Genomic DNA, 288,358 nt, shown 5'->3' with positions numbered 1-288,358 from the left:
AACATCAGAATGTCCTGAAACATTGTAGTTCACACTAGAGCCCGACCGATAAAGGATTTTGAAGGCCGATACCGATACAAATATTTGTTGGGTTTAAAATCCGATAAACCGATATATCGGCCGATATTTTTTTTTTTTTTTTTCAGAAACGCGCAACAAAACATTAACAGATTTCCCTAACATTAGTTATTTGTAGTTATTTATGAGTTTTAACTAAAATAATATGATAATGCATTTTAAAAAGAAACTTGTTTCTTTTATTGTCACAACAGAACAGAGGAACATCAAAATATATTAAAGTTCTGATAAATAAAATGTATAAAAATACAAACTTAAGATATGAAACGTAAAGTCCTTTGAACAAAAACACAAAAACAACAACAACCAAATCAAAGTTACCAGTATTAAAAGACTTGGTATAGCTTCATAAATATAACTTTAAACTATACTACTTATAAATTGCTAACAGTATATATGAGGTAGTGTACTGAATCAGTCAATCCTCAATAGCTCCAGTCCAGCAGAGGCAGGTTGTAGTACAAGAAGCAAAGTTTCTCTGCATTATCTCCTTTCAAAGAGCTTTGCCTATCCTCATAAATATTCTCTATGGTGCTGAACACTCTTTCGCTCGCCACAGAGGAGGGTGGACAGAAGAGGTACTGCCTTGCCAAAACTGACAGTCTGGTGAAACGGTTGGTGTTGTGTTTCCACCAATCGTATGGATTCCCACTCTTTCTGTCAATGACAGGCTCTCTGAAGTACCATTCTAGCTCTTCGATGATCCCCTCTGGTTCCACTGCCTCACTGGTGGATGGAAGGAGCACAGTGTCATACAGCGAGTCTAAGAGACTGGGTACTTGGTCCTCTGTTCTCGCCCTTTTGGGATCGGTCTCCTCAGATGGAGTTTGCGTGGCATAATCTGGTGGACTGGTCTCCATAGCCTCTTTTAGCCAGGTTTTCACTTTTACCAGAATTTCTGGTACCAAAGGCCGCTCTTTGTAGCGTGGGTCCAGGGCACAGGCAAGCACCACCTCTTTAGCGTCTTTAACTTTTGCAAATCTTTTTTGCAAACTGTCCAGCATGAATTTTCTTGTGGTTTGAATACCCCTGGTGGTTGGTCCCTCTGACTCCAGTAAACGTTGTAACACTGCTAAACATGGTATGATGCAGGATGTGGATGAGTCCTCTCTGCTGAATTCCAGTGTCACCTCCTCCAGTGGTCCAAGGGTCTCTGCCAGGTTTGACGCAATGGACCATTCCTCTGCTGACAGACATGAGAAATGTCCATGGTCGCTAGCATACGCAGTGATGGCTCTTTTCTGTTCAATCATCCTCACCAACATGTGCAGTGTCGAGTTCCACCTTGTCTGTACTGCCTGTATGATCGAATGCTGTGCGACACCTAGCTCCTCCTGAATTTTAGATAGGCGTTGCTGTGCCGTAACAGAGTGGTTGAAGTGAGTTGCAATTTTCTTCAGCTTTGCCAGAATGTCCACCACCACTCTCTGGGAACTGAGGCCATCATTGATAGCTAGGTGCAGTATGTGAGCACTGCAGCTCAGGTCTGGCATCTCAACAAGGCGCATGCCTTTCACCATATTTGCCCCACTGTCCCTGAGTACAAGCATGACCCGCTCCTCATCAATTTCCCATTCTTCAAGCATGGACAGAAATGTCTCTCCAATGTACTGTCCTGTGTGGGACTGTGACAAGGATTTCACGTTCAAGACAAGTTGGACCTTTTTCCAATTCTTGTCAATGAAATGAGCAGTCAGGCTCATGAGTGCCTCATTTGACCCTGACCAACAGTCGGTGGTAAAAGAAATGCTGTTTCCTGCATTTTCAACTGACAGCAATTTCTTTATTTTGTTTACAACTCCTGTGTAAATCTCATCCATCTTCTTTGTACGGAAAAATTTATCTGTCTTTAATGGGTATCTGGGCTCTGCTTTGGCCATAACCCTTTTAAACCCTGCACCCTCAACAACTGTAAAAGGCAGGATGTCAGTGGCTATCATCTCCATCAGGAGTTTGTCCATTTCTTGAGTTCTTGGATCATTTAGAGTCCATTTTGTGGTTTTCTCTAGCACTTGTTTTAGGTTTGGCTGTGTCATACTCATCAATGATGTGGTTGGCTGTGCATCTTTTTGCCTCTTCTCGTACATCTCTGTGTGTTTTGATTTAAGGTGTGCCCACAAGTTGGATGTATTTTTAAATTTGAGGCTGCCAGATCCCTGGCTCACAGAGGCTGTACAGATGTTGCATGTGACTGTACCTGATGGGCCTTTTGTGAAATGCTCCCATACTTGACTTCGTCCACCACTTGCCATCTGTCAAAATATAAAGTAAACAAGCCAGATGAGATATACAAAAAACAACATAACATAAAACGTAACATAAACATACAAATAAAATGATTGCTGCTACAGCCACAACTATTACTACCAGCGTTATTATTATTATTATTGACAGTAATAATTACAAAAAATAATGATGACATTATTACTAGATATATCATCATAATTTATATTATCATTAAACAAGATAAAGGTCATTCCTAAATGTTTGTGTGCGTGTGTATTGTAATAATTAGTCCCACTCCCTACATTGCCTTATAAGCTTACCTTATAATTACAATGTCAGCTTGCTTATCCCTTTACCTGCACTTTTTAAATTCTTTCCATCAAGCTACATCAAACCATTTTCAATCATCAGTTGCTGCCTGCCTTCTAAAACCTATTATTTAGCGATTCTAAATCCATTATGTGACTCGTTAATGCTGCGGCTGAACGACAGTCTGCAACGCACACTTGGCGTCGTTGGATTCACACACATCATGTAAAAGAAAAGCTAACTTTGTCTTTTATGCACAAGATACGTTTGATACTTTTTCCTCTGTCTAAATGTTCACTCCTCGCAAGTCTAGCTTACATTTTACAATGCAGGGACTGTAACTAGAGATATGCTAGTTATAAATACAGTAATAATCATTACTTTATTTAGGCAGAAAAAGTTCGTTGTGGTTTCCAAGCTCATTACTGTTAACGTTAGCGGTCTTCCACTGATGATAGTGGCATTAGCTAGCTTTGTGGTTAGCTAGTCTATGCTGAGCCATAATTTAGCAATGGATAACGTCATACTGCAAATTGTAAAACATACATTTTCAATATAACAGGCCAAGGAGAGATGATACGTCTCATTGCTATAACTGTCACGCGCAATTAAAGAAATACTTTAGTCACATCGTCAAAAGTTAAAAGGACAGTCAGTCAACTACACTGTAACAACGTAACGTAATTATTACTAGCTAATTCCGCTTCACTCTCGGCTTATTTAACAGCAGCAAAACTGGACATGATAGTCACAAATTTTGTCATGCTTATTTGAGTTAAGAGAACTGATGGGGATGTTCTTTTAATTGTTATTCAAGCAATGTATGTGACCAACTCACCATGGCATGAACACACTTCACCGATGATCTCACTCACGGATAACTGATTCTCTCTGCCCGACTCTGGCTGGATCAGCAGATTGCAGGATGTGTGGCGCGTTATACACGAGTGTTGCCAACAGGGACGGTGTAGAGTGCCCTCTGGTGGACAAACTATACAACTCCAACACTCATGACATGGTTGAAGGGTGTTTCGTCCGTTTTTTTTTTTTTTAAATATTCATTTATCGGCCATTATAAACGCCGATACCGATAGTTTGGAAAATGCCTAATATCGGCCGATAATATCGGCCTGCCGATAAATCGTTCGAGCTCTAGTTCACACCTTGAGAAGGTGTCCTCCCCATCTGAGGTGAAATTGGTCTGTGGAAGCTAGGACTTTTATTTTTATGATTTTCTGAATGTGTAAACAAAACATCTAATATTCGAGTTTGGGGGGCTCTTATTTTGGAATAAAACATCAGAATGTCCTGAAACATTGTAGTTCACACCTTGAGAAGGTGTCCTCCCCATCTGAGGTGAAATTGGTCTGTGGAAACTAGGACTTTTATTTTTATGATTTTCTGAATGTGTAAACAAAACATCTAATATGTAAGTTTTGGGGGGCTCTTATTTTGGAATTCAACATCAGAATGTCCTGAAACATTGTAGTTCACACCTTGAGAAGGTGTCCTCCCCATCTGAGGTGAAATTGGTCTGTGGAAGCTAGGACTTTTATTTTTATGATTTTCTGAATGTATGGACAAAAAAGGTAATATATGAGTTTTTGGGGGGGTTCTTATTTTGGACTTCAATATATCATGCAGTGACAGGTTGTGAGGTGTGCTGAAATCTTTCTTTCTTTCGTTCTGTCTTCCTTTCTTTCTGACAGACAGACAGACAGAATAAATGAATGCATGTGAAATTGCCTTAGCAGGAATTAACTTGTTTTAGTTCTGACAGTCATACCGCAATAACCAGTGTATACGCGCACCGCGAAATATAGGTGCGGCTAGTTTGACCGCTCATTTCGAAGTGGCGGCTGGCTTGACCGCAGTAAAAATAAAGAGCGTCTTGTGGAGCACTTGCTTCTGCTTCACACATGACAATAAAAAACTGAGCACAAGTTGGTCCTGAATAAATTATTTAATCAATTACAATAATATTTTTTTCACAATTATATTTTTTACTCTGTGCTTGTGCATTGTGTGATTTAAATGTATCCAAAAGGCTTGAGTGTTTTGACTACTTTCATCTAAATTTGTTCAGAGCCATTTAATGATTCGTTCAGTGACCATTTCTGGTGATGTCAGAAGGTGGTGATAAATGAGTGTGAAATGAGTTAGTCACTGAATCAACGATCATAATAAAATTGTAATCCTTTAAAATGTGTACGTCTACAGACCTACAAAGTAGGGATACTATAAAACATTTTCTCAAGTCCAATTCTGATACCTGAACGATCAATATACCAGTGTTGTTTTTTCACTAGTCTACATATTTTAACTTGTATCTGGACTTCTAAATGTTTTCTCTCTCTCTCTCATTTATTTAATTTCAGTTTTATTAGTATATCAATCCGCTTTTCAGTCGCACGGTAGTTTTTTGTTTTATTGTAATTTCTAATAATAATGATGATAATAATAATAATTTTACTATTCATTGGTGATAAATTTGAGTTGTCATTTCTTAAGGCTTTTATTTTGAAAGTCTGGCAGTGAGCGCTCCAGGAAGTCTGTGTTTGAATGTTTGTTTGTAGGCTAAATCACAGTAGTGTAATACGCTGCTCATTCAACATCTGGTAAATTGTCGAAATCCCGGATTTCGGCACCAGTGTAAAGGGATTAATGGAAAGGAGGCGGCGAGAACCGGCTTGATGATATAAATAATAGTTTAATGAAGAACCCAACCAAAAAGACAAACACACACACAGGTGTCGGACAGCTGTCCATAAATCTCTCTCTCTCTGTCGCACCGCAGCTTCCAGTCGGTCATGATCCCTCTCTGAGGCTTGATTAGCCTGATTAGGGGCCAGGTGTGTGGGAATCACGACCCGGCCCCGCCCTCCGCCCTGCCACAACAGCCTTTTGCAATTCACTAAGCTTTTGGATGACTGTAAGAGCCTGAATAAAATGCACTAGTTATATGGACTACTTTAATGGTGATTTGCAGGTTATTTACGTCATTATTTGAGCTTGACAGTAACGTCAATGACCAACATGCGGTATCAGATTTGGATCGGGCTCGTGGGACCGATAACCGATCCGGGTAAAAATGTCAATATCGTACACGATACCGATCCAGGTATTATATCGGTACCATCCCTACAGCAAAGAGAATTTAGTAGAGGTTTTCTGCATTATTAGAAAAAAGCTCAATTATAATTTCCCTACAGTTTGTGAGCTGCTGAGCATGACTTTATCAAAAGACAACAATAATAGTCTTATAAAAATCATAATGAGTTTCAATAACATCTGTATGTTTTTATATATCTATTCACTTCAGTAAAGTGTTCTAAGAACACAGTTCTTCACAGTTTGTCCACTGCACACCAATATAGTTGTTACAATGATGGAGGTAACAGGAGCAGGATCTAAACGCAGCTTAAAAGGTATTTAATAAAATAAACAAAGTACAGATTAACAGGGTAAACACAGGAACAAAGGAAACATCCACAATGGGAAAAACACAGGAACAGATAACAGAGGCAAAACACAGGGCAGACAACAGTGAATCCTAACAATATTGGTAAAAACAAGAGCTGATATAAAAAGTGCTTTACATATTTAACTCAGATCTAGTAATCTGCTTAAATTGGCAAAAACAACCGATCAAACTTTTACCTCACAAACATAATGTAAAAAGCAGTGCATTTCATGTAATGCTGCCAAGCAAGAACTATATGCAGATTAATAACACTTGTTTGAGTGTTCCTCATCTCTAGATTATTAATTTCGATCAACATCAATGCCGAAAAAATTGCTATATGAGCATTGTTGAAAGCAACTTTGTTGAAATGAATGTTCATTAGGCTGTCTGACTGACGTCCTATTACGTAAGGGTTGTTTCAGCTCACCTGTGATTGGCTGGATGGTCGCTCAATCTGCCCAAATAACAAATGCAAAGAAAACCATATACAAATCTACCATTTTGACTCGGTATGGGTTTAGTTTGAAAAAATGTGGGGACAAAAACTACTTTTTAAAGAGTGCGGGGGACATGTCCCCCATGTCCCCTGCGGCTGCTACGCCATTGCTTTGAGGTAATCAAAGAATGCCATGTTGAAGTGTAGGGGTTTTTCCTGTTTTCAATAACTAACATTAATTTGCTTTGTCTTGTAGGGTGGAATTCATCAACGAGAATACTTTCAAAGAACGCCTCCAGTGGCTCTTCTTCAAAAACAAAAAATCTAGTATGTCATTTTTGTTTTTACTTTTAAATTATTTTTGTTATGCCTCAGATTTAAATGTTTTTTTTCTTGTTTCAATAAAACAATGAATTAAACGCATTAAGAATTTATTAATTAATTTGATTTAAACATAAGGTTAAAGAATACACCTTTTGTGTATTTAAAAAAAAAAATTGTGTATTTGAACACCACTGATTTAAAAACACTGTTTCATTCTTCAGGTCTCAGGATGGGAGTGTTTTATTTTTCCCTCAAGGTGTTGAGCTGCATTTTGTACATATTTCGAGTGCTGTATGAGAAAGACCAAGAGCATCAAACATCGTAAATATTTTGCTTGATAGACATAAACCAATATTTCTTATTCTTAGTTGTACTGGTTCTTTTGCTGTGGTTCTGTAAAGATTTCATGGAAAGAGTCATGGCAGTATGTTTGGAAGGACAAAGGAAAATATTTCCTTTATGCATCTTATATATATATATATATATATATATATATATAATGCATTTGCTACAATTAATTAAGAAAAATAAAAGGGCCAAATAGAATGATTTTTCTTAATTAATTGTAGCAAATGCATTATTTCAGAAATTATAACATAAGTAAATTACTTTTTGATCCTTGTTTTCTTAATTTCTTAATAACATTTGTGTTTTATTGTGGCACTTTAAAACAATTGGGTAAATCCATGTCAAATGGCAACTCTCACCTTTGATTGTGGAAAATGTATTTTTACACAGATCGGTAGTTCTGTTACTAAAATCAGTTGACCTTGGCAATCCTTGTTGCAGTACAGTACGGTATATATATATATATATATGTGTGGTGACAGTTCAAAAATGGGAAAAAGTACTTTTAGTGTTCTTTTTCCAAAGTTGGCATTCCTGTAACTCAAGAAGTATTAAAGACGTCTTAATATCCTTTTATATTCTGGGTCAGAATAAACTTTTATTTTGGTATCTTAATTTATAAGGCCCTATATGATACAGTCCCAGAGATATAGGGATCTCAATGTGGCTCTATGTGCAAATTGTTGAATTTTACCCATTTTGACTGAAAACCAAATGTGTCACTTATATACTGCTGATACTTATTGTATTTAAAGAGGAATTTCTGAAGAACAAATAATGCTGAAACTAGAAATGTACCTTTAATTATTCAACTTGACCATTTCAATGTATATTTGGCACTTTGTGACACATGGTATGGTCTATGCAATTGTTTTGATTGAGAGAAACAAGATACAGTTCTAGTTTCAACATTATTTGTACTTCAGATATTCCTCTTTAAAAGACAAAAAGTATAATCTGTATTCAAAGTTGCTTACATATGGAAAATGTGAACAATTTATCAATTTGGCTGGGGACCTCTGGTTGAGTTGACATGGATTGACTGAACGTATGTGTTCTTTAATTGTAAATTTTAACACCCAATCTGACATATTGAGTGGGGCGATTGGATGCGTGTATATGTACCATACTGTATATGTTTATTAGTAAATACTAGATTTATTTTTTACTTTATTTATTCAGTTAATCAGCTGCTTAATGTTGTACCCATGACCATTGCATAAATATACTGTATTTCCTTAAATAATAATTCTTAATGGAATTAATCTCTTATCTTTGCCAAACATTGTATTTCTTCTACCTGCAGCTTAGAGTCCTCATACAGAAATCTTAGCATTTTTGGCATCAAATGGTACGTATTTGAGATTATCTAAAAACAGTACAGAAACCATTATAAAGTTGGTTTGTCTTACTCATCTGAACCATTTTAATAAACTTTTATTTCTGTTAGTTCCCCAATTATTTGTGTTGAACGAAATGACGTGCTTTGGGCTTTACAGGTAAACCTACAAAATCTAATGAATGGCTTGAATCATCATTGCTTGTATTTTTGGAGTATTTTGTGGATGGTTTTATGAAATGTGTACTCTTGTGCCATGCATGGAAATTATTAAGGTTATTAATCATTGGTTGAATGTCTACACCTAATTTAAACAAAGATCTGATTTCTTTAGGTGTCCATTGCAGCGATATGTCTGTCTGCTAAACTCCTGCTGACGTATTTAAGGTACAAGGTATTGACTTTTATTATTTTCCTGATGTTTTTTGTAAATTTTCAATTTATACATTTAATTCACAAATGACAGATGTGTACATTTAACCACTGCAAGGTGCCTCCTTTTCCATTCTGATTAACAGACAGATGCCTGTTTAGTTCACAGCCAAACTGCTATTCTTTCGCCTTTCGACTGGTGATATCCTTGCTATTACTGTTTGTTTGTGATCTTTCTACTGACCTAAGGGAAACATATGGCAGCAAGTAATTGGAATAACATTTATCTTGGAGATTATCAACACAGTGCCATTTCTGATTACAGTAAGTAAATATTCAAAGAAGCATGACCACAATATACAGTCCATAAATATAAAGTTCAAAATAGTTTTATACATTTAAGACTTTACTTTCTGATGTGTTCTGTTATTTGATCATGGACAATTGTGATACTAAGTTAGCAAAATATTCTCAAAAACCTGGGTCCCTGATAAATATTACATAAAGTTATCTTAAGCATAGGGAACTGGTTAACATGTCTCAAAATTTCAAGACATCTTACCTCTGCTGGAAAGCCATAATTTCAAGAAGTCACTGTTTTAAAACTGTCTTACACTGCCATTGAGTGTCTACGTAATGTAAATGTTCAAATTTCTAAATTACTTGACAAATTTCTGAAACCATAAGTTGTGACATGTCTCCTGTATGTGATATGACACCTTCAAGCTAAAATACAGTGTAGTTCCTCAGAGGTTCTTTTTTATATAGCATTCTTAAAGCATGTTTAGCTTTTTTCATGGTCAACAAGAAGACATTAAGAACTTTGACGCCATTCATGCACTTTTATGAATTGTATATTTGCGCAAAATTTCGGAATGTTCCAGCTTTCCCTGAAGGTTAATTGGCTTGTCTTGGTTGTAACAGATTTTCTATCCTCCTCTCCGGAACCTGTTCATCCCTGTGTTTCTGAACTGCTGGCTGGCAAAACATTCCCTGGAAAACCTGGTTGTGAGTATAATAAAAAAAAAGCATAAACATTCACACAGTATTAGATATTGCTTATTAGTGGTGCTATTTCTAAATCTCATATATCGGGTAAGGATTTGAACAAACTAGAATACCAGAATATTATAGACTTGATGGTGGGCTCTTTGCACCCACACAGAAAAACTTAGCAACCACCTAGCAATGCCCTTGCAACCACGAAAAAAACACCCTAGCAACTGCTAAGCAATGACCTGACAGCCTCCCTAAATATTGTAGCATAAAAATTGTTTAAAAAATAAATTTGTTGTATTTTTCCTGTTGTATGGAGAGCAGAATTAACACTATTTAAGTCAAGACATTTCTCGAAAAGATTTAGAATGTTAATTTGGGTATGACATTTTGATAGGCTATTGGTCTTGGCAAACTAGATCTGCTATGCTGTTGCAGCAGAACAAGTACAGAGACTTTTTTTTTCTAGAACATACAAATACATGTGGACATGCTGCTGCACAATTAGACAAACACAATACCTTAAAGCAGGGAAATTTGCCAAAGGCATAACACAAAACACAACCCCCCCAAACAAGCAGATCTACCGCCAAGACATGTGTACTGCTGCTGCTCCAAAGATCCATATGCACAGAGTAGATGCTAGATGGGTGTGCCTGTTTGGCCAAATGGCGTAACGCTAATGAACTAGATCTCTATGTGTGCTTGAGCCTGCTTAGCCAAAAGGCTTAAATGGCTGTTGACATGACTAATAATGTGTATCTGGAACAGGAAAGCCTAAAGCTGATTTAACTTGTGACTCAGCCTAACAATGTGTGGATTTATTTAAACTAATGACTTAAGATAGTCATGTGTGCCAGTGCCTGATTTGGCTAAGGCTTACCTTTTTAAAAGGCGCTTCTATGTGTCATGGCCAAACGCAGACTTTACCGTGCAAGCTAATAGAAGAAAAAGCCCCAGCAACCACCTGAGCAAGTAGCATTTTTAGAGGAAACTCTCACAGTGCGCTGTAGTGAACTGACTAACTTGCAAACTGGCCAAATATAAATGCTAGGCAAGAGACAGTATGCAATTTGATTGGCTACCCGATTTCACTTCAAAGGACCTATAATTTTAGACCATGTGAGCCAATTGCCACATGTGAGCGAGCTGATTGGCTAACAGATAACAAGTTCAAAGAACCTATCTGCTTGCACAATTCAGAGTTGCATGCCTGAACCTTAATTAATATTAGAGGACTTGAGAGCAAATTAAATTATGATATAGGGTGATGCAGGTTAAGTGGGACACTAATAATTTAATAATTTGTGTTATAAAATAATAAATATGACATACAAAAACGTAAACTATCCCACTTTTTCTGTATCCACCCTACTTTGTATTAAATCATCTTTCTTTTCTACGGTTATCTCCTCAGAATAACCTTCATCGTGCCATTCACCGGTCACTGTCAGCCATGTTCAATCAGATGCTCATCCTCATCTCGACCATTGTGTGCCTCATTTTCACTTTGTGAGTCCTGTAAAATTAGTTTTTGCTTTTTGTATGTCATATTTATTCTTTTATAACACAAATTATTATAAAGTGTCCCCCTATTTGTACAATATTTGTAAAAGAATCGGGTTCTTGGGGTAGGAAATGCGGAATCGGGAACAAGTTACCATAGTCTTTCTGTCAGCTCGAACCAGTCTGGCCATTCTCCGTTGACCTCTCTCATCAACGAGGCATTTCCATCTGCAGAACTGCCGCTCAATGGATGTTTGGTTGGCACCATTCTGAGTAAATTCTAGAGACTGTTGTGTGTGAAATCCCAGAAGATCAGCAGATACAGAAATACTCAAACCAGCCCATCTGGCATCAACAATAATGCCACAGTCCAAATCACTGAGATCACATTTTTCCCCCAATCTGATGGTTGATGTGAACATTAACTGAAGCTCCTGACCCGTATCTGGATGATTTTTTGCATTCCATTGCTTCAACATGCTTGGCTGATTAGATAATAGCACGAGTAAGCAGGTGTAAAGGGTTACTAATAAAGTGCTCAGTGAGCGTATGTGCCTGTTACGCCGTTGAATGAAAAGACCTAGACTCGCTTTCCTATGTAGCAAAACAATACAAATGGGGGAGAGAGGAATCATAGAGATGCTGATTAATGATAATTTCATACCTCTATGCATTTAACTCTTGTGCTGTGTCTATTTTGTGCTAACACATTTTGTGTTCCCGGTCAAAAATATGTAAGATTGTTTATACAGTAAATCTCTCATATTGCATTTATTATCCTAAGATATTAAATTAGATCTTTTCTTATTTTTGTACTTTTGTTTTTGTAATTTTAACACACCTAAAAAAAAAAAAAGAATTATTGATAGGATTAATTGAACTGAGCTCACCTGGCTACTGGGGGGCACTCCCAGAGGAAAACAAAACAAATATATATATATATATAAACAGTGTATATATATATAATAATTAGATAATAAATAACATGTCATGAAGAACGTTTTTCTTATTTCTTTTTTTTTCGAACATACTTAACCAACAAAATTTTAAGAAGTCATTATATTACAAAAAAAAAAAAAAAAAAAAGATTACACATATTATTTCTAGCATAAGAACAAGCTTTGAGTTCATTTTGTTTTATATATTTATTACTTGTTGGAAAACCACAAAAAAGCTGCAGGATGTCTGCTGTAGACCTCAATAACATTAACTTTCTCCATGAGTTCTTGTTGTGGTCGATATCTAGGAGGCTTTTCTTTGTCTCTCATGACTAAACCAACATTATAATTGCTTAGTGGTCTAGTGCTCATCATTAGAATACCCCATACAGCACTAAATGATCACCATTATGTTACCATTAAGTGCATCTCCACGCTATTAGAGCACATTTTCACAAGCTGTTTGCTCAGAAACGTGGTATCATTTTGAGGGCTAATGCAAACAAAGGGTCCGAGCAAAAGAGTCAATCTCTACCATTTCCTGAGTCCATTACCTAATGGCCATTTGCCACATCAGCCCATACGTGGTTTCCCCCCCAAAAAAGAAGCATCTTGCACATGTTTCTGCACTTGACAGTGAATTTTTTAATGGGGTGGTTAGAAGGGTATATATGTATATATACATGCTTGTCAATGAATCATGGAATCAATGTTCTTGTAAACATTACAAATAAAAGTTTAAATAGTACAGGGGTATTCAAATAACTTTGTAAGAGGTCCAAGGATATTTCTAAATGTCCTTCTTAGTAAAGTCAGAACAGTCATACTTACATTGTTTCATCAGTCAGTATGTTTATAATTTAATAATTATTTAATTCAACACTGAATTGACAATAAACTGAGTATAAAGCATCTCTACACCAGGGATGGACTGGCCATTGGGAGCACTGGGACTTTTCCTGGTGGGCTGGTCGAGTAGTGGGCCGATCGACGAAATGTTCAAGTGCTGCCATTTACTGCTGCGCATTGGAAATACCAAAAGCCAAATATTCCAAGAGTGTGATGAACCGCTGCTACCCGATTAAACTGGGGGTTGATGGGGATTATGATTTTGTGATTGGTAACATTCTAAATTAGGTATCATAAATTAACTTATAATTGTACTATTATTTATGGTTAATTCTGGTTGGTTCTAATGATGTTCATCAATTACATTTTATATAAAAAATGCATTAGTATATGTAGAAATTAACATAAGCCAAGATTTGAAAATGCTGTAATAGTATTGTTTATTCTTAATTCATGTTAACTGTTGTGTAATGTTAATTAATACACAACCTTATTGCAAAGTGTCACTGATACATCGAATAAACAGCAATCATACACTACTTCCATGGATATGCCACCTTTCTCTTTTACTCCTAAACTAATTTTCTTTACAGAATAGTAAAATCTGCACAATATTTTTTCATTCTCTGGCCCATGGAGTCTTCACTGGTGATTGAAATCTCAATGCAAAAGAAAGGCACTAGAATTTGGTGTAAATATCACTCCATGTTGCTATAATTCACTATCATTATCACAAGTCTGGCAATAGTAAGCGAAGTGGCTTGCATCACTTACAACACCGTTATTGTCGTTCCTGTGTAATAATAATACAAGAATGTCAATATGGATTTCCATAATGAATAAGATTCTCATGCATATTAATGTATGTACTACACAGTCTCCAGTGTTCTGGAAACTCGACCTTTTTTGTGGTTTACTTTTGTTGGATTTGTTTACTTCTCTCCAGCATTTGTGGAGTGGAGCACTTGCAGCGTGCTGGAAAAAGGCTCACACTTTTTGACGCTTTCTACTTCTGCATCGTGACCTTCTCTACAGTAGGGTTTGGAGATGTCGTCCCTGATATCTGGACCTCCAAGTTGCTGGTGGTTGTCATGATATTTGTCACTTTAATGGTCCTCCCTATCCAGGTAAACATGTCTTTGATACTACATAGACCACTCACAAGTAAATGGGAGTTATGCCTGGTGGTGTTGGAAAAATGAGCAGGTGCACAGTCTGTCCAACAAGTGGTGGTGGCCACCCCCTCAAAAGTCTCCACAGTGTCTAGGCTTAGCTCTTTCTAAGGACATCTTTGAAAACCTATAATGCAGTCAAAGCAATGTCATTAAGGGAAAATAGAGAAGATGCTGTGCATTATGACCTCTCTTTCTTGTGTGATGGGGTAGTTCGAGGAGCTGGTATACTTGTGGATGGAACGGCAGAAGTATGGAGGAGATTACAGCAGGCACAGGGCGGAAACCGAAAGACACGTGGTGCTGTGCGTTAGTTCACTCAAAAGCGACGTGCTGATGGATTTCCTAAATGAGTTCTATGCCCACACCAAGCTTCAGGTACATTCAGATACAGATGTTAAAGCTACATAATACATAGTACAGAACCAAGGTAAGCCCACAATTAATGGAGTCCTTGAGACCCTATTCCTTAAATTCAATATAATAATAAATGGCTTGAATATGAATTAAAGTGTATACTTTTATGGTCCACAAACAAGGAGACAACTCTGTTATGTAAGATACATAAGATACAGTCAGCCGTTTGTAATGGCAAAATAAACCCTGACAGGATGATCAGGACTTGTATCAGCCTGAAGGGGGTTTATTTTGCCATAACAACCAGCTGACTGTACATTATCCTGCTGATTACATGGCTACTAACCAAATAAATAAATGGACATAAAATATTGATTTGTGTTGATATTATGTAATTATGTGAGATTAAACAATCTCTCTCTCCCGCACCATCCTCCGCAGTCGGCCTTTATCCCTCTCGGAGGCTTGATTAGCCTGATAAGGGACCAGGTGTGTAGAATCACAACCCGGCCCCGCCCTCCGCCCTGCCACATTCCTCCCTCGTTCTCTCAGGCTGGGGAGCCCCCGGCATGACGCACACCCTCCCTCTTTCCCTGGGGAGGAGCGTGCCTTTCGAACCGTCTGCCGGCAGGTCATCCCCATCTACCTGGATGAGGGGGGGGGACAAGGGGAGGGAAACAGAAATAATAATGGGGGGGTACTTCCTCTAACAGTGTAGTATCCCCCCCCCAAAAAAAAACACTGTAAAATTTAAACGAGAGGGAAAAAGCCAACGCGGAGCGGCACTGAGAGAGAGAGAGACGTACTTGCCAGTTCTCAGATACGCCGTAGCTTGTTCCTCGGCCACTCCTCCACCCTCTAATGGACGACAACCGTGCCTCTCCGGGTGGATCGGAGGCAGTCCTCCAGCCCCTGGCTGACGGAATGCCCCGCCACGTTCTCGGGGAACAGAAGGGGTTTCCACCGCCCCTGGCAGCGGTTCTCCTGCTCAAGGCGGTCGGCGGCGAGCCCCTCCCCGCTCACAGTCAGCGGTCTCAGACCCCGCCGCGTTTCAGCGGCTGGTAGGGGACTCCTCCGCCGCTCCAGGCGGTCGGTTAGGAGCCCCTTCTCCCCTTGCGGTCGGCAGCCGTTCCTCCGCTTCGAGGCGGCCGGACTCCTCGTCCCGCGGCAGATGGCCACGGCTGCTCCGTTGGGGTGGACGGTAGTGGCGAGAACTCTACTACGGCGTATTCCTCTTCCTTTCCGGATTTCGGCACCAGTTTAACGCAGATTAAGGGAAAGGAGGAGGTGAAAACCGGCCTGGCGATATAAATAATATTTTAATGAACAACTTAAACAAAAGACAAACACACACACATGACGGACATGTCCGTCAACGACCTCTCTCTCCCTCACCATCCTCTGCAGTCGGCCTTTATCCCTCTCGGAGGCTTGATTAGCCTGAAAAAGGACTGGGCGTGTAGAATCACGACCCGCCCCGCCCTCCGCCCTGCCACAGTATTATTGCCTGGATGTGCGATTGTTACTCAGAAATATCAGACCACTAGATGGCACCATTGACCAATCAGAATTGAGTATTCCAGAGCACAGTGTAATTGTCACAGAATGCAGAGGCAGGACTCAAATGCAGAGTTGAAAAATAAAAGGTAATTATTTAATAACAACAAGGGCAAAAAGGCAATATATCAAGGTTTCTGCGGGTCTTAAAAAGGTCTTAAAAAGTCTTCATTCGCCCTTCTGAGCAACAAGTCTTTAATTCATAAGGTAACGGGATTAAATGTTGTATGAGGGATTGTTTTCTCGTTGCGGGATTGTTTTCTTGTTGCGTTTAAGTAGGGTGACCAGACATCCCGTTTTGAAGAGGCCTGCCCAGTGTCCCGACAATTCTCTAAACATTGTAATTATGTCCTGATTTTAGCTGGTAGCTCGCTGATTTTTTTTCTACTTACATTTAATGTACTCATTTTCCTTCTCGCTATTGTCTTTGGTATAGTTTGCCAAGAAGAGAAGTAATTTCGAAGCGTTGCACGTTGATTTGACGATATTTTCATTCTAGTCTTACTGCAAATCTGCTGAAATCTGTATCTGGATACCATGGCAATGACGTCATACCTTTGGCGGGCACTCTTTGTCATCCTCTCAGTGAGCACAAGTAGAAATGCACCAATAAAATATGTGTTTTCAACAACGAGCTGAAAGAAGCCGATCCATTTCTTTGTGCAGCACGTGACTATGTAAGCAAGTATTATTCTGTAATGTTCATTTCCCCACAAGCACGGAGGTAAATCAGACAATGTCACTTTTAGACAGCTACACTGCACTTTTTATGTAGTACAAGCACTTATATGTTCAGATGTGAGGGTTGTATTTAGAATTTTTGGTTACAGTGTTGTGAATTTTTGTAAAGTCATTCATAATTACACATGCAATATGACATCATATGGATAGGATAGGCTTCATGGAATTTGTACATAAAAAAAAAAGAATCTAAAGTGTGGTTAATTTGTGAAAAAAATCAATCTAAAATAAAATATCAATTTTCACAAACTATTTAGCCTATACAGTTAAGTGCAGAGGTTTGCATGACCCTTTTGTTTTCCATACGCCTTTCAGAATGTATACAAATAGCCTATAAGAGTTTATATTTTGTATGTGGTACTGCCCTTCAAAAGCTACATAACACACAATTTACTCTTATTAACACAAATCATCCTGTTCAAAAGTTTGCACCCCTTGGTGGTTCTTATGTTGCCTTCGTGAGCATCAATAATTGTTTGCATCTTTAGTTTTTTATAATTAACTATTTTTATTGATTCACATAATGATCCCTGAATGCACATCACACACCAGACTCTGCTCCTTTAACCAAAACTGTTGTATTTCAACACACACCCAAAAGATGTGGGCTAAATCTCTGTCCTCTGATTGGCATCACCAGCAGGTGGGTGTATCTTTAAGACCAAGCCTATACAATTATTGGTGGTCCAATTGAACCGATGTAAAATCTTGAATTTTATAATCTCTAGATGCAGTTTATATATTTTTTAAATCCTAGCCCATTCTCCCTCCTCCAATTCCAGGTTTACATTTTTCTCCCATAATCTCCTTAGAGTGCTCGAGACTCCATCCCCCAGATTCTTAATTAATAAGGAGTAATACACTTATGCCTCATGACCTTTTTCAAAAGCAGAAATCACCTCTCCTACACTATCTGCTGCTTTAGGGGGGGTGTATGCAATTCCCAAAAATAGTACAGAACAAGTGGCGTAGCTGAAGATAACTCAAAAATCTGAGATATGGGGATCCCAAAATATTGAACCAAATATTCAAAGGATCTCATCACACCACTCTCATAAACATCACTGAGTGTAAAAACCCCCATCACAATCCACTGACCAACAAAAAGGGTGTAGCCATAGGCTCGAGGCAACATTTACATAAATATCTGAATTAAATACTCTGGACGCTTTTGTCCATACCGAGTGCAAATGTTAAATAATGGGGTGTGATTTAACTTCTCTGGTTATATAAATGGAAAGGTTTGCAATGGCAAAAAACCGGCAAGAACATCGAGTTCAATGCAGAACCAGGGAGGGGCTCTCTGAGGTGGAAGCGACCAATGAGCCAAATGTCTGAGACTGAATGCATAATAATAAAACAAAATCTTGGGTAGGACTAGCCCACCTTTGTCAATCAGCCTATGCAGCTTATTAAAATTTAATCTGGGGCGCTTACCACTCCAAATAAAAGAGTTTGCTATGCTATCAAATTGCTTGAAATAATAGAGGGGGATATATAACTGTAGCAAGTAGTTGAATTTTGGAATACTAATTACATATTAATAACATTAACCTTCCTAATCATGGATAAATGTAATGAAGCCCACCTGCCCACATCGCTCAAAACCTTTTTTATTAAGGGGTCAGTATTCAAATATTAATTAACTCTTACTAAATTAGACAAATTTGTTGGGAATAAAATTGGAAGGTGCCCAGCTAGAAAGCCATTAATGGACAGTATGCTGTCAGAGTCAAAGCTTCGGATTTAGACCAATTGACTTTGTATCCTGAGAATTTGGAAAAGGAATTAATAATTCTGTGGAGGCATAGATCTAGTAGGGTCGGAGACAAATAATAAAATATCATCTGCTTAAAGCAGAAGCTTGTGCGCCACACCTCCCGCCATCACCCCTGGAAAATCATCCTCCTTTCTTATCGTGGCAGCTAAAGGTTCCAGGGCAAGACAGAACAATAATGGGGAAAGAGGGCGGGTGCCCCTATCCAGAGTAAAATAATCTTAAATTAATCACTTTGTTTGTACCACTGCTACAGGGTGTCTGTAAGGTTACTTGATCCAACCAATAAACGTACTCCCAAACCCATACATTTCCAGAATCTTAAAAAGATTCTATGTTTGCAATTGAGTCCCTCAATTGTCAAAATCTGGACCTCATATATAGCCACTGTTGGGAAGAACTCAAATGTGCAGAAGATGCAGAGAAACCAAATAATTTTACTGTAGTTGTGTTTTTTCTTAAGAAAAGTGGACATCTGCACTGCTCAGGACAAAGCAGAGATTCATGAACAATTATTACACAATCAGTCATTGATCATCAAGAACGCAACACACCATATTAGAAACCAACTTCTTAACAGGATCATGTGTGTAAATTCAGTAAATATTTTGTCCTGTGCAATATATGTGAGGATGTGTTATGTCAAAGAGCTTCTTTGAGGCAGTACTAAATAAAAACAAAATGCAATCTTTTGTTGGGAATTATCGGGACACTGGGACACAGTATATACAACATTTTTATACAATATGGCAACCTACATATTTGTTAAACCAAATTACTTTGATTTGGCATACAAAACCTTTTCAAAAATATATTTTTGAATAACAATAGATCTAGACAAAAAAGAAAAGATTATACAAGCACCACATCATTGACCCATAGTTCACCATCTTTGCATATTGCTCTTGGGTACAGTGTAGTTTGCATTGCCTCATCTTTTAATAACCTTCTTTAAAAAATAATCTTCAGCCATTCCTTCCTAACACTGGAAACTTTTGGAAGGATATGCATACAGGTGGGTGACCAGATGAGGGGGTCTTTGGCAGCCATTTATCATTTATTGTAAAGGAGATAATAGATGGCTATTGCTTGCTAATATTGTAGTTTGACACACTCCTGGTGTCTTCCAGGACCACTATGTCATCATCCTTTGCCCAACAGAGATCGATGTGCGAGTGAGACAGGTACTGCAGATTCCGATGTGGTCACATAGGGTCATATATCTACAGGGTTCTGCCCTCAATGACCAAGATTTGGTCAGAATCAAGTGAGTTCAAAGAGATTTGTATATCATTCAAATGTGTTCCGCATTTGGTTTAATGAATGTTCATGCTGGTCCAGGCTGGTTAGTTCTGTTTTGGTGCTGGTCGAGCTGGTGCACCAGCAAAGCCAAAAAATATTTGCTTTATTGACCACGCTGGTCAATCAGCATGGTCTGGCAATGCTGATTGACCAAGGAAGTTTTGCTTGTCAAGCTGGAGTCCAGCGTCCAAAACACAAAATATGCTGGCGACCTGCAATGCTGGGTTTTCCAACAGGGCAGTACTGGCTTTTCGTCATTCTGTTGCGTTTTGACATTCATATTGTGGATATATTATTGATCTTTTGGAGATTTCTACTACCGTTCATTGTAAGAAACAGAGTAAAAAATATCTTTACTTACAGAATGGATCATGCTGAAGCTTGTTTCATTCTGACCAGTCGCTGTGATGTTGACCGCAATGCAGCAGTACGTACTCTTGAGATTTAATCTTGATCATACAGGATTGGAACTATCCGTTTTATAAAATAACATAGAGCATTGTCTTTGTATCCTCTTCACATGCTCAAGTTATGTGAAGGATAGAATATGTGAGCTTTACTTTCTTTTGAATATCCCACCAATTGAATTATCTCTTGTTAGGATCACCAGACCATTCTACGGGCCTGGGCTGTGAAGCAGTTTGCTCCAGACTGTCCTCTTTTTGTTCAAATTCTCAAACCAGAAAACAAATTTCATGTGAAATTTGCAGGTATCATCAAATCTCTGCTGTCGATATTTTATTGTAAAAATGTAGATTTTGGCAGGACATTGTCATCACTGTTGTGTGGTGATTTCCCCCTTCAGATCATGTTGTTTGTGAGGAAGAGTATAGATATGCCATGCTGGCGCTGAACTGCATCTGTCCTGCTACATCCACCCTCATCACCTTGCTAGTGCACACCACTCAAGGCTTGTGAGTACACTAACCCTGTGACATCAATAACCCTTTAATGGGATAGTTCACCGAAAAAGAATAATTCAGTCTTTAATTGAAAATGTATTCACTATAAATCTTGACATCTTCCTGGTGCAATCTCAAGATAAGCTCGTTCACATGGTTTCTAATGCGTAGCACATGTGCAGAGGCCCGTATACAAATCAGACACAGTGATACCAGGTTCACGGTTAAAGTGTACTGCAGTAGCCAAAAGTTTGATGCTAAACAATAGAAAATGAAAATGCAACATCTTATTGATGTACAGTACGTTGGTAACTGGGATTGAGTTCAAGATTCTTCAGAAATCTCCTTTTATAATAACAGATAACAGAAATGTTATTTTAGTGTGAACTATTCTTTGAAAGACAAAATGCAATAATAAAACTCATCCGTTCAAGCTGTTTAAAGCTGTTATCTCTACAGTGAGGGTCAGCACTCTCCTGAGGATTGGCATAGAATTTATGGAAAGTGCTCATGCAATGAGGTGTACAACATTGTTTTGAAAGACAGCATCATCTTTTCCAAGTATGATGGAAAGAGCTTCCCTTATGCCTCTTTCAACGCATTTAAAAAGTGAGTACATGAAAAGATGCAATAAACATTTTTGAACAATGTGCCAAATGTCATAACGTAGAGGAAATGATGTGTGATTCTACAAAAACTAGCCATATTTCACATCTGAATGCTAATAGAATTGCATGTATTGATGAAGATTTAAGGGTAATCATTTTTCTGTGCTTTTTGATATCATTCAGTACTTCCAATTGTAGTACGTTGGTAAAACAGGAGCTTCTCGAGACTACTTCAATTTCTCTTTCATTCAAAGGTTTGGCATCTGTCTTATTGGAGTCCGTCCTGAGGACACTGAGAGTATTCTGCTGAACCCCGGTCCTCAGCACATCATGAAACCCTTAGACATGTGCTTCTACATCAGTGGCAAGGAGGAGAACTCAAGCTTCAAGACCCAGAGAGAGCCCAAAAAAAGTCAATTCCCTATGAGCAGTGTCATTACCGGTATGGGTGTTTTAAATGCAAGAATGCGTCCTTGGGTGTGTCTCAATCAGATCCCTTGCTATTTTGTGAATCAGTATAGTGTTTGAATATGAATTCAGGCACTGGTAAGGGAGTTCATCCACTGCACATTGGGACACTTATGACTCAATAACCTGCAACACGATAATGAGCTTGTGCATTAAAAAACACAGCTGGCAACATTGTGAACGACGATGCTTCCTGCTTTTTATAGTGCATTCTGAGTATTTTTAGGGAGCAAATGTTTTAATGCAGTGGACAATTTTGCTACTGAGACAGCCCTAGAAATGTCTCTCTGATCAGTGCCCTGACCACTGAACTAGGGAGCTGATTGAGATGCACCCTTTGTGTTGTGCTGTCTGCTGAAGGGTTGGTTTGTTCTCTGTATAAGCTGCACGTTGTCTATACAGCTGTTATTTTTTGTATGTTAAATCATCAGCCCTAATTTATATATATTGCATTTTCTTTAGTTAGGGGGTTTCTCAGCAAATTTTTAAATGTTATTAATTCGATTAATCGGAACATTGTGTAATAATTTGATGAAAAAAAAAATACCAATTGACAGACTTGGATTAAATCTAGAATGAAAACTAGGATTTAATTTTTATGTTTATTTAATGTTTATTATTAGAAAATAACAAAAGCACACAAATCAGTGTTTTAAGTTTTATTTAGACATTACTTTTAATACCAGTTATTGCAATTTCTGGTATTAGAGTTGAAAAAAAAAAAATCTGCAGGTTATATATCTCATTTACTGGGATATATACTGTATATTTAAGCAATATCACAGGAGCAAGAGTGCAATATGACCCTACATCAGCACTGCTGTGATTCGGCCACAGGCCTCGTGTCGTGGGTAATTAAAGCAGTGCTGATGTAGGGTCATATAGCACGATTGCGAGTGTGATATTCTTATATACAACAGTTCAATGAACAAGTACATTTTAAAAAATCTAGTAAAAACCGAGTACGGTCATAAAAATGCATTTGTGCATGGAACTACTTTCTTATGCGACGAATCAGAATCTGCCGTTGCTGGTTGCGTCCAAGCCTTCATTAGTAATTCAACAAGTTCACTTCAGAAATAGTATCACTGCTTGTGCTGTTTCTAACAAGTTATTGGATAAACAAGGATAAACGGCTGGATGTGTGTGTGTGTGTGTGTGTGTGTGTGTGTGTGAGAGAGAGAGAGAGAGAGAGAGAGAGATGGAGCTTGTGCGATCACCTGTTGCCACACCCAATCAGAGATGCTGTCAGCTTTCTCAGTGGAAAATAGACGTCCAAGCGGGGGTATTCCTCTCTATTCCGCGGTAACTGGTCCAAAGAGTCATTCACTATAGAAACAGCGATGTCCTCCGCCATTTTAAACAGTATGTATCCAATGTGGAAACTCAGATAAAAGGTAACCACTTGAGTTCTGTAATAAATCAGTCTGTTGTGTCTCTCAGCATGAGCCTTAAGTTGTCAGTGTAAAGCTATTTCCTAGTTTTGGGAATGTAGTAGTAATACGAGCGATCACGGAGCGCAGTTCTATGTAAACAATGACTAACGGATTCACTTTACATCACCAACTGGCTCATATTACACACAAAAATGATCTTTTGCCACCACCTGCTGGCTAATATATGTAATTTCAAAAATAAAGCCAGTAACTCCTAACAGATACACTTTAGTTTAGAACAGCATGAATGTGTATTGATACACACACAGTGAAGCGTCAGAGTGCTGATGGTGCTCATGGAATGTCTCTCGTCCAATCAGATTCGAGGACCGGAACTAACTGTGGTGTGTGTGTGTGTGTGTATGTATATATATATATATATATATATATATGACTAAAGATTTTATTTGTATTTCCCAAAGGTACTGTGGCCGTAGGAGTGCAGGATGTAAGTATTCCATCCAGTTTAGGTCCCTCTTCCTCAACAGATCCTTTAACAAAAACAACCACTGCTCCTGCTCTAGACATACCAAATTCATCTTCCTTTCACACTGTCAACCTGCCCAGCGAGAGGTCAAAAGATGAATGTAGTGATGGGTAATTATTTCTTTCCTTGAGAAATTAAAACACAGACTTATCTTGTCATGAAAGTTGAAACACTGAATAATGTAAAAATAGTGGCTATGGGGACATTTCATTAACTCTATACCGAATTCTTATTTTTATAGTTATATCAGGGATATCCTCCAAATTTACCCTACATTGGAAGCTCACAGACACTTTGCCATTTACGGAAAGAGAAAATTCCTATATGTTGTATGCAGCTGGTAAAGGTATTACATGTTTTGAATAGACTATATTTTTATTGTACTATATTAGGTTGACAGCTATCAATATATCACTATTAGAATATCACTATTAAAAGCGCACTCAGAAACTTTTTTGTTGGTGTCATCTTGGATTTACAGTGACACCTAGCGGCGTGGCTGCAGCATCATTCAAAATCAATTGTTTTTTGTTACAGTCAGCCAAGATTAATTTCAATCCAAGAGTAAAAGTGTCCAATAACAGGGCAGTTACTGAGATTAAGCGAGTAGTATTCGGCTGGTCATGTGATTAACATGGCAGCCCCCATGTGTGGACCCTCTCCATGTAGAATAAAACAGTTTTATAAGGATACTGATATGACTGGAGTCTTCATTTAAATGTGTGTGGTCATCATTTTTAAAATTACAATTCATGTCTTTAGGAGTTAAACTTTTCTAATGAGGAAAAAAATGACTGAGTGCACCTTTAATGTATGTACATGAGCAGTTGAATTGATATTAATTTGCAGTGTCCTCAAAGAAAAAAGTCATTAATTTTCTCTTTTAATTTTCATAATTTTGGCTGATCATATTGCCATTTTTACTGTGATAAATCTTAAAATTGTCTATTCAAATTGTTATATATTTTTTATTTCAAGTAAAATATGGAAATGTTCCTGAATATTTCCCTAAAAGTTACAACAACAATAATAATAATGTCTATTTTGTCACCAGTTATTTCATGGGAAATCGTTTAATGGTCCTTTATGAGTTTGCAAATCAGGACATGAACAGGAAGTAAATCAAAACATTTTCAGGCTTGTAGGTTAGGAAGAGGGAGAGTTTTACCTTCTAATATTAATTAACAGTGTAGTGTTTATATTGAACTATGTATTCATTTATTCAGTCCTGCGGTGTGACCCCCATTTTCAGCATTTATAACTAGAGCTGTTGGAAAACATCGTTTCAGCGATGCATCGCGATTCTTACTCAAACGATTCTGAATCATTTCTCAAAATAATCAGAATCGATTCTGAGTTCATTTTAAATCACGTCAGAGCAGTGATGCGCGCCAAAGACAGATGTAAATAAAGACGCGAGTTAACAAACACGACTGTTTGCAGACCAGCTGTATCAAACATTTGACCATTTGTGCCCCGAATGAAACTACGATACCGAGATTTTTTCACAAACCCACGCATATCAACGGGAGAGTTTATTCGTGATAAGAAGCCAACAAACAACACGAAAGACCAGCTCGCACCCATAATTGCACTGATTTGCACACAACGGGGGAAAACACAGAAGAAAATAATGACGAGACAACGGTTCGGGAGATGTTGGTGATGCTTTCATTCTAGATTCTCATTTATTTAATCTTGTGGCTGTTCCATGTTTTGTTCACAGCTCATACTGAATGTAAAATGTCAGTTTATGTAATGTGACTCGATCTGATTTTTAAATCGGCTGTTAAGTAAAAAGCTGAAAGGGAAAAAATAGAGAGTAAAAAAATATATTTTGAAGAAACTGATAAAAGAAAGATACTCATCAGGACAAGATGCATCGAGAATCGTTTTATAATCGAATCGAATCCTGAGGCCATTCACACCTCTATATATAACCATAACTTATAGCTTTACTTTTTTGTCTGGATCCTATCAGCATATGGGATACTAGTATAACTGGTTGAAGCTGTTGCGTTAAAATAGCTGAATGCCTTAAAATGTACTGCAGGCCTGCAGAGTGACATGCTTTGCTGCACTAAAATGGTTTTAAATACCATATTTCTAATTGTATTCTAATTTTTGTGCATGCTTCATGACCTCTTATTGATTGAGAGACTAAATTGAATATTTGTTCTTTTAAATGTCCATTTGTCACACCTCAGAACCAGAAAGGCACAAAAAATATTTCAAGTGGAGAAAAATGGTTAAAAATGGCAAAAGAAATTCTCAAAACACAATTACAAATACCCACATAGTACTGTATAGTTTTTCATTTAGTTGTAGAATTTGCTTAGCATGGGTTGATTTTGTGTTGAATTAGTAATGCATTGCATAATCCTCTTCATGTCATATCAGTTTTTGTCTAAGACTTGTGACCACAAAGATGATGAAGATGTGAAAGCGTATGGTTTGAAGAATAAGCTCATCATTGTGTCTGCTGAGACAGCAGGAAAAAGCTTGTCCAACTTCATCATCCCATTACGAGCCTCCTACAGACCAGAGAATGAGCTCTGCCCGATTGTGCTGCTCTTGGAACAAGAGTAAACATCAAACTTTTCCAGGACACTCACTCATCTTATTCATTTAACTTTATTCTCTCTTTTTAAACTTTTACTAGTGTTTTAAATGCATTTCTTATGTTATTATATCATATAGTTATAGGTCATTGCTGATATTAGGCTAATGTTGTGTTGCGGTTTGGATTTTTCTCTCTTTCAGGCCATGTCAAGAATTTCTTGAAACCATCTGTTGGTTCCCAATGATCTATTACATGGTTGGATCAATTGACAAGTATGAGACATCATCATGAATCCAAACAAAACATTTAAATCATGAATCAAAGACTTCTTACTAGTTAATGAATGGAGCAATCTTTTTTGTTGTTGTTGTTTTATGGATCTCCCTGACAGCCTGGACGACCTGTTGCGTTGTGGTGTCTCTTTTGCTGCTAATATGGTGGTGGTGGACAAGGAGAGCACCATGAGCGCTAAGGAAGACTATATGGCTGATGCCAAAACCATTGTTAATGTCCAGACCCTATTCAGGTTAGAGAGTGTTTCAAAATTGGACCATGTGCTCCGACTTGTTGCATGATGGTCTCTCAATTAATTTGTATAGGGTTTACTTCGAGGGGTTAGTGTACCAAAAGAGCAAATGGCTGGGGCACATTCGAACTAAGACATATAGAATATATGACTTTTACCAGAGCCCAGTTTTACCCGATAAATGAATAACATCTAGGAGTTGCTAAATGTGAACAGGAGATGGCAATGTTGACAGTGTCTTCCTCACCCATTCAGCTTCAGGTTAGCAATAAAGAGCACAGAATGTTTTATATTTTATATTGCAAAGTCGAGGAACTGAAGCACTGGGTTCGACAGGTACATATTCATCGTACATTGATTTAAGTAGGCTATATACTTCATGTGAATTTAAAGGGAATTTTTTGGAAGCCCTAAACTGGACTTTTTTTAGACAGACAAAATTCTAGGATATAGGCTCAGGAAGGCACTAAGACACCTAAAAAAAACTCTTTTTGAGAGCCACTGTGGTATGCTGTCAATTACCAAGGACAATCATTGCAATTTACCCCCAGTATTGGGTAAGTAACTCACAGAAAGTAATCCACTACTAAGTAATTACTAATTATGTCTCTAAAAAATGTAATCCGGTTACAATACTGATTATTTAATGGAAAAGTAATCACATTACTAATAACTTTAATTTTAAGTTACATTCTAACTTTTTACAGGAACAAAAATAGTTTTTCAACTCGATGAATTTAAAATAATATCTATAAGTCAGCTGTCACAGAAGTGCAATATTTAGAAATATGTTAATAAAAGTAATGTAGTCAAAAGTAATTAATTTACTTGAAATTCGGTAACTGTAATCTGATTACACTAATTTAAAATGTAACGTGTTACACTACTTTTTTACTTTAAACATAATTAGATTGCAGTAACTAATAACGTTGTAATCAGATTACACTGAAACTTGCTCGTTCCTTCTTAAAAACAAAAATAGTTTACAGTAATGCTCTTAATGCAATAATGCAGACATGTGAATGATTACAAACTGTTGCGCAAAGACTTTACAAATAGGAGTATAAATGTACAGTTAATTAATTGTGCAGCCATTCATAGATATTTTTTTGATTAATTAACAATGTTCAAAATACTGTATGGAAGATCTTGTGAAGTAATTGAAATAAACTTTCTCCCTATTCCTGTATAGGTTGTTCTCTGGCCTCAACATCATCACTGAGCTAACCCATTCTGCTAACATGAGATTTATGCAGTTCAGTGTAAAGGACTGTTACACACTGGCATTCTCCAAACTGGAAAATGTGTGCAGACATTTATATACTGCTTGTCTTACTCTATACTGTAAACTCTAAATATGTTTGTACGTAAACATTCTTTTCCATGTTTTTCTTTTTTTTTTATGGCTTCATGGTGCAGAAAGAGAGAGAGAAAGGCTCAAACTTATCCTTCATTTTTCGCCTGCCTTTTGCAGCTGGTAGGGTGTTCAGCGTTGGCATGCTGGATACACTCCTCTATCAGGTAATCCAGTTCTAGTTCACTACACAAATCATGCTGCCTGTTGACCTGAAACCATTTGTAAATATGTCTGCTAATGCCCACTAGATGGCAACCTGATTAATGATGAGGATACAAAATACTCTTATTATTTCATGGACCCACTTGACCGTTTGATGCACAGTGTAGGCTGAGATGGCAAGCATTGAGAAATTATTCAGGACCAGGGTGCACAGGGTATTATCAGTGCTAAAATGGACCAAAAAGTCTACATTCACACCAAAGCTGAATGTGGCCCAAATTTGATGCTTTTCAGCCAGATCTCATTAAAATTATATGAACGTGGCAACATTGTACTCATGATTTGTGTGAAAGTGAATAAAATGCACAATTGTTATAGCGCCTATAGTGTTCATTTCACCAGGAAACTGTGGCAAAACATAGAATGCGGCACGTGAAACTCTGCAAAAGTTTTGATATTGTTACGTTCATTCTATGAGACTTCGTTACAGCTTTTACCCTCACATGACACTATATATACCTGATTTTTACAATTTGACATCTAAACAGTCAGTTTGGAATTTTTTTTTTTTTTTTTTTTTACATCAGTCTAACTCAGCCTTTAAGAAAAACTCCACATTGGGCTTAATTTTACTTTATTTTACTTTGTATATTTGTGTTAAAAAAATATTTTTGGATTTACAATATGGCGTAGCATATCTTATTGCTTAAAGGAATGGTTCTCCCCAAAATGAAAATTCTCTCATCATTTACTCACCCTCATGCCATCCCAGATGTGTATGACTTTCTTTTTTCTGCAGAACACAAACAAAGATTTTTAGAATAATATTTCAGCTGTGTAGGTCCTTACAATGCAAGTGAATGGTGACCAAAACTTTGAAGGTCAAATAATCACATAAAAGTAATCCATATGACTCCAGTGGCACCACATGTGGCTTTCAGATGTTAATGAGAAAGTAGAGATTTAGAGTAAAAAGGTCTCACATTTTGACTGGATATGTGCTGCCTTAATGTGCTGTTGAAATTATCCTCCTTTCCACTTTTGAAGTGGCATTTGTACATTGTGTACAACAGGAAACGTGGATGACACCAGGATCATTCATGCATATTTCTCAAGGAACTTTAATTTTGACAGCATAATACATATAACTCAGTTAGCTTGCTGACGATAAAGGAATTTTGGTCAAATACAAGCTATTTTTACAGTGTGAAAATGTAGAAAATACATTAAATGGATTCTGACATACATAAATGAACATGGCTGAAACGGCAAGTGCTAACAATTAGCTGTATTAAGAAAACTGTCCTCCTCTGCCATGTTGGAAGTTTACGGCTCCTCCCAACTTTGGAATCAACATTTTCTTCCTTGTTTCCCAGTTGTAATTATGACTTGAGGGAGTTATTCATGTTCTGTTCCGAGTATGAAACTCGTATTTAAAATAATTCTGATAGCACATGAATGCAGCAATAGTCACACACTTAGATGGTCATTACAGTAGTTCAAGTGATTTAATTTTGGAAATATGATGCCCTACAAAGCCAAGAAGCAGTAGCTATGCCAACAATGAAAAAAAAATTGTCTTTAAAGGAATATTCCTTGTTCAATACAAGATAAGCTCAATCAACAGCATTTGTAGCATATTTTTGATTACCTTTGAGACTCGTTTCTCCTTTTTCTTTAAAAAAAATAAATAAAATCGAGGTTCCATTGAGGCACTTACAATGGAAATGAATGAGGCCACATACTCACATTTTCAAAACCACTAGGCATAAAGGATATGAGTGTAAACATGATTTTAGTGTGATGAAATCACTTACAGACCTTTTCTGTGTAAAGTTATAGCCAATTATACAACTACGTTACCAAGACACTTTAATGTCAACAAGCCCTAAAATTCTTAAACTACTGTAAAAATGTCAATTTAAACATCTTTACAGATTAAATAATACAGGAGTATTAACAGAATTACAAAAGCAGAAGTGCTTTTATAAAATAATAAGCGTCACATTTCTGTTTAAACCCTCCAGAAATTGATCACGTTTACTTGTGTTTACCCCAATCACTATTTATTGTAAGTGCCTCCCTTTAAAGTGTTAGTTCACTCAGAAATTAAAATTATACCATAATTTATTCACTCTCAAGCTGTAACAAATTGTAGCTGGCAAGGACGAAGACAAAGGAGTGAAGAAACCAAGTGCAGTTTATTTTAATAAACGTGAAACCAAAAACTCTAACTATAAACATGAATAAAACTTAACTTAAACATGAACTAGACTAGACATAAACTTGACATGAACTAGAAAAGTGCTACACAAACAAACATCAATACTAGACAAAGGACAAAGGTAAACATTAGGGCTTACTGTAAATACATGACATGGGGAAACATAAGCCAATGATCAAACAGAACACTAAACAAGATAACAAGACTAACAACCTTAAACCAATGACAGACTAGAATTGATAAGACAATAAACCAATGAAAACAAGACACATGAACATGGAGGGAAACATGAAATCACACGACAAGGGAAACAGGAACTAGAATTCCAAAATAAACGACATGAAATCAAAACATGAACAAAAACACATCTAAACATGGTACAAGCCATCCTAGGTGTATATGACTCCTCTTTCAGCCAAACACAATCAGAGTTATATAAAAAAAAAATCCTGACTCTTCCAAGCTTTATAATGTGAATGGTACCTTAGATTTTGAAGCCCCAGAAAAGCGCATCCATCCATCAAAAAAGTAATCCATACGGCTCTAGGGGGTTAATAAAGGCCTTCTGAAGCGAAGCAACGTCATGCAGTAAGAAATATTTGTAAAAAAACCAAAAAACTTTATAAGGCCTAAGTTCGTCACTTCTCACCGGAGTTTAGGCTATGCCTAGGTCAAACGCCGGAACTCAACTTTCTCGTGAACCCTCGGACGGCTATTACCGGGAGTCAGCGATTATAGTTAACTTATATTACAGTGATTTATTAACCCCCTGGAGCCGTATGGATTACTTTTTTGATGAGTGGATGTGCTTTTTTGGGCTTCAAAATCTAAGGTACCATTCACTCCCATTATAAAGCTTGGAAAAGCCAGGATAATTTTTATCTAACTCTGTGTTTGGCTGAAAAGTCATATACACCTAGGATGGCTTGAGGGTGAGTAAATTATTGGATTATTTTCATTTTTGGGTGAACTAACCCGTAGTCCTCTATTTTTGCTTTTTTAAAGAAAAGGAAGTACAAGATATTTTTCACATTTTTGCGGTAATCAACATTATGCCACAAATGCTGTTGATTTAGCTTAACTTGTATTGAACCCGGAATATTCAGTTAAAGGTTTTTTTTTTATTGTCCAGCCAAATGTGGATTATAAAATCTGTATTCTCTAAATCTAAGCATAGTTATGCCAAACCTGTTGGTTACAGGACAGATTGTAGTCTGTCACGAACACTGGTGAAGGCGCCTCCTCCTCGAACCTCCGGAGATCGCATTCACCCGAGTACTGATTACTCGCCCAGCTGTTACTTATTACCTCACTCTATTTAACCACGTCTGTTTGTTCCCTCCTTGCGAAGTCTTGCTTAGCCCCGGCGACATTTCCAAGCAACTTAGATACCTCTCTAGTTTATCTGTGTACCGACCTAGCTATTCCCCGTTCCAGTTAGTTAGCCCCCTGCCCAGTTACTCTAGCCTATTTACCTTCTACGACTGTTTGCTGCCTGCCCCGATCTCTAGCCCGTTCTTGTTTACGCCTCAGCCTCTCTGCCTCACACTGTTTGCCTGTCCAAGACCTTTGCTTGTACGACCTGAGTTTACTGCCTCAATAAAGCCGCATATGGATCCAAACCAACCTGAGTCCTCATTACAGAAGACTTCGCCGCCCATCGATCCAGCGGTGATCACCCGCCTGTCGGAGGAACTCTCGGCGCAGGCTAACCAGCTCTCCGCGCACCAGCTCGGGCGCCTCGCTTCAGCCGTCGAGGAGATAATGCGCACCGTCCAGGCAGCACTCCCACCAGCGCCCACCTCAGTTTTCCTTTGACTCTTTCATGCAGAGCCTGATCGACGTCTTCGATCACCCCGAATGCGGCAAGAGCGCTGGTGAGCAACTCCTGGCACTCCGCCAGGGAAATCGCACAGCAGCGGATTACGCTCTCACCTTCCGCACCCTTGCAACGCAAACCGGCTGGCTTGAATGCACCCTTAAACTCCTCTTCCGTCAGGGGCTGAGCGCGGATCTGCAGTCTGAGCTGGCGTGTCGTGATGAGGGGACCTCTTTGGAACAATTCATCTCGCTGGCTATCCGAGTCGACAACCTCATCCGTTCCCGACGACCAGCTAGGTGGCTCCCGCAGCCCGCTCCGGCACCCCAGCGCCAAGCGGCCCCGGAACCCATGCAGTTAGACCGTACCCACCTCACTCCGGAGGAGAGAGAACGCCGCCTCTCCAACCGCCTCTGCCTCTACTGTGGCCAGGCCGGGCACATCCGCTCCAACTGCCCGACGCGTCCGCCTGAGCGACAACAACCTGGGTTGAGTTTGCTCCTCTCTTCCACCCTAACCAGTTCTAGTCTGAAAGTGCCCATTTCACTCTGTTACCGATCATCTAGCCTGAAAGCCCACGCCATGATTGACTCAGGTGTGGCTGGTAACTTCATTGATGAGAACTTTTGTAAACAACATGGTATTCCCCTGACTGTATGTGAACCTCCCTTGGCAGTGGCGGCCCTAGACCTCCCAGCGCCAAGGTAACCCACCCAAGCTGTTTCCCTGTGCCTACTACTCCCGCAAACTCTCCCCCGCCGAGCGAAATTATGATGTCGGTAACCGGGAGCTCCTGGCCATGAAAGCAGCCCTGGAGGAATGGCGTCACTGGCTGGAGGGGGCCAGGCAACCATTCCAGGTCTTGACGGACCACCGCAATCTTGAGTACCTCCGCTCCGCCAAGAGGCTCAACCCCAGACAGGCCCGATGGGCCCTGTTCTTCACTCGCTTTGACTTCAACATCTCCTACCTGCCGGGCTCCAAGAACACCAAGGCCGACTCCCTCTCACGTCAACACGAGGCCACAGTCCAAAACCCCACTGCCGAACCCATTGTCTCGCCCGCGCTCTTCCTAGCCCCCGTCCAGTGGGACCTCATGTCAGACATCTCCCAGGCTCAAGTCACTGTCCCACCACCTCCAGAGTGCCCTACCGATCGGACCTTTGTACCCCCCAGCCCCCTCTCTTCCCTTGGTCCGGAGAACCCTCGGAAGTTCCCGCCGTTAACGACTGGCTGCAGCGCAGCGAGGCAGTATGGGACCAGGCCCACGTCCACTTACAGCGGGCCGTGGACCGAACTAAGTCGCAAGCAGACCGTCGCCGCCGTCCCGGACCCGACTACGCCCCAGGCCAGTGGGTTTGGCTCTCCACCCGAGACCTCCGGCTCCGCCAGCCTTGCCGAAAGCTTAGCCCTAGGTATGTGGGCCCCTTTAGAATCCTTAGAAAGATTAACCCTGTTACTTTCCGTCTTGAGCTCCCCACTAATTACCAAATCTCTCCCTCTTTCCATGTCTCCCTGCTGAAACCGGCCGATGACCCGGGGGTCGAAGAGGAGGCCACTCTCAGACCCCCTCCTCTGATCGTGGGCGGCGAGGAAGCCTTCCTGGTGCGAAGGCTGCTCGACTCCAGGCGCCACCGAGGTCAGTTGCAGTACCTGGTTGACTGGGAGGGGTACGGCCCGGAAGAAAGGTCCTGGGTCACCACCAACGATATCCTCGACCCAAATCTCATTACAGAGTTCCATCGGACCAACCCGGAGAGACCGGCCCCTCGACCTCGGGGAAGACCTCGGCGCGGGTCGCATCTTCGCGTCAGGAGCCGCTCACAGGGGGGCTCTGTCCGCGAACTACGGGTGAAGCGCCTCCTCCTCGAACCTCCGAGATCGCATTCACCCGAATACTGATTACTCGCCCAGCTGTTGCTTATTACCTCACTCTATTTAACCACGTCTGTTTGTTCCCTCCTTGCGAAGTCTTGTTTAGCCCCGGCGACATTTCCAAGCAACTTAGATACCTCTCTAGTTTATCTGTGTACCGACCTAGCTATTCCCCGTTCCAGTTAGTTAGCCCCCTGCCCAGTTACTCTAGCCTGTTTACCTTCTACGACTGTTTGCTGCCTGCCCCGATCTCTAGCCCGTTCTTGTTTACGCCTCAGCCTCTCTGCCTCACACTGTTTGCCTGTCCAAGACCTTTGCTTGTACGACCTGAGTTTACTGCCTCAATAAAGCCGCATATGGATCCAAACCAACCTGAGTCCTCATTACATAGTCTAAGAGTAAAATGTATTTACTCTACTGTAATGTGCTTTGCCTTTGCAGGGCAGTATGTATGCTCTTGCTGCTGATATTTGTACATACCCAGAATCATACCTAGATTTGTCCCTAATTTAGGCTAAAGCACTGGCATGCTTTAACATTCTGTTGCAGTCTTTCGTCAAGGATTACATGATTACCATCACCAGGTTACTACTTGGACTGGAAACTACACCGAGGTCTGGTTTCTTATGTGCTGTAAGCATCACTTGTACTACATTTCTTTATCCACATTAAGATGTCTTTTAAAAACTAAAATGTACATTTTCTTAAACTGTTGAATATTACATTTCAGATTAGTATCACAGAGGATGATCTGTGCATCGAGACATATGGCAGACTTTACCAAATGCTCTGTTCAACTGTAGGAGACATTCCCATCGGCATCTACAGGACAGAGTCTCAGGGAGCTGAACCTCCTGAGGTTTCATTACCTTCAACACATCCACAACATATATCTACTCACTTTTAGTTCTTAACAGAGCCATGTTAACTAATTTACTAATTATGTTTATGTGTGTGAAGTCCAAGTTTATAGTTATAAAACAATACAAAAATAAGATAGAATGGGTAACAGGGTTGCAGTTTACAGGGTCACTCAGTCTAGAGGCTAGTTTGTTTGAAGGCCACATGTTAGTTTGGAGTTGGGTAACACTTTACATTAATGTTCCTTTTGTTAAAGGTTTATGAAGGGGTTCAGTAATGACCAATAATTAATTTACAAATGCATAAAAGCATTTACACATTAACTGCCAAATAGCATACCTGTGATTCATGTTATAAATGCTTCATAACACGTATTCAACATTATTATCCAATGGAAATATATCTTAATGTAAAGTGGAAAAATATGAATTTATTAAGGAGTTGCCAACATTAGAAACATATGTTGATAAATTTAAATGTAGATAAAAGTTATGTATATAATGTATATAAATAAAGAAATAATGTTACATTTATATAGCCATTGTGTGCCAGTACACTCACCTCACACCATTTATTGGTGGAGAGGAGAGACTGGAGTGATAGCTAATTAATGGATGGGGATTATTAGAAAGTCATGATTGAGAAGGGCCAATGGGGGAATTTGGCCAGGACTTTTTAATGACCACCGAGTTAGGACCTTGGTTTAACATATCATCTGAAGGACAGTGCTTTTTTTACAATATAGTGTCCCCCATCACTATACTGAGGCATATGAACCCACACAGAGCAAAGTGTGAGCACCCCCTTCTGGCCTCCCTAATACCTCTTTCAGCAGCAACCTTAGTTACCCCCAGGAGGTCTCCTATCCAGGTACTGACCAGACTCAACCCTGCTTAGCTTCAATGAGCAACCGGTCTTGAGCTACAGGGTGATAAAGATAAAGTGTGATTTAATGGTAAACAGGCTTTATTATATGATAGATTTTGTGAATGAGCATGAACACCTTAAAAGTGTAACGAAGATTAAGTAGCACCATTCTTTTGACAAACGTAACAAGGAAAGGGACAACACAAGTGATTCAAGACTTTAGAGTGATTAATATAAACACAAAGCCGACTTGAGCAAAATGACACAATTCTCCTTTTAATCTCACTAAAAGTCTATTTTTGCAGCATTGTGACATAAATGATGAATTAGGGCATTTTATGTTTTTGATTCACATATATATATATACAGTGCATCTGGAAAGTATTCACAGCGCTTCACTTTTTCCACATTATGTTATGTTACAGCCTTATTCCAAAATTGATTAAATAAATGATTTTCCTCAAAATTCTACCAACAATACCCCATAACAACGTGAAAGAAGTTTGTTTGAAATCTTTGCAAATTTACTAAAAATAAAAAACGAAAAAAATCACATGTACATAAGTATTCACAGCCTTTGCCATGACACTCAAAATTGAGCTCAGGTGCATCCTGTTTCCACTGATCATCCTTGAGATGTTTCTACAACTTGATTGGAGTCCACCTGTGGTAAATTCAGTTGATTGGACATGATTTGGAAAGGCACACACCTGTCTATATAAGGTCCCACAGTTAACAGTGCATATCAGAGCACAAACCAAGCCACGAAGTCCAAGGAATTGTCTGTAGACCTCTGAGACAGGATTGTATTGAGGCACAGGTCTGGGGAAAGGTACAGAAACATTTCTGCAGCATTGAAGGTCCCAATGAGCACAGTGGCCTCCATCAGTGGCAGTTTGGAACCACCAGGACTCTTCCTAGAGCTGGCCGCCCGGCCAAACTGAGAGATCGGGGGAGAAGGGCCTTATTCAGGGAGGTGACCAAGAACCCGATGGTCACTCTGACAGAGCTCCAGAAGAACAACCATCTCTGCAGCACTCCACCAATCAGGCCTGTATGGTAGATTGGCCAGACGGAAGCCATTCCTCAATAAAAGGCACATGACAGCCCACCTGGAGTTTGCCAAAAGGCACCTGAAGGACTCCCAGACCATGAGAAACAAAGATTGAACTCTTTGGCCTGAATCACCTGGCCAATACATCCCTACAGTGAAGCATGGTGGTGGCAGCATCATGCTGTGTGGATGTTTTTCAGCGGCAGGAACTGAGAGACTTGTCCGGATTGAGGGAAAGATGAATCCCGCAATGTACAGAGACATCCTTGATGAAAAACCTGCTTCAGAGCACTCTGGACCTCAGACTGGGGCAAAGGTTTCTACAGGACAACGACCCCAAGTACACAGCCAAGATAACAAATGAGTGGCTACGGGACAACTCTGTGAATGTCCTTTGAGTGGCCCAGCCAGAGCCCAGACTTGAACCCGACTGAACATCTCTGGAGAGATCTGAAAATGGCTGTGCACCGACGCTCCCCATACAACCTGATGGAGCTTGAGAGGTCCTGCAAAGAAGAATATACTTGAGGCTGTAATTGGTGCCAAAGGTGCTTCAACAAAGTATTGAGCAAAGGCTGTGAATACTTTGTACATGTGATTTTTATTTTTATTTTTTTATTTGTAATAAATTTGCAAAGATTTCAAACAAACTTCTTTCACGTTGTCATTATGGGGTATTGTTTGTAGGATTTTTAGGAAAATTATTAATTTAATCCATGTTGGAATTAGGCTGTAAGCAAACAAAATGTGGAAAAAGTGAAGTGCTGTGAATACTTTCCAGATGCACTCTGTATATATGTATATATATATACTCACCTAAAGGATTATTAGGAACACCATACTAATACTGTGTTTGACCCCCTTTCGCCTTCAGAACTGCCTTAATTATACGTGGCATTGATTCAACAAGGTGCTGAAAGCATTCTTTAGAAATGTTGGCCCATATTGATAGGATAGCATCTTGCAGTTGATGGAGATTTGTGGGATGCACATCCAGGGCACTAAGCTCCGCTCCACCACATCCCAAAGATGCTCTATTGGTTTGAGATCTGGTGACTGTGGGGGCCATTTTAGTACAGTGAACTCATTGTCATGTTCAAGAAACCAATTTGAAATGATATTTTATACTTTGTGACATGGTGCATTATCCTGCTGGAAGTAGCCATCAGAGGATGGGTACATGGTGGCCATAAAGGGATGGACATGGTCAGAAACAATGCTCAGGTAGGCCGTGGCATTTAAACGATGCCCAATTGGCACTAAGGGGCCTAAAGTGTGCCAAGAAAACATCCCCCACACCATTACACCACCACCACCAGCCTGCACAGTGGTAACAAGGCATGCTGGATCCATGTTCTCATTCTGTTTACGCCAAATTCTGACTCTACCATCTGAATGTCTCAACAGAAATCGAGACTCATCAGACCAGGCAACATTTTTCCAGTCTTCAACTGTCCAATTTTGGTGAGCTCTTGCAAATTGTAGCCTCTTTTTCCTATTTGTAGTGGAGATGAGTGGTACCCGGTGGGGTCTCCTGCTGTTGTAGCCCATCCGCCTCAAGGTTGTGCATGTTGTGGCTTCACAAATGCTTTGCTGCATACCTCGGTTGTAACGAGTGGTTATTTCAGGCAAAGTTGCTCTTCTATCAGCTTGAATCAGTCGGCCCATTCTCCTCTGACCTCTAGCATCAACAAGGCATTTTCGCCCATAGGACTGCCGCATACTGGATGTTTTTCCCTTTTCACACCATTCTTTGTAAACCCTAGAAATGGTTGTGCGTGAAAATCCCAGTAACTGAGCAGATTGTGAAATACTCATACCGGCCCGTCTGGCACCAACAACCATGCCACGCTCAAAATTGCTTAAATCACCTTTCTTTCCCATTCTGACATTCAGTTTGGAGTTCAGGAGATTGTCTTGACCAGGACCACACCCCTAAATGCATTGAAGCATCTGCCATGTGATTGGTTGATTAGATAATTGCATTAATGAGAAATTGAACAGGTGTTCCTAATAATCCTTTAGGTGAGTGTGTGTGTGTGTGTGTGTGTGTGTGTATATATATATATATATATACACACACACACACACACACACACACACACACACACACACACACACACATTGACACAATCTTTTCTGTCTTCTAGACACCACACTCCCTTATGTCAGATAATTTGCCTGTCTTTGAGGAGGAGCAGCAGAATCTGCATGAGAAAGAGCATGAATTGGGCTTCGAATCTTCTGGGCCCATGGAATTCTGAGAGGGATTTGGAGAGATGCAGTCAGCGTAGTGTTCTGCCCTCATGCCCAGAGAGACAAGAGCTCACAGAGTTGGTGAAGAAGCGCATGTCAAACCTGGGCCTCTCCACTGATGGATTCGGTGAGAGGCAGATCCTTGAGCTGCCTTGTTGCAGCACTGTCCAGTCAGTCAGTGATTTAACCGGTCCATGACATTTTTCAGTATTGCACAAACAAATAGTTTTGTAATTTTGCAATGCATTTAAACAAAAACATTCTTAGTAACATTTATTAACATTTGTCTCTTAATTCAGATGTTCTGAATGATAACCAAACTAGTCACTCTTATGTCCTAATCAACCCATCATCTGAGACAAGACTGGAGCTAAATGACATTGTGTAAGTGAAGTTGACTCTATTGCACAAATTCACATTTCAAAAGCATTAATGATTGAATATAATTAAGAAAGGAGACTTTTCAAAATCAAAAGAAAAAAATAAGAAATTATATTTTGCCAAAAGAAAATGATGCCTGTTTGAAGACCATCAAGCTTTTTTGCATTGTGAAATAATTTTCATGACAATTTTATATATATATATATATATATATATAAAGTGTTGGGGAGTAATGGAATACATGTAATGGGATTACATATTTAAAGTACAAAATATAAGTAACTGTATTCCACTACAGGTACAATTTAAATAATTTGTAATTAGAATACAGTTACATTCAAAAAGTATTTTGATTACTGATGGGATTACTTTACATTTTATTGTCATTAGTTTCATTTAATATTTAGTAATTTCAGATGGAAAACATTAATATATATAAATGATGTGATCCAATGTGCATTTGAACAGCGGTGAAACACTTTCGTATGATTCATACGAGCAGACAGAGAAGTACGTTTGGAGCAGAAGAGATAGAAATAAACCTTGAGTAAATTGTTAGCTTTTTGCGAAGCTAAAATGCTATTTCTAGCCCTTTCACATGCACATGTTACCAGACATAATCATATTTTTTATCAAGAAAATTCATGTTGGATCATAATTAATTTTTTTTAGTAAGAACTTTGATATTAGGGCAAAAATCATATTCTTGATAATAATTTTTGTATTGTTTTCCTGTTAAAATATCTAAAAATCCTTAAAACAAGATCAATTTGATTAATCTGGTTTTAGAAACAACACTGAATAAGATATTTTGTTTTTTCAGAGAATGTGTTTTAACATGTGTATTTTGTCTTACTGTACTGGCAGTTTTTATAGTCAAAACAATTGAAAACATCTAGAAGTAATCCAAAGTATTTAGAATACGTTACTGACATTGAGTAATCTAACGGAATACATTACAAATGACATTTTACAGCATGTATTCTGTAATCTGTAGTGGAATACATTTAAAAAGTAACCCTCCCAATCCTGTCTCATATATATATATATATATATATATTAGTAACCCATTTGCACCTATCAGCCAATCATGTGGCAGCAGTGTAATGCATAAAATCATTCAGATGCCGGTCGAGAGCTTCAGATAATGTTCACATCAACCATCAGAATGGGGAAAAAATTTGATCTCAGTGATTTCGACCGTGGCATTATTGTTGGTGTCAGATGGGCTGGTTTGAGGATTTCTGCAACTGTTGATCTCCTGGGATTTTCACACACAACAGTCTCTAGAATTTACTTAAAATGGTACCAATAACAAAAAACAAACAGTGAGTGGCAGTTCAGTGGATGGAAACACCTTGTTGAAGAGAGAGCGGTCAACAGATAAACCTTGAAACGGATGGGCAACAACAGTAGAAAACCACGTCAGGCACATTATTAGGACAATAGTGTTTCTTTTTTTTCCTCCTTTTTCTTCCAATTTGGAATGCCCAATTCCCAATGTGCTTTTAAGCCAATTTGGTTGCTCAGGAGACCTGGCTGAAGTCACTAAGCATGCCCTGGATTCAAACTAGTGAACTCCAGGGGTGGTAACCAGCGTCTTTACACTGAGCTACTCAGGCCCTAGCACAAAATTGTTTCTTAATAAGGTGCTCATTACAATTCGTTTTTTGTCTAATTACAATTTTCACATCGCAGAAAATCGTCATGGTCACAAAATAGGTTTCATTTTCTTTATGAAAGCATAGTTTTGTTCAACTGCACATGTTCTGTGATAATTTACTGAGATACTAAATAGAAGTAATTGATTATGTGCTGACCTTGTGTTAAAAATGTTTAAACACTACTGCTTAACCCAGCAAAAACGGTGGCTCATTAATTTAACTACCTTTTTATATTCTTTTTTTTTTTTGTGTTTCAGGTACATAATCCGTAAAGATCCGCTCTCATCGATGCTGAAAGATAGTGACAGCATAAAGAGCATGAGGAGCTGCACACGCATTGGAGAGGAATGTAAAGCTGGAAGATCTGCTCTGAACGGAGATCAGACTCACACCAGTAATTTATCTTACTCCGTCATATGAGCAAGACCTGTTTAATAACATCAAGTAAACATAAATCTTAAAGAGGCCCTATTAGGCTTTTTGGGATTTTACCTTTCCTTTAGTGTGTAATATAGCGGTTTGTGCATTTAAAAGGTCTGCAAAGTTACAAAGCACAAAGGGAGTTACACTCTCCCGCAGAAAACACTGCTACTGAACTGCCTGAAATGCCTGGTTTGCAGTCCAGCCATTACGTCTGTGACTTAGCTATGTCACTTTGTAACACATTTGCATAATGCCTGCCTAAGGGCTACTTCGGTTACAGTAATGGGCATTACATTTCCGACACACGCTCTAAGCAGTTGACCAATCACAACAGACTGGTCCAGTTGACCAATAGAGCAGACTGGGCTTTTCAGAAAGGGGGGCTTTAAAGAGACATGAGCTACAACAGAGTGTTTCATACTGAGGGTGAAAAGTGCTGCAGCAATGTATAGGATGAGAAAAATAATGTGTTTTTTAAAACAATAAAGCATGTAAACCTATTCTATATGACCCCCAAAATAAAATGATGAAACCGTAAATGAGCATAATATGTGCTCTTTAACATAGCATAAACTACGATATCTGCAAACCTTTGATGTACTACTGTCCACTAAAGCATCTATATACAGCTCCGAGTAATGCACACCCCAGTCACGTACAGCTATTTCTCTATTATCATATTTATTCCTGCCAGCTGCTCTGGCTGGATGCTCAGATTGACATGCAAGGTCAAAGGTCACAAACATGATCCAATTAAAGTTCTTAGCACTTGGCTGTTTAATAAGTCCTGGAACTGACATTTGGCAGCCTGCTGGGTTCCTGCCAGGCTCGTGTTAACACCAGCCAGTGATCCTTACCTTAACTATTTCAGTAATGCATGAATTTGTATTCTCTTCTCAATACATGTTAAAACTCAATGATAATGCCAATATAGTAAATAACATATAACAATGTAATAACATTTGCCCACAAATTATCTTCCAATATTTTTATGGGAATGTTTAAATGTGAAGTGTGAAATTTGTTTGCGCTACAGAATTGAGCAAAATAAATACTATATTCAGAGCACGAGCACACTCCGATATTTCCAGTTGGCAAACAGGTGAGCATTCCATACGTCTCGCATATTCTTATTCTTTTCCTCAATCACATTAAAGATTACCTCAATTATAGATTCAAGTCAAGAATGAGAGGGTTATTCTGTAATGTACAGGCACTTTGCTGTCTCAATAGTGAAAAGATGAAAAATGAAAAATAATAATTATGTGCATGATATAAATAGATTTTTATTCCAAGATTAATTGGTTGTATTTTAACTGTTATAATATTTCCTGAACTGTCTAATCTGATAGAATATGAAATGAAATGTTAGAATATCTTTTGTAAGATATCTTAAAAGAAACTTGTGCCTTCAATTAATACAAAACTCACATAATTCTGTCAGCCATGTCAATAAAATGGAAATGTTTAATTATGTTTTAATGATGTGGTGCTAATGATGGATATTAAAGGTGCAGTAAGCAATTTTAGCCATTATAACTTCCATGAGAGGGAGCTGTTGATTTAGCTACTGGTCCTCTTTCCAAAACAGCGCACCGAAATTCCCCACAGTTGTCAAACACAACAGTAGCAAAATAGCATCCCCAGACAAATTATAAATCAGAATATGGCATTAAGCCTTAATAATTCGCTGCAACATCAAAAACGTGCAAAATGCTGAAATTGTCATAGACCACGGCCAACGGACACAATTTTGTTTGCTGTTTACGCAGTCAAAACCTGTCACAGAGACAGGTGAGATATCTTATGACAGTTATTTCAGTGATATCATAGTTCCCATGAAAGAATTGCTTACAGCACCTTTAAATTAGTAAATAGAATTGTCAGTTTTATATACGCAAAGAATAGAAGAGCACATACCGTGGATATCAATTTCCATTTTAAAAGATATTTTAATGAACAAATATTGTAGTTCAAAATCATATCAGTTCAGTGTAAATTGATGTCTGACCTGCCACATATAAATTACAGTGTGCCACAAGGCTAGGTGTTAGGCCCTTTGGCGTTCTCCTTTTATGTGTTCTCTTTAAGTGACAAAAGTGGTTTAGAATCACCCATGAGCCAGTCAGTTGCATTTGTTAAAAACAAGTATTGAAAATATGACTGAAGAACAAAAATAAAGGAACTTACAAATAACAATAGATGTCTGGGACTTATTATTGCTGCTAAAGTAAAAATGGTCACAAAAGATCACAATGGTCACAAAGATGAGCACACAATTCAAAAGAACAGGTGCAGGCTCAGGAACATCCGTAACAAAGAAGTTGTGATGAGATACAATGAGAACACAAATGTAGTCTTTATTAGATCTTTATTAACTGAAGTGAAATGTATATAAAATCCAAAACACTCACCCAGACTTTATACTAAATAAATAACTTTATTACTCCCAAAAGCATGATACATAAAACAGTTAAAAGCTCACTTTAACTGTAGCATGTGATTTTCTTTTTCAAGAGTAAACAGCATAATTTGCTCAACAGCAAAGTCAAGCATATCGTATACCATAATAGACATCTGATTCAAAAGGTCAAGGTTAGGGCATTGTGAAACTTCATCAAAATAGAACGAACATGTAGATGACTCAAGGATTTAGAGAGTCCGATGGGAGCTGGGTTTGAGCAAGAATGATATCAACATATTCGCCTCACTGCCAGTACGTCACAGCTGAGCCCATGGGCTTCCTCGCAGATATCTCCTGAGCCTTGCACACTGCTGACTCTCTTTGAAGCTACAAATACTGGTTAATGCTTTGAGGCACATACCAACATGAGGTTAACGCATGAATTTGAAAATGGTGCCACTAATTGTGTCCCGGGGAATCAGGTGCTCAGAACCTACAGTAGTCTAGCATACATGAGACAAGAATGTTAACGGCAGGGAAATTTGGGATTCCCCCATCGTTTTTAGCCCATGTAACTACTAGACCTATACTGTGGAGTAAGGTTATAGCCCAAAACTAGACCCACCAGACTGAGATAGAAAACGTTCTGGTTACTTCCGTAACCTCTGTTCACTGATGAGGGTATGCAACGTTGTGTTGATGAAGTGACACTAGGGGGTCACTCTTGGGAACCCAAGGGACCTCTGCCCAAGAAAGATGCAGTTTACCAACAGGGAAACGATTTAGCAGAAGATATACGTCCCATGAGGTTACCTACGGGGAACCGGCACATGCGGAGCACCTACCCCAGTACATGGCTTATTTAGCACGTGTACTGAGCCGGCAGCAAATTTCTCATCTGCCACAGGGCTTGGAGGAAGTCATCCAGGGAACACATTTTGTGAACACCGCACATCTTCAGCTCAGTGGAGGTGAAAGGTGCTATGCGCAAGCGATACACCCGGCCAACTGTCCCGGACTTACCTGTTCATTACTGCCAAGACACGGGACAAAATGACTCAACCCAGAAATTGTAGAACCTTGCAAATATATTGGGTGTTGCCAAGCCCGCTGCTTTGCAGATGTCTGTTAGAGAGGCGCCACTGGTAAGGGACCAGGAGGCCGCCACACTCCTGGTAGAATGGGCTTGTAGCCCTGCGGGAGGCGGTACGTGCTGGCCGTTGTTATGCCATAGCTATGGTGTCAATGATCCAGTGGGCGATCCTCTGCTTGGAGACAGTGCTTCCTTTCCGCTGTCCACCAAAGCAGACAAAGAGCTGCTCAGAGACTCTGAAGCTCTGCGTGCGATCCAAATATATGCGTAAACGCGCACCGGACACAGCAACGTCAAGGCTGGGTCTACCTCCTCCCGGGGCAGCGCTTGCAGGTTCATAACCTGATCCCTGAATGCGGTCGTGGGAACCTTTGGCACATAGCCTAGTCAGGGTCTCAAGATCACGTGAGAGTAGCCTCTTGATGGAAGTGAGCGTAGTCTGGAGGGCAGTCTTTAAAGAGAGTGCCTTAAGCTCAGCTGACTTCAAAGGCTCAAAGGGGGCTCCCCTTAGACCCTGAAGTAATACAGAGAGGTCCCATGAGGGAACGAGGTGTGGTCTGGAGGGATTCAACCTCCTGGCGCCTCAGGAATGATGATCAAGTTGTGCTTCCCTAAGGACTTACCGTCCACTCTGTCGTGGTGTGCTGCTATAACGGCTACATACACCTTCAAAATGGAGGGGGACAGTCATCCCTCCAACCTCTCCTGCAGGATGGAAAGTACCGATACGACTGTGCATCTCTGGGGATCTTCACGTGGGGATGAACACCACTTAGCGAACAGACGCCACTTCAAGGCATACATGTGCCTCGTAGAAGGAGCCCTAGACTGAGTGATTGTGTCTTACACGGCGGGTGGTTGGCCATTTTGGTTTTCCCCGTCCCATCCAGGGGCCAGACACGGAGATTCCAGAGGTCTGGTTGGGGGTGCCAGATGGTGCCCCGACCCTGAGAAAAAAGGTCCTTCCTCAGGGAAATTTGGGGGCTCATGCGAGGAGCGTGATGTTCAAAAACCAAGTCTGGGTGGGCCAGTAGGGTGCTACTAGGACGACCTGCTCCTCGTCCTCCTTGACCTTGCGCAAGGTCTGTGTAAGTAGGCTCACTGGGGGAAATGCATATTTGCATAGTCCAGGGGGCCAGCTGTGTGCCACCGCGTCAATACAGAGGGGTGCCTCGGTCAGGGCGTACCAAAACGGGCAGTGGGAGGATTGTGAACAATGGGAGGTCTACCTGTGCCTGCCCGAATCGACTCCAAATCAGCTGGACCATCTAAGGGTGGAGTCCCCACTCTCCCTCGCGGGTAACCTGTCGTGACAGCGCGTCCGCTGTAGTGTTGAGGTCGCCGGGGTGTGAGTGGCTCGCAGCGACTTGAAGTGCTGCTGACTCCAGAGGAGGAGATGGCGGGTTGTGATATACAATGAGAGTGTAAACCGCCTTGACAGTTGATGTATGCCACCATTGCCATGTTGTCTGTCCGAGCCAACACGTGCTTGCCGTGGATCAAGGGCCAAAACCAACAAATCCGAGGCACTCAAGTCTGGAGTCAGTGCTGAAGTGGTCTCATATGCATCAACCCGAGCGATGTGGCCACCGCTGAGGATGCCATATGCCCCAGGAGCTTCTGAAACAGTTTCAGGTGGACCCACTGTTTCCCGTCTGCTTCCTTCGGGGGGCTCTGCACCGGGGCGGGGCCACGGGTCCGGGTGCGGCAGAGCCGGTTCAGTCGCCGCAGGAGGAAGCCGTGGCAACGAGCAGACGGGGTGCGGGATCTTGGGCAGGATGTTTTGGATGGCCTCAATCTGCTGCTTCAGGGTCTAGCCCGGCATTCGCGGCTGCCCGGGAAAGCATGTCCATCATTTCGGCGTCAGCCTATGACTGGGCAACCATACCGAGGGGGGAATCCCAGCCGAGGCTTCCGCATCCGACTGGACGAGCCCGCTCTCCGATGCTGCTTTCGAGAGCTCATTACCTTTGCAGGCTCTCGATGCAGGCTCTGCATGTTCTCGAAATGAGGACATGACCCATCCATGAATGATGTCTCCGCGCGAGCAGCGCCCAGACACGAAAGACAGCGATCGTGGCTGTCGGAAGGCGAGAGATAACGACCGCAACCAGGAATACCACACGTCTTTAAAAAGATGTTTCCGTGTGTGCCTCTCTCTTAGAAAATACTCTTTCAGTTTGTTCTGCCGAATCGCTCAGGGGCACTCTGCAGTGCACCAGTGCAGATGGGGGAGAAAGCCGCTGTAATGCGCCATCAGGAATCCAGCGAATCCAGAGGTGAATGGGAAGCCATGGGAATTCAGCTCAAAAAGCCTTGTTGGAACACAAGAACAGCAGCATCTCATGTTGTTGACCAGCATTCAAAACACAATATATGCTGGCGTCTGGATTCAAACAATAAGAATCAAGAGACATACCTGACAAAACTACATGCAGTGGCATAGCATGAGAGATCTGGCTTATAGATTCCCTATATTAAAACTACACACATCAATGTGTGGGATTGTCTGACTACAGAGAACCCCGATTTATTTGTCATCTCTCCTTAAATACCAAGCAATTCTATTTTTTCAGATGTGTATGTTTGATGTTATACAGGTTTTGGTTCACAATTTAGGGGTTTGAAGGTGGACCTTAGAAACTTGTGATTGAGTAGGTCTTTTGATGTTTACAAAGAATGTATCTAATCTGCATACAGAGATGCACTCTCAGCGAGAGACCTGGGAGGGGTTATGCCTCTGATAGAATGCAATATTTTACTAAGTTCTTAAATCTTAATTGTGATTTGACTTTGCAGAAAGTGAATTAGATGGTGTTATCAGACCTCCTGAATGATGAATGTGGAATAGGTGCCGTGCTGTCTCAACATCCTTCCACCCACCTTTTTACTTGTTCCGGTGAGATGGGAGATACTTGACAAGATCCAATGAGCTCAAGTCACTGATCCGTCACCGATCTGGGATAATATGGTTTTCCTTGGAGGCCCTGTTTTGTCCTGTCTCCTGTTTTCTTCATCTTCCTCCTGCCCCCTCTCCAGCTCTTTCCTCATCTCTTTACTCCTGACATCTCCAGCTCTTTTCTCCTCATATCTTTCCACCTGTCCCCTGACATCTCCAGCTCTTTCCTTCTAATATCTTTCCTCCTGTCCCCTCTCCTCTCCAGCTCTTTTCTCCTAACTTTCTTCCTGTCCCCTCTCCTCTTCATCTCTTTCCTCATGTCTCCTCTCTAGCTCTTCCTCCGGTCTCCTCTCCTTCTTCCTCATCCCTTTCCTCCTGCCACCATCCTCTCTAGCTCTTTCCTCCTCATCTCTTTCCTCCTGCCCCTTCTCCAATTCTTTCATCCTCATCTCTTTCCTCCTGGCCCATTCTCTCCAGCTCTTTCCTCCTCCTCTCTTTCCTCCTGTCACCTCTCCTCTCAATCTCAGCTCTTTCCTCCTGTCCACTCTCCTCTCTAGATTTCTCTTGTCTCCTGTCCTTTCAAACATGTTCCTCCTGGCTCCCCTCTCCCCCTGCTCTACCCTGGCTGCCATTTTCTGCTGCTCTCTCCTCTTGCCCAAAGTTCTCCAGATCTTCTCCAAATCCCCTTACTCCCTCCAGTTTACATTTCTCTCCTTGTCTATTGACCAGATTCCTCTCTGTAGAATGAATCCGGGAGAGATTTATCATCCATTTATTGACCATTACGGCAATATTATAAATTCAGTAGGGGTACAAAAATCTTTTGAAAAAGACATACTTTTGTTTTTCTGTGCTCACCTTTTTCCAAGACATTTCTTCTGTAGGCAGATGTTCTGGGAAGAGTACCATCTGACTGAATAAATCCCTTGCAGCCTTTGCTTTTGCAATATTTGTTATGCTTTTGCAGTACACACACAAACATCCTGATTAGAAAAATAACCAAATTCAGAACAATATACTGAAATCAAAAGACAAACTAGTTGTTTGGACTTGCCAAGGCCTGATCCTGATCTATAAGTGTTGCCCATTATTGTCAGTTTATAATGGTTTGCCATTTATTCCATACAGGCCTTCTGTTTTCTCAGATAGTCTGTAAAGAAAACATGCAGTAAAGTCCTGCCTTAGCTCTTTTATAAATTAGGCAACTCTGTGAAACACTAAAAAAAATATTCTAATGTTATCTTTTCACCTGATGAATCAGTAGTCATCTGTAATTTGTTGTTTTGGGCACAGCCAAATATGTAATTCGAGATTAAAAAAATCTGGATGACATGAATCTGCCTGTCACAAGTAAGAAGGATTCCTCTTTCAGTTGAATTTGCCAGTTAAAATTGACAAAATCTTTTGCTGCTCTGCTAGTTTCCCCTAGCCAATAAGAACCTTTTATCACCAGCTGGTTAGCTCATCTCATAATTAACCTATTAAGGTTAAGTTACCAACTTAGTAATTTTTGTGGTTGTATTGTTTGTTCCTAGCTGCATGGCCTGACTTTTACTAGGCTGCTATCTACATACTTGTTCTTCCTAACTGCTATCTCTGATAGAGAAATTCTAATTTGCCCTATATGATAGACAAAATTGTGAAAGTGTTCAGTACTCCTGTTATTAAAGATTCAAGCTGAATACATTTGTGGTGGCTAAGAGAGGAACATCATCTGTGCCTTCCACACCTGGAACCTCATCGATGCCAGACAGTGAGATTGAAATGGGATGTCCCAACTTGTCAAAATCTGTTAATTGAAATATGAACTATATGAACAAGCATTTCTTTTCTGTTTAGTTCTTTAAAAAAAATCCTAGGCTACACTATACACAAAGGATTTTACTGTCTGACAGACTGGACTAAGGCTTTCACTGATTGTTGGTAATGTTACTAAATGTCTCGTGTTTCCCTCTTCCTAGAATGTTTGTTGCTTTTGTCTGAGCCACATAACTTGTTTGCCAATATAGTCTTTTGTTTGTTCCTTTATTTACTGTATTTATTGTCCCTTCATTTAGGCTCCCCTAGCTGACAGTAATATCTTGGTCCCGAAAATGGCCAGCAGAGGCAAAACTGCAAGAATGAGAAGAATAGAATCTTTGCTCACGAGCTTGCTGTTTTGGTGTTCTCAAAGGAAACTCTTAAAGAATACACTCTCACAGGAAAGTCTCGGCCAGGTGGCCCACTAAAAAAGCAACTGAATGAGAAGGTATATCTCTTAACAAGTAAAGAGTATGATCTTATTTTTCTTTGCTTTGTCTTGATTTCTGCAATAACAACATCGTTTTAAAGGTCATCTGCAAAGCGTGTAGCGAGACACATTCTGCTGACTTTCTTTGAAGCCCTTCCGGTAAACTGCTCTTCTGGTAAAGATTATTAGCAGGGTTCGTTGAAATCTTATTATAGTTGTAGTGAATGTCTTCTGGTTGTGTAAACAGAAGAACATTTTGTCAGTGTGGTATGAACTGAAACATCTCATTTGTTTTCTCGAACAAATGCTGTTATGGTAGAATTTCCAAACACAACTCCAGCTGATGCACTAAAAAGAAAAAAACATGTTTCACTCTAATAAGAATTAAGCTTTTCATATAAATAAAACTTTTTTGAAAATGTGAAAAACTTTATGTATCTAAATTACACCCACCCATGTTGCACTAAACTATAAAAGCATGCAGTGTGCATGTGTCATGGAGCCAGAGTGATGATTGATCATTAGTGAGAACACCTGCTGTTAACAAGCATAGTCTACAGAAGGAAAGTGGGAGGAACAACAAGAACAGGAAAATGACACAACAAACCAGCAGACACCACAACAAATGAATCTTTAAATGATGTGATCTTTATGTGTCGCAGCGGCTAAAGAGGGTGCCCTTTGTATGGAAGCGACCCAGGTTTGAATCCAGACGTCAACCATGTTTCCTAGATCCACAACAAATAATCTGTCTCGCAGTCACAATTAAATACAAGGGTGATGTTTATATTATACTGAAGTGCAACCCCAATTCTGAAAAAGTTGGGACAGTATGAAAAATGCTGATAAAAACAAAAAGGAGTGATTTGTAAATTATATTCACCCTTGGTTATATTGAGAGCACTACAACTAAACTTATATGATGTTTTACCTTGTGAATTTCATTGTTTGTTTTTTTTTTTTTCAAATCAAATGATTGCAACACACCCCCAAAAACAGTTGGGAGAGTCGAGAGTTTACCACTGTGAAACATCACCATTTCTTCTAATAACACTTATTAAGCATTTAGGCACTAATACACAAGTTTGTTAAGATTAGGAAGTGGAATTTTCCCCCAATCATCCATTATGCACAATTGTACAGGGACTGTTGCCGTATTGTGCGCTTCATAATGCACCACACATTCACAATTGGAGATGGTAAGGACTGCAGGCAGGACAATCTAGCACCCACACTCTCTGCTCACACCTCCGGGCAGTAAGTGGTTTGAAGTTGTCCTGCTGGAAATGCAGGGATATCCCTGGAAAAGACAGTGCTGGATGGCAGTATATGCTGCTCCAATATTTTTACATATCTGTCTGCATTCATGGTGTTCACACAGATGTGCGAGTTACCCATTCCATGGGCACTGACACACCTCTGACCCATACTGACACTGGCTTTTGGACCTGACGCCGATAACAGCTTGGATGTTCCTTTTCCTCTTTGGCCCAGAGAGCATGACGGCTGTGTTTTTCAAAAACTCTTTGAAAAGTGGACACATCGGACCAAAAAACTCAGTTCCATTGTTCTACTTTCCATCTAAGATGAGAACGAGTCCAGAGATGTCGGCAGTGCTTCTGGACAGTGTTGATGTAGGGCTTCTGCTTTACATAGTAAAGTCTTAACTTGCATCTGTGGATGCAGCAGTGAATGGTGTTGACTAACAAAGGTTTACTAAAGTAATCCCAAGGCCATGTTCATGATATCTATTACAGATGAATGATGTTTTTTAACACAGTGATGTCTGAGTGATCAGAGATCACACATTCAGATGTGGTTTTCATCTTGCCCTTTATACACCTAGATTTGACCAGATTCCTTTAATCTTTTAACTATATTGTGCACTGTAAAGGGTGAAATGCCCAAAATCTTTCCAATCTCAAAGTGCTGGATTATTTGCTGAAGCATCTGTTGGTAAATTGACAAGTCTCCTATGATCCTTGCTCTTGAAGGACTATGCTGTTTTTGGAGGCTAACTACATGTAGCGATGCTACGAACTTAACAAATATTTTCAGTATCTTGACAGTGGCTCAGCTGCTTTTAAAACAGTAGCTTTTCCAGTAGCGGACTACTTTTTCCAGCAAGTAGCGGTGTAGCGTGACCAAATGCTACATCATGTTGGTCAGATTATAACTAAAAGCCTTCCTTATTGCGTAGAAGCCAAACATTTACAGGCAAAACCTCAGACGATCTGGCAGCATATTTCTGTCTGCTTATCAGAATCAGGAAGCATCATCTTGTTTTGTAATGACAGATTACAAAAAACAATAGTGAATTACTGCCATCTACTGAGCGCTTATTACAGCTCATTTGGATAAGAAGAGATTGTCTGATGTTCTAAAGCGAGCAACCACAGTTTGTGTGTGGTTTTGACTTATGGGGCTTTTCCACTGCATTGTGACATCAAAATCCTGCAGATCACTGATTGGTCCGCTAGTTTTAAAGTTAGCAACAGCGATAGCAGTATAATTTGTTCACGCGGCTTTCAAATTGTAAAAAAAAAAAAATGGCTGTGAGCAAAACCATGCAGTGGTCAATAAACGAGGTGCAGACGTTCCTCTTGTTAGCGACGAACGAAACAAAAAAGTCTTTCAGGAAGGGTCTCAGCTGTTGGCCACACACGGCTACCACTTGAGCTACCAACAGTGTAGGGAAAAGTGAAAAAAATGTAAAAGTGGAAGTGGTTCGACCAAATGGATGCTATCTAGACCGGCGAGCAATGGGAGGGAGAGTGCCCTGGACTCAGCCACGGCATTGTTGGGAGTCCACGATGGAGGATGCTACGTTAACTCTATAATCTGCTTGAAAGCTTCACTTTACTTAATTGACCAGCTACTGGAAAGCTTGCTTCTAAAACAACCTGGCCAACTTAACTGTTACACTTGTGTAAAATCACCATGTAGCAACTGTTTCATGCAGTACAATGAGCTAGTAGCTAACAGCTAGCGGTCGTGTTATCGTTTTGTGTCGCATTTAAGATGATGTCACGGCAGTAGTGGCGGCGCAACTATGACGATCAGCCTATAATCCCACCTACGTTGAGGCGGCACTAAACATCAGTGGAAAAGAAAGCTCATAAAAGTAAAACGAGTCGAGTCGAACCGTAACGTGCAGTGGAAATGTGCCATTACAGGGGCAGGTAAATCTGAACATCATTTTATTCTTCTTTGTAACAAAAATGTTTCAGACATTTTGTTCTTAATAGATCACACAACAGCCAGATTTACATTTACTATTTAAATAAAATCATTCAAAAAGTTATTGCCTTTTGAGGGATTTTGTTTCTGGTCCAAATATGTTTATTTCGCTTCACATCATCTGTGCATCATCTATTTGGAGCAGCGTGTGAATTATTATTATAATATTTATAAATATACAGGATATATTATTATAATAATTGCTATTATGCAGAACTATTTGATTTCTCAATTTCTTAGCATTTAATTCACTTTTATTTTCGTGTAAAATAAATAAAATTATCAATAAAAGAAATCATTTATGACATATATTATTATACAGCAATCTAGGATGACCATCTGTACAGTTTTTTTGGACTTGAACAGAGCAAACAAATATTTGTAGAGCAACCTCTGTATGTGACCTGTAAAGCTGCACTTGCATGTCAATGTCAAAAAAGTCCAAAAATACAATGAGCATGAACCCAGGTGAGGGGAGAAACAAGCCCAGAGTCTTTATTCACATATTATCCACACTAAATATTATGTGACACAAACAAAAAATGCCAGCCCAAGGAGAGTGTGTCATAAAAATGGGATCTTTAGGGAAGTGGACACCTGGCCACAGGACTGAAAGTATAGTATAAAAATGATTTTTTTTAAATGTGGTCTGATCTTTTTGTTTTTATTTTTTGGGCATTATTAACAGTATTAATATTACTATTCATTAAATACATTTAATTAAACACATTAAATGTATTTAATTAATACATGAATTAATAAATGTCATTAGTGTAAATGTTTTTATTAATATTATTGGTTTGATAGTAACATTAAAAAAATTGCCTAATAAAGTAGCTTCAATATAGCTAGCTACTTTTTGATAGTAACTTGTAGTGTAGCTAACTACTTTTTCAAAAGAGTAGCTTGACTTTAGCTTAACTATTTAACATTATGAGTAGCTTGTGTCTTATCAAACTAGTTTCAAAGTAGCTTCCCCAATACTGACTACGACACGATTGCCTCACCTGTTTAACATCCGTTTCACATCGCCTTATTTCAACTCAGGAATTTGTTATTAGTCTTAAATTGCCCCCGTCTCAACTTTTTTGGAACCATCAGAATTTACAAATCATTGCTTTTTCCATACTATTCCAACTTTTTGGGAATTGGGGTTGTATACTTGGAATAGATTTTAGCACAAACAAGTATACTTCACAAATGTTTAGTTGGACCTCAGTGCTGCTTTCAGAATACTAAAGTGAATTAAGTACAAAAATTAGTTGTTCCAATTTAGCACACTTGTAGTATACCAATTTATAGTCCGCCAGCAATACACTTTAGTATACTGAAGCCCACAAGATTAAGGGGTGCTTAAGTATATTATTTTTTCACTTGGGTGATCTTGAACACTTGCCTTTCCCTAAGATCTCTTTCCAAGGAAACTTGAGTCAAATATTTGAGCTGCTATCCTTAATGATGTGACACTTGATAAAAGACCAAGCTTTGATAATATGTTCCCTCTTTTATAACAGTGCTGGGTAGAATTGGTTGCACCTGCATTAAAACATCTGTATTCATTTCTTCCCGATCAGTTTCAGAGAGAGCAATTTGTTGCCATTTTGGCTTGGCATTTTGATTGATTGCTTTGCCAATATCATCTGTGCTTTGTTCCAAATTCTCTCTCGTTTTCCTGTTTTCCTTTTTTTTTTCCTTCACATTTTTAATTTCCAATGATGGCATCTGCAATGGTACTAGATGTAAAAATAAACACCATTGTCTGTCCATCATAACTGCTCTGCGTTCTTGGTTCTCACAAAAACAGATATTTATCCACGTGGAAGTGTACAGAAAGTTTTTTCCATTCATCTTGTTTATTTTGTTATATACTTCCAAGTAAAACATTCTTCTATCTGGGAAGGACATTTCTCCACTTGAGATTATCCTGGTAACTGTTTGTGGGCCATGGAAAAGAATCCCAGTCGTTTTATTAGAGGCTCTAAAAATGTCTACAAAACTGTTTAATGTCTTGAATTCTTTGTGAGAAATAGTTAAAGCATTAAACTAGTACAAATTAAAAACAAGGTTAAGATGACAAACCATTTTTGTATAAACCCAAGAGAGAAATTATAGAGGTTTCAGACTAAATGAGTACTGGTAATTTTCTTTGGTTTTCTGATGTATTTGAGTGAGTGATTTCCTGTGTATTCAAATACATTCCAATAGCTGAGCTATTGAAATGTAGGAATTCATTCAAATAAAATCCATGACACTGAAGCAAGGCATCTTTCAATCACACATTTGACTTTTAAGTTACATGCAAACACTGTTTCTGAAAGATATCAAAGTGATCAAATAAAAGAATCACAAAGGCCCTAAGACTGAGCCTTGTTGCTCACCATAAATTATCTGTCAGGTCATACGTTCATTTATATTTGACTGGTATGTTCTTGCAACATTGGAAATATGTGTTTTTTCTAAATGTTTTTCATCAAAATTCAGACCCACTGTGCGGAAATACCAGACAAGCACCACCATGTGACAAATGTTTATGCCCTGATAGTTTTTGTAGGTTGGATTAGAGTTAGGACAATAGTAATGTAATAACACAAATGTTTCAGACACGCTGTGCCGTTCATATTACATTCATTCAAAAATATAAGTGACAACGCAGTTTTGATCTCAGTTCTAGTAACTATAGATTGATCTTTGGCCACTGGAGGTACTTCTGACTTTCAGAATATATAGAAACTTTTAAATTGGCATTCCCCTCCAAATAATAAACATCCTTTTGCGTACCCTTGCCCCTCCCTAACACCCTAGACTAAAAATATTAATATTTAACACAATTAACTTTGTAAACAACTCAATGTTATTTGCATTGGGCAGTATCAGCACAATTGTGTAGCCAGCAATAAATCAAGCTGTGATGGAAAATGGCTCTACAGTGCAAGCAAATGCAAGTGAAAATGATTGCATATAAATGGGAAGAATTATTTGTGCAGACCAGTGCAACATCTTACACCTGACATCAGAACTCATTAACTTAAATAATGCAATCAGAATAAAAACTCCCTAATGCATATCACCTCATATATGCCTTAAGTTTCTCTCTCTCACACACACACACCTAAAATCATGGACGACTGCCAAACCTAGTGAAACAGCGAAGTATCAATTTTACTAGCTATCACTAAGCTATTGTACATCAACTAGGATTGCGCTGGCAAAACTTGCATCACGTATGTTGTGCACTCACACACGACACATGAGTGGATGCATTTTTTGACTGGATGCCATTTATCTGACCTTCTTGACACCACCACACAATCATGTTTTGCCTTTGAAAAAATACAGGAATTCTGTTTGAATGTTCTTTATTACGGAGATTAAATGAAAATCTCATAATTTTGTTTGCGTACCCCCATCGTCAACTCAGTACCCCAGTTTGGGAAACACCAAGCCAAGACAAAAAACAAAACATCTCTGTGTCCCCAATGCAGCCCATGTGGCTTTAAGGCAGTGCTTTTTTCCAGCATCAAGAAGGCCCAGTTAACTCCTAAAACTGTGATTTCATAGTCGGTGACCTTGCTTCAGCAGTGTTTGGTACTCCTCCGTAAATTGCGGGACGCAGTGTTTTTTACAATCTGAGGTACGAAGTCTCCTCACCAAAGACGTGAAAAACAAAACCAGCATGCCATGCAGAGAGGTTTCTACAGCTGTTATTTTCTGCTCACCAAAAAGGACTGTGGGCTGCGACTGATTCTAGACTTGAGGCATTTGAACCAGACACTCGCAAAGTCTCAGTTCAAGACTGTTACTAAGAGACAGATTTCGTCTCATGTCTGTCCTCTGGACTTGTTTATGTCAATCGACCTGAGAGATGCATAATTTATTAGGAATGATACTCAGCTCGGTGACCATGTTGGGCAGAGGTGGACCTGTTTGCCCCCTCGTAGACCACGTACAGTCACTGCTGGTACTCCATGTATCTGGCTCTGCTGGGCTTGGATGCCCTAGCTCACAAATGGCCAACAGAACGCAGGTATACATTCCCTACTGCTCGTTTGCTAACCAAGTGTTGTGCAGAATTCAGGAAGACAGGCAAACCATGCTGTTGGTTGTGCTGGAGAGGCCAGACCACCATTGGTTCCCAGATCAAGAGCTGTGGAAACTTCATGTCTGGCCACTGAACAGGGCTTGTCTGACATAGATCGATTGTCACAGACAGTGTTGTTGACACCATATCAAAGGCCAGGGCCCCCTCAATGAGGCGGCTATATCACTGTTCCTCCCGGGGTGAGTGCTTCACTTCTTACAAAAGCATTGGATGCAGGAATTCTATCCACTCTCAAATTCTATGTCGCTGCTACAGAAGCAGGCCACACTCCTTGGGTAGCTCATCTGGGGTCTGTGATTTTTGCTTAGAATTGGGACCCAGCTTGTCAAAAGCCTTTCTCATTGCTAGGAGGGTAAAGTGCCCGAAGTTTTGGCCACTTCCTTTAGAGATCAGGTGGTAATCTTTCATCATTACTCCTTTGCAAAATCTTAACATTTGGATGTTTCATCTCTCTCTCTTCCAAGATCCTTGCTGCAAAGGATCCTTGCTTGCTGGTGCGGTTCTCGCTCCCTCCTCTTAGGGAACCAGGGTTACAGTCATAACCAGAACAATATCTCTCCTTAATTCTTTGTGAACAACGTAAATTGGACCTTTAATATAATCATTATTGTAGTGTGTTTGCACTACAGATGTCTTTGTTTGTACCAAAACTGTAGGCCTTGTAGGGGATTACAGCTTGGACTCGTAGACCAGTAGGCTTGGAATGAAGAACAGGAGTTGAGGTGTCAATCAAATTAGTTGAATTTTACTGAAGACAGTTGTTTGCCAAATCAAATGGCAGAAGCCAGCAGTACAAAAGCCTCTGAATTTGAAGACAGGAGAATCACGATCTCAACTCCGGTCCAAAAACATCAATACTTCATCAGATACAGCATCAAGTTGACGTTAATGCTATAGCTTCTAGAATTCTGATTGGTTACAAGCATAGATGACTATAGAACATTTCTGAACATGGTCATCTTGTACATCGTTTATCTCACTGATTGTTGGCACGACGCTTTAGTTCTGTAAATCGATCTAATGGTCCGATTCAGGTCATAGGCCACAGTCTTCCCTTTATAGACAATAGTAGGTCTCTGAGGTCCAGTTATCCACTTCTCGACTGCTATTCTCACTTTACTAAATTCCTGAAACAGAAATACTTATGGAGAAACACAGTTTCTCCTATTCAAGATCGTATACTACAAAGCTTCTGTTGGAGACTGGTCTTATTAGAACTTAAATCATGCTTTAGGAGACAGTGTGTCTTCTAGTTATCTCTATGAAGACATATATGGAATGGTCTCAAACCACTTGTACGAGCATGACACCATGAAGAACATATGTAAAAATACTGAAATAATTAACTTAAATCACATTAGGTTAAAAGCCGATCGGTTTAAAGTTAATTCACTCAAAGGATATATATGTATATAGTGTATATACCGAGGCATCCAATCCTTCAGCCTGAACGGACTTAAAAAATAATAATAAAAAAACATTAAGGGTCCTCACTGTGGCATAGAAGACTCCAAGGGCCTGAACAAGTGGCAAAACATCAAAGGAGTCTCTTCACAGGGTGGACAGCTAAGATGTGAGAACAGAATCAAACCACTAAACCCAGATTTAAAGCCTTGAGATCACATGACCAGCAGATTACTAGGGACATTATTACAGCAACTCCCTATTATTTTTACACTTTCTGCTAAGCACCTTTAAGAGGGTTAACCTATGTCTAAAATTATTTTTAGTACAGTAAAATCAGGTGCAAGCCTTGCAATTTACAAACTAATCTTAGGCTCTTCTGAAACAAAGAGTAAAGATATGCATATACAGTACATTTGTTTATTTTCTTTTTTAATAATAATCCACATTCAACATAAATGTTTATAAACAAACATTACTTCCAAACTGATTTATACAAAAAGAACAATCCAAAAAAAAATGTCCCCTTTCAGATCACTAACTCAGCCATATAGAAGCAGCTGCATTTTTGACCATTTCATGCAAGCAGTACTTCTTGGATGTTTGGTAAAACAAAACATACTTTTCAAATATATTTTAGAATAACAGGGCATTTTAACAATCAAAAATCTAACTTACAGATTTTTATAGAACTGTAGCCTTACACTTTGTGTATTGTTTTAGGTTATTACGATATGAAGGCATATCTCATCCTAACCCAAGAGGCCTTTATTTACATGTACCACTTTTACTAACTGCATTTGTGCAGTGAACCTCAACGCACTACTCTTCATAGAACAGAAGGCAGAAAAGCACATTTGCCAAAAATTAAAGGGGAAAAAGGGAATCTATTCCATGAGCTTTTTGACTTTGTAGTCATTATATTCATATCAGTAAGCCATCATATTTAATGGTTTTCTTTTATCCAAAAGCCCAAACGAGAAGGCATAGAAAACAGGATTCCAATGATTTCCTTTTGATTCTGCCTGCTTTCCAGCTGCTTTACATATGAAAAATGCATATCAACTTAGAAAACGTGAAAGGGCCAACCCAAACTTCATAATGTCCTCTCGCCCACCCTGACCTGTAGACACTTTAGTTTAATCTATGGGTGGAAGAGACTAGAAATCATATTGGTGTCAGCAGAGGGTGAAGCAGATTAATATGCAAAGTACTTTCAGGGGGCTGAGAGGAACAGGGGTGTAGTAGTCCATTCTTGGCAGGTTTTTAGAAGGATCTTGACAGTCTTGATAAGCTGACAGATGGACGGCCAGCGATCTCCTCAGAACCTCAGATATGACTTGTGTTTAACCATGTATCTGTAGGGGCGACAGGGCTAGTGAGCAAATTCCCTGCTTCTCAAATATATCTTTATGTAAAATAATTTCATCCTTAAAATCAACAGAAATATAGGTACACAGAGTGAGTCTACACTATGTTTTGGTGGCCACACAGTAGTGAGTCTGACCTGTCCAGTGTTTCCCAGAAGCGCAAGAAGACAGGCCGGTCCAGATGTCTCTTATGGTGGCTCAGCTCCAGCACGGTCACGTCCCATTTCTGTACGTTTGGGTCTGTCCGTGCCTCGTCGTACTTCAGGTGAAAGGCTCGGACTACACAAACATCAGCATTACATGAGACAAACTCTTTCCTGTACATATTGAATGAAGCTGGAATTCAACAGTTGGACAGGATATCATTAAAAAAAAAAAAAATGCTGCTTTTCCCCAGACCACACTCACTTTTGGCAAAAATATCAACGGGGGATCCATCAGGAAGAAGCCATGGCCAACCCTTGAACTGCCAGGCAGGACCCTGCACAAAGACTGCCACTACACGATCCCTGCGAACAATCAATGACTTCAGTTTTAAAAGGGACATAACCATACACACAATATTTCATTTACATTTATGCATTTGGCAGACACTTTTATCCAAAGCAACTTACAGAGCCCTTATTACAGGGACAATCCCCACCGGAGCAACCTGGAGTTAAGTGCCTTGCTCAAGGACACAATGGTGGTGGCTGTGGGGATCAAACCGAAAACCTTCTGCTTAACAGTTTAGTGCTTTAGCCCACTACACCACCACCACTTCTAATATTTCAAGAGCGAAAACCATGACATTCCGAAGATAAATGCAACATTCAAGGCAAAATGACACATCCAACCCTTTTATTTTGGCCAATTTTTACAAAGTATTATAACAAAATACTCAGCTAGTCAAAGAGCATTGATGATTGGTTAAAACTAACCGTGTGTGTGGTTTGGAAGCTCACCTGGCCCGAACAATACTGTCAGATTTTAAGCCCGAACCAAACCCCGAAATCGCTTACTATCTAATTTCTTCTCCTAGCAAGTACTGATGCAATAGGCTGTAATTTAAGTAAGCATATAGGCATCATTTGTAACAGTACTGAAACAGTAAACATACACAGTTTTAACAAGGCACGGCAGCCCCTTAGTACACTGGAGCAGAAGGGGAAAAAAGCATTGGCTTACTATTTATTTGCTGAAACTTCACTTGGTGCAGAACAATCGGAATAATATGAAACAATGCAACAGTCCCCACTATGTGGTCTGAATTTATTCAGATAGTTAATCTTTGTGTCAACTGTGCTAAAAACTATCTAGACATAGCCCAAAGAATGAAACAGGACGCAGATATCTCAATATGCATTTTTGACCATTTGAAGTTCTTTTTAACTTGACATGGTGTTTAAACAGTGCCAACCTGCGCGAGACGCTGAAGTAAAAACGAGACGTGGTGCAAATGTCAAAAAGACATTCGTCAACAGATGCGCGCAAAAACACATTCGGTGTAAACGGCCCCTAACTCGTCTGTTCACGTGTGTCTGAGTGAGCGTGCATGAGCGAAACAAGTTCTTTAAGCCCGTTTATATTTTCATTAATTTCTTAGCTGCCACTCTAGGGATGGCCACTTCTAGGTGAGCAGCCACAGTACTAAATAGTCTTAATTTATAGACAATTTGTCTAACTGTGGACAGATAACTTTGTACCCCTTTCCAGCTTTATGCAAAGCAACAATTCTTGATCATAGTTCTTCTGAGATCTCTTTTTTGCAAAACATGGTCTACATCAGTAGATGCTTCATGTGAATAGTAAACTCAAAACGTTTGAGTGCTTTTTATAAGTGAAAGTAGCTCTAACCCACACCTCCAATCTAGTTTCATTAATTGGATACCAAGTTGCCAACTCCTGACTCTAATTAGCATTTGTTGACATCATTAGACTAGGGGTTCACATCATTTCCAACCTACACTGTGAAGGTTTGAATGATGCATTCAATATGTAAAAGAACAATACAATAAACTGTTTGTTATTAGTTAAAACAGATTGTGTTTGTTCATTATTGTAACTTTGATGATTTTAAGGCAAATTTATACATAAATGCAATTAATTACATAGGGTCCACATACTTTTTCTTGCCACTGTATTAGTTAAACCACTAAGTTTATTTGACATAAAATGGCATTTAATAAGTTAACTGAAGTGTTAACAGAGGTGAAAACTACTCAAAGAATTAAAAGGTACGAGTGATGAGTTGGCAATACCAGTCCTGTGGGGCGAGTTTAAGTGGCTGGTCGATCACCCTGTAGGGCACTGTGACAGTGAGTGTGGCACCACCTGGCTGCACCTGATCTTTCCGTCTCTGTAGCAGAACCTCATTGTCTCTCTGAATGCCCTGCTTCTTCTTGCCCTCCGACGTGACAAACCTGTCAAGAGAAGCACTTACATCAGTTGTAAGAATAAAAAAAACAGCAACGGGTGTCAATGGGATTTTTAGTGGATGAATCTCATTACTATGGACATTCAATGTTTGACAAACACGCAAAAGGTGCCAAAATAAGCAATCCATTCAAGAGAATTACAGGCACTAAATGGCCAAATTATGAGCAGCTAATGCAAAATGAAACCAATCCAAATGAAACTTTCTTGGAGAGCATATTCTGAGAAATCAACCACAAATGTATCCCAAGGCATTTTTTCTTTCAATTACATTTCCTTATTAGCGCAACTCACATCAAGTCAGATGCATAAATAGCTTAATCTATTATCAAGGGAAATCAGGGCCCTCTCTAGATGGCTACATGACAAAGCTGCCGCACTGGAGAATCGACAGACCGTCATGATGATGGGAATGCTGTCAGGACATTGAGCACATCAAATACCGACAGATGAAGGTGAGCTGAGCAAAAGGCATCTATTATGTTTATGTCAAACATTCTGTCGAACAATGATGGCCTTTAGATTGCTTTTTTTGTTGTTGTTGTTGGAAGGAATTTAAAATATTAAATATAAATCAGACGTGAGTCAATGCCTCTTTAGTGTGACCTAATTAGGAATCACGTTTAACAATCTGCGACCCGCTGACCATATAACTTAACGTTACTTTGCTAAATTAAATGCCTGGTGAACAGGAGGAGGGGGAACGAGAAGGATAAAACCTATTTCGTGTTGCTGTCGATTTGCAGTCTCTTGAAATGTTTGACATAACGCATTTGTCAATCATCGCCGCTTCATATTTTGGGGAATGAACCCAGCGCTATGATTGGTCGAACTCTTCTTTTGCTTTTCGGCAGACTAGACGCAGCTGCCTCTGCTGTAAGACTTTAGTATTGCACGTACACAATTCAACACAAAGTCGTCACAAATCGTACCAGCGCAATTTGATGTCAAAATGCGTTAAGGTTGGCAAGTCTGCCTTGTGTATACAGTTTGATCATGTCTAGATTCAAAAGATAAAAACAAAGAAAGCATCTTTAAATTATAAAGGAGTTGACTTCTTGTAGCTTGTTATGAACACACTCATCCCCCATTCTACATTTTTGTTTTAGATATACAAGTTAATTATAGATTTGAGATCTGATGGTGGGATTTGACATTCTATAATTCTAATTACATTTGGAGCATCTTAAAACTAGTGAGATAAGAAATGCTACTAGTAACAATCGGAATAGACACTAGTGTCAAATAAATAAGAGCAAGTAAACTGGAATAGACACTAGTCGCTATTGGAATAAGTATCTAATGATAGGTAATAATAGTTACTAGTATTCTTTTAAAAAAAGTACACTGTTGGAATACATACTAGTCATAAATGAATAGTTGATATCAGCACCAGAGATCCCCATAGAATCCAATGGCAAAATTTTGCCATTTGTTACAGTAACAACGGAGCTTTTTCAAACTGCCACGTTCGTCAAGCAGAAGTCGTCATAGTTTGGTAAACTATGGCGGTGATTAGGAAGAACAGTAAAATAACCAGTGCCAGCAGGGGCGGAATGGGAAGAGAACTCTGCCTTGGATAGGAAATCGCTGTCCTTTTCTACAGCGCGCTTCAGCAAGTTGTGGCCCGTTCTGCATAACGCAGCGGCCTGTTTCAGCTCATCGCTGGCCTTTTGGCCTCGTATTATAGCCGGGCCAATGGGAAAAGTCCCGGTTCTTCCTATGGCCAGTCCGCTCTTGAGTGCCACTACAGTGTTCCAATTTGCGCAAAAAACAAATCTGGATCCACTGCAGTTTAAAATGGTAAAATGTTAGGGAACCACGTGTTAGGGAGTCTAATTGGAAAAATTCCTTATTGGAAAAATGACTTTTGCTACGGAGCACAAAGATTGGACTGTGGAGCAATGGAAAAGTAATGCGGTCTGATGAGTCCAAATTTACCCGATTCCCTGATGGCATGGGCATATTCCTGAATGACAATGCCAAGATTCATCAGGCTCAAATTGGGAAAGAGTGGTTCAGGGAGCATGAATTGGCCACCAGAGTCCTGACCTTAACCCCATTGAAAATCTTTGGGATGTGCTGGAGAAGACTTTACAGAGTGGTTCGACACTTCTGTCATCAATACAAGATCTCAGCCAAAAATGTATTGCAACTCTGGATGAAAATAAACATTGTGACGTTGCATAAGGTTGTCGAAACAATGCCTCGATGAAAGCGTACCATAATCAAAGCAAAAGGCGGCCCAACTAAATATTTGAGTATGTGTGAGAAATATGAAATCGTACGTTCTGCTCTGTGTGTGTGTGTGTGTGCTTCTGACCTTCCATGTGTGCTCAGTTGACACCAGATGCAGGCTGCAGTGCGCACAATAGTGAGTCAATATATTTAGCAACTGCGGACCGCGTTTCCGCTTTATCATGTTCCGCATACTTATTTCTGTGATCTGATTAAGGTCACACCCGTCCACAAGGTCAACCGTAAGGCATCACGGCTGGAACATCTGTATATGGCCTCTACACCCATTTTCTCCCCCTTGACCCTAGGCCTTGTTACCGCTTTCCCATTCAGCTTATTGTCTCATGAAAATATAAATGACATGCCTGCTCTAATAAACATTGAGTAGATTGAATACAGACCTACTGTGTGTTGTTCTTTCTACTTCCTTCGCGAAGTCTCCAGAGACTCAGACTCACGACTGCACCTCACTGGGCACGAATATAGAAAGACGGGACCGGGGAATTGGAGATTGCGACTAGATCCAAAATATTTCCTAACAGTATGTGACTCTTTTTTTTTGCCCAGGCAGTATAAAAACAAGATGCTAGTTTAAAAGGAATAAATGTGAAAAGCACTTGCCATTTCAGGGATGTGTAGTGTATGCAGTATTATGTTGCACTTTATGTATTTGGTTACTGTGACCAAGTAACCAAGGGCTGCAGTTCAATTATTGTCCAAGTTCACAATAATAACAGAATACATTAACATGTATTCTGTAACTAGTTTTTCTGCCCTCAAAGATTGGCATAATATCATAAAGTCCATCTTCAATATATGAGAAAGCAGAACCATGTTATGCAAATGTGGCTGCAAATAGAAAGCAGAACAGCTGCTGTGTCAGAATTTTCAGTTTTGGGTGAGCAAAACCTTTAAGGCATGGCAAACAATTTTTTGATGTCTTAAAGGCAGACATAAAAGATTTCTCAACTGTTATTTTACGAAGAGAATCTTTACCTTGGAATTCCCTTCCTGTTTGTCTATTGTTATTGTTCATGATTTCATATGTGTACTTGGTTGTTTTGTTTCCCTATTCTGAGCTCCGTTTTGATTATGTAAAAAAAAGAATACGTAAAATGAAATTCTCATGCCTCCCTATGGGCAGTTTAATTATGAATGACTTGTTGTTAATCCTCTACAAGCTGTCACCTACCTACCCAAACAGAACTTTAATGCATCATAGATGTTCTCCAAATATGTTCTCGGTTTTAAAAAAGTAGGCAGCAGCAATATGCTGAGATATCCTAAAATACACAATCCCAGAACACATTGAAATAAGCCTAGTGTAATGAAATCATCAAGATGGTGGACGAAGTAGACAAATGTTGACTATAAATATAGTAATTTCATACAATAGTGAAAATGGATTTTTACCCAATATTCAAATATTGCAGATTGATCAGCACACTTACTTCAAGTCCTGTAAGAGATCCTTAGCATTGAGCATTGTTATTAAAGACGTTGTGGCCGCAGGGATGATAATAATGGGAGTTCTTGAACCTGGTATAAAAACAAAATACCCATAAGTGAAAATGACAAGAACGAACCAGTTAAACACCAAAGCAAAATGTAGTCTGTCCAGCAAGGATTCATAACTTTTACACATTTTAGCCAATTAATTTAAATGACTAAAATCATGCATATTCATACTAATTTGCAGATGAATCATTCAGACCAATTTATGATCATTGAAGAGAACAGACTCAAAATAACAATTCACACAAAGTGTTATACTATACAAGAGCAATATCCAACCAAATACACACACTAATGGTGAACAGTTTTGAAACACTCATTCTTTATTATAATGTTTTTGTCCTCACATGTTAGAATAATAGTAAAGTCATCAAAAATATGGAATAATAGAAATGGAACTATGGGAATTATGTTGTGACTAAAACAATCCAAAATAAATCAAAACTGTTATATGTTGTCTGGAATTTGCAGACATGAACTCTTGACATTTTTTCAACCAACTTCTTGAGGTATCACCATGGGATGCTTTTAAACAGTATTGAAGGAGTTCCCATCTATGTTAGGCACTTATTGACTTCTTTTCTTTATTATTTGGTCCAAGTCATCCATTTCAAAAACTTTTATTTTATTACATTTTAGTTTTATAAAGAAATAAATGAATATGGTGGCACAATTATATGTTTGTCTACAAAACTAATTTCAAACACTTAATCATACGCGCCTTCAGATCAAAAGATTAAGATCATGAAAAACATTTCAGTCAAGTGTTTCAAAACTGTTGACCGGTAGAGTGTATTTGAGGAGAGCATAAAAAAAACATTCATTACAGAAATGTCTATGACTTTTTATTTTATTTCAGCCTTGTAAACAAAATAATAAAATTCCCTGAAACGTCCAGTGTTTCCATGATCACGGGAACCCCGTCGACATGTCCATAAGTTAAGTATTATTATATTTCTTTCACTATAGACTGGCATAAAAGTACATTTGATTAAAAAAAGAAAAAAGAAAAAGACACTAAAGCCAAATTAAATAAACAAGCTATGTTCAAATGACACAGAATTTTCAGTATATCACTTTAATTATACACAGTAAAAAGTTCATTCCCTCGATCAATGTTGTGCAAGACATACATACCTTTCTTCTGGTTGGGCGGAGGTCTTGCTTGTGAGACTAAAATAAAAAGACAAAGAAACAGAAACTTTTACAAGGGATGCACTGTTATTGATTGTGGTCAATATTTTATCAAATCAGCCAGAATTTATACATGTGGAAATACTTGTATTCAGTTCAAGTAAAAATGACTGATTTGGTGATTTCCATAGATGGATAAACAAACAAGCATAATTAGGAGCTGAAATAAGTTACTACACATTTCAAAGTAACATTAGTAAAAGCCTTTATGCACTCTAAAGTATATTTTGGTTTTCTATGTTTCTGGTATATCTAACTAATAACCTGTAACCTACTTGCTCTGCAAGAGTTTCTTTAAAGTGCTGATTCACCTCAAGTGAATGTCAAAATACCCAAGATGGGAGATAACTGATTATGTAACGTGTTGCATTAGTAATTGTGTCCGGATTCATTTTGAACCGCAATGACATAGGAAAGTGAGCTTGTGTAGCTAGAAGTGCTTGCTATCACATACTTGCATAAAGTATGCTTTCAGCCTTAAAGGGCAAGTGGTCTATTTCATGCCTGTACCGAAGAATCAATCCATCAGTTAATGATGTTAATCGGGATTAGAAGTAAAGAAATGGGAGAAGACTGGGAGAGAGATATACAATAAGGATTTGGGGAGACATTTTTATTTGTATAGCGCTTTCAAAACACACAGTTTCAAAACAGCTTTACAGGAAATATGATAGTAACCAGACAACAGCTTCCGTCGTCTTCTTCACACCATGAAAGAGCTTTTACCACAGAAGATCTTCAGAATCAGTTCTTTATAATGATTATAATTTGTTATGTAACACATTATATTGTGTCATTATGTGTACCAAAAGCTTCACAGTCAATGTAAAAACATCCTCAGAGCAGGCTAAACCTGCCTAGACTCATATTTTGAGCATTCAAACAAATTGAAGTGTGCGCAGGGCAAATAAAACAAATTCCTCATTCTAGAAGAGTTCATTAACAAGTGTATCTAATTCAGAGCAGTGGCGGAAGATGTCACAAGGCACTGTTAAGACCATACTTCAGTGTCACAATGGCCGACAGCCAAAGGGTGTGTAACACTCTGGTATCTGTCAGCAAAAAAAGAGCTGCTGTCTGGAGGAACATCTGAACTGCATTGCACCCGGTGATTAGGTGGATGTTGAGCCTTGGATTCCAGATTTTTTGTTGACCAATGTGGAATACAGTTGTGGCCAAAAATATTGGCACCCTTGGAAAATGGTGGCAAAGGTGGCTGTGAAAAATCTGTCTTTATTGTTTATCATTTTGATCTTTCAATCAAAATATTCAAAATATTTTACCATTTAATTAAAGCAAACTAACTGAAAGAGGGGGAAAATATTTTTACATATGAATCAAAAATATTTCCACAATTATTGGCACCCTTAGAAATTTGTGGAATTGAATTTAAAGGAACGTGAAATTGTTCAGCCATAACATTTTCACATGGGAATAAATATGAGGTAACAGACAAGCCAAATTTGCTTGGTCATCCATCACAATGGGTAAGACCAAATAATAAAGTTATGATGTGTGAAAGGATGTTAAGCTTCACAAAATGGGAAGTGACTATAAGAAAAAAGCTAAATACCCATTTCCACCATCTGGGCAATAATTAACAAGTTCCAATCAAATGGAGTTGTTATGAATCGACCAGGAAGAGGACTTGTGTCTATATCGTCTCCACGCACGGTGAGAAGGATGGTTCAAGTGGCCAAAAATTCTCCAAGTATCACAGCTGGAGAATTGCCAAAACCAGTATCACAGCTGGAGAATTGCCAAAATATGTAGTGCTCATGGGGTCAGAAAGTCTCAAACTACAATCAGAAGTCACCTACATCGTGGGCCTGGGTAGCTTAGAGAGTATTGAGACTGACCAGGGTCTGCTGAGTGACTCCAACCAGGTCTCCTAAGCAACCAAATTAATAGGGAGGGTAGAGTCACATGGGGTAACCTCCAAGTGGTCGTGATCAGTGGTTCTCGCTCTCAATGGAGCACATGGTAAGTTGTGCATAGATCACGGAGGGTAGCATGAGTCTCCACATGCTGCGAGTCTCTGCGGTGTCATGCACAGTGAGCCACGTACAGACTGCACGGCTGACTATCTCAGAAGCAGAGGCAACTGAGACTTGTCCTCCACCACCCAGACTGAGGTGTGTAACCTTGCCACCATGAGGACCGAGAAAGTAGTGGGAATTGGGCAAGCTGTAATTGGGGTGAAAAGGGGAGAAGAGAGAGAGAGAGAAAGAGAAAGTCACCTACATCACAACCAGTTATTTGGGTGAGTTTCAAGAAACAAACCTCTGCTCTCATCCAACAACAAACTCTTTCAGACACTACTGAAACGTCAAATGGGACCGGGTTCTATGGTCAGACAAAACAAAGAGCTTTTTGTCAGCAAACACACAGATAGGTTTGGTGCACACAGAGAGGTAGCCATATGGTAAAGTATCTCATGTCCACAGTTAAATATGGTGATGGATCTTTATCATTGTGGGGATGTTTTTATACCAGAGGTCCTGGACACCCTGTTCGGATATATCTATGCATATGTATATACACATGGCATCATGGACTAATCAAATACCAACAGATTAAAAAAACATCAAAACCCGACTGCCTCTGCCAAAAAGCTTAAAATGGTCCAAAAACACATCAAAGTAGAAAAATGACACAAAACACATCAAAATCAACACAAAAACAGTTCACTGACCACAAAAATCAAGGTTCTGCCATGGCCATCCCTGTCCTTTGACCTGAACCCCTTAGAAAACAGAATTTGAAGCATCTGGAGAGATTCTGTATGGAGCAATGGCCTCAGATCCCTTGCCATGTGTTCTCCAACCTCATTAGTCATTATAGAAGACTCTTTTAGAAGAAAAATGTTGCTACATATGACAAAAATATTTGTTTTTGATAAAACTTTTTGTTTTTGTGAATATTTTAAAATGAAAGATCAAAAGGACAAACAATGAAGACATGAATTCATAGCCTTTGCTCATATTTACCAAGGGTGCCAATATTTTTGGCCACAACTGTAGAAAAGATTAAGCTAGATAAGTGGCTTAAAATTATCGAATAAAGTTTACAAAGGTTAATAATTACAGTGAAAAGTGAGGCCTTATGTCATACATAAGGCATAAAGAGGAAAACGAGAATGCCACTGGATAGTTGGACAGGGGTCAGGGAAAGAAAATGTACAATGCCTTTTCATACGAAGCATGACTTTTCGCCAAAACAAAATGTTACAATGAAACAATGCAAAGACAAGCCTTTTTGATTATGTGTAGAGGCCATTTGATATTGGGTTTTTCAACAGCCGGTACAGATAACTAGAGAGCAGGCTGGCCGATTACAGATAAAATGGTTATCCAAGTCAATACAATTGAAATGTACCCAATGACATATTTTCATAATATTTGAAAATAAAAATTCAGCATTAGCCATTTACGAGGCCATAGGTCAATTTTGATAGATACTTCTGTTAATTGGTCAAGTGGAACAGTTATTGGCCAATGCCAATAATCTCAAAATTTCCCAGTATTGGGTGATTTATTGGCCTGTCCAATATAGATGTGTGAGGGACAGGCATTCCAGATAGAAAATAAGTAATTGATATTGTACGAGCACAAGCTTGGGAATAACGGGAGTACGTTTGGCTTTCATTCATCATGAATAGGCCTTAAAAAAATATTACAAAAGAACAATACAATGCAAGTGTAGTATTGCTAACATGTTTCTTGAGTTGAAATAATTGTATGTGGTAATCGACAGTATGTCTAACATGTGGAATATAGACATTAAATTGAGAATAACCTGGCATATTCCTGTAAGATTAGAGGAGCTCTCCCATACCTGGTCTGGGAACAGGCTGCAGAGCTGGTGTTTGGGCCTTTCTAGCAGATGCTCCTTCCTGAAGAGAGAGAGTAAAACATGAAAAGCTGAATGAAAGGAATTTTCATATTCAAGTTTATTATCCCTTTCTGAAAATTTGGTTTGCAGTAGCATGAGGAAAAAAACTTTAAATTAAAAATAACATAACATAAAAAAATCTGTTTTGTACCTGCTCAACCAGATTAGACTTGACATAAGGCCTTTCATACTCGTACTCTGAGTGGGCAAAACCCTGTAATTCAACTGGTACTATAAATGTTAAGACAGAAACTGAAAGCATCTGTGTACATCTCACCAAGCTCTGATGAGTTTGTGTGTGTACATGTAAGCAAAATCAGTTATGTTAGATTATATATATATATATATATATATATATATATATATATATATATATATATATATATATATATATATATATATATATATTTATTCTCTAGCAAATACATGATCATGCAAAACAGCCCCTCAAATTCTGACATATCTGAAACAAGAAAATGAATAAGCTTCACATTATAATTTATAAAACTACATACCAGGTTTCACACCGCACATCCAACACATTTCATCTGAATGTATCAAAATGTCCACTCAAGCACAGCAACTATCAAACAATCATGCCATTAGAAACATTCATGAATTAATCTGTTTACTCATGGGTCTGGTACTGTTTAACAGCCTCATCTTTCAATAACAGTTCCTTTGCAAAACTTGAATCATATTGTGACTGGTTCACAAGAAATCTGCTCTGATAAGAGCACAAAAACTCATACAATGAAATTTTCTGAATGCTCAAATGTAATACAATCCACGATGTTGTGTGCTTTAACAGGCTAAAGCAGAGACGCTGGTCTTCACATCTCACATCTTCCGTGTTGGTTTACAAACAGAACTGCATGTGATTCTCCCAGTCAGTGGCAGCAGTGGAATGAGATGCGCTTGTACCGCTCTTAAAACGTGGCTCACGTCGCCAGAAACGCATCAAAACGATCAAAGACGTCCATCGAGTGCAAGTTTACAAAATACCAGCAATGAAATATAGCACAGATGGGTGCAAAAATGGTCCAGGATGTTTTTAAAACAAGCTGAATGAAATAGAACGGAGGTTAACTTTTTAGTCATTACTTGAAATTGCATCTTTTAAAAGAGGCACAATGCATGATAACTGTCAAAGTAGTTCATCTAGTGCAGGTTCATGTAAAAAAAAATTATAATTTAAATCCAGTTGTCCTAAATAAGTCCCCTTAAAAGTGTAGATGAATCTCCCATGACAGGCCCACGTGTGACAGACTGAGCGCCAATGGGCGGAGCCAAGGGTGCAATGACGAAAAACAGCCATTGATGTCTTGCTGAAGAGCAGTCATATGCGGAGGTGTTTGGTCCTTGTTACAAGTTCAACAAATTCCAAACGGACCATTTCAGATCTTTTTTCAGATCTGAAACTTGCAGTGTGTTTTTATGGTACACTGACCTTTTATATGTCAAAAGATCAAGGAAAATTTGATTAATGTCATTAACTATTAGACTATTTGCATTCCTTTTCAGTCCGGACAGCTTATGCTGATCCTGCTATATTTACAAAGAACCAAAATGGACCCCTTACAACTTTCCTATTTGCGGTGCGAACACCATTTGGTGTTAGATAACTCGAAAATTTGCTTTCAAATTAACTGCATGCAAGAGACTAGGTGAAAATTCTTTAAAATGATAAAATGCCAAATAGCAGATAATTTCCTCAGGATGCTGACGCACCAATATTAGCAGCAATGGTGACAAAAACTAAATAATATCCAGCTGAAGTCTTTAGAATTTTAAACAAAAACACCCAAAAACTACATTTGTAGGAAAACATGTATGCATAATGTAACGTTAAGGCATCAACATGTTGTGCAATATTATTTGCATTATGGCTGAGCTAGTTGAAATTATGGATTATTTAGGCATTCAGCTTGGTTAAAAATGGGTGTATAACACTGAACATTTTTTAACTGTCAGAAGGGAGAGAGCTCAAACGGGTCACGTGGGGGAAAGGGTGTGCAGCTGAGGATGTCAGCAATGCTGTGCAATCACACATTTCCACCTCCCTTCCCCCAGCTGAAGAATAAAAAGCAGCGAGAGAGTAGCCGTATAAACAAAGGACAGGGAGAACGTTGTGAAGCAGCTTCATCCATTCTGCATCCCATAATCCGGTTCAGTCAACGTTTGTCAAGAGAGAGGCTGCACACAGCCTCAGGGATCGGGATTATGAATGGGGACACTATAAAAGCCAAAGCCATTCACAGACCTCCTATACTACAGGGGAAGAGAACATCACCTGTGAAATCTACAGGAAAACTGCCTGCAAATTAAAAACATGAGAAACAGAGGAGAGCTATAGGAGGAGGAGAGATCTGAGCTGCGGTAGCTGAAAAAGGTAAGCCGGCGAGGCAAATGACATCCATTTGCGACAGGACTATTTGGCTCTGATGATGCATAAGAACAGAAACGTGTTTAGGTGGACTACAGCATGTTAACAAACAACCTCATTCAGTCAAAGCGAAAGGTTATGTCAAACTACACATCTTAACGTTGGAAGATCAAAGCAGCATGCATGCATTCGTCAAACGAACTAAAAAATAAACGCAGTGCTGTGATTCATCCATCCCTGCAATTCTAGTTTAAGGGCTGTTAGCCAAGCTAACACCATGTTCACATACGTGTGGGCTTTTGTTAGCTGATCTGGAGCTATAAAGTATGTGAACGAAGAGAATTTACTCTGATTTCTGCCTAAACAGGGGAAGGCATTCAGCTTTTTCCTCTGCCTCTGTGAATGTGCTCACAATTAGCTCTTTGTCTAAGTGCCACTGCAGCGGAAACCACATACATCACCTGCAACGAATATGTGAAATAAAAACACGTATTTTGAGAACTTAAACTAGAACAAGGGGAAAAAGAAATGAAAAACAAATCGGGAATCTGTAATGCAAACAGCCAGCTGACGGCGCTACTTTTAGCACACTATTTATAAAACAGTAGCATGCCTGTATCTAGAGTGGCTATGCAGTTGAATCAAGAGCAGCTAGACTGCAAATTATAAATTCAACATGTTTAATGATGTTAGGGTGCATTAGCAACACAAGATTACTGGGAAAGCTGGGGAAAGGAAGGGAATATGGTCAGATGACCATTTGGAGAACTAACACGGATCATACTGGAAAGCACATGTTGCTTTTGTGGGCATCTTATGGGGCTTTTCCACTGCACGGTACAGTACATCTAGACTCTGCCCACTTTTTGGGGGTTTTCCACTGTGGATAGTACCTGATACTTTTTTTTAGTACCACCTCAGTCGATGTTCCAAGTGAGCCGAGCCAATACTAAATGTGACATCAAAACCCTGCAGATCACTGATTGGTCAAAGAGAATCGGCACTACCAGCGTCACTGGATTTTCGACTGGATAAGTGACATCAACCTGCTAGTTTTAAAGTTAGCTACAGCGATAGCAGTCTCATTTGTTCACTCGGCTTTCGAATTTTAAAAAGAAATGGCTGTGAGCAAAACCATGCAGTGGTCAATAAACGAGGTGCAGACGTTCTTCTTGTTAGCGACGAACGAAACAAAAAAAGTCTTTCAGGAAGGGTCTCAGCTGTTGGCCACACACGGCTACCACTTGAGCTACCAACAGTGTAGGGAAAAGTGAAAAAAATGTAAACCGTAAGAGACTACAGAACCATCAAGGAAAAGTGGAAGTGATTCGACCAAATGGATGCTATCTAGACTGGCGAGCAATGGGAGGGAGAGCGTCATGGACTCCGCCACGGCATTGTTGGGAGTCCACGATGGAGGATGGTACGTTAACTCTATAATCTGCTTGAAAGCTTCACTTTACTTAATTGACCAGCTACTGGAAAGCTTGCTTCTAAAACAACCTGGCCAACTTAACTGTTACACTTGTGTAAAATCACCATGTAGCAACTGCTTTATGCAGCACAATGAGCTAGTAGCTAACAGCTAGCGGCCGTGTTATATTTAAGATGATGTCACGGTAGTAGAGGCGCCGAAACTGACAATCAGCCTGTAATCCCACCCATGTTGAGGCGGCACTAAACATCAGTGGAAAGCAAAACGAGTAGAGTCGAGTCGAACCGTAACGTGCAGTGGAAATGTGCCATTAGCGAGACTGTGGCAGTAAGCCATCTGTCATCAATATCAACAATGTATTGCTTGACGTTACATATTGGCACTAGGGCTGGGCTTAAAAGATTTCTATAGGTAAACATGCACTAGAAAGACATTTTGACCATTGTGCTGCAACTCAGTTTTTTCAGCAACATGTGCAGGAGCCATGTCAAGTTAAAAGAACTCACCTGCATTACATTAGTCACACTGCATCTAGCATTACCACAAGTAAAAAATAGAGCATCAAAAACAGGAACAGGCGGTCTTGTAAACTGAAGGAAATGCTATGTGCTTTAAGTGTAGACAGCTGTCAATATATATATATATATATATATATATATATATATATATATATATATATATATATATATATATATATAGCACCGTGTAACAATTTTTTAATTTTGTTTCCTGGGTAGTAAGTGTTACTTCATAATTGCTTATTGCCTCAAAAGTATAGAAAATGGATATTATTCCCCATAAACTTTTTTGTGACCAGGACAGTGATATTTTAAAATTGACCTATTTTCCAGAACATATTATATTATATATATATATATATATATATATATATATATATATAATAATATTCAGATAATTAAAATGCATTCTTGTGGTAGAACAGTTAATCATTGATAAGACAATATAAAAAGTTGCTTTAGAATACAATGTATTGTTTACTACCATATTATTGATCATAAGTCAATCATTGTCACACAGTTCACAGCAATCCATTTCACAAAGTCAATTTGTCAATCAGTTGGAGATTTATTATGAGGGCTTGTTTAAGGGCCGTCAATTTACACCTACGTCTCGGGTGCGTTGTATCATAAACATAAAATGTTTAGGTCACTGTTTCAAGTTAAATATAGTTTAATACTCGATCTTTAAACACATCTTGAGATCCCTTAGATCGCATTTGCACTCCGAGTGTTTTGAATGCAAGAACGTAACGCATGTTTGTGTTGTTCTGCCTACTGAAGTGTTTTTTTCACTGTATAAACTGTGTGTTGCTCATACAGCTGAAGTTTCACTTACTGCCCTCTGGAGTAAACAGGTGGTACTACAAGCTTGCATTTCTCAGGAATCTTCCTTATTATGGTCCGGGGGCATGCGATTAATTGCGTATATTTTTTTAACGCGTTATTTTTTGAAAAATTAAAATCGCACTGAATTAACGTGTTAAATCAACAGCCCTAGTATAAATACAGGGGTTTAAGCTCACAAGTTCAATTTAGTTCCAGCTGCCTAAATGGATACATACATTGCATCCGGAAAATATTCACAGCGCTTCACTTTTTCCACATTGTGTTATGTTACAGCCTTATTCCAAAATGGATTAAATTAATTATTTTCCTCACAAACAATACCCCATAATGACAACGTGAAAGAAGTTTGTTTGAAATCTTTGCAAATTTATTAAAAATAAAAAACTGAAAAAAGTGAAGCGCTGTGAATACTTTCCGGATGCGCTGTATCTGCATTTTACTGAGATTGCATCAAAAGAAACCAAGCATCCGGCAGATGCATTTTGTTATGTCTGTGGCCAAATTATCAAGACAAGAGCAAAAAAGTACTCAATAGAAGCATCTGCTAAAATGTGTGAGGCCTATAAGGCATATTTCGGCATGCCTGTCCGGGATAAAGACAAACCCTGGGCACCTCATTTCATCTTCGGGCAGTGAAAAAAAACTAGGCAAGATGGACAATTGTTGCTCGGAATTTTGTTAAAAAATGTGTTTTCAAATTTTTTACAATTTTCTCTTACTAATGTAGTCAAGGGTGAAATGCTTTTTGTTGGATGGCACAGAGGGGAGAGCCATGAAGTTCACTATCCCAAGAATTTTGCAGGAACCCACTGACCACTCAAGCAACTGCTGCTTCTACATGGTGGACCCTTCCAAAAGTCGGACTGACAAGAATGCACCTGCTATCACATCTCTGGACCTTCCTTCATCCAATGCCCCAGTGCTACACTGCCATGAGCTCCCCGTACCCACTCCTCCGGAGAGAGAGCAGCCATCTTTAGAAGCGAGCAGCAAGTCAGAGTGTGAGGAAGACGTTGTAGATCCAGATGACTATTTCAGAGGTGGAGCTGAGGAGAGAAACCCATACTTTCCCAACCAAAAAGACCTCAACGACTTGATTAGAGATCTTGGTCTCACCAATGGTCTCAAGTCCAATGCTGAGCTTTTGATGTCTAGGCTCAAGCAGTGGAACTTGTTGGATGAAAGTATGCAAGTCGCAGATCAGAGGAAGCATCACCAAATTTTTTCCAGCTTCTTCACCAGTCAAGATGGGCTCTGCTACTGCCACAATGTGACGAGTCTTTGAGGCAATCGGAATCGCATGTAACCAGAATGAGTGGCACCTCTCCATTGACAGCTCATCCAAGCCGTGCTGCTCCACAATGGTAACAAGTTCCCGTCTCTTCCCCTGGCTCACACGTGCACCTCAAAGAGGATTACAACAGCATCAAGGCCTTGATGGATGCCTTGAAGTATGATGAATACCATTTGGGGGCTGATTTGTGAAAGTGATTTACAGTATAATCGTAAATCTCGAAAAACTACTCGCATCTAAATCTCTTATAGTAATTTTTGTATTACTTTAGTATATGTTAATTTGGAGTCATATGTTGTTTTTTCTGACTTTATGTGAAAGAAAAGACAAATTCACCTGTTTTCTCGTTGGAAATAAGTAAATTTCAAAACATCACTGCCCTGGTCACAAAAGCAAAGTTTGTGGGAAATAATAGCCATTTTCTATACTTTAGAGGCATAAGCAATTAGGAAATAATACTTACTACCTAGAAACAAAAATTGTGTTTCATGGTGTAATGGGAGTGATTGAATTTTGTGTTGCAACACGCTACTTGCTTTCTGTGCGGATATGTTGAACTGACTTTTTGTAGCAGAGCAGAGGTATCAAGAGATTCATTTTTGGTGCTTGCTAGGGCTCTTGATTACCCCTCTCTGCTACAAAAAGTCAGTTCTTTCCAATCCGAATCCTGTGAAAAGGCAATACTATAATTCCAGTCTCCTGGTTCTTGTTAACATTTCTTTTTGAGCCAGCTTTCCAGCAGGATTTAGAGAGTGTGGCATTCAGACCACAGTTTCCAAACAACACTGGATTTTTTTCAACACCGAGTTCACTTGTTGCTCTTTAACTATCACAGCAGGATACTTCAGAGTTATTGTTAGTCAGACTTGGATTTTACATATAACATTTCATGCATGTCAAGACAAGCACAGCCTTAAAAGAATCTGCAGAATTTCACAGAAAGATCCACGGATTTTCACAGAAATGAATTTGCCAAGTCTTGCGCATCAATCTCCCCTTGCATGTTTAAGCAGTGTAGCTTTCTGAGGTCCAATGAACATTTCACCATATTTAAATCCATTTCTCAAATTTCTCCCAGAATCGATTGAGATGACCAAATAAGGTAGCAAATTACATTTGTAAAAATCTCTTCCATTCTTTTCCTGCAGGTTTCTGTACATCTAAATTCATCGTACAAGCATGAAAGTCATCTGACAAATCCAAAGAATCCAGAAAGATACTTGAGGGGACTGTACACAAGTGGAAAAAAAATGAATTGTCTGCAATTCGATACTGACAAGATCACCCGAAGTCATCTCTTGGCTTTGGCTGGTCATGACACAGCTATATTTCCAAAGCTTAAAAATCAGTGTGTTTGCTAGCCAGCACTAAAAATCATGAGGTGGAAGCGCAGACGCTGCTGCACGCACATTGCCGTCCTCCTCATTCTGCTCATGTGTGTGGGAGGGCTTGTTGTTCGGTGTCAATGGAGGCACCCTAGGATTAACCCGGTGACACTGGCAGCTCGAGAGGTCCACATCATGAAAACGGACTCCAACTCTAGCACGATAACACAGAGTAAATTTAAAGACCATGGAGTGCCCCCTACACCACTAATGTTTGAGGTCAGCCTGAGCTCTTCTTTGGATGAAAGTTCACAGCATGAGTTGGAAACCTCCTTGGGCTCGAATGTCAGTTTAAGTGGCGAGATGAGAGCAAAAAGGACACTTTTGGTTGAGCCGTACAAGTACATCCTTAACGAGCCATATGCATGCATGCAGAGAGCTCCCTTCTTGGTGCTTCTCATTGCAGTTGAGCCCAAGCAAGTGGAGGCAAGGAATGCCATCAGGCAAACATGGGGCAACGAGAGCTTGGCCGGAGGCTTGAGATTTGTCCGCCTTTACCTAATGGGTGTTAAGGAAGACACCCAGGAAACAGACAGCAAACTCCAGCGCACAATAGAGGCTGAAAGTCATCAGCATCATGATATCATCCAGCAAGACTACCTGGATACTTACCAGAACCTCACCCTCAAGACTCTTATGGGGATGTACTGGGTCGCAACATACTGCCCCGGTGCCAGCTATGTCATGAAGACTGATAGTGACATGTTTGTCAATACTGAATACCTCATAAAAAAACTGCTGAAGCCCGAGGAGCCACCAAGAGAGAAATATTTCACAGGGTACCTCATGAGAGGATATGCGCCAAATCGAAATAAACACAGTAAATGGTACATGTCCCCAGAACTGTACCCCAGTGAGCGATACCCCATCTTCTGTTCTGGTACTGGGTATGTGTTTTCAGGTGACATGGCACACAGGATCTATGAAGTGTCTCTAAGCATTCGCAGGCTGCATTTAGAAGATGTTTACGTGGGCATCTGCCTTGCCAAACTGAGGATAGAACCAACGCCACCACCAAATGAATTCCTGTTCAATCACTGGCGAGTGTCCTATTCCAGCTGCAAGTACAGCCACCTGATAACCTCTCATCAGTTTCACCCCAATGAGTTGCTCAAGTACTGGCAGCATCTACAGAGCAACAAGCACAATGCCTGCAACAACATGCCATTGAAAATTTAGGACAAAATGAGCAGAAAACTGCTCTGGAAACCGAAGTTTGGATCAGCGTGGATGAAGAACATTTAGGTCTTTGAGGTTTTGCCAAGCACAACAGATAAAAGCACATGAGGGTTTTGCACAACCCTACCTGTGGTTTTTATTTTTTCATTGTTGTAACATTAAAGACATGTTATGAATATTTATCTGCCTTTATAAATCTATGACAGATTAAAATGCGTAAAAAATTATCTATTGTGTTTTGATAAATATTGTGAAGAAAGGTGGTTTTATTTCCTAATAAATTATTTCAGATTTGTAAAAAAAAGCGGCATTGTTGAAAATCACAAAATCTATAAAGTATGAAGCATGAACTTACCTACAATGCCAATTCACTGAAAAGCTTCAAGACAATTTTCAAAAACAAATGTTTTTTTTTCATTAAATTATCAATAAGAATCAATCATGAAACACGAGCAGAATACATTTTTGTAAATCGTTCGTGAAGTTGTTGTGCCGAAAATTTCTGGATTCATGAAATTTCTTATTTTCAAAATGTTAGTTGGTACGAACAAAATGTACACCTGCTTTCGACCACGTGTAAATTTCAAGACATCCAAAGGCTTTTTGTTTTTTCAGGCAAACTACAATGACTAAACTAAGAATTAAATTAGTATTTAAATTACTGGAGAGTAATTTAAATTATCGTAAAAAATGTTTTTAAAAGTTGTGTCGTTTTCTTTTTGAACCATATAATGAATAAACACGTTTCTTTGATACTTGCATTTGTTTCTTCACAGTTTATTCGCAACTCCGCTTCATAAATTGTATATCGTTTTTTTCAGTAGAATTGCCTGGCATGGGGCGGAAAGTTCGTGGAAAGCCGTAGTTTTTGTTTTATTTTCTCAAAAATAAATGCCCTTTAATGTGATTGGTTTGACAGTTTCTTCATTTGATATGAACTCTATAATTTAGTTTTCATTAAAGGCATTGATGAATTTCATTCAGTTTATAATGTATGGTCTAATGCAGTTAAGCTATAAATAAACATGACGTGGGCAGGCACACAATACAACGTAATAATAGAAACAAATCCTGCACGCTGTTGTAGCTTGCAAATCTTTATTAGCTTACAATATTTTGGTCCAAGATCATCTTCAGGCATCCTTTTAATTTCTCTGAAGATTGTTCCAGTTGCAAGTATAAAACTGTTACCATCATGATTTACCCAACAAGTTTAACCAACGATACTGGCGATGTGCTCGACTAAACTTGTGTTAATGGTGGTGGAAGTCCTCCTGCTGGCATGAACTGAAAGCTTCAAATCAAACCATTTTTATTAACCTCTTAGACGGTTTGATTTAAAAAAAATAATATAAAAATAAGAACCTCTGGCAGTCAGAACATACAGTGACATAAGTTTCTCACTTTCTTTGTGACAATACCAACATGCTTGCTAAAACAACATTTTGTGATTTGAACACACTTCATTTTAAAACCCCTTCATTTCTGTTCCACATGTCCCTATTCTAATTTACTAGCACATCTCATGACTTCCTTATATGCCATTTTCTTGGATGTGGGTTATGACAATTGTGAATGAACGTGCACACCCCCAATTTACAAACATTTGGAATTCACGAACATTCACTTTTTACTAACAAGTCTGTGTTGTATGTAGCCTTCATGAATCCAGAGGAAGGTTTTCAATAAGGCAAATTTTACACACAAATTACTACGAATTTGCTCATATTTATGAAAGTTTCATAAATAAGGCCTAAAGCCTCTATCATCAGAAAACAAGGTCACTTTTTGGTCCAATCAATCAACTTAAGCAACAACAGGCAATGCATTGCATCCCAAGCAGAGAGTACGGACATGAAATGTACAGATGAAGTCAGAAGTTTACATACACTTAGGTTGAAGTCATTAAAACTAATTTTTAACTCCACAGTACACAGATATCATATTAGCAAACAATAGTTTTGGCAAGTCGTTTCAGACATCTACTGCATGACATGAGTAATTTTTCCAACAATTGTTTACAGACAGATTGTTTCACTTTTAAATGACTATAAAAAAAAATTAAAAAAAAAATCACAATTCCAGTGCATCAGAAGTTTACATACACTTAACTGTGCCTTTAAGTAGTTTGGAAAAGGATGACAAGCAATTAGCTTCTGATGAATTAGCTCCGGCTAATTGGAATCACTTGGAGGTGTACCTTCAAACTCAGTGATTCTTTGCTTGACAAGTATCTATATCCACAGTAAACGAGTCCCATATCAATATAACCTGAAAGGCTGCTCAACAAGGAGGACGCCAATGCTCAAAAACACCATAAAAAGCCAGATTACAGTTTGCAAGTGCACACAGGGACAAAGATCTTACTTTTTAAGAGAAATGTCCTCTGGTCTGATGAAACAAAAATGTAACTGTGTGGCCATAATGACCATCATTATGTTTGGAGGAAAAAGGGTGAGGTTTGCAAGCTGAAGAACATAATCCCAACTACGAAGCATGGGGGTGGCAACATGCTTCGATGCAGGAGGGACTGGTGCACTTCACAAAATAGGTGTCATCACGAGGAAGGAAAATAATGTGGATATATATTGAAGCAACATCTCAAGACATCAGCCAGAAGTTAAAGCTCGGTCGCAAATGAATCTTCCAACTGTACAATGACCCCAAGTATACCTACAAATTTGTGGCAAAATGGCTTAAGGACAACAAAGTCAAGGTATTGGAGTGGACATCACAAAGCCCTGACCTCAATCCGATAGAAACTTTGTGGGCAGAACTGAAAAAGCGTGTGCGCGCAAGGAGGCCTACAAGCCTGACTCAGTTACACCAGTTCTGTCTGGAGGAATGGGCCAAAATTCCAGCAATCCATCCAAATCCATCTTGTGGAAGGCTATCCAAAAACATTTGACCCAAAGATTTGATGCTACCAAATACTAACAAAGTGTATGTAAACTTCTGACCCACTAGCAATATGTGATGAAAGAAATAAAAGCTGAAATAAATCACTATTATTATTCTGATATTTCACATAATTAAAATAAAGTAGTGATCCTAACTGATCTAAGACAGGGAATGTTTTCTACAATTAAATGTCAGGAATTGTGAAAAACTGAGTTTAAATGTATTTGGCTAAGGTGCATGTAAACTTCTGACTTCAACTGTATGTCATGGTCTGTATTCATCTAACTAGTAAAGAGAAAACTCTCAGTAGACAGACACCTCTATTGCACACACTGCTGCCTTATAAAAGTCCACTTGAGAAGTTTTTCAAAGAAGTTTCAATCCCACATTAACCTTATACCAAGAGCAACACTCAATCCAAAGAAAATCTAACTGGAAATCACAAAGTAGGCGACACAGGTTTATAAAGTGTTAATCGAGTTGATCTGTGAATCTAAAACATTTGTCTGCCATTGATTTTCTTTTCTTCCTTTTTTACATATCAGCAACAGCATAACAGGAAATCACTAAGTTTAGTCCATGTGACATCCAAAGTTTTCAGCTTATCTGGCTCTTGTTAAAACATGTTTACTATGTTATAATTTAGTAACACAGGAAGCTCAAGTCAAGTCCCCATCAAGTTAATGTTTAGCAAGAGTGGCAGTATGCTACGAATGTATTTTCATTTTTCTACAACAGTCTATATTAAAAACAGCATTAGTGTTATTTACACTAATAACCAACCTAGACCAAGTAACCTAGTAAAATATGACTAGGAAAAATCAACAGTAAAAGCTTGTATTCAAATTAGAGCATGATTAGGATAAATAAAAAACTATAATTATTTCCCCTTGATATTGTAATTGGGATTATTTTAATTTTTATATTTTTTTTAAGTATAAATGCCATATTTCCTCAAACCAAATAAACTTACCGTCACTGACTTCAAAGTCATGCCGTGATAAGTTCCCATTGTGTCGATTTTGAATCCCTCAGTTTCTGTTAAAATAAACAAACAGAACAGAAATGTACACTTGTTCATATATCTCACACAACTCTTCTACAAACCTCAATTTCATTACTTCCTTGGGAACATATTTTTTGAAGGAATTCATTCCATCTCTCATATCATCACAACATGATATCATTACAAACATACAGTAGATGCTGCTACAGTTATAGGGGGAGGTCACACCAGGCCTGGAGCATACAAATGTTTTTCATACAACGCAACGGACCACAATATAATGTAATGCGGGAGGACTTCTGTGCAAGTAAATAAAACATCACAAAAAAACAAGTTCAAAAATATCGTCTACTCACTTTCCTGCAACAACAAAACACTCTTTAAAATATATATTCATTGTATTGAGCCAAAAGGTCAGCGTGAGACGTTTCGATCTTCTATTGGTCCTCGTCTTGGTCGTACAAATTTAGGTTCAGAGTTCACCAAGCTTGAACTTTGGTCTCAACTTGTAACCGCCCCTTAAGGCTGGATTACACTACCCGACTTTTAAAATCTGAAACTTTTGTAATAAAAATACTATGTATCGCACACTCAGTGATTATGGAAACGGCTACAGAAAAAAAGTCAAGTTGATCTGATCCCAACAAACTTGGATGCATGACTGTTGTGAACATACAGTATGGATTCGAAAGCTGGCAGCAGCTGTGGTTGCTTCTGCTACTTCTTGTTCTGAGTCACGAAAGAAATGGGCATGGAATGGGATGGAGGATGTAACCAGTATGGCCAAGTTGAGGTGAGAACCAACTCACCCTCTTTCCCTTTGAATCGCTCCTGATCGTATCTGTTGTAGGCTGCCGGGACAGGCTGTTTATTTCGTATTGCTGGATCCTGTGGGGTTGTGAAAATAAATATTTCAATAAGAAAAAACATAGTTTCAACAAATAGTCTGATCAAAATGGCCTGATTTTACATATTCTGTTTTATGACCTGAAATTAACAGATTATTTTGAATATTTGTTTATTTAAAATTCATTTCTCACATCGCAGGACCATTTAAAATGAACTGAAAGCAAGATGTAAGTGAAGGCAAAAACTTAATGAAAAAAAAATGATAGAAATAAACAGAGAAATAAATATGATCTTGAACATTAATATACTGTCTGACTTAAACTTTTAACGTAGATTACAAAAGTACATTGTTATACGCCAACTAAAGCCGGGTCGACATTGTGTGACAAGAAGCACATGTTGACGTGTACCATGCCTCGCGCAAAAAAAAAAAAAAAAAAGAGATTTCTGAATACCTACGATCAAAAGTGTTCAGTAAAGACATGAAAGTTAATAATTGGTTGTGTGTTGTTAGCATAAGATCATTGTGTTTGTTTATACTTGGGACTTCGATGAAGACGAAATCACATTTTATGACCAATTCATGCAGAAAGCCAGCTAATTCCAAAGGGTTCACATACTTATCTTGTCACTGTATTACACCAGGTTTCCACCTCACACCATGTGAATCATAACATTTTATGCAGTCTTAAATTTTAATGTCCAATAATGTAGTTATTTATTTGTATACTTGTAAAATGGATGTAAAATTCTGCATCTCATGTTCTCCAATGGTAAAGGCTTCTAAACTTTGCCCTTTAAATGGTTCAAAACACAAAATTTCCATCTGAAACGCTTGAGTTCATTTCAAGATTCATTTACTTGCTAAATGGCATCATTATGTTGCATAACTGATGAAATCCCTTAAAATCCTTCACTCACTTTGATGAGTGAAATCATGTGTAGATTTTGTTTGTAAAATATACAAGATCATGATATGGTTAACGCAGAGGAAATAACCCTCTTTACATTTTTGGTAATTTATGACTTCCTTTTTTTTTTCTTGGAAAATGGGTGTAATATGGGCCCAATGGGCCCAAACCTCAAAGATCTTTTGGAGACACTCAATAATAGATGTTTAAGTCATTCATAAACTACACATTACACAACATCAGTAGTTCATGTGCATTTGTATATGAATAAGAAACACATTTTTAACTAACTGAATCAACATTAATGATCTGATAAGCATTATAATGATTATAAACTGATCTGTCAAAACACCAATTACATCAAATTCACTCCATTAGGTGCAGTCAGTGGACTTTGCCCGTTCACACACCTTTCATATCAAAACATCCATTTTTAAACATGGCCAAAAAGAAAATGTTTCAAAGAGTCAAGAGTTTCGAAGAGGAAATGGAAACCACACACTATGAAAACCGCCCTGTACGTTGTAGTGTACTTACCACCTGGTTTTGGTTCTGTGTCTGTCTCTGTTCAGGTGCTCGCCCTTCCTCCCGGGCCTTCACCGATTGCAGGATAGCAAATATATTTTTAGAAAAGTTCTGCAACATGAAAAGAACAAATGTTAACGAGCTGATGCACAACTCAAAATCTAATTAGGTCAATATTCCCAAACCTAACTCGTATCGTCTTCCTTTTTAGAGCACAATTACTTAAAAGGTGCTGTAGGCGATTTCAACCACAAAACGTAGCCGTTGGATTAGCCACGCCCCCTCTCTCCAAAACCCAGATCTCAAAATGATTTTTTTTTTTTAAAAACAACAGCTGCAAAATAGCACCATCAACGGTCAACTGTTATGAACAGCATGTCATAAAAATGCATTATACCTCAATTAACTGCAACTACAACACTATGAAAACACGCAAAATGATTGACAGGTGAAAAGCAACAGTGTCTGTGGTTTGCTGTTTACAGAGTCTAGAGCCATCACAAAGACCGGTGCGATTTCTCTGGACACTCATTTCATTAATATCTTTCAGGGAGTAGGACTTTTAAAGCTGTTTTTTTTTTCATAAAGACATAAAGGTGCAATATGAAACATTTTTGCCAATGTGTAAACGGCTTGTAATGCAACTTAAAAAATGAGCCCTTCCCGGACTTCCTCGGTTGCCTATTCAAGCTGGTCGCTTTCGCTGGGAAAATCCATAGGATGTGACGTTTATGTGCGCTCCTGAGAGCCTTGCCTCAGTGCTTCCGCTATCCAACAGCGTCAACAGACAGTCTGCAACACTAGGCAAAGTTATCTTACAGATAGAATCCAGCAAACGTCCGGATCCCTGCACAAAACCGACTCCTACACAAACTCTTAAGCCCCCCCAAATAACTAAAAAAACATTTATCTACTGAATCCCATTTGGCTAATCGGGAACGTGATCATGGTTGAGCAAAAACTAGAGTGAACATCGGCAGCGCATTCGTTTGGTTTTGGGGACCAAAACCAACCCTGAATTGGCTTTATTCTTATTGGACAGGTAATCTTACATAACTGCAAAGCATGTGAAATATAGTGCCATAACGATTGATCTGTGTAATTTTAGCTAACTAGATATTTCTTGCGAACACTGATGAATTACAAGCTACCTTGCTTCGTAATTTTCAAATAATTACAACGATCTTCTCTTTATACTAAAAGTCAGGTTAATGTCAATGATAATCTGTAATTATTCAGCAAGTTAAACTACAATAACACATGAAATGAATGCTAGACAATATTCAAGATAATGCAAAAAGCTCCATTCATTAGTGTAACATAACTTGGTTATACAGAAAATATAGACAATCTATTATTATAAAACAATAGCGCATTGATATATCAAAATGATAGTTGTGATGGAATCACATCAAAACTGAATTGTGTCAACATATGTATAAAGTACAGTCTACTTTATAAACAGCAACTGTCATCATCCAACAAATTTAGCTAACAGCTATTGATGAAGCTGGCTAGCTAGCTAATACCGGCATCGGCTATCATATAAATGCAGTCAATGTATCATGCAAAGAAAAGTGATTACTTTAAACTACAGTTTTGCATAATCAGACCTGGAGTGTCAAATATAATATACAGTCTCAAAGTTTGTAGTAAAACAATCATAACTGTGTAATTTTAATCATGCTGCCTCATCTGTCAGCATGATGTCGGTGAATCACGTTCAGTCTCTTTCTAAGTTATGTCATTGTTTTGGTCGATGCTGGCATCACTATGGAGTGTGTGCGCGATCACGAGCTACAGGTAGCCGTCTGCAGTTCACTTAACAGCCACAGGTGTATTAATAACAAGGGTTTCTAAATCTTACACACTGCTCCTTTAAATGAAGAAGAAATCACTTGGAAGACAAAATTGGCAAGCCATCAAATGATAAAGCAAAACTACTTGAAATACGATTCGTCCTTTCAGACAGACGGATCGTAACAAAACAAAAATCTGATTTCAAACCATCTGTGTATGTTGTTTCAATTGGGTTTGTCTTTAGCTCCACAGACTACAAAAAAACAAAATGTAAAAAAAGTTTAAAGTCAGATATGCAAAAAATGGGTTAAAATGGATATGCTTTGGCATCAACGCATTGAGAACAAATTTTCTCAACCCAGTGACTTCCATTGTGTCATACATTTTTCTTATTTTATTGAATGTACTGTATACAGTATTTTAAAATTAGCAATTACATTTTCCAATAAATACAAAAATCTTATTTTTAAAATGTGTATCAAAAAGACATTATATGGTACATCTAAGCCCCAATTATTGTAGTACTACATGGATTATACTTTTTTCATTGTCTGTCAGATGCTGGCAAAGTGCTTGAACAACAGACATGCATAGAATGCAACAGTATGAATAAACCTGGGTGACCAGCAGAGCATGAACTGAAATCAAAACCCAAGTTCTTAAAAATAACACAGCAGCAGTTTAAGCGTTTCAACACTGCCAACTGCAGGATAAAAGTGCAGCACAGATCTAGGATCCCACACTTTTTGAAAGATTAATTCTTAATTTTTTTTAACTACGACCTTTCCAGTTATTTAATAAAAAAAATTAAAATTTTTTATTTTATGTAATTAAGATTCAGAATCATTGCGGTGATTATTTATTCAGACAAATTTTTTCACCGGTTTAAACAATTTATTGAAAAGAATCAACATAAAAAAACAACAACTCACAAATCAGATATCACTCTAGCTTGCAAGCTAGTTTTAATCTACACAACAGCAATATCTAACCAATGATAGTAGCCTATAGTATATTCACTATAGAATTTCCATGACTTTTTCAGGCCTGGAAAATGCTAGATAAAGATTTTCCGATTCGATTACATTCTGATTCACAAGCTCATAATTCAATTTCGATTCTATAGCTAATGTATTAATTATACAGGACACCTTTTAACTAGTTACATTACGAAAATATTAATTTTACTAATTATATTTGATTAGTTTCTCATCATTTTGATCAAATATTTGCCTTTTAAAAATAAAAAAAACATGTTAACTTATTTTAATTAGCGAGCCTAAGAAACAGCATGTTTTTGCCTTCCTTTAAACTATTGTATTTACAATTCAGATTTCAAAGCAGAAAGCCTTGACTATACACTTTTATTGTTTCTTCTAACCTTGCCACTGCTCTGTAAAATTGTCGTCCTCGTCCGCCAGACTCTCTCTCGGCTCACAATGTCTCTGGTCACATCCATTTCTGCGTCCACAAAACTTCTCTGTTTCAGGGTGATGTCATCATCCAAGTCAGTCTTGATGGTAGAACGCTTCTTGGCCATGATCTTGGCTTTGATAGCAGCGATTTTCTCCACAGACATGGCCTCTGACAGCGATCTGACACCAGAAGAGGCATTAGTTACACTAGAGACCTACATGTGTCAAATTTCAAAGCATTTGATCAGTATTGGTCATAATGCCTGCATGCATTGGAAAGTAGAGCTTCTAAGCTTTCAAACGATACCTATTTTGTGTTGGTCAAAACGTTTTTTTCATCCAAGCTTAAAGGTTTAAAGTGCATTGTTGCGTTACCGTGGTGGGAACAAACCTCAGAACTCAAGGGGGGCGATAGGGTTACCTTGCAACCATTAAACTGGATGGGTTTTTATTCTGGCAAGTTGCATAAATACTGTAAATTGGCTTTAACTTTCTTTTAACTTTTAACTTTCTCAGCAATATTCTATTCAAACTGTTGCTCTGCCATGACAGCAGTCGAGTTAAGAGATAACTCACCATAGAAGCGAACGCTAATCTTGATGTAACGGCCCTAGCAAAAACTATGAGAATATGTAGTTCATATCCATCATATAAATAATAATAAAACATTTTTTTGCTATTTTTAAAATGTATTTGAAACCCAACCACCAACATGGGGGACAACAACATACTTTTGCAGACACTTGCAGTGTTAAAAAGGTTGATCAGTCAAGTCATACCTGATTTGATCTGTCTGCACAATGCTTTCCTTATGACCCTCCAGACGAGCGGCCAGACGCTCTTTATCCAGACGCACTCGCTCCTCATCCTGAATCACATACCATGAAAAATAAAATGTATTTAATAGCAGTGTGTACACCACTTCTAAGCAGTACAGAGTTGAGAGCAGATTATAGATACAAAGCAGAGTAACATTGTTGTGCTGATAAAGTTAAGTAATTTACCTCAACCCGTGGCTTTTTTGCCTCTGATGACACTTCATCTGCAGCTCTTTTAACTGTCAAAACAATTACACTGATATCAGCTTATTCAATTTCACATTTAACCCCAGTGCATACATCAAATTACAGAAAATACTGGACTTTGAAGAAAAACAACAATAAAAACTGTACCGCATACCTTGTGTTGGCCTTTGCAGACCAATCTCAATGGGTGCACTTCTGTCGATACTCGTTGATGATGCTGTAAAAAGTGACCTGCCATTAAAATCCACTTAAATGACAACCGGATAGATGAGAATGTTACTTTAGTAATCTGGGATTTGTCTTTACACTTACAGTTTTCTCCATTGAGATATGAAAGCAGGTCTTTCCTGTCTGGTCGTCTTACGACAGGGATGTTCTCTGTCTGCAATCACAAAAACAGACCCTTCCATTCACTTGTGCATAAACTACATTATCAAAACAAAATGTGATTGATGCTTGTGTGTGAAAATCCCAGAAGATTAGCAGTTACAGAAATACTCAAACCAGCTCATCTCCATAGCATTCCCCCCCCCCCCCCATTTGATTTTGTGGTGAAACGCGACTTTGACATTTCTTGTCAGTTTCTGTGAGACTATAAAACCATAGCTCTATAGAGATATTCAATAGCATGATCCATTTTACTTACCGCAGCTCTGCGCACATAGGACGGGTGAGGAAGATGTACATTGTTGAGCAAGAATAGAATAGAGTCAAGAGTGTAGTACTCTTTAGGTTGTCCCTCCTTTCCAGTTCTGCAATTAAATAAGAACATAAAACGATCTTAAATCCAAATTTGAACCAGGATTAACAATGAGTGAACTAGTTCTTGATCACTGTAAACTATGCTGAAATGGAAGGGTAACAAACAATTAAAGTTCTCTGCAAATAAATAAATCTTATTAGCCAGTGGCTAGAAAATGTTCAGATTTCACTCGCCTGTGATTGCATCTAATGAGCAAGCATTCCAAAGGAAATGTACCTAATTTGACTGCAGTGAGTTGTAGTTGAGCGGTGATATGCCATAGTTATAGTTACATTACATTATAATGTATAACTATGAAAAAACATTTACAATGCGTTCAATGACGTCAACTCAATGGGGTCATGACATGAAGAACCTAAATTTGCTTGTTCTTTTGACATATAAGAGGACATTGTACTATAAAAACATACTGTAAGTTTCAGAACTGAAAACGTACTCTAAATATAAATAGCGTTTATTTAAATCAAGCTGCAAAAATGGCTCAGCGTCACAAGGGACCAAATATATCTGCATATGACGGCCTCTTCAGCAAGACATCAATGCCTATTTTTCAGCATTGCACCCTTGGCCCCGCCCACTGATGCTCATTCAAACAGGTAAAGAGAGAGATGTGCCTGTAATGGGAGATTCATCCAAAGTGGACTTACACAGGACACCTTCATGTGCCTGTCCGGATTTAAATATTTTTTTTGTATATTTCATACATCGTTGCACTTTTAAAAGACGCAATGTCAAGTTATAACTTTAAAAAGGATCCCCCATTGTGCTTCATTTAGCTGCGCTGTTTTATTGTTGTGCTGTTTGGAAGACGTCCTGGACCATTTTTGCACCCATCTGAGTTATTTTTAATTGTAAACATCTTTTGATCATTTTAATGCATATCCAGTGATGTGTGCCACAATTTAAGAGATCCAAGTATGACTTTCAAAAACACATTCTGCTTCTGCCACTGACTGGGAGAAACACATGCAGACACAGTTCTGTGTGTGAACAAACTGAATACGTTTGTGTATTCAGAAGATTTCAGTGGACTTTTGGACAAAAAAAACTAAGTAAAAAATGTCATAGTTTATTCTGTGCTTGAGTGAACAGTTTGATACATTAAGATGAAATGTGTTGGGTGCGTTGTGTTAACCTAGGAATTTAGTTTTATTGTTTTGGTCCATTTCCTTCAGATCAAGTTTAAAATATCTCTGTATTGTATGATGTAGGGCTGCATGATGTTAGCCAATCACAAGAGTGGACGTTTACATTGACATCCTAAAGGGCCAGACAGCATAACATCGAGCATTTCAGACACAGATGGCCAGAGACAGGGTGGAAAAATATTAAATATAAATTGTGACTGTTTGGTGCAAAAACAACAACAACAAAATAAAAAGTATGTCATGACCCCTTTAAACTTTTCTGCTTAGACTTATTTTGCTTAGAATGTTTTGACATTTTACATCATCTACACGCCAGTGTAACGTACCTGTTGGAAGGTAAAGACATTTTGAAAACTGGAGAGCTTGTAGATTTCAATTTGAGAATTTGCACAATACAAATTTGTACATGTAAGTCAATACGCATAATGAGTAAAATTTGGTTTGACTCGTCTCATATGTGTCCAAAAGGGCTGAAACGATGTTATTGACAACGTCGACCACATAAAGTTGTCAAATAGTCGTTTGAGCTCATTTAATGTAACATGAGACCACATTAAACTCTGTTGACGCGTGAGAGCAGCACTGCAGCTCGCGTCTGACTGAGAATTACACAGCTCACAGTACAGATGCAATTTAAACTGTTTAAGGTGATGTAGATTGCAAAGTATTAAGGAATTCATACAAAAATACACAATAAGTCAAATACATATAAAAGCACTTTTATTGTGGAATACGTGGAACCGGAGCTCTTTAAAGGAAACACCGTGCCGTTACATCTAAAATGCAGTTACATTTAATGCGTTATAGCTTGAAGATCAAATAATATCAAAATCAAATTAAATTCCTTTACGGTCACTCAAACATATACACAAGTGCAACAGTGTGTGAAAGTCTTGGGTGCAGTTCCAAGAAACATAGCAGAATGACACATACAATAAACATCTGATTTACACATACCACAGTTTACACATCTTGTTACACAACACAATATACACCTAATAATATACGGTTTACAGACTGTATACAAAAAAAATAAACTGCACCCCCTCCCCACACCCCATGCAATCCAGTGGAAATAAATATGAAGTGTGTTGATGGTCAGTTGCCAGTGCGTTATTAAGAGAAGTATAAAATTCCAGTATGTGGCTAATAAAGTGCGGTGCTGATATATGCATCGTGAGCGATCAAGAGTTTTAAAGTCTGATTGCTTGAGGGAAGAAGCTGTCATGGAGTCAGCTTGTGCGGGTCCTGATGCTGTGATACCGCCTGCCTGATGACAGCAGTGACAGCATCCCATGACTTGGGTGGCTGGAGTCTCTGATGATTCTCAGAGCTTTTTTCACATACCGCCATGTGTCTGGCAGTTCGCATAACCCTTTGCAGGTCTTTGCGGTTGTGGGCGGTGCTATTGCCGTACCAGGCAGTGATGCAGCCAGTCAGGATGCTCTCTAAAGTGCTGTGTAGAACCGTGTGAGGATGTGGTGGTTCATTCTAAACTTCCTCAGCCGTCTCAGGAAGAAGAGGCGCTGGAGAGCCTTCTTCACAACGGCCTCAGTGTGGACGGACCATGTGTGTTCCTCAGTGATGTGGACACAGAGGAACTTGAAGCTGCTGACTCTCTCCACTGGTGCTCCATTAATGGTGATGGGGCTGTGTACTCCGTCTTTTCTCCTGAAGTCCACCACAAGCTACTTTGAGGGAGACGTTGAACTGACGTTGAGGGAGAGGTTGTGCTCCTGACACCAGCGTGTCAGAGTGTGCACCTCCTCTCTGTAGGCTCTTTCATCATTGTCAGTGATCAGACCTACAACCGTCGTATCGTCAGCAAACTTAATGATGGCATTGGAGCTATGTGTTTCCACACAGTCATGTGTGTACAGGGAATACAGGAGTGGGCTGAGAACACAGCCCTGTGGGGCTCCAGTGTTGAGGGTCAGTGATGAGGAGATGTTGCTGCCCATCTAACCACCTGGCGTCTGCTTGACAGGAAGTCCAGGATCCAGCTGCACAGTGATCTGTTTAAGCCTGGAGTTTCACATCAAGCTTGGAGGGCAATATGGAGCTGAATGCTGAGCTGTAGTCAATAAACAGCATTCTCACATATGTGTTTTTCCAGGTGGGAGAGAGCAGTGTGTAGTGTAGATGCAATGGCATCAACAGTGGAGCGGTTGTTGCAGTGAGTCCAGTGAGGCAGGCAGCACAGAGCAGATGTAATCTCTGATGTCTCTTAAAGCATTTGCTGATGATGGGGTCAGAGCAACAGGATGCCAGTCATTTAAGCAAGTGATTTTTGGATTGCTTTGGTACAGGCACAGTGGTGGACGTTTTAAAGCATGTGGGGACTTCAGACAAGGAGAGGGAAAGATTGTAAATATCTGTAAAAACACCAGCCAGTTGGTTCATGCACACTGATGACGCGGCCCGCAATTCCACCTGGACCCGATACATTTTCAGATATATTCCCATTGGAAGGATCGGGTTACGTCCGCTACAGAGACGGAGAATGAACTAACCTCTGTAGCTTCGGCCGTGGGAGCTCTCTCCACGAGGGCGGTGTGGTTTCATAAAAAGTCATCCGGGAGTGAGGCAGCAGTGTACAAGGTAGAGTTTTTATTCCCTTTGAAGTCTGTGATGATATTGTATGGAATTTTCTGTGATGATATTTTATGCATTGCATTTATGATATAATACGGAAGCAGATCATGTAAAGACCTACAAACACCGAAACTGGAATTTCTCAGTGCGGTCAGTGCCTCTTCTAGGAGTTGCATGAAGTGTAAAAATGGTTCAATGGTGATAGCATGACCAGCACATCTGGCACCAACAATCATTTATACGATTATCTAATCAGCCAATCTTTTGGCAGCAGGGCATAAAATCATGCAGATACAAGTCAGGAGCTTCAGTTAATGTTCACATCAACTATCAGAATGTGGAAAAAATGTGATCTAGTAATTTGGACCGTGGCATTATTGTTGGTGCCAGATGGGCTGATTTGAGTATTTCTGTAATTGCTGATCTCCTGGAATTTTCGCACACAATGTTCAGTCTCTTGAATTTACTCTGAATGGTGCCAAAAACAAAACATCCAGTGACCGGCAGTTCTGCGGACAGAAACGCATTGTTGATGAGTGAGGTCAACAGAGAATGGTCAGATTGGTTGGAACTGACAAAGTCTATGGTAACTCATATAACCGCTCTGCACAATTGTGGTGAGAAGAATATCATCTCAGAATAGAAGGTTGGTGCTGTTTTGGTGGTACAAGGGGGATATACACAATATTAGGCAGGTGGTTTTAATCTCCAGACAACCATGGTAAAAAAAAAAAAAAAATGTATTACCATTGTAACATTAAAAATGCATGGTATTAAGAGTACAGCGTCCAGACAACCATGGTATCACCATTGGACCATCTAAAAAATGCATGGGATAACAACATTACAACGTCCCGACAACCATGGTATTACCATTGTACCACATTTAAAATGCATGGATTACAACACAACATCCAGACAACCATGGTATTACCATTGTACCATATTAAAAAAGCATGGGATAACAACATGACAACATCAAGACAACCATATTAAAAATGCATGGATTCAACAGCACAACGTCCAGACAACCATGGTATCGCCATTGTCCCATATCCCAAAAAATTACGTTAAACTATGGTACTTAGAGGGACTACTTTGTGTTAATAGTGGGTGATTGCTTCATAACAACGCTTGCATTTTTTTTTTTATTTATGCATATGATTAAATGTCAACACTATAACAAATAAGAAGTTAGTGATGCGCCGCTCCTGTAGTGTCTAAAATGTTGTCCAACTAGGCAGCTCACTTCTGTTTTATGACATACAGCTGATATATTATAATCTCACTATTTCTATAGGGTATCTATCCAGTTTAAAGTCTCTTCATTTCAATAGTTTAAACACAACACGAATCTCTCTGCAGCACGAGCTCAACAGAAGCGCATTAGCAGCTAAACCAACTCACATCAAAACAACAAGATAAACAAGCAATATAGACCGCACACATACCCCCAAATGACATAGTTCGTCTTGACATTTTTTGGCCAGGAGAATTCTCCAAAGATAACTTCATCCCCTTTCGCGACGATCTCTTTTTTCTGGATGTTGTACAGGCGAAGAACACTCAACACATCCGCCATGATCACTCCTCCACAGGACGAGTGTTTTATTTAAGACCCGCAACTTCGGTACATGGCTGCTCCGGACATTGCCTGTCTAAAATTATTGACTGTAAATTACTTTGCTCCAAGTTGAACTTGAATCTTAACAGAGATAAGTAAATCGGTTATTCCTTTGTTCCTATTATTTATTTTAAAGTATTTGGAGCATATTTGGAGCGTCTAAATCTAAGAGCTACAGGTAGGCACCACTGTAGATATACATATGTATGTATATCTATGGGTACCACTGTCAAACTGGTGTGAACATATTTCAAAGCAAAAATGTTTCTTTTTTATTTAGCATTTATATAACGTATATTTGTTTTTAATGTGTTGTATTTTAACTATTAACATTATTTATGTTTCTTAATTATTGTATATTATTGTGTGATATGTTGTGAATTTTCATTATTATTTTTGTATTTTATTTTTTTGGAAACACTTCCCAGTATAACTTAGTAATAATAACCTGTGCAAAGATTTAAGATCTCACTATAGAGGACTTTTTAATTTGTATTTGTTACTTATAATATTATCATTGCATGCTTGGAATGTAATAGCAACATGAATCACTTCTCTTCCTTTTTATTAATGAGAAATTAACATTCAAGACTTGTAGTGTGTAAATTGTACATAGGCTGTTTGATAGTAATACTACTGTGATTATCTTGGTTAAGATTGTACAATAGAATAGGAGGGAGTGTCAAGACAAAATATTTCAAAATCACTTTTATTAATTTACAATTAATGGGTGATAATAGAGATAGGCAAATCATTGTCTTGAGACAGAACATAATTAGTATTATATCTTGTTTTAAAAACAGTATTTTTGGCTTTAAAAACTACAATTCTTGTATTAAGTCATTTATATAATCATATAATGCTGTGCTAAAAGACCTTATGAGGTCATAAACCTGTATTAAACGTATGTATTAAAAATGTATTAAACAATTAAACTTAAACAGACTTGAGAGTCAAGCCTCTCTTGAATCATAATAAAAGGTTATTTGATTTCATATATCAAGTTACTGGGCAACAAATCACTTTCAACATGAAAGCATTACTGACGAGTCTAGTCATTTAGGCTAGATGGGTTTTTTGAGAATATCAGATTTCTCTTGACTTTGCAAACTTATTTTGCTCCGTTTTATTTGTATTTAAGTTTTTGTAGAATAATGATGGTGCACTGTAAGGGACTGTTCACCCAAAAATGACAATTCTGTCATCACTTACACACACTACAATGAAAGTGAATGGTGACTGAGGCTAACATCCCTCCTGACATCTCTCTTTGTGTTCCACAGAAGAATAAATTCATGCCGGTTGGATATTTGTGTGAACTACTCCCCTAAGAACCTCACATTTATACACACTACAAAACAAGACACGAATAAAGAAAATAATCTTTACACATAAGCAAGGCCTCTAAAGATACAGCAGAACATTACATCCAATGAAGGTCTGTGACAAACATTTTTCAACTTAAAACTAAACAAGTACTTGTAAAATCCTATTTGACATGAACTATGCTATTGGGAAAAAGCAAAACATTTTCAACTTGCAACTGGACCAGGTAAATAAAAAATAAAAGAAATTATAAAATTATCTTTTCATTCATTTGCTCTCCATGATTTTCTTTGAATCTAGTCCAGCTTGCTGTATATTGGTTTATACCATGTTTCCAAAAGGCAAAAACATATGACATAATATGTCTTTTTGCATGTTCTACCAAGGAGCGGTGCAACGCTGCTTACTTCCTTTGAGAATGTACTTCATGCTACAAACTACGTTAAAATATCATTTTAAATGGCATCAAGTACAATGTTACGGATGACGTCGACAACTCGAGAGTCAAAGCCACATATGTCGAGCATGCCGCGGTCTTCAGGGTCAGCGATGGCTAGGGAACTAGCAATCATCCCGCACACAATCAGTTTGGAAAATATACCAGTTTTCTGAAAGGAGAAAACACAAAAGTATTCAACATTTGGAGATTTGGTCTTCAAAATGATGAAAGCTTTATCATATTTGACAACTAGATAGGTAAAATTTGACAAAGCCAGGCCGGAAAGTTTAAAAGAGCTAGGCCGGAAAGTTTAAAAGAGAAAGAAAGCGAGAGAGAGAAAGAGAGAGAGAGAGAGACTTAAAAGTAGAGACTATTTAACACAGATGGGTAACTTCTATTAAAATAAATGGAAGAAATTGGAAAGCCCAATGGCAGTCAACAGATGTAGAAAGGAAGTCCCGCCTTACAAGTAAAAGAGCCAGTCACCTTTTAGATATGGACATCTGTTAATCAACTCGAGAACGCGTATAAGCATTAACGATACAAACTGGGAAAATCTTTGGCATAAACTGAGGTAAAGAAGCACCATTTATGATACCTGTGTTGTTAGATTTTACAGCTGATTTCAAATATGTTCTTTGATCATAATCTTGACCAACCGTTTTGGAGATTTCAGTCTTTCCCAATTCAAGTAGATAGGAGCTGCACTGTCATGACTGGAAATAACTTTCCGGTCAGTTTTAAATCACTGTTCGATATTAGTGCACTGTTTGAAACCCCAGCAACATAACATTACAGAGCAAGCAGAGTGAACTATAGCAATTATAAACACTTCCTAACCACTTTCCATAGCTAATATAAAAGGAATTCAGCTTGTTTTGCACAAGGGGTGAGATAAGGAAATCAGGCAAGGTGGCAAGGCGATGCAAGATGCTTTAAACGTAATGTGTTGTGTATGGTATGTTGCTGTGCTTAAATGCTGCCTATATCCACTAGAGGCCCCCTCCAGTCAAAATGTGCACGGCAACTAATCAATTCTTTCAAGTGTCCATGGTATAGGTGGGATAATTCATGGCTAGGTGTGCATTAAACAATTTGAAAATGCACTTCACGTCGGGTGGTTCTTTGCCTCCACATTGTACATTTAAAATAGTTTAACAAACACATAGCCATGGATTATCCCTTACATAAAGGCATAGTTCACCTCTTTGTTGTTATAACTCCATATGACATTTTCTTAACAGAAAGGGAGAAATTGTACAAAATATTCTAATCCATTTCTAAAAAATATTGTTCTCAGTGATGTCATACAATTGCAGTTCATGGTGGCCACTTCTTCAAGCTTCAAAAGGACACAAAAGTATAATTCAAAAGTCTAATAAATGATTCCATGAGACTCATGATTGTTATGAAAGCATACGATTGGGGCTTGGGTAGCTCAGCGAGTAAAGACGCTGACTACCACCCCTGGAGTCAAGAGTTCGAATCCAGGGTGTGCTAAATGACTCCAGCCAGGTCTCCTAAGCAACCAAATGGGCCCGGTTGCTAGGGAGGGTCGAGTCACATGAGGTAATCTCCTCATGGTCGCTATAATGTGTGGTTCTTGCTCTCAGTGGGGCACGTGGGGAGTTGTGGGTGGATGCCGCGGAGGATAGCGTGGGCCTCCACAAGCGCTACGTCTCCAGCGATAATGCACTCAATATGCCATGTGTTAAGATCATATTGCTTTCCTAACAATCATGAGTCTTATGGAATCATTTATTAGACTTCTGAATTATACATTTTTGTTCTTTTGAAGCTTGAAAATGTGGTCACCATAAACTGCCACTGTATGACATTATTGAGAAAATTTTTCACAATTTCTTTGGTGTTAAAATAGAAAGAACGTCATATAGGTTTATAAACATGTAGGGTGAGTAAACAGTGACTGAATTTTCATTTTAGGGTGAACTAATCCTTTAAAGGCTTGTAGTTTTTGTTTACATTCAAATATTTGAATTGTTTGGCAGTTGGAGTTTGAATAGTCTTGGCCCATTTGAATCCATCAATGTAAATCTATGGGACTTTTCAGATTTTTAATCATCTGTTGTGCAAAAACTGTAATTCCAATCACTTAGAAAAGACAAAGTACACAACGAGAGAACAATCTGAAGGTCTGTACCAAGTTTGGTGGATGTAGCTTGAACTCTCCAGGAGGAATTGCAATTGATAGTATTGGTCTTGGTTAAGGGATTTTGGAAAAAACCCTTAACCATGTCTGCAGAATAACAGTATGTTGGCTTTATCAAGTCAATATTATGATATAAAAACATAAAATGTGAAACCATGCAATAAGATAAAAATACATCATTCTTGTAATCTCTTTCAAATTGCACCTACTTGTCTATATGTCTGAAGTGTCTCTGCTGGATTTGCCCTCTTAAAGGTTTGATTATTAGTGAAAATGATGAAGATATCCACAGTTTTATCATTCTCTGAGGCCCAGGTAATGAGCAAGGCACAGTCTGTACTAACACCAGGAGTCTAGAGTGAAGCAAAGTGTGGATTAGGATTACATCTGAAGTAGATTCAATAATTGGTCAGTCATGTAATCATTTCTGAAACATGGTCTGATTGAGTTGTGTTCACAAAGACAAGACAGAGGTATGCGAGTGCCATTTTTATAAGTTGAATATGTATATGAGCACACAGGAAGCAGCAAATATGGAGTGGTCTTTTATTAACATCATAAAATTAACACCAAATTATTGTGAATAATGAGAATATACATTAGTACCGAAGGAATACACCTCATCAAAATATTTTACCACAAGAATAAAAGAACACTTAAATGTAAATGTTAAAATGTAAAGCAATCATACTTGACACATTGAAATTGTAGGAACTGAGGGTTTTAAAGAAGCAATAATGTTGAATGGATAACAGCCGTTTGATAGCCTAACATTGACTGATATTTGTATGTTATTTTCAATTTGTTCTTTTAAATTAGTTAGATTTTGTTAGTTTTTACTCTATGATCATTTGTTTCAGTGTTGTTTAGTTTCAGTACATTTAATTTGTATTAGTTGTAGTCAGGGGTTAAATTGGGATTCTATTCCCTGCAGGAAATAATTATATCCTTTTCTATATTGAATATTCTGTGCAGCTGTGTACGAATCACTGCCAACACAGAGATCACTGTCATACCAAGCATGGTCAACGAGGCGAATCCACCTGCCAAAGTTCACCAAACGTGAACTTCATGCAAAATCTGCGAGGGGAAGTTCTTCGCCAATTATTTTCGGAGGTTATCAATATTATGCCTCAAACTCTGTCAATAGAGCTTAACTTGTATTAAACTAGAAACATTACTTTTAAGAAAAAACATCTATACATTTATATTAGTCTCTAAGCAGTCCTGGTATCGGTGGCAATGCCTTTCACTTCATTCAAAAGTTTGAACAAAATTATCAGAATCTTTGATTTGCCAACTGTTCTATCTTCACTCTTCTCACTTTCGTGCTTTTGTCCCATGATTGATATACAGCAAACAGCCCCAAAACTCTTTTGTTTCCTCTCACGTTCTGATGTTCAGCCATCACTATCGAGAATGAGAAAGACTTAATAGCTGCTTTTCCACCATCAGGCCAGTGCGAGCCAGGACTATCAAGTGGTCAGCCATGGCCAATAGCCTCTGACCACAAGTCTGCACGACCAGAATCAATCTGCATTCCCATCTTCGAGCCAATAGCCCCACAGCGTTGCTCTAAAACCTGCCCTTAATACACCTCCCTGGTGCCAACTTCACACAACTCGCCCATTTCAGAAGCAAGAGGGAAGCTCAAGCTGAGATATTAGACTCTGGACACTAGCTAGCCCTCAAAATGAATATGGATTTGTACTGTGTCTGCAATTTCTTTCATTTTTCCTGAACCTGTATCATTGGTGCTGGATAAACAACTTGGCAAGTTCGGCAACAATATGCTTAATCACGTCCTCATTTCAACATACTCAGAGCCCTGATTTCATCTACTGACCAGTACTGATGATTTTCCAATCTCTGTTGAAGTAAGCTGGTGGCTAAATATATCAAATTGGGGATAAGTATCTTGGTGCTAAAACCTCTGACCTGAATCAGTTAAACTCTGCCTTCGAAAGTGACCCTGCCTCAATCCCCAGTTAGCCTTCCTTGGCCCAAGCGGTTACTTGGCCGTTGGCCCCAAGGAGGCATGATGAAGCCCTAGAAGTGACATTGGGAATGCAAATGTCCCTGGTATGCTCTAGCACACCCTCATTTGGCCTGATAGTGGAAACGCGGCCAATGGATGTCCTTGACCCCATGCCGCTCACCCCTTCCCACCCGTTTTTCAAGTCATGAATCAAGTGTATTTTAGTCGAGTATCCTTTTTTTTCCAATTATGTTTTTAAATTAACAAAAATTATTTTGTGCAATACTTAAGTTTTCATTTACAATAATAGGACCAGTTAGTTTCATTTTCATTTTCCAGTTTTGTGCACAACATGCTTCAGTCTGCCAGTGAATGTACTGAGGGCAGTCTGGGCTGTCCTGTCTGAGGCAGAGATTAGCCATCAGATATCATGTAATGTTTTCTCAAGATCTTCTTACCTGGATGAGCTGTGCTGCTGCCTGCATTAGAGACATATCAGAAGATATGTCACAGGGAACCACAGCTCCATCAGAGAAGACCACAACCTTTGTGTTTGGCTCCGTTTGTGCAAATACCTGCCATTGAAATTAGTTGGTAGAGAAATGGAAGAGCGATGTGAATGTTTTTTTTATGTGTGAGCTATTCCTTTAGGAGAAATGTTCTGGATTGGTTAAAAACAACAGTTCACTCTTCAACAGTGTCTAAAGTGTCTTTACATGGCTTGCATACTAGAGGAACACATTGGAGAGGCAAATCATTGATGTTTACAATTCTGGAGTGTCCCGTCAGAAATGTAGTATGCAAGGAATGTGAAATATGTGTTGGGTGGACTCTGATAGCCACACATACTTCCTTCAAGGACAACAAGTCACTTTAATCTCTTAAGCAGAGCACTGACTACATGTTATAGAGCTGGGTTAGAGTTAAACGGTGGGTTAGTAGTGGTGTAGTTTTACCATACACATTGCTGCTGCTATTGCCACAGTGCCGATGGAGCTGCCGTCGGCCACACTGCTCTGTGAAGAACTTACATCAACTGCCACCAGAAATTGCTTGCCTGTGGACTCCACATTCTGGAGACACAAAGAGTCATATGTTAGCAGTTGAATCTGAAACCAATGAAAATGTGTCTATTGTGATGTACAAAGTAACTGCTGAAAATGTAGTATAGCTTCTTTTAGTTTACACCTCATTTAAAGGGATAGTTCACCCAAAAATTATCATTTCCCCACCCTCATTTAGTCTCAAACTCTTCTGTGGAACACAAATGTAGATATTTTCACAGATGTGTTTTTGTCTAAACAATGCACGTCAATGGGGTCCAAACCTATCAAGCTCCAGAATGGACATAAAGGCATCATAAAAAGGTAATCCATAAGACTCATGTGGCTTATTCCATGTCTTCAGAAGCAATACAACAGCTTTGGGCGAGAAAAAGACAAAAATAATAAGTCTTGGAATCTTGGACTTCTGCTGAACAAAGTCATACCAGTTTGAGACAGCATGAGGGCCAGTACATGAGAAAATGATCTTTTTTCAGTGAACTATTCCTTTACATTAAATTTAGTGGATGCTTTTATCCAAAGCAACTTACAAATGAGGAACATAACAAGCAATTTGTCATACATAAGTCAACAATATCTGTATTTTCACAATTCTTTAATGGTATAACTGTAATGATTGCCGGGAGTAATCACAAGAGGGATGGATACAAGTGCAAGCTGAAGTTTACCGAAGTGCAGACGTGGTCAACAAATGTAAACAGTGTAAAACTCAAACGTAATCCAGGTGCAAAAAACAAAACAACAAAAAGGTAAATCCAAACGAATTCAGAATACAGGCAAAATCAAAAACACAAGAGATAATCCAAATAAAGAATGGATAAATCCAAATCAGAGCCGTCCCAAATTGAAACAAACCATTACACTGAAAGATGCACACAAAACTATGTATACAGAACATTCATTTACAACTGACCAACAGAACTGACACCAGGTGTGTATTCCAGAAAGCAGGTTATGCGACATACCTGGGTAATTTTAGAGATAAATTAACGGATAACCTCAGCTTTCGGTTCCAAAAACGGTGGTAACTTTCAGGGTATGTTAGTAGCCATAGCAACTTACTCTCTGAACATAACCTGCTCCGGAGTAGGTTATGTTCCAGAGTAAGTTTATTTCAAGGAAGATGTCAGTAACTTTAAGAGGCTGTCAGCGCATGAGTGCCCTTTTAATAGTGGGCAAGAAAGTTCAGATTACGCAAAATATTTTTAAAGCAATATTACGGTAAACTGCAACCTTTACCTCACAAATCTTTTTTAAACCAGCATTTCCAGTTTCACACCACAGATTTGCATTCTAAATTGAACAAACTGTGTACATTGTACTTTAACTTTTAATGGGAAGGTTTTAATACTGTAATATTTTTTAACCCAAAACACATCAGAAGCTGTACCTGGTCTATCTCTAAAATTTTTGTTCTGCCTTTCAATAGGGACCTTTTACAACTTCCTATTAACAAGGAGGAAGAGATTAATGACTTTTCCCTAATGCTGATTTATCAATTCAAATTCATCTTGAAATAAAATATATAGTAAACCTAAAGCCTACAGCCTATTATCATAATATTAACAGAATATGAATGTTAATACTTATAATGAAGTTCATTGCAAACAAATAAAGTAACGGTCGACCTATTAAATATCAATATAGTTGAGAGAGGTCTAATATTAATGTTGAATTAAGCTTTTATATGTACGGTAGAACTTTATAGTTGTATTATTTAAAAAATGTACGCAATGATTGAGAATAATTCCTGTCAAGCAAACTCTCAGTCCTGAACCAATGTAATAATGCTCGTTTGCAGTCATTGAAACTTCATGTTCCGCTTCACTGAAATATGGCGCTCTTTTCTTAGCGTCTGTTTCCATGGTGACTCGTGGATACAGCGATCTGCTGAGAATGACGTGAACGCGCACAAACTCTGAGTTTCAAACTCTTGGTTGAGTGAACAAACCCCACGCAGGTGTTCTGGAACCAACATATCCAGAGTAAGCAAGGAATGGGTTAATCAACCGAGAGTTCAGGGTATATGTGACGGTAAGTTAACGCACTTAAATACAAAACAGAATAACGCAAACAAGAACCACCCGGAAGATATAATCACCAGGCCAATGACAAAAGAGAACTACAACAGACTACAAACCCCATAACAGAATCCAAACAGGAACAACAACAGAAAACAGGGATGACGTTTAGCGGTCGCCCAGAACATTACACAGAACAAATACAGAACAGAGTAACTAAATATAACTGACATAAAACGGAGTCCAAGCTTGACGACCTTCGTCCGGAATATTTGACAAAAACAGTGAATTTCAAAAAACCTGTCAAGAACATGCCCAGGTCAGTATTTCACCCACCAAAAAATATAAAAATAAAAATTATATACACACACACACACACATATATATATATATATATATATATATATATATATATATAGCTTTTTAAAAGAAACATTACAATTATTGTGATATTATTATCCTTACAAGCATTTCTCCCCAAAATGCTTAAAACCATAATGCAAAAATATATATATATATATAATTTAATGACTATAATGTCCAAAAAAAAAAAAAAAAAAAAAAGGCAATAAAATAACATAAAATAAAATAATATTAATTTAGATTTTGGGGTGAAATATATCATGAATTAATTTTTCTTGTGAGAGTATCTCATTTGCATTCATTTACTGTTTAACTAGTTACCTAAAACCCAATTTTCGGACATTAGTCGTACAGAGGGTAAACGGTTGGTGGTACTCACAGAAATACTTTTGCAGAAGGCACGGTCCAGGGCTTGAATGATGTCGCAGTCTGGCTCCCATTTCAATTTGCCACGCTTCCCGTGACCTCGCTTATAGTTTTCAGATACCGCGAGAACATTGAACGGGTGTGTTTTGGCCTGAAATAATTGACAGTCTCGAAGTGAGTCAGTGATCAGTGATCTTTCACACCTTCTTTTAGACTTTTATTAGGAGACCTTCATAGAACAACTGAACTATGGAGCACTGCTGGATAATTTTATAGTCTTTAAGCAATGTTGTTGTAACCTGACCTTCTTCAGAGCCGTCGCATCCTGAATCCTCTCACAAACAGCTGCAACATCTGAACTTCCTGGTGTCAGAACTTTGTCCGCTGTCAACTTCCCTAAATGCTTCATTAGAACAAGCAGGGGCATCTCTTTCAGCAAAGCTTTCAATACCTGAAATGCAGCAAGAAATGCTGAAAATGCAGTGCAACGTTCAAAGACATCCATGTTTAAATTAAAAAACAGTGCAAACATGTGTTTGGTGTCAACAAGAAGATGAGGCATTCCGTAAAATACTGCAAAGATGTGCTAACTGAAGTTGAACATCAGTAGTGATGCAGTACTGTTTATGGTTCAAACCTCTTTGGACTTCAGGTGGTTGGTTAGAATCTGCTCTTTCTCTAGCCGATGCTCCTCTATAAGATGAATGATCTCCAGCTCATCAGTAGAGTGCTTGGCTCTTTCCACAGCCTCCAGATATGCAAAAACCTTCTGCACATCCTCCGACTACTCTTTATCACCATACGCTTCCTGAACTCCTTTCCAACAGTCTGACTGGCAAATGTGATTTGATGAACCATGTTCACAGAATACATTTCTTTATTTCAGTGCTCATAGGTTGCTTAAAGGTGTTCCTACTCAACAGCTGTATGTAACTCATCACAGGAACTTCCATGAACGTCTAGTAAAATGCTAAAATATGCCAAACTATTATATATTGTAATACGAATATCTAGCAATTCTATGTCAATTGTAATATTAAATCAAAATGAGCTCTTAAAGGGAAAGGTCACCCAAAAATTAAATTTTACTCACTTTAATGCCATCCCAGATGTGTGACTTTTTTCTACAGCAGAAACCAAATTAAGATTTTTAGAAGAATATCTCAGCTCTGTAGGTCCATACAATGCAAGCGAATGGGTGGCAATATTTAGAATGTCCAAAAATCCCATAAAGGCAGCATAAAATTAATCCATAAAACCCCAGAGCTTTAATCCATGTCTTCTGAAGCGATCCGATCGCTTTGGGTGAGAAACAAATTCATATTTCAATAATTTGTTTTTTACTATAAATCTCCACATAACTTACATTTTCAGAATGTGAAATTGGATATTTATTGTAAAAATAAAATAAAAGAAGACTTAAATATTGATGTTTCTCACTCATAACTATCATATCGCTTCAGAAGACATGGATTAAACCACTGGAGTTTTATCCATTACTTTAATGCTGCCTTTATGGGATTTTTGGAGCTTGAAAGGTCTGGTGAAATATCTCTTTAATGATGTTCACAGACATTATATATATATATTATACATATTTATTACATTATAAATATATATATTTGTTTAAATAGACACAAAATGAAGAAAATGTGAAATTCAGTTACATTAAGGTTCAAGGTCTCAATTTGACTATAACTAATAAAATGTCATTACACCTTCCTACATACATACCATAATTGTGTATATGTGGTACAGGTGCATTATGGATAATGAACCATTTCTGTTTCCATGTTTTGTGAAGTTTAAGTAAATATTGTGTAAAGCAAATGTAAATTTAATTTCAGTAATTTTGTGTACTCATTTGCTTGAGTAAACTCAATTCATTCAATTGAATTATTTATGTATATTTGCATTATATTAGCCAGTGGACACCCTATAGAGCATAACAGTCTGGTTCCTGAAGAAAAATCCCATCAATTTTTCCTAAGGCGAATGTATTTTTAATGATAACTTAAAAACCTTTAAAGACCGACCTACTGTGAGCGCCATGGTTGTTATTCTATGGTATAGCCACTGTTGAAGCCATCATTTTGTGTAATTTAAACTTTTTTTGAAATCGTGAAGGTCTACACCACCAATGATCCTGAACAGATAAATCCACCAATAAGAGGATTGTGGCTAACAAAGCACACCAGACGAGTTCTCCCACTTCCATGTTGCACGGTGAATGATGCAATCGACAATCATAACCTACTTACAGTGATGTGAAAAAATATTTGCTCTACTTTTGTGTGTTTTTCATACTAAATTGTTTTAGATCTTCAAACAAGATATAACATTAAAACAAAGGCAACCTGCATAAACACAAAATACAGTTTTAAAATATATATATTATTGAAGCAAACAAATTATCCAACACCTACAGTATATCACCCATGTGAAAAACGAACTGCCCCCTTAAACTTAATAGCTGGTTGTGCCAACTTAAGCACCAACAACTGCAACCAAACGCTTCCGATAACTGGAGATCACTCTTTCACAATGCTGTGGTGGAATTTTTGCCCACTCTTCTTTGCAGAACTGCTTTAGTTTAGCCACATTGGAAGGTTTTCAAGCATGAACTGCCAACCACTCCAAAACTTTACTTTTGCTTCTTTTGAGCCATTCAGAGGTGGACTTGGATCCTATGCTTTGGATCATTGTCTTGCTGCATAATCCAGTTGCGTTTGAGCTTCAATTCATGGACTGATGACCGGAAGTTCTCCTTTAGGATTTTCTGGTAGAGAGCAGAAATCTTGTTTCCCTCAATTATTGCAAGTCGCCCTGGCCCTGAAGCAGCAAAGTATGCCCAAACCAACGCTATTACCACCATGCTTGACCGTAGGTATGATGTTCTTTTTGTGGAATTCGGTGTTTGATTTACGCCAGATGAAACGTGACCCTGTCTTCCAAACAGTTCCAATTTCGACTCATCATTCCATAAAACATTCTCCCAAAAGGATCATCATTTAAGGATCATCAAGGTGTGTTTTGGCAACATGTTCTTGAGGGTTAGCAGTGGTTTTCGCCTTGCCACTCTTCCATGGATGGCATTGTTGCCCAGTGTCTTTCTGATAGTGGAGTCATGAACAGGGACATTTATTGATATAAAAGAGGCCTGCAGTTCTTTGGATGTTGTCCGTGGCTTTTTTGTGACTTTCTGGATGAGTTGTCGCTGTGCCCTTGGAGGAAGGCACAGTCTTGAACCTCATTATGTATACAGTTTTATAGATTTGGGGATTTAGTTACTATGGGTGCAAATAGTTTTTCACACAGGGCCATTAGATAACTTTTTTGCTTCAATAAATAACATTACAATTTAAAAACTGTATTTTGGGGGTGGCCTGGGAAGCTCAGGGAGTATTGACGCTGACTACCACCCCTGGAGTCGCGAGTTCGAATCCAAGGTGTGCTGAGTGACTCAAGCCAGGTCTCCTAAGCAATCAAATTGGCCCCGTTGCTATGGAGGGTGGAGTCACATGGGGTAACCTCCTCGTGGTCGCAATAAGTGGTTCTCACTCTCAATAGGGGAAGTGGTAAATAGTGCATGGATCGCAGCATGAGCCTACACATGCTGGGAGTTTCCGCAGTGTCATTCACAACAAGCCACGTAATAAGATGCGCAGATTGACGGTCTCAGAAGTGGAGGCAACTGAGGTTTGTCCTTCGCCACCCGGATTGAGATGAGTAACTGCACCACCACAAGGACCTACTAAATAGTGGGAATTGGGCATTCCAAGTTGGGAGAAAAAGGGGTAAAAATTTATAAAAACAAAAAATATATTTTGTGGTTACTATGATTGCCTTTGTTTTATATTAGATGTTGTTTGAATTTTTGAAACAATTTAGTATGAGATATACACAAAATAGAAGAAATCAGGTTGGGGCAAATCATTTTTCACAACACTGTATATATTTGCAAATATCCAAATACAATACATATATCCATACAATAAAATGATTTCTATACTTATCATCAACAACTTTAAATTAGTAGTTCTATATTTTTCTGTAGTTTTAAATTTGATTACGTCATTCGCAGTGCTTCATGGGATTGTAAGTTCATTCCTTCATGAAAGACACAGCCTTGTATCCTTGCCTTTTTGTCAGATTTTCAAAAACGTTTTTGCTTGAAATCCAAATGTTGTGATTCACCTCCGAGCTGGTTGATTTGGTTCATGATGTAGAACTCTTTTATTAGGACTTTATGAAATCCCTATGGAAAACATGAATGGGAAAAATCTTCTAGAACCAACACGGCTGAAAAAGTGGGCGCGCTCTATTGCGCACTATTCACTAAATATCGTATCATCCATTTAAAATCCATCTCAGTTGACCACTAAAAGACACTCACTATCATTTTTTGGCCTCATGTGGCACAGTCTAAGAAGGTCCTTGTGAGACCAGCCTGCTCTGTACTTGCACTTGGTCATGGCCTGCGCCAGGATCAAGCCATCTTGGCTGTTGTACCAATCTGTCACGGCCCGCAGAGCTCGACCCCATATCCCAGATCCCTCTTTCAGCTCTTTTTTATACTGCACAAATGTGAAGAGCTGTGCGGGTGCTTGACAAAGATCCTTCAGCGCCCGTAAAGCACTCTCTCTGGTGTTGTGATCTGTGTGCTGCGAACAGACAGCCAGGGCAAACAGGCTGGGGTTGGGTCGGACGGTGTGGCCCTCTGAATTCAGGCGTCTGATCTCCTCCACCACCTCACCACCCTGTCCACCCTCAATGAACTGCATTAGGAACAGGGCATTTTCAATGCCCAGTGGACGCTCTTTAGTGTTGTATGTGGCGGTTTCAAAGCCATGACAAAGGAAGCGGCGCAGACAAACAGCTGCAGTCAAGGATCTGCCTGATGAGTTCAGCGCCTGTTCATTAACAACTGATGGCTGTTCTGGGTGAGATGCTGGATCCATAATTAACTCTCCTTCAGTCCTACAGACAGATCCCAGTGGAAAATATTAGACTATGAGCACAGAAACATCAACAAAAACACACAATACTGATCCACTGCACAAATGAAAATTTTAGGCAATATGTTAATATGTTATGGGGCTTTTCCACTGTACGGTACATCTCGACACCTCTCGACTCTGCTCGCTTTTTGGGGGTTTTCCACTGTGGATGGTACCTGGTACTTTTTTTAGTACCACCATGGTTGAGGTTCCAAGCGAGCCAAGCCGATACTAAATGTGACGTCAAAATCCTGCAGATCACGGAGAGAGAATTGTCACTACCAGCCTCACTGGATTTGCGACACGGGACATCAACCCGCTAGTTTTAAAGTTAGCCACAGCGATAGCAGTATCATTTGTTCACGCGACATTCAAATTGTAAAAAGAAATGGCTGTGCGCAAAACCACGCCGTGGTCAATAAACAGACGTTTCCTCTCGTTAGAGACTAACGAAAAGTCTTTCAGGAAGTGTCTCAGCTGTTGGCCGCACACGGCTACTACCTACCAACAATGCAGTGAAAAGTAAAAAAAAACGTAAAAGTGACTACAGGAAACGTGAAAGTGGTTCGACCAAATGGACGCTATCTAGACTGGCGAGCAATGAGAGGGAGAGCGCGTTGTTGGAGTCCACGATGGAGGATGGTACGTTAACTCTATAATCTGCTTGAAAGCTTCACTTTATTGACCAGCTACTGGAAAGCTTGCTTCTAAAACAACCTGGCCAATTTAACTATTACACTTATGTATAATCACCATGCAACAACTGCTTTATGCAGCACAATGAGCTAGTAGCTAACAGATAGCGGTCGTGTTATTGTTTATTGTTTTGTGTCATGTTTACATTTACATTTATGTAATTTGGCAGACACTTTTATCTAAAGTGACTTACAGTGCAATTATTACAGGGACAATCCCCCCGGAGCAACCTGGAGTTAAGTGCCTTGCTCAAGGACACAATGGTGGTGGCTAGAACCTGCGACCTTCTGATTAACAGCCTTGTGCTTTAGCCACTACGCCATCACCACTCCACCACTCGTTTAAGATGATGTCAAGGCAGTAGTGGTGGCGCAACTATGACGATCACCCTGTAATCCCACCCATGTTGAGGCAGCACTAAACAGCAGTGGAAAAGAAAGCTCATAAAAGTAAAACGAGTAGAGTCAAGTCGAAACGTAACGTGCAGTGAAAACGTGCCATTAGTGACCATTCAATTTTATTTCATCTTTTTTTTTCATACCATGAGAGTGAATTGTGACTAGCTGTGATTTTGCCTATATTTTTGACTGATACCTAATACCTATACCAACTTTAACCAAAAATTATATAAAACCAATACCAATAGTTTGGCATTTTACTCACCTTATTATTTTGTCATCAGATCACTGTTCTGCTTACTATGCTTTAAAATATTTAACAAGAGGTACAAAAGCTTTTATTGTTCTAAAAATGTATAATTTCCATACATTACATTAGATTCAATCTGTTGAACACATGACAGGGAGCCTCAAAAAAAATACATTCAATGAAAAGATAAATAAATATGATTACAGGAAAACTGATGTGGGGGCAAAAAAAAGTTTATTTTGCACCTCTTCAGCATTTTTGCACTTTTCTTTTTCCCAGTTCTAAACCACATAACTCAAAACAAAATTATACATATAATGACAAAACATTACTAAGTCATATTATGCATAACATTCGATATGCTACAAATATAAATTTTACTTTATTTTACTACAAGTTCCTATACAAATCTTAAACAACCCTATGACACCAGGTTTTTGCAGACAGAAGAGGAGATGAGATCATCTTAAGGGCTTAACCAAATCCCATAGCAATGCCACATTTATTAAATTATTAGAGAAATATTCAATGTGTATAATGACAATATTAATATAGTTATTATAATACAATTGTAGGCCAAATATTTGTCCGTAATTTCTTAATGTAGTTATAATAGCCATTATTATAATTATTAGCCTATTATTATCAGGGCCTGAAATTCAGTGTGGGATAGCGGGTATTGCGCACAAATGTAATCAATCTCGCATGTTCCACGTTCATAACTCAGGGAATTTCCAAATAATTGTATTCATTTTAACATGTAGCTGAGAATTGATAAACCAATCCATACAGATGTATAAATCAAATCAATAATCTTGGCTTTGCATCAAACTGTAATTCCACAATCTGGACGAATAATTCAGCTCTTCTGCATCTCTCTCTCCCTCTCTCTCATGTGCAGATTTCGGCAGCTCATTAAACGCATGTTGAATTTAGTGTGAGTGTGGGCAGTGATGAAGCGCATATTTACTTATGATGTTACAGATCTATAAACCTGTTCATACGACATGAGAATTGAGTTGTAACGACTCTCTCTGTAAGCGAGCGATGTGTTAAAACTATCACTCCTGTTTACAATCATCAAAGCAGTCAACACTGCAAGCGTGCGAAGTTGGGGCAATCTAGTATCTGTGAATTTTTAAGGAAAATAAGTTCAAAGAACATAGATATTGGAGATATGAGCCTAAAACTTGACATTATAAATAATATCCAATTAAGACAACTTTTTCCAGTAATAATAACTTTTACATCGCATGGTACATGAACGTGGTCGTCATTCAATGTCACAGTACAGGCCTATTCACCTGGTGGCCCACGGGCCAAATCCAGCCCATTTGAAATTTTCAGTGGCCCACGTGAGATTGTCAGATGTCTTGGGGGTTGTTTACACAGAACAGGGTTTGTGTCTGTTCACGTTGTTTTTCAATTGCTCTACTTTGTAAACTTGCGCTAGACGGACATCGTGTCACGTATTGATGTGTTTACGGTGTCTCGTGCAAGAGCGACACGTTTTTATTTGCTTTTAGAGGTTGTGCTACAAATAATCATTATCCGTCATTTTGATGGAAGGGGTTGATTGAAGAACTAAAATCATGGATTAGTTTAGAGTTTGGAGCAAAAGAAAAGTTATATTCATTAACTGGGTCAAGAAACTCAATTTGTTTAAATCATTGCATCTATAATAAACTTCACTTTTATTGTTATTGTTTTATTGTTAAATAAAAGCTTTATTTTCAGTCTGATTTACTCTCTTTTGGAAACACTTTTTAGATTATTATTTTTATTTTATTTTTTGTCTCGTTACCTGTATTTTTTTTTTTTTTTTCAGAATTTCCTGCTGACACATTTCCTGCTTATGATAAAAAAAGAAAGCTATAAACAAAATGTTTTATTAATGTAGTGAACTAATATCATAGGCCAACAATGACACAATATCTGTAAATAGAAGATTTTTTTATTAAAAAAAATCCTTGCTTAGCTTGCGTGCCCCGAAGATTTTTTCCATCTGGCCCACTTGTTGATAAAGTTGAATAGCTTGTCATAGTATATACACTGATGAGCCAAAGCATTATGATCACCTGCCTAATATGATGTTGGTCCTCCTCGTGCCACCAAAATAGTGCTGATTCGCAGAGGAATGGACTCTACAAGACCCCTGAAGGTGTCCTGTGGTATCGGCACCATGACAATGGTAGCAGATCCTTCGAGTCCTGTAGGTTACGAAGCAGAGCCGTCTTGGATCGGACTTGCTGGTCCAGCACATCCCACAGATGCTCAATCGGATTGAGATCTGGGGATTTGGAGGCCAGGGCAACACCTTCAACTCTTCATCATGTTCCTCAAACCATTCCTGAATGCAATGTGTGCAGTGAGTGTGGCAGGACGCATTATCCTGCTGAAAGAGGTCTCTGCAATCAGGGAATACCATTGTCATGAAGGGGTGTACCTGGTCTGCAACGATGTTTAGGTAGAGCAGGTTTCAAATTGACGTCCACATGAATGGCTGGACCTAGGGTTTCCCAGCAGAACACTGCACAAAGCATAACACTCCCTCCATCGCTTGTCGTCAGTGCATCCTGGTGCCATAACTTCCCAAGGTAAATGGTGCACACGTGCATGACCGTCAACGTGATGTAAAACGACGGTGGACAGGGGTCATCATGGGCACTCTGACCGGTCTGCGGATACGCGGCCCCTTAAGCAGCAGGGTGCGATGTACTGTGTGTTGTGACTCATTCCTCCCGAAACCATCATTAAAATTTTCTGTGACTTGTGCCACAGTAGACCTTCTGTTGGTTCGGACCAGACATGATAGCCTTCGTTGCCTTTGCGCATTGATGAGTCTTGAGCACCAAACTCCCTGTCGCCAGTTTGTGGTTTGTCCCTCCTCGGAACACTGTCGGTAGATACTCACCACTGCTGACTGAGAGCACCCCAAAAGCCTCATCATTTCAGATATGCTCTGACCCAGTCGTCTGGCCATAAAAATTTGGCCCATGTCAAAGTCGCTCAAGTCTTCACTCCAATCTACCCAGACCTTGACATGTGGCCTTGTTAGGAGATGATCAACTTTATTCACTTCACCTGTGAGTGGTCATAATGTTTTTGCTCACCTGTGTATATTATTACCATCTGACACCATCACTGCACTATGGTAGGACAGTACTTTTTGTTCGGCATATACAAAACAAAAAACACATTACTAATACACATAGTGCGCATTGTAATTAACAATAGTACCAATTGACAAAATTATAAATTACAGCTTGCTATAGCAACAACACTAATTATAGTAGTAACATTGCAGTAAAATAATAAGTAGATATGCTACTGTAGCGGTAAGGAGAAATAATAATTACACACGACTTTAGAAGACTAACTTGCAGTAACTATCCTCTAAGTGCACTTTACTTCAGTTTTAACCCTTTAATACGCCATTACACCTGTGTAAAGGTTCAATTCTGTTGGCACCGTGTTAGATAAAGCGCATCAATTTGTTTTGACAGCTTTATTAGAGCCGCTTTAATCCTGTTAGCAGCTAGCTAAGGCGAGCAAAGCCTCCTCAAAAGACAACATGAAGATCGGAGCTTTTAAATCCGACACGCACGATGATGAGATGATGGATGGAGATCGCATTAGCCAGATGCTAACCTACATTACTCTCTGATAGGAATGTAAACAAATCATAAATGCAGTTGAATTCACTTTAACACGTCTGAAATGTCTCTACCTGCTGTTGTCTTGCGCTGTTGTTGTCTTGGTCGTCTAAAGAGTTGCAGCTCCTCCCTGAAAATCAGACTCAAGCCAGAGAAGAGCGAGGATATTGACAGAGATAAACGAAACCTAGAGAGCAAGATAGACAACATTTGTGGGCAGCGTATGCGCGTTGAGTCAGAAGCTGTTTGTGGAGTATCGCAGGCGATATTTGATCTGGAATGCGCCTGGGATGGCCCAGGTAGACAGCTCACTAGGTTTAGACACACAGCCCCAGAGAACGTTTACACTGAATGAAAAGTAAACATCAGGGTTTTTCTGTTTCACTAAAAAGAAAACATATAATTTGTGATTTGTAAATGGTATCCAAAATATATATATATATATACCCTTTGAGTCGTGAGTTCGAATCTGGGGTGTGCTGAGTGACTTCAGCCAGGTCTCCTAAGCAACCAAATTGGCCCAGTTGCTGGGGAGGGTGGAGTCACATGGGGAAACTTCCTTGTGGTCACGATTAGTGGTTCTCGCTCTCAATGGGGCGCGTTTTAAATTGTGCGTAGATTGCAGAGAGTAGTATGAGCCTCCACATGCTGTGAGTCTCCGCAGTGTCATGCACAACTAGTCACGTGATAAGATGCGCAGATTGACAGTCTCAGACTGTCAGAGGCAACTGAGACTTGTCGTCCGCCACCCAGATTGAGGTGAGTAACCGCACCACCACGAGGACCTCCTAAGTAGTGGGAATTGGGCATTCCAAATTGGGAACAGTGGCGGATTTAGCAAATTGGGGGCCCAAGGCGAAGGTATGTAAAAATTTACAGACTGAATGGTGGGATAGGCAGGTAAAGCTAATCTACGGCCCGTAGCCTACAGTGCTTTGGTCGGTGGCAGCAGGATTAGCACAGCTAGGGCTTGGGCTATTACTACACTGTAAAACAAACAAAAAAAAAAGTAAAAAATAACAGTTAGATTTACAAAAAGATTTTCTCTGGCTGATTATAAAACACATTCGTTATGGCATGAAAATCCGAGAGAAAATGTGATCAGGTGTTGTTGGCTATTTATTGATGATGACATAATCATTATGTAGTGGCCTGATTCAATGATCTACAGAGAGGAATGCTTAATACGAATTAATATTTCACATTTTTGAGTATTAAAGCTCTGTGAACCTACCGCATGCGAGCTAGCAGTGACAAACAGGTAATCTGAAGAACTTTAAAAACACATGGTGTACAATAACGGTTTTGAACTACAGTATGATGTAGACCAACACAGACATCAAGGATCAGCATATGAATCTCAACAACGGTGACAATCAACAAAATAATCAGATAAAACTCTGAACATCACAAAACAAGCTACTAAAAAGTTGCAACAATAACAACAGCAAAAATAAAAGCAGATAATAATAATAAAAGAAAATACTAAAGGTGATGATACACAGGGCAACTTTTTGAGCAATGTTGCTGGGCAATGTTGCCGTCAACAGGCAACCAGATGAGACACAGGGCCTACAACCGATCTAAAATTTCCAGATAGAAATGTATTGCCCATTTTCAATGGGAAAGTGCCCAAGCAACATTGCTCAAAAAGTTGCCCTGTGTATCATCACCTTTAGGCAATTCAGCATAATTTATTCATGCTGCAATGTATGCTGGGAGATATTGATGAGTTTTGATTGATGGCTCCCATCATGCACTGCACTTATATCATCACAGTTGTTGATAATGATTCATTATGCTGAATCTTGATGTCTGTGTGTGTCTGAAATTTCAAACCTTCATTGTGCACAATGTTTTACAAATTCTTCAGGTTAACGTTATCACAACATATGATGGATCACATGCTGTAGAATCATAGGGCTACTACAATTACGTTAGTAAAAAAAAAAATGTTTTACCGTAAATTTCACAGGTCGACTCACCAAAGCCTCCTCATCGCTGTCAAAATGGCCATCACTGGACAACTCTTCCTCAGTGTCAGCCTCGATAACACTGTCGGTGACGGCGGGCGGCAACAACGCGATGTCCTCTTCAATTTCTTGGTTGACGTTATCCTCACCTAGCACCACTTCACAGCTATCTGCTGCTGTAGCGGCATGTTCAACTCGTTGGACGTTTTTATTCCTGTCTGTATCAGTAACGTTAGCCATAAAAGAAAAGTGTGTCATCTTTGGCAGCGTTGCCAAATACTTATCAGCGTCTTTTCGCTTTTTTCTTTTAATTGAGCCGCTTGGGTAACTTCTTTTCATTTTCGCGTTTAGACTCGTCTTGTTTCGTCTCTGTTTGTGTACATCCCTGTCCTCCTGTCACTGTGTGTTTATCTTTCGCGGCGAAAGATTTCATTGTGAAAATAGGGGGTGTATGTGTAGGGACAGATAACCATGAACTGGACATTTTAACCAGTACTTCAACGTTTCAACGTATTTCTTAAGAATGTTAATAAAATGTACTATGCTTTTGAAGCGTTCATGATGATAAGGGGTCTTTTATTTGATTATTTCTTATTATTTGTTTTAGGTTGGTTGGGGGCCCCCCTACTTCGACCGCTGGTAGGCGGCCCCAAGCAGCCGCCTACCTATGCCTCTATGTTAAGACCGCCACTGATTGGGAAGAAAAGAGGATAAAAAAGATGATAATGTGCAAATGAAAATATGAAATGCAGTTTAGTAATTCTGTTAAATATTAATTAGTTGCAATTATTTAACCAACCAACTTTGAGCTTGTGTGTGATCTTGGTATCTCAGCCACCACTGAAGACCATTTTTGGACCCAAGAAAAACCCTGGTTGTGCCATATTGTATGGGTGTTTTGAAATTGTGAATGGTAAGTAAATTGGCGTAAGTCAGCCAAAAAAATAAATACAAATAATAATATTTTTTTGTCTTGTATGGTTCGATGAGGTCTTGTTTTGTGTTAAAAATTAAAGGTAGAAGACCTACTAGTATCAAGTATGTGCACTATATGTCCGGGGACACATTAAGGTGCCACAGGCATGGAGCCCCTGGGCTTCCACAACGATTTGCATACTTAATCTGGTCATGGCATCACAGTCTCACTCCAGCATGGAATACAAAGTTGGCAACCCTTTCCTAAGAGTGGTCACTAGAGGGCACAGACGACATCTTCACAGCTAGAATTTCTCTTATCAAGATTTTCTGTTCTGACTAACTCACCGAGAAATACAAAAAAAAAAAAAAGGTTATTTTACCCCATTTGTCATTTAAGTCTATGATACTTAATTATATGACAAAAAATAGACATAGGAGAACATCTAATATGTGCAAGCACAGTGATTCTTGCTGAGTCATTTTAGTTAAACAGTAAAGTTCTGCCCTGTTTCTCTGCAAAAACAGTAATTTGGTCAGCCTGCCGTTGCGTGGTAACCGTCTCGGAGCGTCCAGTCACGAAACCGAATTAATATTCAATGAAGCCCGCGACATGGTAGCTCGCTCAAGTAGTTCAGAAAGCCGCATTCAAAACTCGATGGATTTATTTTCTTTTTTCAATTATCTCACTTGCGAAATGTATACATTACACAACTTCTCCGCCCAAATATTTTTAAAAAAATAATTGCTCCCTGATTTGCAAATGAAAAATGACCGGAAAATGCGCTCACTGTCTTGCAACCACAAACGATTTTGATTGGTTCGTTATCGTTTGCGTTGCGTTAAGTTATATATGTCACGTGACGGTAAAACATAAACGACACAAACCAAGATAAAACAACTAAACAAAGGATTAAATGAAACAAGTTAGTGTCGTTTACCCCCATAATATGATTTTAAACATAATTTATGCGATCCAATCATAATGAAATACCAAACCGCTATGTTCCGCCCACTTTCGCTTCCTTGTGATTGTCCTCATTAACGGGCGGGTTGCATTTCTATGAGCAGCATTGACTCCCTCCTCTCCATTTCGCCTGATCCACGCAGAGAGAGCGCCACCCATCTCCCCATATTGCAACTCCTGTCTCGGTTCACCTTTACATTTGGGCTCGCATCATCCATCCTGCGCCCGAGCGTCTCAGCAGCCGGAACCGAGGGGTTTACAGGGACTAGGAAATGATCTCGCCGGAGCTTAATTTGAATTTATTTACGAGTGAGCTTTCACTTTACCTTAAAAATCAAGTTAAAGTCGGGTTATTCGGCTCTGGAGTGGGACTCTCTGTAGTGCTTGGGTTCAGCGCCGCATATGCCTGCTACTACTTGATGTCCGTGGCGAAGGTAAGGTCATTTTAAAGAATGAATGGCTCGTGAATTCGGATGCTCGTGCACGTGATGTTTGCAGCGGTTGACAGGTCCGATCTGTGCGCGAGAACTACCGGCTAATGATGTCATGATGCAAGAGGCTATTATTCTGTCATTACCGTCCTGTCAATATTCTCTCCACTTAATCCACATGTGTTGTGTTTAGTAATGCATTACATTATTGTATTGAAGGCTTAATATGTTTAAAGAAGCATTTTGAAATAAAATCATTGGTGAACATTGCAGCATATCATCTTCGCCTATTTTATTTACCAAAGCAGCAAACTGTATTGGAAATTAAATAAGGTAGCTATCATTAAGCTATAGAAATGTGTTTTGGGGAAATGACTTTGAAAATGGCATTGATGTGCCCCGTAGACTGCGGGTTTTCCACAGCAAACCTTCCACAGTGATTTACAGTATTAGTAAGTGCTGCATTTCAACATCTAATCGTTTATTAATGGGACGATTGATACATTCATTTAATAGAGAGGAAGAAGTTTCGAGTATTGGGCGAGAAATTATAAGTGACCCTCAAAGACAAAAGACAGATTGTTCTATATTGACAGAATGTTCTACCCAAATGGTTCTGAATTGGACGTATGCAACTACAAAACTAAATTATTTTGAAATATATAAACACGAGTATTAAAATTATTAAGATCTATTCATGCAATGTTCACTTGGAGATTAAAGTGTTGTTTCTAAGGGTTTGGATCCTTTATTACTTCTATTAAATTTATAATTATAATTATTAAATGAATTGTTACAATTTTATATATATATATATATATATATATATATATATATATATATATATATATATATATATATATATATATATATATTGTATTATATCATATGAAAATTATTTAATATAATATTAAAGTTATATTTTAATTAAAAAGTATATTCATTATAATATTTTATTATTATTTACATATATAATAATTTTGTTGTATTTTTTTTCAAATAAAAAAGGTTATATTTACATAATACAGTTTAAGACTTTATTTTTACAATATTTATATAATACATTAAATATAATATATTAAAATAGATAATATATAATTTAATATAATGTTTTATATAATATTATATTACATTTATATTATAATTAAATAGTATATTTATTATATTTCATTATTATTAGTATATTTAAGTTTTTAATAATTGTGTATATTTCTGTTAAAATAAAAATATGATATATTTACATAATAAAGTTTAATATTTTATTATTACAATATGTATTTTAAAATATCAAATATATTAAATATAATATATAAAAATTATATTATAATTAAAAAGTATATTTCAGTATAATATTTCATTATTATTTTTACTATATTATATAACTTGTTTTGTTATATTTCTGTTCAATATAATACAATGCAATATATATATATTATTACAATATTTATTTTAAAATGTGAAATACACTTTAATATAAATGTATATAACAATTATAATTAAAAAATATATGTATTATTAGTAGTAGTAGTGTGTTTTTACAAAAAAGAAAAGAGTAACTTCTTTAAGTAAATTCAGTTTTCCAAGGACAATATGCAAGATTAAATTCAGATTATTCAAAATTCTAAAAAGTACATTTTTAATGGCTATTTTTTATTTTATGCAGTTTTAAATGTATTAGAGTTTTGTACTATAGTTTTACATTCCAAGATAAAAATCAATCCTTATGCTCATTGTTTTCTAGAAGCCACTACTCATTGCTGGAGGAAAAAGGTTTCATCAGTTCCTGAGGGACAAATGCCCCGTGGTCTCAGAGACATACTACCCCACGTTCTGGTGCTGGGAAAGTCGAGTCCAAACACTGCTCAGGCCCTTTGTGACTGCTAAACCCTGGGTTAACTACAGAAAGTAAGTACTTCTCATTTGATCATATGCTATGACTGTGAAAATTGTTTACCATCAGCACATCAATAAATGATAATTACATTCAAATCTGCCATGACTGTAGAGAACTTGATTTGATTTTATAATTAACAGCCAAATAAATACAATTATTCAAGGAAAGTATTTGACCTATTTTTGTATTGTTAGGGAAAAGATGCACATGAAAAATCAATTCCAGCGAGCAAATATTGCCCCTTACATAAAAAATAAATATATAATATAATATAAATCATAAATTTGCATACAAAAATGTACTTTAGGGTCCTTTAAAAGTCCTTTGGTACTAGAAAGATACAGTAAATCAAGAATAAAAGTCAGTATCTTTCTGGAGTTAATTTTGCTGAAAGCTAAGTGTCCTTATGCTGTAAAATAATAGCTCAATTTCTACTGGATTTGCCTTCAAAATCAACTCTGATTTTACATTTATGCTAAAGTTGCCACCTTCTCTCCACTTGAAGATCTACAAGTGCCCTAGGTAGATGATCTGAGAGCTTTCTTCCATATTCATTTAATTTATTGCCTGATGTACTGAGAGTGCACCTCTTACGTGGGTAGACAACTGTTCTTAGCATAATGGAAGCAGAGAGAGTGTAGCCTATATACTGTAATCTTTGCTGTCTGATGATTGCACATTATTGCAGTCAAAACACTGATGCAAAAATTAATGCCAAGGTTGCCATTTATTTACTTAAAATTACCTCTATTGGATGCTTTAGGGTGAAATACCATTCTCATTACTGTAATGAAAATAATTTTGTCCAGAGACGAACACAATGATTTTCTTTTTAAATTTAAGTATTCACAGTGCATATTATAAAATCAGAACATCAATATATATATACATGAATATATATATTAAGGCTGTCGATTGAATGAGTTACTTCAGTGCAATTAATTCTATAAAAAAATAACATGTTCAAACAATTTACAGAATTAACACAATTCAAGATTGAAGCCTCCATGTTTTTGCGAGTCCCAGTCAGCAAGGGGCAAACACACCTCCAGCTGTACAGGCTATGCACAGCTGTAAAGACAACAAACAACAGCTGTTCCAAGACAAAACAGAAATCATTTTTTAAGTTTCAAACAACATTTAACTTGACACAGCATCGTCAAAACACTGTTTTTTTTACTAGAGATGCTAAAAACCTGAAAAGGTGTCTGTCTGAAGCATGTGTACAGACTGAAGTAAATCTCTTTAAGTCTACCTCGGAGAGAGTGATGAACGCAGGGGCGTTTCTAGAGACTCTGGGGGCCCCAGGCAGAAAGAGCCTTTTCCTTTTCCTCTTCCTCTTGCTTTCGTTTTGTTTTAATATGCCCAGACGGGTAAATCCGCTTCATGGTCCGTCATTTAATTGCCGCTCTGAAACTATGAAACTTTTGACAGCAAGCTCGTAGCATGGAGGCCCTTTTAGGGGGGTTCTGGACTTGTCAATGCAGAGTCTTGTACCATCAAATAATTTAAGGGGGTTCCAAGTTGTCATTGCTGTGGTCCAATGTAATCAGCCATCCTTGAGGGGGCCCCCTTCCAGCTTGGGGCCCCAGGCATTTGCCTGGTTTGCCTACCCTGTTGCAACATCTCTGGATGAACGCAATTGTAAAATGGATGGCTGTAGACTGCAAGCCAATGATAGGCTTATGTTCAATGGTGTGGATATAAACCAAACGATATATTGACTTCTAAAGCCACTTTTTGTTTTGCTAATCAATGCTTTTCTCGTCTAGTAACCATCAGTTATTAATTAGGTTTAAATTGCTTTAATGTTGCAGTGTATCCCTTATTGGACCAATTTAGAGAAATCACTCACTTTGCATTTCTACTAAATGTTCAGGAACAATATCATCCTCCATTCTTTCATCTAGTCACCTGAATTGCTTTTAACGAGATTGGAATCAATAGCTAATCTGTTGCGCCATCTCAATATGCAGGCGGCACGAGAGACGCACATGTGTTAGAGCAGCTAAATCTGTTTACGGATCATGCGCATTTGCTAGGGTATGATTGAGGACGGTGTGTTTTAAGTCAAGGGCGTCTGAGTTTGACCGTCCCAGCAGCTGCGCATTCCCATTAGGAAGGAAGGGTGTGATGCATATTGGGACACACTGAATGCTCTTGTGTATGATGTTATCAACTGAAGCCCATTGCTGTCTCTGTCACAGCCAGCAAGCTTAAATTCCATGTAGTCAGGTGTGAAATTGGGGCATTTGTTTTGAAAACAGCACCTTCTTGGAATACAGATCCAAATGGAACATCCATCCTTCAAATGCCAACAGTATTTGAGCACTATATTCAGATTGATAGCGTAATATCATGATACTAAAGGAATGTTCTGGGTTCAATACAAGTTGAATACAAGGAACAAGTTATTGACAACAACAGAAAATAACGTTGGCCCTAGATTTCAGAAACAAGCAAAAACCTGTTTACAGTAATATTATATATATTATATATAGCAATGTTTCCCTCATGTAGACTTGACCTCATGACGGTTTAGTGTACAGTAGAGTTCAATTACCCAGTCTAGGTAAACATATGATTATTTATATCTGTCATCCCAAGAAAAATGTGATGTAGTAATCCATAAATCACTTTATTTTCTGTATAGTCACACAGTACAAACATTACAGATGCAATGAAAACTCAAAGCATGTCTCCCAATGAAGTTATACACACACATACAGACATGTGAAACAGGTGATCCTCTTTGGATACTTTGTTGGTTTTTATTTTATTTCTGTTACCTACTCCAGAGAAGGAGCTTAAAATCACACAAAAACGGCTCTGAGGAACTATAGTTCTTTAGGTGCGAAAGCGACAAAAAGTACTAGTCCTGGGGGAAAGTACCCAATACGAACTTAAGTACTGCCAGTGGAAAAGGGCCTATTGGCTCCTAAACTAAACATTTAGGAGCTTTTAGTTGCCAAATCACAGAATTGCTTGATTTACATTGTTGTTCAGAAAAGAGATACCAAGCCAAAGAAAAGGAAGACTGCTGATAACCCATTAATCAGGTTTTCAATATTTATATAGTTGAGTGCATAAGTTTGCATTCCCTTTTGTACTGTCTTTCTGTACTATTGCCCAGACACAGAGACTCTAAGAGTTCTAATTGAATGAAATCCCAGAGGAAGTTTATTGTGCTACTCAAATCTCAATCAATAAAAAAATAAGATTTGGTGCATAACGTGGGACTTTTGTTTTTAAAGAAGCCTGAAATACGTATGGGACTCTTATTTTGAAATATCTGTGCTCACAGTTGTGATCTCACTGACAGCTGATTCGCTGAGACCCTGCTAACCCGAGCTCCTGAGTTCAAAAGACCTAGTTTAAAAGAGTAATTTGTTCTTGAATGGGACATCAAGGCTCGATCTGTGTTTGCTGTTGCATGCAGCGAGTTCAGCACATCAGAACGGGTGGAAAGTGGCTTGAGACACATTGGTGTGCTCTCGAAATTGTATAAATAACTTGACAAAACCTGACTGTTGCCAATTGTGACTTAGATTTAAAATTATTGTCGCAATAATTTTAGTTTGAGCATCCCGACCAGCCCGACATAGAAACATTAACTCACTTGTACATTTGGGCCGGGATTATCTCTTTGTCTGGCAAATTGAGGACAGGAGGACTGTTCCGGAAACATATTTTTTACTGCAGTTCAGTTTGGTAATGATAGTTGTGCAGAATTGACACTTATTACCTTGAAAGATTATGCATGCTAACATGAGGCTAACACATAGTGTACTTGAATCACTTAGTAAACTACGCTATTATTATATATACCAGAGTATACCAGAAAGGGACTGTTTAGATGAAGCAAATAGGAATCACGTTGCTAACGCATAATGCATAGCCAGAAGTTCATCCACCAACAGTAGTCCCATCTCAAAAGGACAATTTAGACAACTTGCAAGCTGAGTGACTCCAGCCAGGTCTCCTAAGCAAACAAACTGGCCCGGTTGTTTGGGAAGGTAGAGTTATGTTGGGTTAAACTCCTCGTGGTCGCTATAATGTGATTCGGTCTTGGTGGGGCGCGTGGCGAGTTGTGCTTGGATGCCGCGGAGAATAGCGCGAGGCCTCCACGCTCCATGGAAATGCGCTCAACAATCCACGTGATTAGATGCACGAATTGACGGTCTCAGAGGCGGAGGCAACTGAGATTCATCCTCTGCCACCTGGAATGAGGCGAGTCACTACACCACCACGAGGACCTAGAGTGTATTGGGAATTGGGCATTCCAAATTGGGGAGAAAAAATTCTGCTTTTATACCCTCCAGAATGCCTTCTTAAAGTGACTTCCCTTGGAAGAACATAAGTGTAAACACAATTTTTGTGAGTCAAGTCTAGGTTATAGTCACAGATGCTCTCCAAAGAGCTTAACTTGTTTTGAACCCGGAACATTCCTCTTAGGCAGCGGATCCCAACCCTGTTCCTGGAGCAGCCCCCAGGGAGATATCCAAAATGTGTTGTGCTGGGGTCCTCCAGGAACAGGGTTTGGAACCACTGCTCTAAGGTACTGTATTTGATGCAGGCTATAAATGTGATATGTTTACTTCTCTAGACACATTTGTGAAAGTAGATTGTTTTTGGCAAGTGCTATGCCAGATTGGTCTCTCTCTGGCTGGTATTTTGCAATGTGGGATTTACATGTCTATAAAAAACATTCCCACATTCAGAGAGTGGGCCGTTCCTGATGGCATAGGCTAGATTTCCTAAAGCACTAAGAAAACACTAGTAGCATTAAGTAGTACTTATTCTCTATGGCGCAATTTCCAAAAGCTTCTTTATTTAAGTCGAATGTAAAAATGCTCGTAAAGTTAAGAAATTAAGTCCATTAAGTGCAACTTAAACTTATCATTCTCGCATATTTTACAGTTTATCAGAGACAAAGGGACATTTAATAAATTATATTAATATATTGTGATCATTGAAATATCTCACTGATATCAATAGGCAGTTTCCACAGTCTGCGCATGCAGCGTAATAGTTAATGTATTTTCGATGCTTCGAAAAGGCTACAAACATCTTTCAGGTTTGATAGTATTTCCACAAACTTCTCGACATATTGGCTAAAATTTCAGCACCTTTGGAGCGGACAGCTTCTGTAATGAAGCACTTAAGTTCTATTTTATTATGAGCAGGCTATGTCATGGTTTGGAAAACAGGTGTTATTATATCGTTAAATAATGAGCATCGTTAAATAAGATGATTGTAAAAGCTTAAGCTGCACCTTTATCGGGAAATCCAGCCATAGCCTGTGAACAGACATGGACTAGAGTGCAAATTTTATGAGCGGTCTGAAATTTCATACCCCACATTTATCTTTACAGGGTCATCTAGTCTCTGAGAAAGCTGGTTTGGTGTAAAGATGGCTAGGCTCAGCTGTAAGAAAACACGAGTGCCCTTTGACACAGATTGAGTCTCTCTGGAGGGATCAAACACTGTCATGATGAGGCAACAAAACAACAGATGAGTGTGTGTCTAACAATGAGTTCACATGCCTAGGAACATGTGCTACCAGTCAATCCATTGTAAATCCATTATTAATTAGCAATATCTCAGTTGAATGTGGGCAAAATAGTGATATGGTGGCTTAATAAAATGCAGCAAATATGTCAAATTAACATGATACATTCAGAGTCTGAGGTGTTTTAGTATAATGTTGAATGTCGGGATGTAGAGTTGTGGTAAACTGATATACAGCTGCCCCCAAAAGTATTTGGACACTAAAGCCACACTTAAAAATGAATGGATGACAAAATACCAAACCAATGACAAAACCAATGACTTTTATACAAGTATATCACAAGCAAACTTTTCAAGCAAAATATTTCACAAAATGAAGTTTGTTAGCATTAAACATATAAAACAATAGAAATTTTGTTCAAAATAAAGACATATTTGGACATATTTTGTCAAACATTCGTGGGACATCGAATTAAAGCATGCATACTTACTTTGAAACTTCTTCAAATAAGCTTGCGTTTGCACTCTCCCACATTTGCATACCTATTATTTAAGTAAATGGAGTGCAAAGTCTATTGTGTTGACACCCTTAACTTGCTGAACTATACCCATGGTGGTTTCTGGGGTTTGCACGATACTGATTTGTAATGGTCAACTAGTTGAGCCGAACCCCCCCAACGGTTACTGTAGCATCTGTGTGTTCTTTATCAAAGTGAAATTGAGCCACTTTGCTCATTCATATTCATTTCTATTCATGAGTAAAGTGATAACTGATTAGACAATTCAGTAATATTCATCAGGAAAGCGCTAGCTGATTGTTTAGAGAAACTAGTCGACTAGTCGACTTCTAGTTGACAATCTCGACTACCTTATCCATCCATCCATCTTCTGCTGCCTATCTGGGACCAGGTTGTGGTAGCAGCAGATTAAGCAAAGTTCCTTTGTCACATCCTCCGGTTCATTCTGGGGGATCCTAAGGCATTCCCAGCCGAGAGATATAATCCCTCCATCATGTTCTGGGACTTCCCCAGAGGCTCCTTCCAGTTGGACAAGCCCGGAACAACTCCGCAGGAAGGCACCCATGAGGCATCCTAATCAGATGCTTGAACTACCTCAACTGGCTCCTTTCAACATGGAGGAGCAGCAGCTCTACTCTGAGCCCCTCTCGGATGTCAGAGCTTCGCATCCCTTAGGGTATGCCCTGTCTTCCTGTGAAGAAAGGCCACTTGTATCCGCTATCTTATTCTTTCGGTCACTACCCCAAAGCTCATGACGATAGATGAGGGTTGGAGCGTAGACTGACTTGTAAATTGAGAGCTTTGCCTTTAGGCTCAACTCCCTCTTCATCACCACAGTCCGATTCAGCGATCACATTAATGCAACCGCTACACCAGTCGCGTGTAGCTCACTCGTGAACAAGACCCCAGATACTTGAACACCTCCACTTGGGGCAGCTGCTCGCTCTCTACCTGAAGAGGAAAATCCACCCTTCGTATGTGTAAGAGAACCATGGCCTCAGACTTGGAGGTCCTGATCCTCATCCCAAATGCTTCATACTCGGCCCCATTGTGTGCTGGAGGTCACAGCCTGATGATGCAAAAAGGACTACGTCATCTGCAAATTGCAGAGGTGCAATGAGGCCCCCAAACTGAACACATTCCCCACTTTGGCTGCTCCTTGAAATCCTGGCTATGAATATCACTAACTGGATTGATGACAAGGGACAGCGCTGTCGGAGTCCAGATCCCAATTGGGAACCTTGTTGTCGAATAGCCGTTTGATCTCATTTAATATAACATGAGATCATATGAAACTCTAATGATGACACTTGGGGGGAGCACTTCAGCTCGAGTGCCTAATAGAGAAGAAGAAGAAGACACAGCTCAAAGCCCAGACTCACTCCAAACCTTCCAAGATTGCAAAGTATGAGGGAATTATATAAAACTGGTAATACAGAAGCAGTGTCGTCATGAAATAAAGTGGAGCTGGCAAGCAAACTTGCATGTCAGAATATCTAAAAAGAAAACACCCATTATATCATTAATGCATCCTTTGTTAAATTTCAATTAATAAGGAAGCGGGTCATGCATTAAGCACAAACTCCGAAACTGCCATTTCTCTGTGTGGTCAAAGCCGCTTCTATGAGTTGCATGAAGTGACCCAGTCTAAGAGGGAGAGAATGAAACTGCACCCGGCTGGCTGATGCTCTAGTCTCCTACACACGCTGGCTCGCAACATATTGAATCATAATATATGTGTCACGGTGTGTATCTTATCATAAGGCAATCGGCGATACGCAACTGTATTGAAAAGATACATATATAAGGAGTGGTGGTGGCGTAGTGGCTAAAGCACAGGGCTGTTAATCAGAAGGTCACAGGTTCTAACCCCACAGCCACCACCATTGTGTCCTTGAGCAAGGCACTTAACTCCAGGTTGCTCCGGGGGGATTGTCCCTGTAATAAGTGCACTGTAAGTCGCTTTGGATAAAAGCGTCTGCCAAATGCATAAATGTAAATGTAAATGGATTGATATCAAGTGAACAAAACTGTGAGACAGGGTATGAGTTAGGGTTAGGCAAAATAATAAAACAAAATAATTATTTTGGGCTGGTTTTCCTGTATAAATATCTAAAACTCCTTTAAAACAGTATACATTTAAAACAAGACAAAAATACTTGTCTTGAAAATCTATTTTTGCAGTGTTTTTACTGGATTCAATTTGTATTAAATCTTTAAATATTTTTTTCCTGACATTTTGTGAAGATCATTTTGAGGTCTTTTTTATTTTTAGTTTAGCACATCTATAATACAACCACTTAACCTGAGACACAAGCTGAATTGTCGATTTAGAGCTAATTAATTAATTGTTGCAGTAATCGGCCGAATTGTCAAATAGTTTAGTCCAGATTATCAAAATAATCCTTAGTTGCAGCCCTAGACTAGTCTCTGCAACCCCTAGTGGTTACTCTACTACCTGTGTGAACTTGAAGGGAACTGACTTCATACATCCATGAAGAATCACCTTTAGATTAGTTGTTTAACAGTAACTGCAAACATGGCTAAGAAAGTAAAGAAAAGATCAATTTGTTTGCAGATGTCACTTTGTTTGATGATTTGTATCTAATGCAATGACATTTAGACATTTGAATGTGTGACATAAGTGTTCAAAAGTGACCAAATATGGGTCACTGCATATACACCAATTAGTCAGCCAATATTTGGCCATTCGATGTTATCTGCATCAGCTGATAACTGTACGTGCTTATACAACGGCAATTCCGAAAAAGTTGGGACAGTATGCAATACAAGCAAATTGCATATTTACCCTTTGCTATATTGAAAGCGCTACAACTAAACATTATATGATGTCTTTCCTTGTGAATTTAATTGTTTTTTGAAAATGTACATTCATTTCAAATCATGTGATTACAACACGCTCAAAAATGTTGGGACATTCAAGTGTTTACCACTGTGAAACATCATAATATGTTCTAATAACACTTATTAAGCATTTAGACACTAAGACACAAGTTTGTTAAGTTTAGAAAGTGGAATTTTCCCCCAATCATCCATTATGCACAATTGTACAGGGTCTTTGCTGTGCTTCATAATGCATCACACATTCACAATTGGAGATGGTCTGGACTGCTGGCAGGCCAATCTAGCACCCACACTCTCTGTTTATTCGACCAGTATGTGGATTGAAGTTGTCCTGCTGAAAATTCCAGGACATCCCTGGAAAAGACAGTGCTGGATGGCAGTATATGCTGCTCCAATATTTTTACATATCTGTCTGCATTCATGATGTTCACACAGATGTGCGAGTTACCCATGCCATCTCTGGCCCATACAGACACATCTCTGGCCCATACAGACACTGGCTTTTGGACCTGACGCTGATAACAGCTTGGATGTTCCTTTTCCTCTTTGGCTCAGAGAGCATGACGGCTGTGTTTTTCAAAAACTCTTTGAAAAGTGGACACATCGGACCAAAAAACTCAGTTCCATTGTTTTACTTTCCATCTAAGATGAGAACGAGTCCAGAGATGTCGGCAGCACTTCTGGACAGTGTTGATGTATGGCTTCTGCTTTACATAGTAAAGTCTTAACTTGCATCTGTGGATGCAGCGGTGAATGGTGTTGACTAACAAAGGTTTACTAAAGTAATCCCAAGCCCATGTTCATGATATCTATTACAGATGAATGATGTTTTTTTAACACAGTGACATCTGAGTGATTAGAGGTCACACACATTCAGAAGTGATTTTTGTCTTGCCCTTTACGCACCGAGATTTGATCATATTCCTTGAATCTATTAAATATATTGTGCACTGAACATGCATCATAAACCAGATAGGCCTGTAATATATAGAATATATAATATATTGCCATTATATTGGTCATCGGCTACTCTCTGTGTTTCCCCTAGGATTTATTTCAGCAGCGGTGGTGTTGTGCGCATATCCACAAACCATGCCGGACCTGTATTAATGCATGTTGATGGGAGAATAGCTTAAAACACTGGTGTCAAACTCAATTTCAGCCTGGGCCACATCAGCGTTTTGTGTACCCTCAAATAACCTGTTGACAATGTGGCGCCAGCACATGCTTTGGTAGCATCCATGCAATTACCAATAATATTACATGTTATGTTAGTAACTATGGTTTCTACAGTATATAAAGAACATTGGCATTTTAATATAAAGATTTTTATAAAGGCATTTTGTAATTATAAACAGCTTTCTAAATACATTTAAAAACTTTTTCTGACACAAATACCATAGTTAATACAGTTTGTTTTATTACAGTAAATCCATGGTAAATGTTTATAAGCATTGTGATGAGAGGATTGAAAAGCCTTCTAATTTTTGTTTTCTCCATTTTGTTTTGTCATTTCTTTGTTTCATCACGAGACAAGAAAAAGAGTTTTGCAACAGACAATTCAAACGGATTTCACAATCCCAGCCGCGCATCTCAAAATAGTCTCTGTGGTTGAGGCCAGTCCGCAAATTATCGCACCTGCTCTGCGCTCGTGCTGCTCTATCTATTGAGTCATGTTGATAATTGACCCGTGTAGCACAGTTTCATTCTGCTTTTGAAATGAGAAAAATGCATTCCAAATCATTATGTTAAGATGACAGGAGAAGGCTCATTAATATTCATGAGGATAGCGCTTACTGAACTGAAACACTGAGATCCCCTGCCATCCTATGTTTCAGAAATGAGCTTGTGGGTCACATGTAGTGAAATGAGTTTGACAAATGTGTGTTATCAGGTGACATCATCGTGAGTGTGTGCTTGAATTTGTGTTTGTATGTAGTAAGTCTCTTTCTCAGTGTACAAAGCGCATAGCTGACTGTGGCTGACAAGCGTTATGTTGCATTAAGAATATTAAATGAACCATGTGAAATCGTAACAGTGGCGCTCAAAATACAGTGGCGGCTATGTGCCACTGCAAAATGCATATAGGCGAAACACTGACTCTGCTTTCAAGATAGTGGTATCTCCATCAGCCACTGAAACAACTAATATAGAGCCTGGATGCAAACTGACGTCCAGCAGGGGAAGAGATGTCAGCTCAGAGCACAGTTGGGGTTTTGCTAGTGCCAGACTGCAGACTAGCTTTGGCTTTAGATCAGATAGAATCTAGATAGGGTGGCTGTGGCTCAGGTGGTAGAGCAGGTTGACCACTAATCGCAGGGTTGGTGGTTCGATTCCTGGCCCACATGACTCCAAATGCCGAAGTGTCCTTGGGCAAGACACTGAACCCCAAGTTGCACCTAATGGCAGGCTAGCACCTTACATAGCAGCTCTGCCATCATTAGTGTATGAATGTGTGTGTGAATGGGGGAATGAGTCACAGTGTAAAGCACTTTGAATACCGTTAAGGTTAAAAAAGAGCTATATAAGTGCAGACCATTTACCATAGTGTCCATATCCAACGATGTTGCTTAATGAAGAGTGCGTTTAATATTTTATGTGGTTGAAATGTGCAATAAATGTCAAAACCAATAAACCCTTACTACTGTAGTAAATGTTCAACCATTTAAAGAATTAAGTGGAATGTACAGCATTTGATGTAAGTAATCCGGTGTTAGATTGCCCAATATATCAGAGAGGAATGATTTGCACTAATGATTGAATTTAAGAGCATTTTGGAATCGTAACTATTCTATTTAGTCTTTTAATTTTACATCATTTTAATTGATATGTTGTTTACATTTAAAGAAACATTACAGGATTTCCATATCCCTAAAAATAAATCAAATCCAATCACAGGTTCAGTTGCAGGGTCGAGGTGTAACATAAATAACGATTACTGAACGCCAGTTTCTCGGTTTCCTTCTTTCTCTTTCTCTTTTTTTTTGAAAACACCATAACACACAAAAGCAAAATGACTTCATTACACAAAATTTTGGTCGCAATGTGTATGTAGTAGCACATAAATGAAAAAAATTATTTAATGCAAACTGACCCTTACCGAAACTGACTCTTACATGGTATAGTGATGTTATCAGAAGGTAATACCATTCTACTGAATGATTACCATATTCATATACCAATGTATTTAAATGGTATTCCAAGGTACTTTAAAGAATAGCATGGTAAAAAAAATTGTACCATCACAGTACCATGGCCAAAGAAATGATGGTAAACAATGGTACTTTGTGTTTGTGGGAACAATTTCTCCTGTAACAATTTCTCCATTTGCTCTACTTATGAGGACGTACGCTTGTATGAACACTCAGTGAATGTTTCTCTGGCTAAATCAAGTTGTTTTTCTCTATTCTGTGTTGGGTGTGTGTGTGTGTGTGTGTCCGGCAGTGAGCTCATTAGAGCATCAGATGGAGGCCAGATCTCTCTGGATTGGTTTGACAATGATGACAGCACGTCCCACCCGGATCCATCTACGCGACCCACAGTGCTGCTGCTCCCGGGACTGACGGGCACGAGCCGTGAATCCTACATTCTGCATATGGTACAGCATAGCCGTGATCTGGGCTATAGGTGAGTGCTGAATCAGTGTTTAGACTCTCCAATTGAAAATAGTTTACCAAAAATGAAAATTCTTTCATGATTTACTCAGCCTCATGTTGAACCATACCTGTATATCTTTCTTTTGTGGATCATATAAGGAGACATTTTGAAGAATGTATTGGCAAGTGAATGTGGATTCAGGCTGTCAAGCTCCGAAAATGACAAAAAAGCTTGACAAAATAGTCTTCATGATTGGTCCTTTAAAGCCATATGATTGCTTTGTGTGAATATAAGTCATCCTCTGTTTTTGAATTGAACCCTAACACAAAGTATGAGCAATTGTAAAAGTGAAGCTTGCCTTTAGGGCTGGCCATTTTATAATTGCATATTTGTATAGAGTGACCAGCTTGTGGAAAACAGGACAGCCCCCTCCCAGCAAAAATTAAATTTACGTATCCTTACCTATGCGCAGATCAATGCAAAGTAGAGGGAGCATCCACATCTGTAACTGTTGTCACCTTGCACTTTTGTTGGCACAAATTGGTGGCACCAATTTTTCTCAGTGTGCGCTTTATCGTAAAATGCAGTCCAGTCCAAAATTAAGATTTAGGCAAGGCAAGGCAAGGCAAGTTTATTTATATTGCAGATTTCATACACAATGGTAATTCAAAGTGCTTTACATAGAAGAGATTAAAATAAGAATAAAAAATAAGAATAATTGAAACAGTTGGAAACAATAAAATAAAATACAGTACAACCAGTCGGACACACAGTGGCACAGTGCTCATTCAGTAAATGCACAGCTAAACAGATGTGTTTTGAGTCTGGATTTGAATGTGACTACTGTAGGAGCACATCTGATCTCTTCTGGAAGCTGGTTCCAGCTGCGGCTGGCATAATAGCTAAAAGCAGACTCTCCTTGCTTAGAGTGAACCCTTGGTATTTCTAGCTGATGTGATCCTAATGATCTGAGTGATCTGTTGGGTTTATATTCAGTGAGCATATCTGCAATATATTGAGGTCCTAGCCCATTGAGTGATTTATATACCAGTAATAATACTTCAAAATCAATCCTAAATGTAACTGGGAGCCAGTGTAAAGACCTGAGGACTGGTGTGATATGTTCATATTTTCTGGTTCTGCTCAGAATCCTGGCAGCAGTGTTCTGTATGAGCTGCAACTGTCTTATGGTCTTTTTGGGAAGGCCAGTGAGGAGTCCATTACAATAATCCACCCTGCTGGTGATGAAAGGATGCACAAGTTTCTCTAGGTCTTGACTGGAAACAAAGCATCTAATTCTTGCAATATTTTTCAGATGATAGTATGCTGATTTAGTTATTGCTTTGACATGACTACTGAAACTAAGGTCTGACTGTAGAGACACACCAAGATTCCTGACTTGATTTTTAGTTGATTGACCCCTAGTGTCAAGGTATGCATTCACCTTGAGAACGTCATCTTTGTTTCCAAACACAATGACTTCAGTTTTGTGTTTGTTTAACTGAAGAAAGTTTTGGCACATCCAACTGTTTAATTCATCAATGCATTGGCACAGGGAGTCAATGGGGCTGTAATCGTTAGGTGATAGGGCTAAGTAGATCTGTGTGTCATCTGCATAGCTGTGGTAAGCAATTTGGTTCTCTCTCATTATTTGGCTCATTGGGAGCATATACAGGTTGAACAGGAGTGGCGCAAGAATTGAGCCTTGAGGGACTCCGCATGTCATGGACGTCCACTCAGACTTATGGTCTCCTATACTCACATAATAACCTCTCCCTTCTAAGTATGACCTGAACCATTTTAGGACCATCCCAGAAAGCCCCACCCAGTTTTCCAGCCTGTCAAGAAGTATGTTGTGATCAACAGTGTCAAATGCAGCACTGAGGTCGAGTAGTACCAGTACTGATAATTTGCCTGTGTCAGTATTTAAGCGAATATCGTTTATTATCTTTATGAGCGTTGTCTCTGTGCTGTGATGAGATCGGAAACCAGATTGAAAATTGTCAAAGTATCCATTTGAGTTCAAGAATTTGTTCAGCTGATTGAAGACAACTTTTTCAATGACCTTGCCTATGAAAGGAAGATTTGAGATCGGTCTATAGGTCTTATCCAGATTGCTCTTTTTCAAGAGGGGCTTGACAACTGCAGTTTTCAGGGAGTTTGGAAAACTCCCAGAGAGAAGTGAAGAGTTTATCACTTCTAGGAGATCTGCTTCTAAACAGTTGAACACACTTTTGAAAAAAGATGTGGGAAGTGCATCAAGGGCGCAGGTTGATGTTTTTAGGTGCTGTACGGTTTCTTCCAAAATTTTGCCATCAATTTCTTTGAAATCAGACATAGTAACTACTTTCTCGGGTTGTGGTTTGATTTGTCTGACCCCAGCACAACTCAAGGATGTGCTGATCACCTTTCTGATATTATTGATTTTTTCAGAGAAGAAAGAAGCAAACTCACTGCACTTGCTGTCTGAGAGCATTTCACTGGGAATCTGGCTTGGGGGTTTGTCAGTCTCTCTACAGTCGCAAAAAGAGTGCGTGTGTTGTTTAAGTTGCTGTTTATAATATTCAAGAAGAAAGTCTGTCTAGCTTTGCCTATTTCCATATTAAAAGCATGGATGCTGTCTTTGTAGATGTTATAATGGACTACAAGTTTTGTCTTCCGCCACATGCTTCTGCTTTTCTGCATTGTCTTTTCATATTTTGCACTGCTGTTGAGTTTCTCCAAGGTGCTTTTTGTCTGCCACTCTTCTTCCTGATTTTCACAGGAGCAATATCATCAATTACACTTTTAACTTTTGAGTTAAAAGAATCAAGGAGAAAATCAACTGAGTCAGCAGATATACTTGGTGTTAAAGATATAGCCTTCATAAATAGTACACTAGTGTTCTCATTTAAGCATCTCTTCTTGACAGACACAGATCTAGCTTCAATGGCAGGAGAGATCAATATATCAAAGAAAATACAGAAATGATCAGACAGCGCTACATCCTTAATAACATTTTTTTACATTTTTTTTTTTTTTTTATGCATTTGGCAGATGCTTTTATCCAAAGCGACTTACAGTGCAATTATTACAGGGACAATCCCCCCGGAGCAACCTGGAGTTAAGAGCCTTGCTCAAGGACACAATGGTGGTGGCTGTGGGGATCGAACCAACGACCTTCTGATTAACAGCCCTGTGCTTTAGCCACTACGCCACCACCATCCCCCATGCCACCATAATAACAATCGATGAAATGTTTAGACCCTTACTGATAAGTAAATCTAGAGTGTGTCCATGATTGTGTGTGGGTCCATGTACATGCTGAGTCAGATCAAAAGTTTTTAAAACAGTTATGATTTATTTTGTCATATTGTTTTCTGCATTATCTATGTGAATGTTAAAGTCTCCAGCAATGGCAAAACAGTCAAACTCTGAGGTAATTGTTGATAACAGTTCTGTAAAGCCCTCAGCGAAGGCTGGAGAGTATTTTGGAGGCCTGTAAATAATGATAAGTAAAATGCGTGGAGCACCTTTTAACACACTTCCCAGATATTCGAAAGACGGGTAATTCCCAAATGATATTTGCTTACATTGATAGACAATTTTAAAGAGAGCAGCTAAACCCCCACCTCTCCTACCTTCTCTGCAGACACTCAAATAAGTAAAGTTAGGAGGGGATGTTTCATTAAGGACTGTTGCACTACAGCTGTCTTCTAGCCAAGTTTCATTTAGAAACATAAAATCCAGGTTGTATGTGCTTATTAAGTCATTGACTAGAAGTGATTTATTTTTAAGTGAGCGGATGTTTAAAACTTAACAGTTTTTGTCCCCACAGCAATCTTAGTTTGGCGTGTAATAGGCACCAGATTAGATGGGTTTGCTGTACAGCTTTTGAAGGCCTTAGACTTTCTATGATGTAATCGAACAACAATAATGTTTTGTAAACATTTGAGAAAGTTACTGTTATCATAGCAGGGACCCAACACATATCACTGAGAGCTGGTATCAGTTGTTTTTGGTTCACCTCGAGCAGATGGAGGAGGGTATGAGCCCTGGCGTTGTGGCAGAGGTCGAAGAGCTCTCACAGGAGAAGGGGGAGGGCGAGCTGGGCCCGCAGGTGCTTGAGGGGCCTGACGTTTTTGGCTTGATATCTGGGGGCTTGCAGCAAAAGAGTGGGATAGTTTGGTTCCAGCATACACCAGTTCTTCCATTTTCTCTGAGAAACACAGATGTGGAGATGTTGGAGAGAGGGATAACTTGTCTGGTGAGAGGGGCTGTAATATGCTGTCCTGGTTTCCCTGGATGTTTTCCAGAAAGTCGTCCTTGGGTGCTGAATCTTGGAGCAGTTCTAATATGTCACAGTCTGTCTGTGGTGAACTTTGTGGGCAGGGCTCAGATGAGATTGTGTCCATGAGCAGAAATTGTTGTGGCTGAGTGGTGTTATCATTGTCCTTGTGTGATTTGTCAACTGCATGTCCATTCAGGTGCTGAAGTGAAGTCCTGTGGTCATTCATACTGTGTCCAGGTGTGTGTGTGCCATTCAGATTGAGTGGATTGGCACACACTGCAGAAGGATGATTGAGGGAGAAGTAGATATTGTCCTTTAGCACTCTTGAACCAAGTTTGTTTGGGTGGTGGCCATTCTGTCGAAACAGTTGCCTCTGACTCCAGAAAAGATTGAAGTTGTCAATGAAGTTAACTCCTTTTATATTGCAGGTTTTTGCAGCCATGTATTAAGCCCAAGCAACCGTGAAAACCTGTTTGTTCCTCTTGCTGGAAGTGGTCCACTGATGAATGTTTGAACTTTCAGTCTTTTAAGTGTTTCAGAAAGTTCATTGAAATCCTTCTTAAGGAGTTCTGACTGCTCTTTATGAATATCATTCTTCCCCACATGAATGATGAGTCGATTTGCAGTCTTATGTTTCATCAGAATGTTCTGAAGTTCCCTGTTTACATCCGAGGTTGTTGCTTGTGGAAGGCAGCATGTAGTTGTATCCCTGCTGCTAATGTTTCTGATTATGGAGTCACCCACTATCAGAGTCCTGGGCCCGGCTGCACTCTGAGCTGAATGCCGCTGTCTGCTCGACCTTGAGCGCCAGTTCACATCAGTGTTAGCTACTGACTGATTCAGTCTGTGTTCGATCACATTCATCACGTTTGGGGATTCCTCATTCATTAATACTTCAAATCTGTTCTCAAGATGTATAGGCGGTGGTAGGAAACCAGTGTTTGCAATCCTTGTCAGAGCCGTATCTGGGGTAGAGGATGCTACTGCGGCAATATGAGATGCTCGTGACAATCTGATGTCTCGAGTGCATTTTGGTCTCGCTCCCTGTTTTTGCCATCGATTTGTAAGTCGATCGGCTTGTTTCTCTACACTCAGTATGGCCTGTCGAGGAGCTCTAGATTCATGGGACTCACCGGCTGTATGCTGAGGGCGTCCATGACGAAGCTCTGTTGTGTGTTCCGTCTGGTTTGGTGGTCCTGTAAATAACTTTGTTTCAAGTTTGTTTGCAATCCTTTGCAAAAGTCTGTGGCAGTTAGTGCAGCAAGTAGATTCCAGAAGAGGCATTTTCTCTTATCCTTTTGAATGTAGGCAGTTGTGTGTTCCCTTCCCTGGAATGAAAACTTTCAGTGGGAGGCTGGTCGGATAAAAGAATTCTGCTTTTTTTTTTTTGTAGTAGTAGTCCAAGCTTTTGAGCACTGTGCTGATTTGTTTAAGTTAAAAGTTAAAATTAGTTGATAAAAGGAGATAAAATATGAAAATATAAAAGCGATAGAGCAAAGCGCGGAGCAGTAAGCAAAAGCGTCCGAACAGAAGCTGAGCAGGAAGTAACACAGTAAATTTATGAAATTTAGCTGGTGTCCATGCTGTATTTATTAATGAGAACACACGCAGATGTCCCAGGCAAACATAAAACAAACTCCACGACTTTGGCTAAGACTCAGAAGTTGATGATCTTGCTCTCCAGCTCACGAAAAATGTCTGTCCGTCTCTCAGACATGGCCGTCTTGTTCATGTTCCACTCAGTGATATGTCAAATGACAATGTTTTTCATGCAAGCCCGCTCATCAAAAAGTGTTGTTTTGTCAATCGAACTGAGAGCGGGGATTGTGGAGTAGAAGTGTTCGAGGTTGCTTTGAATGTCTTTCCACTCTGGGATGTCTCTCAGTAGGGCCCACTTAAGTTTTTCTGTGTTCTTCAATGAGCAGCTCCAATTTTGGAGGTAATCCACCGACGCTGAATAAAAGTTTCTGACTGCACACAAGAAATCATCTGCTTGCATGTCACCAGCTTCAACCAGGGCATCCAACTGCTTTTTAATGCCAGAGGGTATGAATGATTCCTCCAGCCTGGCCTGCAAGACTTTTCTCAGGTCATGAATATGCAAAGCTATGGCCGTTCACAACAGAATGATAAGCAAAAGGTCCTTCACTTGTGTGCAATTTGTCAGATCAGCCACCATGGGTGATGGAAAAGCAAGCTCCACAAGTCTTACACCTCACTTTACCAGGCTTTGTCTGTGACTCCTATTTTAGATATTGAAAAACTTTTTGAAGATCCTCTTTAAATGTTCATGAATGCTTCCTTGACATTTTACCAGCTGCAATTTCATCTGTGTGCTCTTTCAAACTGACTCTTCAATAAGTTCACTAACTGGATAGGGGGATTTTAATTTGATCGTTTAATCCAATCATGTACTTCAAATAACATGGTGTGATTTTATTGGTTTTGCAAGCTGTATCCTTGGCTATCTTAGATTAGAATACTTTTGGAGAGGGGAAATACGTGACAAACCAAGATTTTGGGACACTAGATAAAATATGCTTGAATACGGGACTCTATGGGACCACCTTACATTTGCGGGCTCCTTGACCTTCAACTTGAATTCAAAAACTGCACCAATAGTGCACTTTAAAAGCAACACATTTACATTGACATTGCACATGTTGGTGTAAGGCACTGTAAGATTCTAAAAGGCTTGAATCGATGCTTTTGTAAGCATTATGGCACACCTGCACCAGAAAAACAAGTGTAGCATCCTTAATAATTTAATCTCAGCACAAAACACCACTAAGACATGCACATCCATGTCAAAAAGCTCAAGTGACCATGAAAATAAACCACGAACAGGTAAATCATCAAAGGTTGTGCATATTATCTCACTAACTTGAATGAACAGCATAAAAAAACTAATCAAAACGACAGACTCACAATATTTAGCAGTCATTGCATTCTAATACAAACCAATGCACTGACAATGCAATGGCATACAATAAATTGAAATGATGATTGGTGCTTAACTAATCCAACGTGCAGCACATTAGGAAAAACTTTAGATTTTAAAACTTACCAATTAAGTTCACTAAGCAGGTCTGCAGTTAAGAGCAGTAACGTCCGATGCTCATGTCAACACCTGACATAAATATGATCAAAGCTTTTGGGTGACTCAGAAGCAAAGGCAAACTAGCCCCTCAAGCCAACGTTGAATGCTCATTGCACATGCGCGTGACATTCTCCAGATTTCTGTTGATTAACGTTGAGGATGAAGGGCTAGCCCCACACATAGCAAATGAGAACGATTAAATGACTTTTACACAACATACCTTAATAATAATAGAATTTCTTAAAAGAATACTGTATTATAATTTTTTCTTGTATATTGGACATAAAACACGTTTAAGTTGCGGAAAATATATTATTTCCTAAAATAAATTTATGATGATGCAAAGAATTTGCACAACAGCGCCACCTCTGGTGGGGTTTAGCCCCACTTGCCCTTAATGTAGAGATGCGGCTGTAGCTATGACATCTAACTATACCCTCCGTAATGTCATAGTCTGGCAGGTGTGAAGTCGGACTCTGCTTCAGAAGCTGTCACTCTATATAGACTGAGAAAGGGAGCTTGAACAAAGAGCTGAGCTCTGTATTAAACCCTTCAGGGATGCAGAGTCAGGCATTTTCTCTCCTTTTGGGCATCTGTCAGGAGCTCATTCTTCTAAAACTCAAGAGGCGTGAGGCAGTGGGGGTTTAGCAGCTCACTCAGCATCTTTTTTCTCTGGCCTGTTTCCTCTGCTTAATGAATTGCAGCTTTGACCAGCTTTGCAGCTTAGCAAAGACCGACTTTCCATGCTGCAGCAAAAAAGGCCCACAAGCCGCTGAAGTTACACTAACGTTAGCAGTGACGTACAGTAGAAGATGTAAACTATTTTATTTTTTTGCAACTGAAAATCTACAGTAAGCTTTGTATTTTAACCTTGAGTTAACAAGTTATTTGCAGGGCTCCAGACTAAAATAATGACTTAAGGAGCCAAACTGCTGTTTTTAGTCGGCAAATCACAGAATTGCTCAATTTAGATCGCTGTTTAGAAACAAGATAGAAAGCCGAAGAAAAGGAAGACAGCTGATAATCCCTAAATCTGAGGTTCAATAAACAGAATATATTGTTGAGAAGATTCCCTTTAGTCTCAAATGTTCTCACCCCTTTCATAATTTATACAAATATAAGAGATAATAGATTTTTTTATTTAGTACTGCCAGAATCACAGACTCTACATTACAGATAGTTACATAAAGTATAGGTTGCATATAGTAGTTTGTTGCCTTCTTGAGCATCAATAAATGTTTGCACCTTGTGTAATATATATACAGTATCTCACAAAAGTGAGTACACCCCTCACATTTTTGTTAATATTTGATTATATCTTTTCATGTGACAATACTGAAGAAATGACACTTTGCTACAATGTAAAGTAGTGAGTGTACAGCTTGTATAACAGTGTAAATTTGCTGTCCCCTCAAAATAACTCAATGCACAGCCATTAATGTCTAAACTGCTGGCAACATAAGTGAGTACACCCCTAAGTGAAAATGTCCAAATTGGGCCCAAAGTCTCAATATTATGTGTGGCCAACATTATTTTCCAGCACTGCTTTAACCCTCTTGGGCATGGAGTTCACCAGAGCTTCACAGGTTGCCACTGGAGTCCTCTTCCACTCCTCCATGATGACATCACGGAGCTGGTGGATGTTAGAGACATTGTGCTCCTCCACCTTCCCTTTGAGGATGCCCCACAGATGCTCAATAGGGTTTAGGCCTGTTCTGAGTGGAACCTGTCCTGTTAAACCGCTGAATGGTCTTGGCCACCGTGCTGCAGCTCAGTGTCAGGGTCTTGACAATCAGACACTGCAAGAGTGATGCAGATGCAGTTTAAATTATTACCAGAAGAAAAAAGTGGTACACAATACAGGACTTTTAATTATAAAGAAGCCCGAAATACACTTGGGACTCTTATTTTGAAATGTCTGTGCTGCCAGTTGTGAGCTCACTGAAAGGTGATTCACTGAGAAAGTGAATCTGATTCAAACTGCTAACCTGAGCTCCTGAGTTTAAACCCTCAGTTCTTTTCAGGCGATTCATGAAAAAGATCCAGTTCAAAAGAGTTATTTGTTCACGACTATCGTGCTGGGTTTGTTGTTTCGTGCAGTGCTGCGAGCTCATCACAACAGAATTAATGAAAAGCGCCGTGAGACTATAGATGTAGTCAATAACTCACAAGATGATATCTGACGAAACCGCTTATGAACACACACAACCCGACTGTTGCCAATGGCAACTAGATTTTAAATTATTGTCGCAATCAATTGTTTTTGTTTGCATTTGCGACCATTTTATGTCGCAGTCTTGAGCCCTGATTTGTGCACTGACTGATGGGTGATGGGTCTCCTCTTATTTAGAGAGGGTTTTTAGGTTTCTGTGAAATGGCTGCCTTATCCATCCATTCTGCTACACTTAACGACTGTTAGAAACGTCTTATCCAACTTTTGTGAGAGCACTAATTCTAAGTGCACTTTTCGTGCCAGCACAAAGCGAAATTTGGCATGGGATGGAGTGCTTACACAATCTGTGGGTGTTGCAAAATTATAGAGAAATATTTCAGGGCTGATTGCGCCTGCTTAAACTAGTTTGCAGGTTGTTAATGAATAAGACACAGGATTTTGTGCTGAAATACCACACGCAAATGTGGCTCAACTATTTAGTGAAACTAAACTGTTTTTTAAAGTAAAGATTCAATTAGATTAATTGTAGGCTTATATAAACCTACCTCTCCCCAGAGATCTTCTATACTGAGATAACAACCTCCACACTTTTACCATAGGAGAGAGTGTAATGGTCAACTAGCCTGTTGCGACAGTAAGTTGTTAGGTTAGGGGTATGAAGAGGTGAGGACTCAAATGTAGAGTGCAGTAAATGGGCTTTATTAATACAAAAAAAAAATTATTATAATCCAAAGGGGAAAACACAGTCCCAGGGCCGGGAGTCAAATCAACTGGCTGGGCTGGAGAGTAGAAGCTCCACAAGCCGTGTGGTCTAGAGCCAAATGGGCTAGGACCAGCATGGGAACAGGAATGAGGCTTCGACAGCAGGAGCAAACAAACAAGCAAGACACCTGAACAGGGAAAAATCCACAACATACTGGCACAGGACAAAGAACACCGGGAGAGTAATAGGGAAGTAAATGAGGAGGGTAAAAAGGCAGGTGAAACTAATTATAAGGCAAACTGGGGGGCAGGTTTTCACTTACAGAGCATCTATTATGGTATTTCAAATATTACCTTTCATGTAGCGTTATAGCTGTTCGTGAAATGTAAAAAAGTCTGCAAAGTTTCAAAAATCTAAGTCCACGATTAATGGAGTTATTGACTCCCAAAAGAAAGAACCGATTCTGAACACCTGAAACGAGTTGTTAGTAATTCCAGACTTACTTCCTGTTCTAATCTACTTAATTTGGTAACAAAAAACCCACCTCTGGTCTTCATTGGCTGCTCACGAACAGCTTTGACCCACCCTCAAACACTACACTAAGCGGTAGACCAATCACAACAGACTGGAACATCTGACCAATCAGAGCAGAGTAAGCTCTCTTAAAGGAGGAGTTTAGAATGAACGCTTTAGAACGGATCATTGAACGAGTTGTTTTTGACACTGGGAAAAAAATGAATGCCCTCTAATATGACTGGTTAGACAGTTGTTTTTTAAATAAGCCCTATAATTTACATGTCATTATTTAGTATTGGCATCTGTAAATCACATTCAGTTGATAACGTATGATCAATGCTAATGCTGTTAAACCCAAATAAACACATTGTGAGCAGAATTATCATTACGGCAATGAGAATATCATAATTAAATGGCAGAAAAGCTTGTAAGTTATGTTGCGTCAATAGGGTTACATGTTTTGTGAGATAACTCTGACTTTGCTCTTATCTACATGAAAAGACAGCAGAATGGGGGTTTGTATTGCCCTGCGTTCAAAGTTTTGCACTACAGACATAAATGATACCTCAATTTGTGCATTTTGTTGCAGCATGATCACACTGGAAGTCAGCATGTTTTTTCCAAGAGTTCCAGTACTCTAGGTACAGCCACTTTATGCCATCTCCAATCAAATATTTTTGCATTGGCTCAAACATGTTTACCTTCCCTTGGGGTGCCAACGGAAACGTGTTGTGTCAGCAGTGTGTGAGACATGAGTTTGCGTCCGCATTGAAACTAGGAAGATATCGCGTTCACATAATCAGTGATGATTGCGATTAGGAGGTTGTATTTTTTACTCTAACAATACATTTTTACTCCACTGATGGTTAGGTTTAGGTTTGGGTTCGGGGTACCATTTGTAAAATATGCATTCATCTTCACTGTATTTAATCCTGTACAGCTAGAAAATAACACACTTTGTTTACAATTAGTTTTTTGCACCCCTCTGTGGACATTTCACCTGGAAAATGGAGAAGGGTCTACAAGACACGTCCACTACAATTTATGCTGAAATGCTGAAGTCTCGCAATAGTGTTTTGCATTGTTTGTTGTGTTTATTAGGAGTGCTACAGCAACCCAACAACTACACCTTTCCTTACACCTAAACCTCAACTCTAACCACAAAAATTATAAATTGAAGTTTGTAAATTATTAAATATATTGCAACTTAAAAGTTCTATTTAATACAATCATACCGCCTTATCACTAAGTGGTGACAGTGAGGAGAAATGGATAAAAATGAAGAGGAGTAGAAGCTAGAGGAGTGCTAAGCTAATAGGCTAACAGGATATCTTGTAAGCTAACTGGAGAAAACAAAACAGAGAAATGTTTCATTTCACCGTTTATTAAGTGCTGTCAATTGATTAAAATTGTATGTAGTTAATCACGATTAATCGCATATTTAAAAAGTGCAATATGTGCATCTTTTATTGTCAGAATTCATCTATTTCCATCTTAGGAAAGAAAACTAAACATTATTTAGAAATATAATGCATTATTGACATTTTACAAACTAAGCCTTCCACAATATAAAGAAAATGCACTAAAATATCATAGGGATGTCCCGATACCACTTTTTCCACTTCCGATCCCATTCCGATATCGGAAATCTCAGTATTGGCCGATACCGATCCCGATCCGATACAGTGTTTTTTTTTTTTACATAATCGGTTTATAATATCTTTACAGTATTGTGTGGAAATAATTGGGTGTACTCTTTAATAGGCTATGTAAAGAGTTAATGTGTTAACTACACATTATTTCAATATAAATGTATAGCTTAAGAAACACTTTATTATTAACTAGCATACTGGCACTCCCGGAGTTCTGATTACACGCACCTGCATATCATTAGTGGCTAATCAGTGACTGCATAAATAAATACCCCGCTTTCGCACGCGCTCACACACACACACACACACACACACACACACACACACACACACACACACACACACACACACACACTCTCTCTCTCTCTCTCTCTCTCTCTCTCTCTCTCTCTCTCTCTCTCTCTCTCTCTCTCTCTCTCACACACACACACACACACACACACACTCACTTTCTCACTCTGTGCCTTTTCTCATCGATAGTATTTCTGAGACTCCAGAACTTTCTACTATGTCAATCATGTGTCTTCATTATTGCCTGCATGTATCATAAATTTGTTTTGAGTTATCTCTTTCATCATATCTATACACTGTCTGGATATTACTTACCTGCTGTTTGCCACTCTGCTTAACTGAATTTACTCACAATATTTACATCACTGTTTCAATCCTCTGCTCAATAAACCCTGCTACTGAGTTCATATCTCTGCCTCTCCGTGAGTCTCCCGTGACAGCTTTAACTTTTAAACCCTCACCCTTTTTATTCACAGTTTAATTCGCTTCTTAATTAAATTCTGGTTAAATGCACCTCCAGTGCTTAAGTCCATATTATAAGTGAACCGAACTGCTGAGCATCTACATCTGAGATGTTCGTTTGTAGCGCACAAATATTGTGCATGGGCGAAGGCTATAAATAGCCGTGCGTGTGTGTGTAAAAGCACCATTCACTACCGCGCTGAAGCAGCGCGTGCAAGAACATATATGTTTACTTATTAAACACAGCCTATTGCAATTCACAGAGCTATCACGTGGCTTCAAGTGGCTTTGAATAAAATGCACTAGTCATATGAACCGCTTTAGTGGTGTTTTAACAGTTCTTTTATGTCATTTTTTAAGCTTGACAGTAACGAACATGACTAACACAGAGTATCGGATTTGGGTCGGGCTCGTCGGACCGATACCCGATCCGTCTAAAAACGTCAGTATCGATGCGATACCGATCTAGGTATCGGATCGGGACATCCCTAAAATATCACCAATTCAAGTAACATTAAATATTTCCCAAAGTCTAAGTTGGAGTTAAACTAGTCCCTACATAGGTTGCATATTCATTCTAATGGACATTAAATCCCTTATACTTTCATACTCCACAATTTTAATTTGCTGGTAGACTGTGACTCTCCACTTTGTTACAGCAATCGTGAAGCTGCGTTCATGATCGCATCAGGGCGGCAACACCAGCGTCGGGTGCCACTTTGAACTCACCATGAAAGCGCTAGCAGACAAAAATATCCCATGGTTACGACATTACTGCCCATATAATGTCTATGGCACCGCTTCGTTATGCTATTTTATGCTGAGCTTGAATGCTCGCTTGGTAGAAAGGCTCTGGCGCTGTGGCTTGTGCGTCAGTGTAATGACTCCGGGCAGATACTTTACAAAGGTTCCGCCCTTCACACCAGTGTTAATGCTCTATTAACGGTAAACGCGTTTATCACAATTAAGAAAAAAATCACGCATTACATTTTTTAATTCGTTGCATGCGTTAACAAGTTAATTTTGACAGCTCTACCATTTATATCCATATTTTATCTTCTTTGTTATATTTACACAGTTAAGACAATGTTAATCATAAATCAATTGCATAGTTATTTTAGCCAAAATAATTGCTTTATGATCCAAGGGTGGCACTAGTTGGAGTGGGCGTGTCATGTAGTGGGTGTTCCTTTTGTCTTGCGGGAGGCAGAGAGATACACTTGGGGAAATGAAGCTCACACATCCCGCTTTGGCCACTGGGGGCAGTGTTATCAATTTGGGTAAGCGTAGGCCAATTTTAGCTTAAAAAAAACTCAACGTACTATTTCTGATTTCACTGTGAGATCAGTCTGTTTGCTGAAGTGAGGTGTGCTGCTAAGTGATCAGACCTACTATTTTCATCTTTGGACTACAAAATGGATGGGAAAATCCTATAAGGAGGACCTTTAGCCATGCCAAGGGACTTTGGGGTGTCTCCTTTCCTGACTTGGGACAGTAAGCAACCACCCAGTAAACAACCCAGAACACCTTAGCGATGCCATCAATGCTAAAACCACTCAGAATACCTTAGCAACTGCATAGCAGCACACGGTGTCCAAAAGTTGACTGATAGATGCCACATGGAGTATCCAAGCATTTACTCTACAATGACTTTGAATTTGCTAATCCAATCCGATCTGAGCACCCCCACTGTAACTGCATGACCTTGCTTCTGTCAGTATGACAGCACATGTGTCAACAGCTAAACAACCACCAGGTGCAGATCAGAAACAATGTGCTCTTGATGGATAAGACAATGCTACAGCTGTCTAACCACAGTATGGTGAAGTATTGTGACCAGCTTGTCATAATAGTCAACTAGGGCTCCACGATTATGAAAAAAAAAAATTAATCACTGTGAATTCTTTGCTCCATATTTCAGATGCGTAGTTTTCAACAACAGAGGCGTATCTGGTGAAAAGCTATTGGTAAGGATAGCCTTTTTATGTATTTTTGTTTTAATCTGTATTTGATATTATATATACTGTATACTGTTATATATGGGTTCAAACAAAGAATCAATAAATACAAATAGAGATACAGACACTTTGGAACAGGTGACACTCACGAATATTACAAATATGTGAAGCTTGAGTCATTGTATTGGACATTCATGAACTTCAGATGATAGCATGGCTTATTATAATTTTTTTTTACACCATATCTGGGAGAATTGATAAAGATTGTAATGAAGGCTTAGACACATGTGTGGTGAATTTGATCATAAAAACCTTTGCAGATGGACAGTGTTGATAGTTTAATGGGATTAAATGACATTCGCTCTCTTGTGGAAATTACCTTGTAATTCAAGGACAAACACTTAGGCTTATGGGAGTGTATTATTGTATTTACAGTACATACTTCAATATATCCACAAATGCTGTCCTCACTACAGTGACTACAGTGCATGTACAGACAAGTTAACTTAACATGTGTGTGTGTGTGTGTGTGTGTGTGTGTGTGTGTGTGTGTGTGTGTATTTGTGTATGAATATAAACGAGTATGGATAAATATATCCTTTTTTAATTGTACCATAGACGCCCAGGACGTATTGTGCAGCCAACACAGAGGATCTGGAGATAGTAGTCGATCATGTCCACAAGACCATTGAAAGAGCTCCACTCATGGCAGCTGGGGTTTCTATGGGCGGGTGAGTTTAACACACGCACGCACACACTCACGCACGTACACTCTGTTGTTTAACCTTAAATGGGAATAGCTGCTATAATCACATGTACCAAGACTTCCTGTCTCCGTTCTTTCCCTTGATACAAATCAGTAAAGTAATTTTAAATAAACAGAGGGATGCAGTTACCCTGCAGTGGCCTGTGTGAAATAAAGGTAGGCTGATATATCGATTTTACTGATTGATTAGTGCCGATAGTTAGTTTTTTACCTCATTTTTTATTCCTCAACAATAAACCTCATCTGGTGAAACATATACATAGTGTGGTGAACAATCGGACCAGATGACATTCCAGGAGACTCTCAAGGCAAACTGTCCCTAACTGTTAAGGTAAAGAAGAGTGGCTCCATTTTGATTGGATCGTTGCAGGACCAACACAAACAAATGCCAAGCACATCCATCGGAGAAGCTGCTCAGACAACTACCAGATACTTCACAAAGAAGACCCTCGACCTTACAACACATTGAAAGGACTTCTCATTGGTCCATGAGTGGTTTCTTAGCAACCTTTCAAACCCCCCCCATCCTAAGGTTTGCCCTAAGATGATAGTGAGAAGGACCATAACAATTCTTCAAGACCTCTCAAAGCAGCATTAACTTACCATGTGGCAAAAGCTGAAACAAAGAAGCCACAAAGACAAATCTTTGATACAAACTTTTACTCCTAACATGGACATCAACTGCATACATTCACTACATGTTTGTTCACAGAGCCGTTTACGTAAATTGCAGTTGTTCAATTAGCACAATAGTTCACACAAATTGAACTATGGTGGTATAGTTTTCTAGTTATTATCAAGAATTTTAACTTTTTGGATTTTATTCATTTTGGACTCAATGTACGTGCCCTTCATAGTAAGGAAAGACTACGAATTTCATTTTTATCATTCTATAAATTGATGATTAATTGGTTATCTGCCTTTTCCACCACCTTATTTATTGTATCGGCAAAATCCACTATTTGTCGACCTCTAGTGTGAAATATATTACACTATAAATATTATAATTTATATATTACACTTTAAATGACATGCAATATTTTCAACTAAAAAACATATTTGGAGTGGAGAGGGGCGGGGCGGGGCCAGGTCGGAATATCACGCGCCCGGTCCCCAATTGGCCTGATGAGGCGCGCGAGGGATAAAGGCGGCCGGTGACAATGGTTCGAGAGAGAGAGGAGAGAGAGAAAAAGCTCACTCACCGGTTCTCTGATGTACCATCACGTGGTCCTCGAACACTCCTCCACACTCAGGCGGACGATAGCCGCTCCAACCCCGGGCGAACCGGAGTCAAACCTTTGACCCCCAGTGGGCAGAACGTCCCTCCGCTATTCTGGCAGCAAATGGGGACACTCCTCCGCCCCTGGCAGCGGCCCTACTGCTCCGGGTGGTCGGGTAGTTTCTTCCCTCCTCTCCTCACGGACAGCGGTCTCCCTCGACCCCTCCGCGTCTCTGGGGACGGTAGGGCACTCCTCCGCCCCCGGCAGCGGCTCCCTCGCTCCAGGCAGTCGGGGTATCCAGTCCTCACTTGCCCCGCGTACGGCGGCCGTTCCCCGCATCCGGGCGGTCGGGCTACTCAGTCATCCGGCAGATGGCAGCGGCGCTCCCCTGGGTGGACGGCAGTGTCGAGGACATCCCTCCTCCTTCCTGGGTTTCGGCACCAATGTAGCACAGTTAAGGATGGGCAAGTAGAAGGCGAGAACCGGCTTGTCAATATAAATGATAATTTAATTAAACTCAATCCAAAAGCACAAGCAGAAACACACACACGACGGACATGCCCGTAATTCTCTCTCTCTCGAACCATCGTCACCGGCTGCCTTTATCCCTCGCGCGCCTCATCAGGCCGATTGGGGACCGGGCGCGCGATATATCCGACCCGGCCCCGCCCTTCTCTGCTCCACAACATATTAAAAACATTATAGTGACTTTCTTTAAAATCCATTCTATGTACATTAAAAACATATAACTTATATGTATTTGACAAAATCTAAAGTTTTAATGAATTAAAAATGAATTGTAAATCAGAATAGCATTTAATTATGTATGTACTTTTTTAAATGACTTTATTGCATATTTTAAGCATTTTATCCCCTATTTGTCCTTTGTAATGTTTTCTCTCTTTTTCCTCTTTCTTCTTTTATTTATTATCAGCATTATTATTTTTATGGCTGAATTATTCATTTATTTATTTGTTTGTTTTTTGAGATGGCAAAGAATGAATATGTTAGGGAAAGGTTGCAGTTGCAAAAGTAAAAAATAGTAAAAAGTGTTTATTTATGTTTATTATGAAGCATATGTAGACTTATGCTTATATGTAGTGCATTTATATAGAACTAATAGCTGTCATTAGGGGTGGGTAAAATGTTTTCCCGAGCATTGCGATTTTTCAGTGCATCGCAATCTTCATTTTAACAATCTTGATATTGATTCTTGAATCCCAAGATCGATTTTTTTACGCTATTCACAACCCTTTACTACAATGAGAGGAAATCACTCGCATTTGCAACTAAATTGACCATATAACTGGTTAATTCTTACATTTCACTCACCAGTGATTAGTAAAGTGTAGTGTAGTGGTGGAGTATTCAGCGAGATCCTTCCACTGCCTGTTGAGAGTAAAGGTTGCTCCGTTTATAGTGTGTGTGTCCAAAGACGAGATCCACGTGACCCATTTGTCATTGAATAATGTCTCTTACAATACCCGTTCTGTTCTATACAGTAAGTTGTTGATAAAAAATAAATAAATAAGCATTTAATGCTAATGAAACATAGCATGGATGAGTTCATCTGTGATAATTGTTTAGCACATGTTCAACAAATCAATATAAATACTTGTAGATAGTACATTTATGCAGTTAAACAATAAACATGTTACATAAAAATAATACATCCAATAAAATATCATATTTCTGGATTGAATACGTGGTTTTGTTCATTTTTAAAAAGCTCAAATGTGACCAAAACGATTGAAAAGTAATACAAATCTTACTAGAAAATGTATATTTTAATATACCTTGTTAGAATGTCCCTTGTATAATTAAGAGCATTAGCTGGGAGATAACTGATTTCATATGTAAGCAAAAGGGAAACTGTAACTGAAATATACCCTTATGAATTAAATGGAGATTGGAATTGAACTGAATCAAGAGCTTTTGTATCTGAATCGAATCGGGAAATATGTATCAATACCCAGCCCTGGCTGTCACATATATAGGCTATTATACAGTGGCTTTGAACATGCCATTGCAAAAGTTATTTTAAAGTGTTACCTATGGCCTTTCTTCAGCTATCATGCTCCACCACAAATGTCATTTCTAAATAAAACGAGTCAGCATTGTACTGCTCTAATCCTCTTAGTCTTACAGAATGAAAAGGGTCAGCTTTAAATGGCTTATGCCCAAAAATGTCGCAACCATTTACAGTGAGATCCAAAGTCCGAGACCACTAGTGAAAATTCTTTTATTTGGCATTTTATTTGATTTGAATACAGTTATACCACTACAAATGGTATTATCAACACAACGATTTGATGTTGATGTTGAACAAAGTTCACTTGAGTTAAAAATGGTTATACATTTGAGAATTTCTAAGTATTTCGATATGCCAGTCTTGTGCTTTTAATAGCAGCATGTATTAGAGCTGGAAATAGACTCATAAAGTTTGTGCAAAACCTGATGGTTCATGTTATCCAATATGATTTAAGAATGTTCCAAACGGCGTCTTTTGTACTTCAATGGAGGCAAGGAAAACTGATCTTCAAAGGTCAATGTCAACATCACAAATTGGCTTATTTGATTTATGACTTATCTTAAATAATTCTTATTCATTTGATTTGATAACATTTCTTTGTTTAACATTTTTTCACATTCTTAAAACTGTATTTTTATTTCCAGGTTTAAATTATATTTTGAATCTGAGACTTTGAACCCCACTGAATGTGCCAGCCCAGGATCTGTTATAACATCTATATAAACAGATGTATCATGAATAAGCGCTCTCTGTTTTGGCTTCTTTGCTGATATCACCTCATTGTGTGAGTCAACATTTGACACTTCAATCACCCCACAGGATGATGTTGACGAACTATCTGGGTCGTAAAGGACGTGAGACGTGTCTGAAGGGTGTGGTGGTTTTCTCGGCAGGCTGGGATGTGTTTGAGTGCACGGCGTCCCTGGAGAAACCCCTAGACCGTTTTCTCTTCAATTCCTACCTCACCAGCTGCCTGCAGGCATCCGTGGACCGGTCAGTGGAGGTCATGGGGGATAAACCCAGCTTAGCTCTTTGTAGTGTAATGTGTATAGCAGTGTGATGGAAGGAATTAGAACTGTAAAGAACACTTCACATTTTTGAGGCTTTTGATTCCATTAAGACTGAGGCATACAGTAACACCATTGTGATATTTTCCTCTCCTTTATTTTTGCAGTCACAGAACTGTTCTTGAACAGAAATACAACATAGACCATGTGATGAAGGTTTGTCTCTCATTCTCAGTTAAACAATACAGAACTGTGGCACATTTTTTGGTGTCAATAGAAGTGTTTCTTGTATTGTTATTGTAATAGTATCGTTCTTTCCTAGACCTGAAGTTCATGCTACTCATTAACTCCACAGGCTAAAACAATCCGAGAGTTTGATGAACGTTTTACTTCCGTCATGTTTGGTTATCCAACCAATGAGGACTACTATCGAGACGCTAGTCCCATTCACAAGATCAAGTCTGTGCAAGTGCCAATGCTTTGCCTCAATGCAGCTGATGATGTCTTCTCTCCTAATCATGGTGAGTCTATTCAGACCATATTTATTAGGGTTACATGAGAGTTTATAGCCCATTTATAAAGTGTAGCCTACACTGAAAAAAGTGGTAACCCCAAAAAGTTTGCGGTCCCACTTTATATTCATTGTCTTTAACTACTTTGTACTAACATAAATACATACAAAACAATGTATTTATTGTATAACTACATGTTTTTCTGCAAAGTTCTCACAATATTCACATTTGTGCTACTGAGGTTGAGGTACAGGTAGGTTTAGGAGTAGGAATGTGGTTTAGGGTAAAGAATAGGTGTAGGATTAGGTTTAGAAGTAGGGATGAGAATAAGGGATAGGTTTAGGGTAAATAATTGGTTAGGGTTAGGATGAGGTTAAGGGTTAGGTTTAGGGTAAAGAATAGGTGTAGGGTCAGGTTTACGAGTAGGGATGAGGTTAGGGATTAGGTTTAGGGCAAAGAATAGGTGTAGTGCTAGGTTTAGAAGTAGGGATGAGGTTAAGGGTAAAGAATAGGTGTAGGGTTAGGTTTAGGATTAGGATTAGGGATGAGGTTAGGGGTTAGGTTTGGGGTAAAGAATAGGTGTAGGGTTAGGTTTATGAGTAGGGATGAGGTTAAGGGTTGGGTTTAGGGTAAATAATAGGTGTAGGGTTTGGTTTAGGAGTAGGGATGAGGTTAAAGGTAAAGAATAGGTGTAGGGTTAGGATTAGGGATGAGGTTAGAGGTTAGGTTTAGGGTAAAGAATAGGTGTAAGGTCAGGTTTAGGAGTAGGAATGAGGTTAAGGGTTAGGTTTAGGGTAAAGACTTGGTTAAGGTTAGGTTTAGGAGTTGGGATGAGGTTAAGGGTAAAGAATAGGTGTAGGGTTAGGAGTAGGGATGAGGTTAAGGGTTAGGTTTAGGGTAAAGAATAGGTGTAGGGCTGGGTTTAGTAGTAGGGATGAGGTTAAGGTTTAGGGTAAAGAATAGGTGTAGGGTTAGGTTTAGGAGTAGGGATGAGGTTAAGGGTTAGGTTTAGGGTAAAGAATTGGTTAAGGTTAGGTTTAGGAGTTGGGATGAGGTTAAGGGTAAAGAATAGGTGTAGGGTTAGGAGTAGGGATGAGGTTAAGGGTAAAGAATAGGTGTAGGGTTAGGAGTAGGGATGAGGTTAAGGGTTAGGTTTAGGGTAAAGAATAGGTGTAGGGCTAGGTTTAGTAGTAGGGATGAGGTTAAGGTTTAGGGTAAAGAATAGGTGTAGGGTTAGGTTTACGAGTAGGGATGAGGTTAGGGGTTAGGTTTAGGGTAAAGAATAGGTGTAGGGTCAGGTTTAGGAGTAGGGATGAGGTTAAAGTTTAGGATAAAGATTTGAGGTAGTGTTAGGGTTCGGTGTAGGGGTAGCGTTGGGGGTTACATTTTGGGTAAATAATAGGTGTAGGGATGAGGTTAGGGGGTTAGGTTTAGGGTAAAGAATTGAGTTAGGGTTAGGTTTCGGTGTAGGAGTAGGGCTGGGGGTTACGTTTAGGGTAAAGAATTGGGTAGGGTCAGGTTTCAGTGTAGGGTTAGATTTAGGGTAAATAATTGGGTAGTGGTAGGGTTCGGGGTTAGTTTTAGGATATGGATTTGTTGAGTGTAAGGTTTAGGGTTAGAGGTATGATTAACAATGTAAATGCAGAGGTAGGGTTTAAATGCAGGTACTTTAAATGGAAGCGCAATGTAACACCACATATGTTTATAATAAGTACATTGATACATACTTTTAAAATAAAGTGGGTCCAAATGTGCTTCATGTGGTAACATCTAAAAAAATCCAAGTCAAAAATAATGTTTAACATCACTGAATCAACTTGAATACATTAGGTTACACAAACAAAACATATTTTAAGTGTTAGTAGAAATCACTTTAGAAGCAGTTGCAGGTTACCACTTTTTACATTGTATAATTAAAACGTTTAATCCAGGGGTCCCCAAACTTTTTTCTATGAGGGCCACATCATTTTTCCTTTCTATAATGGAGGGCCGTAGTCTAACAGAAAATGGCATGGGCCGGAGTGATTTATTGTGGAGATTTTATTATGAATTTAAATGGATTTACAGTATTATGCCTCCTAATGCTAGATTAATTTATTATTTATGCACTATACATATCAAGTGATATATAGCCTATTAAAAGAGCATTATTACTATCGTAATGACATTTTTTCATATTCATTGCTATTGAAATCAAATTATTTACTTACTCATGCGTATTAGGCTAATCAGTGTGAACTATGGGCTTGTTTCTGGCTGGTGAGAAGTCCAATGTCAGATTCCTGTCACAGCCAGTCTCAAAGACTGATGCAAATGTTCATCAGTGAGTCTTGATCTCATCGGATTTTTCATCAGTTTCATGCGTGAAAAGGTTTGCTCACAGATATATGTGCCAAAAAGTGTGGACATCTTCATTGCATTCCTTCTGATGTTTGGGTAGGTCTCGTTAGGGAGGGCAGTATAGAATTCAATGAGACTGTTGGGCTTAAACGCGTCTTTCAGAACATCACAGTTCTGTAACTCAGCCAACTCAAACTGATAAGAAGGCAGGGCTTCGTCAATGTCAGCAGCAAAAGGGTTCTGAAAAAGGCGGATTTCTTTAGCATGAACATGTAGCTCACGGAATCGCACATCAAACTCCGCCTTCAGCATTTCCAGCGCTTCCACTGACTTTTCAGCCGGGAATGGGACCACTGGTTTCTCAGCTGAGAGGCTTTGGGTAACAGGGAGATGGGTGAAGTCTTGCTTTTGCACTTGTCCCACAAGCAGTGCTAGTTTCACCTCAAATGCTTTTATGTGGGAATACATGTCACATATTAGTTTCCCCTTGCCTTGGAGCTGCACGTTGAGGCCATTCAACATTTCTGTCACATCTGTTAAAAAGGCGAGGTCCCATTTCCATTTTGTGTCGATCAGTTCTGGGACAGTTTTGCCCTTTGTCAGAAGAAAAACATTGATTTCGGGTAGCAGCTCGTAAAAACGCCTCAAAACTCTGCCCCGGCTTAACCATCGGACATCTCCGTGAGAAGACTCTAGCTCGGACAGAAAGACTTGGAACTGCCTGTGTTTAAGTCCGTTTGCTCTGATGAAGTTTATACATGACACCACCACTTTCATAATCGATTCCCACTTCAGAACTTTGCAGCACAGTGCTTGCTGGTGAATTAGGCAGTGTACTTGTAAAGGGGGCATGAGACCTCTTTCCTCCATTTCTCTATTCATGCGTCCTATCAGTCCCCTTGACGCGCCAACCATACTAGGAGCTCCGTCAGTCGTGACGCTGGCCAGCTTAGACCAGTCTAGATCCAACTCTTCTATCGTTTGGCACACTTTACCAAAAATATCCTCCCCTGTCGTAGTACCTTTGAGACTTTTTAGGGCTGCCAGCTCCTCGGACACTTCAAAGTTTGAGCTAACTCCGTGAAGAAAAATGAGCAGCTGTGCCGTGTCCTGCACGTCATTACTTTCATCCAGCGCTAATGCAAAAAAAATTCTTTCACTTTTTCCTTCAGCTGGGCATATTCTGCACGTCATTATACCCCATTATACCCCATTTCTTCAATTCGTCTGGTGATTGTACTTGCGGACAGACTCACCGCATTTAAGACGTCTTTCTTATCGAGGCACACCTCCTCCGCAACAGCATTCATACATTTCTTTATGAACTCACCATCACTGAATGGCCTACCGCAGGTTGCAATCAGTTTAGCTACCTGAAAGCTAGCTCGAATGGATGACTGGTTCAACTGGGTTTGCCGTACAAACGTATTTTGCTGAGCAGATAGTCCACTTTTTGCTCTCATTTGGCCTTGTAAACTCGCATAGCCTACTTGTCTCTGTGGCGGGTTTCATAGTGTCGGCGCAGATTGTATTCTTTGAACACGGAGACTGTTTCTTGACAGATGAGGGAAACAGCCATTTCTTTGCATTGAACAAAAAAATAATCACTTGTCCACTTTTGGTTAAATACCCTGCATTCTGAATCAACTTTTCTCTTTCCCAACCGTTTGGCCATTTTGTTGTCACTTTAAATTTTCTTGCTGGATCGCGTGCACACGCTAGATCACAATGGAACGTTAATCCGGGTGAATCTAACAAATAATTTGGCTACTTTAATAATTATAACTAAGGGAAATTTTATTTTGAAAGCCAATATGTATTATCAAATACAAATATGATATGATTAAAACATATTTAAAATTAAATTGTAAAAATATTTCTCTGCATGGCATTGTTCAGAGGGCCGGTCCAAATGTGGGGGCGGGCCGTATTCGGCCCGCGGGCCGTAGTTTGGGGACCCCTGGTTTAATCTATTATAATTAACAATATTTTAGATATATATCTCAATATTAATGTATTTTCTCTTAAGGTTTTTTTTTTTTGGTAGAGGACTTAAATTTAAAATAAGTTAATAATCCAAATTGCTATAATAAATCTAATCCTAAAAAATAATAAAAATGAAGATGTATATTATGTAAACTGACACAATATGTTTTATTTTATTTTAATCCAGCAACTCCCTTCAACAACTGTTTTTATTGAAGAACATACAGTTCTTGAAACTTCTGGAATCAGAAAAATTAATTTATTTGAATTTGACAATTTCAATATTGTCTTGGACAACGAGGGGCTTCGGAGTCAAAAAGGCTGTGAACCACTAATATAGACCATTTTATTATGTTTTATGTTACTTTTATCATTAGAATCCAGTGTTTTGCCATAAATTTGCTTATTCAACTCTTAGCCAATTAAAAATCCCATCATAAATTTACTCCATCCATGTAATTTAAGGGACTCGATCTTCAACCAATAATCTTCCTTCTTCAGCATTTCCAGTAGAGGCAGTGAAGCAAAACCCCAACGTGGCTCTCCTCATTACTTGCCATGGCGGCCACATCGGCTTCCTGGAGGGGCTGTGGCCACGGCAGAACACCTACATGGACCGAGTTTTCCGCCAGTTTACCAAGGCCATCTTTGAAAACGGCAGCAGTCTAACTGACCTCCACTGACCCCCTCCTTCCATTCCCTCAATAGCCATGTGCAAAAAATCCTGATACATTTCCAAAATTAGACATTCTTGAAGGGCACAGGTTCACTTAAAGAGCCATTGTTTTGTTTATTCAATTATGTCTTTATTTATTTTTATGGTCCTAAGTAAATCTCTTTGTCTTACATTCATGGAACAGAAATGATTATTTTCAGTTCATACATCCATTCACTAGTGCACTTATTTGTTTCTTAATTTACATATGGAGCTTTTTTGTGTATGACTCTCTTGATAATGTTTGAATAGTTCCATATAGGGAACACTGAATCAATCCATTGTTATTGCATGACATCGCTTTACATTCATCAATGCCTTCAATTATTAGTGCAAAGTCCAAAAAAGACTTAAAACTATAGATTAGGAAAAATTCTCAGATGAATCTCATGATAAAACCTATGCATCATATTTCACCCCAATATCAAAAGAAAAATATAAGACTTTAGATATTGCATAAAGAAAATGAAGCCCATTTTAGGACCATTAACATTTTTGCAGAGTTACAGTATTTACATTCTTTACTGTGATACAGGATAGAAAGTCATCATTGTCCAGACACTTTAATTCAAGTTAGGTCATGCTGTTGTATAAAGTACATAATCGTCATACTCACATGTAAAAGTGTTAGTAGCTCATGAGATACTTAAGTAAAAGTATTAAAGTAACTGATATTAAATGTACTTAAATATCAAGTACAATTAGATGGCTTTAAGTTAAGTTAATTGTTAAGTTAATTCTTTCAGGTTAATTGGGTTTTGCAAACATTTTTACGAGTGCATTGGGTCATTATTGTTTCATGCACAAGGTACTTTGATTAAATGTAAGTGGCACCGACATGACTTACATATAGCTAAATATTACACTTATGAACAGTTCTCGAGGAAAGGCGAGAGACTTGAACAAATCATATAACACATAACATTAGCAGTATTTGACAGCTTTTTCATAATGTACAAGACAAAACTGATTAAAACACACATGGACATTGTGACACAACAAACATTGACTGGGGTTCCCCTCAAGATTTTGATTCAGATTCGGGAATCAATTTGCTATATGAATCGTTCAGTCCACTTTTTGAATCGATTTGACCAGTTCAAAAGAATCAATACAATTTAGATTCTTTTAAATAAGGACATACCAATCTTTGCGTCTCCACCATAAGAGAGAGCATAACGGTCAACTTGGATCACGTGAGTCTTCTAAGCCAATCATATAATGGCCCTGACGTCAATGAAATGCCTTCAGAATGTTACGGTAGTAAATCACATTTTGCGGGTACCATACAAATGTACGGGGAGAGCTGTAAACTGACACATATCTGTTACAAAACTGTCCATGACTTATTTTAGAAATCGACAATTTTATCGTACTGTAGTAAACTCCACACTCCAAAAGGATTGTTTAGTGTAAAACATGTTGAAGATTAGTGGACTTGAGACGAGCTGTTCTCGAGCTTGTCCTCAAAAAAGCTATTTATTCAGCATACTGAAGCATCTCCTCCAAAGACATCCATAAACAAAATGTCCTCTGGTCTCCTTGCCAGTGTAGGGCTGACACGACTCTACACGACTTGCAGTCAGCTCCCTGCGACTGTGTTCAAGTGCGCTAGTGTGCACACTACAAGACTGATAGAAGACTGGGTGTATTGACTACACGACCGTTAGGCTCTGACTGAGGCCATGTGTACACCATAGAACCTGATATGATATCGCCAAACAATGGCACACTCTTAATTATACTTGCATTTAAATTAGCGCAAACATATGCTTAGAACAGAATTCTCCATTATTTTATTGGAATACATATATTATCTGAACTTCTACTGTGTGGTTGTTCTCATATGTGTGTTTCTGCATGTTGATATCAGACACACTGAAGAATTTCGTGAAGTTCTTGTGTATGTACATGTATTCGCTTTTTTCAAAATGTCCTAATCAAGCCAGTTATTTCCTTTTAACTCCTATTTTATTAGGCTGTGCTCCCCTGCTGTGGCACTATGAGCTCAATGTGGTCGCAAGCGTTTTTGACCACCTCTCAATGTGTGAAGACAAATCTCAAAACGGTTCGAATCCTGTTACAATCCTGTTTAGCTTCGTCCCGTTTCAAACGGATCGTCCAAAATGCATCTTAAAATTACGATAACAGAATTCATTCATAAACTTGCACAGTTTATTCACGATAGCATGTCAGCAAACATGAACGAGTGGCTCATGACGTTTATTTGTGCTGATTCACACAGAAACGTAATATTATTATTTTTTTAAACTTTTGAAAATAATGATGTGACAGCAAGTAGTGAGATGTGCGTGAAGTATTATTTTATTTTTAAATAATCTTTTGTCTGCTGCTTCTCAATACCTTGCTCTCTTCTTGCACTCTCACTATATATAATTGACTGTTGTTCAATGTCGGTCTCTTGCTCGTCGGGACAGTGCGCACATTGACGACAAGATATCTAGATATCAAGCTGGCTTGAAATTTGTCATAGAGTCTGAGACTAGTCTCGGAGACTTCTTGCCGCAGACCACTCGCCTACTCAAAACATCAAAGGAGACGAGCTTGAGTCGTGTAATGTTTTGCTAACTTTGAAGGCTTCCCCTAGTGGTGGGGCTCTAATATTACATCACTATTACAGATCCGAATGCAGTTTCCATTTGCGGTGTTCAGTCGCAAAAGTAACTAAATGGTCTGGAGAAACGTAACATATTCTATAATAGAGTAGATATATTCGAAATATGTACTCAAGTATAGTAGCAAAGCATTTGGGCTTAATGCAAATCAAATCTTAATGGTCCTTAAAGTAGACGTAATTTTCTTTACTTTTATTAACCTATTCCTATCATCTTGTCAAATTTCACTAGTGTATAATTTAAATGATCAGGGTTAGGTTAGGCAGTATGGTGGCTCAGTGGTGTGCCCCACAGCAAGAAGGTCGAGTCCCAGCTCAACTGGGCTTTCTGTGTGGAGTTTGCATGTTCCCCCTGTGTTTGTGTGGGTTTTCTCTGGTTTCCAGACACCAGTCGACAAATAAAGTTATTCTGAGCCCAAACGATTGATTATTTTTAGAAACAAAACAATACTTATATACTTTTTAACTACAAATGTTCGCCTCCGTACAAGCTCGTTGGTATGGTCGCGCGTGGAGGCAGGAAACACGTAATGGTTTACAAGAGGAGCGCTGTACAAAAGTTGAATTGTCTTTGCTGTAGATTTGTATTTGTATAAGTGTATTGTTCAAAATGGTTGTTTGGCATGTGTATCCTGGATGCTTCAACCTTCAGAAACCCCAAAGAAAATGCACGCTGGGAAAAATATAAACTTTTAGCGATTGCATATACATGATCATGAGCGAATGAAGCTCTGGCTTATTGCGCTGAACCTGGATATCAGTACACCCCTACATTCTCTCAAATATTGGAGGGTGTGCAGTGAACATTTTACCCCTGATGATTTCAGACCATTGAAAGAAACAAAGGGTCGATATCTGAATTAATCTGCTGTGCCTGTGCTGTTTTCCAGCGAACTCCAGTATGTGTGAAAACTTTGTCATATAGCCTATATATTTCTATATAGTAACAAAGAAAACTTGATACTTACTCTACTGATAGGGTGCCATTCTGGCCTCGGACGGTGCTTCCAGTTTATTCGTGGCAAACTGAAAAACACCTCCAAAATGCAAGGGCGCAGTAATGGTGGAAAACCATTATGTTCGGTTATGCAGCTAGGGGTAGGAGTGTTCTCAACGGCTGCCTCGCTAATTGTTTCCAATGGTGGGATTGCTATGGTCCAATCGTGGCAGCACAGGCTATCTGCCTCTGTTGGCATTGGTTGGCATTTACTACATGTGCACTACCATGTCTCCATAGATATCCGCCTCCCCGAGACTTGCGATTGCGCAGCTGCTGCAGCCTCCTCCATCTCCCTCGGTTCCTCATCGTGTATTCAGGCTCAAATAGGTAGGGTTGGGCGCAAATCTCCATCTCCTCTTCTCTTGTAAAATCAAAAACCTCCGACATTGTGTTAATTAATACATTATTTTGGACTGTTAAGGTTTGTAATGCAAGTTTCTCTTGTAATCATTGACACGCTTCCTGCCTCATCCTCCACGTGATGCGTGACCTTACCAACAAGCTTACATCATCCCTCTCATTAGCGCGCATCACATAAAATTAAAAAAATTATATAATGGTAAATGGTCTGCACTTATATAGCTATTTTTTAACCTTAGTGGTTTAAAGCACTTTACACTGGGACTCATTCACCCATTCACACACACACACACACACACACTCACACACCAATGATGGCAGAGCTGCCATGTAAGGCGCTAGCCTGCCATTGGGTGCAACTTGGGGTTCAGTGTCTTGCCCAAGGACACTTCGGCATGTGGAGTCATGTGGGCCAGGAATCGAACCGCCAACCCTGCGATTAGTGGCCAACCTGCTCTACCACCTGAGCTCAGAAGAACTTTATTTGTCGACTGGAGTCGTGTGGATTATTTTGATGTACCCTATATATGCATTTTGGACAGTCAAAATACATTCACTTGCATTGTTTAAAGGAGGAGGCCTCCTAAAAATCTTAAATTCTGTTTTGATGAAGAAAGAAACCTGAGGTTAAGTAAATTATCAGCAAATGTTCATTTTTGGGTGAACTATTACTTTAAGTGAATTGGAGACTCTAAATTGCCCTGTAGGTTTGAGTTGGGGGTTGCATCAGGAGGGGCATCTGGCATAAAACCTGTGGGGATCACGGATGGTCTGCTGTGGTGACTCCTAATGGGAGCAGCTGAAGGAAACTGATTGCAGGCAAAAGTACAGAAGGGCATTTGTGCATTTGGATTCTAATTACATTTTTCAAAATCAAAGACTAATAACAATCTACATAATGACACCATGTGCAAGCTGAGAGGTCATTGTTCGGCTGCACTTTTACATACTTACAGTGTGTAAACATGAACGTTTAATCATGGTTCATCCTGTCAACCAATGGCAACAGCCAGTGAACTTCAGCGATTGACATGTGTTGCTCCAAGACCTTATATGTTTAGTCCCTTATACAATAGCTATTACTGTCTTTTTTAACAATACACTGAAATATATAAGGCCAGTTTAAGTAGATAGTCATCCCCATGTCTAATTCTAACCCTTCAATAACTTGGTGTTTCTTTCATGTCTCCTAAATGTCAGTCTGTAGATTTATAGCCCTCAGGAACTAACCAGCCCACCTCACTTCTTTTTTTATTGGTGTTTTCTTGTAGTACATGTTTTAAGGCAAAAAAAAAAAAAAAATGAAGAAAAAATACATTGTATCTACTCTATCACAGTGCTTTTATTTTCTCAAGAATGTACGCATGCACTTTTTGCCATTCATAACTGCTATATTGACACTGACTAGTTCAACATTGCAATTTAATCACAGTCTATGACTAGGAATGTAAAAATTGAGCTATTTTTAGTTAAACGCACCAAACCTGTGCAGTCCCAAAAGTGAAGTGTGCTTTTTTGAACTGGATGGACGTGGCTTCAAGGATTCTGTGAATTAATATGTGAAAATGACTTGAGCTAGTGCTGTCCAGTACATTGACTGCTAAACATTGAAAATATTTCTGAAGTTTAAGTCTGGGTTATTTGGTGCTTTATGTAAAGTTGCCATGAAATACTACCAACTGCTCCTTAATTATTAGTTACATGAGAGAGAGAGAGAGAGAGAGAGAGAGAGAGAGAGAATAGGAGCAGTAATTGTGTGAGAACGCTTTATGAAGGATGTAGTATGTCTGCTGTTGCAATCTGTACAATGTAAACACTTTTATGAGGAAGCTCTTTGTCAACCAACTGTGGGCAGGTTCCTGGGTTCAGTTAGAAGAATGATATGATGGCACTAGACTAAACCTATGAAACTGCCCAGCCATGTGTTGTATCGACCTGTCTGTTTAAATAAGCTTATTGCTGCTTCATATTACGCTCTAACTTTCAGCGCTTTGGATAAAAGAGGCTTTCTTCTTTGCTTTCGATCCATCCCCTTTCTGAGTAGCATGTGTCACTGTTTTAAGTGTCTTGACTAACCGTACGAACAACATGCATCGCATAACCTGTAGCACAACAGATATATTTTTCCATGATGTCTTTCCTTTTATAGATTTATAAAAGGATTGTGTATTATTTAACATGTGCAGCAATAAGAATTTAATACAAGATAGTCTATGTAGGAAAAATGTATGCACATGTAAATGTTTGGATTATAAGTGCATTTGTGGTCTTAAATAAATTATGGAATTTAACCGTACAGTTTTGCCTTTTTTATATGTTTGTTAAATGGCAATAATTTCATAATATGTGATGTTCTTCCCTAAACCTTTAAAGGCCGACAGTCTAACATCAGATGATGCATGGCGCTTTTTGTTATTAAAAAACCTTCATAAAATGTTGTTTGTCCACATCGGGAAGTCAAATCAAATAAATACGCGCTGTTTTTTTCCCAGCCTGATCTCATGAAAATTACAGGACTGTGGCAAAATTTTTGGAAATTATATATATTGTTCCTTACACGTATCGTGACAGTTCCGAGGTTAAGTGTCCACTGTGTGGCGCTAAAAGCGAGTTACATTTTACCCTAAACAGATTTTTTAAAGTTTAATGCTTTATTGAGTTTTAAATCAATAAAACCTTCCTCCCTATACCCTAAACCTATATGAGGGTTATCAATCTATTCAAATGTATTAATCAAATTAATTACATGATATGCCGATTAATCGAATATGTCAATATTTGCTTAGAAAGACCCACAATCAAAAATAATTCATACTAATTCAAAGAACTTTAAATACTGTATAATATATATATATATATATATATATATATATATATATATATATATATATATATATATATATATATATATATATTAGTATTATAATTCATATTAAAAGGTACTGTATTTTTGTGGCAGATGAGTAAAGCATTGATTAGGCAATACAAATTCATTAATAAATTAGGTCACACTGTTAAAGTACATAAAGTACATAATTGTCATGCTTGAGAAAAGTAAAATCCCTTTATGGAAATTTAGTCAAGTAAAAGTTAAAGTAGCTCATGAGAAAACTACTGAAGTAAAAGGCAATATATTGTTTGTAACATGATATTCTGCTGTTTTTATTCATAATAAAGTGTGTGAAAGGGAATAAAAGTTGTTGTTGTTGTGCCTCTAGTGGGTCACGTCATGTACAAATTATTTAGCATCTTTGACAGAACTTGATTCAGTCATGGACAGTGGTTCCTTGTGTTTGAAATGAGTTTTTATTTAACATTTTAAGATGTAATCTCTTCACAAACACTTTGGGCCCTATTTTAAGAGCATTAGCGCTAAGCGCAGTGCTATGCCTTAAGTCACACATGCAAACTCAATGAGCATGGCCCCGATCAATTCTAGGCTTAAGTGGCTTTGGTGAAATTGCGTTCGCAAATCGCTAATGGGCTGGGTCAAGTTCAATTTGAAGGATATTCTCCAGACTGACTGCATCCTATTATATAGTCCATTTGCTCAAGCACCAGCAATATAAACAAAGACATCACATTCATATGAAGTTGGCAGTGTAAATAGACTCTATGCAATGAAATAGAAGAATAGAAATATGGATTTACATTCAGGCATATTTCTATGAAAGTGACACGCTCCATTTATACGCATGGAAAAAAACTTTTTGTCAGGATTTGGATTTGTGCTCCCTTAAATTATAGAGAAATTACTATTAAGAAGTCTTATTATTTATTATTTGGCCCCTTTTGTATTGACTTGTATATCAACAACAGGTGGAAAAGTTTGGCCATAAACTTTATTACCACCTGCTGGTGGAATCTCCAAACTGCAAATGCATGAACAGAGTTTGGACTTTGCTCTGAGATAAGACGTGCTTTTGAAACATCTTAGCGCAATTTCCTATCTCTCAGGAAAATATCAAATTGCACCTGGTGCCACTATATTACAATACAACACACCCACAGTTTGCGCACATACACCCACAGACAGTACAAAAACTCACCCACGCCCACTTGCGCTTTACACTGGCAAAAAATTGCACTTAGAATTAGCGCTCTCATGAAAATTGGATAAGACTTTGCACACGTCGTAGCACAAAGTGCACTCATGAAAATAAAGCACTTTGTGTTGAAAGAACTTTCAAGTACTTCAGTGTAACACAAATAAAGGTATTTTATTTCTAAATGAACGATTTAGTCAGAGTGAATATTAGCATGCTAAACATGTGCTAGTTAGAAGCTCTACAGAGTGTAGTTTTAGAGCCTATGCTTTGGTTAGCATAGCATTTGCTCAATCAAGTGAGAAATCATGTGCAACATTTACCTGTCCTCATCATTAGCTCAAGCTCCACTCTTCACCATAATGGTAACCCCAAAAACTACAACATCACAGAAACTGGGAGGACACTTTAACTTTCGACATGGCAGAGGAGAGTACGGTTTCTCTAGAGAATGACAGCTAATTTTTAGCGCTTGCCATTTCGGTCATATTCATTTATGTATATCAGCAACCATTTGGTGCATGTTGTACATTTTAACACTGTGAAAATAGCTTGTATTTGACCAAAATTCCATTATCATCAGCAAGCGGAGTTATATGTATTGTGCTGTGAAAATAAAAGTTCCTCAAGAAATATGTATGAATGAACATGGTGTCGTCCATTTTTCCTATTCTTTCCGACAACAAAGCACTTGAACGTGCTGCACTCTCAATATCCACTTCAAAAGTGTGAAGTAGGATAATTCTGAAAGCACATGAAGCAGTATAACAACACAAAAACTATTCATGTATTCCCAACTCAAATGGTTTAAGTAAACTTCCATTTTACTAGTTTAAATGGATAGAACACAAGTTGTGATTTTAATCATTTTAATGAAGTGGCAGAAATCATTGTTTTGAATGTATAAGACCAGAGCTGTATTTCTCAGAAGCATTGCAAGCTTAAGTTGACTGTAGAGACCATTGGCTTTTGGGGAACGCTACCCAGGTTGGTTTTATTTTATGTTTACTTTATATGAAAATTGCCATTTTATCAAAATGTTTCACGTCAAAATATAGTTCAAAACCTTTATTTGTGTGATTTGTTATTTTATTACAATGGACATTAAGTGAATATAATAAAATAAACATGAATCAAATTCTAGGTAATGCTCCTAATAAAATGAAAATAAATTTTTTTATTAACAGGGTTACAGATTTAGTCTTTATATTACGCATGTAACTGCCAATGCTTTGGGAACCACAGTTTCTATGATCACACAGTAGGGGCTAGGTTATCTACTTTGAGACCAAATGTTGGTTTACAGTAATTGATAAGCTATTTGCAAAAAATGTACGAACAATATTCTCACAAATCATATATAAATAATGAAACGCTCACAGGGACATGACCTTGGAAAAGGACTGCATTGTGATGTACACTCACCTAAAGGATTATTAGGAACACCATACTAATACTGTGTTTGACCCCCTTTCGCCTTCAGAACTGCCTTAATTCTACGTGGCATTGATTCAACAAGGTGCTGAAAGTATTCTTTAGAAATGTTGACCCATATTGATAGGATAGCATCTTGCAGTTGATGGAGATTTGTGGGATGCACATCCAGGGCACGAAGCTCCCGTTCCATCACATCCCAAAGATGCTCTATTGGGTTGAGATCTGGTGACTGTGGCCATTTTAGTACAGTGAACTCATTGTCATGTTCAAGAAACCAATTTGAAATGATTCGAGCTTTGTGACATGGTGCATTATCCTGCTGGAAGTAGCCATCAGAGGATGGGTACATGGTGGCCATAAAGGGATGGACATGGTCAGAAACAATGCTCAGGTAGGCCGTGGCATTTAAACGATGCCCAGTTGGCACTAAGGGGCCTAAAGTGTGCCAAGAAAACATCCCCCACACTATTACACCACCACCACCAGCCTGCACAGTGGTAACAAGGCACAATGGATCCATGTTCTCATTCTGTTTACGCCAAATTCTGACTCTACCATCTGAATGTCTCAACAGAAATCAAGACTCATCAGACCAGGCAACATTTTTCCAGTCTTCAACTGTCCAATTTTGGTGACCTCTTGCAAATTGTAGCATCTTTTTCCTATTTGTAGTGGAGATGAGCGGTACCCGGTGGGGTCTTCTGCTGTTGTAGCCCATTCGCCTCAAGGTTGTGCGTATTGTGGCTTCACAAATGCTTTGCTGCATACCTCGGTTGTAACGAGTGGTTATTTCAGGCAAAGTTGCTCTTCTATCAGCTTGAATCAGTCAGCCCATTCTCCTCTGACCTCTAGCATCAACAAGGCATTTTCGGCCCACAGGACTGCCGCATACTGGATGTTTTTCCTTTTCACACCATTCTTTGTAAACCCTAGAAATGGCTGTGCGTGAAAATCCCAGTAACTGAGCAGATTGTGAAATACTCAGACCGGCCCGTCTGGCACCAACAACCATGCCACGCTCAAAATTGCTTAAATGACCTTTCTTTCCCATTCTGACATTCAGTTTGGAGTTCAGGAGATTGTCTTGACCAGGACCACACCCCTAAATGCATTGAAGCAACTGCCATGTGATTGGTTGATTAGATAATTGCATTAATGAGAAATTGAACAGGTGTTCCTAATAATCCTTTAGGTGAGTGTATATGTACTGTATAATCTGTTAAGACTTTGAAAACTGTTTTATTATAAGTATTTATGGCATTCAAATGATATGCACGGTCACTTGGTTCTTGGCGTGAAATCATTAAAGCAACTCTTACGGTTTAAATGTGTACACAAATATACTGTGTGAACGATGTGAGAATAATTCACTTACATGAATGCAGTGATGAAACAGACTTCAACTGACACAGTTCTTAGTTTACCAGTTCAGTTCCAAGAGCTTCTCTTTTTCAGAAGAGCTTCATACTGACATTTTGTGGATTTATTTGGCTGAAGTTTGCCAAAATGTCCTTACTTTTTTCATCTCATCTCATCCAGACTAGTCCAGACTAGTAAACTTTTAAATATTACTTTATATATGTAGTATCTTTTAAAGATTATGCCTTGGCAAGCACCAACAACACCCTAGCATAGTGACATGGGCCATTTCCTCGCTTTTATGTTGAAATTCTTGTTTAGTTCCCACATTCCTGTTTCCTGTTTGTTTTGTAGTCCTTTTGTAGTTTTATTTCATGATTAGTTCTCCCTGATTGTTTCCCCAGGTGTTCCTTGTTTTCCCTTGTGAATTTAAGCCCTTGTTTCAACTGGTTATTTTGTCAGTTGATACATTTATCTTCATATTCTGTACCCATTTCCCAGTGGTTTGTTTCCATTTTATTCTGAGTTACCTTGTTCATCATTTGCTTCCATTAAAAAGCTGCATTTAGATCCTCCATCCTCACCTGCCTCGTTACAGAAAGGCTGACCTAAAATGGATCTAGTGGCTGTCAGAATTCTGCTCCTTCAACAAGGGGACCATCAACCAACTGGCCCCCATCTTCACTCAGATCTTCAATAGATCACTGGAGTAGTGTGAAGTCCCATGCTGCTTCAAACGCTCCGTTATTATCCCCGTCCCTAAGAAACCTAAAATCACAGGACTTAATGACTATAGACCTGTCGCCCTGACATCTGTGGTCATGAAGTCATTTGAGAGACTGGTGTTGGCCCACCTGAAGGACATCACTGGACCCTTTCTGGACCCCCCTCAATTTGCTTATCGAGCAAACAGGTCTGTGGATGATGCAGTCAACATGGGTTTGCATCATATCCTGCAACATCTGGACAGACCAGGGACATATGTAATGATCCTTTTTGTGGACTTCAGCTCGGCTTTCAACACAATCATACCAGATATACTCCGGACTAAGTTAAACCAACTCCCTGTTCCCACCTCTACCTGTCAGTGGATTACCAGCTTTCTGACGGACAGGCAGCAGCTTGTGAGGCAGGGAAAATTCACTTCCACCACCTGTACCATCAGCACTGTTGCCCCCCAGGGATGTGTGCTCTCCCCACTACTCTTCTCCCTGTACACCAATGACTGCACCACCAAGGACCCCTCTGTCAGGCTCCTGAAGTTCGCAGATGACACCACTGTCATCAGCCTCATCCGAGACGATGATGAGTCTGAATATAGAAAGGAGGTTGAACAGCTGGCTTTTTGGTGCAGTCAAAACAACCTGGAGCTGAACACGCTCAAAACAGTGGAGATGATTGTGGACTTTAGGAGGAACACCCCAACATTGTCCCCCCTCACCATTCTAAACAGCACTGTGGCAGCAGTGGAGTCATTCAGGTTCCTGGGCACTACCATCTCACAGGACCTGAAGTGGGAGATACACATCGACTCCATTGTGAAAAAGGCCCAGCAGAGGTTGTACTTCCTTCGCCAGCTGAGGAAGTTCAACCTGCCACCAGTGCTGCTGAAACAGTTCTACTCAGCAGTCATTGAGTCTGTCCTCTGCACTTCAATAACTGTCTGGTTTGGTGCAGCTACGAAATCAGACATCAGAAGACTACAAAGGACAGTTCGGTCTGCTGAGAGGATTATTGGTTGCCCCCTGCCCCCCCTTCAAGAACTATACACTTCCAGAGTGAGGAAAAAGGCTGGTAAAATCACTCTGGACACCACTCACCCTGCCCACTACCTTTTTGAACTGTTGCCTTCTGGCCGGCGCTTCAGAGCTCTGAACACCAGAACCGTCAGACACAGGAACAGTTTTTTCCCTCAGGCCATCCATCTAATGAACAATTAAATTGCCCCATTGAGCAATAATTATGTGCAATACACAGTTTAATTTTAATTTATATTATCCAACATATCCACTTCTGCCATTACTTACATTGCTCTGTACATAATATACTGTTTTTGTTCTTTATATAACAGATTGTATTAGATTTGCACTACGTGTATGTATGAAGGTGAGTGTATGTACGTATATGTATACTTATTTATTTTGTGTTCTTTTTTGTGTTAATTACCTATGACTTGCTGCTGTTTTTGGTATTGTTTGTATTGTTGTAGACTGGAAGCTCCTGTCACCAAGACAAATTCCTTGTATGTGTAAGCATACTTGGCAATAAAGCTGATTCTGATTCTGATTCTGATCAAGTTGAGGATCATGTCCATGAGATTTTAGAGCTGGCAAATGTAGTGCACTATCCAGGCCGCTCTCTGGTGGTTTTCTTCCGGGCCGGTCTGAATACTGCACTGAGGGAACTGATGCCTCCGGCTGATCCTCACTGGACGCTCGGCGAATATGTGGAGAAGGCTCTGGAACTTAGCGGTTCCCTATATACAGTGGATTATGGCGGGAACCCTGGACCAAAACCTGCATCTTCGGCTCCACCTTCCACAGAAACGCCTCCGCCTGCTCCACGCAATGTCACAGCCACATCTGAATGCGCTCCACGCCATGTCACAGTCCAGCCTTCTGCGATTCATTGCTTCCAAGCATTCCACGGCCCCGGTCTTGAGGTCCTTCACGGCCCTGGTCTCCAAGTTGAATTATCTGCCACTGATAACTGATGAAGAACTTTTTTTACCCAAATCACCAGTGACCACGGCCATTGAGCAGGAAGCCTCGTCTGTCCCAGAGCCTGCGTTGCCAGCCTCGTCCATCCGGAGGAGAAGAAAGGCTTCTGTCCCAAGTCTCTGCCTATGCCCATGGAGGTCGTTCCCGAGTCTCCGCCCACGGAGGTCGTTCCCGAGTCGTCTCCTGTATTCTCTTGCATGGCTCTCAGCCCTGAGCCTGCCTCGGACTCTTCCCTCCCAGAGACAATTCCTCCTGTGGCTTCACCCACTACCCCAGAGACTATTCCTCCCACAGCGGCTCCACCGCCTGACCCAATCCCTGTCCTGCGGCCGCTCCCAGGCCTCCTGAACCAGTCCCCACCTTGAGGTTGTGTCCTAGCTGCCCGCCTAATCTGCTCTGGTTTCCTCGGTCTTCCGAGCCCCCAGCTCCACCTCAGCCCTCTGAATCTCAGGTTCCAGCTTGGTCCTCTAAGCCTGCAGCGTCGCCCTGGCTCTCCATCCATCCAGATCCGCTTTGGTCTCAAGCTTCCCTGACCTTGCCTTGTTACTCTGCTCCCTTTGTGCCACCCACCCACCTTGTTACAGGTTTCTTCTGTGATACTGTATATTAACATTTGTATTTGCCTGTACATCTTTCTCTAACAAAGCACATCCTCTACTGCAGATCTCAGATCAAAGTGAGTAAATGGTATGAGTTTGTGTGTGTTTGGGTATCTAAGTAGGGCATCAGGGCTATTCTGGCTATAAAAGGATGTACCAAAGCATCACAACACTGACTGCCAGTTTTATTTTGGACTCTAATTTTACACTTCAAAGGAGGGCCTAACTTCACAAACACCAAATAGTAATCTTAAGGATATCGTGACAACCTCAATGACATGAAAATGTGCCACACCACCTTATTAGCATTAAACAGTGTTGTCATTTTATAGAGTCCCGCAACATTAAGACAGAGTTTACTGCATACAAGGTTAATTTTTATATAACAAATATATAACTAACACTAAGCACACCAAACATAACATACTGTGATCCTGAAGTTTAGGCGAAATCAGCTTTCTAGTGTCTTTTCTAGGTTAATTACTTTGACCTGTCACAATTTTTAAATAATATTCCACATTCAATACAAGTTATATAATTCAAGCTCAATCGACATTTGTGGCATAATGTTGATTACCATAAATAATAGTTGACATATTCCATCTTTTCTTAAAAAAAAAAGCAATAATCAGGATTACAGTGAGTCACTTACAATGAAAAGTTTACACTTAAAAACGTTAAAGTCTCTGTATACACAAGTCAGGCATATGAGGTATCATTTGAAAGCATAGAATTGGAATTCAGAGATAACAATCATTTCACGTAAAATAAAATAAGTCAAAAACATTCAAAACATTTGCGTTGAAAATTAGCACCCCCTAGAGGTAATGGGATAGAAATATTTATATTAAATTAAAAGTCCTTCACTTAGCACATAAATGGACAGGTCATGAAGTATTAGCCATTTTTTACTTGTCTGTGAGCTTGCTTGGCTGAATATTCCAATGTTATATCTTAGATGTCAAGAACAAGATATGCCATCCAGAAGGAAAAGCATACAAAACAAATCATCAGGAAAAATGATATAAATCATCACAAAAGAGAGGATCTCAGCTTTCTAATGGCACTTAGATTGAGCTTCTAGTCCACTCAGAGGCCGATATGAGAACGGAGCTGAATGAAACAATGAGGTTGGAGCTTGAACTGAAAATTTGATGAGCACGTCAACGAAGGATGAGCACGTTTGTGTGGGCTAAAATGCATTAGAGAGCCACCTACATTTCAGATCTTTATATTGTGATGAATGTGATAGGGAAAAAAACTTTTTCTAGTGCTTGCTGCCATCTAGTGGAATAAAATGAGACTTTAAAGTGAAACAAGTGAGTGACAAAACCAGAATTACATGTTTACAAAGTTAGCAAAAAAATAAAAAGGATTAATAAAACATGCAATATTATTTATGAATAATTGGATCTTTCATTATTATTGTGGGGGGGTTCTCAGGAAAATTGTCCCCATTCACTATTTGTTGTATAGGCAATTTGTATTGAACCCAGAATATTCCTTAAATATTGATTATTTTACAAAAGCTATTCCAAGAAAAAATATCTATAATATATGGAGCTAAACTTGCATTAGAAAACATGTGACATTCCTTTAAAATTATGAACATTCCTAGAAGTTATGAGCTTGAGAAAATGTTTCTGATGTTTTTAACAATCACATATTCAGTAGTTTGTTGATGACACTTTATTACATTCCTTATCTCAATAACAATAAGAACATGTTTCTGAAATCACATGTTTACAAAACCAAAGTCGCCAAGTAGATCATGAGGTAGAACATTTCAAATGGGTTGGTGCTACACAAACTTCAAATATTCACAGCTGACAGAAAAGATGAAACGATTGTGAGAAGCAAATTGCATAATTTATGTGCACATCAAATTATCTACAAATGAGACATTCTTAAGGTTGTCAAGTGGGCATTTGGCTTACAATGATTACAATCAGTATCACTAATGGACCTGATGTTTTTTATTACAAACAATCCAGTCAGTTGATACTGGCAATGCATGTAAACCATATATTTGTTATGCTATCTTTTGTTTACATTAGTTCATTTCTAATACAGCATCTATACATAGTATCAATGGAAGTGTGCAAAGGTGACTAATTCAAGGACTTGACCAATAGCTAAGCTTTCCAGATATTTAAATGATTAACACTCCAAGAAGCTTCTTCAATAAATACAAAAAACAAAAAAAAACAATCCCTCAAGAAAAAACATCATTTTTTTTCATGTTAAATAAATCACCCAAAACAGAAACTACAGGATCCTACACATTGGAAATCCTAGGTAGACTCTTTGTGCCATGGACATAAGAAAAATAAAATTGCAGGTTATCCGTGATTCATATGGCTCAAAGTGACCTTTCTGTAAAACTAGCCAAATCCAAAGTGACAAAAAGTTTGTCAAATATATTAATATCGGCATTTCTTAAAATGTAAACAAAGCTTTTTCTTTAAACATCCAACAAGTCCTAAACGCCACAAGATATCCCTGTTGAGATAATTAATCTTCTCAAACATGCTATAAAAGCTAACTAGCTAGCAAGCTAGCTGCTGTTTTGATGATTTGATTTCACATTTCCATTAAAATCGCCGTTCACTGCCTCTTTTGGCGTGGCGTTTTGGATTGTGAGTTCTTCAGGATTATTTCACTTGCGGCATTCACAGTGTGCAACTCCAAACATTCCCAGCTACTTCAAAATAAGGAATGTTTTGGCAAAATATGATGATTACACGAGGCTAACTGTAGAGACAATAACCTATCTTGAATGCTGAAAGCAGATCCAAAACAAACATCTCACCTGTTGCTGTTAGGAATGTGACGTTATATGCATAAGATCATCAGGCATGTCCCTCTTTAATAAAAATGTTTAAAAGTTTCAATAGCTTAGCCTACAGTGGCTTGCTAGTCTTAGCTAACCACCACGCTGGTCTGGTTTGAAGGTTTTAGAAGGGTTTTGGGCACTGGTATTCCAGTGATGTACATGTGCTATCAGGGAAACCACCTTGAGCAGTTTTAATATATTTTTTGACCAGCTAGCATTACAAAGAATAAAGAACATAGGCACACATTGGCTGTTATAGGTCAAAAATGAAAACAACCAGTAATTAAACTTTGTTGACCCAATGAAAATACTTGGATAACAGATTACTCACAGGAGCATGGATTCAGTGTTTTTGATTATATTTGGCAATATTTTTGGCAAGATAAAAGATTCTAGAGGATTTTAAGTCATTTCACCTTGACAATGCTAGATGGATTTAGTTCTAGTCGACCATGACCAGTGTATGCAAGAATGCACACCTAAGCAACACGTGCTGCTGTGCAACTGCACCTGTGCAAACTTATGTAGGTGAGATTCCGGCTTAAGGAGTTTAGAAGTTTTTGGTGTATGGCATCAGGAAATATATGAAATAGGCAATAGACATGAAATGAATAGCAGTAGTAAGTCTTGTCTTGAGAGAAAAAAACCCTGAGATTATACATGTGTCCAAAGAGGACATATAAGAACATTTACAATCAGTCAGACATCTCAAAATGTCCTTGAGTGTTAGGACATGCAAACATCATCAACAAAGTTCTCAAAGCTCTTCCAAAATGAGTCTTTGTCCTCAAAACATTATCAGAGGTAATGCTGAGTGGCGAGCCCATGGGAATGAACCTTTAGGAGGAATTCTCCTTATAGAAAAGCTATGTTCCAGTACAGTCTCAAGTCTTATTCTCCCTTGATGCTGGATAGCATTTTCTCCATGTTGTGGCCAAAAAGCTGAAATGGAGGTGTTATAGTTGTCAGTGTTCAGATATGGCGGCCGGTGAGGAAGTATAGGGGCCTGTCCTCACTGCAGTTGGCCGTCTGAAACTCGTCTCGCAGACGAAACTGCCACTCATCCTCCAGTTCCAAACGCACAATAGTTTGACGAAGAGAGCTGCGGTCTTGACAGATCACGCACAATGTGGCGCCTGCAAGATTGAGAGAAAGAAATGGTGAGTATACATCCTTGAATAAAACATGCTTACAATGTATTCTAACAGTGCCGGATCTAGGGGGGTTCTGGGGTGGACTTTCCCCTCGGAAATGATCCCTATATCCCCCAAGTGTAAGTGACTGAAAAGGTTGAATTGTATCACCATGGCGCCAAGCCTAACCCTAAAGCCCAAAGTATCCTTCATCTGTATACTTCTGTTTTATATCCAAGGAATTAAAACAGCCCACTATCCATGACAACAGAGGAAATTTGGTAGTGCATGATGCTCCAAAGGTCTCACCTTTCAGAAAGTTGAACTCCTTCAGGAGACTCGAAACTACAAATGAATCACACAGATAGAGCACCAGCCCACTGAAGACCACTTCCTGATGATCCACATTCACTGAGTGAGGCCGAGAGCTCACGTAACAAACCTCAATCTGTCATAACACAGAAAACACAATACATGAACACAACTTTTTGACAATTACACTAAGAAAGAGAATATGAAACTGCATCTTCAGTCACTAAATTCGTCTAAATTATTTTAAATTACCTATTTGAAAAGATTTTATCTATCTCAATGGTAAATATCTATGACCAATTACTGTGCCCAAAAATATTTAGTTTAATAAAGTAAAATAATGTAAGACTACTGTATGATGTTGAAAGCCTGAATTTTCTGTTACCTCTGGGCCAAGGTTGAGGTAGCTGTCAATGGACAGCACTGGATTGGCACTGTTACAGAGGGCCAGAGGAAAGAGTCGATGACTGCAGCTCTGCAGAAACTTCTCCAGCAAGAACTGAGCCGGTGCGGACAGAAGAGTTTGTTCACTGTCTGGAGCACAGACATACTGAGACGCACTGACATGCACTGGGGTCTCCATCCTCTGCAGAAAAAATAGGGAAAAAGAAAGGTTTTTAAACTCTGCTGAGTTGTGTGCTTCTAAAAATGGCAGCTTTTTTGGTTTATTAGGTGTATACATACAAGCACTCCCAGGAATGTGAAAAAAGCCCCACTGTATCCAATTTAGCCTATTGTAATTGCACATTACAAATTACAATTGTAATTAAAGTTGATGTATGTATGCACCACTTGTGACCTGAACGGAATTACAAAAATAAACATTGTTATCACGCCCCTTTGTCTGCCGTAGGTTGAACAAAGAGATGGTCCAACCCCCAACTCACGCCATTGGTTGAGTAAACATTCTTGTCTCTCTTGAGACTGGTCGCTCAAAACAAACTATGAATTAACCTATGGATGGCTTAGCTATAGTTGTCTCTGCACATTTAAGCTGAAGTATGTGATTTCAGCCCTATTGCCGCCAATGTAAGCGGATTTTTCAATTCTAGCGGGAAGACTAGCAGCTGTACATCATTGCACCATTAGCTGGGTAATTCCCAGCCAATCACATGTAAGCTGTTGCTTTATAAGTCTGCACACAATCTATCATATTGCGGTTTCAGTGTGCTAACACGCAACCTCCACCACCCCACCACCACCAGTTGAGTCTCGTCCTGCATGGGGGTAGGCTCCTCGCCCCTGCCTCCCTATATCCGGCAGAGGATATTATGGTTCCGAGTACAACTTCTTCGGACCGCCAGACGGGGCCTACCCCAAAGAGAGACATTACTTTTCTGTTTTATATTCATCAAATAAAAGTCATCTTAAATCTCACTCAAGTCTGCAAGTCTTCCTGATAGAACTGAACAGAATTGCAAAAATAAACTTTGTTTTCAGAACAGGTTTCTGAGTCAACCCTTGTCTGCCATTGGTCAAACAAAGAAATAGTCCTGCCCCCAACCCATGCCATTAGTTGAGTCTCTTGACACGGGTCGCTCAAAACCAACTTAATTTACTTATAAATTGCTTACTTATAGTTAGTTGTGTATGCATTTTAATGTGAGATAGGAGAAAGTAATTTAACAGAAAAAGGCAAATATTATGAATGTAAATGTTTTTTCTTATTTTTCTTTTTTTTTTACAAAATAAAAATATATTTCTTTAAAAGTACATACTTTTTTTTAAAGAGTGTAAACATCATCTTAAAATTTGCTGATCCAAATGACTAGTTCAGTAGCGCCTACTGGTGGATATATAATGCAATTACAGTCAGCATTAACTCAATGCTAATAAGCTAATGTTAGAGTTTTGATGGTCATTTGGAGGTAATATAAACAGGTTTAAAGTGTATGAAGTAACTGCATTCTGAATGGACATTATGGAGCTCACCATGAGTTTGGGTGTAATGAGGAAGTCTTTGTGTCCTCCAATGGGAATGTGTTTCTTCATGACGCTAAAGTGATTGAAACGACACAGCAGAAGACCACTGCTGTTTGCCCTCAGGTTAAAGTCCACTTCCTCACACGTGAACCTTCAAAAATACACAAAGAAGTACATTCAGACAGATAGATTTGGCTTGTTGCTATCATTGAAAACACACACACTGAATTGGCTGCAAAAGCCGAATACATTTTTGCCTGCATATGAATTTCTTTATAAAACTTCAAACTATATAAATTGTATTTGTTGGACTGGAGAGTGAAGGAAAAGTAGCCTACATAGGTCCAGAATACATGGGAACTCTTACAATACTGTTTAAAAAGCATCTTGTGTGGAACTTCATGAAGTTTAAAAAATAACCAGCATTGATCCTCACCGGTTGAGGTCATACTGGACGTTCTGGGTGAGGTCAACATTCAGCATGATGAGGTCATGGAGGTGACAGCGAGAGAAAGGAACTGAAGAAGCTTGAGAAGACAAACTACTGCTCCATTTCCGCAGGCCACACATGGCATACAGAGAGACCTTTGGAGTGGCCTCCATGTTCTGTAAGACGCTCTTCAGTGACACATTCATCTCCTCACTGAGACGGAAACAGAACGACATGGACATTAGACAACGACAACATTCCCATTAAACAATCCCTTGCCAAAAATCCAAGAGGAATGCTAATGGATTTTCACTTCTGAAAAGACCAGCCTTTTGGGGGAATTCTGCATCATAATTTGGAACCAATCATAAGTTTATTGGCCACGTCCAAACTAATATGTTTTCGTTTGAAATACCAGTATAGATTTAGCTACGTTTTAAGACTTTTAGAACGGATACAGTCTCTAGTCCTGCATACTTTGGAAAACTGTTTAGAATTCTTGTTTGATCCAATTAGGATACACAATTCCATTAGCATTCCTTTAGTATTTTCTTTGGCTTAACAAATCTGAGTATGTAGATCCATCCATCATTTCTTCTCTACCTGTTGCCCTCGGGTCCAGGCTGATGGGCATTCCACAGGACACATGAGTCATCCATCATGACGATGAAAGGCCAGATGTCCTGTCGTCTAATGCCCTGCTCCTCCTGTCTATTCCTCTCCAGCTCCAGGTTGTGGTAAGACAACTCTTTGATCATGAACCGAGCTGCTCCTGAAACACCATGAACACAACCAATCAAAAAAAGAATAAACTATTGGGATTTTTAAAGTCTGATAGAATAAGGCAAGATTATATTTGATCAATATGTGGTTATATTTTTAAGAAGCAACATTGATTATGAGCTGTTCTGTGCTTTTTGGGTAAGTTACTCAAAAAAGTAATCCACTACAAATGAAAATTATTCTCTAGAATTGTAATAAGATTACTTTACAGATTAATTCATTGAAAAAGTAACCACATTACCAAGTTATTTTTTAGAACAATTTTACGCTCAACAAATATATATATTTTTTTTAATATTTCCTCATTGTTCATTGTTATAAATGGTTCATTTAATAAGCAATAACAAACCCTTTATAACTCTGGTCAATACTCACCCACTCCTGAATTGTTGAACATAGCAGGCAGCACCAGCAGGATGTGGTTGGGCCAGTACTTCCTGTAAAGGGGCATTTCATACTGCTTGACCACCAATATGTGCAGGTGTTCGGCTCCTTCCATGGCATGGAAGATGTTGAGAAGGCCGTGCTCCTGTCGACCCGTGGTGGGGGTGAAGATGGGACTTTTCTGCATGCCAGTGTCCTGAGCAAAGCAAAAGAGATACAAAAATGAAGTCAATTATTGAATACTATAATGCAGTCCTTTTATAAGATAAAATCAATGGCACAGAAAACAGGTTGACTCAGCAACCACAAACCGTTTTCCATTGTTTTGAGGTCCAGATGCACCATATAATTAAAATTGATCCTGACTATGCATGCCTTTGAGTCTCACTGTGCGTACATCGTTCCACTTTGCTGATGCAATATGTTCAAGGCATAAGCTGCTTTTTAGTCAATTAAGCTAATTATAGATGTATTTAACCCTTGTGCGACCTTCTGGACATTTTTGTCTTTTTCATTTTTGCTTTTTCGATCATTTTGGCTGTGTTAATGCCTCAACATAAATTTTGCACCTAAAGGTGTGTGTTTTTGGGGGAATTTTGATATTTCAACCTCAGTTCTTATAAATCGTCTATAATACACAGTGTACACAACATAGTTACACTCAGAACCTTCAGCACAAAAATGTCTCCATTGAAACCCATTAAAACAGCAATATTTGATCCCAGTGCCATTAAAGCATAACCTTATGAATTTTATGATATTATACTTTCATTCCGGAGCCCTGGCTTCAAAATGTGAATTTTTTATATTTTCCACCAGATACTGGCATTTTTCTCATGTTTAGCCTATGGAGCAAATACATGCTTTTTTCCTATTTTCTGTTTTCTGTATTATAGAGCACTGCAGGCCATTTGAATAAATGATGCCACTACAATTGTGGGGGTGTGTTGGTATGGATGTCAGAGTGTGTTGTGTATGTGTGTATTGAGAAATGTGTGTGTGTGTATGTTAGTGAAAAACAACAGTGGCATTACATAAACAAATTGGCATTTAAAGGGTTAAAATCCTGAAAATGAATATTTGGTAATTATGATCAGGACTGATGTTGGTTAAAAAAAACAAAAACGAATTGAAAGTGGAAAATAATATTAATATATAATATTATTATGGCAGTTTTTTGACATGGACATTTTGGTCCTCTAAGGACCAGAGTAACTTTATTTTATTGACACTCAAGGAAATCTTTTGGAAATCTTTCATTGGTGGCTTTTACTGTTAAAGGGATAGTTCACCAAAAAAAGAAAATTCTTTCATTATTTTATTCACTGTCATGCCATCCCAGATGTGTGACTTTCTTTCTTCAGCTGAACACAAACGATGATTTTTTAGAAGAATATTTCAGCTCTGTAGTTCCATACAATGCAAGTGAATGGTGACCAAATATCTGAAGCTCCAAAAAGCACATTAAGGCAGCATAAAAGTAATCCATAAGACTCTAGTGGTTAAATCTATATATTCAGAAGTGATATGACAGGTGTAGGTGAGAAACAGCTCAATATTTAAGTACTTTTTTACTCTAAATATCCACTTCTTCTTTTGCTTTTGACGGGTTTTTTTTCTTAATATAGCCAACTACTGGGCACGGAGGATAGTTTATAGTAAAAAGGACTTGTATATTGATCTGTTTCTCACCCGCTCCTATCATATCACTTCTGAAGATTTGGATTTAACCCCTGGAGTCACATGTATTACTTTTATTCTGCCTTTATGTCCTTTTTGAAGCTTCAAAGTTCTGGCCACCATTCACTTGCATTTGGACCTCAGAGCTGAAATATTCTTCTAAAAAACTTTTTGCTCAGCAGAAGAAAGAAAGTCATACACATCTGGGATGGCATGAGGGTGAGTAAACGATGAGAGAATTAAAATGTTTGGGTGAACTATCCCTTTAACTGGCAATCAACTACAGTATATCTGTTTCAAGTTTGCAGCTTCTTTTCTAATTGTGATTTAGTTCTTAACAGACTCTTTTAGACTCTTGTTATTTTGTTCTGCCCCTCTATAATAAGTTCAGTACACGGATGGACTGCTCACCTTGTCAGAGAGCAGAGGGAGACACATGCTCTTCAGGTGACTGCCCTGCTGACTGAAAATAAAGTGATGCTCTTTGGCTTTAGGAATGATAAAGTGCAGCTGGACTTCTTCTCCCAGCATGGATGAGCAGAACGTGAAGGCATGGAAGGTGCAATCGGACAGCTACACACAGAAACACAAAAACATAAACAATAAAAAACAATATAACTTTCCATCCTCCATACATACCTTTTGATTGCATTATTTGCATTACAATACTATGCACATATTGAAATATAAACATTTATAAAGTCATGGAAGGATGTTCCATATTTAAGTACATTGCCAGGAATAACATACTATACTAAACTATAATATATCATATATAAGTGATATATATTCGCAAATGTGCTCACCTGTGTGGCAGGAGTTGGCTCGATGTAGTGGTGACACTGCTCACAGTGGTGAAACGCATTGTGCGCCGCAAACATGCTAAGTCTGACTGACACAGTGTTTCTCTTCGGTTGTTCTCCATCTGCCTCCAGTCTCTCTATTTTCACTCCTGTGTTTAAGGTATAGATATATTTTTTTCAACAGTGATATTCATTTACAAATAGGACTTTGCTCAAATATTCAGGTTTTGATACAAGAGGAGCAGACTGATACCGTTAAGTGTCTTTGGAATCCGGTCTGTATGCACTGGACTTGCATGTCTGAACTTTTGGTCATGGGGGTAAAGGTCAAATCGCAGTTTACGGATGTCCTCCACGTCAGGCCACTGTAGTAAACTGGCAGGTTGAACCTTTGATTTGTCTGGCACATCTAAAGGAGAAAATTGAAGATCATTAATCAAATTTCACGGTAGAAAGACAGTAACAGTGGCAAGAAAAAGTATGTGAACCCTGGTTTTCTGCATTAATTGGTCATTGGTCACATCTTCATCAAAGTCACAAGTATGAACAAACACAATGTGATTAAAGTAACAACACACAAACAATTATAATCTCTCATGTACTTATTGAACACATCCCATTAAACATTCACAGTGATCTGGAAAAAGTATGTGAACCCTTGGATTTAATAACTGGTCAAAGGTCAATTTCTGGTAGCTGAGGATTCGACCTGCACAACGTTCAGAAGGAATTTTGGACTATCCTTCCGTACAGAACTGTTTCAGCTCAGCCATATTCTTAGGATCTCTGGTGTGAACGGCTCTCTTAAGGTCATCCCACAGCATCTCTATTAGGTTAAGGTCTGGGCTCTGACTGGGCAACTCCAAAAGGTGGATTTTCTTTTTTGAAGCTTCTGTAGTGGATTTACTTCGATGCTTAGGGTCATTGTCCTGCTGCATCACCCAACTTCTACTGAGCTTCAGCTGGTGCACAACCACCCTGACTTTATCCTGTAGGACATCTTGATAAACTTGGGAATTAATTTGTCCCTCAATGATGGCAAGCGGTACAGACTCTGAAGCAGCACAAGAGCCCCAATTCATGATGCTCCTTCCCCCATACTTCACCATTGGGACGATGTATTCGTGTTGGTCTGTGGTGCCCTTTTTACACCATTCGTAGTGCTGCTTGTTCTTCCCAAACAACTCAACCTTAGTTTCATAAGTCCACAAAACATTTTCCCAGTAGTGTTGTGGAGTGATTACGTGGTCTTTGGCCAATTTCAGGAGCGCAGCAATGTTTTAATTGGAAAGCAGTGGCTTCCTTCGTGGTGTCCTGCCATGAACACCACACCTGTTTAATGTTTTCCATATAGCAGGCTCATGAATAGAGATGTCAACCAGTCCCAATGATTCCTTCAAGTCTTTAGCTGTCACTCTAGGGTTCTTTTTACCTCATTGAGCATTCTGCAATGTGCCCTTTGAGTCCCCTTGGCTGGACGGCCACTTCTAGGGCGAGTAGCCACAGTACTAAATCATCTCCATTTTTAGACAGTTTGTCTAACTGTGGACAGATAACTTTGTAACCCTTTCCAGCTTTATGCAAAGCAACAATTCTTGATCATAGTTCTTCTGAGATCTCTTTTTTGCAAGGCATGGTCCACATCAGCAGATGCTTCATGTGAATAGTAAACTCAAAACGTTTGAGTGCTTTTTATAAGTGAAAGTAGCTCTAACCCACACCTCCAATCTAGTTTCATTAATTGGATGCCAGGTTTTTCAAACCATGACTCTAATATGCTTTTGTTGATGTCATGAGCCTAGGGGTTCACATATATTTTTCAACCAACACAGTGAATGTGTGAATGATGCATCCGATATTTACAAGAAGGATACAATCATTTGTGAGTTATTAGATAAAACTGATTGTGTTTGATCAGTATTATAACTTAGATGAAGATCAAACCACATTTTAAGACATAAATCTAGATAATTCAAAAGGGTGCACATACAATTTCAATAAGTTGCCTTTTCAAATAAAGAAAGCAATGAAATCATGTAAACGGTTTTATAAACAAAACAGAGTTGTAATTGGTACAATAGTGTGGCTAATGAGAAGAAATAGAAAGCAGCTTCCTCACCCTCCTCCAGCTCTTCTTCATCATACACATCCACCTCCAGAAGGCGAATCAGCATACGGAACAGAATCCGCAGAAACTGCAAGTACGCGCCTGTTTTTCCCACCTATAACAGAGCAAAGATGGAGGATGACACTCTGAATGATTAACAAAGAACAAGCATGGGTAGAATTAACAGAACACAGCAGATTTGAGAAGCGAAGAGAAGATTTCCCCCTTACACAAAGCTATTGACTTTATGACTTCAGAAGACTTGGAATAAAAAAAAAACCGCCCTGGTCACTATATGTGTTCGTTGTATTGAAAAGAACAGCACAGGCAACCTTTTAAACTTTTGTGTTTGTAACTATTACTCACCTGCGGTGGTCCACTCAACAGCAGTCTTCTGGGATGTGGCACGGGTGGCCCTTCGTAATCGGCGTGGTGGTGCCTGGCTGTGGTCCACTGCCGATAGTACATAGACTGCTCTGCTCCTCCTAGGCTATGGGGAACAGGCGATCTGAGAGGACTGCTCCAGGCCACATCAGCATGGGGCAGCAGGGATGCCGAGTTGGGCTGACCCAGCGTCTCAGGGGCAAGCAGGGTGTACGCCGCCCGGGACAGCACCGCTGTCCTGGGGAAGACTTGAGTCCTGCTCCCTTCTCGTGGAGCCTGCGTGGACTGACTCGGTCTCTGAGCTGCCGGAGACGATGAGGAGGAAGAGGCCGAGGAGGCAGAGGAGAAAGAGGCCGTGGCGGATGAGGAGGGTGCCTGGGAGTCGCACTCTTGTTTGACGCGATAAGGAGAGTCTATTAAAGCTCTATTGCTACTGGCAGGGTCACCATGGGAGGAGGGTTTGTCAAGTATGCTTGAAGAACTGACACCGTTTTCAGTGGTAGAACCTGAAAGAGAAAGACAAACAGAATAGACTAAAGTCAAAGAATAAAATATCCTGCTAATGTCAATGACCATACTAAATTGTACTATGAGTCACAAATCTGGTATTTTCATTGTCACTCACCACCAGAGGTTCTGGTAGCAGCACTGGCATTGCTGGGTGGTCTCTCCAGCTCCATCTGGAGTTCATCATGTTCTGTTGCTTCTCCTGAGCTTCTCTCATCCTCTCTATGTCTCTCCTCTCTGCCTGCTGCAGTTTTCATCTCAGGTATAACACTGCGTGTGACGTACGAGCAAGCCAGACCCAGCTCCTGCTCCAGGGCTGTTCGTGTCAGATAGCTGGAGTCTATCAGCCGCAGGTCACAGTACTTCAGAGACCTGAACAAATGATGAACAAACACCACTGATTCAGTGATCATCATGTAGTGTTATAAAGCACAATATAACGGACGCTATAAGTTAGAAAAAGTTATTCTGTCATTCTCCTTTATATTACATATTAAACTGTCAAAAACTGTTGTTGTTGTTGTATCTTGCATTGTAAGACAATATTAGCAACCACAAGGTGGCGCCCTTTTCTTTCAGAATAAAGCTGACACACTGCTAACCTTCAAAGTATTATGTTCAATATACATTTTATACTACTTAACTAATAATTGAATGATTGATTTGCACCTGGACCTAAAGGCTAAGTTTATCAAAACAACATATAACCATCATGCATTACCTTGGGAAAGTCTCTCCTAGAGGGTCTTTTCCAGTGAGGATGACAATGCATGGAAGTCCTTCCAGATCTTCATATGTGTGAGGGACCCATTCTTCATTTTTACAGCCCCGCCAAGCCTAAAATATGCACAGATAGTGGTGTTCAATATTTGCTAAATGTAAAAAAAATGCTTGTTCATTCCTATAAAGATGGTATGTTATATCAATGTTAATATTCAAAGTTTAGGAACATTATTTAAAGAATTAGGGACGAGAGAGAATAGGTTTAAAAGGTGTTAATAATCAGCATTTCTGCCTTCATTTCTAGCAAAATATCGGAATATCCTCAAAACAAGATTTACTTGAAATGCAAATTTGTAAATACGATTTTTATAGACTTGTTTTCATAGATATCTTGAATTAAATTAATTTTCTTTTAGCATACTGAAATATAACTTTTTCTTGTTTTATACAAAAATCAAACAAAATACGTAAAGAGGTTTATGCTTAAAAAAAATTGCCAATGGGGAAAGAAAAATACATTTGATTCAAGATGCTGGAAAACAAGACACTAATACTGATTAAGAAAATTATTATCATTTATGCAGCGAGTTGTTCTTACTCGCAGACGGGCACAGAAGTGCACAGGCAGGTTGATCTCCGCAACAGGGCTGCCTAGCAGCACAGCGAAGCGATACTGCAAACCCAATTTGTCCCGGGCCTCTTCCAACCGTTCCTGTGCCAGACGTGCAAGCTGCAGTGAGGGCACACGCACCAGCAGCATGTGCCCGCACCCATGTCTGCTGCGACCAGGCACACTCAGCAGATCCTCCACCATGGCGAGGGTCTGAGGCGTCACGTGGTCCCTCAGTGAGGGAGCGGCGGTGAGGGCCATTAGTGCCTCTGTGTACTGCTGGATGAGCAGATAGCTGCGGATCACCATACTGTGCAAGTGTGGGTGCCTGGAATTAAGGAAGAGTCATTTACTTAATGATGAAGTGTGCAATTTCTGCAGCACTTTGAAAGTTCTGGAGAAAATCAACCTACAAATGGTTTACTTATAGCATCATTAAGTCCAGTTCAGTTTACAGCTTATTCAGATCTCAAGTTTTTAATTATAAGAGTATTTTCAGCATGCAGAGCATTTTTGGACTGACCTCTCTAGAAGCGTTTTGACCATCCGCTCAAAGGCATCATCACATCGAAGGATTGGACTCGCCACCCCCCATTGAAGTGACCTGCTGTAGTCTTTCAGCCCAAAGTAGACCAGATCCTTAGGTAATGCTTCACCCTGCTAAGTTACATGCATTAAACACAATTTAAAAAATTTTAATAGTGGAACAATCACAATGCTGCACTTTGTTTTGTTTTACATAGTTATTTATCTTGTATGATGTGTCTATAACAACATGATCACTCTTGAAATCGACATGTTGCTTTTTGAATGTTCCCGTACCTTGAAATCGACCCCATTCTGCCGAATTACTGATTTTTGCATCAGTTCAAACATTGTTCAACTTTCCCTCTGGACCTATAGTGTTGTCTGAGCCACCTCAGAGACACAGGCTCTGGTCCCAGGGAAACCAGGAAGTATTGTGAGCGCAATACGGAGGTTGAATTTTTGTTCAAAAATGATAGTTTTACTTCACTAATGGTTAGGTTTATGTATGGGTTTGGGTTTGTGTGTAGAGTTAATAAATATGAATTCTGGTTGACTGTGTTAGATAATTTACACACAAAAAAACCTCACTTTTGGCGGACACTTCACCCGGAAACTAGAGCTCACACGTGCACATATGTTAAACAACACTTCCAGCTTCAACCACTGGGAGGCAGTGGTTGAAATTTTGGTAAGCATAGACCGATTTCAGCAGAAATTGTTGCCAAATTCACAGTGTGATCTTGTTATAAAGACATCTAGGTCATTGCAGAATATATCTTACACACAACATTATTCATGGTCATTTAAACCAACCAGCAAAGTCATAAGAATTGTGATTGCACTGTGAGTTGCCTCACTGATGGATGAATGTGGTTGCTGGGGAAAGGATTTTATAGCAGCATTGTAATTAGCTGACAAACATCCTGGAACACAATCTGCACCACAAAGCACAGAATGTGCTGGAAAGCTCAGCATCCAGACTGAAAAAAGGCAAACTTATTAGGCTGTGCAGTCCTAAAAGTACCCAGACACTTACTCGAAACACAATGCAAAACAAATATCAAGCGAATACGTTTATTTCTGCCCGTGTATGACTATGTTTCAATATACATACAATATAATATTTTATATACACTTTCTGCTTACAATGCTTGTCACCTCATCTAGCTTATTAAGTCTGATTTCTCCTCCATAAATTCCATCAAAGATCTTGTTGTGGGTGAGTGACACTCACCAGGATCTCAGTGTTGGGCCAGTGTACTTCATTCTGGGAGCTGATGCGTGACTGATGGCTCTGTAGTGTGAAGGGAAAGCAGCTGACCTGCAGTACCAGCAGGTTTATGGCTTCCAGAACCTCTGGACAGTTCACCACCCGGTCGGCCAATCCCTGCAGCTCCCCGTGACAAACTGAACCTGACAGAGCACTGACGGAGAGAGAGTGAGTGAGTGAGACAAAAAAAAGAAATTGAGAAGACTGATGTTTCTGACAGATCCTATTGCAAAAACCCTACAAGAATTACAAATTAAATGAGCTTCATAGATGTTTACCCTTCAGTAAGCAAAGGTAATAAGGGTAAGGTAGTGCAGATGTTGTTGTTAGCTTGTTAACTATTTATGAATGCCTTGGATGAATGCCTTTTAAGTATTTAAATATGAAGTGTGTAGTTTACACATTAAATAATGATTGAACTCCCTGAATTATTTTTGGTCTTGGCAGACTAGATCTGCACAATTAGACACATAAAATCACCATACAGCAGATCTAGACAGGTGTTACTGGGGAGGAGGAGGGTTTCGACTTATCTTTTCAGCTAACATCACAGAGCCCTCTTATTTTTTAACTCCTACCCTCTCACCACCTACTATAAAAAACACTTTTTCACAATCCAATCAAAAACAATAAAAGTCCCATCCTTTATTTTTAATTTTTTTACAAAAATATCCAGTTTTACTTGGAAATCAATAACACAATAGAAGTAAAGTGAGTGGTGAACAACGGTTTCGTGTTGACATTTGTCAAAGTGTGTATTTCTCAAGCAAATGACTCACTCCACCTTAAAGTAAATGTAACAAATGTTGTGTAAAGCACAGACACGTACATTTAATCTATATTAACCACGTCATTGTGTGTCTTACCTGGTCAGGTCGACATGAGAGTTGTCGTGAATGAGGACAAAGAGTGTATAAGGGTTCTGCTTGACCTTCCTCATGAAAGCCTCCATTTTTGTGTGGACCTCCGCATCCAGACGCACTACATACTTGTCGGATTTCTGTAGGGCAAATGATGCATCCTCTATCCCTAGATCTAGCAGGACACCTATCAAATACATGAAGACAAAGGACAAGCTCTTATCTACAAGCTATGAGTTTTAGAAAACGGCATTCTCAACTGATTTGATCCACCGGTTAAATCAACGGGCTTGCGGTCTATACCACTGTGGCATACCTGATTGTCGTATCCGCTGCATCGTTTGGTGAGCCAGTACATGAGATGGCGGTACCAAAATCAGGAAGTCTACCTTGCAAAAGCGGCCCAGATCCAAACTCTGGCTGCCTGAGTCGGCAATAGCACACACCTGTGACAGGAGACTGCGTGCCACACTTAGTTGTGGAGGGTGTATTTGAAAACTGTCACTCAACAGCTCTGCAACACACATATATACACAGATTGGAATTATTTGAGTCAATCCAGTGGAAAGATTTGAGTGTTGAGTTTGAGTCCAGATGGAAACTCATGAGTTGTATCATGCCAATAAAGACCTTTACATTTACATTTACATTTATGCATTTGGCAGACGCTTTTATCCAAAGCGACATACAGTGCACTTATTACAGGGACAATCCCCCCGGAGCAACCTGGAGTTAAGTGCCTTGCTCAAGGGCCCAACAGTGGCATCTTGGTGGTTACTGGTCAGTAACCCTGAGCCTCAACCACTGAGCCACCACTGCTCCTACCTTTGAATCAGGGAAACAAAATGAACGATTTAGGAGACAAAGGAAGCTTACCTGGCCCTGATTCTGGAATCATGGCTGCTGCCTCTTGGGAGTGGATGTATTCAGTGAGATGTCCCTGGAAAGGCTGAACCACGCGGTCTTTGCGTTTACGTTGATACCGAACCAGCTGTTTGTTCAAGTTGTCCCCTATAGCATCATAATCAATTACAAATTTAATGCAGAGGACAATTGATTCGATCAATTTCAACATTTTCTGCAAAACTGTGCACTTATTCTACATGAATGAACAGGAAATACAGTTTACAACAGTATTTTGTCTGGATCAATTTGTACCTAAACTGAGCCCAACAATACATTCCCAATAAAAAGTGGGGACTCACCTAATGAGGTGCTTTGGAAGTGTGAAGCAAGCACGCTAACTTTCCCTGTGATGAGCTCGTAGCTGATCTCCTTCAGAAACTCGTTCGTTGTGAGCATGCTTTCCGCAAGAGCTCGAGACTGATATTTACCTGAGAAAAACAACAACACAGGTTTATATATCGGAGAATGGCATTATTGAGAGAATGCTATTCAAGTTTATTAGAGCTGTCAGAATTAACGTATGTGATTTATTTGAAAAGTTTAACACGTAAAATTTTCAGAGGGTAGCAGTCCTTACCCAGCACCAGCACACAGAACTCATTAGCCCCACTTTTCGAGGTGCAGATAATGAGCACATAGTTTGGCAAACACTGCTGCTGCTGCAGAGGTGTTTCACTCAGTGAGTGCAGTGACTCTGAGATGCCCTCTCCTAGAGAGCCGTGTATGACCACCACCTGAACACTGCCCCCCGACACACTGGCCTCCATACGAGCTAACCACGGCAACTGGGCTGGGGACACAGAAGGTCCGGTCGGCCCACACAGCATTGCCTTCAGAACGATCTGCTCAAACTCTTCGCGCAATGGGATCTGCTCCGTGCCTGCATTAAACCCAGACAAAAGAGCAAAGAAAAAAATCAGAAGCGCTTTATACCGTAGACTGGTAACTATAGAAAATTATGAACTAACATTGAGGACTCTTTATTCTAAGTGATTTTACATCGCATAATACTTCTATTCTGAAATAATAACATTACAATCGTTATACGACTAGACTAGTACGCATCTAGAGTACGCAATACTTTACTAGTTTGCAAAGTATGTTAGTGGTGGTGGATTGAAACCTGTCTAAATTTGTGTTCTTTACCAAGTCGTGCGAGGTATTGCAGTGTGAGCAGTATCATGGTCTCTGTAGTGAGTAACTGGCTGGCTGACATGCCCAGACTGGTGAGGGTCTTTTCATTCAGCTCTCTGCCATTATAGCAGCTGACCAGCAAGGGGCTCACCACCAGATCACCCACATTGCCAAAGAAGTACGGTAAAGTGCCTTGACCTGAAGAGGAAATTCAAACAACATGGCTCTGTTGAGTTCACACACATGCAAACCCTTATTAGGGTAAAAGATGGATGCCTCAAGTGCTTTGTTTATATCTTGTGATGTAGTGAGCTCATTTTTGTAAGCTAACAATAATGTATAAAAATGATTTTTACCCTTTCAGCAACATTTCTATTATGTATGTAGCACTAAAGTTATAATGCATGTATTATAACTACTTGCTTCCTAGGCTACAAGCTACTCATAATTTAAAGTAGTTTAACTACGGTCAAGCTACTCTTTTCAAAAAGTAGTTTGCTACACTACCAAAAAGTTAGTTAAGGTGGCATTAAACGGTTAGGGTGACAACATTAAAGGTGCCCAAAGTAAATATTTTAAGTATGTTGATGTGGCTTAAATTGGCATACATTGACACCTAGTGGCTTGGATGCTGCATCATTCATACACAGTCGTTTTAAAGGGGTCATATAATGCCATTTTTGTACAAGTTAATATGAATCTTTAGGGTCTAAATGAAAACTTTGTAATATACTTTTATAAAAAATTCTCATTAGTATTTTAAGAAAACACTCAATTTACCTGCTCAAAATCAGCTCTGTTTTCAGCATGCCGTTTCAGTGCATATGACTTTAAATGATAATGAGCTTTGGTCACCCCGCTCCTCCGTACACAGTTTTTAATAACACAATAACCATAACGCGTTGTTCATTATAAACGTGGGATTATGAATTATATTGAGAACGTCGTAACGTTATGGAAAGCATGCTGTAATGTACCCTGAGTGTAAACATTAACCACATTCATTGTGAAGCGTGCAAGCGATTTGCAAAGATTAATATAAAGGTTAATAAAACGTTACACTTACTTCTTCTGGAGGTGCAGAGGGAATATAAATAGTTGGTACCGAATCTTTTTTCAGCAGCAGATTCTTAGCAAAACCAGCTTTATACTGACCCTCGTTTATAAAGCAGTCTGGTGAAAAATGATTCGCGCAAACATGAACGCATTGACGTTGCTCGTGGGGAATATTCCCATCGTAAACAAAACTCAGCCACTGCGTCTTCAGCGGTTCAGATTTAGGAACATCAAAATGACTGCTGTGTTCTTTATTACACCGAAGAACAGAACACCACAAATCGCTTAGGCGCCATTCTGCTCCAGTGTATCAACAATGATGACGGACTATGATTGACAGCTCACTCACGAGCGAGGGCGGGTCTGTGTTGAAACACTGCTGTCAATCAACAATCCTGGGAGGGGCGTCCGACCGTGTGACGTCACACGGTCGAACGGCTCGATTTGAGGCAGGGGAAAATATATAAGGAGATTAAAACAAAAACACTGGATGGATTTTTATCATAATAGGATGGTTGTGTACAGGCACAGCCAACACACATTTCAGTACAATCAACTTGAAAAAGTGCATGTACCAATATATGACCCCTTTAAGTTAACACTGCCATTGTAGAAATTCACTATGCACATTTCAAAAATAATAATTTTAATCTATAAATGAATGTGTCCAATAACAGTGCCATTACTGAGAGTGAGTAGTATTCAGCTGGTCATGTGATCCAAACATGGCTGCCCCCATAAGGCGCTACATGTAGAATAAAAGAGCTTTTATAAGGTTACTGATATGATTGAACTCTTCATCTGACATGAGTGGCTATATTTTACCCAAATGCTTTACAATATATATATATATATATTTTTTATAAGTAAAACTTTTTAAATGAAGAAAATATTTGAAAAAAATGACTTTAGTTAGTTACACCCCAAAACTGGTGGGTCCACATTGAAAATTCGGGATTTAAAATCTAATTTAAACCTGGAAAAAACTATGTTTTAGAATTTTGAAAAATGTAAAACAAAGCAACATTCATACATAGTGAATGAAAACAAATGTAAGATTCTGTACTATTTCTAGGTCACTACTCAAATATAAATGTGTAACAGTGTCTATGTTCACTTTGTACAACTCTGTACACTCTGTTTTTTATTGCTTCCACTAAAACACACAAGATGCTCTTTGGAACATTTTCTAATCATGCTGGGGTGCGGTTACCGAACAACTATGGGTGGTTTCACATATAGTCCCTTTTAAATGAACTAAACACAGATCAGTTAAAGTGGGTGCTTTTGGTGTTCACGATATAAGTGGACTTAAAAGAGGGCCGAGATTCTATATCAGGGGTCCCCAAACTACGGCCTGCGGGCCGAATACGGCCCGCCCCCACATTTGGACCGGCCCTCTGAACAATGCCATGCAGAGAAATATTTTTACAATTTAATTTTAAATATGTTTTAATCATATCATATTTGTATTTGATAATACATATTGGCTTTCAAAATAAAATTTCCCATAGTTATAATTATTAAATTCGCCCGGATTAACGTTCCATCGTGATCGAGCGGGTACACGCGATCCAGCAAGAAAATTTTAAGTGACAACAAAATGGCCAAATGGTTGGGAAAGAGAAAAGTTGATTCAGAATGCAGGGTATTTAACCAAAAGTGGACAAGTGATTATTTTTTTGTTCAATGCAAAGAAATGGCTGTTTCCCTCATCTATCAAGAAACAGTGTCCGTGTTCAAAGAATACAATCTGTGCCGACACTATGAAACCCGCCACAGAGACAAGTAGGCTATGCGAGTTTACAAGGCCAAATGAGAGCAGACAAAGTGTCGAAGCTAAAAAGTGGACTATCTGCTCAGCAAAATACGTTTGTACGGCAAACCCAGTTGAACCAGTCATCCATTCGAGCTAGCTTTCAGGTAGCTAAACTGATTGCAACCTGCGGTAGGCCATTCAGTGATGGTGAGTTCGTAAAGAAATGTATGAATGCTGTTGCGGAGGAGGTGTGCCTCGATAAGAAAGACGTCTTAAATGCGGTGAGTCTGTCCGCAAGTACAATCACCAGATGAATTGAAGAAATGGGGTATAATGACGTGCAGAATATGCCCAGCTGAAGGAAAAAGTGAAAGAATTAGATTTTTTTGCATTAGCGCTGGATGAAAGTAATGACGTGCAGGACACGGCACAGCTGCTCATTTTTCTTTGCGGAGTTAGCTCAAACTTTGAAGTGTCCGAGGAGCTGGCAGCCCTAAAAAGTCTCAAAGGTACTACGACAGGGGAGGATATTTTTGGTAAAGTGTGCCAAACGATAGAAGAGTTGGATCTAGACTGGTCTAAGCTGGCCAGCATCACGACTGACGGAGCTCCTAGTATGGTTGGCGTCAAGGGGACTGATAGGACGCATGAATAGAGAAATGGAGGAAAGAGGTCTCATGCCCCTTTACAAGTACACTGCCTAATTCACCAGCAAGCACTGTGCTGCAAAGTTCTGAAGTGGGAATCGATTATGAAAGTGGTGGTGTCATGTATAAACTTCATCAGAGCAAACAGACTTAAACACAGGCAGTTCCAAGTCTTTCTGTCCGAGCTAGAGTCTTCTCACGGAGATGTCCGATGGTTAAGCCGGGGCAGAGTTTTGAGGCGTTTTTACGAGCTGCTACCCGAAATCAATGTTTTTCTTCTGACAAAGGGCACAACTGTCCCAGAATTGATCGACACAAAATGGAAATGGGACCTCGCCTTTTTAACAGATGTGACAGAAATGTTGAATGGCCTCAACGTGCAGCTCCAAGGCAAGGGGAAACTAATATGTGACATGTATTCCCACATAAAAGCATTTGAGGTGAAACTAGCACTGCTTGTGGGACAAGTGCAAAAGCAAGACTTCACCCATCTCCCTGTTACCCAAAGCCTCTCAGCTGAGAAACCAGTGGTCCCATTCCCAGCTGAAAAGTCAGTGGAAGCGCTGGAAATGCTGAAGGCGGAGTTTGATGTGCGATTGCGTGAGCTACATGTTCATGCTAAAGAAATCCGCCTTTTTCAGAACCCTTTTGCTGCTGACATTGACGAAGCCCTGCCTTCTTATTAGTTTGAGTTGGCTGAGTTACAGAACTGTGATGTTCTGAAAGACGCGTTTAAGCCCAACGGTCTCATTGAATTCTATACTGCCCTCCCTAACGAGACCTACCCAAACATCAGAAGGAATGCAATGAAGATGTCCACACTTTTTGGCACATATATCTGTGAGCAAACCTTTTCACGCATGAAACTGATGAAAAATCCAATGAGATCAAGACTCACTGATGAACATTTGCATCAGTCTTTGAGACTGGCTGTGACAGGAATCTGACATTGGACTTCTCACCAGCCAGAAACAAGCCCATAGTTCACACTGATTAGCCTAATACGCATGAGTAAGTAAATAATTAGATTTCAATAGCAATGAATATGAATAAATGTCATTACGATAGTAATAATACTCTTTTAATAGGCTATATATCACTTGATATGTATAGTGCATAAATAATAAATTAATCTAGCATTAGGAGGCATAATACTGTAAATCCATTTAAAATCATAATAAAATCTCCACAATAAATCACTCTGGCCCATGCCATTTTCTGTTAGACTACGGCCCTCCATTATAGAAAGGAAAAATGATGTGGCCCTCATAGAAAAAAGTTTGGGGACCCCTGTTCTATATGGTCCTCTTTGCGTTGATGTGATCTCAAGAACTCAAGACCCCATGGCAGTCACAGTTATGACATTTGGCTAACAATATATAGTCATATATAATGTGATCATAAAGATAAATAGTCTTAGGGTGTGTGTTCTTAATTCACATATACCTTAAGTAGTCATTTATTCATAGTTCACTTGGAATCATAATAAAATAGGGCAAAATGATCCTATATATATATATATATATATATATATATATATATATATATATATATATATATATTGCACAGGGATAGAATGACATGAAAAATAATATTTTAAATGTTTCAATATTTCCAAATACTTCAAACATGTCTATTCTTTTTATTTACACTGGTTTTAATATAATGCAGAGAACCAATTCTATTATATTCTAATTTATTCTATTCTATTATGCAATAGTAATATATATCTGTCCTACATTCTTCACGTTATGTAAAGGTTCTCCATATAAACCCACGACCCCTTATTTGCATGAAGGTATTTGAAAATGTGTTTCTCTACAGGAATAAAGATAGTGGACACCTCCTTCTGCGCGTCATTAACACTATATGTATGAATGAACCCTAAAACATGTGCCATTATATGAACATTAAAATAAAGTTAAACGGAGCACTTTGTTCATTATCAAAATACTCGCTTTCATTTTTGTGGGAGTATGGCACAACCCTCCGCAGATGGCTCACACATCACAGCTCTTCCTAGCTTAGGATTTTTACAGAGAAGAATCACTGACCTATAAGAAGCACTGGTCGGACCCCGGAGGTGCTCAGAAGGTTGTCGGGTACGATGACCGTTTCTCCTGCTGTGATTGGTTGGGGCTGTATGACCCCCGACACTGATGGAGGCTGTTGACTGGATAAGGTCAACAAAGAACCTGGAACTGAAGAGCAGCACCTTAATTAATGTATGTAAATATATACTGGAAACGAGAAGGTTAACAACAAACATACTGTGGATGAATATCTTCAACCTCAGACTCTCATCCTTTGTTAACCTGACACTCCAATCAATGCTGAAGAAAAGATAACTACGCTACAGCATCCCAAATGAATCTCCAAGGATCTCCAAGCTCGAGTCCTTCAGCTCTTTTGAAAGTATAAACCTTCCTAAATAATTCCGAACCTTCTTCAGTGACCTCTCACCCCTATTTCCACCCCTATGGATACAATGAATAAATAATCCTTGTAGATGGAATTTGTCTTGTCCCTTGGTCCTTGTTAAAGAGAAAGGTAATCAAATTTATGGCTGTGAGAAGCCTCTCTGCTCAAAGACACATACAAACTGGCTGCATAGACAAACAGCATGAAAGACTGTGTATGATTACATCACACCCACCAGAGCTGCATGCCAGTGGCCGGATGGCTGGTACAGGAACAGCAGTGGCAGGGACGGGCACTAGAGAGGTGGGGTGCCAGCTGCGGTGACGCTTTTTGGGTGGACCTGATGCCATAGCAGAAGATGCTACAAGAAAGACCAATTAAAAGAGAGAGTAACCAGTGGACTAACATTCATATTACAATGTTAATACAATGTTATTACAATGGTAGTACATTGTAATTACATATAAAAAGTTATTGCCCATGTTTATGCTTACCTGGGGCGTCCCCTGGTTCTGTGGCCCGATAAAGGCCATGAATAGGTGTGGTGAGTGGGTTTGCATGAGGGGGGCTCAGCAGACTGGACCGTCCATCTATACTCAGGCCATTAGTTAGACCATTGACTCGCAGAGCAGTGGGCACTGAACAACAAACCCAATTTATTACAGAAATTATTTTTATACATACTCAGTAATACATCCTGTATAAAACCATGATACCACTTTAGCCTAAAATGTATTAACGAAATGTACCCTGAGGTCAGTCACATTTCGCACATTATTGGTTAATGTCCACATTTCCTCTGACAAACTCCTGCCTAGATACAAGCACACACGAATTCAATAGGGAGGCATTCTCGCTCATTCTGAAGGAGAATAGGGGCTATGGAGCAAAGCATATTGATTTCCACTAACTGATGACATATTGATAAAGAACTGCTGGGCGACTTTCATCTCTAATATTCCTGACATATACACAATTAGAAAACATATGTGTTACACGTCAATTGCAAGGTGCTCGATACCAATCATAAATGTGTGGGGCGACCTTAAAAACCTTAATACCAAACTTCTGGTCTTATATTGATGATTCAGAGCGAGCAAATGAATGTGTGTGTGTCTGTTTGCAAACGTGTGTACAGGGGTTGTTATGTTTAAGCAGCCAATCCAAATGACCTTCGGAGGAGGGATTCATTCTGTCCTTTTGCTAGAGAAAGACAAACAATACTGCAGCTAAGCAACATCGGAGCCATATTGCAACCATATTTGGGAGGTGTCCAAACTAAGGCTGAATGTGCACCATAATCTCAATGTACATATAATAAAACATCCAGAACATAAAAAATAATTTATATTAAAGCTAAATTTAGCACCGAAACTGGATGTGAATGAAATGTTTTAGATGATTATATCACACAAATAAATGGAAAGGGACAATCAATTGGTATATTAAACTTTGTGTACATGCAGCTTTCATTAAAAACTATCAGCTAGATTTAAAAAAATTTTTACAGAAAATGTGCGTGGTGCTTGTCGCCAATATCCTAAAGTGTTCTGGCAGATTCACTAAACAGTTGCGGGATATTTTGTGCGTGGTATTTCAGCGCAAATATTATTCACTAACCAACTGCAATCACGTTTAGCGCGAAATTACGCTTCGTCTTCAATATTTAAATTAAGTTGTTGTCATTCCTGTATGTGACCCTTAACAGGAGCATCCCAAGGAAGAAGACAAAGTTGCCATTCCTTTCCATGCAAACACGCCTCAATTAGGATTCATTCAGAAAACTCAGAGCAATTTTCCCTGTTCAATTTACGTCGTGCTATTACCGCCAAATGAAAGTAGATGGTAAACGAATTTTACAAAAGAACGTTTGTGAATATTTTCAACTGATCAATTCAGCGGTAATTAATCAAATACTCGTCAAATGATGTTGAAGAGCGTTATAACCTGGCATATATTCAGATGAGCGGTGTTGTCAAGTACGCATTCTGCATGTTTAAGAGATGATCCAGGTGTTTGGATCAAAATGATGCTGTTCAGTTAAATATGGTGGTCTGCGGCATCCTCGACTATATTGCACTCAGAATCGGACTGCAAGATCAGAACTGCGCATGCAAATTGCATTTAGTAGTGAATTTGAGGGTGCGTTTGCGCCATTGTCTGATCTGCATATTTCCTTTAGTGAATTGAGCGTTAAACAAGGGCAGTTAGCGCATGCAACAGCGCTTTTAGCAGCCACAATTAATTCTTAGTGAATCTGCCCCTGAGTGTTTTTTTAGCACGTTGCTATTTGGTTGCTAGGGTGTTCTGGGTTGTTTCTAGGTCATTGCTAGGGTGTTCTGAGTGGTTGTTTACTGGTCAAAGTAAAAAGAGTCCATCCCCAAGTCTCTATAATATTCATTCTGGTTCATAAACATTCCTTAGGGTCCTCCTTCAGTGTTAGTCTATTTGGGACTTTTTACCCATTTAATCGTTGTCATGGAAAATCGTATAATAATTGATTGAAAAGTACAGGTCTCCTCAACAAGTCACATGATCTGAGGTATCATTCATGTCCGTAGCACAAATGGTGCGAAGTTTGTTCAAATCTCTAATCCCAAGTATGAGCAATAGTGATGCTTGTCTTAGCGAACAGCACTTAATAAGAAATACATTGACTTGTCAAATTGACCAACCCCTCAAAATCATAAAAAAAGTAAAAACAATGTAAAAAATGGTATATGGCTTGTTTAAGTCTGTTTTATTCAGCAATCTATGCTTCTTAAATCTCAAAATAAGTACAAAAATATATAATACCGATTGGTAATGTCTTGGTCCCATGGGTCGGTGTGTTCAACGGTTTGAGGAAGCACAGATCTGGCGTTCCAAAAATACCTGAGGAGGAACTGGACTGCAGGCGAGCCGGAGGTGAATCTGTTGGTCAAAGAAAATTCTTTATTATGAATGCAGCTTTACTTTTAGCACTGCTCAAGATAAGAAGAAAATATATAATATTGCATATGAGGATAGTTGACATTAAATACTTTTAGGAAGATGACATGCCTTATGACTTTTTAAAACAGCATTTCGCTAATCCCATTTACATTTATGCATTTGGCAGATGCTTTTATCCAAAGTGACTTACAGTGCCCTTATTACAGGGACAATCCCCCCGGAGCAACCTGGAGTTAAGTGCCTTGCTCAAGGACAAAATGGTGGTGGCCGTGGGGATCAAACCAGCAACCTTCTGATTAACAGTTATGTGCTTTAGCCCACTACACCACCACCACTCCATTAATTCCTTAATAAATGTTATGCATGCAGTTTTTATGAGCTATATTTAAAAGACACTAGATGGAATATTAGTACTAGTAGATATTTGTCACATGAAGAACCATTTCAAATGAAATAGCAAAATGGTGAAATACTTAAATGCCTTGTACATTTAGAAATGTTATCCTAAAATCTTGATGTTGATTCATTAAAAGTCCTTGGCCATGTTATGCATCAAACTACATTATACACTATAGCATATAATGCAATTAAATTCCTTAAAAGACTCAAAATTTGTGAGATCAAGACAAAACAATAAGCTCTTTTCTAAAACCTTAATGACTTTTTGCCTTGTAAAAAGCATGTTCTGGTCACTAATGGACACACTACTGCCAGCTGCCTCGCTCTATGAATGGTGTTGCAAGGAAGAATGAGACAATGACTTGCTTTCTTTCACTAAAAACACTGTTGGGTAAACACTGTGTCGCCTCCAGCCAGATGTCACCAAATGCTGAGTAGATTTTTCCCCCTCTTTAACCCCAGGTTTCACCCCCACCCCCGTACGTACCCATTCCCTAGAGCAGAACATGACCTCTGAGCAGACGATTTACAACCTAGAGTCCTCCATTGGATATAGTAGCATGTGTTATATTTATATAAAGCAATGATATGGTGCAGAGTTTAATTTGTGAGGTTTGCACACAAATATAAAAAAAAGATGTTTGTGCTTGCAACAAATCCCCAAATAGTCAGATTAAGTACTCGCTGGAATGGTTTTAGAACAATATTCTGTACCAAGACTTATAATATAATACACACACCTGAGAGGGGGAAGGGAGATGGACTGTGGCCATTTGTGTCTCCATTTTCTTTGCTGCTTAGTGAGGATGAGGAACTAGGCTTGGATGAAGAAGCACTGCTTGAGAAAGGCCTTGTCTTGCAATCTGAAAATTGAAATAAATAAATGCATTTCTTCCATACTGTTCTTCTACAGTTAATGTCAAATTAACCATCTCTCTTTATTTTAAATCAAAAGGGGTACATGAGCCATTTTCTGGATAATGTGTGGATGGTAGGGGTTGGATTTGATATGATTTACTTTAAAATGGCCTTTTACAATCAAATTTGCCAATGGCCTTTATATGTGGATGCAAGCCATTAACTTTGTTGTAATTTTGAGACCCCCCCCCCCTTACACATTATAATTTTTTGGCTAAATATAGAGGTTCTGTGAAGTCTTATGCGAGGTACCTTTCCAGCTGATGAGAGCTCCCTTGCACAGAGCACCCTGAGAGTTCTTCACCAGGTAGTACTTTAAGTGCTTCTGCTTCTTCGGCTGGGTGGACAACTTCAGGTTGATGTGATTGGAGAACTCTGTGAAGTATCGGAACCCTTTCTCACCACAGCCCACACAGTTCCCTGAAAATCCTTTACAAAAACACAGAGATATACCATTAGATGCTGTCAAGACTCTTCAGAAGGCCTTGATTTAAAGACGTTTGTTTGTACATTTATTTGTTTGTGAGTCTCATTTTGTATTTGATTGTTTGACCAGCAACTTGTTGTGTCCAACCAGGTATGATGCTACAAAGCATCAGGAGTTCAATCTCAACTCTTCCTTGTCCTAACCAGTCATATTGATAATGAATCACATGTATGTTGCATTCTTAGCATTGCCACAAGGAGTGCCATTGCGTGTATTAGCTGAAACTGTCATTTTCGACAATCAACTTGTTCTTTCAGGTCAACTACTGTCATGGCGGAGCAACGGCAATTGATTCTTGCTGAGCAAGTTAGTTAAAGTTTGAACATGTTAATGCAACCATTTTACAAACTGTTTTGCATTTCCTCACAATAGTTTTGCATTCCCTCCCAAAAAAATTTTTTTTTCTTCCTTTGCAACAGTTGGCATTACCTCGCAATACCTTTATCCATCCCTTTCGAAAATGAACCATGGTTTCCCTATAGTAACCATAGTTGAACTATGGTATTTGTATAAAACTATAGCAAACATGTAAGCAAAAGTACGCACATCCAATGGCAAAAAATGCTCAGCGTAGGCGTTCGACCAAAAAGAGGGTACATTTGTGGTTACTGATTTTACTAGTTGTAAAAGAAAAAAGTAATCACACCACCACACCAAAAATAGTGTTTTTTCTAAAAGTAACCATATTTTAACCATGATATTCGTAGTAATGAAAATCATGTTAAAACATTTTTTTTACTACAGTTTTGATGACCAAAGTTTAGCCATGCAACTCTGTGGCACAAGCTGATCTGTTATCTGTTAGCTAATCAGCTCGCTCACATGTGACACGTTAAGCCAATCAGCTCACGTGGTGTGAGCTGATTGGTTCTCTGACTTGTTATCAGGTAGCCAATCATCTTGCGTCTCTCTTCTTGTGTTTTAATTAAATGGTTTAATTTCGCAGAGATTGGTCTCGTGTCCGCCAAGACCAATATCCTTTCGATATGTCACACCCACATTTACATGCTAAATCATTCATAGGGTTGGCATGACTGAACTATAGTAACATCATGGTTAATTTGTGATAATATCCTTACAAAAATTAACCATGATTTTACTATAGTAAACCTGCAGTTATGTAAAAAAACATTGTTGTGTGGTAAAAACCATGGAACATGTACCACAAATTAATCATGGTGTTACTACACCAAACCTAACCATGTTTTTTGGCAGAATGATTATGACTTATTACAATAGTTTTGGTATTCTTGAATTATTGCTATTGTTTTACCACAAATATCATTGTTAAATTATGGTTACTGTAGTAAGACCGTGGTTTGTTTTCATAAGGGATAGATAAAGCCCAATGTATATTTCGGTTTTGATGAATGTGAATGCGAGCCTGTCAAAGTATACTTCATACGACTGACAGCATTCACAGGTGGTTGGCGCATGCATGTTATGACTGCAATGAGACTACTTCACAAAGACTTTTTAGGGGTTCCGTAATAACACAACCCACTTTAATGGCACAAAATGTTGTAGGTACAGTAACTTGTATTATGCTTGGTAGCTCCACCCACATTGAATCTAGCTTGTCCAAAATCATTTTCAACATAGCTCCATATCAAACATCATACATGAATATTTCCTTAAGACATAATGAGTTATGTCTAGTGCAACTTCATACAAGCCTGGAATCATATTGGAAAACCAACCTAAAAGTGCATTTTTCCCATTCTCATCTGGCAGGAAGCGCTTGTCCACTGCACAGACTAGAATGTGCTCTGGGATGCTGGGCGATTTTGCACCGACTAGCTCAAACCCTGCAGGAACCTCGATAGACTCTGTTGTCATGGAAACCAAGCGCAGATCCTTTCCTGCTTGACAGAATCCTAGGTACAGATGAGTTGAGTCAGCAACATAATGAGGCTACATGTCTAAAGATTCAGTGTTTACACAGCCAATGTTTCAAAGACACTGTATCTAGTTTTGTAATGTGCATTTCACATAAAGTGATTTATATCTATGGCACAGTGGATTTTATAAAAGCCCTTAAATGTATATGGTGTAATGTCTGCACCAATTCTATCACCATGCATAATTCCAAAAATAAAGACTGTTTTACATCTTTCAATGGTTGGATGAACAAAAAGTCACACCCCTAATTCATACCATTGGTTTTAGGGTTATACTGTTTATAGACTTCTCTGGGAAATCACCCTACCAATGACAATTACATTTTCAAACTAACAAATATTAGATTGGACATGGCCCTAATCTTTGCATAGGTTTGTTATTTTCCATACCATCAATAGTGCAGCAGCCATCAGGAGGGGTTCCCTGTAGGTAAGGCAACGGTGGACTGCTGGTGTCTGATTCGTCCTCATCATCCAAATCCTCAATGCAATTGGAGGGCTGGCAATTCACCAGCACATGGCTGGATGGGTCGGACTTCAGGCTCAAGTCTATTTTGGGTTTAATATCTAGACAGCATAACCAGAACTTTTTTTTAGATTCCACAAGAATACATGACTTCATGAGCTGTATGTGCTTTTTGATGGACATAATTCAGCTTCTTTGCCCAAGTTCAAGAAATACAATTTCCCCTACTTTGAAAAAATGTCAATTATGGAGGACTCATGAAAAATCAAGTTTATTTCTGTGATGACAAACAAGCCAGTGACCTTGCTTACCTTCCAGATTGTTAGGATACTGATCGGGCTCAAGATACAGCTGCGTGAATACGGGCTGTGGGTCGCCACCGCTCGATCTCAGCGAGGCCTCTATAGAGTTGTGAAGAGCCTCCTCAAAGCGGGCAGACTTCAGCTGCCCTGCGTACGAATTCCCCATAATCTGAAACAAAGAAACCAGACCATTAGCATCTGGAATTTGTCTGACGACAATTACATGCACTAGTCTTCTTATTTCAGTTATTTTTTGAACTCTTATGACCCTAATGGTCAAATTAGGAAACAGGATGATTCAAGAGATTCTTTAATGGTTATCTTTCTATAATGAAGCCTTAATGTAATTTTCAGAAGGATTGCTCATATGAGATTTCAATTTTACCCTGAACAAGGCTCCCTACCTACTCCCTACTTCAACGAATATAGTCCTTGAAACCCATTTTACTGGAACAAACAATTCAAGCACATGTGCATGTGTATGAGCTGTTTGTGATGGGTTTCAAACCATTGGAAAAAGCTCAAATGGAAAGGAAGGCTTCATCCTATCTTTCTGAAATCTAAATTCCAATAAAAAGGGATAGTTGTTCACCCACATGTTGTTCCAAACTTTTATGACTCTTTTCGTTCCATGGAACACAAAGGGAGTTATTAGGCAGAATGTTCGCCTTAGTCACCATTCACTTTCATTGTATTAAAAAACATGCAATGAGAGCGAATTGTGACTTTTGCGAATACATACGAATGTACAGGGTTGAGAAGGTTACTTTTAAAAAGTATTCAGATACAGATTACAGAATACATGTTGTCAAATGTAATTTGCAACATATTCCGTTAGATTACGCAAGGTCAGTAACATAATGTAAATACTTTGGATTACTTTTCAGCACTGGAAGATTTTTCACTTGTTTTGACCATAAACATGTAAATAAAGTAAATAAATACACTTCACTGTAAAAAAAGAATCTCTAAATAAACCTAAATATCTTACGTGGTTTTACTTCTAAGGGGTTAATATTTTTTAGATATTTTTACAGGAAAACAATATTTTAATTCTCACTAAGAATCACATTTTTTATTTTAGGTCAATTATATTTGAACCTACTATCACAGGTTTTACAACAGAAAAAAGGTATGCTCTAATGGAATTTTTTTTCATAGAATTCATTATACAATTTTATCACACCTGGTAACAAATGCATGTAAAGGCAAGAATTTTTTTTTAGCTAAGCATAATGCTAAACGTTCAAATGACAATTTATACAAAGTTAACTATTTTTTGCTGCTCCAAACTTCAAAACCCCACAGAGTGTACATGACTACATCCTTTTCTGACCGTATGCGAATTCTGTTCATAGAATAAGGCAGAAAATATATTATTTTTATTTTTTTATACAATGTTGAAGGTTACATTGGTTAGCATTTCTTTTGAAAATACCCATACGGCATAAAAAACATGGACATGGCATGTAATTGTGTATTTTTGCATTTATGTTTCATCTGTCAAAGCGGTTCTAACTGTTTTATTTTTTTTGTTAAGCTGTAGAAACATGATGTAACTACTCTATTAAGGGAAAGTTCCTCAATGACATCACATCCACCTTTTCACTTGCAACACGGTGAAAGAGCTGGTATGCCAGAAACACATCATAAAAATGTGTTTCACCTCTGTTTAAAAGCTCCTCAGATTGCATCATTTATATATAGTAGACTAGATTTCAATTAAATAAATTACAATAAAAGGAAATCTAATCTTGAGCTAATTTTGGCACATGTGTGTCCAATAAAAGCGATCGACTATAAGATTATCTTTAGTCAGAAAAAGCAAAAGCAGTCCACCTTAAGACATAATAACCATCTCATCTGTTAGGTCATCTGGTCTTACCTGATGTTGTAGTTTTCCTCCCATTTTCTCTTTTTAAACAATGTTTATTAAAACAATAAAAGCTAATTTGGTTTCAAATTTGGATAGTACAATATAAGACAAGAAAACACAATGATGAAAATTTGCTTTTGTGATACACACTGTAAGGTTTTTCCTCAGCAAACGTGTACACCAATTGTAACAAAGACATGCATGTGAAATATATAAATAATACATATTTCCAGATGTGATGCTTCATTAATTCTATACGATAAAAGCAAAGAGCAAAATGTTAGGTGCATAAAATCTCCAGCAGTGAACAATGTGAACATTTGTGCACTTCTGAAATGGACTCTGCTATGATCATTCATGTAACACTGTAAAGGAAGCTGCTATACCTTTAAATTTGATTTCTTTAGCTATAGATGGACAGGATCATCTCTTCTCCATGGTATATCAAAGTTAAGCCGCAGAGATTTGCGGTATTGTCATCATGTTAAAATACTCCCCGGACCTACAGAAATAGGTAAGCAAACAATGAAAACTCACAGTAAAAAATAACATATTACATAAAATTTGTTCAAGCATGTCATATATTTATAATGCCAACACATTTATGGTTTGTGGTTTGCAGTTATATACAAAAATGCAAGAAGGAGAATGTCCAGGAGAAAGAAAACTCAAATAAAAGCATTGAATGGTGCATGTATTGCCATACGAATGAAGACTATAAACTGAGTATTAACCCTGGTGTTATCTGAGATCAGACATTTGTGTGTAAAGTAGAACAGATTGCAGTATTCCTCAACATATGTAGTTGTTAACTGATAATGGTGAGGGATGAGTTACAGTATGACATTATGACCTCAAGGGAATGTTTGTGGAATGCATCAAGGAAAGAAACTCCATGCCTCTTACTTCCAGCCCAAGATAAAGACTGATGAGACAGGTTTTATTCTTTTGGCCTGGTAAAAACAAGACTGAAATTCAGTAAATCCATCCATCAATCAGTAAATATGACCGAAGGGTCATGAGCACCTTGATCACATCATGGAAATATATGACCAAAGAAATTAGTGGAGCATTAATATGGAGCATTTACTTATTTACAAATAACGAGGATTTTCTTGATCGTAAAGGGAAAGTTCACTCAAAAATTTTAATTCTGTCATCATTTATTACCATCAGGTTGTTCCAAAAAACTATTAATTTCTTTTATTCCACTGAACACAAAAGTAGATGTTAGGCAGAATGTAAGCCTCCTTTTACTTTCATTGTATTGCAAAAAGATGCAGTGAATGTAAATGGTGACTGAAGCTAACTTTCTGTCTAACTACTATTTATCTCCCTTTTGTGTTCCACGTAAGAGAGAAAGTCATACAGGTTCCAAACAACATGAATGGATAAAATTTTTTTTTTTTTAATCATCTGTGAAATATTGCTGAATTAGCATAATATATCCAGTTTTACTAGTCGACACAATGATTTGCTTTAAATAATTACTACAAAAAGATTTAATGTTATATTTAATTTTATCCAAAGGTTGCATACCAATTATAGATCTGCGTTTCATTGAACTCAGAGTGCTCTGTGAATGATTACCAAGAAAACCAGATATCATTTAGACAGATACCTGAAAACCTTCCCCTCCATGAGTCTCCACAATGGATTTGAATTCACAAATACATTTTTTAAGTTGAAATCAAAGAAATCCAACTCCATTCCTGTAGATAAGGTGGCAAAATGTTGGTGTGAAAACACCATCTGAACTTGGCTCAAGAGTGCGCATTGATGCCGTACTGTGAATCCTGAACAACAAAATAATAAACTTGGACACCCTGTCCCACAATCAACTTACTGGGAGTCTGTTTGGCCAACTTTCATCATGGTATTGTGGTAAACAGAGTAAAAGTGAGATAGCAGCACGAAAGCATAGTTCTGTATTGCCTTCAGGGTTCCCAGGGTCCAGTTTGACTGGTAATGGTGTTAAATGCTAATGTGGACATGCCTACAGAATGCCCTGCCTTCAGGCCAAGAGCTGTTTTTGGAACACACAACTAAGTCCCACACAACATACTGCATCCATGCAGGTTTTCAGATTTCCTTTTAAAATCTGATGTCCCCAAATTTCATAAGACACTGAAAGCTGTCATGATGCAGATGCACATAACATACATTAAAAGGGCCACTGAATGTATTATTTACAAGGAATCAAAGATAATTTATTTTGCAACTGCTTTAGAGTTAGTAGTAAGGCTGTAGACAAATTCCACACAAAAAAGCAAATGCTGAAGCTTTTTAAGCCTAGCAAACTGAACGAGTGTTTAGGTAATGCATTAATAAATACTTTACATCTAATCAAGGTCTTTAGCACAAAAAGAAACTCCAATGGTGTTGAAAGGTTGACCATTCTGCTACCCAACTAAAGAAATCAAAAGCTTAACAAACCTAAACAATGAGATCCCAGAATAACTAAGAAAAACACCACTCTTTCTGTAGACAAAACAAATCACGGTAGACATAATAATGCAAAGCTGCAAATGTTCTCGTACATATCAAACAATGTTTGTTTTGTCTTAGATGAAAATTTTGCAACAATGTGTTCCAACACATCCAACATTTGGAGGACATTTCAGACCACTGATGTGATAGCTACGTGAACTCTCTGACTTTGCAATAAGTTTGACATTTGTAAAATAGGTGCAGGACAAACAAAAGTTTTAGATTAAAATGTGCCACTTGGCTGAGTTCAAGTGTGGAAGTAAATGTAACAAATGCGGTAACACTACTTTCCCACATTGCACTGTTACGCTAAAGGCCTTTTACAGTTTATCTCAGTCCACTCCCTCTTTTGTTCCTTCCTTATCTGTATAATTACATTAAATCATTGACAATGAGGGAGAAGAGCTAGCTTTCAATGAACTTCCATTGAATTAACAATTGTCCCTTTTTAATTCACAAAAAAATGGCTTAATTCAAATTAAGAACAATCCCATGCACAAAAAAACACTAAAAAGCAACCCCTTAAATAAATAAACAAATAAAAATACAAGTCAAATAATGTCATTATAAACATCTACATGTGAGTAGCGTTACAGTTCTCAGCATTAAGTTTGACTCAATCATCAACACTGACCAATTCACACCAATTCAAGAACATTCATTAAAGGAAAGAGAGTTTAAAGAGCAAGACTTCAAGCAGGGGGATGGGAGACAGATCAGCTAAGAGGAAAATGCAAATATCTTTAAATAAATGGGGTGCTAAAAGCCATGGCCATGATAGCAGGAGCCGGTGAGAGTCAAATAATCTAACATGATGCTTCTGTACCTTTTATAAGCAGCCAGGGTGTGGAGTGTGCCTCAACAATTCCCACTGTAGACCTTAAAGAAGATCACTTAAGCACTGAGAGCCTATTTCCATAGTGAAAAAAATGTCCTTTGGATATCCAAAACAAGAATGTAACAGTATTCCTGCTCCCTGGTCATGACAGTCCTAAATTGGGCCAGTAAAGCCTGATTCCAGGAACTTGCGTGGAGCCACCTTCTCTGTCCTGTGCTCAGTGGCTCTGGATACACTAACTCACACACACTCGCATACACAAACACCAGGCCCTCCCCCATTCTACTTGCCCCCTCCCTCTTTTTGGGCATTTGCTCTGTGGGGCAAGAGGAGCATTCTCTCAGGACTCATTCATCTTGGCCCTTGCTGACCCCCTAAGGTGACAGATGCTGTTGTGGAGAGGGCCATCCTGTCGGACTCACCACAATAGAGGCGAGGCACCTCCGTGCACCACACACGTGCTGAGTTCGCCACGCGTGAGGCGCAGATGCCCCTCTCTCAATGTGACACCGGAGACTTCTGGTGACCGCTAAGGGCCATGTTTGCAGATGGGAGTAAAACGTAATGCGAGGGATCATTTTCAGGGGCTCTGGCCTCCCCTTCTGCCTGTTTTATTGGGGCTATTTTACTGATAGGGAACACCAATAGCAAACTAGGGACACTTGCAAAAGAATGTGGGGTCAGACCACATTTTGTCTGATGGCCTTGCCTTGCACACACACAGCCCTCCCCTTGCCTGAGATTGACGATTAACTGAGAATTTACCCCTACTGTAAAAAGCCAAAGTGGGGACTCATCTGGTTAAAATAAGTGGAGTATGAGAGGGCGCATTATAGAGCAAAACTTCAATCTCCTTTTCCCAGTTGATTATTTCCTATTGCATGCCCCAGAATAGTGGCTCAGAGGAAGTGCAAGAGATAGAACGGATTTAAACATAAAGGAGGATTGGGTTCCCCTGTTGCTTCAGGCTCTCTCCTTATCTTGTGCGCTAATGACAAAATATTGTGACTCATCAGATGACCCAATCCTCTGAGGGCTTCTGAAAACTAAAATAGCAATCGCTGGCATTGTAACAAACAGTTCAAAACTGGTGCTGGTCCATTAGGGTTACAATATGCTGCCATTTTTCCCATTACAACTTAAAAACAATACTGTTTTTTTTTTTAGGAAAATTAACTAAAATAAAAAACTCATTATAATATTTATTAGAAGTTAAATATTTGTAAATTGCTGATATATCGTTTATTAAATTCTGAAGAGTGGTAAGATATAAAATGTCTCAACAACCAAACAAACACATACATTTAAGTACCATTGACTAGGATAAATGTTGTTTGCCAAAAAAAGTTGTTATAAATTTAAAATGACAACCTTATGTACTCTATTTTGCTTTAATGGAACTATATTTCTACAAGTTGTCATTAAAAGTTGTTTTAAGTAAGTATTCCTTGAAATGACATATTTAAGTTCATCATTAAGTTTATTTATAGACTTAAGGTTTTAAGTATTAATAACTCCTTTGTGTACAAAATTGAGGCTATCAGCCTCATATATATTTAATTATGTTTCCTTGGTCAAAGGGAAGATATTGGGGCATTTAAATGGTTGTAATTAAGAATGTATAGAGGTTTTAGCTCTTCTGTAGTATTATTTATGTTGTTTTGTTGCAAATAGTTGTTTCGTGTCATGTTACCATAGGGTGATCTGAGTCATAATTGTTCAAATTGGACCCTGTTGACTAATTCTTTGTCCATGTGCTGTTAAAGTGCATGTATGCAAATATGCATTTCTTTGGAGATTCAAGTTTATTTGATGACTGACCTAGAATCAGTTATGATCTTTATTTGAGCAGTGCAAATGTTTGAACTCAAATGAAATAAATTCAATTAAAATTATGAACAAGCGTAGAAACAACAATATTTAAATAGCAAATCTGAGTTGTCTACTTGCATCTAGTTACATTAACTTAAAATAGTTAAGTTCATTCTATATGAACACCAAGTCAATTGAACTTAATTACATTAGTTACATTAGGAGATGCCATTTCTCAATTGAATTGAGGGAATGAGTTTACTCAATCAACATATTAGGGTTTTCAGTGTATATTACTCTATATACTGTAGCTATATATGTTGTTCGGAGTTGTGAGGCATTCTGAAAAAATAAAATACATACACCAAGAACTGGTACAGGAGCTATTACCATTGTAAACAAGGCATATAACCTAAGGTTGCTCCAAAGGACTGTTCCTGTTACAGGTATAATGTCAAGCAATTTGGATACAAGCATCGGCTGATGAAAACTTGCTATCCACTTCATGTCTTAAAAATTAAACGCTCGGTAATTTTTACCCACATATGCGTTCTAGGGTCAAAATAAATAGTTGCTTGAAGTTTCACCAGCCTGACCATATCATATGACTTTGGAAGTTAAATATACACAGTAGATTTAATCAACACACCCAGGATCCTGTTTTGACTGCAGCCAAAATAGTAGGATTTGTTAATAATTGACAACAGCCTTGTCCATGGAACAAAAAGGTGACTTGACGCAATGGTTCAAAGAGTGTGCTGTCCTAAAGCCAGTGGCACTTCACCGCTGAAGTGCATTTGTCAAGTTAAAGACACAAAGAATGTGTCGAGTAAACAAAAAAACAGCCATGTCAACAAAAAAATGCATTAGAGGCATGCTCTTAGTGCAATAAACCCTAAAAATAATGCTAAAATGATCTCTGAATCACACATTTGGTAATTTTTCCAAAGTGAAAGGGTACACAGTGGTGGAAAAACTATAATTGAATTATTACTTCTGTAATATTGAAGGGTAAAGAGATATTTTTTTTATCAATCTGTATGGTAAATCAGTTGTTTATTCCATCTGCACTCAACTGTAAGTGCACCAAACAGTTGGTCTAAATCGAGCCATATAGTTCTTCACACCCTAATAAGAATTAGTAGATAGGGGCAAAAGCAGTATGGCAGTCAGCTTTAAACAACGACCTCCCGCCCTCAGAGGGATTTATTAGCCCTCCAGTGTCATTAATGCTGTCATTCCAGCTAATCTGGAGGCTTTGTCCAAACATTGTTTATATTAATTGTAAGGCTTCTTCTTGAAATGCCATTTGGACCACACAATGTCCATGTGTAAGGACTTTTGATTGACAAAGGATTGATATTATGTCAGAAACATTTGTGCGGAAATGTTTTGAACTTCTTAACGTGACATACTCTTATTTTTGCTGAGTTTGTAAAAAAAAAACATTGTAGACATTTGCAGCACAAGTTCAATTTTTTAGTGTAGCTAAGGTGTCATTTTAAGGCTCTGACTTGAACACAATCAGAACTTAATGGGTCACTGAAAAAGGAGAAAGAGAGCAAAGCAGAGGTTTTCTTTGCTCAATTGAGATTGTGGGTAAAACAAAAGAGGCAGTGAGTGAGCTGGCCCTCCTATCGACCATCCTTCAGCACTGCTTTGAGTCTCTGGCCCTGGGCACTGACAAAGGGAAATATCTTTTCCACTGCCACCTGAGAATAGAGGAGTCATGTGCTGGCGGCTCTTTCAACATCTTCTGGAGTTCGGCTTTGTCTTGTTCTTGGCTTCCTTTTGACAGCTGCTCTATTCTCTTGAGAAACAGCAAAACTACCTCATTCCAGCCAGACAACATCATTGTTGTTTAGATCCAAAGGGACAAACACAACTTGGTCCATCTTTGGAACAACAAAAGCTCAGGTCTGTGTAAACCAGAGGGTTTACTCTGGTTTTTAAGGTCTTGAAGTTATAGATTGCCCAATGAAAGTTTTTAGAAAATTGGATTATCCAAAGATTCATTATTTTGTGCTGAATTCAAGTTTATAGAATTCTGATTTATTCAAATTAATAAATATTTGAACCAACAAAAGGTTTGGGTAAAGCAGATTAGGATAAACCTGATCAGAATTATTGAGCATGGAATACAAAGTTTTAGAAGTGTGATTCGGTTTCTTTTTGAGAAACATTCCATTCTCTTGAGGTAGAAAAAACTGATTCATTTTAGCCAAATCACTGTTTAGAAACAAAAAGACAAACATCTTAATCTAAATGGGGCTTCATTTAAATGTTGGACCAATAAAAGCCTAGGTGCAACAAAGCAAATTTATTGAGTGTGGAATGCAAGTTTTTAGAAGTGTGACGAAATACTTGTCTTTGAATGGTCGTAAAAACAACTGAGAATTACATCGACAAGGTGAGCGCAGAACGTGATTTTAACGCAGTGACAAATGAGCATCAGGTGGGTGGGAGGGAGAGACTGAGGTGGCAACTGCCACAGCTCATCTGGGTCTTCAGGAGCTATTTACTCAGTGTCAGAAAAAACAAATCGGACCTAACACAGGCTAATAACAACAGCCTGACAATGCCATCGCCACGTGAAACCCAATGCTGCTGTGGCACGTTCTGCCTCTCTGACCACATAAGGTTGATTCCTAACGTGAGACATGGGGTCTCACAGCGCTTGTCACACTGCTGACAGGTTGTTGTCCCAAAGCCCAGCACTCATTTGCCTATTAAAGCCTTCTCACAGACTTCCTGCTGGGGTCCTGAAGTGCAAATCGGGGCTCTTCCAGTGAGGCCAGCATTTGTGCCAGGGCCATGTAGATAACCTCCTCCACTTGGACAAAGGGGGAAGGGAGGCTTGGGGGTGAGGCAACACTACAAGCTGAAAGCCAAAGCTGAAATTGGTAGAGGAGAGAAAACCCTGGTCTGCAAGGGATTGGTTTGAGGGGGGTGGAGGTGACAGCCCAGGGAGAAGATTAAGCCAGCAGTGTATGGGGGTAGTGGTGAGCCAAGGTTAGCCAGGGTTTAAGGGGGTGGAGGCCTGGGAGGATCAACAAAAGGAGTATTTGGGCAGATGAAGAAGTCATCATCATTAAGCCACTGGAAGTTTACTGTCCAGTTATAAAAGTGACTGGAAAATGAGAAGGGCAAGAGGGCAACTCTGAGATACGGTCAGCAGACTGCGGCGGGGAGGGATCTTGTAAGAGCTGGGCTCATTTATTACAGTCCAAAATTGGCCTTTGTGTGACCAAAGTACTGATTAGAGCGTTGGCCTTGCCAAACACTCTGCCTGAGTGAACGGGTTTAATTTAACCTTCAACTAAATCCCGCACTTAGACAAATGGTTTATGTCAGCTATTAACAAAGACCCCAAGAACACCTCTTATTAGTGCAATTCAAGAAAACAAGCAAGAGCTTTGCAGTCAAAATATCTGAGGTGGCTTTTGGATATAGGAGCAGTTCAAAACGATTAGCAAGAGCATAAATCCATGTGTGTTCAACATAAACTCTTTTCCGGGACTATACGAGTGAATCTTTGAGATTCATCAGACACATCTGGTTAACTGGTTGAGGTCAACCAGAGTTTTACACCCTCAAAGCTAAAGTTTTGGTGCCACATGCCCAACCAACCACTGATGATGCCAATACATAGAGCTATAGGCATTGACATGACTAGTCCTCCCGAATGGACATTGGATTCCCAAACTGCATAAAATAGCGAGGCACATACTTTAAAAAAAATCTATGCTATACTTGGGGAAATAAAGTGCCCTGATACCATGACAACATACAAAGGCCTCTTTGGGCAAAGAACAGCAAAGCTGCTCTGGACAATAAACCAGAGACCTGCCGATGAACCCAACCCTGCATTTTACAACTCAGACCACAGCTGAATGCTATTATTCACTAGGAACAATAATAGTCCACCTAATGGGTCAAATGCATTTATTTTTGCTTCATGACTTGTTACTCATTTGCTGTTATGCTCTGATGACTGGCAGACATTTGGACATAGACAAATGTAAGTGTTTAGTTTTCAATATTAGCGCTTCCACTACATATTGGCTTAAACATATGTTACGCTCACATATTCATCTCCCAGTTCCTAATGGTTTGTTTGTCAAACTCTTGCTCTCGGATTGAACGGACTTTGTAGGCAGAAATTTTTGTTACAGTGTAAAAGGGGTCTTCCTTAATGGCCCTGTGTCACAAGGAGCATATATTATCAAAACAGACAAGCCTTATCAGGTGACAAGGGGCAAAGAAAGGTCAGATGTGCTTCCTGACACAATTCCTCCTGCTTTGATGCTTCATCCATCATTATTTAGGCGAGGAATGAGAGTGCTTGCCAAGGCACCACAGATCATTCAACCAGATGCACCTTAAACACCGAGTTTGGAAAACCATTGCAAGCTAAGACAGAAACTTAATGATATATGGCTATTCAGTTTGTTTTAGGTTGAATTTAAAATGATACACAGGGCAAAATGCAGTAATTACACTTTTGTCAAAATAAAGTCTCTAAGACTATGATCTGTGCTATGACAGACCGGTTTGGGTCAACTATTCTCAGATTTAAAGAAAACGGAGAATAGAAATTTGATAATCCACCTTTGGATGGACAATTAAAGGCTTTGGAGGCATTTCTCTCAGTTTATAGTGATTATATACACATTATATATATTTTGCCTTTGTAAGACACCATGGAAAAGCAAGAAAACTAGTTTCCCGGACTGTTAAAATAAATCTTTGAGAAATCTTGGTCATTTGGTTAACTAGAAAAGGTATAACACAGTTTTGAACACCTGGTAAAAAACCTCCTACATATTTGTTGAACTCGTTCAATTACAAGTGGGAAATTATGAATTTTATGTAAGCACAGACAACTCTCACTTGCCCATTGTGACAACATAAAAATCAATCAATAAATGGCAGCTGGGTCAACAGTTTTGACAGTTTATGCATAAATTACAGTTAATCTCAACTGTCTATGAAACTGAATCAATGTAGTGATAAAGAATTTTGCTGCCGACAACATAGCTTCACATGGATCCATTTTGGCATTATGAGCACTGCCATAAAAACAAATAATTTCTTATGATGTGAACAGCTCAAAAGTAGAATCTCTTGGTTGTCATACTTGTAATTAACATGTTTCTGACACCACATGAAAATAGCATGACAATGATGGCAGCAACACTGAGAGATATGTTGACATGTCTAGTCTTCCTAAATTGATAGTGGATTCCCAAATGGCCACCAAAAGTAAGACAACAATCCCATAGTTCCAAAAAGTACCAAATGACATTAAGATTGAGCAGATCAATCAAGTTATCAATTTCAATAAAACTGTTTGGCAACTCAGTGACTCTGAAGAGGGAAAAAGCGTTTTCCCTCTTCAGAGTCACAAAGCCACCTTGAATGAGTGACGTATGAACAATGAGGGTCTTTAATGTTCTCAGGAAAGACCCCTGTCCATGCCCCCTCCCAACTTCCTTGCTAAGCGTTCAACTGTATCCATCATGCTCTTTTTCCTGGCCCTAGGCAGCCTCTGCCACATCAGGCCTGTTGTGTGTGAGTGCAAGTTTGTGTGGTGGGTAACTGTAGTGTCCTGCTGATAAAGCCGGGTGAATTGCCCACGTGATAGTTTCGACAATCTAAATCCTCTTGCTCCTTTTTGTTGTTGTTGTGATGTAACAAAGGCAGGTTCAATCTATTGTCTAGTGCTGACATAGACACAAACCTTTTCCCTTACTAATCAACAAGCCAAGCTGTGCTGGGAACAATCAGACTGGTCTAGGATCAGCTCTTTGTCATGTCTGAAATACTTATTAAAGGCATTGTTCACCCAAAAATGTTAATTCTCCCATCAGTTACTCACTCACATGTTTTTCCCAACAAGTATAGCTTTCTTTCTTCTGTGGAACACAAAATGTGATGTTAGGTAGAATGTTAGCCTCAGTCACCATTTTCTTTTCATTGTATATAAAAAAAGATCAAATTAAAGTAAATGGTGACTGAGGCTAACATTCTGCCTAACATCTCATTTCGTGTTCCACAGATGAAAGTAATTTCTTCTAACAACATGACAGAGATGATATTTTTTTGGGGTAAACTATCCTTTTAATTCATTACAAGTAGATGTGTTGACTGTAACATAAAATATTTTAACTAGTCTTATAAGAAAGACTGTTAAAAAAGGGCAGTTTCACCAGTCAGTTGATGTACATGTGTTGACTGTAACATAAAATATTTTAACTAGTCTTATAAGAAAGACTGTTAAAAAAGGGCAGTTTCACCAGTCAGTTGATGTACTTATATTGATGGCCATGGTCTGACCAGGCACTTATTGGTAATTAACAACCAAGTCCCACTCTAAAATATTTTTTAGAGCTAAAGCTGAACCAAATTGTGTCTTGTCAGTGAGTCTGGGTTTGTTTGGGAGGGTTAGATTACAATGCAGAAAGACTTATTTAGCCAGATGAATCACAAATTGATACTAGTGCTGAATTAGCAAAAATGAACAAAAATCAATGTTACTACATTTAGAATACGACTGAAAAACATATCTGATATGGTGGACTTTTCAAAGATAAATAAACTTGTAAATTAACAACCAATCAATGTTATTTCAATATGTTCATTGTTGATTCATCTCTGGATCAATAGATGGGTTTCCATCCAAATATTATTATGCAAATTTAGTGATATTGCATAAAAATTCTAGGTGGAAATACCAAGATGCAAATAAAATCTCCAAAATGCTCATGTCACCGGTCCTACTTGTCCCACCCTGAGCAGAATTGAAACCGGCAATCCCCGTCGGATTCGGATGAGCTAGCAGGGAGGCTATAAAAACCATGGCCTCTAGCCTCGGTCGCTAGTGCATCTCTTTAGGCCAGGAGGGTGAGATTTACACTACACTTACACTCATAAAAAAATGTATACACTGGATTGAAGTGGAAATTTTTTTTATTTGGTAAGAAGATACTACGATGGAAGATACTACGATGCACTTTTACAGAATATATTCCTATACAATTGTCATTAAAAATGTCATTATCAGAAAAAAGTTATTTGTCTTAGCCTCAAAAAAAACCATGTGAATAATTCACTTGGAGAATATCATAAATATCATCCCATAGCATGACAAATGTTGCTTTGGTTATTCTGAAACGTCAAAGCATTTTATCAAAATGATTGGCTAATATTAGGGCTGGGCGATATGGCCAAAATTGTTATCATGATAATCTTTTTCACATTGTTTGATATCGATATTTATCACAATATACATTTACACATTACACTTTCTTTTTTTTTTTTATTTCAAAGTTGATGGAAGAAAAGAAGAAAAAAATTTATTCTAAAGAGTAAAAATAGTCTCTATAAAACTGCACAGGGGGTCCAGAGACGGCCAAAGCAGTGGGGTCTGCAGGATCTTTTACCAATTTTACCATGTTTTACCGTTTATCAATTGAAAATGAATGTTAAAAGATCATCCGTTTGTTCTGAAGCATAGTGACAGCAGTCCAGTATTTGCTGGAATATTTTTACATTAAAATGAAATATTTTTGATATTTCTTTAGATTCAGATACCCAAGTATGGGGGCATAGAAGAACTTGTGACTGTGGAATGATGCTGAATGTGGGTTCAGGGGTGTCCCAAGAGAAAATTTAGAAAAAGTTTTTTTTTTTTTTTAAATGTAAAAAACATTTGTATACTTTCATTAAAGTGAGAGTCTACAAACTTTTAATTTTAGTCTTTCCTTATCCATTCCAGACATCTTATTCATTTTCACGAAATAAGAACAGAAATCGATTTGTGTATTCGATTTGTTTATAATTAAAGGCTCGTAACATACTGATTAATAAAGATACATTTAGAAGGGAAAAAAGGTGGTCTAAAAGGTGCTTTGAAACCACGTTAACTCATGCGGTGCTTCATGTCTACGCACATGCAGGGAAAAGAGGCAATGCGTGTGGAGTGGGACAGGGCAGAAATGATGCATGTTTGGTGCTAGAGAACTATATTAAGATTACAGTGCAGAAAGATCAGAGCTGTTGTCCACATCACTGTTGTTCTGTCGCGCTCTTCACTAGAGACGATGAGAGAGCGCAACCGTTGTCATGAAGTCTTGCGGTGCGGATGGAATCAATCCGGTGTCCGATGTAGCCTAATTGTTAGCAAGGCAGCTAGCATAAGCAAGTTCATCCAGTCTGACCCTACGTTACCACTGGCGTGTTGTGAGCGAAGCCGAGAGCATTTTCAATTCATTCCTATGAAAGCTGAGCATCATGCTAGCAAGGTGGATTTTACAATTGGCAGTGGTGCAAGCTCTCTCCTAGCACTGTGAGCACTTTTTTTGCTCCAGTGGAAACGCAGCCTGAGAAAGCCGAACTGCTTATCGTGGATTTTCTTTATCGTGATATATATCGATATAGTTTTATCGCCCAGCACTAGCTAATATTACCTCTAAGAACATGCTTTCACTTCAAGGCACAAGGCATCTGCTGCTGAATGCTAGCAAACGTGAAGTTTGTCAGAGCTTTTTTTTTTGTCTGCGGGCTATAATTCTTTACATTTAATAAAAGAGCAAAAATGGTTTCAACTTCCATTTAAATTTCTATTTTGCAGCAATTTCCCCACAAGTGACAATTTTGTTCTCTTAAACACATGGGATGAAAACCCAGCCTTGTTCACGAATCGTTTTTTCGAAATTCAGATTTTGTGCTTAATTTAAATTCATAACATGGACATGTCTAATAATGACCATTACTATCTGGGTTGATTAAAGACCAAAACCACAAATTTGAGATATGTAAAGGTACTTTACAACCATCTCCTCCTAAAATCTAACCAAACTCTACTGACATTATGTGTTGCACACTAATTCCTCTCAAATATTAATTCACAGTCAACTGGGGTATGGTGTGAACACAATTCCGACAGCAATGTGTCTAACGAAGTCTGATTATTTGAATTTAGTTGTTACACCGAGAGCTTATCTGAGTATATGTGGCCACCAAGACTGCAGCATTTGTTCCTCATAGGTAAATATTTGCCCTTAGTCTTATCACAAGTAGCAGATCCATGAGCTTCCTGAGATGATGAGTTCTAGCCAAAACACTGCAGCTCTGAGAGTCCATATGCATTGCATTTACTGTATTCTACTATCTCAACAACCTGTAGATACAACAAAACTCATGAACTTTGCATTTAGGTGGCAGAAAAGTAAATCATTGACATAAACATAGACTACATTTTTACATTTTCAAATGAAACTTTGAGAGGTGCATGCCTTTGCAGAACTCACCATTATGTTGGTAGGGTGCTAATTGGGCAATGCTTTGTGAATGCTAAAGAAGAGCACCTTGTTGCTAGGGTTTTATTGTCTGGCCTGACTCCAAAGAGCCTCTGACTCCATTTCCACCTGGTATTAAGTGATTTGGGGCGTTTTTGTAATCCGATCACCTGAATACATTTCAGAGAGCAGCTTGCACCAGTCATTCAACCCCTGCGCTAAAACAAGAGTTTGAAACTTTGACAGTTACATGTCGAATTAAAAGGTAATAACCATCAGATTGGAATATTTTAAAATCACTCAAGACACATTTTAATACCAGCTGTAAATGGGTTGATATGGCTATGATATAATGCAATGTAAGACTATGGGATCTTTGCACTAATTTTATTGTGTCAAGTCCAAGTGCTTGAAAAAATCTAATAGCACACCTGTCCTCAACAAGCCCCACGTTATGAAGTTCATGATCATTATACAAATTATGCATATTGAGTTACGTGACAAAGTTTAATCCCTTACCAAGCACAACTAATCAAACTTTGCATTTAAGTGCCAAAAACTAAAATTACAAAATTAATGCTGTCAGCCGGAAAAAAAATTCAATCACGACTAATTGCACAATTTTTATGGTTAATTGCAGATTTTGAAAGTGCTGATATTTGACTCTATATGTTTATTTTCCAAACAAAATGCATTTATTTCCTTCTTAGGAAAGAAAACCAAAAATATGTAACTATATAATGCTTTATTAACAGTTTCTAAACAAAGTCTTCCACAGTATAAAGATAGAAATGCACTAAAATATCACCAATTTAAGTAACATTAAACCATTCCCAAAGTCTAAGTGAGAGTTTGTCAAATTGAAAGAACTAGTCATAGGTTCCATATTCTTTGCAATGGGCATTAAACCTCTTAAACTATCATCCTCCACAAAATGAATCTGCCAGCAGACTTTGGCTATTCGCTTTGTTACAGCGCTTGTGAAGCCACGTTCTGGATTCGCGTCAGGGCATCAGCAATGCTTTGACCTTAATGAAAAGTGCTATCAGACCAAATGTCTCATTCTGCATTTTGGTGATAAATGTGTTTCCGTGGTAATTAAAATGCACCTTCTTTTGGCTGAAAAATGCTTAATTTCTATCACAAGTCCCATCTGGACTTGTTTTGTACAACAAATAGTGTAAAGAGGTAATTTCTCCATCATTTGGTCATGATCACTGACATGGAAGCACTGTTGTGTGTGTTGTGAAGTGTGCGTCAGTGTAATGACTCCGGGAGGACACATTGCAAAGGTTCCGCCATTCTAACCAATGTTTATGCTGTATTAACGGTAAATGCGTTAACAGTGATTAATGAAAACGATGCGTTAAAACTTTTAAATTAATTGCATGTGTTAGTGTCTTATTTATGACAGCTCTAAAATAAATAAATAAATAAAATAAGACTAGTATATATAAAACATAGGTCTGCTTCCAACAGTATTTATGTAATTTGGCCAAAAACAGCCACTATATTCTTTAAGGAAAATACTTTAATTCCAGCATTAGTGGGAGTTTAAGAAAACTGAAACAGCTTAAAAGGTTTGGTTAAATATCTCTGCTTTGACCCAGATCTATTTATGCAAGTGGTAAAGGCAGTATTTGTTACGTGATCATGCTAGAATCTAGAGCCAAAGAGCTTCATTTTCTCTCTCAGTTAGAATGTGGAGTCCCACTCTGGGTCTTGGTCACCGTGACTTTGGCCAGCCCGCCCCCATTTGCTTTCATTCCCCACCCCTCACCCCATCTCCCCTGAGCCAGAAGTATTGCTGACCTTGGGCTTAGCCGAGTGTGTGAAAGGCTTCATGCAGAGCATGAAAAAGTTTGAAGAATGCTAAAACATTTGGACAGAAATCTCAGTTGAAACAATGCAGAGCATGAAAACAGAAACAACTATAGAGTGGGATTTTTATGAGGTTTATCACCTTCTCAAAGTGAAGGCATCTACTGAATCATTTCCAAGGAAAACTGCCAAGTTTGTCAGGTCCATCCAGTACTTCCAAGGAATGTAAAAAATGCTGTGAGGTGGTTTTTGTGCATGCATTTGTGCAGAGGGAGTATCATCACAGACCATGTGCATGTATGCCGTTGTGCCAAACTAAGTGCAGATATTTAGTCAATCTTTTTTGCTTGAGGATACATTACACCAGTCTTTGGTCTAACTAGGCCTGTTGTGATAATTACGTAAACACTGAAATCATTTGTTTGAATTCCTTATCTTTTCAGGAATCAAGATTTTTGGCGATAGCTTTGATTAGTGCACTGTTTCCCAACCTTTTTTCTGCCCCGGCACACTTTTTACAATTAAACAAATCCCATGGCACACCTCTATCCCACTGTCCCACATAACCATTGCTGATAGATTTCCTTTTCAAGATCGTACATGTTTTCTGTCCATTTCAGTTGCGTTTACTCGTAATGTTTGAAATTCGGCTATGCAAAAAACACAAGTCACATAGGTATGGTGTATAATGAGATCACAGGTGGCAAGAGTGCTAATTGGTTAATGAATAAAATAACAAATTTGCATCTTTTCTTATTTTTAGATTTGTTCTTGCAAATTAATTATTGTAATGCCACAGCAAATAATGTTTTATTTATCTATTTATTTACATGGCTCCAGACTAACATTTAAGAGTGGTAGCACAGGTGTTAAATTCTACAAATGGTCGCATCAGCACCAGAGTTGGTCGCAACGGTCCAACTGAAAGAAAATGTTATTTCTTTCACGGTTTCTTTCATTTTATCGGGATCTTAATGATTAAAATACAGTCATCTGAAAACAAACAAAGCCTTTTTCTACAATCAGATTTTACACAGAAGAAAAGTTCCATTGTATCCATAGTTTTATGGATCATAGTAACCAAAAGTAAAAGTAAAAACATGATTAGCTGTAACCATAAAACAAATTATGGCATTTTTCATAAGTAAAACACATCCAGAAATTAAATTGTATTCTCTCACTATTATAATGATATAAGTTCATGGTATATATAAACTTTAACATCTGTGATGTGTGGATTGAAACCTTACAATTTCTGTTCATTGTGCAGATTTCTTCTTTATTCCTTTTCGATGCTGTTAAGAATGTTAGGGCCATTTAATACAATTTTAAACTGGTTTAATCATCGACACATTATGGGCTTTCATAGAGGTTTTAAACAAATAATCAATGCCGAATTCGCGACCCAGCCCGTGCTTTTCGCGGCGCTGTTTATGATGATCTGCGTGGCTGAGCACTCGAGACCGGTCCACGTGTAAACGCACGTGTCTGCGCTGTTCTGTCCATAGAGCAGCGCTGACTGATCTGGGAAAAGCGGTTTCCTTTCATGTTTGGAACATTTGCCGTTTGATATTTCTCATCCGGAACAAAAAAAATGACAGAGCACAATCAGAAATTTGTAGTCGCACCAATGCGACCTCTTGCAAAGTTTAATTGCACTGTTAGGAAAAATGGATGAAAAATTAGTCTCAGTTCGGAGCCTTGATTTATTTTGTGGATTCTGATAATTTTCCACAGCACACCTGACAATCTTTCACACCACACTAGTGTGTCGCGGCAAAGTGGTTGGGAAACACTGGATTAGTGTGCGCTTAAATGCTTATAAGCTTGTTTATTAAGTGTTCACTGTATTTGTCATGAACAAAACAGACAATTACATTATAATTTGCATTTATTTAAAGGACAATTAATCATCAACCAACATTTGTGACAGCTTTCTTCTAACCCATAATCAAAGTGTACTTTTAGCTCTACTTATCTTTGCATTTTAAGCTAAGGAGTATTTTAACAATGAAAACACACATCAAAAAGTTGTGAAAAAGGATTCAGTGGAAGAACTTCAGTCCAAGGCTTTAGTAATTTGAAAAGGGTTGTAAAACCTCAGGTTGAAATATCTGTATGAAGTGTTCTCTCAATTAATGAAAAGGTACCAAATCATATGAGCTTTGCTCAGAAGTTAAACAGAAAAGGCACTACACATGCTGAGCACATTCTGTACTCCTAATACAAGTAAATCAAGCTGCTCTTGCCAGCAACTTTTCATTTGGGGTGAACAACATGTACTTGAGCAGTCAAGCCAAGATAAAGTCAGGTTATAGTTCCAAAGAGCAGAGAATAATTGCCTATAGACCTTTTTCACGGACTGTGGTGATGCGTTTCCGACTTATTAATCAACGTAAATCTTGCAAAAAAAAATTTAAATATTGAGTGTAAATTTATAACGTTACGCTTTGTGTTATTTTACCCTGGAATTACTTTTTCAAAACGTAGTTTTCCTTTGATTAAAGCTGCTGAGAGAGTGATAGTACATTTGGCATCTTCTTAATCCAAGCTCTCTATTTATTTCCTCTTCTGCAAAGTCATTCAAACGTAAAAGTGGATTCTTTCTCTTGGTCTTAGAGCAAATGGGTAAGTGAAGTTTACCCAGCAAAAATTTACTACCGCATTCCAAAACCCAGAGTGTGAAAAAAGGTCTATTGGGATAAACTAGAGGACAACCTCAATACCATAAATAATAGAGGCTCCCAAGGGCTATTCAACAACTCTTGAATAATGCAATGTGTTAACAAATGTATTGCAAAAATGCTCAATAATTTAAATAGTCATTTTTGTTGTGCAACAAAAGCAGGTACATACTGTAACTAGGTGTTTGCTAAGATAAGCACTGGTATTACAATAGCTAATACTTAGGGTTGGGGATTTGAACAAACCCCATATTAACTTCGGCATTTAATTCATCCCTCACTGTTTGAGCTACAGACATGAATGATGCTTCAAACCAATTGGCTTGTTGAGGAAAGATGTGCTAGTACTTTTCTAGGAGACAGGACATATACGATTTTGTAAAACATGCAAACAATCCAATTGACTTACATTGAAGGAGGTATTCCAGAAATGTCTAGAGACCAGAATATCACAGAGACTATAGAGGGATCTTTTGGTAGCAACTACCTACAGTAGCCTAAGGAAACACATATTAACCACTCAGAACACCTTAGCAATGTGGTTTGGAGTTTTGACAGGCAAGCACCACTCACATATTACTGAAAATCCCACTGTATCTTCAGAAATCTAGTTCTTAATTATAGTTATCTTTACAGTAAAACAAGCACCTCTTTTATGACTTATCAAGAAGCTTCACGCCAAATACTGAAATCAGTGTTGCTTATCAGGTGTTGAACACAAGCTATGTGGTACACCGCCCTTTACTGTGCTCAACACATCCTCCTCCTCCTTCATTGTGACAAGTCTTCCTTCAAGCCAAGATGCTGGCAACTAGGGCTGCACAATTAATTGAAATAAAATCGAAATCGCGATATGACCTCGTGCCATTATTAAATCACAAAGGGCTGTAATATAATTAAATAAATGATTGCCAAGCAAACAACTTTAACATTAGCACCTGTAACCAAAAACATGTGCTCTTCATCCATTGTCCTGTAATTTGTTTTTTATTTCACCCGTATTACACTCCCAGCGGCAACAAAAGAAAGCGGAACTAATATTACCAACATTTAACAAAATGAAAAGGAAGGGACATACATATAATAAATATTTATAAAATATTTAGGTACTATAATATAATGCATTGTTAAATTAAATACAATAAAATAATGAATACAAATAATTAAATGAAATGGTGACAAACTAACCAAAACTTTCATTTTAAGTTTAATTATGCCAATGTGTAATCAGTTCAAATTCAGTTTGACATTAAACCTCATTCTTTAGAATGATCTTATATACAGTAGAGAATAGTTTGGATAAGCGTACTTGATTTTAAGGCCTAAGTAAAGAGTAAAATTGAATATTTTGTGTTTATTTAATTATTCAACCAACCAACAGAATATTTGACAACAAAAACTAGGCAACAACTATGATATTACCAACAGGGTAATTCAGTTAATGGTGACATTGAGCAGACAGCTTACATATAACCAGTTTTAACCGAGCTGCTGATAAAAAGTTAAACGAGAAGCATCAGATGATTCGATGGAAAGAAAATTGGAGATCGGATGTTAAAATCCTGATTGGAGCATCCCTACGTTGACTGGGTTGACCCTATCACAAAATGGACAAAACATATACACAGTGGATGTGTACAATTTGAATATGAAGAAGTAGTGTTTTTTTCTTTGTTCACTGTTTATATATATATATATATATATATATATATATATATATATATATATATATATATATATATATATGTATATGTTAGTGGGTGAATTGAAATAAAGGTCTCGGTTTGGTTCTTTTTAACAGAACACAAGTGTGAAAACCCCAGTAGCCTTTTGTCATGTGTTGAATGTGTGAAATAACGTTATAAAAATCGCAGTTTAAATTGCAATATTTTCCAAAATAATCTCAATATTCATGTGTCCAAATCGTGCAGCCCTACAGGCAACCCCCGACTTTGTTTCCAGACATGTTTCCTGACAAATGACTGGAGGCCGGAGCAGATAAGCTGGGTGCGCTGAGGCTGCTGCAGATATTAGGCTTTTGAAGGAAAAGAGGAGGTGGTCCATATCCCAGCTGCTTTAGATAAGGGCCGTCCTGTTCGTCAGGGCCCAGGATAACCATGACAGGATGAGGATATGCACATCCATCTGTGCCACTTCCCAACACATGGACACAAACTTTGTTCTTCCTTTCTATTAAGCTTTACTCGATGTATGAAAAAAACAACCAAAGTACACTTCCTTAAAGGCTGTTGCTGCTCAAAGTAGTTAATTATATCAAAGTAACTAACCTTGGGCCATCGCTTTATGTCATCAACCCACTCGGGTGAGGCACAGCCAAAAGACGGTTATCACGACTCTGTAATATTGGCACTATGCAGCCAGTTTTTTATTTGGAAATATATTTCCATTGTATACACTAAACAACACTATGCTACAAAAATATGGCAGAGCAAGTGAAAACACTGGAGAATGAAAACAGGCTTCCATTATGAATCAAAGAACACTTCTGCGTTGAGAAAAAAGGTGGATATTCGGTAACGAAGCGTCAGGCAGTTCTTGGAGGTAATTGTAGCCAATCACTTTGATAGCAGGCTGTTTTAGTTGCCATCGTAGTTCACTATCATGTCTTCTAATTGAATTAAAAAAAAAAGATCCATCCCAAACAACCATATATGTTACCATCAATTTTATGCAATATGGCAAAATTTGTATAAAAATGCGTGGATGGAAACCCAGTATAAACGCTGGAGCGTAAAAGTTTACTCACCTCAATCTGATGTTAAACAACATTGTAACACTGACTAAATTTACATAGACACCAGAAAGTGGCTTCTTGCAAAAAAAAATGGTTTATTGCGAACAAGCATTGTTCCCATTTACATTCGCTGTATAAGCGGTGTACTCTTTACTCCCATATAGATGCAGTTCGGTCAGTAAGCAGCTTCCTCCACAGCAACGTAATTTACCCACAACGCTTGTGTAAATAACAAACATGGTATACAAGGAAGACTTTGCTATTTTATTCTCTGTTGCTTTGCTTTTTCCCCAGATATTCCAGAGTTGTTGCTGTGTTTGTTTCCTTTCTATCGTGACCTGCAGTGGAATTGTGCTGCAATAGTGCTGTTTACCACTTACTTAAAACTCAGGGATTACCCCAGTGTATGAGCACATATACGTGAATGTGAGAGTCGATATTTTATATTGGTGTGTGTATAAATGGGTATAATATATAGTGTATGTCCTTTTTCCCCATGTACTCCCAGAAATGTTGATTTCTTTCTGCTGTGTTGACATTTTGTTGGGCTCCATCCTATGATGTTTGTTATCCGGTCTGTTCACGCTCAGGCACACTCATCAATAACCTGTAAGAACGTCGTTTATGCATTCACATGACCACATAAGCCGCATTCTCTGGGAGAAACCTGGTTGTGTTAAACCACTTTCTTTTAATCCCTTTTGCAGCATAAGAATAGTGGGGTTTCAAAATGCTGCTTTCTGCAAAAACCCTGGAATAAACCGTTTTCTTAAGTGCATGTAAATGTGATCAATTAAATATCTTACCTAAATATTCTTTACAAGTTTATTATCTCTTATTAATTGAGAGGCTACATAGAATACTTGCACTTTAAAAAATACATTTGTCACAACAAAAGACCATTAAAAATGAATTAGTAATGGCATAAGGTGAATTAGGTGAGTGTTATTAAAAATTGTGAAAAACTAAAGAAATGGTGACTACCAGTTATAGGACTTAAAACATACACATATTCCATATACATATATTACATTTTTTATGTAAAATCTCAAAAAATGTATTACATTTACTGATATGTCAACTATACAAATAGTATTTTTTCAAATATTTAGTATTAAACCTTTATTTGGCATGGTGCTAAGAATTGGTTCTGTCCAAGGTTGTGCATATTTCATTTTGCTGTTGATTAAGTTTTCTCTTACAGAAAAATCTGCCACGTGAATTTTTTTTAAGACAACAGCTTTCGGGTCCAAACAAAGATATGTTAGCTGATGTGAAAGGCTTTGGAGGAGAGCAGCCCACCTCCTGAGAAACAATCAATACACATGAAAACAAGAGGTCAGCAACCTTTGACATCTCCATTCAGACGGGGGAGGGGACATGATCTTTTGTAAAATTTGCTACATTGATCCAATTGTGTGATATTGTCGAATCCAAACCCCAGACTGTGAGGCAGACACTTTTTTGAAATGTTCAGAAAGGACACCTACTATCTAGGCTATACTTGGAAAATATTTTGTCTTCAAAAAAAAAAAGTTTGTCAGCTCATAATAAAAATTGCTCAAAGGGAAAAATATGGTTAAACTAAATTTGTCACTTTTTTAATCATTGTTTTGCCATCATTAGTTAATTTTAAATGGTACAAATAATGGTACAAATATCTCGTTAAATATGAGGTCATACAAACTGCATTTATAATATAATTAGCTAAATGCTTTTTAAAATAGTTTTAGAATGGCACCGCAGGACATGTCAACTTCCCTAAAGTATTTAATGTCAACTACCCCCATGACTTATCTGAAACTGAATATTGTAAAATCAATACATAAAAGATTTATACAGTCACTGGTACCAATCATATAGCATTCAGTAATGGCCTTTATGTCTTTTAACTAATCTTTCAAACTTCTATCTATTCTCTCATATTAGTGTGCTATTAATGAGATTAATGGGAGAGGACATTATTGAAATACCTCATTTGTCTCTTATTAATCCAATCAACATCCCAGCTTCCATTCCCTCTGCAGTTTGTAAGCAAGGGAGGAGAAGAAATTGCAAAGCAGAGTTCCAGGCATTCTTGCGCTGTTGTTAAAGAAGAGGACAGATTAAAAGTTTACTAGACAGCCAAATCACCACTGCAGCTGATGACACTCCTGGTAGAGGACAGGGGACAGCGCTGATTTCCAGAGCCATCAGGTGGTAAGGGGGCAATAGGCCATTGGCCGATTTGGCAAAGCGTGGTAAACTTAATTGCTTCAAATCAGGAATGTAGTATTGAGCAGATGTTTTTCAATCTCAGCTCTACATCAAGTTTATGACAGACAAAATAAATAAATAAATCAGTAAGCAAGATCAAGTGGAACATGGACAGATGATAAGCCTTTTTGGAACCATTTAGGTCAAATATTAAAGGTCAAGGAATGGTCAGTTTGTATTGCCATTACACCCAATAGACATTTTCACATTTTATTGTGTTACACCTTGGAAACACAACGTAGGCCCAATGTAGGCCTATTTCACAAAATAATGTTATGATTTATTGTCACAAATGACTACATTGTTCAATTAAAATCTGACATTTTTACAAAATTAACAATAAAAAAAATTACTGAATGCACAAAGTCACTTTTACTTGATTGGGAGACAATTGAGCTCATCCAGAAAGAATCCAAGATGATGCAAACCACTGGGACAGTCACACAACAATGGCCAAAAACATGCCACAAGATCCACAGCCTGTATGTTGGTTTCCATGCAGTGACAAAATAAATCAGGCATATGCTTGCTCTTGAGTCACTTAAATAATAGAAAATAAAAAATAAAGACAAATTATTTCAGTAGTCTGACTGAAATTGGACTTTTAAAGTGCATGTAAACACACGGTTACAAACAACTTCCTTCTCTCTAGATAAATGCTGTTGTACTCTACTGAGCCAAAGCCTTCTAGCTGACAACTGAAACATCTCTGACCTTCAACTGGTAACAACGGCCACAGCACACTATGGCTGTGTCTCATTTCGAAGGCTGCGTCCTCCAGATTTCGCATTTGTCGGCCACATACTTCATCGAGGCTATCTCATTTCAGAAAAGCGAGTAGGGCACTCCAAATGCAGCCTTCAAATGCGACCTTCTTTCACGGGAATTTGGAGGATGCATGAGGTGTATCCTTCATGGGCACTCACGACCCACAATTCTTTTCTTCAATTGAAATGAACATCATTTGTCTAAACAATTACGCTAATTTGCCCATAAATATGATGTTCAAATGCAAGTAATGTTAATTCTCAAGTTGAAGTACCTCAATAGACGGGTGCAGAGAATATAATATGCATAATTATATTCATATATCATTCAAATAATTTATTCGACCGTATTTCCGTTTGTCCTACGAAGGCTGTCTCATTTAAACGAGGCTTGCTTAAAGGAGGACACTCTGTATACTGCAGCCTTCAAAGGACACATTCTAGCTAGCACGCAGCCTTTAAAACGAGACAAAGCTAAAGTCACTGGAGTGAATGGGGAACATTAATTTGAGATCCATGTACTAAATATTTGCACTGACCTTGGAGAAGTATTTTACATCCCAAATTTAGAGTTCAAGGCAGAGCAGTTCAAAACATATTCAGCTTTTTTTAAACAGATTCAAAATCGGTCTCTGATCTGCCCAACCGAGCAATATAAATGGCAAACTTTAAGTAGAGGTTCAGTATGGAATGTAATGGTAGGGCTAAATGTGGCAATTGATAACTATGGATTAAATGCAGTGGAAAAGGCTGCTGCTTAAGAAAGACCAATATGTTTGTCTACAGAAAGAAGCACCTGCTGCCTGATTCGAGTTGAATCTATACCGAGAGTGTATAACAATAGGAGGGATTATAACAGCTATTTGGACATCTCTTTATCTTGCCATTTGTACATCACTGGTGGCCAAATTCATCTTCTGCTTATCTGAAGCACTGCGGTAAGACAGACTCAATAATAACAAGATAATATCTGACCATTATGAGATGATCATCATCGGCCAATAACAGTGTCCACTCGGCTGATTAACAGAAGTGTTACTTTCCCTGTGTTACAATGAGCCTGTTCACATGCACACCAATATGCTGATTACTCTCTAAAATCAGCGTATTTTATCTCACAGTGTGCTGATTTTCAGTACACTTGTTTTTGTGATATTGCTTACATGTGATAATAATAAAACCATTTATTATTAAATTATTGTTATTAGTAGTATTATTGCTATTACTTACTTTGAATATATATATTTTCTATACAATAGTAATATCTTTCTGTCATAATGTCTTCAATTTCATGCATCCAGTAAATCAGAGCTTTTATTTTGGCGGGAGTTTTATTTTGATGGAGTTTGAGTCCCTCCTGTGTGTTAGTTTTGAATAATGTCCCCATTCTAAATGAAGTTGAGATCTCAGAGCAGCACTGGAGAAGTTTGTGAGATTGTTCAATGTCGCATTAAGTGCATCACGTGCAATCTGTTTATGTGTGTGTGTTTGTGTTAAGTATGACACGGAGCACAGCAGCACCTAGCATTCATTCTGAAGTGTGACTGCATATTATTTAATTAAATGACATCCTTCCACTGCTTAATGATTACACTTGGTCAATACAAGTATTTAATTTGGTTAATTGTCAAATTGCCATTGATATCTTCTAAAAAAAAATTTCACATTCCTTAACATTTTGCTAATAGAGCCACACTGTAGTATCAGAATCAGAATGAGAATGAGCTTTATTACCAACTGTTCTCAAATTAAAAAGGATTTTGTTTTTTGGGTGATAAAAGAAACAATTGCACACACAACACAGAACATTACAGTGAGACACAGAATATAAGAGTATAAACAGACATACAAATAACAGGACATATAACAGAAAATAACAAAGTGGTAATGTATGTGCAAGGTAGGGGTATGTACAGTTATTTAATTAAATATGTGAATTTACATATGTAGATGAGATATGTATTTACATTATTGCACTATGGGGGGAGTCCTGAGTTTAATTGTTCATGAGGAAAATGGCCAGAGGGTAAAAACTGTTCTTGTGCCAGGATGTCCTGGCGCTCAGTGCTCTGTAGCGCTGCCCAGAGGGCCACATTTCAAAGAGGCAGTGGGCAGGATGTGTGGGGTCCAGAATGATTCTACCAGCACGTGTCCTCACACTGGAGATGTACAGGTCTTGGAGTGTAGGGGGGTCTACTATCATCTCCACTTTTTTGAGTGTGTTCAGCTCAAGGTTGTTGTGACCGCACCAGATAGCCAGCTGCCCTTCTTTATGCAGACGTGTCACTGTCGCGGATGTGTCAGATAACCGCGGTGTCATCTGCAAACTTCAAGAGCAGTGGAGAGAGAAGGCATCCCTGAGGAGCACCAGTGCTAATAGTGAGGGTCCCGGATGTGAGTCCCAGTCTCACTAGCTGCTGCCATTCTTTAAGAAAGCTGATGATCCATCAACAGATTGGGGTGGGCATGGAGAGCTGGGTCAGTTTTGTTGAAGGTTGAACTGAAGTCCACAAATAGGATCCTTGTATAAGTCCCTGGTCTGTTGTTGAAGGTAGCCAGGTGTTGAAGGATATAATGCAGTCCCATATTGACAGCATCATCCACAGACCTGTTTGCTCGGTAAGAAAACTGAAGGGGGTCCAGTAGGGGCCCATTGATGTCCTTCAGGTAGGCCAAAACCAGTCTCTCAAATGACTTCATGACCACAGACGTAAGAGCGACAGTTTTGTAGTCATTTTTGGGGACCGGAATGATTGTGGAGTATTTGAAGCAGCAGGGAACTTCACATTGCTTCAGTGATCTATTGAAGATCTGTGAGAGGATGGGGGCCAACTGGTCAGCGCAGACTTTCAGGCAGGCAGGTGAAACACCATCTGGACCTGAAGCTTTCCTAGTCTTTTGTTTCCAAAAGACCCGGCACACATCCTCCTCACAGATAATAAATGCAAATTGAGTAGCAGGAGTGGGGTTCTTGGTGGTGCTGGTACGTGTGAAGTGAATATCAGAGCAGGGGAGGGGTGTGAGACTAGGAGTTTCTAACCTGCAGTAAACACATTGTTTATCCACAGAGGATTTTTAGGCCTTTCCACACGTTTCACGTTTGCTGGAAACTAGTTTTTCAGCTTTTCATAGTAGCTTCTTTTAGCCACTCTGATTTCTGTAGTAAGTGTGTTCCTGGCCTGGTTGTACAATGTTTTAGCCCAAATTCTGCAAGCATCCTCTTTGGCATGACAAAGCTGTCTGCGTTTTCCTGTAAACCATGGTTTATCGTTATTGAATGATAAAAATGTCCTAGTAGGGATGCACATATCCTCATAGAAACTATATGATGTCACAGTATCTGTGAGCTCATCCAGTTCTGTGGCTGCAGCCTTTGGTGATGTGTTGTTTGTATTTTGGCAGTTCATGGGTGAGGTTTATTTTATTAAAATCTCCCAGAATAATGATAAAAGAGTCCGGGTGTTGTTGCTCCATGTCTGTGATGTGATCAGACAGCTGTTGCAATGCTGCATTCATGCATGCTTGTGGCGGGAAATAAACACTCACCAGAATAAACGAGAAAAACTCCCGTGGCAAGTAGAAAGTCTTACAGTTGATGAAGAGCACCTCTAAATTAGGACAGCACATTTTCTTGAATGCTGTTAAATCTCTACACAAATTTTAGTTGATGTAAAAGCATGTTCGAATGCCTCTCGTATGCCCTGTTAACTCTTCGCATCGCTCACGTGTGTTTTTTGGATCACTTGTTGAGCACTGCTGCGCCTCCATCTAAGATGTCTAATAAAACATATGAATAATCAAACACCAGTAAAAACATTTACAGATACGCTCTGCCGAAACTTCAGCAGCTCATCCCTGGTGAAACTGATCGGGAAAGAGCGACAAAAAACATGACAAACAAACAGAAGTAACAAAAATTCTAGAGAGCTCCCCACCAAAGCCACCATCTATATCTTTTTAGCATTCAGTAGTATGGTACCGTAATTGCAACAAGATGATATTGTACAGTTTAAAATGTTTTGGTATCACAATATTTTGTTAGTATATTATGCATTAGCTCGTCCTGTGTCCTTTCCTACTCACGATCAGCTTCAGTAAATGGTATATCGCCCTCTTGTGGTCTCCAGTAGGGAAAGTGAGTAGGAAAGCACACAAATTAGGCTTCTAATTAAAATGTTGGCTGATGTTAATATGTTGATGCCTCCAAAATATATCGATAAAACGTGCCGATCAATAATCAATATATCGATTTTCTGATGATAATCATGATATAATACAATTATTATTTTATTCACATTACAATAATGAGGATACTGTTTGTTTTGATTTCAAGGTAAATTATGACCTGGACATGTTCTTTACAGGTTTCGTAAGATTCACCCAAATATAACAGCAACCCACAAAAATATTCAAAGTGCATAAACACCAAGCAGTCACTGGCATTCACTGATTAAGTGGCCAAAAGGTGATTCTATAAATCATCAACGGACAGGAATTACAAAACTGCATCTATAATTGTAATCGTAATTACATTTTACTTATCGGTTTACTTTTCTTTGTCCAGTGATCGATCATATTGTTACACAGCTCAATACTGGATACTCAAAGCCAACCTCTCTTGAATTTATTGATTTCCAATGTTGTTTATATTAGATTTTCCAGTATTCCCTTTACATCGTTATGACTGAAAATATATTACTACACAGAAATGTAAAAACAGAGGAAATAAGAGAGAAAAAAGAAAGAACAATAATGAAAGATCACCAAGGGGAAGATCTTAAAATCAATCTTTTCCCTGGCAACAGGAAAACTAAAAATAAGAAATCAATCAACAATGGAGGGTCTAAGTCACATTCAGCCATGTTATCTGTGTAGGAGATGTCAAGCAGCTTTCAGCAGAACCTTTGTCTTCTCCCTGCAGGTTCCTGGCCCACAGAGACAAAAGCGTTTCATGTATAACCATGGACAAGAGCTTTAGGGTGAAGGAGTGCATTCTCATTGGCAACCAACAAACAGCTAACAATCCATGGCTCTCTTTTCAATCACTCCTTTGGAAACATGGGTGAGCTAAATGTTGAATTTAAACTCAGACTGAAAGGCCTTCAGGAAGCGGAATGACAAGGCATTCTTAAAAGCTGACAGGAACCAAGTAAGCTGGTTTACTGAACCTACAATTTTGCTACTAGTTGTGTCTGGTTAATGCTGTGTCGAGTAATGATGAATCTAAGGCTTGAAATGGAGATGAAATATTGAGCAATTACTTGGCATGTTGATTAACTGAAGATTATCAAAGACCATAATCTTAGACAGTGTGTGCAAATACAGAACTAGTTTGTAGTAGGGCTGGGTGATATAGCACAATTAATTAAATGTCTATTTCCAACATGGTTTTTTTTCCCTTCTTTCTTCTGTTTTTGTAATGTTTTACCATTGGGATGAATCACAGTTTCTCTGTGCATAACATATTAACAATTGGAATAATAGTTTTGTTTTTTCATATAAAACATCAATAAAGTAATTCAGAAACTCAGTTCTTATCTTGTTTTACATGTGTTGCTTACACAAAGAATATGGCATACAATTGTCCCACACAAAATTATTGTTTAATATAAATCTATTAAACAAAAATAACAGAAATTACAGTATCAATGGAAATATTGATGTCAAATTCTGTCAACATTGTGCAACCCTTCTGGGTTATAATAATATTCACAATTTATTCAATTGTTATTATTTTTGTTTCAGTAATTATTGAGACAGTTTTTATTATTTATACAATTTAAGATGATTTTTCTGTCAATAAAAAATTAAGCAAAATTGTGATAATTGTATCGATTTTGATACACTTCTTTATTCTAAGTTCTTGACTTAAAAGTATGAGAGAGCAAAAACAGATGTTTTAATAGCGTCAATAGCAAAAAAAACTGGCAATGGAGTTAGTTAGTTACAGGGGTGTCGCAATACCGGTATTGGGATCAGAATCGGATCCGATAAGAAAATACTCCGATACCATCTGACTTATGAATGTCATTCCGTAAACATTCAGCGCACAAATTTAAATCAAGTTATGTCCTAGTGAGATTATTAAACCACAAAAGCTCATACTTAATGAGATAAATCTATAGCTTGCATGTACGGTGCACTTCAAATGTGAGCACTAGTGAATGTGTGGAGACAATGTTGTGCCGACGCCGTCTGCACGTACCTTTTAAAGCACCTCCTTGGCTCATATATGGAAACTGCCATCAAGAGCACAGAGCACAAATTAGTAGTGTGAGGCAAATACAGACTACATTTTTATTTAAGTAAATAGCAGCATTTTGTGGTTTAATAATCACTGAGTCGGTATCGATGAGTACCAAAGATTATTGGTACTCGTACTGGTTCTCAAAAGAATGGAATCGGGACATTTTTTGTAAATCACTACAAAATGTTCAATGAATCAATGATTCAATTAATCAATGAAGTAAAAAATAAAGAAAGAAAAATAATGCTGTTTATTACTACTGTATGTATGGTTAAATATCATTCTTCCTTGTGTTCATTTAGTGGAAAACAGTGTGGAATACATGACTTGTTTTTTTATGTGTTAAGAGTACAAAATTACTAGGAATGCCCATCCCTAGTAAAGATCAAGTTAAAAACAATCAAGTAACTGATTACTTGAAATTTAGAATTTGAGTTCAACATTCAAATTTTGAACCTGTTTTTCTTATGAAAGATTATGCCTAAACAACAAGATCTATATAAAAAATTTAAAAAATATATATATTATTAATAATGATAAAATATTAAAATATTTGCACTAATACAAAGAAACATACTTTCCAATTCTTCGGAAGCAACACAATCACTTATTAAATAATAATAATAAATAATTTTCTTTTTGGGCGAACTAATGGCGAGATTTACATGAGAAGCCGTTTCAATGTAGCCCGCGGCAGGCAGAGGCACAAAAGAAAATTGTTTAATTGCATTAAACTTTCTGAATGGCTCCAATGACTGTTTGAAATGATAATTAATCTGAAAAATACAAAATAAAAATCTGTTTTAAACAATTTCAGAGCAAGAGAACAAATGATTTATATATCTGTTGTAGTCCAAAAGCTAAAATAAATATATATATATATAAATATATAGGGCAGCAGCAGATCAGAACATTGACTGCTGAAAAGTAAAACCATTTTTGTTCCAATCCCCCCCCTCAAAAAAGGGAAGCTGGTCATTCAGAGCCTCTTTCAAGCAAGAGAAAGAAGGAGAAAGAGATGTCTCTTTACATGCTATGTGAAGACGGGCTGATGGCAGCAATGTAACAGAGGCTATTCTTATCTCCTCCAGATTAACTTCCAATTGTTTTGGGCAAACAAAGGCTGCATCTTAGGAAACCACCCCCTAAAGGTCCAGATGGTCACCGTCCAAGACCCCTGACCTAAAGGCTCCGCCAAGGGACACAACTGCACATGCCTCAAGCACAGAAAGGCCACCTAGTAAACTTGCGTCTTAACAGCCAATCAAATGAGGACTCTGGTCACACTTTTTATAAGCTCTAAGCTTGTGCTGATGGAGTGGCAGCTAAGCCAGTTGGTCTGGTGGCCTAATCACATTGGAGTGGTAAATTAGAAGCAGGAGGAACCCGATTAAATTACCACTATAGACGGATTGTGTAGAAAGTGTATAACTTAATACCTGAAGATACCATCTTGATTAAAACCTGACCTCGGTTGAGTCTTGGTTCCTCTACTTACCTAAACATCTTAGTGAGATCTTCCTTGCCACTGTCACCTTCGGCTTGCTCACTGGCATTATTCTTTGTTAAGCCACTTGGGAATGATTAATATTTATGAATGTAATTAGAATTTACCTCTACATTGGTAGCAACAGTAAGTTTGTAAGTAATCTGATAAAATAACAACTATCAATGCAGTGTAACACAACTCTACAGCTTTTAAGATTTACACTTTTACAGCACTTTTACTAGTACAACACTCCTGTAATTTAATGTGGCTTTTATATAGTTATATAAATAGTCTTAAGTACAAAGCCTTAAAAGAGTCACTCTTGCTTGAAGTCAGCATGAAATCAAAATGTACCCTATTTGCTAATGTAATACACCTTTCTGGTATAATAGTGAATAAAAATGTAGATTTTTTTTCATAATGATTCATCAAAATGTAATTGCCTCTGAAACAACTTTCCTTTTTGGCCGACATCACCAAGCCCTCTAATTTTTCAACCCCTCACCTCCAATCACTAGCCACATACAGACTTTTAAAACCCGGTCTCAGTACAAGCTGCAATAATTAGTACGAGATGGCGAAATTGTAGGAAATCAAAAACATACGACAAAAAATTTACGACTTTTAATCCCATAGAGAAAAATAAACAATACAACAAACTGTTATTACAATTTTTCTTAAGTTTAACTCCTAACCTAAACCTACCTTTACCTCCTGAGACCCAAGCATGACTGGTGTGAGCATTTTCCATTTCCCTTTTTGATTTGTAATTAGTAGAACATAATAAACATGCAAAAAAGTTGAGACTAAGTTGTGAAACGTAATAATGCCAGGTTATTGAGTTTATCAATTTTTTCCTTATGTTTCCAGGACTGTTGGTTATTCATGTTTTTGAGACCTTACAGACTTACCAGCTGCTTTGGAGCACACCAAATTTTGGGAAAAGTACACATAAAAAACTATATAAATACAAAAAACTTAAATTAAATGTTATGTTACAAATGTTTTTTTCTACTTTGGCAACAACATTTCAATATTCTCTCTTTGCACTGTCAAACAAACAAGTGATAGCCAGTGATGAAGCATTTTACCAATCAGAAATTAGCATAATTAATACTAATACAAGTAATGGTCAGCATTGTCCAATAAATGCCAAACATGTTAAAATAAAATTATACATAATAAATTCTGAATCTATGTACTGATTTCCATTGTCCCATGTCTGCCAAACACGTTGAGTGGTTCAAACATCATCTACAGCTTGAAACTGAACTTTAGATAGGAAGTTTGGATCAAATGCACTTGGCTTCATAGGAGAGCTATAGGATATAGGCTCCCTTGCTCCATATTTAGTGAATGACTTAAACTCCAGTGTACCGTTTGTCTGCACTGGCCTCAGAACAGTTCAAAATGCACCATGTTTTCATCCTAACTTAATACAAAGACTAAAAAAACATTTTCTCAATGTGAAAATATGCAGTAAATAAGATTTCTAACCTTGTGCTTTTGTACACATTAGTGTACACTGTGTTTACCAGCGAGACATTTCACGAAAAAAAATTGCTCAAATTTTTTAAATTACTTATCCGATGAAACTAGAGACTCGAATATTTTGACTCAAATATGTTTTAATGTAAAGCCATAGTTAGGTTTCTTACCAGATGTAGTTCTCTTACGAGAGGTTCTCTCGTATTGCGTAAGCTAGCTCATTGGTTGCTCTGCGGCAACTGCTGCAGCCTATAGACGAGCTTGGGCAAACTCGCATCCAATGAGAGGCGTCCGCGCGCTCACTGCATCAAAGTCCGCCAAAAAGGGCGTGACTAGAGTGCATATAAGCGTAGTTCGTAGGCTGGAACCCTGATTTTCATCTCTTCAGTGAAGCTCTTCGCATCTCTGAACTGGAAGCCGCGTCGCCGTTCGAGGGGCATCTAGCAAGCGTGGACAGCGCTCGAAGAAGCCGACCGTCTTCGCCACCTTCAGCCATCCTGCGAGCTACGCCATCCGGCGACGTATCCTTTTTTAGAGCAAGCTAAGTTCCTCAGCGAACTTCACAAAAGAGTATCGAGCGTCTTTTTAAAGATGCCTCGCACTTCCTGTGGCTCATGCCGCGCTCCTCTCAGCGCCGGAGACCGACACATCATCTGCGCTCTCTGCCTGGGACGGGGCATGCAGAGCTCGCCCTCGCTGACGGCGGATGCGACCTCTGCGAGGAGCTTCGATGTCGACCCTGCGGGCTCGACTCGAAGTATGCAAAACCGAGCTGCCGCGCGCCTTCTGTTTCGCCGCGCCAGAAGAAGCGCCGCTCCCAAAGGCTGCGGAACCGGTTTTAGAAGCAACTGTCTCGCCGGAGCCCCTCCCTCGAGCATCGCATTCACCCTCCCGCCCCGGGGCCAGCGCAGTTGCCGCCGGCGGCCGCACTGCTGCCACCTCGGAGAGCGAGGCGGAGGACAAAGGCTGCTGTTCCATCATGGCTTCGGACAGCGAGGAGTGGTCACAAGCCTCCTCAACGGCCCAGGAATCCAGCAGGACCCGCGCCGGAGTCGCGGGGAACTGATACGCCTCCTCACACAGGCCGTCGACCGCCTCGGGCTCGAGTGGTCACCGCCCCCTGAGCAGGCTCCCAACAGACTCGACGGCTGTTTTCTTCAAAGCCGTCACTGCGCAGCGCCCGCTCCCTTCCTGCCGGAACTCCACGCCGAGCTCTCTAAATCGTGGAACGCGCCTCTCTCGGCCAGGACTCGATCCCACGTCTCCACCGCTCTCGCTTCAATGGACGGCGCCGCCGAAGGGCTACTCTTCCATCCCCGGTCGAGGATTCGGTAGCAGCACACCTTTGCCCGCCCTCCGCGAGATGGCGGTCTAAACCAGTGCTCCCGTCTAAGGCCTGCAGAACTATTTCCGCCTGTGTTGGCCGCGCCTATTCCGCCGCCGGCCAAGCCGCATCTGCTCTGCATTCCATGGCCGTCTTGCAGATCCTCCAAGCGGACCTTCTTCGGAGTGGGATGAGAGAGGCAAGCACCCAGAGGCTGTTACAGATCTAAGGAGCGTGACGGACCTCGCCCTTAGCGCCACCAAAGCTGCAGCCCAAGCTATAGGGAAGTGCATGGCCTCGCTGACTGTAACCGAGAGACACCTGTGGCTAGCGCTAGCCAACATGGGAGAAACTGAGCGCTCCACGTTCCTCAACGCGCCGCTCTCTCCGTCCGGTCTCTTCGGTTCCGCGGTAAGTGGCATTGTTGACCGTTTTGGAAGTCCAGAAAGCCACCCAAGCCATGAATCTCTTCCTGCCTCGCCGAGCTAAGCTCCTCTGCAGGCCGCCCACGTAACCAGCCTCCTGCACGAGCATCTTCACAGCGCCCAGCTCAACAAAGCCAGACTTCCCAGCGCCGACAGGGCGGCCGCCCCAGATCGGCTCAGACAGCCGCCTTAGACCACCGCCCCAGCGGGCCTCGGCCAAAGATTGCGCTGAAACCTGAACAACCGAAGTCCTCCTAGCTTTGTTGAACAAGCGACGGCTCAGTCCTGCCGCGGCGGACCACCGTCAAAGCTTCGCCCCTTTCAGTCCCCTACTCTCAGGCTACTGCAGTGGTGAATTTAGCAGCCAACAAGCCGGTGACACTGCCCGCTTGCCTGCACTCAAGCGCCGTTTTCACGGCGACCCAAATAAATCTTGTAAAGAGCAAACATGTCTTATGTGTAGAAAATGTGCCCACAACCCTGTGTTAGCCCCTACACACAAGCATAACACATCCCGTGCCCCTATCAGAGCACGCTCTCATAAAGCGATTACTGAACTGCTCGAGCGTCAGAGTCAATGAAGAGCCCACAAATGCGTCGTGGCGCCCATTCTCTGGCAGCTCTGTCACACGACCAGCCCTATGTGTAGAAAACGTGCCCACAATCCAGTGTTCACTTCTGCACACAAGCACTGCATGTCTCGTGTCCCCACCAGAGCACGCTCACATAAAGCAGTTACTGAACCGCTCGAGCGCTAGAGTCAATAAATGCACCCACGAATCGTCGCGGCGCCCATTCTCTGCCCGCTCTGTTACACGGCCAGCAAACATTCCTCTGTGTGTAAGTCCCGTGCCCATGACTATGCTTGCGCATCACGTAACAGATGTGACTCTTTCCCCATTCATTCCAATCGGAAGTCACTCACAAAACAGCCTGTTCATGCTGTCTGCGAGCAATCATGCATAAACACACTAAGCGCACTCACACATTTTGTTCAGCGCTCTGTGTCGCGGCAATCAGAGCGAATTGGCCATTCACCCTCTAGCGTTACGCTTCAAAGCGTGGGAAGCTATTCCAGGGATATCCAAGTGGGTGTTAAGCACAATACAACAGGGCTATTTACTACAGTTCGATCGCTGCCCTCCTCAGCTTCAGAGCTGGCTCGAAACCACTGTGAACACGGAAGCTTAGCGTGCATGCTTCGTTCAGAAATAACAAGCCTTCTGTGCAAAAGGGCCATAGAGAAGTGCCACCCTCTCTGAGCGAGTCGGGGCTTTACAGCCTTTATTTTCTTGTTCCCAAGAAAGGCGGCGCCTCAGACCCATATTAGATCTCAGGGTTTTGAACAAGGTGCTTGCAAAAGACCGTTCAAAATGCTTACAATCAGGAAACTCCTCGCGCATGTGCGCCAGGGGACTGGTTTATTTCTCTCGATCTGAAAGATGCATACTTTCAGATTCAGATAAATCCCGTCACAGGCCATTCTTGAGATTCAGCCTCGGCGGCCAGGTTTATCAATACACCGTCCTTCCGTTCGGCCTGTCCTTAGCACCCGTACTTTCACGAAGTGCATGGATGCGGCGCTTCGCACCCCTGTGGAGTCAGGGTTTGCGAATTCTGAACTATTTGGATGACTGGCTGATTATGGCTCAGTCACATATGGAGCTTCTGTCTCACAGAGCAGTTCTCCTCAGCCATCTGAACAGTTTGGGTCTTGCAGTCAATTGGACCAAGAGCTCACTACAGCCCAGTCAGACAATTTCCTTCCTTGGGATAGAACTAGACTCCATGGCAATGACGGCTCGCTTATCTACACAGCGCGCGCGCCGTGTTCAGCGACTATCCGCATCTTTTCAGATGAACAGCCTCACGCCTCTGAAGAAATTCCAGAGAGTGCTAGGTTACATGGCCTCAGCCGCAGCAGTACTTCAGCTGGGTTTACTGCACATCGCCCGCTTCAGCATTGGCTAAGCACCCGGCGTCTCGCCGGGCTTGGGCCACAGGCCGCCAGCCCATCAAGGTGACTCAGACCTGTATTTCAGCTCTGCAGCCTTGGACAGTGGCCGAGTGGTATCAGCGAGGAGTGACAATGGGAGCTGTAGCTCGCCCGAAAAGTCATCTCGACAGGCGGCGTCCAACACGGGTTGGAGCGCGGTCTCGCGAGAGCTCTCGGTTTTCGGCCTATGGTCAGTTCAGGAAAAGCTCCTTCACATAAATTGTCTGGAAATGATAGCGGTCGATGCACGCTGCGTGCGCTTTCTCCCGGTCATTCAGGGTCACCACGTCCTGGTCCGTTCGGACAACAGATCTGTGGTATCCTACCTAAACCGTCAGGGCGGTGTCAGATCCAGGAACCTTTTCCATCTGGCGGAGCGCATACTGAGTTGGTCCCAGTGCCACCTGCGCTCGCTGAGGGCGACGCGCGTGCCAGGCCACCTGAGCGGCGGCCCGGACAGACTGTCCAGAGACAATATTCCCCCAGGGGAATGGTCCTGCACGCTCAAACAGTCCAGGCGTTATGGCACCTATTCGGCAGAGCAGAGATAGACCTCTTTGCGTCAAGAACTCTCACTGCCCGATATTTTTCTCAAAAGCGAGGGCAGCTGGCCCAGGACTGGCCCAGGCGCCCGCTTTACGCCTTCCCCGTCTGCGCTATTGCCACAGGTAATGCAGAGGATCAGGAAATGCGTCACTCGGTGCTCCTCATAGCCCAGCGTTGGGAGAATCAGACATGGTTCCGGAGCTTACGCAGCTGTCACTGACAGCGCCGTGGCCCATCCCAGTGAGCAGATCTCCTCTCTCAAGCTCGCGGCACAATCTGGCATCCCCACCCAGAGCTGGGGCTGCATGCGTGGGTGATCAGCGACTACCCGTCGCTCTGCCAGAAGGAGTAATAAATACCATCATACACGCTAGAGCCCCTTCCACAAGAAGACTCTATGCGTCAAAATGGTCTGTGTTCTCAAAATGGTGCACCGACAGAGACCTGGACCCGCGGACATGTGGGGTGTAAGTCAGCTGCTCGTATTTCTACAAGAGCTGCTGGATAAGGGCAGATCCCCATCCAAGCTCAAAGTGTATGTGGCAGCCGTTGCGTGCACGGCCAGTCATGGGGAAAAAAGCGAGCTGGTCATCCGGCTTCCTTAGGGGAGCTAGAAGGATGAACCCCAGCGCCCCCATCGGTTCCTATCTGGGATCTTTCTATAGTTCTCGAAACTATGAAAGCCCCCTTTCGAACCACTTCAATCCGTGGATTTGAAATACCTTTCACTCAAAACCGTTTTCTGACTGCCCTGTCATCAGTCAAGCGTGTGGGAGACCTTCACGCGCTGTCTGTCAGCTGCGTGTCTTGAGTTTGGACCAAGTGACTCCAAGGTCATTTTAAAACCTAGACACGGCTATGTTCCCAAGGTGATCGGTACTCCTTTCAGAGCACAGGTCATTTCCCTATCGGCGCTACCAGCATCCGATAGCGAGCGCGACGCCAATCTCCTTTGCCCAGTCAGAGCACTGAGATTGTATACGCGGCGCTCCGCCGCTTTCAGGCGCTCTGAGCAGCTTTTCGTTTAGTTCGAGGGTGCACCAAAGGTCTCGCCGCCTCGAAACAGACACTATCTAGATGGATAGTGGACGCTATTGCTGCTGCATACGCGTCAAAAGACCGGCCATGCCCGTTGGGAATTAGGGCTCACTCCACTAGAGGCATGGCATCCTCGTGGGCATGGTCCAGCGGGATTCCCATTCACGACATATGTGTGGCAGCGGGATGGACTTCCCCCTCCACATTTGTCAGATTTTACAATATGGAAGTGCCCGCTCTGCAGGCAAAACTACTAGCGGTTTAATACGCTACAGCTCCCCTGGTGAGCTGCACTGATGGGACACATTCCACACAGACCGGCACCGCCGCACTGTCGTTCCCTTCCCACTATGTGCTTATATATTACACAAACACTGACCCGCATTCTTGCCGGCCAAATCTTATTTCCCCACTCATAAGGGCTCCCCCGGGTTAACCCTTAATTCCCTGGGGCTCATACAGTGGATGCTTGGCGCGCGGCGTTGACAATGGGTTCCGTGAGCGTAAGCTAGCTTACGCATATCTGAGAGAACCTCTCGTAAGAGAACGTATCGGTTACCTAACATAACCTTGGTTCTCTCTAGATGAGGGAGCAGTATTGCGTAGCCGGCCGATGCTGGCGCCCACGGCGACTTTTCAGCTTCAGTCAATGAAAACCAGGGTTCCAGCCTCACGAACTACGCTTATATGCACTCTAGTCACGCCCTTTTGGCGGGCTTCGAGCAGTGAGCCGGGCGCCTCTCATTGGATCGCGAGTTACGCCCAAGCTCGTCTATAGGCTGCAGCAGTTGCCGCAGAGCAACCAATGAGCTCGCTAGCTAGCCCGCTCAAGGTCTGCAGCTGCCGCACTGCGTTGACAATGGATACAAAATTAAGGATAATTTTTTGGCTTCAATATCTCAGAAAAGATGAATCTTTCCCGTAGCGTAAGCAGGCTTACGCAATACTCGTTCCCTCATCTAGAGAGAACCGAGGTTACGTTAGGTCAGTGATTCTCAAATGGGGGTACGCGTACCCCTAGGGGTACGTTGCGGTACTGTAGGGGGTACGTGAGATTTATTCAAAAAAAAATATATATTTTAATTCTTAAATTAATTTAAAAGATATACAAAATCATCCATGATTTCTAAAAATATCATATGAAAATAAGTTTAATAAAATGTTTATGCAAACCACATTTTGAAATAAAATGTTTATATTTTAAATGTGATTGTAAACTACCTAACGTTAAATCAGAGAAGAAGAATTTGAATCACACCGAGCGGGAAGCCAGTTGCTTTACTATAAAACAAACAGACATTTAAATGAAATCTTGGTTAAAACGTAGTAATACTACAGTGGAGGATGAAGAAAAAAAGAAAGCCAAAGTGGAGCCAACAAAATACCGTCAATATCAGGAGGGGTATGTTTTGATGGGATTCACGGCAACAAACGGCAACCTTCCCCAGGCATTGTGTTTTTTATGTGGGGAGAAACTAGCTAACAGTTCGATGAAACCGGCGCACCTCCAGAGACATCTCAGCACCAAACATCAGTGTCCTGTTGGAAAGCCACCAGAGTTTAGATCATCACAGGAAACAATGCGAAAAGTCTCCACAACATCAGCCAAAGCACTACAGGCGTCATATGCGGTGTCACTGCTCGTGGCCAAAGCAAAAAAGCCGTTCACGATCGCTGAGGACCTGTTACTCCCAGCCGCTGTTGTATTAGCTGAGACAATGCTGGACAAAAATGCCGCGGATAAATTAAAAACGGTGCCTTTGTCTAATGACACCGTTTCCCGCAGAATAGAAAGAATGGGAGCGATTATTGTTGAACAAGTTGTGGGAAAACCTGGCGAAGCATTTTCACTACAGCTTGATGAGTCGACCGATGTCAGTGGCAAGCTCATTGCTTTTGTGAGGTATGTGGATATCGACGACATTTATGAAAATGTACTTTTCTGCAAGAGCTTAGATGGAAAAACAACAGGAGAGGACCTTTTTAATGTTGTGGATAATTTCTTCATTGAAAACGAGCTGGACTGGAGAAACTGCAAGAGTGTCTGCACTGACGGAGCTGCATCAATCACGGGGCGTGTTAAAGGGTTCATGGCGCGTATTAGAAATAAACATCCTGAAGTGCAGTGGAATCACTGTGTCATACACAGGGAAGCACTGGCATCCAAAAATATAAGTCCTGTGTTGCATGACGTTTTGAATGACAGCATTAAAGTGATTAACTTTATTAAGTCAAGGCCACTCAATGCACGACTGTTTCACCGTCTTTGTGAGGACATGGGAGCTGAACACACACAACTGCTGCTACACACAGAAGTGTGCTGGCTATCTCGAGGGAGGATACTGAACAGGCTGTTGGAACTACGGGCGGAGGTGCACACCTTTTTGTCAGAGCAAAGATCTCCATATGCCACCCTGTTTGAAGATATAGATTGGCTTGCAAAGCTGTGCTATCTGGCAGATATATTCAGCAAATTAAATGAGCTGAATGTGTGTCTGCAGGGCAAGGACACCCACATTCTGAACCTGTATGACAAGGTGGGTGGTTTTCTGAAGAAAGCAGAGTTGTGGAAATGGGCATGTGTACAGGGGGATCTCACCTGCTTTTCTCAGGTGGATGCTTTCCTCTCCAGGGAAGATGTGGAGAGAGCACCAGTGAAGTCCATCATAGAAGAACATTTGGCCAACCTGATTGTGAGTTTTAACTCATACTTTCCTGACATGGAGGGGAAATCTCCACAGCTCAGTTGGGTGAGAAACCCATTTCTTTTGTCAGAAGAAAGCAGAAAGAAGCTCCCTCTCTGTCACCAGGAAAAACTCTTGGATGTGTCATCTGACTATGGCCTACGGATGAAATATGAAAACTCCACTCTAGCGCAGTTTTGAGGGTGTGTAAAAAAGGAGCACCCTGAACTGGGAGAAAAAGCTTTGCAGCAGCTACTGCCCTTTGGATCCACATATTTGTGTGAGGCCTCATTTTCTGCAATGACTGTGATCAAAACAAAGCAGAGAAACAGACTGGGCCTGGAAAAAAGTCTGATCACTGCTGTGTCCTCCCTGCCCCCGAGGATGACCAAGATCCTCAGTGAAGCACATGTTTCGCACTAAATTATAAGTGCAACTTAGTTTGTTGTTTATTATTACAAGTGTTTTTGAGCTAAAATGTTATACACATCATATATATATATATATATATATATATGCACACTGTATACAATGTTTATTATTGCAAATGTTTATTATTGCAAATGTTTTTCATTTACAATGTTTAATAAATCTCATAATGATGGCACATCACTATATCGTAGCTTTTTTTTTTCTATCTAAAATTATTGGGGCCGGTCAGGGGGTACTTGGCTGAGAAAAAATTTGATAGGGGGTACATTATTGAAAAAAGATTGAGAAGCACTGCGTTAGGTAACCGATACGTTTTCTTGGTGTTTCTCCTAAAGACAATCTCCGCTGTGTTGCTTTGTCACATGACTGCGTGTGTCGAAAATGTAACGCTTTACTGACAGCACAGAGTCTCCTGAACTGAAATCACTCAGTTTAATGAATTAAATTATGCGCTGCATATAGTAAAGCCAAAATACAATGTCAACGCATAAGGATGCAGGGCACAAGGATAAAGTCTAAGCCCTCAACCAAACCCTAAACCTAACAACAATTGTGCATCAATTAAAGAAAGTTACACATAGGTTCATTATGGACAAAAATGTCCATGTCCAAAAACTGTCATAAAAATATTATAGATTTATATTTTTTTCCACTTTCACTGACATAATTTTTTTAACCAGCATCAGCTCTAATGATAACTACCAAACATTCATTCATTTTTAGAATTTTAACCCTTTAAACGCTGATTTGTTTACATAATGCCACTGTTGTTTTTTTAGGAAAAAATGAAAAATAGTAATTATTTTCAATTTAATAGATCCTAAGCAGAATTTTTTTTCTTTGATTATTAGAGCCTCGGATATGTCAATGATTAACAACAACATTCATTTTGATGCTTTCATATTTTTTATGCAGTATCAGATTTAAAAAAAAAGCTACCACTTCGGTCCATAATGGACAAAAATGGCCATGTCAAAAAAGTGTCATAAAAATATTATAGAATAATATAGGAAAAAATGAAAAATAGTAATTATTTTCAATTTAATAAATGCTAAACAGAATTTTTTTTATTTTTATTATTAGAGCCTCAGACACATACAAACCACACTCTGAAATCCATACCAACACAATCACACAATTATATATTCATAATGTATCTAATTGGCTCTATAATATGCATAAGCCAAAAACAGCAGAAAACAACAACAAAAGCGATGATATGCCAAACCTGAAAAAATGGCACGATCTGGTAAAAAATATTTAAAATGTAAATTTTGAAGCCTTGCCAACATAATGAAAGCATGTTAAACAAGATTGCATAATTTTATAGTTAAATGGCACTGGGATTAAAAATCGCAGTTTTAATGGGTTTCAATGGGGCCATTTTTGTCCAAACCGACGCTAAGAGGGAGTATTTTGTGTAACTAGTGCAAAAAATATTTATTTAAAGGAAATAGGGTGAAATATTAAAATTCCAATAAAAATTCACACCTGTGGAAAATTTTAAGCAGTTAGCATTAACACAGACAAAGTTATCAAAAAACCAAAACTGAAAAAGCCAAAAATGTCCACAAGGATGCACAAGGGTTAATAGGGAAATAACTTTTGCGTCCCACAGAAGAAAACATTTGAGTGTTTGGATGAGAAGATTATTTTAATCTAGTACAAGTGATTATTAGTTGTCATGTGACTATGTTGGACCAAAGACTATTTAGCCAATTACTGGTATTAAAAAGAACAATGTGGAAAAAGAAGTCCCGCCTTACAGGCAAAAAAGCCAAATGCCTTATAGATACTGCCTATCAAACAACTCAAGAAATTGCATGTGCATTAGCTGAACCAGCCTGGAAAATAGAGCTAAACAAGCACAATTTAAGAAAATAGCTGCCTGATAGCTTTCCAAATATAGCCGCCGAGTTAACTGATTTACCTTGAAAGGGACTTTGGTTGTTTTCATGATCCATCCAGTTCCAGATGGATAAAATCCTAGTTAGTCCTAGCATACTTGCTTTTCTTGGTGAAATATGTCACATTACAGAAGTAAATTGGGTTGCAAAAATGGGTTTTAGGAACAGTTCAGCTAGGTCAATATATATATACAGGTCCTTCTCAAAAAATTAGCATATTGTGATAAAGGTCATTATTTTCCATAATGTAATGATAAAAATTAAAATTTCATATATTTTAGATTCATTGCACACCAACTGAAATATTTCAGGTCTTTTATTGTTTTAATACTGATGATTTTGGCATACAGCTCATGAAAACCCAAAATTCCTATCTCAAAAAATTAGCATATCATGAAAAGGGTCTCTAAACGAGCTATTAACCTAATCATCTGAATCAACTAATTAACTCTAAACACCTGCAAAAGATTCCTGAGGCTTTTAAAAACTCCCAGCCTGTTTCATTACTCAAAACCGCAATCATGGGTAAGACTGCCGACCTGACTGCTGTCCAGAAGGCCATCATTGACACCCTCAAGCAAGAGGGTAAGACACAGAAAGAAATTTCTGAACAAATAGGCTGTTCCCAGAGTGCTGTATCAAGGCACCTCAGTGGGAAGTCTGTGGGAAGGAAAAAGTGTGGCAAAAACGCTGCACAACGAGAAGAGGTGACTGGACCCTGAGGAAGATTGTGGAGAAGGACCGATTCCAGACCTTGGGGGACCTGCGGGAAGCAGTGGACTGAGTCTGGAGTAGAAACATCCCGCATTCCCCAGGTCAAGCCACTTTTGAACCAGAAACAGCGGCAGAAGCGCCTGACCTGGGCTACAGAGAAGCAGCACTGGACTGTTGCTCAGTGGTTCAAAGTACTTTTTCGGATGAAAGCAAATTTTGCATGTCATTCGAAATCAAGGTGCCAGAGTCTGGAGGAAGACTGGGGAGAAGGAAATGCCAAAATGCCTGAAGTCCAGTGTCAAGTACCCACAGTCAGTGATGGTCTGGGGTGCCATGTCAGCTGCTGGTGTTGGTCCACTGTGTTTTATCAAGGGCAGGGTCAATGCAGCTAGCTATCAGGAGATTTTGGAGCACTTCATGCTTCCATCTGCTGAAAAGCTTTATGGAGATGAAGATTTCATTTTTCAGCACGACCTGGCACCTGCTCACAGTGCCAAAACCACTGGTAAATGGTTTACTGACCATGGTATTACTGTGCTCAATTGGCCTGCCAACTCTCCTGACCTGAACCCCATAGAGAATCTGTGGGATATTGTGAAGAGAAAGTTGAGAGACGCAAGACCCAACACTCTGGATGAGCTTAAGGCCGCTATCGAAGCATCCTGGGCCTCCATAACACCTCAGCAGTGCCACAGGCTGATTGCCTCCATGCCACGCCGCATTGAAGCAGACATTTCTGCAAAAGGATTCCCGACCAAGTATTGAGTGCATAACTGAACATAATTATTTGAAGGTTGACTTTTTTTTGGTATTAAAAACACTTCTTTTATTGGTCGGATGAAATATGCTAATTTTTTGAGATAAAAAATATCTATTTATTAAAACAATAAAAGACCTGAAATATTTCAGTTGGTGTGCAATGAATCTAAAATATATGAAAGTTTAATTTTTATCATTACATTATGGAAAATAATGACCTTTATCACAACATGCTAATTTTCTGAGAAGGACCTGTATATATTGACCTAGCTGAACTGTTCCTAAAACCCATTTTTAGGAACATATATATGTATATATATATATATATATATATATATATACACACACACACACACACACACACACACACACATACATGCTGGAATTTTCTTAACCTTGACACAAAATTCAACTTTATAATGGCAATGGCAGGCCAACAGCTGACAGTGCTGCATTCTTTTCTGAGGTGAACTTTCAGTTCCATTACCAAATGCCTTTTAAGAGTCCAGCTTTCTCATAGCTGGCTTTTGACTTAGGCTCCGAAGTGTCTGTGACCTCAAAGGCCACTGAGCAGAAATGTTCAGGGGGTGGGAGAAAGAATGAGGCTGTAAGGACACAGGAATGTGACCAAAACATTGCCTTAAAACCTCCAGGTCATGGGACCTTGAAGGACATCAGATGAACATCCAGTTTAGATGGGAATGCATTCAAGATAGACAGGTTTATGTGTCGTACCAGGAATGCAACCCAGAACTGACTGAAGATTCACTATCACTGATTGATTGTGACACTTTAAAGCTTTTTATTTAACAGTCATCATTGAATTCATGACCTTATCTACTAACAGCTTACTTCAGACGGCTTAAACAGCTGAAAGTTGACAACTCAGAACTTTAGACTCCAGTCTTGAGTCATTACTCAAAAGTGTCTATCTTTTTTCCTATCAAATCCCTTAAAAACATGATACGTTTCCACCATAATATGTTCATAATCATACATTCTTAAGGGATCTCATTCAAACAGTGCAAGAAGCTTTCAGAACCTTTCTGCAGAAGCTTTCTCTATTTCCCCATTGATGATGGCTAATACCAAGTTTACCAGGCTAACAAAAAACCTTACACACTCGCTCACTTTCATGTATTTATGAACATCTTCTGTGCAGTTATGTCTAAAATTATTCGATAGATGCTAATGTTATGTTCAATAACTGACAAACGAAGAACAATGCCCATAAAGAAATCCGATATATGGCTATATATGAACATATAAAAATTGTAGTTCATATATTTGTGCATAAAAAAAGCTATTTTTGTAGTATTTTGAAATATACTTTGTTAGTAGTATGTGACTTTCTTTTAAATAATTGACAACCATATATGAACATTTCATGTGTTTTACATATAGTATATTGTAATTTTACAGATTTCTGGATGTATAATAATACTGTCAATATGACAGTGTTCCCATAACAACAGAGTTTGTATATACAAAGAAATAAAGTGAATTCAACTAACTTCAAGTTATAAACAATGATGAATGTTAACGCGTTTATTTTAGACCATATTTATTTTCTACTGTGTGTTTGAATTTGACGTAACGCCAATGAGATATGCCAATAGACGCAAGTTTAACTACAGTATAGAGCATTGGCTGAAAGTTTGGTTTAAATTAATCTTTATATTTACATGAATCTTGTCAAATTTGCTGTTTTTTAAACCTTTGTAAACAAGTGTTATCGGTTAGAGACGTGACGCTGTTAAAACTTAAATCACGTAACGTGATCTCGCGATTCCACTGCTTAATTAGTCAACATATCGCGCAACTTTAATAAAATACACGTTAACACAAGTTCGCAAATACGAGTTGAGCTTTCAACACCAATGGAAGGAGACATCCGTTGACTAAACCGAATGTGTATGGCATCAATCCTGACTTAACCTTGAACCTAATGTGTAATGAACATGAAAAATAAACTTAATTACTTACCGAATTCAGTGACCAGATGAAGGGTTTCTTCCAGATGTGAGATCTCAGCCTTGTCTGCTCCCTCTCGCGTCCTCCTGATAATCAGCCGCTGTGAGACTCGTCATGACGTCAAAAGAACAAACTGTATGTTCTGTCACGTACCGTACCGTTTCTGTGTATTTGAACATTCACATCCAGCTCCGTGAAGCTCACATTGAATGTTCTAAAGGTTCAGTTATATATATAAATATATATATATATATTTTTTTTTTCCAAGAATATCAAATAACTGTGACATGACAACTACTGGACCAGCCACTGCTGGTAACTTTACAAACATTTCAATTCCAACATCTACATTTTTTTTCTTCATTTAAAACATTTTATTTGCTGCTATTTGTATTATAAAGTGTATTATGGCTATATTTCGGCATTTTATCAGCATAACACTTTACAGTATGGTTGTATTTATTAACATTCGTTAAAGGTGCACACAATTTAACTCCTAAAGACATGAATTGTAATTTTGCAATATATGTAGGAAATTATGACCATTCACATTAAAATGAAGACCCCAGTCATATCAGTATCATTATAAAACTGTTTTATTCTACATGGAGAGGGTCCACACATGGGGCTGCCATGTTAGAATCACATGACCAGCTGAATACTACTTGCTTAATCTCAGTAACCGCCCTGTTAATTGACACCTTCACTCATTGATTAAATTAATCATGGCTGACTGTGAATACTACATCTCTATAATGGCATCTGAAACTGAAAACTATTGATTTTATATGATGCTGCATCCAAGCCGCTAGGTGTCAGTGTAAATTCAAGATGACACATAGAAAAACGTTGATGAGTGCACCTTAAGTTAACTACATTGCCCTGATAGTACACATGCAACTGGTCCTGCTTGACCCATTCTTAACAGGACTTGAACTGGCATGGGAGGCGGGTGCTCTAACGTGGAGGCTAAAGGCTACAGCCTCTAGTGTCAGTCGCTAGTGTGCCTCTTGAGGCCAGGGGAGCGAGGTTTACATACTGCACAGCTACCTACCAGCTGACTCCCGTTACACTCACCCCCCTAATCTTTACTCCGAGACGGGTCACAGCACCACTGCCACTGGTCCTGCTCGGCCCACTCCGAACGGAACTAAGACCGGCATCTCCAGCATGGGTGGTGGGCACAGTAACGTGGAGGCTAAAGGCTACAAACTATAGCATCAGTCGCTAGTGTGCCTCTTGAGGCCAGGGGAGTGAGGTTTTTATAATGCACAGTTACCTACCAGCTGGTTCCCATTACACATACATCATTTGATGTGTGTTTACATCTGGAAGATGTAATTTTTTACATTGTTTGCTCATCTGCAATACATCTAAGATGTATATCAATAAGTATGTCTCTGATATCAATAAGACATTCAGATGATGCCTTTGAGATATTTTTGATTTTGAATGTTTGTAAATCTGATGTTTTTAAGATATTTAACAGATGTTAATTAGATTGTGATGCTTTCCAGATGAAAAGATCTAAAACTGACATCTCAGAGATGGACGTGTGCTATAACATGAACTAACAATAGACAAGTGTAACGGTGGCCAGCAGATAGATAGCTGTGCAGTGTGTAAACCTCACTCTCCTGACCTCAAGAGGTGCACTAGCGACTGACTGAGGCTGTAGCCTTTAGCCTCCTTGTTAGCACACCCACCTCCCATGCCGGAGATGCTGGTTCGAGTCCCGTACAGAGTAGGTAGAACAGGAGTGTCACAATGGTGCCGTGACCCGGATTGGAGTGAGGTTTAGGGAGTGAGTGCAATGGTGGTCAGCTGATAGATAGCTGTGCAATGTGTAGAAACCTCACTCTCCTGATTTCAAGAGGTGCACTAGTGACTGACACTAGAAGCTGTAGCCTTTAGCCTCCTTGTTAGCAAACCCGACTCCCATGCCGGAGACGACGATTTGAGTCCCGTACAGAGTGGGAAGACCAGGAGCATCACACAATACTTTTACAGCATGTGATCTTGGTTAATGTTCATTTCAACACATAGTAATAAAAACATTTTAATCAAAAGCTGTATATGTTAACATTAGGGAAATCACTCACATGAACTAACACTGAACAATTGTATTTTCATAAATTATCATTAACCTAGATTAATAAATGCTTTAATGAAATATTGTTCATCATCAGTTCACGATTCCTTTTATATTTACTGATGTTTACAAATGCAATCTTATTGTAATGAACACCGTTTTAATTAATAAATGCATAAGCCGTCAAAATCAATCTCACTAAGACCAAATCAAATAAATAAAATGAAATCAACGTCTATACAAACTACTGTCACAGTCTTTCAAGACAGTGAACAATTCAAATGGCAGAATTATAACTTGGGGTGGATCAATTAAATAGGAGACACCCAGAATTGAGCCAAAGCAAATCTATTGTTAAAAATTGACTGGGATAGAGCTCCCACTACTGGAGGTTTATCCACTCCAAGATATTGGTCTCATCTTAATACAGAATAGGCAGGTTGGAGGATTTTAGGTCTTCTTCATCCAGCAAAACACAATCATTCTTCACTACTTGTACCCTAATAATAATAATTTTACTAACCTTTTTGTGCTGGAGATTCCTAATTCTTTGAACTGGCATATTATTTTAGGGACAAAAGAAATTGAGCTCATTTTAGATGTAGTCTATAGAGTGATATTACGTAGAATATAAAACTATTATTAGACAACAAGTGACCTAATACTGATTTGATCTAATACCTCATATCTTATTTAACATGGAGCTCAAAGCTGTTCATGAGCAGGGAGAATAATTAAGGACTTTTCATGTTCCCCATTAGTATATTTTGTCATATCTCGCTAGGACACCAGAAGGGTTCCCCCACCTCCAAAACAACATGATCACACAGAAACGGAACATGTTGCTAATATATACACTCCTCACAATGCCTGATTTAAATGCCTAAAGACGGTCAGTTATAGCAATTTTTTAAACACACTTACACATATATTTATTCTTATCATATTATTACACAATCTTCATTTGATTAAACAGATGAGAAGGTTTTTACTTTCTGAATATCTAAATTGAATGTCATGCTTTCAATTTGGAACTAGGAACAGCTATGCAAACTTCTCAAACATTATAAACAACAACAAACATCAACTGCTCTCTTTTTGCTACATTATGGGGACTAACCCCCCCAAACAGATTCCTTGACAACAAATGCAGAGTTTGCACCTTTTTTCATGAAGAGCAATGATATTAAAATGGTGATCAGCTTGTCCTCATGTTGCGCTCGCCACAAAAATATCAGAAATTAGTCACTATGTCTGATTTTGAGGAAATTGATGGCACAACCATGATAGAAATTGTACAGCTTAAAACGTTGACCTGCTGTCTTGACACACTCCCTACTTTATTTTTCCAAAAATATGTTTAACTGTTCAGAAAAAGATCAGTTATATAGTTAATGCCTCACTCCTTTCAGGCACGTTTCCAAAGCCCCTCCTAAAAAAAGAGCAATCTGGATAACTCTATATTAAACAACTACAGACCAATCTCAAATTGTCCATTCATAGGCAAGATTATTGAAAAGGTTGTCTTTGAACAGCAGAACTCATTTTTAAACTCGAATGGCTACTTGGACAATTTCCAGTCTGGTTTCCGACCGCATCACAGCACAGGGACGGCGCTCATAAAGATACTTAATGATATTCGGCTAAATACTGATTGAGGCAAAATATCAGTGCTGGTATTACTAGAACTCAGTGCTGCTTTTGACACTGTTGTCCACAATATCCTCCTAGACAGACTGGAAAACTGGGACAGTCATCAGCTGGTTCAGGTCATATCTAAAAGAGAGTTGTGCAACTATGAATCAGAATGGACATTCATGACATGTGAAGTCTCACAAGGTTCAATTCTTGCACCAGTCCTGTTCAAACTGTACATGCTTCCACTAGGCCAAATTATGAAAAAGAACCAAATTGCGTACCATAGCTACACAAACGAAATCCAGATATACCTAGTCCTATCGCCAAATGACTTATCACCCATAGACTCTCTGTGCCAGTGCATTGATGAAATTAACATTTGGATGTGCCGAAACTTCCTTCAGTTAAACAATGACAAGACAGTGGTCATTGTATTTGGCAACAAAGGCGAAATTCCCAAGGTTAGCACATATACAGTACCTTGACTCCAGGGGTCTAAAGACAAAAAAATAAAGTAAGGAATCTTGGTGTCATTTTAGTGTCAGACCTTAGTTTCAGTTTATATTAAATCAATAACTAAATCAGCCTATTATCATCTAAAAAAAAATATAGGGAGTATTAAATATTTTGTAACCAGTCAAGGCTTGTTCATGCATTCATCATTAGGGTGGACTACTGCAATGGACACCTCAACAGCCTTCCCAAAAAGACCAATAGACACCTGCAGCTCATTCAGAATGGTGCTGCCAGGATTCTTAACCAAACCAAAAAAATCTGAGCATACTACTCCAGTCCTCATGTCTTTACACTGGCTTCCAGTTACATTTATAATTGATTTTAAAGTACTATTACTCTTTGAATTGCCATTGTGTATGAAATGTGCTATATAAATAATCTTGTCTTGCCTTATTGCAGTGACAGAAGTTCAAATATTTTATTATTGTTTTATTTATTGCAGTTTTATTTACAGTCTCCCTGTACATTTACTGATGATCCTATATTAAACTACAAACCCAGGACAGAGAGGTTGTGAGTGAATGTGGTCTGTGCTCTGTGGACGAAGGTCATTGTGTCAGAGACGTTGCAGAAGGACAGAGTTCCTGCACTGTGACCCACATACACTCCTATTCTAGAAGATCTGCAGGATACAGGGAGTTTAGACTCTTTATTATTGTGTCTGAGTGTGTATCTGGAGGGAGAACATTCCATTCTCCAAGACTGATTATTATATCCAAATAAACACATAAATTCTCCCTTCCTGCTGATGCTCTTATATGACACTGAAATACCCAGAGTGTTACTCCCAATCAATCTCCCAGTAACGGCGTCCACACACACTTTCTCTACACAACACCTGAGAATAATCATCAAATCTGTCAGGATGATCAGGATCCTGCTGGACTGTTGTTGTGTAGTAGCCAGTCTGTTCCCCTCAGACAGATGGAGGTTCTGATTCACTGTGTTTGAATCCAGAGTGAACTGACTTGAATCTGATGAAGATAAAATCATTAGCATGTAATTTCATTTCAAGTTTGTTATTTTGTGAATGCATACATGTGTCTGTGAGCAAGGACGTGGGGGACACATCCCTGAACTCTTTAAAAAGTAGATTTTGTCCCCCACATTTTGTCAAGCTAAACCCAAACCGAGTCCAAATGGTGGACTTGTATACAGTATTCTTTACGTTTTGTTACTTTGGGCAGATTTAGCGACCATCCAGCCAATCGCAGGTGAGTTTCATGAGTCGAAACAACCCTTACGTAATAGGACGTCAATCAGACAGTCTAATGAACAAGGCTCTGTTCATTTCTACAAAGATGCTTTCAACAATGCTCATTTATCCATGTTTTTTTATCGTCATTGATGTTGATCGAAATGAGAAATCTAGAGATGAGGAACACACAAATGAAAGTTATTTATCTGCATATTGTCTTTGATTGGCAGCATTATGTGAAATGCATTGGAGAAAAAAAAACAAAGGACAATCCCCTTCTTTTAAGCACACATTGCAAGTGAAGTGACAGTGGAGTCTTCATTAAGTTATGCTTATTACATTTTGTCTGTAAGGTAAAAGTTTGATTGGTTCTTTTTGCCAATTTAAGCAAATTACTAGATCTGTGTTAAACATGTAAAGGTATTTTTAATGTCAGCTCCTGATTTTTACCTCTATGTTGGTGTCCTATCATTTTCTCCCCAATTTGGAATGCCCAGTTCCCAATGTGCTCCAAGTCCTCGTGGTGGCATTGTGACTTGCCTCAATCAGGGTGGCAGAGGACGAATCTCAGTTGCCTCCGCTTCTGAGACCATCAATCTACGAATCTTATCACGTGGCTTGTTGAGCGTGTTACCGCAGAGAGCACGCGTGTGGAGGCTTCACGCTATTCTCCGTGGCATCCATGCACAACTCACCACGCGCCCCACAGAGAGCGAACCACATTATAGTGACCACGAGGAGGTTACCCCATGTGACTTTACCCTCCCTAGCAACCGGGCCAATTTGGTTGCTTAGGAGATCTGGCTGGAGTCACTCAGCTCTGGAAACTCTACAGGAATAAATCAACATGAACAAAAAACAAAAAGATTTTAATGAGCACACTGATGAGTCCTGTCGGTTTACTGAGATCATTATATAATGAGATCATATTGTATTTATGTTTGTGTACGTGTACTGCTCCAGCTCAGCGTCTCTCCTCAGATCAGCAATCTCCTGCTTCAGTCGCTCCAAGAGTCCTTCAGCTCGACTCACTGCAGCCTTTTCCTGATCTCTGATCAGGTGTGTCACCACAGAGCGGCTTCTCTCACTGTCCTCCACTGCTGTCTTTGCAGGGCGCTGTTACACACACACATTACAAACTGCTCTTACTGATTCCTCACACGGATCCATCAGATTATGCCTCTTATCTTTGAAGAACCTCTCATGTTGTTCAAGATGGTTTTGACCGTAAGAGTTCAGACACTCCAGACAGGACTTTTCTCCCAGTACAGATGTCCCTCTCCACATCTCCAGGTCCAGCGTAACTGTGAGCAGGACAAGCAATTTGAAGTTTTGTCTTCTTCAGTTTCTCTGTCACATTCACTGAGGGCAGCTGTAGACTTCCTTCTGATCATCCGGAGTCCAGCAGTCTGTAATAAAGCTCAAATAGTAACTGTGTTCATAGGGAATCGTCACTGGATCCTTCAGTAGATCCAGACACACTGGACAGCAAAACTGATCCTGAGAAAAACTGCCTTCTGCCATTTCAATATACAACCAGAAACAGACACACATACTGTACAACAGCTGGACAACCAGAAGTTTTGGTTTCCTGGTTCTGCACTTCAGACATGTGCAAAATGTTTGCTTCTGTAATATTGAACTTCTATAGTTCAGATGTCCACCAGGTGTCAGTGTCACACTAGATGACACACAGACTTGACTAGAAACACCACTGTAAACATGTGAGTCAGTCTGCTACTGAACCAGTTACTCACCTGTTTGACATTTTTTAAGAATCATTTAGCAGAACGTCTAAGTTGCTTTTTCCATTCATTGAAAGCTCTGAACAGACTAAAAAGCACCACACTGTAAAATCAAACATGTAAACCGATTGCTTTAACAAATAATAAATGTACTTATTTGGCTCAAGTAAAGTGAACTAGTAACAAAACTAGTGAACTTGGTTTCCTCACTTTATTATTTTTAGTCAACTTATTACATTTTAAAGTGCATAAAAGTAGCCCACACGACTCATGCACTGTATTCCAAGTCTTCTGAAACTACATTAAATAAAGTTGAATATTGTAATACACTGAACAACACTTTAAAATTTAAGTAGACATAAGGATAAAACATTTCATGAAATGTCCTACCTCTGTTTGGAAAAGTATCACAAATATTTCTATATTCTTCTTTCACATGGAACAATAGATATATATCATTAAGATATATAAGCTCTGTATTTTTACAGAGTTGGTACGACAGCTGATCTTTTCTTGTTTGATTATGAGGAGGAATTTCTTAGAATCATGATGTAGCAGTCACACCCAAAGAACTGTGATATTTAAAAGCACAACCAGACTAATCAAACACATGTAGACTGTGTTTGATTTGTTTCACATCCGAGAAAAAAAAGAGCCAGACCACATTGACACGCACTTAAGAAAACAGTTTATTCTGGGGGTTTTGCAGTGGCATTGAAAAGACACAAAGCAAAATAAAATGATTCAAACCGAAACTATAGTACACTATAATTTATATGTCTGCATGTAAGTAAACTAAATAAAATAACTTAATAAACGAAATAATTAATAGACTGACGGACCTTTTGCCATTCTGTGTATATAGGTGTACAGTATAAACACAACATTAATCAGTCACGACCAAGTGTGCTGATAAAGATTAAGAGCGCGAGACTGCCCGCTGATGTCCTTGAAGCAGCAATACCCTCAGCGTAATATTTCCTTAATTAACCTTAATAAAGAAAAAAATTGACGTAGGACTCCAGAAATAACTTTATTTTCTGTGCAGAGGCGGTGCTGTTTCTCGCCGAAGAGACGCGGCCTATGTGAACGTCCAAAGTGATCGCCCCGCTATCGCCACACTCACGGATGATGTGTGAACTGGGATTAACAGGTTTTTGAGGAGTGACAGACCAGATAACAAAGATCAGATAGGATGGAACCTAACAACAAATCAAGTCAACAAAGTGGAAAGAATTTATTGGACAGGGTTCCCACGAGTCCCAAAAAACCTGGAATTTTACAATGCAATGTTCCAGTCATGAAAAGGTGAAAAATACCTAAATGTCCTGGAAAATATTTAAGTAGAATAAAACCATTTGACTGTGTGGCTAACAGGGTTGAGAGGAGCCCTTTTTAAATTTATTCCACTACAGATTATAGAATATATGCTGTAAAATGGCGTCTCCAGCATGGGAGGCAGGCACGCTAACAAGGAGTCTAAAGGCTACAGCGCATACCATCAGTCAATAGTGCGCCTCTTGAGGGCAGGGGAGTGAGGTTTACACACTGCACAGTTACCTACCAGCTGGCAACCATTATACTCACCCCACTAAACCTCACTCCTATCCGGGTCACGGCACCACTGTAACCAGCCCTGCTTGACCCACTCAGAGCAGCATTCAAACCGGGGTCTCTGGCAATGGAGGCGTGTGCGCTAACAAGGAGGGTAAATGCCACAGCCCTTAACGTCAGTCGCTAATGCACCTCTTGAGGCCAGGGGAGTGAGAATTACACACTGCACAGCTATCACATACCAGCTGGCTCCCGTTACATTGGCAATTTGTTTTTTTTTATTATTATTATTTATTTTTAAACAGCTCTATATGCCTAATGGTGCCTCACATGAAGCTGTTTTGGAGATAATATGTAATATATCTTATTTTTTAACATATCTGGTGTGTGATGCTGAATCAGTGTTAATTACTTGTGCAAGTGACACATCGTCATCGGTTCTCTGTGCCTGGCTATAGAGCTAGCTAAGCCGTCACTACTGCTGATGTCACTCACAATGCAATTTTGCATCCAGATTGTGTGTTGTGTGACAAAGAAGAAAATATTTTTTGTGTCATTTAGAGGGGAAAATGTGTGCAATTTAGCATTTGAGTCACTTTTCAAAAGTTGCTAAAAGTTCCAAATACATTTTAGAAGTAGCTAAATTTGATGCTAGGTGCTTTTTGGGAAAAAAAGTTGTCTGAAAGTTGTCAGGGTAGTCTGAAAAGTTGCTAAATCTAGTAGCAAATCTGTTAAGTTAGCATCACTGATGATGTTATAGCCATCATTTCACTCATAACAGTGTGAGAGTGCCCTCTGTCTACTCGTATGAATATAACACATCATAAGAAAGTGTTTCACCACTGTTCAAATTCTCCTTGGATCGGATCATTTATATGGATAAATGTTTTCAAACTGAATAGATTAAAAATGTAATTAAACAAATGACAAGTAATCTCTTCAGTAATCAAAATACTTTTTGAATGTAACTGTATTCTGATTACCAAGGATTTAAATTGAACTCTGGAATACAGTTACTAATATTTTGTATTTTAAATATGTAATCCTGTTACATTTTCCATTACTTTCCAACCCTGGTTGCTAACAAGGTTTTTATTACATATACAAAAACATGGTAATGATCAGGACTCGGGACAGATGTCAAATATACAACATTTTTATAGTTTTGTCACTGCCAGCGTCTTCACATTGTCAAACAACGGCAACAGTTGACTGTCATAAGCCAAGTCCTGTCACGCGCATTCTCTGCTCATCTGTTGTCATCTCTGATTTCCTCCAGTATTTATTCAGTTAAAAATATGTTTTTTTTTATTAATTGCTAAGTTTAGTTTTAACTACAAAAACATTTGAGTTGTAACCCTTAGACAACGGTTGACAGTCAGACTGCAGATGTTTTTGAAAAGGAGTTCACTACTCAACGTGGTGGTGTGGTGATGCGGCCTTTACACTTAATGCAGAGTTTACACTACAAGATTTTAGGACCGATTTTCGCTCTCTGACAGTTTTGTGGAGATCAAAAGCCTGAAATCAGAGAGATCGTAATTTTAAAACTCTACTACTTCCGTGACAAGACAGACAGTTGTGTAATATGAACGGAATGATCTGACGTCTGTGAAAGTCACGTAGTGTGTAGGAGGCACAAGGATGTGAATAAATTTTCAATAATAAACAATCTGAGTAGGCTTATATCATGGTTACCACATGTGGGGCCCTATGATTTATGTGATGTGAAATAAAAAGTACAGAATCACTGGCTGGCATTTTGTTGCTATTGAGTGGTGTGTATGTGGTATTTTAAAATGATTTGTTCACTATGCCTTTTCATTTAATAATTGGTGTATTAGTCACCGCTTACACATGCCCGGTTCTCTCCTAATCTCAATCTCTGATTTGCTGCAGGTGTGTTGCCTCTAGAAACTCCTTTTAAAGGACTTTGGTCCATTATTTTTTTGAGTCCATGCTGTTTCAAATGCTAGTTTAATGAACACTCTTTGTGTTGGAACTTGCTGCTGCGTGCATTATGTATGGTTTTTAATGGTGTTTTATAAGAATGTCATTAGATTGTAACCATAGCCTTGATCTGTGTGCGGATTCCTTTTCTTACAAATGGCCAGCAAAATGCAAAAATGCATTTCCTCTTTCCGCTTGCTACACCAAGTTTTGTGCAAGTTCAGGAAGACTGTGTTGCTGGTTATGCCGGAGTAGCCAATTTGCCCTTGGTTCCCAGAGCTGGTAGAGCTCTTGGATGCTCCCCATTAGGAAATTACCTAAAGGACGGATCTACTCTTGCAAGATCGAGGCATGAGCTGGTATTCCCAGACAGAGATGTGGAAACTTCATGTTTGTCACCTGAACGGGGATCGTCTGACACACATCAATGTAGCCAGTGCTTGACACCATACAGGCGGACCCAGTCACTTTTAAGCAGGTGGGTCAAAAGACAGTAATATTTAAAGCATACTTTAAGACCAGTGGCGCCTCCATGATTTTTTTTAGGGGGTGGCCAGAGGGGAACAGGTAAAAATATAGGGTGGCACACCAAAAAATGTGTGTATGTATATATATATACAATTGTGTGTGTAATTAATTATGCCTAATTAAACAAGTTCAAATAGGACAATGGTATTCAATTAATATTGTAAGGAATCCAATTTCTATATTTTCTTCCCAGTAAAGTCCAAAGTCATAACTTATAGTCAAATTAACATAGCAGTTAATATGTTTATATTTCAGCAATTGTTTTTTCAATAATTTATTTGTATAATAGGCCTACTTCTCACAAACAAAGGTTAGTTATAGTGTCTTACAAAACCCCAGTGAGCAAGTCAAGGGTGAACAGTCTGACAAGCACCCAGCGAAGACAGAACATTCCCCCAATGTTCCCATTTGGTAACATTTTTGGAACCACACTGAAGAAAATAGTTGGATTTACTTAATTGACTTATGGACATTGGTTACACATAAATTGTTTGGGTTCAGAGTGCCCTACATATTAACATGATTTTGATTTAATACAATGGATTTCAATTAAATAAATGGCACATGCACTAATTACATTACCCTAACATAATTCATTCATGTTGATATAACATTACTGCTTTATTTCAGATCCATGCTTTATGCTCGTTTCGAGGGAAACAACACTGTTCTCATGGAGAGAGCTCTCGCAGCCAAAGCTACAGATGTTAGTTCACTGTCCGTCTCTGTAGCAGACATAACCCGATCCTTCCTATGGGTGAATATCTGTAAAGCCGCAGGTCCAGACGGCATTTCGGCCTGTGTCATCAGAGTGTGTGTGAACTAACTGGCTGGTGTTTTTATGGACATTTTTAACCTTTCCCTCTCCTTGTCTGTAGTCCCCACATGCTTTAAAATGTCCACCACTGTGCCTGTACCAAAGCAATCCAAAATCACCTGCTTAAATTACTGGTGTCCTGTTGCTCTGACCCCAATCATCAGCAAATGCTTTAAGAGACATCAGAGATTACATCTGCTCTGTTCTGCCTGCCTCACTGGACTCACTGCAACAACCGCTCCACTGTTGATGCCATTGCATCTACACTACACACTGCTCTCTCCCACCTGGAAAAACACATATGTGAGAATGCTGTTTATTGACTACAGCTCAGCATTCAGCTCCATATTGCCCTCCAAGCTTGATGTGAAACTCCAGGCTTAAACAGATCACTGTGCAGCTGGATCCTGGACTTCCTGTCAGGCAGATATCAGGTGGTTAGATGGGCAGCAACATCTCCTCTTCACTGTTCTCAGCACACTCCTGTCTTCCCAATACACACATGACTGTGTGGCCACACATAGCTCCAATGCCATCATTAAGTTTGCTGACGATACGATGGTGGTAGGTCTGATCACTGACAACGATGAAACGGCCTACAGAGAGGAGGTGCACACTCTGACACGCTGGTGTCAAGTGCACAACCTCTCCCTCAACATCAGTAAGACAAAGAAGCTTGTGGTGGACTTCATGAGAAAAGACGGAGTACACAGCCCCATCACCATTAATGGAGCACTGGTGGAGAGAGACAGCAGCTTCAAGTTCCTCGGTGTCCACATCACTGAGGAACTCACATGGTCTGTCCACACTGAGGCCGTTGTGAAGAAGGCTCTCCAGCGCCTCTTCTTCCTGAGACGGCTGAGGAAGTTTGGAATGAACCACCACATCCTCATACGGTTCTACACCAATATATAATTAAAAAAAATTATAAAAAAAACTAATATATACATATATATATATATATATATATACATACAATGACTTATTTTAATAATTAATACTAAGTATTAAAATAGAAAATTATTATATATCTATAGTATAACAAATGAAAATAACAAATGAAGTCTATGTACTACTTACACTCACCTAAAAGATTATTAGGAACACCATACTAATACTGTGTTTGACCCCCTTTCGCCTTCAGAACTGCCTTAATTCTACGTGGCATTGATTCAACAAGGTGCTGAAAGCATTCTTTAGAAATGTTGGCCCATATTGATAGGATAGCATCTTGCAGTTGATGGAGATTTGTGGGATGCACATCCAGGGCACGAAGCTCCCGTTCCACCACATCCCAAAGATGCTCTATTGGGTTGAGATCTGGTGACTGTGGGGGCCATTTTAGTACAGTGAACTCATTGTCATGTTCAAGAAACCAATTTGAAATGATTCGAGCTTTGTGACATGGTGCATTATCCTGCTGGAAGTAGCCATCAGAGGATGGTACATGGTGGCCATAAAGGGATGGACATGGTCAGAAACAATGCTCAGGTAGGCCGTGGCATTTAAACGATGCCCAATTGGCACTAAGGGGCCTAAAGTGTGCCAAGAAAACATCCCCCACACCATTACACCACCACCACCAGCCTGCACAGTGGTAACAAGGCACGATGGATCCATGTTCTCATTCTGTTTACGCCAAATTCTGACTCTACCATCTGAATGTCTCAACAGAAATCGAGACTCATCAGACCAGGCAACATTTTTCCAGTCTTCAACTGTCCAATTTTGGTGAGCTCTTGCAAATTGTAGCCTCTTTTTCCTATTTGTTGTGGAGATGAGTGGTACCCGGTGGGGTCTTCTGCTGTTGTAGCCCATCCGCCTCAAGGTTGTGCGTGTTGTGGCTTCACAAATGCTTTGCTGCATACCTCGGTTGTAACGAGTGGTTATTTCAGGCAAAGTTGCTCTTCTATCAGCTTGAATCAGTCGGCCCATTCTCCTCTGACCTCTAGCATCAACAAGGCATTTTCACCCACAGGACTGCCGCATACTGGATGTTTTTCCCTTTTCACACCATTCTTTGTAAACCCTAGAAATGGTTGTGCGTGAAAATCCCAGTAACTGAGCAGATTGTGAAATACTCAGACCGGCCCGTCTGGCACCAACAACCATGCCACGCTCAAAATTGCTTAAATCACCTTTCTTTCCCATTCTGACATTCAGTTTGGAGTTCAGGAGATTGTCTTGACCAGGACCACACCCCTAAATGCATTGAAGCAACTGCCATGTGATTGGTTGATTAGATAATTGCATTAATGAGAAATTGAACAGGTGTTCCTAATAATCCTTTAGGTGAGTGTATATGCTGTGTGAAGGACATTGTCAGTCCCACCACAAAGTCTTTAACAGAATAAATACAATTTTGACAAAGTACAAATCAATTTAAAGGCATATTCTGGACAAAGTATTGTCAGTCCCAACACAATCTTAGTGGAATCACCTGCTACACTTTTCAGACTGAATCTGTGAATAAGTAACAGGTCTGGAACGACGCCTTCTTCTAAGGCTTGTTACCATCTTTCATGCCACAGTAGTGGCACAGGTCAGACAGATCATCTAGATAAAATACAGGCGTAGAAAGGCCGGACCAAGATTTAACATCATATGTAAATTTAAAAGTTTAATATAAAACACTAATGAATGTAAACACTAGTGCTTGCTTATCATAGATACTAAATAGCAAACCCTTGTAAACAAATGTATAAAAAAAATTTTTTTCAAGGACAGTAAGCTGTTGCTTTCAAAGGATCTATCAGGACAGTCCTCTGCTGTTTTGGGTAGATTATCTAACATTTTTAAACCCCACACATACCCAAGGAACTGTCTTGGTTACACACAACAAAGGGAGCTGCTATAAAACATATTGCTATATCAGTTTTTAAGTCTCACCAGTAGAATCTAGTGATGGTTGTCATTAACAACACCCCAAATAATCACAGAATTTTCAGGATTATGCTGTAACATAATACAATAAACATTAATTAAGCCACATTAATTGTTACCATAACATTGTAATAACATATGTTGGAGTTACTCCTATTAAATGCAATCTTACATGTGTTCACTTACCTTGAATTTGGACTTCCCACTATTCCAGATCCGAGTAATTTCAAAAGACTCAAAAGGCCTTTTCCTGATGGAGCTTGTTGTATTTTCTCACCAGTAACCATACATAAGCATTGATAACCTTGAAATAAAAATGGAATAAAAGATAAATCAATGAAAGACCTGTAAAAAAAAACAAAAAAAGGTCAAAGATGACCTTGAACAGTTCTTGCCTCACTCTCGGTCTTTTTCTTGGTCTAGGCCTGTCTTTGCAATGTCCAAATAAAATATTTTATTGGGACCAATCCAAGACAGTAGAACATGTACACATTTCCATCACTTATGTCTGCACAGAATAATGACAGATATTTGTTTTTACAAGATCATATTTTTTTCCTGTTTTACAGAAGTTATAGACTTCTCCAAGGACTGTGTACAAAACTCACAAGTTTCCTGCAGTGATGGAGGCCTAACTGTAATATCTCCTCTGCTGGCTTCTCCTATGGAGGTGGTGCGATGTTTGGGGGCTGTCTTGTCTGGTGGTGGTGTCCTGTATGCATTGTGTGCTGTCTTCTCTGGTGCCTGTGGCAACAGCTTGCTGCCCCAAATTTCTATGGCATTCAGATCTGCAGATATGATCACTCTGATCACATTTCAGTGCAAGTCTATGGGATTTTTTAGCCCAGAAGGTGTGAATTGTGCCTGATTGCTCATGTCCATAGCACAAACGGTGCAGGACGATTTAGACAAAGGTTTAGAAGAAGACTGTTCCCCTATTTTGTCATTGATTGTACAAACTTCTATTTCCGGCCCTAAATATTGCCATTGGTTAAGTCGGAAGTTGACATTTCAGAATGGTTGATCAAACAGGTACAGTATTTGAACTTTTCGGAGAATCGGACAATGAATTGCTTACTTATAGTCATATCTGCACATTAAAGAATTACACACTTCACCTATAACTTTGACATTTAGCAAAATACATTTGAAAGAAAACTTACTGGATTTCAATTCAATTCATTAATTTAAAGTAATTTTGTAATATAAGTACATACAGAATTCACAAATTCCTTTCCTTGATCAGAGAGGATTCTTTTTGGTGCCTCGAACTGATAAAATAACTTTACTATACAGTTGGTAACCTCACTGGCTGACTTGGACTTCAGGGGATAGGCCTTATGCCACATTGTGAAGTAATCAATGAGGACACAGATATATTGATATCCTTCCTCTGTCATTGTCAGCTTCACAATGAGATCCATTCAAAGGAGCTCAAAGGGGGCAGTGACCTGATCAATTATATTAGAATACATTAAGCATGAACAGAGCAAACAATGTTTATTAATCTTGATTGCAATTGTAGAAAAAACCTAAGTTAATCAGTTTAGCAAATTACTCAAATTAAAGCACAGAAGTCAAACTCATGCAGAGTTTAGCTTCAACCCCAATTAAACACGTGAACCAGCTAATCAAGGTCTTCATGATTACATGAGTATTACAAGCAAGTGTGTTGGAACAGGGTTGTAGAAGTAAACTATGCAGAAGCGTGGCCACGCAGAAGAAGAGTTTGACACCTCTGAATTAAAGGAATAGATTATAAAGTCAAATATATCAATAACAAATACTCCCAAAGATACAACAATGGAATGCATTTAATTAATCTGAGAGAGTTTGAAGTTTAAATTTCAACTTTCAAATGTATAAAACCTTGATATACGGTCACATCAGGCCATTCTCAATACTCAACTCAAAATACCTGTATAGGGGTGTATTCCACAGCATTCTGGATTTGTTCATTTGTGCTGTTAAAAGAAACATCTTAACGTTTTCCTTTCTTTATAGTAAACAAGATTACTTTTGGGAGCTGTGAAATCACTCCAGCTAAGCCCCATGTCAATCATTCTCACCTGTCATTGTTGCCAAAAATGAATGCTTCAACGATACTAAACATGGCACAAACCAGAAGCGAGCACAAACGATGGAGACAGGTGAGAGTGATTGACGTGTGGTTTAGCCTGCATGATCAATGTGCATGCTCAGGTAGAGCCATGCTCGGCATTTCACAGAAACAGTGAACAAGCCCTTCTCCTTCCTCTTCTTTGGATTTATTGGCGGTTGGCAAACCAGCTTAGGTCCATTTTCACCACCTACTGGGATGGAGAGTGAGGCATTGATGAAGAAGGAAATAAAAAGATGGAAAAGAAAAAAAATACATCTGAAATCTAATTGTTTAATCTGAATACCATATTATTTCCCTAGGACTTGTCATATTATTCTAATCAGTTGTCTTTAGGTAATCTTTAAGAGTCTATCCATACTCCCAGGAACTTGATTTTTGATACTTGTTCTAATACCTGATTGTACAATTTTGGTTAAAAATTTTTTTTTCCTTCTTGAAAAACATACTACCTGCGTTTTAGTTACTGAGAAATGGAACCCCCAACTGTTAAGCCCGCTTTCCAACTTCATCTGTTTCCATAATGCTCCATTGTCTGCATATAGAGATCTTCCTATCCCAGTCCCAATTTTTGAAAATATTTAATTGATCATAATATTAAACAAAATGAGACTGCAGACACTACCTTGAGGTGCACCATTATCTATTAAGTATACTTTTGAATATGATGTTCCCACCCTTACCTGTATTGTCCGATCCATTTAAAAACTCATAACCCAGTTATATAACATCCCTTTTATTTGATTAGCAGGCCTTCTTTCAACATAATATCATAAGCCTTCTCGATATCAAAGAATATCCCTATTAGTACTTCTTTATTCACTATTGCCTTTCTAAGATCAGTTTCTAGATATAAAACTGCAGCCATTGTGTACTGCAACCTTTCCTGAAGCCACTTTGATGTGGATATAGCAACATCTTACTTTCAAGCATATAAACTAAACGATTCATCACTATTCTTTCCATTCATTTGCAAATCCTTACCTGGCTTTGCTATTGGGACCACAACACCATGTTTCCAGGAAGAGGGAAGCTTTCATTCTTCATATCCTATTGAAAAAATCTAATATTACATTTAATGGTTGATCTGATTGATGTTTAAGCATTTCCTAACAAACTTGGTCCTTCCCTGGCGATGTGTCTCACCCCCATAAGAACCTGTTTTAGCTCAAGGGAAAAATACATCTCTAGTAGATCCAAAAAGACCTGTTTTCTTATTGACTTCTCTCTCAAACACTGTTCTCTGTATCTCCTCACCTCATCTTCTACATTAACACTACTATGCACATAAACAAAGGTTTTAGCTGGCACTTCTGCTTTTTCTTCATCACTGACTATTTGTTTATCTTTTCTTATCAAAACAGGAAGACTGCAGCTCCTATGATTCCTGCCCATTTTCCTTATCATACCCCATTGTGGCAGCGGGCGGGGGTGTGGTCAAGTGCCCGTCAGGAGAGAGAGACAGTTTACGGACATGTCCGTCATGTGTGTGTTTGTGTCTTTTTAAGTTTGTCATTAAAACTATTATTTATATTGCCAAGCTGGTTCTCTGATACACCGTCGCATGGTCCTCGATTACTCCTCCACCCTCTCAGGCGGACGACAGCCGATCCGTCCCCGGGTGGACCGGAGTCAGACCCACGACCCCCGGTGGGAAGAACACCCCTCCGCGTTCACGGCGACTCCTGGGGACACTCCTCCGCCCCTAGCAGTAGCTCCATTGCTCCAGGCGGTCAGGGAGTCCAGTCCCCAATCGCCTCGCGGACGGCACCAGTGTAACGTTCTCTAATGGGCAAGGAGGAGGCGAGAACCGGCTTGATAATATAAATAATAATTTTAATGATAAACTTAAAAAGACACAAACACACACATGACGGATATGTCCGTAAACTATCTCTCTGTCCGGACGGGCACTTGACCACACCCTCGCTGCCACACCCATAAATCACTGATATCAATTGTGTCACACAATTCTCTCCAATGCTTTCTTTTGTCAGTTCTTATCACTTTCCTAACCTGTGCTCTTTTATACATAATAAAATCTTCAAATGAGAGAGACTTTCTTAATTTTCTTAATGCTCTGTTTCTGGCTCTTATCATCTTACTTTCCATTTGGGCAAAGCAATTAACTTCTACCATGAAAGCAATGAATGATAGTTTATCAACTATCATTGTCTCATCTTTCACACTACATTGGTTAGTGCATTTATCTACCTCTCCATGATCTAATTCCATTCCTGTGTTCTTTCTGCTGATCTTTTCAGCTAATTGTCTTGATTGCTTCAACATATGTCAATCCCTCTGATACCTTTATATCTTAAATTTCCTCAGCCTCTTTCCTGATCTGGCATCCACCGTATCGCACATTGTGGTCCCCTCCACAGTTGCAACACTTCGGGCTCTCTTTTGTCCCACACTTCCCATTTTCATGCTCACCACCACATCTTGCACAACGTTTTCCTTTACAGACCATTGCCACGTGTCCAAACCTCTGACATTTTAATAATAATAATAATTCCTTACATTTATATAGCGCTTTTCTAGGCACTCAAAGCGCTTTACATAGTATAGGGGGAAACTCCTCAACCACCACCAGTGTGCAGCATCCACCTGGATGATGCGACGGCAGCCATAGTGCGCCAGAACGCCCACCACACACTAGCTATTGGTGGAGAGGAGATGGTAGATTGATGTAGCCATTTCAGGGATGGAGATTATTAGGAGGCCATTATAGATAGGGGCCAATGGGTGGAATTGGGCTAGGACACCGGGGTTACACCCCTACTCTTTACAAGAAATGCCCTAGGGATTTTTAATGACCACAGAGAGTCAGGACCTCGGTTTAACGTCCCATCCGAAAGACGGTGCTTTTTTTTACAGCATAGTGTCCCCGTCACTATACTGGGGCATTAGGACCCACACAGACCGTAGGGTGAGCACCCCCTGCTGGCCTCCCTAATACCACTTCCAGCAGCAACCTTGGTTTTCCCCAGGAGGTCTCCCATCCAGGTACTGGCCAGGCTCAACCCTGCTTAGCTTTAGTGGGCAACCAGGCAAGAGCTGCTGGGTGATATGGCTGCTGAATAAGCATCCAGTTGCTACCATCATCGAATTCCCCTCCACGCAACCCTTTCTCCATCTCCGACCCACTACCGGAATCTACGTCACTACCTCCCATCTCCGCCTCAGTCACACCCCAGTTTTGCCACCTGCAAACACATTTTCCCTGCCTCGTCTGCGTGAGTGGAAATGAGCCCTTCTGATGTTTTGTATCAGTTTCTTTTGCGCAGATCCAATAATATCATGTAAACTGCTCATACCATCGTCCAATGTCCGTCTTACATCATCTTCGAGTGGCACGTAGGTGTGTCTTATAACTGAGTCAAGTTCATTGGTTGCTCCCAAGGGTCAACATTACAATGGCATTTTGTTTTAACTCAATTCTCAATTGGTTAAAGAAAAGGAAAAAAGGAAAAGCTAAATGAAAAGGAAAAGCCATTGGAAAATTAATAGGAAAAGCAATAGCCAAATACCTTTTTAAAATGCAATCTAAATGGTGCTTTTAAAAAGCATTAAAGTGCATTTAAAAGACTCATTAATATACTAATGTATTGCTACATTTAATGACATTTTAAACATGTCAACGCACAATCTTATTGTTAAATATAATGACATTTTTAATCATGAATTAAACAGATTTAAATGTGTCGTTTTATTTGTCCATTTATAAATTGACTTATTAAATTTATTCAAGTTTTTATTTTCAAATTAATAGATTGATAATTTATTCCTTCATTCTATTTTAATTGGCACTGCTGGGCTTCAGCTGGTATGGATTGACAAGTGGTAAAAGAAAAGGAAAAGTCAAACAATAAAGAAAATCAATTGGCAAATGGATGACGAAAAGGAATTGCCAAAAGCTTTTTAAAACGCCATTTAAAAGGTGCATTTAAAAATGACTTAATAATGTGCTATTTTATTCCTAAATATATGTACATTTTAAAACATTAATTAAATAAAGACATTTAAATGTGTCTATTTATTTGTCCATTTATAAATTGGTTTATTTACATTTTTATTTTAAAATGAATAGATTGATAATTTTTTCCTTCATTCTTTTGTAAATGGCACTCCTGGGCTTCCATAGTCTGTCTACATGCTCGTGCTACATTTTATGTAACATATTATGCACACACTCATTTCTGCAAGCTCAATATAATTAAAATATATTATTATAACTGTAAAAAACTGTGTATAAAACTGTATTTTTGTGTATTATGTGCCCTCTTTCTTGTTTTCTGTTTGCACTAATGTTATAAATGCAGCACTGGCCGGATTGGGCAAGTGACAGTTCTAGCAACTGGATTACATCTCTCACGCTTGCCCCGGGCCACATGACAGACCTTATTGTCAAGCCCTCATGTATATCGCTGTCTGTCTTTGCAGACAAAAAGTTCACCAATCACTGTGGGCAATTTAAAAAGAGCTGGTCATAAAAATGGTGATGTCATCCATAGCAACGAGGTCAACTCCGCCTTACTCTTATCGCAAGATTTCCTTACTAAAACATGCACTTAGCAATTTTCTGAATAGGTTTAAAGCAAAAACTCCTAGTCAGACACTTTTTGGAGAACTCTCAAGTGATAAGAAAAATGTTCCCGTACACTTCACAGGAGAAGTAATGGTGGACAGACTGTATATTACTGACCATATAAAGTGATTTAAAGATGTTTATAATGATTATGATGTGATTGTGTGATTGTAAGATGTGATCACGAACCACATTGCCAGTAGTGCACTGCCATTGTTGTTTATGTCGCAAAGCTGCATGGGATTCTGAGTCGTAGCAAGAATAGCAATATACTGAAAGGTTTTCTTCTCTTTAGCATCTAGAATGTATTCAACTGGCTCAACTACATTAAAGTTAGACTTATAATACTGCTTATGTTGATAAGCAGAACTTAGAGGGCCACACAGTAGTTGCTATTTCTTTTAAGCCAGATCTCTCAACCTGACAGAAGTGGGTAGAGTAGCCAAAAACTTTAATCAAGTAAAATTATAGCTACTTAAAAAAATTACTCACCTAAGAGTAAGAAAGTATACAATAAAAAGAATACTCAAGTAGTGAGTAACTAGTTACTTCCACATATAATGTAATAGATGATTACTCTCCAATATTCCAGTACATGATATACATTTAACATGCAATAAAGTAGGATTAATAATAATAATAATGTTATCACGTGACGCCATGTGAGAAGCGGATGTGTGAACGGCGAGCTCTGCACACATTGCTAGTTTAATAATATTTGTGTCATAAACCGGTGAGATTCAATACACCCTGATTCTTGACTGTTGTTGGAAGACAATGTCAAAAATTCAAAAACAGGCAGAAAGCCCAGGATTCAATTCGGATGGTGAACTGAAAGAAATCCTGCGTGAATTGATGAATGTGTTGGCAATGCTGACGAAGGTCGTAGCAGACTTCGAGGATCTTGCTGTTATACGTTGATCGATTACTTCCATGGAGGCAAAATTCCCTGAGTTTGTTACGAGATTGTCGGACATCGAGAAACTGATTGATTATTTGGAGTCACCGGAGAGGGAATTAGCTGCTAACCCGCTAGCGACCAAGGTGGAGTTGGAATGCATTGTAGTATTTGGAGAATCATAATCGACAAAACAATGTCCGAATTGTTGGAATTCCTGAGCATGAGGAAGGCCGAGATATGGTGAAATTCCTAGACAAGCTCTTCCCAAGTCTGCTCAACATTACAGGCCATAAGCTGAAAATCAAGCAAGCTCACAGGGTCCAGGCTCTCCAGGAGGGAGACAGGCTCCGATCAATTCTAGCTACATTTCTGAGATCATCCGATAAACATCTTGTGTTACACGAGGCGAGGAGTAAAGGAAGGCTTTCTTGGAAGAACCACAGCATTTTCTTGTTCCCAGACTTTGCGAATACGACAAGAGATATGTGAACGATTCAAGGAATTTCTTTAGTGCTGGCTCATGTAAGAGTAGGGGAGTCATTACACTGATAAGTAAACATCTACAATTCAGATGTCTCAAACAGATTAAAGATAAATTAGGAAGAATCATTATTGTTTTAGCTGAAATTCTGGGGCAAAGGTTTGTTTATAGATCTTGAAGGGATGTTGCAAGCCGCTGGCACCCCCCATGATATAATATTGAGAGGAGACTTTAATCTATTGATGCCCTTGATCATAGTGAAGCAAAAGTGTGCAAGCCCCCTACAGCAACACTGACGCTTCACAGGATGTGTAAAAATCTTGGTCTCACAGATATTTAGAGACTTGAATCCATCTGGTAGGGACTATAATTTTTTCCATCAAGTCCATAAGATTTATTCTAGAATTGATTATTATTATTTATATATATATATATATATATATATATATATCCAAGTCCTTCAATTCATCTGTTGTTGATTGCTCAATTGGAAACTTTTCAGTCTCAGATCACGCCCTGGGGAGTTTAGAGATGTTGCCACATACGGTGAAAAAAATTATTATATAGTTGCTGCTATAATGTATCCCTTTTGCAAAATCCTGTATTCCAACAAATGCTAAAGACTGAAATCAGTGTTTATATGGAGACCAACTGGTCCTCAGTATCCTCTGTGGGAATGGCTTGGGAGGCACTTAATGCGGTTCTTAGGGGTCGGATCATACAATATGCCTAATTCATAAAAAAATCCAAAGCATGAGAACTCATGGAGTTAGAAGGGAATATTAAAAGTGCAGAGGCAGAGTTGAAGCGCAAAATGTCGTCTGATGGTCTCAGAGAATTGACCCGTTTGAAATACAGATATAAAACTATTATGTCCCACGTCTTCGTCTACTGATGAAGATATTAGACTATGTGGAACCATTAGATCTCCCTAAAGTGGCACCTGAGCAAAACAATTCTGTTGATTCTGAGATAACTTTGGAGGAGCTTGACAAGGTAATTAAGGCTTTACCTACAGGCAAGGCCAGATGGTTTTGCAGCTGAATTTTTTATAATTATGAATTGGCTCCACATTTGTTAAAATTTTATACAGACTCATTAAAGAATGAAAAGCTTCCTCCAACCATGACACACACCCGGATCAGTCTGATACTTAAAAAGGACAATGATCCAAGTGAGAGTAAGAGTTACCATCCAATTTCCCTGATTTAGCTAGATGTTAAAATTTTGGCTAACCGATTAAGTTATGACCTCTTAAACATACTGTAGATCAGGAGGGGTCATCAATATCATGTGGTCAGTGGTGAATGATCAGACTCCAGTTGCTGCCATCTCACATGACTCTGATAAATTATTTGATATGGTAGAATGGGATTACCTTTTTAAGATTTTGGATATATACAGGTTCGGGAATACTATTATTGAATGGATTAAGTTACTTAATAGACACCCTATAGCAGCGGTACAAACAAATTGATTAATTTCAGATTATTTTACTCTGGATAGGGGCACTCGGCAGGGTTGCCCTGTTTCCCCATTATTGTTCGGTCTTGCACTGGAACCATTAGCAGCCGAGATATGAAAGGAGGATGATTTTCCAGGGGTGGTGGTGGGAGGCGTGGTGTATAAGCTTTAGATTTACACAGATGATATTTTGTTATTCGTCTCTGACCCTACTAGATCTATGCCTGCCTCCACAGGATTCCTTCTCTTAGTTCTCAGGATACAGAGTAAATTGGTCTAAATCTGAAACTTTGGCTCCGACAGCGTATTGCCTCTGGCACCTTCCAGTGGCCCAAATGGAACATTAAGTATTTAGGCATTTTATTCCCAGCAAATTTGAGTAATTTAGTTTTGACCCTTTAATAAAAAGGTTTTCGAGCAATGTCGGCATGCTGGCTTCTTTACATTTATCTATGATTGGGAAGGTTAATGTTATTAAAAGTAGAAATTCATCGACTGCTGTAGTTGATACATGGGAAAAATGTTCAAGCTTTAACAAAGCTGTTGCAAAAGTGAGCTCGATTAAATTTGGAAGTTCCTTTGTGGCATTGGCACATATTTTATATACTACATTTTTATACTGCTATATATCTATCTGGGTGTTCCTTCAACATCAGGCACTTGTCCAAGGGGTTGATTTTTATCAAAACTAACAACACATTCCAACTTACACATTAAAATTGGATAGCAAACTTTTTGGACAGGCCTTCATTGAATTTGAATACTTTTCAAAAGCCTTTGGTGTGTGTATATTAGGGATGGGCATGAGTACTCGAGTACTTGGATGTGGCAGCAATGATCGATCATGAAAACGATGATCGATGGCAATAACGCATGATGTGTCTTTTCACTTAATTTGAAATCCAGTGACAATTACCTGACAAATAAACACACAAAGAGGGAGCTTATTTTTAATTTTAATATTGATTACATTGTGGTTTTGAGGGATACATTGATTATCAGAGACGTCTCATAGCAACCAAACTGATTCAACACTGCAATGCTATCATTACGATAATCAAAAGAGTGTTAATAACCATGTTTTAAACAACCTGTCTCTGCAAAATGTTTCTAAACACATGTTATTATCATTTAATGAATATTATTTAATTATCTAAAAGTGAATGTGTGTCACTAACTGTAAACACAAGATTTCCACACGAGTTTTCAAGTTAGAAGTTTTTGGATGGCCTGAATGTGATTAAATTATCGGCAAATATTCATTTTTGGGTGAACTATTCCTTTAACAGCAACACATCTAGAAACTGACCCTTCGCAAAACTCGCCATTATAAAAGGTTTAGGACTGGGCTCAAATGTAATGTATCTTCTATGAAAGTGATTTCCCATCATACTGATATTAAAACATTAACTCGATTACCAGATTCAATGTTATGGGAAAAAACATAATGACAGAAACATTAACAAAGTCATACATTTCAAGAAATAAAGAAGTTAAAATCTGAATGACAAAATGATTGAATTACTCTCTGAGACTACTCGTTCTTCTGAGTCATATAAAAGAATCGTTTAAAAATAATGAATCATTCATGAACAACCCATAACTGTAAAGGCCTTCGGAGCCCCTTGAGGACAAAACTGGAACATTTACCCACTATCTCCATATAACACAGTACTTTGATTACTTGTTGGTTTCAGTAGCACATAAAAGCAAATGCGTTTTGCCTTTGCAAAATGAGTTTTGAGAAGACCATTGTTCAAAGAGCTCCTGGCATTTCACCAGAACATGAACTCTCCTCATAAAACCGGTTTTGTTTAAAATGTGTTATTCCTTAAAGAAGTATTAGATAGATTTGAATAAACCACAACTCTGTTTTATCACAAGTATATTCCCAGGTTCACAATGAAGCATTAGGTAGCAAGTTAATTAACCTGGTGTAGACGATGACCAAAAACCAAATAGGCTAAATAATTTGTTAGTGACATTTAAAGACGTGTATGTTATCTTAACACACTATTTCTTGGAATTAACATTTGGTGGACAGCAATTTTTCAGAAAACAATCACATTTCTTACCTTCTTCCACACTTTCTTGCCACCAGCCAGTCAGTCAGTAAGACAATCAGCCAGTAAGACAATCAGCCAGTCAGCCAGTCAGTAAGACAATCAGCCAGTCAGTCAGTCAGCCAGTCAGTAAGACAATCAGCCAGTCAGTCAGTCAGCCAGTCAGTCAGTAAGACAATCAGCCAGTCAGCCAGTCAGTCAGTCAGTAAGACAATCAGCCAGTTAGTCAGTGAGTCAGTCAGTCAGCCAGTCAGTAAGACAATCTGCCAGTCAGCCAGCCAGCCAGTCAGTCAGTCAGTCAGTCAGTCAGTCAGTCAGACAATCAGCCAGTCAGTAAGACAATCAGCCAGCCAGTCAGCCAGTCAGTAAGACAATCAGCCAGTCAGCCAGCCAGTCAATCAGCCAGTCAGCCAGTAAGTCAATCAGCCAGTCAGTCAGTCAGTCAGTCCCTTGTTTCTCCAAACCAACGGTCCCGCTTTACAGTGCGCATTAGTGCAGTCCTTCCCTTTAAGTTTCTCCCTTGCAAATGACAAAAAAAAAAAAAAAAAAAAAAACAGAACAGAAAGCAGACACAAAACTATGCTTTCGATTCATTAAACCCAAGTTTTCGGGCAGCGTTTCAACAGGATTTTTTCCCCAGTAAGTAAATGAAGCTGTGAAAATTCTTACATGCCTGAATATATGAGAGTACAGAGTTTTTGTTCATAGTTTCACATACAAAAGCCATCATTTTGTTTTGGTCATCTCAAAGTTATCTTGTTATTTTGAGGTTTTCTCTTTTTCAACAAAACAAAGAGAGAAAAAAAAACACATAAACCTATATACCATTATATATTATATTTAGTGTAATTCTATTTTATTATAGAATATATAATTGTATTATATCCCAATTTATTTCGTATTAATTACATACATATTGACATGCAAATTATACATGTGTGTGTGTATATATATATATATATATATATATATATATATATATATATATATATATATATATATATATTAGGGCTCTTGATTTAAACATAAAAATAACGCATTTAATCGCAATACTTTCCTGAGAAATGCAAGCTTGTAGTACCACCTGTTTACTCCAGAGGGCAGTAAGTGAAATTTCAGCTGTATGAGCAACACACAGTTTATTACAGTGAACATTAACAACTCTTCAGCGGACACACAACACAGACATGTGTTACGTTCTTGCATTCAAAACACTCGGAGCGCAAATGCGATCTAAGGGATCTCAAGATGTGTTTAAAGATCGAGTATTAAACTATATTTAACTTGACACAGTGACCTAAACATTTTACTTTTATGACGCAACACACCCGAGACGCGACACAAGCATGTCTGACGCAGGTCGTACGGTCTTTATCTCACAAATATTCAGTTACCAACGAGGTTAAGGAGGTGTCCTTTAAACTGTTACACCGTTTTTACCCAGTCCATCTTTATTTAAGAAACATGCTCCCTGAAATAGATCCACTTTGCTGCTCCTGTAATGCTGACAGATGAATCTGCCCCTCTCCTTTTTTGGGAATGTGTCCACGCTGTAGTATTTGGAGAAAATGTTGTTTGTTTGTACGTATCTCTATTTTAACTAGTTTTTCTTTGCTTTATAAAGACATTTTATTTAGTTTTCACAGTTTTGATAACTTAAGTTAATATTTTCTGATTAATCTGTTTATTTTTCTAGCCAAGTTTTTAATACATAAGTGTAAATTTATGTCTATAAAGCCCCTATTTGCACTTTTTTGTAAAGACTTGAAATATTATTTAAATACTCTTTGTACCTCCAACAACTCCAAAGCATTGAAAACCATTACACTATGTAATGAATACATGAATGAATGTCTTTGCATTATTGTAAAATACATCTGTAGTATTGTGTACTATTTATACCCCTGGCTTGTTTCTTAAAAAAAAAAAAGTCTGATGCAGGTGTATATTGACGGGTCCTTAAACAAGCCCTCATAATAAATCTCCAACTGTTTGACAAATTGACTTTGTGAAATGGATTGCTGTGAACTGTGTGCCAATGATTGACTTATGATCAATAATATGGTAGTAAACAATACATTGTATTCTAAAGCTGCTTTTTGTATTGTCTTATCAATGATTAACTGTTCTACTACAGGAATGTAATGCATTTGAATTATCTGAATATTTTTTATTTTATATACATACTTTTTTAATATTTAAAGATAACTATGTATAATTATTTAATAATTATGTATTGAATTATTGTTATATGAGGGGCTTTCTCAGCAAATATTATATATGCGATTAATCAATCGGGACACCATGTAATTAATTCGATACAAATCTTTAATCGATTGACAGCCCTAATATCTATATATAGAGCAGACTAACACAATTTTCTGTGGACTTATTACATTCTAGAGTGTTCGTCAAACACCTTCTGGCAGAAAGTCTAAATCCATCTGAACATCTCAAAGTAACACTCATATCACTTTTTGATGACCATCACAGATACATTGACCCAAAAAATATTATTTACATAGCCCCAACACAATTGTGTTGACAAAATCCTAAAGAATTGTGTTGCATTAGCTCATTTTAATTAAGTAAACTAAGCAAGCAGTTAAAATCATGTTGAGTGAACACCATTTGAACACTTCATTGCAATGTAATCGTTTCACTTTTTCGTAACTGTGTTGAATTTTACTTGGACTTTAAACAATATAATTATGTTCTCATCTCAAACATAAATGCATTGTTATAATTATACTGTTTTAGTGTTTTCAATAGAGCTGCTTTCCCTTCTTTTGCAGAGCAATTCTCTAGGTTATATTTTTAAAACCATAAACTAACCATCCCAAAACATTGCAGGCAGGTTTTCTGTATTCAGAGTTAAATATAAACTATCATAATGATCATGGTGGATTGGGTGAGTCTCCATGAGTCTCAAATAATCCGACACTTTGAAGATCTGTGAAGTTTTGTAAATTTCCATTCGGATGGTTACTTCCTTTTAAAGCAGCATGTTTCAAATTCTTGTTCTAGTGCAGTGGTTGATTGACAGTTGAGGACTGGTGCCAAGCTGTTGTCCGGGACGCATTCAGGGATTAGCGTTTACACCTCAAATGCGATGTGGTCACATGTGTTTTTGACTACCTACTTGGTTTTTGTGATCTGATCACAATACGTTTTAGACTCTGTTTGCCCCTGTATTTAGCCTTGACCACTTCTGATCAGACCACCCGAAATATCTTCCATTTACATCTTGATACCAAGTGTACAGGGCTCTTGCTTAAGAGTTTGGACCAAAAGCCATCGAAAGCCATTCTCAAGCCTAGAGAGGGTTATGTGCCCAAAATACTGGCCAACCCCTTCAGGGCTCAGGTTGTTACCTTGCAATAGTTCTCTCTTCCTCCCTTTGAGTCGGACAAGGCTACAAGCCTGCACGTTGACCAAACGAGTCAATTTAGGGTGTCGGAAAAGCTCTTTGTCTTCTCTGGAGTCCACTTAAAGGTTTGGCCGTCTCCAAGCAAAGCATTACTGAGAATTAGCAGAGACAGTTTAAATGGCAGTTACTCGCAGACAGAATGGATAGAACATCAAGACTAATGTGTGTTAAATTTTGACACAAAATGGTTTTGTACATTCCATTTTGATTGTTTGAATGTTTCCATTACCACAGGAACCCAGTTCTTTTATTCTGAATTATACAGTGACCCCACA

General features: G+C 39.0%; 8 protein-coding genes across 13 annotated transcripts; 4 read left to right on the top strand and 4 right to left on the bottom strand.

Annotated features, from left to right (window-relative positions):
• Nucleotides 1–503: 503 nt before the first annotated feature.
• On the bottom strand, nt 504–2,330 carry LOC127649669 (zinc finger BED domain-containing protein 4-like). The gene has a single exon (XM_052134910.1). The coding sequence runs from the start codon at nt 2,328–2,330 to the stop codon at nt 504–506; it is 1,827 nt and encodes a 608-aa protein (XP_051990870.1).
• A 3,319-nt stretch (nt 2,331–5,649) lies between these two features.
• Nucleotides 5,650–42,023, top strand: kcnt2 (potassium channel, subfamily T, member 2). The gene is made up of 29 exons (XM_052134909.1): nt 5,650–5,654; nt 6,772–6,842; nt 7,061–7,160; nt 8,638–8,686; nt 8,861–8,920; nt 9,148–9,222; nt 9,823–9,906; nt 11,312–11,406; nt 14,134–14,314; nt 14,573–14,737; nt 19,922–20,058; nt 20,457–20,520; nt 20,695–20,803; nt 20,899–21,007; nt 21,455–21,604; nt 21,858–22,045; nt 23,996–24,097; nt 24,159–24,175; nt 24,236–24,340; nt 26,407–26,579; nt 26,758–26,829; nt 26,949–27,083; nt 28,276–28,387; nt 28,503–28,604; nt 35,070–35,153; nt 35,251–35,379; nt 39,475–39,685; nt 39,858–39,942; nt 41,861–42,023. The coding sequence occupies exons 1-29, from the start codon at nt 5,650–5,652 to the stop codon at nt 42,021–42,023; spliced, it is 3,132 nt and encodes a 1,043-aa protein (XP_051990869.1).
• Nucleotides 42,024–59,807: 17,784 nt separating this feature from the next.
• Nucleotides 59,808–97,593, bottom strand: cdc73 (cell division cycle 73, Paf1/RNA polymerase II complex component, homolog (S. cerevisiae)). Its single transcript, XM_052134442.1, has 17 exons — nt 97,457–97,593; nt 92,146–92,251; nt 91,812–91,881; nt 91,654–91,716; nt 91,479–91,531; nt 91,254–91,342; nt 90,441–90,654; nt 87,272–87,370; nt 85,784–85,862; nt 84,942–85,006; nt 71,965–72,022; nt 68,071–68,106; nt 66,870–66,957; nt 63,006–63,167; nt 61,174–61,274; nt 60,903–61,044; nt 59,808–60,753 (listed from the first exon to the last, which is right to left on the bottom strand). The coding sequence occupies exons 1-17, from the start codon at nt 97,585–97,587 to the stop codon at nt 60,717–60,719; spliced, it is 1,593 nt and encodes a 530-aa protein (XP_051990402.1). The 5' UTR covers nt 97,588–97,593; the 3' UTR covers nt 59,808–60,716.
• On the top strand, nt 73,927–81,957 carry LOC127649383 (beta-1,3-galactosyltransferase 2-like). 2 transcript variants are annotated; one of them, XM_052134443.1, is made up of 2 exons: nt 73,927–74,413; nt 79,652–81,957. In XM_052134443.1, the coding sequence occupies exon 2, from the start codon at nt 79,880–79,882 to the stop codon at nt 81,065–81,067; it is 1,188 nt and encodes a 395-aa protein (XP_051990403.1). In that variant the 5' UTR covers nt 73,927–74,413; nt 79,652–79,879; the 3' UTR covers nt 81,068–81,957. The 2 variants fall into 2 exon arrangements, with proteins under 2 accessions (XP_051990403.1, XP_051990404.1); XM_052134444.1 differs by lacking the exon at nt 73,927–74,413 and adding an exon at nt 75,516–75,830.
• Nucleotides 97,594–98,427: 834 nt separating the features above from the next.
• On the bottom strand, nt 98,428–117,580 carry ro60 (Ro60, Y RNA binding protein). The gene is given in 9 exon segments (XM_052133371.1): nt 98,428–99,563; nt 101,774–101,917; nt 104,001–104,117; nt 104,499–104,615; nt 107,370–107,507; nt 107,661–107,807; nt 107,994–108,188; nt 111,736–112,336; nt 117,431–117,580. Coding segments are annotated over 8 exon segments (1,593 nt in total). The 5' UTR covers nt 112,318–112,336; nt 117,431–117,580; the 3' UTR covers nt 98,428–99,410.
• Nucleotides 117,581–121,358: 3,778 nt separating this feature from the next.
• On the top strand, nt 121,359–168,532 carry abhd3 (abhydrolase domain containing 3, phospholipase). Of its 2 annotated transcripts, none has more exons than XM_052135093.1 (9): nt 121,359–121,645; nt 123,384–123,547; nt 135,875–136,057; nt 151,116–151,161; nt 151,771–151,883; nt 155,990–156,163; nt 156,345–156,393; nt 156,533–156,698; nt 161,517–168,532. In XM_052135093.1, exons 1-9 carry the CDS (start codon nt 121,484–121,486, stop codon nt 161,696–161,698), a joined length of 1,239 nt encoding a protein of 412 aa, XP_051991053.1. In that variant the 5' UTR covers nt 121,359–121,483; the 3' UTR covers nt 161,699–168,532. The 2 variants fall into 2 exon arrangements, with proteins under 2 accessions (XP_051991053.1, XP_051991054.1); XM_052135094.1 differs by lacking the exon at nt 161,517–168,532 and adding an exon at nt 161,203–161,296.
• Nucleotides 168,533–177,539: 9,007 nt separating this feature from the next.
• On the bottom strand, nt 177,540–258,257 carry greb1l (GREB1 like retinoic acid receptor coactivator). 4 transcript variants are annotated; one of them, XM_052134448.1, is made up of 35 exons: nt 258,126–258,190; nt 234,041–234,149; nt 210,752–210,867; nt 208,499–208,658; nt 208,112–208,288; nt 207,521–207,697; nt 205,586–205,762; nt 205,156–205,278; nt 203,879–203,995; nt 201,577–201,720; nt 201,318–201,443; nt 200,716–200,862; nt 195,212–195,397; nt 194,643–194,945; nt 194,365–194,493; nt 194,036–194,170; nt 193,476–193,673; nt 193,166–193,346; nt 192,264–192,453; nt 191,025–191,161; nt 190,490–190,829; nt 189,890–190,005; nt 189,287–189,540; nt 188,644–189,167; nt 188,290–188,392; nt 186,424–186,579; nt 186,174–186,319; nt 185,779–185,940; nt 183,679–183,883; nt 183,124–183,292; nt 182,527–182,733; nt 182,100–182,241; nt 180,553–180,753; nt 180,165–180,303; nt 177,540–179,858 (listed from the first exon to the last, which is right to left on the bottom strand). In XM_052134448.1, exons 4-35 carry the CDS (start codon nt 208,653–208,655, stop codon nt 179,695–179,697), a joined length of 5,832 nt encoding a protein of 1,943 aa, XP_051990408.1. In that variant the 5' UTR covers nt 208,656–208,658; nt 210,752–210,867; nt 234,041–234,149; nt 258,126–258,190; the 3' UTR covers nt 177,540–179,694. The 4 variants fall into 4 exon arrangements, with proteins under 4 accessions (XP_051990408.1, XP_051990406.1, XP_051990409.1 ...); XM_052134446.1 differs by lacking the exon at nt 234,041–234,149 and having other exon boundaries at nt 258,126–258,257; XM_052134449.1 differs by lacking the exon at nt 234,041–234,149 and having other exon boundaries at nt 191,025–191,158; nt 258,126–258,257.
• Nucleotides 251,134–252,528, top strand: LOC127649025 (SCAN domain-containing protein 3-like). The gene has a single exon (XM_052133906.1). The coding sequence runs from the start codon at nt 251,134–251,136 to the stop codon at nt 252,526–252,528; it is 1,395 nt and encodes a 464-aa protein (XP_051989866.1).
• Nucleotides 258,258–288,358: the final 30,101 nt, after the last annotated feature.

This window comes from Xyrauchen texanus, chromosome 9, assembly GCF_025860055.1.
Source record: "Xyrauchen texanus isolate HMW12.3.18 chromosome 9, RBS_HiC_50CHRs, whole genome shotgun sequence".
Lineage (NCBI taxonomy): Eukaryota > Metazoa > Chordata > Actinopteri > Cypriniformes > Catostomidae > Xyrauchen > Xyrauchen texanus.
This window is presented reverse-complemented; position numbering and strand designations above follow the sequence as displayed.

Bases quoted from the DNA above. Each gene is read 5' to 3' on its own strand.
- greb1l (XM_052134446.1), bottom strand. From the start codon at position 208,655: ATGGGGAATTCGTACGCAGGGCAGCTGAAGTCTGCCCGCTTTGAGGAG. The intron at 192,454-193,165 runs GTAAGACACACA...TCTCTCCGTCAG, and splicing joins TCTCATGTCGACCTGACCAG to TGCTCTGTCAGGTTCAGTTT. The intron at 186,320-186,423 runs GTATCAGTCTGC...CCTTAAACACAG, and splicing joins GATTCCAAAGACACTTAACG to GAGTGAAAATAGAGAGACTG.
- LOC127649025 (XM_052133906.1), top strand. From the start codon at position 251,134: ATGAAACCGGCGCACCTCCAGAGACATCTCAGCACCAAACATCAGTGT.
- cdc73 (XM_052134442.1), bottom strand. From the start codon at position 97,587: ATGGCGGATGTGTTGAGTGTTCTTCGCCTGTACAACATCCAGAAAAAA. The intron at 85,863-87,271 runs GTAAGTACACTA...ACAACCCCACAG, and splicing joins CACAGAACCAAAACCAGGTG to GATCCAGCAATACGAAATAA. The intron at 60,754-60,902 runs GTCAGACTCACT...TCGCCCCTACAG, and splicing joins TTCTGGGAAACACTGGACAG to ATACATGGTTAAACACAAGT.
- LOC127649669 (XM_052134910.1), bottom strand. From the start codon at position 2,330: ATGGCAAGTGGTGGACGAAGTCAAGTATGGGAGCATTTCACAAAAGGC.
- abhd3 (XM_052135093.1), top strand. From the start codon at position 121,484: ATGATCTCGCCGGAGCTTAATTTGAATTTATTTACGAGTGAGCTTTCA. The intron at 123,548-135,874 runs GTAAGTACTTCT...TGTGTCCGGCAG, and splicing joins CCCTGGGTTAACTACAGAAA to TGAGCTCATTAGAGCATCAG. The intron at 156,394-156,532 runs GTTTGTCTCTCA...TTAACTCCACAG, and splicing joins ACATAGACCATGTGATGAAG to GCTAAAACAATCCGAGAGTT.
- LOC127649383 (XM_052134443.1), top strand. From the start codon at position 79,880: ATGAGGTGGAAGCGCAGACGCTGCTGCACGCACATTGCCGTCCTCCTC.
- kcnt2 (XM_052134909.1), top strand. The intron at 11,407-14,133 runs GTGAGTCCTGTA...ACTTCTCTCCAG, and splicing joins GTGTGCCTCATTTTCACTTT to CATTTGTGGAGTGGAGCACT. The intron at 20,804-20,898 runs GTATCATCAAAT...TTCCCCCTTCAG, and splicing joins ATTTCATGTGAAATTTGCAG to ATCATGTTGTTTGTGAGGAA.